General features: G+C 48.5%; 1 protein-coding gene, 1 long non-coding RNA gene and 1 other non-coding gene across 7 annotated transcripts; all 3 read left to right on the forward strand.

The window, feature by feature from the left end:
* Positions 1–1303: 1303 nt before the first annotated feature.
* Positions 1304–171116, forward strand: EIPR1 (EARP complex and GARP complex interacting protein 1). Of its 5 annotated transcripts, none has more exons than XM_030921127.1 (9): positions 1304–1588; positions 19248–19331; positions 34740–34872; positions 104169–104325; positions 143964–144063; positions 163156–163373; positions 166084–166251; positions 167746–167913; positions 170567–171116. In XM_030921127.1, the coding sequence occupies exons 1-9, from the start codon at positions 1547–1549 to the stop codon at positions 170739–170741; spliced, it is 1245 nt and encodes a 414-aa protein (XP_030776987.1). In that variant the 5' UTR covers positions 1304–1546; the 3' UTR covers positions 170742–171116. The 5 variants fall into 5 exon arrangements, with proteins under 5 accessions (XP_030776987.1, XP_010356205.1, XP_030776989.1 ...); XM_010357903.1 differs by having other exon boundaries at positions 163237–163373; XM_030921129.1 differs by lacking the exon at positions 170567–171116 and adding an exon at positions 170443–170559.
* A 1156-nt stretch (positions 171117–172272) lies between these two features.
* Positions 172273–182029, forward strand: LOC115894262. Its single transcript, XR_004054340.1, has 3 exons — positions 172273–172340; positions 173215–174098; positions 177443–182029. It is a non-coding gene; the product is annotated as an uncharacterized LOC115894262 (long non-coding RNA).
* Positions 182030–276175: 94146 nt separating this feature from the next.
* Positions 276176–276276, forward strand: LOC115894456. The gene has a single exon (XR_004054574.1). It is a non-coding gene; the product is annotated as a small nucleolar RNA U13 (small nucleolar RNA).
* The last annotated feature ends 10896 nt before the right edge of the window (positions 276277–287172 follow it).

Genomic DNA, 287172 nt, shown 5'->3' on the forward strand with positions numbered 1-287172 from the left:
TTGAATAGGATGATTCTCATGTCTGGGCCATTGCTTACTTGCTTTTTTACTTTTCTTACTTTTTCTTTCTTTCCTTTATTTTTTTAGACCGAGTCTGGCTCTGTCGCCCAGGCTGGAGTGCAGTGCCGTGATCTCGGTTCACTGCAACCTCCCCCTCCCGGGTTCAAGCGATTCTCCTGCCTCAGCCTCCCTAGTGGCTGGGATTATAGGCGCGTGCCACCACGCCCGGCTAATTTTTGTATTTTTTGTAGAGACGGGGGGTTTCACTGTGTTGGCCAGGCAGGTCTCGAACTCCTGACCTTCTGATCCACCCGCCTCGGCCTCCCAAAGTCCTGGGATTACAAGCGTGAGCCACCGCGCCCGGCCTGCTTGATTTCTAATGTAATCTCTAAAATCTCATCCACTCAACAGATACTCATCCAGCCTTAACTCCATACCACGTGCAGTGCTCAACTGAGCAAAACCAGACCCAACCATTTCCATCACGGAGATCAATAAAGGGTAGAGGGGAAAGCTAATCACAGAAATTGAGGAAAGGTGCGGGGTCCTGGAAGCCCTGGTGGAAAGAGGCTAGCGGCGTGGTTCAGCTATGATGTATTTTGGAGTCCTTGCAATGCCATTTCTGCTGGCCCAAGGCCAGTGCAGGGACTTTGGGCGGGATGCGTAATAGGGGCGGTCTCTCCACCGCAAGTCTTCATTCTTTGGAGACCTCTAGGAACCCCAGGGCCTTCCCTTCCGACTCCTATTCGGAGGCATATGCTGGTCCAGGACCACCAGTGGTGCGGTGCCGGCTTTCATGATAACCCTATCCTTGGTAGGGCTTCCTTTGCCACACAGTGCTGGGCACCTGCAGAAATACATTTGGCATGGCCCTGACTTAGGGCACCTGGGGCCGAACCTAAGGGAGTCAGACAGCTCAGGTGCCCATCCTGGCTACCCAATGGACTAATGCGCGCTGCGACTGTGTTACTCAACTTTGCAGCGTCTCATCTGTAAAATGGAAGTGTAACAGCTTATTCATAGGGTTGGATGAAGCTCCTTACGGCACTGCATGTGAAGCGCTGACCCAGCGCTTAGGAACGCCAAGTACAGTACAAATGACAATACATGGTGGCGCCCAACTACGGCGCGAGCGATTCTTAGATGCGATGGCTACCTAAGGCTCATCGCCGCTTGCTGCCGAGGGTCTGCGCCCAGAGTCAGCCTCCGCAGTCCGCTCCGCCCACCACCTTATTTCCTCTTGGCCGGGTTCTCACCTCCAGTGGCCAGCGAGCTGAGAGCCCGGATGTGAGCCCAAGTGGGCATGCGCAAAAGCCAGCTCCGCTGCCATTGGTCGCTGGTGAGGAACAGATTGATGACACATCCGAAAAATAGGAAGTGGCCACTACGGAAGCTGTTCTGGTCCAGAAAGGCTGCCAGTTTGGAGTCGTTTGCTGCGCGGAGGGAATGAATGGGCGCTGGGAACACGCCAGCGAGGTGGGGACGCGCTGGCCGTAGCGAGGGCCTTAGCGTGTGAGTGGCCTGGGTCTGGTCGCTTCCCCGCAGCATGGAGGACGATGCACCAGTGATCTACGGGCTGGAGTTCCAGGTGGGTCACTCGGAGGGCGGCAGGTGCTGCTCGGCCTGGCTGCTGACAGTATGAGCGGTCCCATGGTGACTTCGGTTTGCAGATCTCCCACCAGCCCTGCAAGGACCAGTGTCTAGTTCCCATTTTGCAGAGGAGTAAACTGAGGCTTCAGGAGGTTAAACGGTTTTATTGGATAACAGGGTTGGCACAGCCGTCCTGCCTCCTTCCCCTTCACATCCTGTCCCGAACATGACTTCTGACCTGGAAGTTCTCACTTTGGTGGACTCATTTGCTTACACGCCTACCTTTTCCTCTAGAATTTGAGTTCCTGAAGGTAGGGACTGTATGTTGTTTTAAAAAAAATCGTTTGATTTTGAAACAATTTAAAGTATTTAGAAGAGTTGCAAAGATACATAGAAAGTTCTTTACCCTCCACCCAGCTTTCCTTAATGTTACCACTTTACATAACCATGATATATTTATCAAAGCTTAGAAATTAACATTGGTACACTAATATTAAGTGTACCACTAATATTAAGTATTACTTAATAATTAATAATTAAGTATTAAGTAACTATCTTCGTATTTAACTGTTTTCACACTAGTGGGGGCCTATTTTTTATCTTGTAGTTTCCAGTGCCTATTCATGACTGTCACATAGTAGGTGTTCAACAAATGACTATCAACTGAATGAGCCCCCAGAGCATAAGCAATGCACATGGCAGTTCAGGACAGCAAGAGAGCTGATGTGGATAGAGCAAATGCGTCAGGGGGAGTGAGGTAGGGGATGAGATGAGCAGGGGGGGAAGATGACCATTGTTAGAGCCCTGTACTGGTTTTCATCTATTCCAGTAGCTTTTGAGAATGTATTATGCCTAAAGCACTGAGGGACAGATAAAGAGATAGAAACACAGTTCACTGCCACATGGAATACTTAATACATAATTTTGTGCAGCAATATGTGTTAAAGATATAAATGATGTCTGTTTTTTTTTTTTTTTGAGATGGAGTCTTGCTCTGTTGCCCAAGCTAGAGTGCAGTGGTGTGATCTCGGCTCACTGCAAGCTCCACCTCCTGGGTTCAAGCGATTCTCCTGTCTCAGCCTCCCGAGTAGCTGGGACTACAGGCATCCGCCACCACACCCAACTAATTTTTGTATTTTTAGTAGATAACGGGGTTTCACCTCTTGGCGTGGCTGGACTTGAACTCCTGACCTTGTGATCTGCCCACCTCCGCCTCCCAAAGTGTTGGGATCACAGGCATGAGCCACCGCACCCAGCCCATGTCTGCTTTTAAGTAGGTTACAGTCAGAGAGGCAGCAGCATTAGTAAAATAATATATGCTACCCAGACACCTAAGTTTTAAATCTTGACTCTATCACTTATTAACTATGTGACCTTGGGCCTCAGTTTCCTTTGCCAATAAAATAAGCATCTCCCCCCCACCACCCGGTGGCTGTTATGAAATTAAATGTGTTAATACACTTAATTGAAGCACTTAAAACAGTGCCTGGCACATAGTGTGTTCAGTAAGTGTTGTTCTGATTGTTATAATGAGAGAAAATTCCTTTTTTTTTTCTTTGTAGAAACAGGGTTTCGCCATGTTGCCCAGGCTGGTCTCACACTCCTGAGCTCGAGCGATCTGCCCGCCTTGGCCTCCCAAAGTGCTGGGATTACAGTCATGAGCCAGCGCACCCTGCCTAAGACAAAATTCTTACAAATAAATTTTGTATAGGGCAGCAGCTAAGTGTCCTGTGTGATAAACTAGGCTATAGGATTTGACCAGTGGCTGTATCACATTCACAAGGCTGATGGCTTAACTACCAGTGATTTAGCTCTGGACTGTGTGTCACTCTGCTTAGCACTGTACAAATATTTCATTTAATTCTCACAGCAATCATTATTGGTAGGTGTTATTGTTCCTGTTTTACAGATGAAGAAACAGGCTCAGAGAGAACAGTTACCTGTCCAAGGCCACTTAACTAGTAAATGATAGACCTTGGATTCTGACCTAGTTAGGCTTTTAACCCAAACTGACCTCAAAGCCCCTTACTTGCTAAGTTCTGTTGCTTTCTCCTTAACTAGATATACATAGGGATACATGGGGAGAGACCACATGGGTAGACAGAAGGTTCCATAATCTTGTACTGCCTGAAGGTGCATACTCTGCCAGTGCTACTTAATATAACTTCTTGATCTCCTTAAGAAATCTCTCAAAAAACCCAGAGGATTTTATCTTCAGTATCTTTGTATCTTTGAGGTTAACTGAAATGTCATTTTCTGAGATTTGAAAAATGAATTGAAATCGATTCTCCTAAGGGAGTCAAATATATTATTGGATTTTCTTCTTTATCTTAAAAGAAGTAGCTGACTTTTGCTGCTTGGATTTTACTGGATAGTACCATGGACTAAGACTTTCTTGAGTTTGAAGAACCATCATTGCAGTAAACAAGAAAAGAACTGAAAATGATAGTTTTTTTTTTTTGGCTTGTCAGTGACATTCAAATCCCATGGAAAACACTTTACATGAAAAGCTAGAGATCTGATCATTGACCACTGAGTGAAGGTAATGAGACTTGAAAGGTAAAGGCAGTACTACAACTGCAAATAAAAGAAGACCAACATAGAGGGTCGTTAAGATCGCAAAATGCCGAGCAAATTCATGGTAATGATTCTGGATTTCTTCATAATTATATTTGAAATGCATGAAATTTCAAATGATATTTGAAATGCTTTTGCACACTTTTAGTTTACTGGTCAGTAGAAATCCATTTTCTCAAAATGAGTTTAATGAATACTTGTCAGTTAACAAAACAGTAGTTCTTTGTGACTATCTCAAAGTATATACAAACAGTATGACTTCTCTCCTGCAATCATGTTTCTTTGAACTTTTGACATTAATCGACCTTCTTTAGTCGTGTGGGTCAAATCTCCATGTGGCAAACATGCCTAGTGATGGGAAGAGCGAACCTCTAGGCAGCGGTGGCTTTGCCCGTGTGTAGGTCTGGGGGCAGGCGTGTGACTAAGATGGACCAGCGGCCAGCAGGGCCTGCAGGTGTGGGCAGAGTGAGGGCTGCGTCTGTCAATTCCCATTTGACCCCACTGCTGCCAAGTGAGCTGGGCCAGACCAGAAAGGATGGCCAGGGTGGGAAGGTGGGTGACAATGATGACTTGGGCTTGTTTCAAGTCGCTTTCCCTTAGGTTTACCACCAAAACCAGTAAGCAAACAGGGCAGGTTGTAAGCCACACAAGGGTATGAGTGCCTCCTTTCTGTTCTGGGAGATTCTCCTGGAGTCCTGAGATCAGTGCACTCAGGTCACAGGGGCAAAGAGACCAAGGGCTTTTGGCTTTTTGTGCCATCAGGCTGAGGGACAGATGGACCAGGCCAGCGCTCAAGGGTCTGCCTCTTGCCAAGTGAGGAAAGAGTTTTGAAATGGAAGATAGAGGTTACATTTTCTTTTCTTTTTTCTTTTTTTGAGACGGAGTCTCGCTCTGTCACCCAGGCTGGAGTGCAGTGGCGCGATCTTGGTTCACTGCAAGCTCCGCCTCCCGGGTTCACGCCATTCTCCTGCCTCAGCCTCCTGAGTAGCTGGGACTACAGGCGCCCGCCACCATGCCTGGCTAATTTTTTGTATTTTTAGTAGAGATGGGGTTTCAGTGTGTTAGCCAGGATGGTCTCGATCTCCTGAGCTTGTGATCCGCCTGCCTCGGCCTCCCAAAGTGCTGGGATTACAGGCGTGAGCCACCGCGCCCGGCCTAGAGATTAAATTTTCAAATGCTTTTTTATATCCATGGAACTGATAATTTGGTCTTAGGATTTTTCTCTTTTGATCTCTTTGGTCAGTTACGTTAATGGCTTTTTAAATATTGGCCCAGCCTTTGCATCCTTAGAAATAATTCCACTTGATTGTGGAATAGTCCTCTGCTGGATTCGGTTTACAAGTCGTTTACTTAAAATTTTCACATTAATATCTGTGTATTTTCTTGGTTGAATTTTGTTTCATTGCTATGCTGGCTGCGTAAAAAGCACTTGGGAATTTTCCTTCTGTTTCTGTGTTGGAAATAACTGAAGGTAGTGATGGTGTTGCCTGCTCCTAAGGCGTGGTTCTCTTACGACGTTGACTTTTTAATCTGTGGTGACTAGTTGTTCAGATTTCTTGTCTGATCAGTTTTGGTAACTTACATTTTCCTGGAAAATTCATAATTTATTCAGTGGACAAATATTTATTTATTCCCTGCAATAAGGCACTATTGTATGTGCCTGGAACACAGCATAGGAGGAAACAGACAAAATCCCAACCCTCGTGGATTTACGCACCCAAGAGGCACCCTTGCAGTGGTATTTCTGTAGAGGAGCGAAGTCTCTGAGAATTGAGGATTTGTCTTTTAGGTTGTTCCCATTTTTTTTTTTTTTTAATTTCATCAGTTGAATTTTTTTTTGTTTATTTATTTATTTATTTTTATTTTTACTTATATTTTGGGACAGTCTCGCTGTGTCACCCAAACTGGAGCTGGGGCGCAGTCTTGGCTCACTGAAACCTCCACTTCCCAGGTTCAAGCAGTTCTCCTGCCTCAGCCTCCTGAGTAGCTGGGATTGTCGGCATGCACCACCACACCCAGCTAATTTTTGTATTTTTAGTAGAGATGGGGTTTCACCATGTTGGTCAGGCTGGTCTCGAACTCCTGACCTCGTGATCTGTCTGCCTCGGGCTCCCAAAGTTCTGGGATTACAGGCGTGAGCCACCGCGCCCAGCTAGTTGAAATTTTTAATACAAAAAATTCAAAAACAATTTCCATTCATTTGCTCAGCATTTTTTTTTTTTTTTTTTGAGACGGAGTCTGGCTCTGTGGCCCAGCCTGGTGTGCAGTGGCGCCATCTCGGCTCACTGCAATCTCCACCTCCCGGGTTCACGCCATTCTCCTGCCTCAGCCTCCCAAGTAGCTGGGACTATAGGCACCCGCGGCCACACCCGGGCTAATTTTTTGCATTTTTAGTAGAGATGGGGTTTCACCGTGTTAGCCAGGATGGTCTCGATCTCCTGACCTTGTGATCCACCCGCCTCGGCCTCCCAAAGTGCTGGGATTACAGGCCTGAGCCACCGTGCCGGGCCTGCTCAGCATTTTTCTTTCTTTCTTTTTTTTTTTTGAGACTGAGTTTCGCTCTTCTTGCCCAGGCTGGAGTGCAATGGTACAATATGGGCTCATCACAACCTCCGCCTCCCGGGTTCAAGCAATTCTTCTGCCTCAGCCACCCAAGTAGTAGCTGAGATTACAGGCATGCGCCACCATGCCTGGCTCATTTTTTTGTATTTTTAGTAGAGACGGGGTTTCTCCATGTTGGTCAGGCTGGTATTGAACTCCTGACCTCAGGTGATCTGCCTGCCTTGACCTCCCAAAGTGCTGGGATTACAGACTTGAGCCACTGTGCCTGGCCCATTGCTAAGCATTTTGCTATCTTAATTACCCTCTGTGTTGGTCTTCTGTCTTTTATTTGCAGTTGCTTAAATTATTTGTTTCCATTCTTTTTATTAATACAAGCATTTTAAGCACATGGATTTTCTTTCGAACACTCCTTGATTTTATTGTTTTGTGGATGTTTTGCAGCTTTGAATTTAATTTTGAATTTCAGGTCAAATTTCTTTTTTGATCTGAAATTCGTTGAAGAGACCCTTCTCAATTCGGTCCCTGTTGCCTGCTGTGTTTGGGGGTTGTCTGTCTTTGTGTCCTTTCCACTGCAGACTTCCTTCTTGTGCTGGAAGTTTTCATTTCCATCTATTTGTCTTGCGTTGTCTTGCCATATCTTCTTTGAGCTCTGCTTTGCATTTTTCTCTTTTACTTTTCTTTTCTTTTTTCTTTTGAAACTAGGTTTTGCTGTCACCTAGGCTGGAGTGCAGTGGCACAATCTCAGCTCACTGCAACCTCTGCCTCCTGGGTTCAAGAGATTCTCCTGTCTCAGCCTCCCAAGTAGTTGTGATTACAGGTGCATGCCACCATACCCAGCCAATTTTTGTATTTTTCGTAGAGACAGGGTTTTGCCATGTTGGGCATGGCAAAGGTTGGCCAGGCTGATCTTGAACTCCTGACCTCAAGTGATCCTCCCACCTTGGCTTCCCAAAGTGCTGGAATTACAAGTGTGAGCCACCATGCCAGGCCTCTTCTTAAAAAAGTTTTCTTGAGACAAGATCTTGCTCTGTTGCCCAGGCTGTAGTGCAGTAGTGCGATCATGGCTCATGGCAGCCTGGAACTCTTGGGCCCAAGCCATCACCTGGCTTCAGCCTCCCAAGTAGCTGAGACTACAGGCCCAGCTCATTTATTATTTATTTATTTATTTATCTCTATCTATCTACTCTATCTAGTCAATCACTTAATTAATCAATGAGATGGGGATCTCATCATATTGTCCAGGCTGGTCTTGTACTCCTGGGCTCAAGCGATCTTTCCACTTTGGCCTCTTACAGTTGTGGAATTACAGTCTTGAGCCACCACACCCAGCTTCTTTTTTTTAATTAAAATGATTTTTAAATTGATGCATATTAAATGTATATTGTTTCAGGGTATATGTGATAAGTTAATACATTCATATGATTGTAAAAATCAAATCAGTGTATCTGAGATACCCATCACCTTAAATGTTTGTTTTTTCTTTGTGTCAGAACCATCCAGATTATTCTTTTTTAGCTATTCTGAAATGTACGATAGACTAGTGTAAACTGTAGTGAACCTGCTGATATACCAAACACTGTGCCTTATTTCGTCTATCCAACTGTATATTTGTACCTATTAACCAACTTTTCTTCATCTAAGCCACCTGCTACTTTTCTCAGTCTCTGGTAACCATCAGTCTACTCCATCTTCAGAAGGTCCACTTTTTTTTTTTTAGCTCCCACAGATGACTGAGAACATGTGTTGTCTTTCTGTGCTTGGCTTAGTTCACTTCACAGAATGACCTCCAGTTCCATCCATGTTGCTGCTAATGACAGGATTTCATTCTTTTTTCTTTCTTTTTTTGTGAGACAGGATCTCACTCTGTCATCCAGGCTGGAGTGCAGTGGTGTGATCTCGGCTCAATTGATCCTCCCGCGTCAGGCCCCAGAGTAGCTGAGACTACAGGTGCACCAGGTTAATTTTTTTTTTTGTATTTTTGTAAAGACGGGATTTCGTCATGTTGCTCAGGCTGGTCTCGAACTCCTGAGCTCCAGCAATCCTCCTGCCTTGGATTCCCAAAGTGCGGGGATTACAGGCATGAGCCACTGTCCGTGGCAATTTTATTCTTTTTTGTGACTGAGTAGTATTCCACTGTGTACGTATACCACATTTTCTTTATTCATCTATTGATGGGCACTTAGACTGATTCCATGTCTTGGCTATTGTGAACAATGCTGCAGTGTACCCGAGGGTGCAGGTATCTCTTCAACATACTGATTTTCTTTTCTTTTATTATCTACCCAGTAGTGGGATTGCTGGATGATATGATAGCTCTAGTTTTAGTTTTTTGAGGCAATGCCATACTCTTTTCCATAATGACTGTACTAATTTATATTCCCATCAGTAGCATATGAGGGCTCCCTTTCTCTACATCCTTGCCAGCATCTGCTATTGTCTGTCTTTTTAATAAAAATTATTCTAACTGGGTGAAATGATATCTCACTGTGGTTTTGATTTACATTTCTCTGACAATTAGTGATGTTGAACATTTTTTCATGTGCCTATTGGCCATTTGTGTATCTTCTTTTGAGAAATATCTGTTCAGATCTTTTGCCCATTTTTTAATTGAGTTATTTTATTTTATTTTATTTTTTGCTGTTGAGTTGTCTGAGCTTCTTATATGTTGTGGTTATTAATCCCTTGACAGATGGATATTTGCAAATCTTTACCCCATTCCGTGTCCTTTTCTTTTCTTATCTATTTTTTTGAGACATGGTCTCACTCTGTCAAGCAGGCTGGAGTGCGGGCGTACAGTCCCTGCTCAAGGCAGCCTTGGCACTCAAGCCTCCCATCTCAGCCTCTTGAGTAGCTGGGACTACAGGTGCACACCTCCACACTTGGCTGACTTTTATCTTTTATGTAGAGACGGGATTTCAGCATGTTGCCCAGGCTGGTCCCAAACTCTTGAGCTCAAGCCCACCTTGAGGCCCACCTTGGCCTCCCAAAGTATTGGGATTATAGGCATGAGCCACCATGCCTGGCTGCTCGTCTTTTCTTCTCTTCCCTGTTTTTAGAAAGATGATTCCTCCATTAAGTTTTACGAGTTTTGTTGATGCGTTTGATTACAATTTTCAGCTACCCTGTGTCAATACTGTGTCAACACAAAAACTTTGTGTTTTCCATTCTTTGATGTCTTGTTCTGTTTTTCTTCCCTGCCCGAGCCTTTGCTTGGCACCTGTGCTCGTTTCTTTTGTTTTTTGTTTTTTTTTGTTTTTTTTTTTGAGACGGAGTCTCGCTCTGTCGCCCAGGCTGGAGTACAGTGGCCGGATCTCAGCTCACTGCAAGCTCCGCCTGCCGGGTTTACGCCATTCTCCTGCCTCAGCCTCCCGAGTAGCTGGGACTACAGGCGCCCGCCACCTCGCCCGCCTATTTTTTTGTATTTTTTAGTAGAGACGGGGTTTCACCGTGTTAGCCAGGATGGTCTCGATCTCCTGACCTCGTGATCCGCCCATCTCGGCCTCCCAAAGTGCTGGGATTACAGGCTTGAGCCACCGCGCCTGGCCTTCTTTTGATCGCTGGTCTTTTCATGGTGAATCTTTCCTGGTCCAGCAGGATCTATATGTGGAGCTGGGCCCGGCCCCCATCGCGGGCTGGCAGGAATGCTGACAACATGCCGTTGTGTTTGTGAGGAAATTCTTTGAGCTGTCATTTACCCCAAGCCAAAGGAGAAGGGCAGATGCAGGCTGCCCAGGATGCAATGCCTCTCTCCTCAGCTTGAAGAGCCAGAAACAGCTTCCTGAGAAGACACCAGGCAGCCCTGCCTGCCCTACTCTCCTTCCTACCATGTGGTGTGTGGGAAGCACCTGGCCCCAGCCCGGGCACCTGTTGTCGTTGTCCCCTCCAGGGAGACATTGCCCATTTCAGCATTCCTTCCAGGGCATGCACGTGGTCTAGGGACTGCTGCCTGGGTGTGCGGGGCTGTGGCTCCCCCAGCCCGCCTCTAGCACCTCAGCAGCCAATGCCATCTGTCTTCAGATACTATGCCTTTGGATTACAGATGTTTCTGAGTTTCACTGTAGATGGAGTTTATATTTCCATTTTTTCTTCTCCTTTTTTTTTTTTTTTTTTTTTGAGACAGAATCTTGCTCTGTCGCCCAGGCTGGAGTGCAATGGCGTGATCTCCTTCTCCTTCCTGCTTTTGTGTGATTTCCCAGAGTCTGAGAGGAAAGAAATGAAGTCTTCAGCCCACCGCTTAAAACCTGAAGTCCAGATTTGACTTGATAAAGTAGCTTTTGTGGTGAGGTTTAGGGTAAACTGGAACATGGACTCAGTCAGGAAAATTGGTTAAGAGGTTGTTAAAATGTAATTTAAGTACAGAATGGGGAGAGGAGGGTAGGGATGGAGAGTGCTGGAAGAGCCAGAGCCCAGGTATTGGATGTGGGGCTGGGAGGGAGGGGCTCATCCCCATGTGTATGAATGGGGCAGGCTGGAGGGAGGGGCTCATCCCCCTGTGTATGAATGGGGCAAGCTGTGGGGGGGAGGCTCACCCCTCTGTGTATGAATGGGGCAGGCTGGAGGGAGGGGCTCATCCCCTTGTGTATGAATGGGGCAAGCTGTGGAGGAGGGGCAAGCTGGAGGGAGGGGCTCATCCCCTTGTGTATGAATGGGGCAAGCTGGAGGGAGGGGCTCATCCCCTTGTGTATGAATGGGGCAAGCTGTGGGGGAGGGGCTCACCCCCGTGTGTCTGAATGGGGCAAGCTGGAGGGAGGGGCTCATCCCCTTGTGATGAAAGGGGCTGGCGGGACTGGGGAAGGACAGGGACCAGAAGGGTAGTAGAAGTCCAAGCTTAGTTAAGTGGACGTGCCCAGGGGCACTTAGTGCAGGTCTGGCTTGGGCAGTGTAGGAGGTGCCTGGGCACTGGATTCGCATTTGGAAAGCATGGGCCTAACTTACAGAAGAGAGAGCATGCCTAAGACGAAGGTGTGGATGAGAAAAGTCAGAATCGAACTCCAGAAGCAAAAATGTAGGTGAAGGAAGAAAGAAGAGCGTGAGGCCATTGGGAAGGCCTTGCAGGGTGTGCAGAGTGTGGAGGTGCCCGTGTGAGGGAGTCCAAGGGCTTGGGCAGGGTCAGAGGGTGGAGGCACCCGTGCTAGGGAGTCCGAGGGCTTGGGCAGGGTCAGAGGGTGGAGGCGCCCGTGCGAGGGAGTCCGAGGGCTTGGGCAGGGTTGGCGCTGGAGGCGGCTGTTGGGTCTGACAGTTGGGTGACTCTGATGACTGAGTGGGGGTCAGATCAGCACAGGGTGAGGAACTGGGCGCAGCTGACTGGAAGGGCTGGAAGGGCACTCCTCGCCTGCTTACCCATCCTTACATCTGCTGTGAGTGGAAGGACGGAGATAGGGGAGTAGCTTGGGAGGGACATGGAGTCAAAGACAGTTTTTTGTTTTTTTTTTCCCGAGGAGAAGGAGACATGTGAGCTATTAACGAAGAAGCCAGAGAAGAGGGAGAGGTGGAGAGCACAATGGCTGTTATGGGGGTTTCCTGGAAGCCAGAGATGGCTCTGTTTCCTTGGGGACCTGTGAAGTGAGTTCTTTCGTTGCAGCTTAGGGGGCTAGGCTTGCACCAGGGGCTTGCGAAGAGATTACAGGTAATATCTGCCCCAGGCAATACGAAATGGAGGTGGTGAGGGTGGAATGAAGGCACCTTAGCTATGTGGAAAGGCTTGGACTTCAACGGGTAAGTGCAGGAGCGAATGAATGAATGTGTGTTAGGGCTTCTGGGCTCTCAGAAATACAGCTTCACCACCTCAGTTTTCCTGGAGGGTTTATTTTCCTTTTAATGCACTTCAATTCTTTGACTGCATTTTTTCTTTTGGGTGTAGGAGATGAGAAATGGGTATTTAGGTAACACAGAATGGGGAAGTTAGGACTTTGCCCCCTTTCCTTCTTTTCCTTTGTTTCTTCTCTTCTTCCCTCCTCCCTTCTCATCTCCTTCCTTCCGCCTCCCCTTTTCCCGCACTTTCCCCTTCCTGACGGTGTCCTGGTGTTTGGTGAGCAGCGGTCTGTAGTGGTCCTTTCTGGAGGGAGACTCAGTGTAGGAGAGCAGTTTCATCTGCCCCTGGCCTGTGTCTCCCCTGCTTCAAGCAGAGGCCCCTTTCCACCTGCCGTCCTTGAACCTTCTAAGCGGGAGAATTCTGATAGCAAGCTTTAGTGGACATGGTTTGCTAGCTGTTTCTGGTAACCACTTACTTGCTTAACCTAGTAAGCAAATGAATACAGTTGTGAGTTTCCCAAGGGAATGGTGTGCGCTCAGTTAATATGTCTAGGTACTGATATTTCTACCTTCTCCAAGTAGTCATAAGGTTCCTGATGATTCTTTCCTGCTCTGATCCTGAACTCTCAGCATTTCCAATTCCTTTGTCTGGTTTGATTCCCTACAGGGTGCTGGTAGACTAGAAATTTGGCTTTGTGAGAAAAACACCTCGGCCTTTCTTTTTCCTTTTCTTTTTTTGGTTTTGAGACGGAGTCTTACTCTTGTCGCCCAGGCTGGAGTGCAATGGCACGATCTTGGCTCACTGTAACCTCTGCCTCCCGGGTTCAAGTGATTGTCCTGCCTTAGCCTCTTGAATAGCTGAGATTACAGGTGCCCACCACCACATCCAGCTAAGTTTTGTATTTTTAGTAGAGACGGGTTTCACCATGTTGGCCAGGCTAGTCTCGAACTCCTGACCTCAGGTGATCTGCTTGCCTCGGCCTCCCAGAGTCCTGGGATTACAGGCATGAGCCACTGCGCCTGGCCTCACCTTGGCCTTTCTTTATGAGAACTGGGGAAACCGCATGGAATTTCTATTATAAAGTGACCTGTATTCCAACTTCTACCAAAGTGCCATTTGTGTTGCCATCTACCCTACTTTACCATGAGAGAGCCATAGCCGGGCTGAACTGTGGGAGAGTGCGTTCTTTTTCCCCTTTAGTAGCTTCGAGGCAGAGGCAAAATCACATGACCTTGCTGGTCCTCAGTTTCTTTATGTACTAAATGGGAATAATCCTCATCCTGTCTTCCTGTGTACTTCATTGAATTATGAGGATGAACCAAGACAGAATATGTGGAAATGTTTTTTGACATATTATACCATAAAAATTTGATCTTTTATCATAAGGTCATTGGAACACCTATAAAACGATCATTCTGACTAGACTTAGTGGTCATTTTATCATTACTTTAATCGAAGAGGTAGAGTTATACACATAGAGATCTGTCACCAGAATGGCCCAAATTAAATAATTTTTGGAAAGCTCTTAAACTTTTTAGTTCACTGTGATTTTAAAAGATACATTTTAGATATGTCTATACAAATGATTTTCCGTTTCCATTTCTTTTTAAGAAGTGTCTTTTCTTGTATGAGCTTGAATAAGATAGTTCCAAATTTGCAATGCTTTTCTAAAACTACATCCTCTTCACTCCGTCTGAAACAGATGATCTATTTAGACTTGTTTTTCTGCCTGCTTACCATGATTCCTCTCCAGGTATGCAGCTCTCAGCTCTGCAGATTGCTTTAGAGTGGAGTAAATTGAATGCTGGTTCATTATTGTCACTCAAGTAGCTTCTGCATTTTCTGAATTGCCCTTCGTTTTTCAGTATGATAGCCACTGATACAATTTGCTTATTTTTGGTTTTCTTCTATTTTCAAGTGATGCCATTTAATCCTGCCTTCTGTCTAACTTGGAGCTCCTGGGTTCATTTTGATAAATGTTAATATGTTGTTATTATGGTCTGTGCCAGAGTTTTTGATACTTAATCGTCTATCATCATGTCTTTTAGTCTTTTTGAGTCTTTGTCTCCTCTCTCCTAATGAGAGTCCAAGTTTCCTGAGGGCAGAGGTGGCGCCTCGTACCTCTTTAATGCCGCCACTGTACCTGCTACTAGGCAACCCTTCATCACTGACTTGAAGCATAGACAAGCTTTTCTGTAGAAAGTAATCATTCCCTTTCAGGTGGGTCCTCTCCTGGGGGCTGTTTTTGGGGCCTTTTGGGCTTTTTAACATCTAGGGTGACAACACAGTCCTGCATTTGAAAATCTTGGTGTTCTTGTCTGAAGGTGGACCTGTCCCAGTGTTCTCTCTCCTGACCTGGGGTTCAGCCTTGGAGCCATCAGGGCTTTGTCTTTCAGGAATGGCTGGCACTCCTCATCAGTCATCTTTCTCCAAGCCAGAGTCAGAGGCTTTGTGAACTTGCTAATAATTATATGCAAAATTTTCTGTGCATGGATGCACATTTTTGGCAGAAGGCCTATAACTGGCTCCAAAAATTGTCCAGGGAAGTTGCAGCAGAGGGTAGAGGGATACCGACAGTGGGACTCTTTTGTGTGTGTGTGTGTGTGTGTGTTTTAGTAGAGACGGGGTTTCACCAGATTAGCCAGGATGGTCTCGATCTCCTGACGTCGTGATCTGTCCGTCTCGGCCTCCCAAAGTGCTGGGATTACAGGCTTGAGCCACCGCGCCCGGCCGACAGTGGGACACTTAAATGCTCCTTGAAGAGCTGAATTGACCCGCACAGATATTTTTTCCAAGTGTCTAATCACGGACATGTTGCTCTAGACATGCGTATTCTTGGTTTTATTAAAATGTATTTTAGCTGCCGAAGTTTTGTGCTGCTATTTTGGGAAGGTTGGAAACATAGATAATATTGGTTATGTTTTCTAAGAATAGTTCATGAAATTATTCTGTCTCAACTTTTTTTGCAATGGACACCCAAGAGATGTCATTGTTTTGCTCTAGTTGTGGAAACCAAGTCAAAACCAGGCAGAGTAAATGGTCAGGGCAACCGTTCACTTGTTTCTCTTACCTGGTTTTGAAAGAAATGAATCAAAACACCAGAAAGAACATGTACGAGTTGGATGTGACCGCAGTCGAGGTGGGAATTGGGTGTCAAGTGTGTTCAGAGCTCCGTATGGGAAGGGGGCGTGACCTAATGGGGGCGTTTAGTGAACTGTATGGAGCAGGGTTAGTTTCCTGTTGCTGCCATAACAAAGTCCCACAAACATAGTGGCTCAAAATAACATTATTTGATTATTTTACAGTTCTTGTAGGTCACAAACCCAAAATGAATCTCCCTGGGCTAAAGTCAAGACATAAGTGGGTCTCTGTTACTTCTTGGAGGCACTAGGGGAGAATCTGTGTCTTCACCTTTTTTAACTTTCAGGGCACCCACGTTCCTTGGCTCATGGACTCTGTTAAAAGAAAAACTTAGCTGAATTAAATGTAAAGGAGTTTAACTGAACAATGATCAATTCGTGAACTGGGCAGCCCCTAGAATCACAGCTGATTCAGAGAGACTCCAGGGATGCCTTGTGGTCAGAACAAATTTATAAACAAAAAAGGGAAGTGACATACAGAAATGGGAAGTGCGGTACAGAAACAGCTGGATGGTTTACAGGCTGGAGTTTGCCTTATTTGAACACAGGTTGAACACTCAGCAGTTTATGAGTGGTTGAAGTACAGCTGCTGGGATTGGCCAAGACTCAGGTGTTACAGGTGCAGACTCCTAATTTAGGTTCTCAGTCTTGTCTACATATTAAGTTAGGTTATGATTCCTCCACAAGGACTCAAATATAGAAGCATGGAATCCTTCTCAGGCCATATTTCATTTGCTTTAACAATTCCCTCATTCATCTTCAAATCCAGCAACAGCCACTGGGTCCTCCTCACAGCTGCCATTGTTACTGGTGGAAGGTGTCCAGGTTCTTGGCATCTTGAGCAAAGAATTGGACAAAACACACAAAGTGAGGAAAGAATGAAGCAACAAAAGCAGAGAGTTACCGAAAATGAAAGTACACTCCATGGGGTGGGATTGGGCCGAACAGCCGCTCAAGGGCCCCGAATACAGAATCTTCTGGGTCCAAATACCCGCTAGAGGTTTCCCATTGGCCCCTTGGTGTTTACCCCATGTAAATGAAGTGATGGCCCACAATCAGTGTGATTGGTTGTGGAAAGCAGCCAATCAGAGCAACCAATCAGAGGCTACAGTGAAGTTACAAAGTTACAGCCTTGTCCAAACGTCTGATTGGTTTGCAAAAAGCAACCAATCAGAGGTACTTCCAGCTTCTCTACTGCCATGCAGAAAGGGTGAGGGTCTGCAAAGGGTGTAGCCTCTGGTCCTGTTGTTACTTGGGTGTAGAAAATTAGGGTTTTCCTTTCAGTCTAGTTCTAGGAAGTCAGCGTGAATTGGCCTTAGGTTCCCTGCCTCCAGATTCTGTTCTCCTGCCTCACCACCTCTCTGGTTCTCTTTTCTGTGGTCGCATTCCTCTGGGACTACAGCCAGGGAAGGTTTTCTGATTTCAGTGACCCACATGATTAAATAATCCAGGATCGCCTCCTCATCTCAAGGTCCTTAATTTAAGCACATCAGCAGAGTCCCTTTACCGTGTAAGTTAACATTCACAGGTTCTGGGGATTAGAATGTGGATATGGGTGGAGGGCCATTATTATGCTGGCCACAGGGACGTGATCCAGGTGCAGTTAATGCTTGTCCTAAAGCAGAGATGGATTTGAATTTGTAAGCCTGCAGTGCTAGTCACAGCTCTAGTAACCAGTTGTATAACTGTTTCCTCTAAGCCTCAGATTCATCACCTGAGATCTTAGTTTTATCTTCTGATTATTAAACATATTAACGATAGCTATTGCAACTGAGGCTGTTGTATACAGCCTGCATTTCTCTTTCAGGAAATCCAGCCACTTCTGAGACTGTTGGAGGCTGATAGCTCTCAGCTGGGCCCTGCTCCAGGAATTGCCCTCAGCTGAACAAAGGCACTTTGCCCAAAGTCACACCCCTCCTCAGGGACAGCCTGCATCCAGTGACTGACCCACGGGGGTAGGGATTGGGTGGTATAAAACCCTGGCCATTTGGCCTTAACTCTGAAGGGCCGTCCAGCTCTAGAGCTCCCCACTGGATTGGCTGAGGTCTCCATTGCAGATGTGATGCATTTCATCTTCTCCCTCAGCCCAGCCCTTCCTCCTTCACCCCAATATGGAATAGTTCCCAAGAGCAAGTCTCCTTTACATACCTTTCGAGCTTTAGAGCTTGCTTCCCAGGGAATCTGTTTGACTCCTCTGTAGCCCTTTTTCTGTTGGTTGTTGTTTCTTTTGGTTTTTGATCATGTGGTTTTGTCTTATTGTATGACTGGCTATTTTAATTAATTAATTATTTTATTTTATTTTATTTAGACAGGGTCTTGTTCGGTCACCCAGGCTAGAGTGCAGTGGTGTGATCATGGCTTATGGTAACCTCAATCTCCTGGGCTCAAGTGATCCTCCTGCCCCAGCCTCTTGAGTAGCTAAGTCAACAGGCATGAGACACCGTGCCCAGCTAATTTTTACAAATTTTTTTTTTTTTTGCAGAGATGTAGTCTTGCTATATTGCCCAGATTGGTTGGCCAGAACTCCTGGCCTCAAGTGATCTTACTGCCTCAGTCTCCCAAACTGCTGAGATAAGAGGTGTGAGCCACCATGCTTGGCCCTATGACTGGCTATTTTTGATTAAATGTTGAACATTTTTCTGTGTCAGATTTTAGAAACTTTGGATGTTATCTTCCTCCAGAGGATTGACTTCTGGCAGGAGTCTGGCTAGCCTAAGAGCACTGACCTGCTCCAATCAGGATTGAGATGACTTTTGGAGCTTTAGCCTGTGCAGGTTGGTCTAATTCTAGTTTGCCTTTACTCCTGGGCTGTATACCTGTGGGGTTAGTGCTTTACAGGCTCTTCTCCCAGGCGGACCCTGTGCTTGGTTTTTTGTGCCCTGAGCTCCATGAGTCTGTCAAAGCGCTCTTCAGCATCAGCCTATCAGCCACGCTTTCCAGATTGACAGATGCCTTTAGGTGAAGAGTGACCAGGTGCTGGGCTTCCCCGCTGGGCTTCCTCCTGCCCTGGATCTTGGTTTTTTGTGCCCTGAGCTCCATGAGTCTGTCAAAGCGCTCTTCAGCATCAGCCTATCAGCCACGCTTTCCAGATTGACAGATGCCTTTAGGTGAAGAGTGACCAGGCGCTGGGCCTCCCCGCTGGGCTTCCTCCTGCCCTGGATCTTGCCACTTCTTCGTTGCCTTGGTAGTTCTCTGAGGCTGTGAAACAGATTCAGGTTATTCCTTTAGTTTTTTTTAGTTGTTATCTGCAGAAGAGTTGGTTTAAACCCCCTACTCTGCTATTGCTGGAAGCTATTTTCTGTTGTATTGTTGAAGTATAATTTGTTTAACCAGTCTTTTACTGTTGAAATAATAGTTTTACTAAAAAATAAACATTGATGTGTACATAATTTACATCTTTGTTGCTTAATTTTTTACCCACGTACAATTATTTCCATATGCAAATTTGAAGTGGAATTGTGTTGAAAGTGTGCAAAAGTCAAAGGCTTTTAATACATATTTCTAACTTGCTTTCCAGACACTGTACTAATTTATACTTTATCAACAGTAGATGAGATCAACTGCCTTTTTCATCTCTATTAAATCTAACTTCATAAATGTGCATGTGTTTTTCTTCCGTCCTGCAGGCACGTGCTTTAACACCTCAAACTGCAGAAACAGATGCCATTCGGTTTTTGGTTGGGACACAGTCTCTTAAATATGATAATCAGGTAACTATTTTCGACAAGTGTATACATGATAATTACTAAGCCTATTCTTAGTTTCATAACCATTTTGCTCTGATTTTCCAGCAACATTTGAGAAATTAATGCCACATAAACAAAATAAAACTTTCACTGGATTTAAGTCTATCTTCAAATCAAAGAATATTATCCATCTCTATGCATTGACTGTGTTTAGTAGTTTAAACTTCCTCTGTTTGGCATGACCTTTGTAGTCTTGTTTGGCTCTTGTGGTTATATAGATTTGGTTCTATAAGCAATTGAGAAGCGAGGATATGTGGTCACCACTACCCCTTCGTCTTGGGCCTGTGGATTACTTCTTTAATTGCTCATAGAACTCTTCCTAGGTGAGTGTGGGCTGGGTCACAACCTCATCCCCACTTGATCCAGGCTGTGGGGAAAAGAGAGATCAGACTGTTACTGTGTCTATATAGAAAGAAGTAGACATAAAAGACTCCATTTTGTTCTGTATTTGAGATGCTATTAATCTGTGACCCTACCCCCAACCCTGTCCTTGCAAGAGACATGTGCTGTGATGACTCAAGGTTTAACGGATTTTGGGCTGTGCAGGATGTGCTTTGTTAAACAAGTGCCTGAAGGCAGCTTGCTGGTTAAAAGTCATCACCATTCTCTTAATCTCAAGTACCCAGGGACACATACACTGCGGAAGGTCGCAGGGACCTCTGCCTAGGAAAGCTAGGTATTGTCCAAGGTTTCTCCCCATGTGATAGTCTGAAATATGGCCTCCTGGGAAGGGAAAGAGCTAAAAGTCCCCCAGCCTGACACCCGTGGAGGGTCTGTGCTGAGGAGAACTAGTATAAGAGGAAAGAAGGCCTCTTGGCAGTTGAGATAGAGAAAAGCATCTGTCTCCTGCCCGTCCCTGGGCAATGGAACATCTCGGTGTAAACCCCGATGGTATGTTCTATTTACTGAGAAAGGAGAAAACCGCCTTAGGGCTGAAGGTGGGCCGTACTAGCGGCAATGCTGCTCTTTATGCACTAAAATGTTTATGGAGATGTTTGCATATGCATATCAAGGCACAGCGCTTTTCCTTAAACTTACTCATGTCACAGAGATCTTTATTCATAGACCTTCTCCCTATGATGATCCTATTTACCTGCCACTTCCCTTTTTCTAAGATGGTAAAGATAATGATCAATAAATACTGAGGGAACTCAGAGACCGGTGCCAGTGCGGGTCCTCTGTATGCTGAGCGCCAGTCCCCTGGGCCCGCTTTTTCCTTCTCTATACTTTGTCTCTGTGTCTCATTTCTTTTCTCAAGTCTCTCGTTCCAACCAATGAGAAACGCCCACAGGTGTGGAGGGGCAGGCCACCCCTTCACCAGGCCACTTGATCTGTCACTGCCACTTGATCCAGGCGTGGATACAGATGGAACCCTTTTGCTGTTCTGGCCACTGTAGCGGACACTCAGGAGATCTAGATTCGGTTCATGGCCTGGCAGTAACCATGTGACTTTGAGCACATGGATTCCCCTTCTGGACTCCATTTTCCTCATTGCTAAAGTGGAGATTAAAATGAGATGCTATGGTGATTGCGAAGATGTGCATTGTCTGACACCGGGAAAATGTGGGTGAGGCCATGTCAGACATGGTCTAGGGCCTCTGTCCAGCTTACCAGATCACACAGGGGAAATGGCATTCAAATAGCTGTTGAAGAATATGCAGGCCTGGATAGGATATAGTGAAACTGTCACTCTCGTATGTCGATAAAGGTTTAAAATCAGCATAGTTATAGCTACTAATTCAGTGATATACCCTTAGAGCTTCATAAATAAATGTTTATGTACTTAATCTGTAATTCCTGTATCCCAAACCTAGACAAAAATCATTATACATGAAGAATATTAATTATAATGATACTTATAGTCATAAAAACTTACAAGCAATCTATGTCAAAATGCGTGAATGTTAGATTGAACGATATGAAGCCACCTGTAATGACAGATTCCTAGACTTCCTCCAGGTTGAATCTGGTTACTCAGAGTGAATAGTATTCCCTTATTACACTCGTTAAAAGTTACAGACTCCTAAGAAACATGATAAGAATTAAGAATTGTTAGGTGATTCGGTGGGGTGTTAACATTGTGTTTATAGTATGATCACCGCGCTGTGAAAAAGCAAAGTACACGATTGAATCCCTTCTTGGAATAAAGACTGGAAGGAAACAGGCCAGAAAGGACGAAAAATTGAGCCACGGGTTATCTTCAGATGCTATTCACAGGGGATGTGTTCCAAGACCACCCAGTGGATGCCGGAAACCTTGGCGAGTACTGAACCCTAAGCATAATATGCTTTTTCCTATACTTACATAGAGGTAAAGTTTAAGTTATAAATTAGGCACAACAAAAGGTTAACAACATAACTAATAAAAAAAAGAACAATGATTATTAGTTATGAAAGTTATATGAATGTGGTCTCTGTCTCTCAGAACCCCGTACTGTGCTATACTCACCCTTCTTCTAGTTCTTTATTTTTGAGACAGAGTTTCACTCTGTTGCCCAGGCTAGAGTGCAATGGCATGATCTCAGCTCACTGCAACCTCTGCCTCCCAGGTTCAAGTGATTCTCCTGCCTCAGTCTCCTGAGTGGCTGGGATTACAGGCATGCACCACCACACTCAGCTAAGTTTTGTATTTTCTTTTTTGTAGAGATGGGGTTTCACCATGTTGGCCAGGCTGGTCTCAAACTCCTGACATCAGGTTATCCGCCGGCCTCAGCCTCCCAAACTGTTGGGATGACAGGCGTGAGCCACTGCGCCCGGCCACTCACCCATTTTCTTGAGAAGATGTGCAATAATACAAGGCCTATGTGATGAGATGAAGTGAGGGGAATGACTTAGGCATCGTGATGTAGGGTTAGGCTATTATTGACCTTCTGAGGATGTGTCAGAAGCAGGAGCATCTGTTTTGGGTGATCCGGATCATCAAGCCATACAGTGTTGATGGTTAGATGTCAGGAACAGACAGTGTGGATGGCTCAGGGGCAGGTCTCTTTTGTAGCATGGATATGCTGATCAAAGGTGTCAGGAACAGATAGTGTCGATAGCTCAGGTTATGGATATCCTGATCAAAGGGATGGTTCATGTTTCTGGTGGGATGGAGTGGGACGGCTCCAGACTTCACTGCACTACTCAGGATGGTGTGTGATTTAAATTTACGAATTGCTTATTTCTGGAATTTTTTCATTTAATGTTCTTGTGCTACACTTGACCACAGGTAACTGAAACCTCAGAAAGCAGAACCTCAGATTGGGGCGAGGTGGGGGCAACATCTAATCAGGATGTAAAATTATTTTCTTTCTAACATTTTGTTTTCAGAATGTGTATATATGTATGTGTGTTACTTTTCTACTGGAAAAAATATAAGGGAATTATTTATATATAAAAATAGTTACCAATGGCCACCTGAGAGGGAAGGAGGACCCGCCATGAAGATGGCCTGTGGTTTCAGGGATGGCGTCTCCAGGGGCATTGGGGAGTAAAACCCACATGGGCAAAAGTGGCACAGAGATAGGATGGGAGTCATGCCACTCTGCCTTCCAAATGCAGCTCCACAAAGCAGAAGCCAGCAGAAACCCAGGAATTCATCACAAAATGGGGCCATGGAAAGCATGAGAGTTATGAGCGAATTACTGTGTACCTGCTCTTAGCCAGAATGTGGTAATGGCATTTCCATTTGGTAATGACATTAATGAAGAATCATTGGTACCAAAGTTATCAAAATAGAGAAATAAAAGAGGCCAGGTGTGGTGGCTTATGCCTGTAGTCCTAGCACTTTGGGAGGCCAAGGCGGGCGGATCACTTGAGATCAGGAGTTCGAGACCAGCTTGGCCAACATGGTGAAACCCTGTCTCTACTAAAAATACAAAAATTAGCTCAGTGTGATGGCAAGCACGTATAATCCCAGCTACTTGGGAGGCTGAGGCCTGAGAATCGCTTGACAACTGGGAAGGCGGAGGTTGCAGTGAGCTGAGATCACACCACTGCACTCCAGCCTGGGTGACAGAGCAAGACTCTGTCTCAAAAACAAAAACATAAAAAAAAAAAGAAAGAAAGAAAGAGTCAGCCCAAAACGACAGAAAGGGTTTTAATCTGCCTTAATTTGTTTTTTGTTTGTTTGTTTGTTTTTTGGAACGAAGTAACATCCAATTAATATTTTAAAGAAGCTTTCCAGTTTTTCTGTTTCCTTCCTTCTAATTTGAAGAGTTCTGATAATTTCTCAAGTTAGTTCCCAGTATCTTATTTTTTGAGTCAACAGTAGGTTTTATTACACACCTCATGTATTTCCACACTTGCCTGCAGTTGTCTGTGTGTGAATCCGTATGATAGGTACGAAGCTGTGTTTTTGACTTGCTGGTTTTGTCTTTCTGTTTCTGGTAAAGGCATGTGACATTGTTGAGCTGTTCGTCCATTCATCCACTCAACAAATGCTTACTTCGTAGATTGACAGAACTCTTTAATTCCTCTTTTTTATGTACTGGGTACACAAAAACTGAACAGATACTTGTGTCCTGAGTTCAGTGTTTAGTGAAATGGCGAAATGGATAAGCAGATACTCACAGTACTGTTAGTATTACCATCTGGTATAGTTTGGGCCTGTCTGCACCTAAATCTCATGTTAAATTGTAATCCCCAGTTTTGAGGGAGGGACCTGGTTGGAGGTGATTGGATTATGGGTGTGGATTCCCCCCTTGCTATTCTCGTGACAGTGAGTGAGTTATCACAGGTCTGATTGTTTGAAAGTGTGTGGCCAGGAAGGCTCCACTGGCTGCGGGCTGCAGCCCGGCCCACGTGCCTTCTGTGACAATAGAGTCTGGCCTCCTCCTGCACAATCGGAAGCCCCCACCCCTTGCTCTGGAGCTCCAGCTCTCCAGGGAGTGGTAACTGGGAAGGGTTAATGGCTCCTGGCGTTGCCTCAGGCCCTCACTCCTTTCAGGCAGTCATTAATTCCCTAGAAAATGCCCGGTAGCTGCATCATTACTCCATGATGCAGCTGCGCTATCTTTCTGAAAATGTGGGGACTGTCACAGTTGCCGACTTTCCTCTGAGGGACGAACTGATTTGTGTCTGTTTCCTCCTATGGGACAGGACTCTGTTGTAGCTCCCTGTGCTTGGGGGCGGGGGGACAGGGATTTCTGGGGTCTTTGCTCGCTTTCTGGGGTTCTCCTTTGAGGAGGAGCTGGAGTTCTTCCTGGGGAGTGTGCTTATGGCTTAGCATGGGCAGGGATGAGGAACAAGAGGATTTCCGACCTGAGGCACTTTAAGTGCTTCTGCGGTCTGCGTTTCCCACAGACTTTCCCCATATATTGGTACCCACCGCCTTCTCATGTAGATAAGGGATGAGTCTGAATCTTCCTCTGGAGACCTCTGGGAGTGCCATGGTGACAAAGAGGACCAGCTTTGCCTCTTCTAACGTGGAAGCATTGACCCAGTGGCTGGGATCCTCGTCAGTGAAAAGACTGATGTCACAGAAGGGCATGACAGAGCAGCTCGTTTCTTCCCCTGGGTAACTTCTTAGTTTCTCAGCTCAGCTGCATGGTTCTGCATCTGTTTTGATTTGTGACAGCTTTGTGCCTGCAGCCCCGCTGCCTGCAAGTCCTGTTCTCACCTGTGCTCAGAATCACCAGGGCGCTTGGTCAGCATTCAGATTCCCAGCCCCACTCTAGACTAACTGAGCCTTGATTTCTTCCCTGCTGCTGCCGCTCTCTCCTCCCTCACCCTTCTCTCTTCCTTTAATGGTAAAAGGACCTGGCTACTCAGGGTCACTGAAGCATCATAGGGTAGCCTGGCTTCCTTTTGATGAGGCCTGATCCAGAGGCTCCAGCCTGTCACTAAGCGTCCCTGACTCGCATTTCTGTTTCTTACTGTCTTCGGTGTGAGCTTCATCTTCAGGGGTCCTGTGTTTTTAGGGTATATCCCTAGATGGTCTGCCATACTTGGAAATTCTTTAATTGGTTCTTTCCAGCTTTTAGGTTCAGTGAGTCTTAAGATCTAACATATAAAGTGCTCTCTGATATTCCCCTTTTCCCTCACTCTTGAAGAATCGGTTTGACCCTGTATCAGTCTGTTTTCATGCTGCTGATAAAGACAGACCCGAGACTGGAAAGAAAAAGAGGTTTAATGGACTTATGGTTCCACATGACTGGGGAGGCCTCACAATCATGGTGGAAGGCAAGGAGGAGCAAGTCAGATCTTACCTGGATGGCGGCAGGCAAAGAGCGAGCTTGTGCAGGGCCACTCCCCCTTACAAAACCATCAGCTCTCGTGAGACTTAGTCACTATTAGGAGAACAGCACGGGAAAGAACTGCCCCATGATTCGATTATCTCCCACCAGGTTCGTCCCACAACGCTTGGGAATTCAAGAGGAGATTTGGGTGGGGACATAGGCAAACCATATCACACCCTCAGATCTGTTGGTGTATTAGGCCATTCTTGCATTGCTATGTAGAAATACCCGAGACTGGGTAATTCATGAAGAAAAGAGGTTTAATGGTTCTGCAGGCTGTACAGGAAACATGGCTCTGGCATCTGCTTCTGGGACAGCCTGGGGAAGCTTCCAGTCATGGCGGAAAGCGAAGTGGGAGCAGGCACATCACATCACGAGGGCGGGAGCAAAGAGTGAGGGGGAGTGCCACGCTTCGGTGGCCAGAATCAGGAGAACTCACTATCCAAAACAGCACCCAGCCACGAGGGAGCCACCCCCAGGATCTGAACACCTCCCACCAGGCCCTGCCTCTAGCACTGGGGATTACAGTTCAACATGAGATTTCGACAGGGACAAATATCCAAACTATATCAGGTGGCATTCCTGCAAGTGTTCAGCTGGACGGGTTCTTTGGGTTTAAGGAGAAATTTATGATTTTTGTCCAAGGTTTTTGAGTCCTGATCTCTCCTACAGACAGCTTCTAACGTCTTTTCCGTGAAATCTTCCCTTTTCCACCCCCTTTTCAATTCCTGAGCTGGAACTAATTGATGCCTTTTCTCTACTCTTGTCTGTCTTTGCGTATGCATGCCTCTAATATAAGGCTTCACGTTACAGGATTCCTGTTACTTCTATTCTGTATTTTTCTCCAAATCTTGACACCTTGCCATCCCTGACAAGTATTGTGAGGCCAAGGACCGTTCACTGCTGTGTCCTTTTGGTGCCTGGTGCTGAGCAGATTGTTGGATGGGTGTATTTTAAGGAAAGTCACAAACTTCTGTAATAATTAGTTCTACTGTAGCAAACGCACTCACTTTCCACAAGTAAATCTTGTGATGTCCTGTTGGGCATCTATTACATTTTCAGACAAACATCAGATTTGTTTCTGTCTAAAGAAGTCATGATATCCAGAAACCCCATGCCTGGACAATTCCGGGGTGTTGCTGCAAATTCCATCTGCTCGGTTTGTGAGGTGTGGGGGTGGGCAGGGTGTCTGTCACTGCTTCGGATGAACAAAACATGCTGTGAGAAGTGTTGTGGACTCTAGATTGTAGGGTGTCCCCAGTCATCTGTTTCATAAGGGTTTCCTTAAAGCATTTCTGTGGCACGTTGTTATTGGTGGTTTTCACTGGATTTCTGTACCAGGAACCAGTCATATGTGTGCACCAGTGCAAATCAAGGGAAAGATTAATGTGGTGCCCTGTTTCCCTCTTCTGCCTGCACCAAGCTAGATCTAGGGAAAGATAAGCATGGTGCCCCGGGGCCGCGTTCCCCTCCCACGTGTGCATCCATGTAAAGAGAGACAGAAGTGTAGTGCCACGGTGCTGCCTCCCACTGTGCACTTGCTTTTCTATTTTCCTCTGTGAATTGTACCCTACTTTGCTTTCTGAGAATTTTGGTCTCACTATATATATATATGCATATTTTTCTTTTTTTCTTTTCTTTTCTTTTTTTTTTTTTTTTGAGACAAGAGTCTTGCTCTATTGCCCAGGCTGGAGTGAAGTGGTATGACCTCAGCTCACTGCAACCTTCACCTCCCAGGTTCAAGTGGTTCTCCTGCCTCAGCCTCCCGAATAGTGGGGATCACAGGCATGCATCACCACGCCTGGCTAATTTTTATATTTTTAGTAGAGGTGGGGTTCCATCATGTTGGCCAGGCTAGTCTTGAACTCCTGACCTCAGATGATCCACCCACCTCACCATCTCAGGGGATCAGCAGTTCCGAAGTGCGGGGATTACAGGTGTGAGCCACTGCACCCAGCCTCGTCTCACTATATTGATTATGCCCCCCCCCCTTTCTTTTTTACAGAGTTCTACTCATGTCTTTCTGATTTTTAGAGTGAGAGGCAGCTCCCCACTGAAAGGAAGAGCTGGTACTTCAGCCCGGTTCTCTGCTACCAGAGGCAGCTGGTGGCATTCCAGTGACTCAGTTAGTTTCCAGCCTCTGCTGCAGCCCTTGCCCACCCACTGCACAGACTGTGTCACCTTCTGCACAGTTCTGAGCAACGTGCTCCTGGGGCACAGGGAGCTTCTGGAACGTGGAGTCTTTTTTCTCCCCCACTGCCAAGTGTACTGTTTGGGCTTCATGGGCAAGAGCTGTTAATACCCTATGCTTTAATTGCCTCAGAGAGAAGTATTACTATGTTTAGGGAAATGGCGGTTATTGTATGGGACTCATAAGCACTGGAAAATCAGTAACATACTTAATAACTGTATTACTTATCATTTAAGTTCTTAGCTAAAGGACCAATATGTGTTTTGGCCGAGTGTGGTGGCTCACACCTGTAATCCCAGCACTTTGGAGGGCAAAGGCAGGAAGATCACAAGGTCAGAAGTTCGAGACCAGCCTGGCCTGGCCAATATGCTGAAAACCCGTCTCTACCAAAAATACAAAAATTAGCCGGGCTTAGTGGTACCTGCCTGTAGTTACAGCTACTCAGGAGGCCGAGGCAGGAGAGTTATTTGAACCAGGGAAGCGGAGGTTGCAGTGAGCCAAGATCACGCCGCTGGACTCCAGCCTGGGCGGCAGAGTGAGACTCTGTCTCAAAAAAACAAAAAAAGGAGTGTGTGTTTCTCTTAGAACAAAGAGATCTTAGAGATGTAGTTACCTAAATGTACAAATACTGAGAAGGGCCCAGATATACAAAGAGCCCAGAAAGGGTTAGTGGCTTGCCCAAGGTCACACAGCCAGGAATGACGGAATCCAAATGAGAGACCAGGTCTCCTGACTGGCAGGTCACGTTCATGTCAGCACCGAGCTGAAGCGTGAAGCCGTCTACAGTAGAAACTGTGTTTTCAGCGTCACTTGCTGTAACCAGCAGTAAAGGAAACCAGCGATATGGACCATGGCTTGTCCTGTCCAAGATCTGGTCCTAGGCAGTATTCAGTATTCCGCATAACTCTTAAGGAATTGCCACTGAGCAAGTGGGTTTTATTAATGGATGACGTGGCAGGAAAGGCGTCTCCTGTCGTCTGTCCAGTGGCTGTCCCGGGTGAGAACGGGGGAGGTTTGCCATCGGTGGCCGAGGGCATCTCCTGCCTCTGGGGAAGCCACTGGATCATTCACTTTCCCTAGGAGGGTGGCTCTTGATTTTTTAATATCCACTCTTATTTATGTGTGGTATTTTTTATTTTTATTTTTTTCTGTGGAGATGAGATCTTGCTGTGTTGCCCAGGCTGGTCTTGACCTCCTGGGCTCAAGCCATCCTCCCGCCTCCACCCTGCGAAGTGCTGAGATCACAAGTGTGAGCCACCATGCCTGACCTTTTTCTTTCTTTTTTTTTTTTTTTTCAATTCTCAAGAGTTTTTAAACTTTCACTTGAGAAGCGCAGATGAAATGGACAGCGCGGCGGCCTCAGCTCTGTACTCAGCAGCCTGGCCCTGGGCTGTGGCCACACCGTGGCATTTCTCTCCAAGCCCCAATTCTTCCAGAAAAGGAGGGAGAGGTGATTAAGTTCATCTTTACTGACTTTCTAATAAATTTTTATAACTCTTTATTCTAAATCTTTACAATGTCGTCTATGGCCTTAGCCCAGCACTGGTAAAATCAACTTTAAAAATTTTAATGATGATTCAAAATAGATGAGTTTGATCTTCATTATAAACGATTAACACATTAAAAAAATCCAATGTGGCGTGAAAAGTTTAAAGTAACATTTAAGTACTGCTCACAGGGCGACCGTCTTTCCGGACCTGCCTAGCTGGTGTTAATGGCTTTCTTTTGAGCCCTGGTAATCTTTTGCGCTCACCTTAGTTACAGTGTTTCTTTGTCACGTTACTCGTTTTCAGAGCCGGCCTGTACCTGCATATGTGTATTCAGCAAAACAGTTGTTTATGCTTTCAGGTGAGCGGGGTGTAGGGTGGTGCTCTGAGAACAGAGAGTTGAGGTACTGGTTCTTCCTTCCAGCTGGGCGCTGCCTCGCACTCTGGCTTGCTGCCGCCCTGCAGAGTGCTTCTACGGGGCAGGCGATGGGGCCGCAGAGCTTGCATGCCAGGACCAGGGGCTCCCGTAGGCCTGGCTGTGCCATGCCTAACTGTAGTAGCCCAGGTCCTCCACTCTTCAAGCCTCGGTCTTTTCACCTGTAGATTGTGATTAATAGTAATATATTCTAGGGCTGTTTTAAGGATTAAGGCACTAAAGTGTATAAAATACTTCGCATAGTGCCTGGTGCAATATAAATTTCAGCCATTACTTCGTTATTTTTGCTCGTGTTGGTTGCTGGCATCCTGTTTGAACAGCCCAGTGTTAAAACAGTTCGTGAAGATGTGTACTTTGTGCTACTCTATGAATCAACCATAAAATAAGGGATGTGGGAAAATCTCAAGACTCATCAGGCTTAGCAATGAAGGTTAAAGACCATTTCTATTGCAGTGTACCAGATTAGGAGACATGGGCTTGGGAGAAACATGGATGCCCCTTCTGCCCTGTGCGTGCTTGCTGGCTGGAAGAGGTGAACCTGGAGGAGATGTGTGCATCCAGGAGCTGAGTCCCGTTGGAAAGCTGTGCCTTGTGTCTTCACGAGAAGGAAAACAGCTTCATGGGAAGAAAGTGGGCCCAGCCAGAGGCAGAGCCTGTGGGGAGGCAGGAGACTAGGAGAGAGGGTCTGCTGAGACTTGCAGCCAGGCCGAGGGGCCAGCGTGGGGGCTTCGCCGCACTGTCCTGAAGACACACCCAGAAAACCCTCGGCTGCGCCTGCTGCCCTGGTGCATTTCAGAGGAGCAGATTTACAAAGTAGTACATTTAAGTGCATCCCTTTTTTCAGTGCTAATGGATTTCCTGATAAGTAGGAAATGTGAAAAATGCTGAGGAAAAAAATTCCCTAGCAACACAAAAATTACTTCTAATTTTCTGTATCCCCTTGTGGTCTGTGTTCCTGTGTGATGGTATTATATAATCACATGCCATTTTATAGCCTGCTTTTAAAATTTAATACTCTTGTAACATTTTTGGTATTAATAATTGCTCTTAATCGTAACTTTTAAAGCTATATAACATTTCATAATACACCTTTTTTGTTCATTTATTCTTTGGGGCAGATTTCACAAAATCAAATTATTATTTCAGTTTCAACATTTATGTAGTTCTTATTTACATATTATAACGAACCTTATAAAAGAATTGGACAAGTTATAATGTGGACCAATACTATCATAGAATTCCCTGTATTGGTTGCCATCACTTAGAAGAAGTTGGCTAATATAGTAAATATTAATTGGTATCATGAAATTCTCATTTAAAAATTTTTAAGTTGTTGGTTATAATAAAGAATGAATTTTCTTCATGTATTTGTTACTAGTTTTTATTCTAATGCATTTCTGCCTGTAAGGTATAACTATAACTTAACACGCATCCAAGTGCACGCATCCAGAATATGCTACTGGGGGCATCTTTACACATGCATGCACCAGTTCCCCACACCCACGTACCCCCGCCACACCCACACCCGTGATGCACCCACACCCTCCCACACACCTCCCACACGCCTGCACCTGCCTCCCACACACACGTGCATTCACACCCGTGTACACCCACCATACCCATGTACCCACAGACCCTCACACACGTGCTTACATACACACCTGCACCTGCCTCACACCCACACCCCCTCCACACACACCTGCACCTCCCCCACACCCACATACATACAGAGGTGGGCCACGTACCTGTGCTCCCACACACACACACCCACGCATATACACGTGTAGACCATGTACCCATGCTCCCACACAGGTGCACTCCTGCATGCACATGTGCCCACACCCATATGCACCCGTGTCACTGCCATGGAGGGCACCCCAGCAGTCCCCTAAGATCCCTGGAGTCTGGGCCAACTCCAGGCCCGCGGTGAATGGTCTCTGTAATTTGCCTGAGGTAATCGCACAAGGTGCTCCTTCTCGTGTCTGATTTTTCTCACTCAGCGTTGTCTGTGCTTGTGTTGTTGTTACTTGTCATTACTGTGAGAACTGCATTTGTGAATATACCACAACTGATTTACCCATTCTATTGTGGGTTTTTTTTTTGGAGACAGAGTCTCACTCTGTCACCCAGGCTGGAGTGCAGTGGCGTGATCTCAGCTCACTGCAACCTCTCCTTCCTGGGTTCAAGTGATTCTCCTGCCTCAGTCCCCCAAGTAGCTGGGATTATAGACGCCTGCCACTACGCCCGGCTAATTTTTAAATTTTTAGTAGAGACGGGGTTTCACCATATTGGCCAGGCTGGTCTTAAACTCCTGACCTCCGGTGACCTACCGGCCTTGGCTTCCCAAAGTGCTGGGATGGCAGATGTGAGCCACCGCACCTGGCCTACCCATTCTATTGTTGATGGACATCTGAGATGTTTACTGCTTTGGCTATCAAAAATATATCTGCTGTGAAAATTCTTGCACTTGCCTTTTCTTTGGTGTTTGTAGGGTCTATCCCCAATTGTAGAGATGTGACATCATAGGACATATGTATTTCTGCCAAATGTTTTTCTCAATATCACTTAGTATTATTTAATAATTAATAGTATATTATAAATGTGTAACAGGTCCACAGAGGAAGAAAACTGTTCATAGGTAAACTTTCCTTGGGTGTGGAAAGGAAAAAGAGTACAATAAAGTTTCACTTATAAAAACAAGTGCTATGTTCATTTCCCTGGTTCTTAGATGTGTGATATTGTAATTGGAAACTGTTCACTGGGAATATTTCTGAACCTGCTGTGGGAACTGCAGTGGCCCCGAATGGAAAGGGCGGGTGCACATGCTCACTGGGCTCCTGCTCTGCAGTGGGCAAGCCGGCCATGTCTGGCTTCTCCCTGGCCCCAGCACCCGGTACTGGCGGCCCTGCTCTACTCTTGGGAGATTCTGGTTCAGTTCACATGGCTCTGGCACTGGCTGGGTATGAATTACATTCTGAGCAAGTCCAGAATGACTCCTCGGGGTGACCTTATACTGCTATGAAGAAATAACTGAGACTGGGTAATTGATAAAGAACAGAGGATTTTTTGGCTCACATTTTGGAGCTGTGCAGGAAACATAGCAGCATCTGCTTCTGGGGAGCCCTCAGGAAACTTACCAATCATGGCAGAAGGCGAAGAGGGAGCAGCCGCCTCACATGGTGGAAGCAGGAGCAAGGAGGGGGAAGATGCCACTCACTTTTTGGTGGTGGTTGTTGAGACGGAGTCTCTCTCTGCCACCCAGGCTGGAGTGCAGTGGCGCAATTTCGGCTCATTGCAACCTCCACCTCCTGGGTTCATGCCATTCTCCTGCCTCAGTCTCCTGAGTAGCTGAGACTACGGGCGCCCGCCACCACGCCTGGCTAATTTTTTGTATCTTTAGTAGAAATGGGGTTTCACCATGTTGGCCAGGCTGGTCTCAAACTCCTGACCTCAGGTGATCCGCCCGCCTCATCCTCCCAAAGTGCTACAATTACAGGTGTGAGCCACCGCGCCCAGCCCACGCCACTCACTTTTAAATGACCAGGTCTCAGGAGAATTCACTCTCGTGAGGACTGTACCAAGTGGGGATGGTGCTAACCCATTCGTGAAGGCCCATCCCCCATGATCCAGTCACCTTCCACCAGGCCCCACGTCTGACATTGGGATTGCAATTTGACGTGAGATTTGGAGGGGACACAGATCCACACCATATCAGACCCTGAGAGGAGCAGCTGGAAATGATGAAAGGGCCGTCTGAGGTTTGGGTGACGTGTAGGTGCTACTGGGTATTGTGGAGACAGTTTAAACATAGCATTTAATGTTTGTTTTGATTGCAAACGTATTGCAGAGTGGGCCAGGCACGGTCAGGCTCAGACCTAATTAGGCAAAAATGGTAAAAGTACAAATAAAGCACAAAGAAGTAAAGGAAAGCCACCTACAATTCCACCGTCCGACACCATTCAGGTACCTGCTGGTTGTCTTGTTTGGACACGCATACTTTTTGAAAACAAACAAACAAGAAAAGGATGTAGCATTCGTACAGTTTCTTTTTTGTATTATCTTCTAAAATATTTATTACATCGTTCCATGCCACTGAGTAGTCTACAGTATACCGAATGGCGTCATAATATTATATTACCCTCAAATACTGCAATTTATTTGAACAGTTTCCTATTACTAAACACTTAGGTAACTTCTAATTTTTTTATTACAATAATCAATGCCATAGTAAACGTACTTGGATATAAATCTTTTGTGCAGATCCATGAATATTTTTCTTAGTACAGATTTACTTTTAAAAGAGGAATTACGTTTTCTCATTGACTTGGGTATTGGTAAGAAATTAAATGTGAAATCATTTCAATTCCTCTAAAAGTTATCCTGGAAAGCATGGAGATAGTATATTTAACTTTCTTATGTAGTGGCTAAAATGTTATACCATTTAATGTCATAAGATAATAGGCACCAGTGACTGTTGGACTTGTTTTTGAAAAGAGAATAAAAACGTGTGAATATACAGCCCTTTCTTACTCTCTCCCACCTTAATCATGTCTGACGTATGAGGCGAGCTCTGCCCACTGTAGACAGAGTGGGCCAGGCACGGTCAGTCCCAGACCTAATTAGGCAGTCGTGGCCTGCCGCCCCTGCCCTCCCCAGCAGCCATGCAGCAGGCTGGGAGGACCTTGCTGATAGGGACAGCCCTGAGCAGCTCTGGCCTTGACACCAACAGTGGCTCAGTCTTAGAACCACTTGAAGACACAGCATTTGGTGCCTTATTTCTTTAAGACTGGGTATGACCAGAGGGCAATCTTACGTAGCTTGCAATCTTAAAAATGTTCCACAGGGATTTTCTAACTTGTCTTTGGAGAGGAGTCCAGTAAGAAATTATAGAAGTACATACTGTTGGCATAATAACAATTAATTAAAGATATATCTGTCATGAAATGTGCATGTGATTATTCTTTGTAATCATGACGTCTGATGAAGGTACTGAGGAAAGTGTTTGAGATCCTGATGTGCTCTTTTCTTGTATTTCTAGATCCACATCATAGATTTCGACGATGAAAACAACATTATAAATAAAAATGTCCTCCTCCATCAAGCGGGTGAAATCTGGCACATTAGTGCTAGTCCTGCAGACAGAGGTGTGCTGGCGACCTGCTACAACAGAAGTAAGTGCGGCTTTTCTAAGGTACCTGGTCACTGGAGGTAACTGGAGGTATTTCCTAAGACTGGTTTTGTATTGCTAATGGGTTGACACATGACTTAAAAGATTTAACCATTAATGAAGGTGTTGCATACACAGAGAAGCCGTGATATTGTGTGTTTGCAGAAATTCTTAGAATCTTAAGATTCTAAGAATTGAAGCTGGAATCAGCTGTTCCAGGAACGTTGACCCCTTGGTCAGGGAAGTACAGTGCTGGAGGTTCTGGTGAGGCAGACACAGGCATCCTGATGCAGAAACTGTACGTTGCAGGCAGCAGCAGGGATTCACCTCTTTCCTATAGTGTCTTGGTGACCGTCTTCCAGTCCTCTTTGGTAAGGGCAGTTCCATGTACACACGCGCGTTGACTGGTGATACGCCTGATAGGCTTCTTCCTGCCTGCTGTTGGACTCTCTAGGCTCTTGGGGCTCTGGGGCTCTGGGACCTTAGTTTGTGTCAATGCAGACGCCTGAGTCACTGAACTGAGCCTCCCTCTTCCCCAGTTCTCCTTGTTCGGTCGTCGTCAATGACTCCTTTCTAAATTCTGGCAATATGGAGAAATATCTCCTAGGATCTCTTTCTTTACCGTGTAAACCAGAACAAATTCTTTGTAGTTTTTGATACGTAGTTTCTAAAATGTTGCCTTCATTTGTCCCACAGGCTGAATGACTTTTTAGATACTTTTAATGCATTCTGTCTCATCTTCCCTCTCATACCCTGGCTTCAGAACATTGATGTGTAGGGATTGCATGGCTTGTGTATCAGGCTGGTCACCAGGACGTCCTGATCTAAAATTCTGCTTTCACCGAGTTCTGTGTATGTTTCCCTTCCCTTTCCCTTTGCTTTTCCCTTTCTTTTCTTTTCTTGACAGAGTCTCGCTCTGTCACCCAGGCTGGAGTGCAGTGATACAATCTGGGCTCACTGCAACCTCTGCCTCCTGGGTTCAAGCAGTTCTCCTGCCTCAGCCTCTCGAGTAGCTGTGATTACAGGTGCACGTCATCATGCCCGGCTAATTTTTATATTTTTAATAGAGACAGGGTTTCACCATGTTGTCCAGGCTGGTCTTGAACTTTTGACCTCAGGTAATCCACCCGCCTTGGCCTCCCAAAGTGCTAGGATTACAGACGTGAGCCACCGTGCCCGGCCCTCCTTCCACTTTAACTTCACAGCCGCCCCATGTCCACTCTCTGAGGGCCCTGCCTTCCACTTGGAGGGCAGTGTGGCTTGTGGCTGAGTGTGGCTGTGTGCCTCCCTCCTGCCAGCGGGAGGTTGGGGATCCGAAAGCCTCCTTGTGTTTTGTCTGCTGTCTGTGCTGATTGGTCCAAGCTGACAGTGTCTCAGCAGAAACACATTTCTTAAGAATCTATGGGTCTTCAGTAGATTTCCTGAGGCTTCACTTCCTCAGATAAGAGCCTACCTGCAGATCTTTTAGAAACCATCTCTTCTCTGCCTTAGTCTCCTGCTAAGACAGCCAAGGGACTGCCCCCTTCACCCTTGACCCTTCACCTTCACCCTTCACCCTTCACTCTCTCTTCTGCCTGAGGATCTGTGAGATGCTTCCTCCGCTTCTTGAGAGGCCCTTCCTAGGCCTGCACTCTGACCTCCTGATCTTCCCGAGGCTTTAACCACATGCAGTGTGGCCCATCCTCAGCCTTTTCTTAGGGGCACACCCTCCTGACAGTCGGGTTATTAGTCCATTCTCGCACTGCTATGAAGAACTACCTGGGACTGAGTAATTTATGAAGAAGTTTAATGGACTCACAGTTCTGCAGGCTTAACAGGAAGCATGACTGGGTGGCCTCAGGAAATGCACAGTCACCGTGGGGGTGATGGGGAAGCCAGGGCCTTCTTCACAAGGCAGCAGGAGAGAGAGAGCAAAGTGGGAAGAGCCACACACCTTCAAACAACCCGATCTTCTGAGAACTTACTGTCACGAGTACAGCAAGGGGGAAATCCACCCCGTGATCCAGTCGCCTCCCACCAGGTTCCTCTCCTGACATGTGGGGATTACAATTCAAGATGAGATTTGGGTGGGGACACAGACCCAGACCATATCAGTTAGGCTTTTCATTTCAGCGCCTTTTCTGGATGGAGACGCTGGGCTTTTAGTTACTCCACCATCGTATAGCTATTCCCGCATTTGCCCCCTCCTCCACCCTTGCCCTGTCCCCCCACCAGGAAACCCCCCGAGTGCAGGCCCAGCCTCAGCACAACAGGAGCTGCTTCCACGACCCTGCAGGGCACGGCCTTTCTGCCCCCTGGATATTCCAGGCATGCTCTGCTTTTTCTGTGGCTCCTCAAAAACCTCCCAGCCTCTACCCACTGCTGGAATCCAGAGCTCCTCCTGCATTTCAGGCATTTATTACCGCGGCCCCTGCTTCCATAGTCATTATACACTGCAGAGGAATTCCCACAAACACAGCGGCTTCCAACAGCACATGCCTCTTCAACGGTATGTACTGGCTGTGGCTTCGTAGGGCCGTGGCCTGGGGTCTCCAGGCTGCCATCCAGGCCCCTGCCAGGCTGTGTCAGGGCTCTCACCTCACGTGGCTCCTGGGGTTGTAGGATGCAGGCTTGTTTCCTGGCTGTCTGCTGGGACCACCCTCAGCTGCTCCCAGCTGTAAGTGGGCTTTGAATTAAACTGCCAAGTTTGTGGCAGTTTGTAGGAGCAACAGAGAACTAACACAGTTGCCGAGCAATCTTGGTCTTGTTGGTCGTCCACAGGCATAAGTTGGTCGCGTCCTTCAAGTTACCCTGGATCTCATGATTTTCAGTCGTGGCTTCCAGAGACTGACTCTTTCTGCCAGACTTCGAAGGCAGCATGGATCTGCTGTTAAGTATTTCCCTCATCTGTCAGCCTCTCGAGGAAGAAAGACAAAACTGTTCCACAACATTCATGTCTAAGTTCCAAGAATGCTGTTTTATTCCTGCCATAGGCAGAACTGAGATTTACATCCCGCAGGGAAGGCTGTTTTCCAGTGTGAAATGCTGCGAGTTCCTGCTCTGATCAGGAAAGAGCAGCACAGCGACTTGACTCATGCTTAACCTGGCTCTTCGCCCTTCAAAGCACGTGTGGCGCCGGGTCTCACCTGAATCGGGTCATCTGCATCAGCGGTCGCGCCCATGGGGCAAGGTGCCAGGCCCTCCGGCTTCAGGTGCCTCCGGACAAGCCTGGAGTCACAGACCTAAGCTTGCTCTGCATAACCCAGTGCAGGGAAAACGTTCTAGAGACTTCCTGTGTTTTGCAAACATACTTGTGCTCTGTAGTTTTTGCACTTAGCTCGCCTCTGAATCACTAAGCTTCCACATTTCAATGAATCAAATATGAATTAAATCCAAAAGCACCACAAACTTAGATGAGACGACATTGCTTAAATCGTCACTTCATTGAAACAAATCTCTTTGCAAAGATCAGAGTTGCACTGTATCCTCCGTGTCTTCCAATAGTGTTTTCTCCCATTGTGCTCTTCCCCTGCCGTTGCCTGGGTTGTTGGGAGGCCTCTTGCGGCGTTTACTGTGTGTCTGTTCCTGGTGTGCTGTTTATCGGGATGTGCTTATAGAAAAGCTCCTGTCCCTGCTGTCCTTGGAGCCCCACACATGTTTTCTTTGTTTCTCCTCCTTTGTAGCCCTTCCTTCTTTTTGTCTCCATTAGTTTGTGTGGTATTTTGGTGAACAGTTGGCTTCTTTTAATGAAGAGACTGAGGGCTTCTGAGACACGCCTTTCGGCGCACACCCTGTGTGGGGCAGGGGCGGGCAGTGTGGGAAGTAGAACCGTAGGTGGAGAGGGCGGGCGGATCACAGGCCAGCTGGCGTGAGTTGTTAGGAGCCCTCCTTCCGGCAGGCGGTTCCCTCTTCTAAAGTTCTTTCTGTGTCTTTCTTCACAGATGTCCTGAAATCCTTTTTCAGGCTTTTTTTTTTTTTTTTTTTTTTTTTGAGATAGAGCCTCGCTCTTGGCTCTTGTCACCCAGTCTGGAGTGCAGTGGCACAATCTTGGCTCACTGCGACCTCCACCTCCCAGGCTTAAGCAATCCTCCCACCTCAGCCTCTCGAAATAGCTGGGACCACAGGTATGCACTGCCATATCTGGCTGATTTTTAAAAACATTTGTAGTAGAGATGAGGTCTCACTGTGTTGCCCAGGCTGGTCTTGAACTCCTGAGCTCAAGTGATCTGCCCGCTTCAGCCTCCCAAAGCACTGGGATTACAGGTGTGAGCCACTGCACCTGGCCTTCCGTGGATCTTATGGGGAGGAAAGGAGACGGGGCCTCTGGGGAGAGTTGTCTAGAAACAATTCATTTGGAGGGCCTCACTCTTCTTTAGGATGTTGCTATTGGTTATTTGTCAGAAGCAACAGTGTTTACATTCTATCTTTATTGCTTCACACTGAATGTCTTCTAATCAGTGAAGTCTGCAGTGTGGTAGAACTCTTGTGCACACAAGCACACGTGCTAGAATGAACATCACAAATATGCAGAAGTGGATGAGCTCGTGACTTATTTTTTTAAATGCAAGCAAGAAACCCTTTCTCTGTACCCTTACTATTCATAAGAAGGGTGGTCAGGAATGGCAGTGTTGAGTTCCCCGTGCACAGCTGAAGGATCTGGCGCTCACAGGCAAAGTCTCCTTGAAGAGTGACGTTCTCTTCACATTGTCTTAGAAAATGATAGAAAATTTGCATGAGGTTAAAGTATCCTAAAAAGTCAAACATTTTCAGATTAAACCATACATCCATATCTCCTAGCTTAAATCTCTATTCATGCAAGGAACAAGTGACAGATTGCCATCTATTACTGATAGAGATTTATACCTGCTGTTGATCTATTTTCAGTTATTACCTGTGATGATTGTGAAAAGGACATTCTTGGAGTTGGTGAAAGGGGGAGTTGTAGCACAATAAACTCATGGAATGTTTTCTACATAGATGATGAAGATTTAAAAAACAACTTAACTCTCCTTTCTGATAATTTTATAAGAAGAATGCATGTCTATGAAAGCAAAAGGAGTGACTGTGGCCAGGGTAGAAGCTGTCTCGACGGGACTGTACGTACTTGGAACAGGAGAGATCTCCACAGTGACTAATCTGTGGGAGTAGATTGCGGGTCGGATACGGAGGTGGGGACGTGGCAGGTGGCAGGCTGGCCTCCGAGGAGCACGCAGGCCTCCACACACAGCAAATAACAGCACAACCTGCAGGTCTCAATTGGACCTGGAGCCACAAGAGGCTGTGGTGTTGCCACCTGAAAGAAGCCTGGTCACGCAGGGAATTACCATGAGTGATATATTTCTCTTGGGATTTCTCCCTTTGGAGCTGCCAGGTACTTCCAGTCACTTCCCTCCCCAATTTATGTGCACTTCAGAATATGCTACCAGCAGGCCTTGACCTGCATCTCATTCCTATATTTAGAACTTGTTTCACCCAAGGTTTTCTTAAGGTTCATTGAGAAAAAAGCATATGTTTCAGATAAACATAAAGAAACCCCAACTTTGCTGCTTTAATTTCTAATGTATGTTTCTGAATTAGGGTACATCATATACGCCTGCCTCTGCTCACACAGTCTTGTAATTGTGTGCCTGCCTCTGCTCACACAGTCTTGTGATTGTGTGCCTGCCTCTGCTCACACCGTGTCATGAGTGTACACGTGCCTGCCTCTGCTCACACTGTATCATGTGTGTGGGCCTGCCTCTGCTGACACTATCTCATGAGTTTGCACACGCCTGCTTCTGCTCACACCACCTCATGAGTGTGTGCCTGCCTCTGCTCACACCTTCTCATGAGTGTGCACACGCCTGCTGCTCACACCACCTCATGAGTGTGCCCCTGCCTCTGCTCACACCATCTCGTGAGTCTGTGCCCCTGCCTCTGCTCACACCATCTCATGAGTGTACATGTGTCTCCCTCTGCTCACATCATCTCACGAGTGTGTGCCCCTGCCTCTGCTCACACTGTCTCATGAGTATACGTGCACCTTCCTCTGCTCACACCATCTCATGAGTGTGTGTCCCTGCCTCTGCTCACACTGTCTTATGAGTATGGGCCCCTGCCTCTGCTCACACTGTCTCATGAGTGTATCTGTGTCTGCCTTTGCTCACACTGTCTCATGAGTGTGTGCTCCTGCCTCCGCCCACACCATCTCATGAATGCATACCTGGCTCTGCTCACACTGTCTTGTGAGTGTGCGCATACCTACCTCTGCTCTCCGTGTCTCCTGGGTGGGTGTGTCTGCCTTTTCTCACACTGTTTCATGAGTGTGTGCCTGCCTCTGCTCACACCATCCTTGGTGACGCTCTGTGTGGTGGCCTCACAATCAGCAGAGGGCACTAGTGGTCTGGCTCTGTGTCCCCTTTGCTCTGGACGTTCCATTGTCTCCCCTTTCGTGTCTTCGTGACCATGTCCTAACTTGATCACTTATACTGGTGCGAGCCATTTTTAAAACCTTCATCCACTTCTCTTGCTGCTCTCTAAATCTTTTCACAGATTTTTACACCTTGTTTGAAAAACATGTTTGCAGAGTGGAACTAACTCCTGCATTTAGCTGAGGTTATACGCATTGAGTGGTGGTCACTCCAGAGCACTTTGTGGGTTTCTATAGAAAAACAAGAATGGAATTTAATTCCTCACTCCTAAACTTCAGGAATTCACCGAGGGGAACCTTGTCAATATCTAAGGACCTCTGACGCAGGGGAGCCCAGGCTGGTGCCTCGAGATCATTAGAGAGTAGTCATGGAACTGTGACCCAGCGGAGCCCAGGCTGGTACTCCAAGTTCATTAGAGAATGGTCATGGAACCCTCATCTGGGGGAGCCCAGGCTGGTGCCCCGAGATCTTTAGCATGCTGTGGGTGGGCTCTGTTCGAGGGTAACCCAGTCTGGTGCCCCGAGATCATTAGAGTGTGGTGGCTGGACTCTGATCCAAAGAAACCTGGGCTGGTGCCCTGAGATCATTAGAGCATACTGGGTGGACCTGTGATCCAGGGGAGTGCAGCCTGGTGCCCTGAGATTATTAGAGCACAGTGGGTGGTCTCTGATCCAAGGGAACCCAGGCTGGCGCCCCAAGATCACTGGAGCTTGGTGGGTGGGCTCTGATGCAAGGGATCCCAGGCTGGCACCTGAGATCGTTAGATCGTGGTGGATGGGCTTTGATCCAGGGGAACCCAGGCTGGTGCCCCCAGATCATAAGAGTGTGGTCAGACTCTGATGCAGGGGAGATCATAAGAGTGTGGTCAGACTCTGATCCAGGGGAGCCTAGGCTGGTGCCCCGAGATCATTAGAGCATGGTGGGTGGTCTCTGATCCAGGGAACCCAGGCTGACCCCCTAGAGCATTAAATGTGGTGGACCCCACGTGATGAGCAGGTGGTAGGGGTGGCACCCCAGGTGGAAATGGTCCTTAGAGAGGGATGTCTCAGTGTGAGGCAGACTCGTGCTTCTCGCCGAGGTAGTCTCAGTGTGACGCAGACTCATGTGCTTCCCGCCGAGGTAGTCTGCTATGACAGGTGTGAACACAGATGTTTGGACCTGGAGGTCTGAGTTCCTGGAACTGGTGCCAACACACCAGGTTCCCACGGCTTCCCAGGTGACATCCCTCTGCCTTTGTGCCTTTCTGTAGCTCTGGCCAGTGCCCCACCCTCTCTCTTGTCTACACATTGGGAGCTCTTTTTTACCCTTAGAAATGGAGGCCAAGGTGGGTGGATTGCTTGAGCCCAGGAGTTCAAGACCAGTCTGGGCAACATGACAAGACTGTGTCTCTACCAAAAAAAAGAAAAATTTAAAAATTAACTGGGTGTGGTGGCATGTGCCTGTGGGTCCAGCTACTCAGGAGGCTGAGGCGGGAGGAGCACTTGAGTCCAGGAGTCTGAGGCTGCAGTGACCCGTGATAGTGCCACTGCACTCCAGCCTGGTGACAGAGTTAGACCCTATCTCAAAAAGAAAAAAAAAAAAAAATACAGGATAGCTCATCCATGGAGTTTAACGACAAAACAAGTTGAGTATACAGAGATTGAGAATAAAACCACGGTTACATGGTTAAGGAAGGGGCACTGGGAACTGTAGGTCTGAGGATGCAAAGTAGCAGGTAGGTAGGATGGAGAAGGCCAGAGACCTCATTTACAGCGGGGCTATTGTTGACTGTCTTGTATCCTATTTGGGATTTTCGCTAAGTGAGCGGATTGTAGCTGCTCTTACCACAGAAAAAGAGAACGAGTAGCTGTGTGAGCTGATGGATATGTTAATTCATTTCACTATAGTGACCTTTTCTCTCTGTATCCCAGCATCATGTTGCAGACCTTGAGTATAGACAATCAAATTTTTTAAAAATGAAAAAGGGCCAGCACATGACTCATACCTGTTATCCCAGCACTTTGGGAGGCCGAGGCGGGTGGATCACTTGAGCTCAGGAGCTCGAGACCAGCCTGGCCAACATGGTGAAACCCCATCTCTACTAAAAATACAAGAATTAGCCGGGTGTGATGGTGTGTGCCTGTAGCCGGGTGTGATGGTGTGTGCCTGTAGTCACAGCCGGGTGTGATGGTGTGTGCCTGTAGCCGGGTGTGATGGTGTGTGCCTGTAGTCACAGCCGGGTGTGATGGTGTGTGCCTGTAGCCGGGTGTGATGGTGTGTGCCTGTAGCCGGGTGTGATGGTGTGTGCCTCAGTCCCAGGCTGAGGCAGGAGAATCGCTTGACCCCAGGAGGCAGCGGTTGCAGTGAGCTGAGATTGCGCCACTGCACTCCAGCCTGGGTGACAGAATGAGACTCTGTCTCAAAAAATAAAAATAAAATAAAATAAAATAAGATAAAGCAAAATAAAGTAAAGTAGATAAAGTAAATTAAAGTAAAATAAAATAAAATAATAGAACTATGGCCTCCTAAAAGCCCTGCTCTACCCTAGCTCCCCGGGGTCCCAGTCCGTCTCCGTGCCCCTGTGTGGCTGTTTCTGCCAGAACACTTGTCTCCCTGTTTCCTGCTGACTGGAAGCCCCTGGCAGGGCTGGACACAGCTGCTTGCCTCTGTGCCGAGTGCCCTGGCCTGCAGAGGCCGCGCAGCTTCAGCTGCTCATCCTGGCACCGTCTTCCTCTGAAACATGACCCCATGTGAGTGATCAGCCATTTTGCTGCATCATAGCTACTCAGAACATAGTGACAGACTGAATCGACTAATTTGAACTATGTTGAAATTATCATCTCAGTGAGATTTAGGAAGATATAGTGGATTTTTCTTGGGAACAAGGCTGCTGAGGTGTACTGAATAAATGAGTAGGAGGAAACGTAAGAAAATGACAGCTGAGCAGCTAAATTCATCTGGGTCTAAGTCCTCAGGGACTGCACTGTCCTGGAAGTGAAGTGTGTGACCTAGAATGGGTTCCTTACCCTTTCTCTGTCTCGCGTCCTCTGTCACACTCTAGACATGAAAACTTAGCACACCCCAGGGAGGCGTTTGGGAATGAGTGAGACCCATCGTCAGACTACACTGAAAAATTAAAAAGGGAAGCTAAATGTCAAGTGGTCCAGTTATTTACCCAGCCTTTCTTTTACCTCCTTAGGTGGACATGGTGGGAGCAGGGCAGTGGAGGCTGGGGAGGCAGCAGTCTTACAGGGGTACCGGGCAGTAGAGAGGGCACCAGGTTTGGTGGCTAGAAAACCTAGACTTTCTGCTTTTCCCTCTGATGTTTACTGGCTTTCTAATCTTGGACCAGTCAAGTAAACCTCTGGAGCTTTCATCTGTAAAACGGACACAGTTAACTAACACTGCTGTTAAATAATGAGAAAACATGAGGCTGTTGTGAACAGGTTTGTCTCAGACTTGGGTCTATGTACCCTGCAAGGACGGGACTCCAGGGGTGTGTGCAAACAGTCCTGAGCAGTGGGCTCTGAGCATCTGGAGCACACCGTATGCCCACTCCAGTGCACCTTACCCTCAGGAGATGTGGGCAGTTCTGCAGCCATAGCCTCCTCTGCACTGGGGAGCAGCCACCGCAGGAACCCCCGGCACAGGCAGCAGAGCCCACTGGGAGCATTGGGCCAGCCCAGGAGCCCATCCGCTCTCACGGCTCGCTGACCGAGCCTTCCCTTCCATGACGGGAGCTTCTTAAGCAGGGCACAACACCTCCGGGGCTGGGTGGCAGGGTGCCGGGGTGCTTGAAGCCACAGGATAAGGGTGGTGTGTCTTTCTGTAGTGTCACTTCTGTTTGATTTTAAGTAATGAAAACGTGATTTGTAGCCTCAAATGAATGTGGATATGTTAGGAAGTAGAATGCAAACTGTGTGGTGATCTCTCGAATGAAACATGCGGCTTGCGGAGGGCCCCTTCAGAGAAGGTCCCCAGATCTTGCTGTGCAAACCCTTGGCACCGTGTAAAGGATGCTGTCGCAGTAGGATGTGCCTTCTCGTTCCTCTGCCGTTGGTGCGGCTCCTTGAAGACAAAGACAGAAGCTCTGTTTTGGGGGTTGAGAGTAGGGAGGGTGGCACAGGGAAGGTTTTGTGCTGAAATAGGCCCCTTTCACTGGGAGGCCCTCGAGTGGGAGGGGGCCCGCCCCAGCTCCCGTCACCACTTCCCTGCCTTGACTTTCCTTTGCCAAATCCAAAGGGCCACAGAGGACAGGATGCTGGTTCTCTCTGAAGACTTTTCACCTTGGCTTTTCGCCTCCTTTTCCCCTTGGCTCCTCCGCAGTGGGAGAATTCCTACTACCTGGAGATGCACCTCCCACTGTGACCCGTGAGAATCAGGCGTGCTCTGCACAGGAGGCCCCACTCTGGGACACCTCTTGGGGCTGCTCGGTGATGCAGGGTGATATTTGGGGTGGTCCTGACCCCCGGCCCTTGCAGGGAGCCCAGAGGTTGGCGTTCTCATCAGCTTTCGTTTTTGGGCTCAGTTGTAGCTTTGTTTCCCTGGGAACCGGATGGGGGCAGTGCTCTAGCAGGTCACTAGGTAGGGTTGCTTGTGATACAAGATAAAGAGAACTGATCAGGCAGTTGTGTCTGGACTTAGGAGTCTGACCCAAACCCCCTGGAGGCTGTACTTTGGCTTTGCTGAGGACAGCGGTCCTGCCAGATCATGGGAACCTGGAAGCGCTGCATTTCAAGTTGTTACAGCTCCTGTGAGGCCTGAGGCCCGAAAACCAAGGCACCGCTGACCCCAGCCTGATGCGGGTCGGGCCCTTCCACCGAGGTGCTGGAGGTGCGGCCGTGGCCGCTTCGAAAGTCTGAGCACGCGGGCTGCCTGCACTCCCCGTGGTGTGACCGGGGCCCACGAGGCTGAACCCCGGGGATCTTCCAGCGGGCCTCCCACCTACTGTGTCATTCCACTGACCAGAGTTGAGGATGTCCTGAGAGACTGATTATTAGAGCGAGGAGTGGTCACGAAATGCTTCACAGACAAGTGGTGCCCTGGGCAGGGTCGGCTTTCAGAAGGTGCTGCCCTGAGTGGGTGGGTGGCCAGGGGCTGCCCTGAGGCACCTGACCTGAGCCTGAGTTAGCACTGTGGGAGAATCCCCCTAGGACAGACAGCTTTCCGAAGCTGCAGGACCCGTATGTGGCCATGGCCGGGGACTCCAGCCTGGAGGGCAGCATCCTGAGGAGCAGCAGTGGGCACGTGGAGGGACGCCGCCTAAGCACTGGGCCACTGCCCGGGAGGAGCCGGGAAAGCCCGGTGGGTGCCGGGAACAGCGTAGCCATGTGTGCTGCTCACCGTGGGCTCTGTGGGTGTCCCTGCAGGGGCCGTTAATCATGTCCCTAGGGCAGCGAGCTGTCATGGGTGGGTCCTGCGCTCCAGGGGCTGGGGACCTGCTCTGGCTTTCACAGTGCCACATGTCTCTCATGCAGTGCCTGGGGAGGAGGTACTCCTGTCTCTGAGCCTCAGTTTTCTCATGTATGAGATGGGAGGAATTCCGTCTGCCTTGACTACTTTAGACTTTGTTGGGATTCAGAGAAGGCCGTGTGCGTGACATGCTTTTGTTATGTGATTTCTGACGTTGTTGTTCTGTCCCGTCGTTGTTTTCACACTGGCGCTGTGAATTCAGTTTTCTCCCATGTCTGGGCCTTGACCCTGAACCTTCCAAGACCGTTCAGCCTCACCCGTGCTGCCTGCTCCAACACAGCGGCAGTGGAGCGCCCCCGCCTCCACCAGCAGGGCCCAGCTTGCCCATGCCACGCACTGTGCTGCCTCCGTGCGCAGGTTGGGTCATTTAGCCCCGTGATACTCAGCAGCAGACACTGTTGGAAATCCCAGCTTTCCAGATGAGAAAACAGGGTTCATAGAGGTTGCCTGGAGGTCGGATTCAAACCTGGGCCCACCCAGACTCTGCTCTGGGAGTCTTCACGTCTTGCCACCTTAGCTCCCAGACCTTCCCTCACACGGTAATTCTCTGTAAGGGACTTTAAAACTCCTCCTCAGGAGAAGGCTGCTCACGTGGCAGGTTTCATGCAGGCGAATGCTGGCCGAGGGACCACGTCCATCATGGACACGTGTCCCGACGCTACAAGGAGAAAATGCAGAATGAAGACCTTGTCACATGCAGGGCTCGGAGGAAACTGAAGGAACTCATTACTCTCATCAATGAAGGGGACTAAAAATAGGAACAGATGAAGGGCAGGGATGTCCTCATGGTGTCAGATTTGTCGTGGGAAGCCAGGGATACTGGGGACAGTTCCCCAAACCTTCCAGGCAGATCCCACACCCACATCGCCTTTGGTGTCCCCGCCGGAAGCCTCGTTTCCTGGCTGGGGGGACCACTGGTCTAACCAGGGATTCCACGTCTTGAGCCTAAAACTTTTACTTTCTGGTCTTCTGACATGCCTATGTGGAATCATTGCCAATATGGAATGAAATTTTATACTTTTTATCATTCTGAGAGATTATCCTCTTCAGTGATTAGGTTATTTTTAAAAGAAAAAAATTGGAGAGAGGAACTGTAATATAAGATTAGCTTATCTGCCAATTTCTGAATCTCCAGAAAGAGCCAGAGGTTATGAAGACTTTACTGTTCTTGCGTTTTCATAACGTTTGTTGCTCTTAGTTAATATGTCAGCAGTGGCGACAGGGGCGCCTTGCATGTACGCTGAGGCATCCCAGCCAGATCACCCACTAGCTGCAGCAGCTGCGGCAGGGTCGGTGCTGATGGGGCCAGGGCCCTGCCTCAAGCTCCCTAATGAGCACCGGCCCGGGGACTCTCCATTTTGCTGATGAAGGAACTGGGGCATTGTCAGTGACTTTCTCAAGGCCACATGGGCAGTGTGAGGGCGGATTTGGGATTCTGGCTTTGGGCTCCGCCTCCAGGCTGTGCTGTCTTCACTGCTGTACCCTGTGGCCGCTCTGTTCAGCCAAAGGCAGATGCGTGTGCGAGGGACTCTTGTCAATGGAATTCATCCCAAGGCTGTTCACCGAGTTAGGGCGTCCACAGTCCGTTCTGGATGAGGAAGACCACGGGATTGCAACTTAGGAGACTGAAGTTTTGCCGTGATTTTGCCAAAAATCAGTACTATAATCTCTGACACTTGAACTTTCTAGGTTCCAATTTTGTCATCTGCAAGAAAGGAAACTTAACCGTGGTTATGGCTAAGACCCTTTTCTGTTTCCTGCTTATTTGCCTTTCTGAAAAAATTTTTGAGCTTCTGTTGTGATTGAGACAAAACAGTAAGTACTCAGGACAGAGAGATGAGAAGACTCGGTCCCAAACTCCAGGCACCCACTGTCTAACGGGACAGACGAGAGACACAGCCAGTGTGCCCTGGTCAGTTAGTGCAGTTTCAATGCTGCTTTAGGGTCCGCACCGTGACCGTCAGCCCTAAAGCCAATGCACCACAGAGGCCCTGCCAGGGGAGGACCCTGCTGACCTCACCGGGAAGAGCAGATTTCAGAATCCCACCCTGGCTCCTGATCCGACAGTGGAATATGCCACGGGTCATCTTCCCGTGAAGTGAGGGTGGAATTCACCACTGATCCCTCGGATAAGATGCTGTCGAGAACTGGCTTTCAGATTCCTTCATTGTGAAGAGCGGCCTGTATCATTTGAGCTCGTGTGTGGCCGTGGGCGGCATGGCCTTTGTGGAGATTTCCACCGCTGAGGAGTCCGTGGATGAGGCAGTGTCTGTGCCTTCTGTTCACTGGGAATGATGTCTGAGCACCAGCCTGGTCCAGGACGTGCTTCTTAAGCTGTCGAAGGAAGGTGCTGAACTAGAGGGTTCCTCAGATTTCTTATAGTTTCGAGGTCCGGAGGCTGTCTGCTTGTAGTGAGAACTGTATCTTCCTCCACAGATATAACAAGAAAGTCAAAATACAATTGTTCTTGTTTAAAGATGCATTTTCCCCTTGATCTCTGCACCCAATGAGAAGAAAGTTGCATTTCTGAATTGTTACTTTGCATGGTGAAAATAAGCTGAAAGAAGAAGTGGGTTTTTCCTGGAAAATAGTATTCTTAGGCTCCTCTTTGTGAAACCAGAATTCTGAGAAAATGACGGAGAGTCCTCTGAAAGAATCGAGTACGCGAGAGGCAGGGGAGAAAAGTTAGAACCCATCAGCCTCGTTGTCAAGTGCATGCTTCAAGACGGGGTGGCGGGAGCAGAGGACGCTCTGCTGCACACAACATGCGGACACTCCTCAAGCGTGCTGGCTTGTGTGTCTCCGGTTACAGTTTACTTCCCATTTTCTGTGTTAAAAGACTGACTACTTTCCTTTTTTCAGGGTATAGGTGCTCAGCTGGGAAAGGTGAGAGTTAAATTTTCTCATGATGCTGGTGCCAAGAAATAGCACCTTGAAAAGAGGAAGAAATCAAGACATGATCTCCAGGGAGCTGTCATTCAGCGCACATCCCTGAGAGCCCTCCCCGGGCCGGGAGGCTGCATGCTGTCGTTCCCCTCAGCAGCACGCTTTGGGTGGAGCCTCCTGCCCTGTTCAGACATGTCATATAGAAAGACCTTGACAATGCCAGCGCGTCTTTAATTTTCACACCGTCTCAAAAAATATGTTTTGAAATGAAAACATTTTGCATTTTATTTTAAGCTTGTTTTTGGGGCTCTCATTTTTTTAAGACTAACAAAAATAGAGTTGGTTGACCTATCTTCTCTGGAATAGCTGCGCACTAACCAAATTGTCAGCTGAAGAGGGTTTTGCTTTGCAGGTGTAAGCCAGACAGGTCTGAAGTTGAGTGTGTCTGCTGAATTAACATCAGAAAGGGTTTCTTTTGGTCCTTTTTCTTTTGGGATTCCTATGGAAATAGTTCAGTGGGGTCACTTTGGCGAGAGATGGGAAAACGGCATGAAGTATCAATTCACCTGAGTTCTGTTTGTTGTGATTTTAGGGAACAAGTTATTATTTCAGTTCAATAATAAATACTTCCTTTAGAGTGTGGATTGCTGAGTCTTATTTGCCGTAAACTGTGAGTTTCATTGCTGCCTAGTCTAATAAATAGTTCATTTGTTAGTGATAAATGTAGCATAGCCTAGCAAAGAGAGCGTCTGTGCCCTCCCACCTTAGTGCAAGAAGAGGAAGCAGAGTTGCTGGGGGCTGCCTCCGGGACTTTGTGTGCGGGACCTGGAGCACGCAGGGGCAGTGTCGTTCCCAGGTGTGGTGGTGCTCGCAGGTGCAGTGTTGTCCGCAGGTGCGGTGTTGTCCTGCCTGCAGGTGCGGTGTTGCCCTGCCCACAGATGCAGTGTTGCTCTGCCCGCAGGTGCGGTGTTGTCCTGCCTGCAGGTGTGGTGTTGCCCTGCCCACAGATGCAGTGTTGCTCTGCCCGCAGGTGCGGTGTTGTCCTGCCTGCAGGTGTGGTGTTGCCCTGCCCACAGATGCAGTGTTGCTCTGCCCGCAGGTGCGGTGTTGCCTGCAGGTGTGGTGTTGCCCTGCCCACAGATGCAGTGTTGCTCTGCCCGCAGGTGCGGTGTTGCCTGCAGGTGTGGTGTTGCCCTGCCCACAGATGCAGTGTTGCTCTGCCCGCAGGTGCGGTGTTGCCTGCAGGTGTGGTGTTGCCCTGCCCACAGATGCAGTGTTGCTCTGCCCGCAGGTGCGGTGTTGCCTGCAGGTGTGGTGTTGCCCTGCCCACAGATGCAGTGTTGCTCTGCCCGCACGTGCGGTGTTGCCTGCAGGTGTGGTGTTGCCCTGCCCACAGATGCAGTGTTGCTCTGCCCGCACGTGCGGTGTTGCCTGCAGGTGTGGTGTTGCCCTGCCCACAGATGCAGTGTTGCCCTGCCCGCAGGTGCGGTGTTGCCTGCAGGTGTGGTGTTGCCCTGCCCACAGATGCAGTGTTGCCCTGCCCGCAGGTGCGGTGTTGCCTGCAGGTGTGGTGTTGCCCTGCCCACAGATGCAGTGTTGCTCTGCCCGCAGGTGCGGTGTTGCCTGCAGGTGTGGTGTTGCCCTGCCCACAGATGCAGTGTTGCTCTGCCCGCAGGTGCGGTGTTGCCTGCAGGTGTGGTGTTGCCCTGCCCACAGATGCAGTGTTGCTCTGCCTGCAGGTGCGGTGTTGCCTGCAGGTGTGGTGTTGCCCTGCCCACAGATGCAGTGTTGCTCTGCCCGCACGTGCGGTGTTGCCTGCAGGTGTGGTGTTGCCCTGCCCACAGATGCAGTGTTGCTCTGCCCGCAGGTGCGGTGTTGCCTGCAGGTGTGGTGTTGCCCTGCCCACAGATGCAGTGTTGCTCTGCCCGCACGTGCGGTGTTGCCTGCAGGTGTGGTGTTGCCCTGCCCACAGATGCAGTGTTGCTCTGCCCGCAGGTGCGGTGTTGCCTGCAGGTGTGGTGTTGCCCTGCCCACAGATGCAGTGTTGCTCTGCCCGCACGTGCGGTGTTGCCTGCAGGTGTGGTGTTGCCCTGCCCACAGATGCAGTGTTGCTCTGCCCGCACGTGCGGTGTTGCCTGCAGGTGTGGTGTTGCCCTGCCCACAGATGCAGTGTTGCTCTGCCCGCAGGTGCGGTGTTGCCTGCAGGTGTGGTGTTGCCCTGCCCACAGATGCAGTGTTGCCCTGCCCGCAGGTGCGGTGTTGCCTGCAGGTGTGGTGTTACCCTGCCCACAGATGCAGTGTTGCTCTGCCCGCAGGTGCGGTGTTGCCGGCAGGTGTGGTGCCACAGGTGCAGTGTTGTTTGCTGGAGGGAGGAAGAGCACATCGGACGTGGAGGACAGAACGGCCTGGATTGCAGCCAGTACTTGGGCATGGAGAGTGATGAGGAAACCTCAGAAGACTGGAGCTTAGGCCCCAGCTCCACTGCTTGTGGTGGGTCCTTGGGCAGGTCATTTACGATTTTTGGCTTCCATCATTTTCATCATCCTTATTTTATACATGAGGGAGTGGGATAATGATAACGACAATGAAGGTGATGACAATGACAACTCCCATCGAGTGCTCGTGTGCCAGGCACGGGGATCAGCGCTTTCTGGGAATTATCAAGTTGAATCCTCTGTTCCACTGGCCTTTCCCCATGAGGGAGTTGTTGCAGTGACCCGCCGGGCCAGCAGTGCTCATTAGGAGCGCACAGCGCACTTCCAGGGCACCTGACCTGTAGCTACAAGGCTTCAAGGATGCTGCTTCTGGGGTACAAATTTTATAAATATGCCTTGTTATGTAAACACGCTTTCTTCTTGCTGGTTTTTGTCACGCAGGATGGAGATGTAACTGTCACCTCTAAGTGACACTGGTAATGAGGCTCAAGCACTGGAGTTTAGAGGCCAATGAGATTAAAGATCTTAAACACTTTTTTTCTGTCTTTAGAAGTAAAATTAGATTTTATGGACCCAACTATTTTGTTGCTGGGCTAAGTTCCAAGTATCCGAATTCCTTCTTGTCCTTTTAGGAGACATCATAGAATCCTTTGGCATTCTTCCTCTAGCTCAGAGTCCCATGATTGTCTTTGTAAACACATTGCACCAGGTCTTCTTCAGGGGACAGGTCGTAGGTGAGTGCAAAGGTGTTTATGTAAACAAGCACCCCTCCTGAGTTTGGGGTGCATGCATGGGGATCAAGCAATGGCACGTCAGCAGATGTATTTTGGCTGTGGAGTTTGGAATGGCGTGTGAGGAGAACTCTGATTGCCAGGACACAGTTGAGCATTGCAGAATGAGAGTCCTGGTTCTGGATATGAAGGACTTGAATAGCAAGGGGCTTCAGACAGTAGGGAGCACCTGAATTTTTTATTTAGCTGTGTTTTGGAAATGAGGCATGGCTCTGGAATAGTGGGCTATTTTTTGATCTTCCTTTTTTCGAGGCCGACTCCTGTGTTGTTTCTTGCGTTCCTTACTGACTCCTGAGATCCCGTTTGCATCATCTCTCCGTCCTCCTTGACTTTCTGTGGCACCTCCAAATTCAGTGTCATCTGGAAATGGAATTAATGTGCTGTTTACGGCTCCTTCCAGATCGCTAATGAAGATGTGAACTAAGACTTGGTCCCTGGAGCAGCCCACGACGGCTCCTCACGGCGTCGCGCTCTGTCATTTGCCAGTGTACTTTGTTTATGGCCCTTTCTCCAGGTTTCAGCCCATGAGGGGGTGCTTAGACAAAGCCCGATTTGAATTAATTTTTCCAGTAAGACTGTAAAGAACACGGGGCCAGCTCCTCCCTCAACCCCAGAGGTGTGGTGTGCTGTGCTCTTCTGCGGCCTGCTGGTCTGCGCCCTGCCCTTGGCCCACAGCTGCTTTGACGCGGCAGCAATTCCACTTGGAGGTGCAGAGAGGAGCCATTAGGAGCCACGGATGTGCGCCTGGGACCCAGCAGGAAGCAGATGTGACCTTGAGATGATGCCCCGTCCGAAGTGCTGCGCATCCTGTTGGGCAGGTGCTGAACCCGTGTCTCAGGCGTCCTGGGCGACTGAAGCAGAACTCTGTGAACTGGGTGGCCCAGGCAACTGAAGTTAATTTCCTCCCAGGTCTGGAGGCTGGAGGTTCAGGGTCAGGCGTGGCAGGGCTGGTCCTCCTGAGGCTACACTCTGGGCCTGCAGTCGATCCTTCTCACTGTGGGGTCACGTGGCCTCTCTGTGCACGAGCAACCCCCATGTCTCTTCCTCTTCTTATAGGGACGCAGGACCCACCTGATGACCTCCTCTAACCTTAGTTACCTCCTTAAAGGCTCTGTCTCCAGCACAGTCACACTGGGACTAGGGCTTCAGTGTGTGAATTTGGCGGGGGAATGGGGGGCGGATTCAGTCCACACAGCATGGAATCTTCAGTGTGTTTATTTAAGTAAGGTGGGAGGGGTCTCTGTCTAGATTCGACCCTCACAGCTGCTGCAAGGTCACCTTCCTGTCAGCGCCTCATGTGCTCCCAACACTCTGTGCTCCACCCCGCGTGTGAGGCACACAGTAGGCCCTCGGCTCGGTCAGCACCTCGTGTGCTCCTGGGGCTCCATGCTCCACCCCGCATTTGAGGCACACAGTAGGCCCTCAGCTCGGTCAGCACCTTGTGCACTCCTGGGGCTCTGTGCTCCACCCCACATTTGAGGCACACAGTAGGCCCTCAGCTCGGTCAGCACCTTGTGCGCTCCTGGGGCTCCGTGCTCCACCCCACATGTGAGGCACACAGTAGGCCCTCGGCTCAGTCAGCGCCTCGTGCGCTCCTGGGGCTCCGTGCTCCACCCCGCATGTGAGGCACACAGTAGGCCCTCAGCTCGGTCAGTGCCTCATGTGCTCCGTGCTCCACCCCACGTGCAAGGCACAGAGTCCTCAGCTCACATGTGTACTATCTCTGTGCGTCTGACTCTTGGTGGTACCTGACAGCACGTGGTCTGTTTTCCTGAGGCGTTTTGAGTCTCTCACTGTTGGGACTGCGTCTAGACTATTGCAGGAGATTGGCATGGCTGGGGAAGGTGTGGACCAGGTCAGGGGGCTGGGAGGCCGAGGAGCCTGGTGGTCTGCCTGGCATCTGTTCTGCAGCCGGCTTTGTGGTTTGTTACTTGAAGTTATCTGTATGGCAACCCTTTGGGGGAAAAAGTAGTAATTAAACAGCTTCCTTGTGAAAAGTCAACGTGAAGACAGAAAAACTGGGTGGAAGTTGAAAAGCAGTGAACTTGAGGAATGGGCCTCATAGAAAGTGTGAGTGTGGCCTGTGTGGTGGGAGAGAGGCAGGATTCTGTCCAAATAGTAATGAATTTGCAACATCAGGTATAATGGCTGTCTGTGGATTGCCTCATAGGAAGTTTGTGTGAAGTATGGGACTTAAATGTACCTAATCAAGGTCTATTTCAGGCATTAAATAAATAAATAAATAAATAAGTACTTTAGCACTGGTGTGCCACAGTGGCTTTGCAAAAACATGGTAAACAGATGGTGAGGAGATTGTTCCTCTGGGCAGGTGCTGGGGACTCCAAGATAAAAGCACCAGGGCAGAGGGGTCCTGGGTGTGGTGGAGGGGGTGGGACTGGGGATGGTGGTGATGACGATAATGGTGGTGGTGATAACAATGGTGGAATGGGGGTAGGGATGGGGATGGTGATGGTGGGAGTGGGTGTGGTGGTGGTGATGATGGTGGTGTGGATGCTGGTAGGGAATAGGGATGGTGGTGGTGAGGATGTGGGTGGTAGTTGTGATGATGGTGTTGTAGATGGCAGTGGTGATGGTGGTGGCAGTGGGGGATGTGGATGTTTGTGGCAATGATGGTGGGGTGGAGATGGGTGGTAGTGGTGGTGGTGAGGATGCTGGGGGGTGTGGGTGGTGGTGATGGTGTAGATGGTGGTGGTGATGGTGTGGATGGTGGTGGGCATGGATGGTAGTGTGGATGGTGGTGGTGATGTTAGGGGGTGCGGATGGGGATGGTGGTGAGGATGGTGGTGTGGATGGTGGTGGTGTGGATGGTAGTGGTGAGGATGGTGGTGGTGTCGATGGTGGTGGTGGTGGTGGTGGTGATGGTGGTAGGGGTGTGGATGGTGGTGGTGAGGATGGTGGTGTGGATGATGGTGGTGATGGTGGGAGTGATGATGGTGGTAGGGGTGTGGATGGTGGTGGTGAGGATGGTGGTGAGGATGGTGGTGGGGGTGTGAATGGGGATGGTGGTGATGATGGTGGTGTGGATGGTGGTGGTGATGATGGTGGGCATGGGGGGATGCTAGTGGTGATGATGGTGGTGTGGACGGAGGTGGTGAAGACAGTGGTATGGATGGCAATGGTGATGACTGTGGTGGGGTACAGGTGTTGGGGGCGGGTGGCGGGTGACGGTGGAGGCATGTGGTAAGTGCAGCACGAGGGGATGCAATTTGCTGGAGAGCAGCAGCAGAAGATGCTGTGTGGACATGGCCAGGGCAGGGCCTTCCAGGGAGGGCTCAGGGTGCCCAGCCCACTTGCTGCTGGTCCTGAGAGTGAGTAGCAGGTCACCAGGCAGAGCCTGTGGGGCACACCTCAGGCCTAGGTGAGAGCATCTGCAGGTGTGTGTGGCTTGTTGGTCCAGGGCGGCTGAGGCGGGTCCTGGGGAGAGGTCAGCTGGAGGCCGCGGGAGAGCTTTCTTCAGGCAGTCAGAGGGGCATTGGAGCCCGGAACCAGAGGAGTCCCAGCATCAGGCAGGTCCTTCAGAAGGCTCCCGGGGGGTTGGGAGGGGACAGGAGAGAGGGACGGCAACAGGCTGGCCGGTCAGCGAGACCACTGAGGACCCCGAGCCCGGCTCCTGCTCCTCTTCTGCCTGTCACAGAAATGCTTGTTACCCTGTGGTCTTGGGACAGCAAAGTAGTCTTTAGAAATAAAAGCCAAGTACTATGAAAATACAAAAATCCTCAACATACGGGTAAAATTTCAGGAAGACCAAGAAAGAGAGGATAGCCTTAAAAATAATAAATGTCCACCCATGATGGAGAATAAACGTAAAACGATGTGACAAAGATTGATAAATTAGGACTGTAAAGTCTGCTGTATAATCGGGGACGGGCTTAGCTCAAGCAAGCCCTGGCCCCAGGAAAGGGGGCTGAGTGGCAGCTGGCATTAGCAGCAGCCAGAATCAATCTCCTGCCTCGGTACTGGGAACGAGCGTCCCGCGTTAGAACTGGGATAAATTTTTCAGCAGAGGAAGGTGAAATGTCAGGAAGACTGTAGATCACGCTGGCGCAGAGTCCTCGGGAAATTAGAGCCATGAAAAGCTGCCAGCGCGGCGCCCTGATGACATACGGCCGGCGTGTGTGCTCTGCATCCCCCGATGCTGCTCCCTGGGCGGTGGGCGGTGCTCTCGGGGGAGCCAGTGTGAGGAGGGCTGGGTCAGCCGGTGCCGCCCTCCCCGGGTCCCAGCGGCTCAGGGCCATTGACCCAGGCCTGCAGCTCGGGGACAGCCCCAGCTGCTGCTGTGACCCCCTGCTAATGAAGACCCTGGGGTGAGGGTCAGATACACATAATGAGCCCTCCCACCTCTGCCTTCCTCTCCCTCCCTGATCCGAATCCTGTTTTTTTCTTCGTTGCTGCCCAGGCCCCAGCTTGGGCCTTGAGTTTCTCGTGGGAACAAAGACAGTTTGACTCCTACGATGACTTTTCTGAAACACAGATCCAAACACTGTGCTTCTCAGAAGCTAGGGCGATAAAGCCCAGGCCCTTACTATGCTACTGACAGTGAGGAGAGCTGTAAATGGCTATAAATTTAGGCAGATGGGGATTTTCACCCTGGCCCCAACGTTTATTACCCCTGAGACCTTCAGCAATTTGTGGACCTTCTCTAAGCCGGTTTATATCCACATAAATGGGAATAATACTAGTGGGAGTCCGGCAAGTGTTCAGGGCCCGTTCACCCAGAGGACCGGGCTCTGCGTCCTACTGTGAGCTGGCTCCAAGCCACCTTTCGACCCTCGTCTCCTGCCAGGCCTGTCCACGGTGCTCAGGGCTGTGTGTGCCTTGAATCCCCCACCCACTTTTCTAACTCTCAGGCGGCGTTTTGTGCTGCTCCCTCAGCCTTTGATCTTCTGCCTCCAGGTCTCTGCCTCTCAGAGTCCATGTCCTCTCAGGGATCGGGTGATGTCCAATTGGGTCCTCACTGCCTTGAACACGCTCAGCACCCCTTCACCTCGCAGGAGACTGTGTGTGAAAGGGGTGGGCGGCTGTCTGGCCCCCAGTGGAAAGAAGTGGAGCCCTCATCACAGCCCTGTCACTGTGGACTCTGAGTCGGAGGCGGTCACCCAGCCTCACTGGGTCACTGGGTCTCCTCAGGGCCGATAGGTAATACATGTCCTGTACCTTTCTTGTAGATTTGTGTGGAAGCTGAAGTGCGAAGTATGCATCAGAAGTAGGGTTGCCTGATAAAACACAGCATACCCTGTTAAACTCTAATTTTAGGCAAACAAGGAATAGTTTCCAGGGTAAGTCAGTCCTGTGCTAAGTTTTTATTTCTCAATCTGGTGACCCTCATCTGTGGCTGCACCTCCATATGAGGCTTCGCTAGGTAGCATCCATTCTGGAATGAGGCCCACAGCGGGGTCAGGCCATCACGTGCTCATGTCACAGACCAGCAGAGGCAGACAAAGCAACTTAACCATCAAGAACTTTCTCAGGCCTGGGGCACCAAAGATCTCATTGAAGGGTCCAGTGGTGGCTCCTCCCCCTCCCCGCTGTTATCCCCTGAGCGCAGGGGCAGTGGCGTCGTGGCTCCTCCTCCCTGTCCCAGCCTCTATCCCCTGAGCGCGGAAGTGGTGGGCATCATGGGTCCTTCTCCCTGCAAAGCTTTACCTGCAAAGCTAGGAATAAAACTTCACGTTTAAGAGACCAGAAACACGCTGACAATGATGAGCAGGCCTGAGTGGTGGGAGGGAGCCTTGGGAAGACCTTGGAAACCCGGAGATGGAATATTGGACAGGGTGTATTTTGGAGGCAGTGACAGAAAGTCCCATCATGGGGCCTGAAAAATGAACTGCGCACCTCAGACGTGAGCCTCGTCTCCACAGCAAGCACACAGAACCTTGCAGGGACTCTCTCTGCCAGAAAACTCAATTTTATGCCATAGCCACCTAAAAAGTAGTGCAACCTTAGCCTCCACTGACCAAGCTGTGGTCAGTGGGATGGCGGGTAAAAGGTTAGAGCGCACCTGGAATGCGGTCTCAGTGGCCATAGGCAGAGCAGACAGATGGGGACTGACATGGCTGCAGGTCACTCCATGTGCAGAGTGATGGACAGACTCGGGGGGCAACTTGAGGAAATTTGGGAGAGTCCCGAGACTCATCTTCAGGCATTTGACAGAGGGATAACTGTGTTTGGCGGCTCCAAGCTGGGCAATCTTGGGTCAATGAAAGCTTCAGGGTGGAGGGTGTCATTTGTATGTCAGCACGAGAGTGACCGCCAGGTCCTCATGTGGTTCTGTGTGCTGCTCCAAAGAAGGCCAGGTCCAGGTTCCCACAGGGTTCAGCAGAGGCTGCTGACAACCCTGACACTGCACAGGGACCCCAGTGTCCCAAGACTGGAGCCCCCTCCCACCCCTGGTGCCCTAGAGTGGAGCCCCCCACCTAGTACCCTGCAAATGGAGCCCCCACCACGGCATCCTGCGAGTGGAGCCCCCTGCGCCCTGGGACTGGAGCTGCCCCCACACCTTGCGACTGGAGGCCCCTGCGTCCTGTGACTGGACCCCTAGCCCTGTACTCTGCAGACACCACCTCATGCCCTCCTGTTTCTCAATGAGGGTTGGTGGGTGAGTCAGGAGTTGGTGGGAGAATGTCTGGCCTGTCTTAAGCCTCAACACTTTTGGAACTAAATGAATAGAAGAAAAAGAAACTGTTGTAAGAGAATGCCGCACGTTCTCAGATTTAAAATATGGCACTGCCTTCTATGTGTTCCAAGTGTGAAAAAAGCAAAGTCCTTGACCTTACGGGACTTGCTTGTAGTAGCCCCTTACCCCCATAAGAATCATGCATCATTACTTTCTAAAAATCTTTTTTTGTTTTCATGTGAAAAGAAATCATTTCCAGAATCTCAAAAGATACAAAAGTACGAATTATCGTATTTTTGAAAATCACGTATTTCTAGGAGGAGATCAGATTGAGAGTGTGTAACAGGACCAAGGAGAAGAAAATTCTGAGGGATTTTTCTGGTCTGTCAAACAGGAAAGCGTAGAAGGTGGAGGCACTTGTGTTGCCAGAGACCCTTCCACCTGCGCATACTAGGCCTGAGGAAATAGGAACCTTATCTTTGCATAGTGCCTGTCAGTTTTCACAGCCCTCTTCAGGCTATTGCAGTGTGGTATTTCTGGTAGTCGTCTGAGAGTGGGCGTCTTCAGATGCTCCATTTTTGTAAACAAAAAAGTAGGAGGTTCGGAGACATTGATTTGCTCAGGGTCTTGTACGTAACATTTCAGAATCAAGTTTCAAGAAAAATTTATTTTTTACCCAGCAATTATTTCCCCTAATATATGGAAAACTGGGCTGATTTGTTTATTTGAAAAAAAAAATGGATTGATCTGGGGGAAAGAAGCATAAAATATCAGTGCAACAAAGTTGGGTATATACAATAATTTTAAATATTTGTATATCATTGAGACATAGCATACACAAGTATAACTGTACCCTGAAGATTCTTGTGTTAAATGTAAATATAAAGCAGTCTTACTATAAAGTTTAGATAAATTTTTAGTTTTAAATTATCAAGACTTCTAAAAGCACTTGAGAACTGATTGGTATTTCTTCTCTCCCTAAGAAAAATATTAGAAAGGGAAGATTTTCATAGTACCGTTAGTATCTATTTCCTGTTGTTTGGAAACCGTTTGTAGTCTTCAGGTTATAGAGAAGAAAACGGAACAGATAGCTGTTTGCTGTAGTCAATCTTGGGTGACTGTGGAAACATTGTTTTCTGACCTTGGCGCTGAACCACGTGTGCACTCGTGATATATAAACAACTTTCCAGCTCCTTTTTCTCTAACAGAGTGTGGTGATCTTGCGGTGGGCACACACCCTCAGGGGCTGTTCTTGCTTGTGTGGGGTAGTGGCTGTGTTCTGGAGTCTGCAGTGGGGAGACACGAATATTCCAGTTTGGAGCAGCGCAGGGAGTGTCTCTGCCCCACGCGTACACAGGGGCACTGCCAGAGCCTGCAGGGAGAATCCTGCCCACACCCATCTCTTTCCTAACCCCTGTCTCTGCTGTCTCTCTCCCACATGGTTACCTCCTTCATATAGGTGGTAAGGGGGGTGTTAAAACAGAAGGGAGGTGTGGACCGGTCTCTTCAGCCTTCACTCCCATTGGGAAGCGTCTGTCGTTTTGGGGTCTCAAGTCAGTGACCCTGGTCCTGGTCGAGCGCCAGCTATTTTAATGCACTCTCCTCTCACCACCCTCCGCCGCCTTTTTTCCTTTCCCGGGATGCTCTGGGTTTTGGGAGGTGGGATTTTCTGTAGACTGCATAGGCCATATGGAGCTGGGTTGTGTGTCTGTTCCCTCTGCCAATCTCTGTCTTGTAATTGGTATACTTAGAGTATTGACCTCTGAAGTATTGATCTCTTAGGGCTTAACTCTGCCATGTTGTTACTTGTTTTCTGTTCTGCTTCTCGTTGTTCTGTTTCTCTTTCGCCTTCCTGAGTTACGCAAACATTTTTTAATACTCCATTTTGATTTAGGTATAGTGTCTTTGAATACACAACTCTGTATAGGTGTTTTAGTGCTTGCTCTAGATATTACAATATACATATGCTACTTACCAAACCCACAGTTATTGGCATTTTACTACCTCCAGAGGAATAGAGCAGCCCCGCTTCCACGGAGGCCATCTCCGCCCTCCCACTTTAAGAATATAATTGTCTGAAGTGTTTAATCTCTGTACATTGACCATCAGATGTGGTGGTGTAATTTTTTCACCAACCATCAAATGTGGTTTAAGAAGCTCATGAGGAGAAAGGTGTCTATTGTATTTATTGGTTTTTGGCCATTCCGTTGTTCTTTTCTTTCAGAAGTTCTAAGCCTTTTCTCATTATCATTTCTTTCTGTTTGGAAAATTTTTTTTATCCATCCTTTGAGGTTAGGTCTGCTTGTGGCTTAGTTTTCCTCCTTTTGAGAATATCTTTATTTTCCTTTCATTCCTATGGATACTTGCACTGAATATAAAATTCAAGGTTGACAATTCTCTGAAAAATTGAAATATTTGAACAAGATTGTTCTACTTTGTTCTGGTCTCTGGTTTCAGGTGAGAACTTGGTGATCCAGTTTGAATGAAGAGCACAGGCTGCTTTCAATTTTTGTTCTTTGTCTTTAGTTTTCAGAAGTCTAATCCTGCCATGTCTTGGAATAGCTTTCTTGGGGTTTATCCTACTTGGGATTTTCTCAGGCTCTTGAATCTAGGTGATGTCTTCCCCAAATTCGAGGAGTCTCCATCCATTATTTCTACAAATGCTTTTCAACCTCACTTTCTCCTCTCTGGAGACTGATGCCATCTGCCACTGTCTGGAGTTCCTGAGGCTGTTCATTTTTTTCCCATCTGTTTTCTCTCTGGTCTGGTGTTCAAATTGGGCATTTCCCATTGTTATGTCGTATTTATTGTGCTGCTATTGAACCCATCCACTTGGTTCTTTTTTATATCTTTCATCTCTTTGTAGAACTTTTCTGAGTTTTTCCCTTTATTTGTTTCAAGAGTAGAGTCCCTCATGGAAGCATCTGTATGGTGGCTGCTTTAAGATCACCCTGTTCATTGACTGTCTTTTCTCATTCAAATTGTGATTTCCTGGTTCATGGGAAACTCTGGGTCATATTTCAGCCAGCAGTTACCCTGTTTAGGTTTGGTTTGGGTCCTGGCCTCCTTCCATGGGCTGTGGTTCCAGTGGCAGCTGTCAGAGGCCCACAGTCTGTGCGGGTGGGCCTCATTCTCTGAGGCCTCCGTGGCCACATGTGGCCGACAGCGTTGGCCAGCACTGGAATGTTCTTCCTGGGGCTGGTGCAACTCTGTTGCGTGTAGGAGACACCAAGAGCATTCCTAGGCCTGCTCTTTTTAAAATTGATACAGCATAGTGTACATATTTTGGAGGTACATGTGATATTTTGATACATGTATACAACGGGTCATAATCAAATAGGATAATTGGGATAACTAAATGGCTAATGTATCTTTCCTTTGTGTTGCCAACATTATAATTCTTCTCTTCTACTATTCTGAAATATACAGTATATTTTTGTTAACTCTAATTTCCTACTATGCTATCGACTGTTAGAACTTATTCCTTCCATATAACTATGTTTGTACCATTCACCAGCTTCTCTTCATCCCTGCCTCGCTTCTTTTCCCAGCCTCTGGTAACGGGCAGTCTACTCTCTCTCTTGAGGAGAGGCACGTTTTAGCTGGCACATGAGCAAGAGTGGGGATGCTGTCTTTCCATGCCCGGCCTGCTCCTGAGGCTGTTCGCGGGCAGTGGGCAGGGTGGGGCTCTTGTTTCCTGGCTGCCTGGTGCTGCTCCTGCAGAAGTGGGACTGCTGGTTCTATTGCACAGAGACAGTCTCCACAGGCCTGCTTTCTGGGACCCCAGCATGGTAGGGCTCCTGCATGAACACTGTCTGTACTACTGAGGAAGGGAGGCACCCACCCCCGTGCCCTCTACCTCTGGCTTGGGGCCGGGAGATATTAGGGCAGGAGCCGCTGGGTCCAGGGAGACACTGGCAGGAGCTGCTGGGTGAGGGCTGGGAGGGGCTGTCTGGAGCTTTTGACAGATATTGGAATTTGGGCTGCGCACAGTGGCTTGCTGTAGTCCCAGCACTTTGGGAGGCTAAGGCAGGCGGATCATTTGAAGTCAGGAGTTTGAGACCAGCCTGACCAACATGGTAAAACCTCATCTCTACTAAAATACAAAAATTAGCTGGGCGTGGTGGCGGGCGCCTGTAATCCCAGCTACTCGGGAGGCTGAGGCAAAAGAATCACTTGAACCCAGGAGGTGGAGGTTGCAGTGAACCAGGATTGTGCCACTCTACTCCAGCCTGGGCAATAGAGCAAGACTCCCCCCCAAAAAATATAAATAAATAAAAAATAAAAAGATTGGAGTTTGAAACCACATATTTATGTAAATCCTAAATAGCAAATATAGGAAAAAGAGTTATCTTTTTTGACTCTATAACTAAACAGTACAGTTGATTTTGAACAACATGGATTTGGACAGGGGCGGGGGTTCCACTTACGCATGGATTTTCTCCCGCCTCTGTGAACCCTGAGGCAGCAAGACCAACCCCTCCTCTTCCTCCTCCTCAGTCTTTTTGCAGTGTGAAGACAACAGGATGAAGACCTTTATGATGATCCCTCTTCCACTTAATGAATAGACAATATATTTTCTCTTGCTTACGATTTTCCTAAAAATGTTTTCTTTTCTCTAGCTTACTTCATTATAAGAATATAGTCTGTAATACATATATCATACAAAATATGTTAATTGACTATGTTATCAGTGAGGCTTCTGGTCAACAGTGGGCTATTAGTAGTTAAGTTTTTGGGGAGCCAAAAGTTATATACAGATTTTTCAGTTGTGTTGTTCATGGCCCAACCGTAATTTCATAAAGAAAGCCAAACTTCTTATGACAAAAGGGAATATATAACACCAAAAAGAGTGACCAGAGAATAAGTTAAAGAATCTTAGATAACAAATTCTGTGTAAAACACTCACCTGGGAAACAGAAGCGGCAGGGGGAAGAGAACAAATCCAACCAAAGACCCATAGAAACCCGGAATGTAGGAAAGGTGTGTACAGCGCTGTCCAGAGGAGCCCAGGGAAGGGACGGGGCGGGACCCAGGCCACCGCCAACATGATGAAATGATGACTTCGGGCCTCTGTCCCTCAAGCTGAATGCGTCTGCGCTGGGTGCCCGTGCAGGCCACCGCAGTTCTGTTTTTGTGTGTCAGTGAGTTTGGCACAGTGTTGCTGGTAAAAGGTGTGGCTTTGCATCATAGTGGGCTCACACCCAAGTGACTGCCTCGGAACTCAGCAGGAAGGGGGAGGCAGTGATTGGAAATTTTCAGATCATAGAATTGGCGTGATGATGGTAATATGTAAGAAGGATTCATCTTGTAGGAAAATACAGAATAAATACGAAATAAAGGAGAACAAAGCCTGTGAACCACCTGGGAGGAGGTGAGAATTGATCAGAAATGGATATGACAGACATTTAGAAGACTGTCTGGATATACACATAAATGAGAGGGGGTGAGTCGAAACTGTCAGATCGCTTTCAGCCCAGCTGTGGGAGAGATTGTGGCGGTGCCGTCAATGATGAGGGCCTTTCTGGAGGGTGGGCAGGTCCCCCTTTGTCTGTCTTTCTCCGTCCCCTGCACCTACTCCTCCCGAGGGTTGTCAGGCCTCTGAAGGTGGCCCCAGTCCCTTACTCGATGGAGGCACAGGACAGGAGTGGAGGGTGGAGCTGGACGGAGGGTGGAGGGTGGAGCTGGGCAGGAGTGGAGGGTGGAGCTGGGCAGGAGTAGAGGGATGGAGCTGGACGGGAGTGGAAGGTGGAACTGGATGGAGGGTGGAGCTGGGCGGGAGTGGAGGGATGGAGCTGGACGGGAGTGGCGGGGGGAGCTGCACGTGTCAGGATCACATAGTCTTGGTTGCTGGATGTGGAGCAGAACGATGTCTTCTGATGAGGTTGCCTGGGTGATTCTGAGAAACTCTGGGAACCCTGGACACTTTGTTCCTCAGCCCTGGCCATCTCAACTCTGATCTCTCCAGACCACCTCGCGCGCACAGCACGCTGTTCCCTGGACCTCTCCAGCCTTGCGTGGCGCGCCGTGGGGTTTTGGGAAGATCATCTCTGTGGCTTCACCGCTGCCTGTCCTCGTGCCTGGGCGTCTCCAGCCTTTACATGGATCCTTTCTGTGTGGACTTGGTGACGGTGTCTGTCTTCCTACATCAGAGTCAGCAAATCACAAAATGGGGATTTTGTCACAGGAAATCTTCATTTCAAACCATGAAACAGTGACTGTAAATCGGAGTTTTGAGTGATAGGGTTTTATGAGACTCTTCATTGTTCAACCCAAATTATATAATCAGATAAGCTTTTTAACAGTCTTCCTTTGAACGCGATTGGCTCTTCGGGGTTACACTCCTCTGTTGCCTGTTCTGGCTGAAGTCAGCCTGCTGTGAGTTCTCCCCGCACCCGAGGGATCCCGCCGTCCGCCAGCAGAGGGCGCGGCTTCCCGGGCCGGAGGCCGCGCCGTGTCCCGTGTCCTCTATTGTGTTACTGCGCCGGAAGCCCTCGGAAGTCAGGTCGGGGGCATCTGGCGGGTTTGTGGCCGCCCCTTGTCTTTGGAGCAGTCTTCCTGTGCTTCGGGAAAATTCCTAGGTTATTAGTCCCATTTCCCAATGTGAAAACAAGAAATCGACTTTCCAGTTTCACTGTGACCCGGCTCTGCTGGCCTGAGCGTTTGGGTGAGACTTTGATTCAGAGGTGGCAGCGTGAGGGGACAGTGGGGGCTGCCACTGCTGTCGTGAGAGGCGGTTGAGGTGGCAGCAGTGCCGGTGACTTCCAGGTGGTGGCCGGTCCCTGGCACACAGCAGCCTAAGGCAGCAGCAGAGCTGTGGGGTGGCTTCCTTTGTGCTGAGTGGGGGCCACAGAGACTCCACTGCTGGGCCATTGCCTGGTGAGGCTCCGAGCTTGGCTCCTTCTGCTGCTGGGCTTCAGCGAGCTGATCCTGAGTACAGTTGATGGACGGTGACACGCTGGATGAGGGACAGCTCCACGTAGCCTGGCCCTCAGCATGGCTGGTGAGAGCGAGCTTCCTGGTACCCCTCTTCTTCCACTGAGGCCCTCATGTTGATCTCCTTTTCTGCGTATCAGCCAGAGCCAGCTTTTGTGAGTTGCAACTAAAAGTGCAGCAAATACGTGTGACATTGGGCTATGTAAGGCCCCAGGCTGGGGATGGTTGCATAGGTGGGCACGAGGGCACTGGCTGTCACCACGACTGAGTGCAGCGGTGAGCTGTCACTTTCAGCGGTCTTACTATTTAATCTCCACAACTCTTGAGTCACAATTTCAGTTTTACAGATGAAAAATACGGAGTCAGAATTCGCGTCCCTGCCGTGGCTGCCAGGCCCTCCCTCCCGTTGACCTTGGCCTTGGAGCTTCTGTCCTTTTCCTCTCTTCTGTTCTCAGTATTGATCCCTCTCTCCTGTGTGCCAGACGCCCTGCTGGAGCGCCTCGAGCTCAGCTGTGCAGACACGGCTGGTCCGGCCTTTGAGAGCCTGTCCTCTGATGGGAAGACAGACACAAAGCAAGCAATTCACCCAGAGTGACAGCGACAGGGCGGCGGGGGCTCCAGGATGCAGGGAGGTCTGTGGATCCGCACTGGGCCTGGACTCCTGGCCACGGCCACCGCAATGGGGCACAGCCTCCATTTTCGTGACGTCACATCACTGCCATCGCTGTCCCTCATCCAGCGTGTCACCGTCCATCAACTGTACTCAGGATCAGCTCGCTGAAGCCCAGCAGCAGAAGGAGAAGCAGCCAACAGAAAAGAATTGGGGGACAAAGAAAGGAGACTGCGGTGCTGGGAGGATGAGGCAGCATGAGAAAATGAAGGACCTGGACTTCAGAAGGGGGATCATCTTTTAATTGCTTGAAACCACAGTTTGCCACTCACTATACAAATTTTATTTCCATTTAAATTTTAATTAATTGTTAATATTTTAATTTTTTATAGAGACAGGATCTTGCTATGCTGCCCAGGCTTCACCAGAACCACAGAGTATCAGGCAGAGAGACTCTGATCCTGTGATTCATTAGAGAGGTGGCCCAGAGGCACTCTCATTGCACTCAAAGCTGACTGAGTTTAGGAAATTGGGTTTTTCTTTTTGCTGCATGTAAGAAAGTTTTCAGATGGCTGGATCTGGAGACCCCAAGGCGCTGAGGGAGTATTCTATACACAGGTTTCGTGAGTGCAGTTCCACTCTGGAGGTTTTGCCACTGCTGGCATGGCCTCAGGAGCCCTGTAAAAAATGTCCTGTGAGCTTCTGCTTTATCACCTCTGGCAGTCTGTCTGCCTTCGGAGACCTCATGGTGGTCCTGTCAAATCCTAACTGGTGGGCTGCTCCACCTTCTGGCCTCCTGACCCTTGTTTTAGAAGTGAGAAGCCCAGATGTGAGTTCTGAATTTGTTGTTATTCCCTTGTGTTCCTGATAGAAACACCTGCCACATCTAACGCCTAAGACATTTTAAATGGTGGGTTTGAGTATCCACAAGTATCAAAGATGACTAACCATCCCTTGCCACTTTTCACTTTGTTTTTATCCTACTGTGTTATTTTATCACCTTGAGACTGTATTTAATCAGTCTTTGAAATAAAAGTAAGAGGTCTGAGTTGTCAAACAAATATTATAAGACCAGAAACACTTTTCTCATTTGGTTTTGTTTTTAACACAGTTCAGGTGTGTTTGGCCTCCATTGTGGGTCCTGAGTAAGAACTAATTACTCAATAATGAGCCTGGTCTGCTTGGAAGAAGAAAGGGCATTCTCTGACTTAGTGACCTGGCCTGGGAGAGTCCTCAGTGTTCAGATGGCTGTCCCCTGGCAGGCACATGGAGTGAAGGCCAGTTCTCTGTGGAGTCCCCGGGATCTGCCTCCGTGCTTGTTGTTGTGAAGGGGTCAGAAAGAAGATGTGTGTCTGTTGCCGTCTACTGCATCTCACTGGGAACTGAGTCACTCATCCCGGAAGCGGCATCTGAAAAGCAAGACTCATTGCGGAATCTCATGCAAATGCAGAGGAACTTGCATGCCCATGAGTGCTGACCTCTGCTTGTGCAAAGAAACTGTCATTTCCCAAAACGTTTTTGGAACTCTTCTTTCAAGAAGTGCTCTAAAAGTCAGCTTCAGTGCCATCTGAGAAAATCTCTCTGCTGTGTTTTTGTAGGATACTTTTTGGCTCCTGATAATTTAGCCCTATGAATCACCTTTTTCATTCATCGGGCTGGCCTCTGAGATTTTTGACTATTTGGAGAACTCAACTGTGCCCGGAAAAACAAGATTTCTCCTAATGAAGAACACACAGGAGCCTGTGCTGTCAGAATTGGCGCTGTTAGGAGTTCCCAGGCTCCCTCGCTCCCTCACTGATTAGAACCCATGACATACATGCCCTCTTGTAGAAAACATGCCTGGGTGACAGCGGGTTTGCAAACGCTTTTGGATCATTAGGTATTTGTATGATTGGGACTTTCCAGCATCATCCAGAAAGAAATGCATGGTGTGCAGCTTCTTGTTTTTGTTTTTGGTTGATTCTTTTTTTTTTCATGGAAATCGTTTTGGCAAGAAGGCTGTTTGATAGGGTATTAGCGCGAAAGCCCATTTGACCCTGAAGTACAGCCTTAAGAAATGGACACACTGGAGAGGCTGTGAGGCAAGGATGTGGCCGTGGACATGCAGGTGGCGTTGAGGTGAGACTGCTGGGAGCCCGGTGTAGGCTCTTTAGGGGACAATGACAAAAGCACTGAAGAGCAGAGGAGGAGGTGCTTGCATCCTGAAGCCAAGGCACTGATGAGAAGGCAAGGGGGCGGGCCTGTGTGAAGGCACTAGATAGACCTGTGCTGGAAAGACTGGGAGCCAGCCATTCGTATGTCATCACTGTCTAGGTACAAAGGAGAGTGCATGCGCTACAGGGGAAACTGTTGTCTTAATGTGCCAAATAGAATTTTGGAGCCTTTTGACATCTTAAAACTACTTTTCCATAGTACAGGACGTTCATTTTGCAGTCATGAAAACTGAGAGGTTAAAAGTCTTGTTTGGGATTTCACAAGGTTGAATTATATGAAATTCCTGAAATGTGACCCTTTTTGACCTATAAGAATGGCAATTTCATATAGTTCAAACTATTGATTTAGTGATCCGGCCACAGCTGTCTGCACTGGAGTTTGCACTTTGCCAGGCTGCATACTTCATTGGGGAATCTTAGGGTCCCCGTCGAGAGGCACCTTGGAGACCAAATAGTCTGACTTTTGCATCATAAATGTGCTGACTCTGGGCTCTGAGCACTTGAGTGACTGGCCCAGGATCGCTCGACCGTGAGTGGTAGAGCCGAGACTGGGAATGAGATCCTTTTCACTCAATGCCTGGAGAACCAAGCTTTCTACAGACTCTGTCAAAAGAGGGAATGCGGCTTGGTGAATGACATCTTAGGGACATATAAGATTGCATGTAAACTGCCCAGGATGTCTGTCTTCCATGATTTGGCAAAACCTAAGAAGAGCATAACACAGCTTACACATATGGCCATAACACAAAGAGTGTGTGTGTGTGTGTGTGTGTGTGTGAGAGAGAGAGAGAGAGAGAGAGAGAGAGAATATTTTCCTTTCTGAAGTTTAAAACATACACAGAAATGGAAATTTCAGCAGGCTATAGTGTCAAAGTCAACAGTATGATTTGCCTATTGAAACAAAAAAACCCAATATAATCCAAGGACTCTCTTTTCCTAAGAGAAGGAGATATTCATAACAAAACCATGCCTGGTCAGATCACATTCATGTGGCATCCAGCTCTCAGAACACCATCAGCAGAGCCTCAAGCAGAGCCACCAGGACAGTGAGCTGACCCAGGGCCGAGCACTGCAGGACAAGGGGGCAGTCCATGGAGGCTCACGCGGGAGGCCCTGTGGGGAGACAGACACAGCGACATTCTCAGCAACAGCTAGGACTTGTGATGAATCTTGGCTTCCTGAAGTCCAGAACCCACCCTGGCCATCTCATTACTTTTGAAAAATGAGAACCCCCGTTTTAAATGTTTGAGGCTTTGGGCCTCGTTAATAGTGCTATGGTGGGGCTTTACTGTATCTGTGGGGTTGTTAAGCAGAAGAGGACTGGACTTTCTCTTCCTGATCCCAGGCAAAGATGTGGGCACAGTGAGCAGCAGCGGGGTAGGTAAGGGAGCAGTTAACGCCAGGTCAGACGATGTCCCCTGGAAGGCTGGGCTTGACGCCTGCAGCTGTCCCAGAGCTGTACGTGTCTTATCCCAGGAAGCATTTGTGCCAACACTGGAATGCCTTCTTGTGGGGGGTGAGTCTTCTGACGGTGGTTGGAGTATGGTTGGCGGTTCCTTCCCTCTCATGGAGAGCCTGAACACCTTAGAGAACGCAGCCCCTCTTTGGCTGCTGTCAGTCCTGGTGTGGAGCGTTGCTGAATACCTGAGTGAGCTCTCGGTGTAGCAGATCAAGAACCCCACGACGTCTTCTTGGGGGAGTACAGTGGAATTTGCTTGTTGTGATGGCAGGACACTCAGCCAGGGGGAGGATCATTATTACGGAATCAATTTACCAACACCATCAAAATAGTAAGATCCTAGATACTATTAGGATGACTTTGGAGGCCATAACTCCCTTCTGGTTAATTTTATCTCTTTCGAGGGCACGACGACGGATGAGATGGGCCCAGGGGAAGCAATAGATGTAATCTGACACTAGCAAGACTTGGATTCTCTCCCACACAACCCAGCCATCAATAAAACGGCAATATCTAGGCTAGACCAGTGGCTTTCAAATCTTGTTTTAAAGCTACAGAACCCCTTTTCACAAGTGACAAGGAACCCCAATATATAAGCCTGTAATAGACATATAAATAAAACCCCAGTATGTGAAACGGGTAAGAGCAGGGCTGCAGTGGTTGAAGGGGTGGGCTGCATGAATCTCAAGCCTTTCTCTGCTAACAAGCATCTCTTAAGGGAATGAAGGGAAAAGACGATAAATAGAACAGGAAATGTAAAGCATTATCCATGAGTCCCAATTGTCTGAGATGACAGATCTTTCGGTGATGATCCCTGCTCTGCCCCACAGGCTCAAAAGTGCCTGGCACATAGTAGACACTGAAAAAGTATTTGTTGAATGTAGTGAATGAGCAAATGAATGAAGGGTTTCTCCTAAATCTACTTAAAAAGCAAGACAAAACTGAACCCAGGAGGTGGAGCTTGCAGTGAGCCGAGATCGAGCCACTGCACTGTAGCCTGGGTGGCAGAGCAAGACTCCGTCTCAAAAAATAAACCAAAATAACACACACAAAAAAACAAAAGACAAAGCTTTTCATGGTCTAGCAGAGGGGTCAGGAAACCACAGCCACAGCTAATTCTGGCCCACTACCTGGTTTTATGAATAAAGTTTTATTGGCACGCAGACACACTCGCTTATTTCCATAAGGTCTGTGGCTGATTTTGCTCTACAGAGTAGCTATGTGGCCTGCAAGGCCAAAAATATTTATGACCTGACCCTTTACAGAAAAAGTTTGCCGTCCCTTGGACTAGAATGCAAGGGAGAACCTGGCTGTTTCCCCTGGGCATGAGGCTAAACTGGGAGGTGGAACCTCATAGCTCAACTCATCTGAAACTGGTTGAACTCCACTGTAGAAGAGACTTTGAAAATCAGCTCACCTACAGCCCTTATTTCACTGTTAGGGCAAATGCCAACCATCTGCTGAGCCTTGTGCTTACTGCTTGCCTCACCAGCGATGTAAGATGTGAATGACTGTCTCTGCACGCTGCAGGTGAGGCAGGTGTGGCTGAAACACTCACTTCATGCCACTCAGCAGTTGGCTTTCTTTTATTCCCCACTGAAACATCAGCCTTTCCTCGCCTCCACCCTCTTTGTTCAGGAGTCAGATTCCATCGATGCTGTTTTCAGAATGTCCCACACACCTTTTTCTTTTGTGGTCACCAGATATATGCTGAGCTCCTAGCATGTACCACACTGTCCCAAATGCTGGAACCGCAAACACAATGAAGCCCCACCTAATCGCTACCACCCAGGAGCTCATGGACAAAAGGAAGTGATTCTGGTACAGAGAGAAGCATTTTAATTGCCACCACTTGCCTGCCAGATGGGTGCCGGGAGAAGTAGATGGCTTCCAGGATAGGCAGGAGAACAAGATTAACCCTCAAATTGGAAACCCTTAAAGAAACAAGTCAGAGATTTGGAGAGGCTTGATCCTGGACAGCTGAGGTGGAAGACAGGTCAGAGCCCCGGGTTCACATGTGAGGACAAAGATGCCCAGAGCTGGATGGGCAGTGTGTGGGTGCAGAGTGGACAGGCTGGATGGACAGTGTGTGTGCAGAGAGGGAACAATGTGTGTGTGTAGAGAGGATGGGCTGGCTGGAGGGTGTGTGTGTGTAGAGAGGATGGGCTGGCTTGAGGGTGTGTGTGTAGAGAGAGCATGGGGTGGATGGAAGGTGTGTGTGTGTAGAGAGGATGGGCTGGCTGGAGGGTGTGTGTGTGTAGAGAGGATGGGCTGGCTGGAGGGTGTGTGTGTGTAGAGAGGATGGGCTGGCTTGAGGGTGTGTGTGTAGAGCATGGGCTGGATGGAAGGTGTGTGTGTGTAGAGAGGATGGGCTGGCTGGAGGGTGTGTGTGTGTAGAGAGGATGGGCTGGCTGGAGGGTGTGTGTGTGTAGAGAGGATGGGCTGGCTGGAGGGTGTGTGTGTGGAGAGAGCATGGGCTGGATGGAGGGTGTGTGTGTGTGTAGAGAGGATGGGCTGGATGGAAGGTGTGTGTTTGAATATGGGTTCAAGGGCACAGGTCAAAGCCAGGTCACGAGTCAGCTAAGCTGGTTGAAAGCCATCACATGGTTATAATTATTCGTCCTGTGGGATTCTCCTGATGAACAGTATTACTTCTGCACAATAAGATGATCATTTATGACTTTAAATGTATTTGTTAAATGGTTATATATAATGTTTTGTTTATTGATTTTAAAAAGTTCAAGATTGAAAACAGTATTTGCACTTTGGATATCATCAGAGAATTGTTAAGGCTGATGTTTGTTGAAGTGTTTGGTCTGTTGTGTTCAAATAGCCACTAGTCCATTTAATTAAATTGAAGAAAGACAAATCTTTCTTTTTGAATAGCGTGTGGTTTCTGTAGCTTCACAGAACGTTAAAGGACGTGTTTAGACATTAACATGTTTGGTGACGGACAAATTCAAAGTTGTCTGTAATCAAGTTGAAGATGATCATTCCCTTAAAATCATAACATCCTGCCTCTGCTTCCTGGGGGTGGGTCTCACCTGCAGCATATGAAGAGCATTTACCTGCTGCTGCGGCCACCTGCATCCAGCAGCTGTGGGGACCACTCCTTTCCTGCAAACCCGGGAGGACGTCAGCACATGCGTCCAGGGTGATGGAGAGGAGTGGAGCAGAGCTTATGGGCTTGAGGTGCCGGTGGGGACTGGTCCAGTCATTGCTGATGGGCCTGTCTTCTGTGTGTTGTTCTCGCAGCCTGAATGGCTGTCTGGGTGCCAGGACCCCCCTGAGCAGTGCGGGTTCTTCCTGGGGCATGCGGCTTTGCCATGAGAGGAAAAGCAGGCCACATCTGATTGGTCCAGGCCCTCCCCACACATGGACTCACAGGCATTTCCCTCTGTCTTCCGCCACGCCCGTCCTGAAGCCTTCCAGGAGCCTCCTGGAGGAGCCACAGACCCAGTGAAGACGCCCTTTCCCCAGCCTGCTAGCAGGTCCTGGGAACCTGGTTAGTGTGCTGCAGGCTGGCTCGAGGGGAGGCTCTGATCTGTGCTAGAATGTTGCTGAGTTAAGCTCAAGTCACCGATTGTGGGGTGATAGTCGAGATTGTTCTGTGATGGAATGAAAGGAAACAGAGGAAGACTTGTAGGCTGGCAGAAGACTTGGGAGGACCCACGTGGGTGCAGAAGAGCTCAGGCCTGGGCCAGGGTCTGCATGGAAAGGCTTTGTGGGGCCGGGGTAGCAGGGCTTATTTTGTTTAATGTGGAAAAGGAACATTCTCTCTCTCCCTTCCTCGTTTTCTGCAAATGACAGTTTTTTTTAGACCTAGCCACTAAAGTTTATATTTAGTTTTAGTTTTTTTTTTTTGCAAAACATTTTTGCTCTCTGCCTCACATCTCATTATTTTCAGTAACAGTTGAATTCATTATAAAGAAATCGACATTATTTTAATCTTCCACATACTACTGGCATCATTTTGGCAGAAGTTGCCGTAATGTAGATGAGAGCTTTTTGGTGGTGGTTACCTGTTCATCACACCAGGCTGCGTGCCTCAGGCAGCACAGACGTCAGCGTCAGACATACCTGGATTTGAGTCCCAGCTCTGGCATGGAGGCTGTATGGCTTTGGGGAGGTGTCTTAGACTTCGACTCATTCCTTGTAAAAGAGGGACAGCAGCACCTATCTGGAGATCGCTCTGGGGATTAAGGAGAGGTACTCGTGAGGTGCACAGAGCCGGCCGTCTGTTAGCTACGGGGGGCTGTGCCCCCCACAGCGTGGTGAGCATGAGGGAAGTATCTGGACCTGTCGTGAGGTGCACAGAGCCGGCCGTCTATGAGCTACGGGGGGCTGTGCCCCCCACAGCGTGGTGAGCATGGGGGAAGTATCTGGACCTGTCGTGAGGTGCACAGAGCCGGCCGTCTGTGAGCTACGGGGGGCTGTGCCCCCCACAGCGTGGTGAGCGTGGGGGAAGTATCTGGGGCCTGTGAGGCTCATGGTCTTTATTGGACGAGTATTCTATGAAAGGCACTTGAAGATGACAGACCGTTAACATAAATGACCGGTCAGCCACTTAACGGACTGGGTCCCAGTCTGGCCGCGCATCAGAGTCACCTGAGGACTTAGGGAAAGTGCCAGTGCTGCAGGCCTCACCTTGACCCAGAATATTTCCCGACAGGGCCCCAGATGTTAGCAGGTTCATTCCCGAGTGATGTTAGCATGCAGCCAGAATGGGAAACTCTTCAGCCTTCCTCACAGAGCACAGCGTGTGTGGCAGGAGGGTCAGCAGACATAGGCTGCATGTGGCCCTGTGGCGAGCACGTGTGCATGGTGCCCCTGGAGTGGATGGCCCAGCGGGGCCCCTGATGGCCACAGGACCAGGACACAGACAGGCTTTTGGCCGACAGCATCCAGCTGTGCCACTTGCTGTGACATTGCCGTGGTCATGCGAAGGTGACCAACTTACCTTTATGTAGCATTGTGTTTCTCCAAGAAAATCAGGAAAACGGCAGTAAGGTTGATATTTGAGAACTTTGGTTTGCTCTTTATAAAGTGGTAACGATACAATGATATAAAAAGGTATTAACTTCCACGTCCATTATACAGATTAAATGAGAGAAAGTATGGAATGTGCCTGGGTGAGTTTCTTAGCCACACTTCCTCAGGGCATCACCCCATAGACGACTTGAATGTGTTCCCTACTCAAGACAAATGGATGCAGATTGAATTTAAAACCACTTTTTTTTAGGAGGTATGCTTTGTGTTTAGATGAAACTACCTTTTAAATTGTGACTTTTTTGATATAATTTTGATCTATATCATAATACATTGAACAACTAGCCATCTCTCTTAGACTCCTTTTGAAAGCAGATAGTTTTGAGTTCCAAGTGTTCAGCACCCAGCATAGTCTAAAACATGGATTCGGGTACATGGCAGGACCGTGTGTGCAGCCCGCTACGTGGATTCAGGTACACAGCAGAACCTTGTGTGCAGCCCGCTACCGTGGATTCGGGTACATGGCAGAACTGTGTGTGTGGCCCGTTACGTGGTTTCGGGTACACAGCAGAACTGTGTGTGCAGCCCACTATGTGGATTCGGGTACATGGCAGAACTGTGTGTGCAGCCTGATACATGGATTCGGATACACGGTAGAACCGTGTACTCTTCATATAGGATGATAGCCCACTTTGCACTGATGTATGTCCTAATTACAACAGAATTAAATTCTTGACCTCCAGTTGTGTATGTTGTGATACTGGGTGTATCTGTAGCTTCATTCTGGCTGTTCTTGCCCTGACCCCCGGGCATCCCTGCTGCCATGGGGCTGACATCCAGCCTCGCGTCTGAGGTATGTTCCTCGGGGTATCCTCATCGATGCCAGCGGTAGGGGAATCTCTTAGGGACTTGGGCAGAAGCCAGATTAGACCCATATTACTTCCTCATCAGAAAACTGAGGGCTGGCCTGTGGAATGTGACGAGTCCGTCCCACTCTGGCCTCTTTCTCTCAGTCCTGGCCTGGAGCACCAGGAGATAAAGCAGATTTTCTGTGTTCCTCTCGCGTTGCTCGGGCTGCGACAGAAGCACTGTCTGTGTGTGCTGACACGTGCAATCTGATGGCAGTTAGTGCTGGTTGATTCGCGAAAGACCCAGATGACCGACGGTCCATGTCGTGGGACCTCTCCTGTCACAGCGAGTGTGCCCAGCCCCACTGAAGTGGTCAGGCTCAGCTGCCTGTGCAGTGAGGAGAACGTAGTCCCTCGCTGCCACACCCCCGCCACCTGCACCCAGCACCCTCCTCCTTGGAGAACCATGGCGTCCCCTAAATTCATGGCTGAATGAATTCTACGGATGGCCAAGTGGCAAGACTCATTACAAAGACTGAGCCTGTGTTTTTTAAGGAAAAATCCCTAAATAGGTATAAGCTACAGCTGGTTGCTGCCGCCACTTCTTCAGGGAGATTTTTCTCTTGATTGTGGCTTAGGTTCCTGGGAACTTTTGACTCTCCCAATTCCAAGCCTTCCTCACCCAACCACTGTCACATTTTAGTGGTAAAATGCCATCTTGAAAAAGGACTCTTCTTTTTGTGTTCTTTTGCATTTCAAAGGTGTTATGTGTACTTCATATAACACGGGGTAATTACGCACCCACCACCCTTCATTGTGCTTCTTCTTCTGCTCCAAGCAGCATTCTAGGCCTGGGGGCTGCATCCGGGTGAGCGAGACGAGCCACTGTCTTGTGCCAGGCACTGCCCTGTATGCTGGGCCTGTGGCATCCACCAGCTACACACCTTGCCCTTGTAACCTGCAGGCTTGACGGGGGACAGACAATGCTAAGTACAAAAGAAAATGTGTAACTTGTGCAATGGGATAAAGGAGAAACAAGTGGCTGGGAAGGAGATGCCAGCCGGGTCTTAGCCAGGAGCCATGGCAGGACCCATCAGAAGGCATTGTGTGGTCCTGTGAGCGACCGTGGCAGCTGGAACTGGGGCATTCACCCTGGAGGCCATGACAAAGGACACAGTGGTCATGATGAGAGGCATGGATCAAGGTGGGGCCAGTATCTTGTGTCCTGAGCAAGTGTGTAGTGCTGATGCTGCCTGTTGAGATGGGAAGCCCCGGGAAGGATGAGGCTGGGGGCCGCTGGCATTCAAGTTTGGACACTACGTGTTAATTGCATATCATGCATCTACTCATCTGCTGAAGCTGGTGGCTCTGGGAGCCTGTGTCGGGGAGGTGAGCGTGGGACATGTGAATTGGGTGCTGTTGGCACACTCCATGGGATTCAAAGCCCTGGAGCTCATTTTAGACTTATGCACATAGGGAGACAGGGTCACGGATGGGTCTGGGCATGCCTCGTTTACAAGCCGGGAGGGAGACTGAGGGAGCCAGCACAGAAGCGGAAGCCCGGGAGGCTGGGGTAGAGTGGGGAGCAGGGCCCGGGAGGCTGGTGTAGAGTGGGGAGCAGGGCAGGGCTCCCAGGGTCCCAGGGTCCCTCAGTTCGGTTTTGGGTCTGCCATTGCCCTTCTCCCACAGAGGACGAGACTGTTCCTTCTGTCATTTTTGGAGGCATTCGAGATCCGACAACGTACTCTGGGTCCCTGGGTCACACGCAGCATCCTCTGGACAGAGAGAAAGAAAACCCTGAGCTCGGCATTCTTTGTTTTAAAACCACAATTGAGAGGATCACCCAGAGAGAAGAGAGTGACAGTGAAATGATTGAGAAGAAAGAGACAGGAAGAGCGAGCCCTGAGAGGTCCAGGAAGCAGGCTGCAAAGAGGTTTGCCAATTAATATGGAAACGAATCCTCCCTTGTCTCCCCTCTCCCCTGAAACCGGTGGGGAGATATTAATAGAGCAGTTCTGTTGCCAGGAAGAAAGCAAATGGGCAATTAAAACTCCAGAAAGCTGAGCAGTGCGTGAGCGCCGTGGATTTGAAAGCCTGCATTTTAATTGCGGGAGATGCGGCCGTGCAGGCACTTGGAGGCTGTATGCAGGGTGGGGCTCCACTGGGGGCCTGTGGGGCCAGGGCTGCTGGGGCCTGTGGGCGTTGCCAAGGCCACCACCCAGCCCTCCTGCCCATCCCATGCAGGAATGGCTGGTGCACCAGAATCTGGTTTCATCCCCATTCCCCTGTGTCATGGCCACTGCGTGCGCGCGTCTGTCCTCTGTCCTAGGCTGTGCGCCATCTGATGCTGCCACGTCTGACGGGGCCTGCTGAGCAGTGTTTCCTGGGCTTGGTGGAAGGTCAGGCTTGTCTCGGGATCCTCACGTTTGGCGAAGTCCAGCAGTGGATACCCGAGGAACGGGGAGGGCTGTTGCTTAGCAACAGATTCCAGCCGCATCTACCCTGTAAGGGCCACGGTGACTCCCTGGTTTTGTCCCTGGAAGTGCTTTTCTTCCTGGCTTGGGTTCTTACATCATTAACAACTGTCGTTCACTCTGCCACCAGTCAGAGAAGCAAAAGAACTTTCTGGATGCCCCAGCAGCCCCAGCCACATGACACTCACGTTCAGCTGTAATGTGGTATTTCACGTCACCTCCTTGTTTGCCCTGTGGTCACTTTCGAAGAACTTGGATAGTTTCAATGACAATGTCCTAAAGTGCTAGAGTCCCAAAACTTGCTTTGGGTTCAGTGTTTGGATTTCTTTCTCGTCTTGAGGTACGAGGGTGGCCTGCGTTTTGGAAGACCTCCACGCTAGCAGAGGGGCAGGGGTTGGAAAAAGCACACCTGCTTCCAGAACAGCATCTGAAGGGTGGCAGGACAGGCACGTGCCGAGGTCCCAGGTGGCGGTAGGAGACTGTGACCCTGCCTCACCCGCTGCTCCCATCCGCCGCAATGCCACCCCGTCAGGACGTACCCCGTGACAACCTTACCTACAGCAGACTTGGGCTGCAGGGAGGAGAGGGAACCGTGTGAGGGGCCACGAAGAGCTCTCATGGCACTTACCCCTTGGTGCAAGCAGCCTGCTCCTTACTCAGTACGCTCTGCACACGACCTCAGCCCCTCCACTGCCTAGGTCCGTAGGGGCTAGAGCATGCTGAAGGAGTTTTCTGGAGCATGGTGAGTGAACTTTCTGGAGCATTTTGAACAACCTTTCTGGAGCATGGTGAGCAAACTTTCTAGAGCATGGTGAATGAGCTTTCTGGAGCATGGTGAATGAGATTTCTGGAGCATGGTGAATGAGCTTTCTGGAGCATGGTGAATGAGATTTCTGGAGCGTGGTGAATGAGTTTTCTAGAGCGTGGTGAATGACCTTTCTAGAGTGTAGTGAACGAGCTTTCTGGAGCGTGGTGAATGACTTTTCCAGAGCGTGGTGAACGAGCTTGGTGCTGCAGCTGGGTCTAGGTATGATCTGCTCCCCACCGCCCCCTCTGCCAGCCAGCACTCTGGTGTGTTCTTGGATGGTGGCTTCAACTCTCCGAGCCTTGGTTTCCTTGTCTGTATGTGAAATTGATAGCTCCGCCTCTTGGAGCTGCTGGAGGATGGACTCGGCACGTGGGGATGCAGGGGCTGGCTTGTTCCTCCAGGGCATTGGTGCCTGTGCTCTGCCAGCCACTGTCTCAGGTGCTCTGTGGGGCACTCCGGACTGTGAGATCCGCTGCTCCCTGGAGCACACTGCCTATGACATACGACATGTGCTTCTGAAAACGCTTCCAGAGTCACCAAGGTAGACACAGCCGAGCCTGATGCCTCAGCCTTTCCCTGTCACGGACACCAAGTGTCCCTCACCCCTCGGTCTTCCCATGTCCCCAGGACATGCCTGGTAGAATGGTCCCCACCCCGGGGGTCCTCGGCCCTGCTCCTTCTGGGCCCACTCCTGGGGCTTCCCGGAATCTGGCGCTTGACACCTGGAGATGAATGGAGGCCATGTCATGGCAACACATTTTACACAGGAACGGCGTGTGCACGCGTCATACACAGGCAGACACAGTGACAGCAGTTGTCGAATCACCCTGCGTTTGTAAATGAGGCCAACCTATTTGTTTTTATTAGCATAAAAACAACCTTTTGTGCTGCTCGTGAGTTCTGAGGGTCGGGAATCAGGCAGGGATAGCAGGTGTGGCTTGTGTCTGCTCCATGTGCCTGGGGGCTTAGCTGGAAAAAGCTGGAGTCCTGGAAAGGTTTGTTCGCTCCCAGTTGCTGCAACTGGCGTTGGCTCTCGGCTAGGAAGATGGAGCCACAGCTGGAACACCTACAGGCGGCTGCCCCGTGTCCTCAGGGCAGGGCACTGCTTCCAAGGTGAGGGTCCCAGAGACAGTCGGTGACTTCTGCTCTATGCAAGGGTCCTGGAGACAGTCAGTGACTTCTGCTCCGTGCGAGGGTCCCGGAGACAGTCGGTGACTTCTCCGCGTGAGGGTCCCGGAAACAGTCGGTGACTTCTGCTCCATGCGAGGGTCCCGGAGACAGTCGGTGACTTCTCCGTGTGAGGGTCCCGGAGACAGTCGGTGACTTCTGCTCCGTGCGAGGGTCCTGGAGACAGTCGGTGACTTCTGCTCCGTGCGAGGGTCCCGGAGATAGTCGGTGACTTCTGCTCCGTGCGAGGGTCCCGGAGATAGTCGGTGACTTCTGCTCCGTGCGAGGGTCCCGGAGATAGTCGGTGACTTCTGCTCCGTGTGTTAGTAACTCTTGTGCAACGTCAGAAGCTGAGGCTTCACCAACGCCTCTCAAGCTTTGCCTCCGTGTGGTTGGCAGAGCTTTCTTTGGACTCCAACCCTTTAATTCTTATGGAGCAAGCAAGAAAGAAAACAAGCAAACTCTTGTTTTGAAGCTAGAAGTGCTCAGTCCCCAACACTTGGTATTTAATTGACCCTGAGCCTTAATAGAAGCAGAGGCTGTGGGGCCGTGGCCGGTGCTCGCTCGCTGCAGCTGGGCAGGCAGTGGGTGTTGCTGCTCCTGTTCACCACAGCCGGGGCCTGGGGGGTGGGGGTGGTGGGGTGGGAGGGCGTTGACTCTGTTTCCTGGCCCCCATTCTGACCCCAGCCCTGACTTGGAGGTTTGCTCCAGGGTGTGCTTGGAGCCTGCTTCTCCCCTGCCCTGTCCCACGCTCTTCCTCCTGGGCTGGGGGTCTCTGGCTTATGTGGAGACAGGGGCAGTGAGGGCCGCAGGTTCGCTGACCTCGGGGGACTGTCTGGCCTGCCCCGAGACGGAGCGTGAAGCCGTTTTTCACGAGGACATTTTCCGTGGTGATTTGACGTGTCCCTTTGTATTTAACCGATTCTCTGTTGGGGACCATTGGCTTTCAATATCTTGCCCTTGTACAACACTTGAAAATCCATACCTATGCGTCTGTTCTTTCTGGGGGAGAATTGCTGGGTCATGTGGTTCTGACGCCCGCTTTACCTTCTCAGGGCGACCTCAGCGGGATCTACCCCAGGCCGTCTGCACTCTCTCCTCCCAGAGCCACCTTCTCTTCCTCTGACTGCTGCTGGCGGGCCCCCTTTCCCAACTATGCGCTCCTTCCTGCCACAAGCGGAAAGGCAGGATAATGACACGGGGAAATGGATTTGGAGTTGGGCAGACCTGAATTGGAATCCTGGCTCCATTTGAGTTGCTGTGTCCTGAGAAGTGAACTGCTCTCTGCCCCCGACATTTCTCATCAACAGAATGGAAATAACAGCTGCTTCGTGGAGTGAGGTTAGATTGGCTGAAGAATGCAAAGTACTGGCACGTAATAGAAATGGAGTACATTTTGGTTCTGTTTCCCTTTCCGCACACAGGACCCGGACTCCGGCCCTGTCTCCATGATGCCTGGCTTACGTGCAGCCATGGCTCACTCAGCCTTCTGTGCCTGTGGGCTCTCCCATTTGTGCACTGTCTGCTTCCTGGCCTGTGTCTTGGGGAGACAACCCGGGCCTCTGTAGTGCTCCCTTGTATTTTCTCAGGTGGTTTTCCCTTTTCCTTTGTCTTTCTTTCTTTCTTTTTTTTTTTGAGATGTAGTCTCGCTGTGTCGCCCAGGCTGGAGTGCAGTGGCGCAGTCTTGGCTCACTGCAACCTCTGCCTCCTGAGTTTGAGTGATTCTCCTGCCTCAGCCTCCTCTGAGTAGCTGGGATTTACAGACAGCCGCCACCACACCTGGCTAATTTTTGTATTTTAGTAGAGACGGGATTTCACCACGTTGGCCAGGCTGGTCTCGAACTCCTGACCTCAAATGATCCTCCTTCCTTTGGCCTCCCAAAGTGCTGGGATTACAGATGTGAGCCTCTGTGCCCAGCAGGTTTCCCTTGTCTTTTCTCTCCTTCTTTAATTAGTGGCGCTCGGTGGTATCTGGCTCTCCTGTCCTTCTGGGCGTCCTTTGCAGCTGGGGGAGGGCATGGCGAGTTTTGGCCAGTGTGCCGGGAATGTGGCACGTCACTTCTGGTGTGAGCTCCCGAGTCCTCTTGTGCCATTGCAGGCAATGCTGAGGCAGCAGCTTCTCTCTCTGCATGGGTTGCAGAGTGAAGAGATAGGAGTGGCCTGGCCACCTGCCAGGAGGGGTGGCCGGGAAGGGAGCTGGGCCTGGTTGTTCAGAGCCCCTTGGGTGCCTCCATGTTTGTTGGCGCGGTGTCACTTGGCTGCTCGGACTGGTGCGCTGTGCTGCTGGTGTAGGGAAGGAGGCCAGCCTGGCGTGGTGGTGCTGAGAGGCGCATCTGCTGCATGGACCCTCTTAGGATGCCCCTGCCCCAGAGAGCCTCATCACTGTGATGGCAGTGGGAGCCGAGGGGTGGGGCATCTGGCCTTCCCCTGATTCCTCAAAGTGGCAAGGACTGGGACATTTCTTCTCCAAATGAGGACTGCAAAAATGGGGAAGACTAAATTGGGTTGGGGGGCATTGGAAGTGGAATAAATAAGTGAAACAAAGGCGAGTTTGCGTTCCGTGAAAGGACAGATCACCGCTAGGTATGCAGGGCTACTCCACTGCTCTGCAGCTGACAGGCATTGTCTAAAAATAGTAAGAGCACCTCCTCGAAGCTAATTCTTTCCTCCTACTCTGTGCATTTTGTTTGGGTGGTGAGAGTGGCATAGTCATTAATAAGGCAGCAAGGCAAGCCCGTTTGTCAGTGGGAAGAGCGGGGCCTCTGGACCTGCTCCTTGTTCCTGGAGCACGGAGAGCACTAATGGGCACCCGCCGGGCACAGCCCCTGCAGCGCAGAGGTTCAGCCAGCATGGCGACAGGCGCCGGCCTGGTGCAGACTCGGGAGCGCACACTTCAGTGGCTGTTCCCTGGGCAACGGAGTCGCCACCGCCAGCTGGCTCTGCCCCCAGAGCCCATCAAAGCACACACCCTGCCAGGAGCCGGCGCAGCAGCCCGTACGGCCGTCTGTAGGCACCAATGTCGGCACGTTGGCAGTCGGGTTTCAAGGTTAAACACGAGGGAATGAACGGGATGACTAACTAGACAGAGACCGCAATCTGGGTATGTTTAGTATGCACCAGGTGGGAGGGAGTGAAGAGGGAGCACAAGAAAGGAAGCGCCGGGCTCACTGAAGCCTGTGGGGCTGTGTTTTTTGTTTGCTCCACACAGAAGGCTGGAAAGACAGATTTCCTCACGTGGTCTGAGGGTAAAAGCATGTTCAGTCCAGAGCAGCTGCTAGCCATGTCCACAGAGCTGTCCGTCTTCAGGCCTCTGTGCAAGCTGCACGGAGGGGCAGTGCCCCCACCAGATGGAGGCCCGGGGCTGCTGATGGCTGCCGACACCAACCCAGCGGGGAGCTGACTTGGCTCCTGTTGGCTGGTTCGTCCTAGAATTTTCATAAACTTATTTATTTGATCTTTGCAGGGATTCCCCCTTCACCTGATGGCTGCACCAACTGGCTCTCATCAGTGAACGTTTTTGTAGCATTGAATATAAAATTCTCATTTCCACATACGCGGTGTCCCTTTTAAAGCATCCTGGCGTTTGAACTTGGTATTTCTACCTAACACTCAGTTCCATTCATGTGAGCCCCTCCAGTGCCAAAAAGGGTCACTACCAGCCGGGCGCGGTGGCTCCCGCCTGTAATCCCAGCACTTCGGGAGGCCGAGGCAGGCAGATCACGAGGTCAGGAGATCGAGACCATCCTGGCTAACACAGTGAAACCCCGTCTCTACTAAAAAAATACAAAAAAACTAGCCGGGCGTGGTGGCGGCGCCTGTGGTCCCAGCTACTCAGGAGGCTGAGGCAGAATGGCGTGAACCCGAGAGGCGGAGCTTGCAGTGAGCTGAGATCGCGCCACTGCACTCCAGCCCAGGCAACAGAGAGAGACTCTGTCTCAAAAAAAGAAAAAAAGAAAAAAAAAAGGGTCTCTACCATCCTGCAGAAACTTTGGTTTTAATCTCTCATTTTTTGAAAACTATTTTTTGTTTCTGTTTTTCCTATCTGATCTATCTATAGGAATTTGAAATAAACACAGTTACATTTGAAAAGATATGGAAAATTCAAATAATGTATTTCAGAATCAAGTTTCAACATAAAATTTTAATTTGGGATGGTTGGACAGGTAAAAATAAGAATATTCAGCATTGCTTGTTGTAATGTAATGAATGTCAAGGTGTTTTCGCCTTGACCGTCTGAAGGGAGCTGGTTAGGACCTACTGAGCCCTTCCAGGCCCGTGTTCCTGTATACATGGGTGTTGCTCATGAGTGTCGTGTGATAATAGTGACTTTCTGGAGCTGCTGACTACATTTCCAGATTTTCTCTCAATTTTTTCCTCTCACCACTCCAATCGCTCTCTTCTCTGTGCCTTTTTCCATCGTTTTGCTTTGCTTTACCTTTTCATGAAACAGATGTCAGTATTCCCAGGCACCTAATCCCTGGATCTGTTTACCTTTCATAATGAAGACTTCCGTCTTTTGAGAAGTGCTCACTAACTCGCCCTACGTTCTTGGGAAATGTGCACTCTCGCTGGATTTCTATAAACAAATCTCCAGCCTTCCTGGAGGGACACCGAGAAGCAGGGCAGGTCCCGGCCACCACAACCAGAGGGCACTGTTGGGCCCAGAAGAGAAATCTGACTTCCCTGATTTTCAAGTTGTTGAGTGGATGTTTGTATTCACTCAACAGTGGGAGCCAGACCTTGAGTACAGAAAGACAGGCAGTGTGGCGTACATTCCAGCCACGAAGGCAAGGACAGGGTGCTGTGCCCAGGGAACATGGCTTTATGTGGGATGGGGGTGGGTATGGTGCTTGGGTTCTCCCGGAGGCCCACGTAGAGACAGCACCCCAAGCTGGAGGCCGGGACAGAGGATGAGACACCAGAAGGAGGGAGATCAAGGGGAGGAAGAGCGTCCAGCAGCGGCAGCCGCACAGGCGGCACCTGGAAGTGACCACAGGAGGAGGCGTGGGTGGCACTGGCTCCTCGTGCTCAGACCTCCAGCCTGGGCGTGCAGCTTCTCATGTCCGGGAGCTGAGAGGAGCTGCCTCTCCTTGAGTGCCCTGCAAGGCACAGCTTTCAGTGTGGCACTGGCCATGTCCCCCTGGGTGCCACCACCTCTAGGAGCCACATCGTGGAAGCCATGCCAGTGACCTCTCATGGAAGTGAAGGAAAGAGTTTCCCCTGAACAAAACAGTCTGCTGATGTTAAAATCAGAGCGGATACTTGCAGCTGACTTAGACAAGGCAACCTCATTTGCTCGCAGCCTTGAGCCCTTCCCGTCTGCAGGCGTGGTCAGGGTTGTCAGCAAGTTGGCCAGAGCCCCTCTTCCCCTGGAGCAGGTTAGATTCAAGTTGGGGGAGACAAGCAGGGAGGCAGGGCCAGTCTGCCCAGGGCCATTCACCTGCGGCCCACCCTGTTCCTCATGCCAGGGTGTGGCTCATGTGTGAAGTCTGAGATGCCACCTCGAGGCACCTGGAGGATGAGAACGAGGCTGGGCGAGGAGTTGGGAGACCGGGTCCGAGTTCCTAGGCCGGGCGAGGAATTGAGAGACCGGGTCCGAGTTCCTCTGTGTTTGTGAGGGAGCGTGGAGCCTCCTTGAGGTTTTGTCGACTTGTTTGCAACTGTGGGTAACCACCAAGGTGCTTTGCAACCTGTGAGGCTCTGGACTCAGGTTTAAAGGGGTTACGCAGAGCGGTCAGTGTGGAAGGAAGAAAGTTTTGGAATTACTGCTGCATCTCCCCTTTTCCCTCAGTTAAAGAATCAGAAAGGCATAAACCACAACGCATCCCTTTCCTCTTCTAAGGTGATTACAAGAAAATGGTGAACCAGAATGGGCTCCATAGAAATCATACAAATACATAAAAGTAGAAAGATAAATAGTAACATTTATTTTTCTTTTATCTGTCCTTACAAAAAGCTACTTGCAAAACTGCAGCTGGTAGACTCCAGGCTGCGCTATGGTGACTAGTAAGAGGATGAGGTCCTGTGGCTTCTTTTTAGTCCAAGACATGGATATAAGTGAGAGGTGTTTGATTGCAGTGAGTCGTATGGTGTGTGACGGAACGCACCTAAACTCCCAGAGTGTGTATAACATCGCATCCTAGTGCTGGTTCACCTCACAGCTCTGCGCATCGGGTCAGCAGAGCAGCCTCCTGCAGTCGCACAGATGAGCAGGCCGCTGTCCCGACCCTCGTGCCTGGGTGTTCACCATCCCGCACCTTCTTTAAACTCGCTTCTGTTGAGTGTCTACCTTATCTCCTGGGCTGTGTGATATGTGCATTCATTTCCACCTCATTTAATATTTTAAAAATCCCCAGAAGAGAAGCATTGATATCTGTCTACATTTTGCAGTTAGGGAGACTGAGGCTTAGGGACTGTAAGCAACACCTTGCTCAGGATCCCAGCCGGCAGACCACAAGCGGGGACTCCGACCTTGCCTGCTGGGATGTCCATTTGGCCCTGCATCCCTGTATCCCACGCTCCCTTGTTGGGCTCAAGGTGACAGACTATTCCCACCTCTTGCCAGTATTTACTGACAAATACGTTTTTACAGATAAATTGATTGAATATTTTTATAAGAGCGCATTTTTGATATTTCAGTCTGGGAAAAAATATTGGAAACCTAAATACATCAGTCAGAAGATCTTCAGATGTCCAAAGAATGAAGGAATGAAGATTTTTTGGAGTAAGGGGTGTTAATTAATTTCTGACATGATCGTTGCCAGGTGTATAATGCTGATTTATAAAAACTACCTCCTAAGGTGCTTATTTAATTTTTTTAGGAAGATTCTTGGTAAATTGTGATAGTCTTTTGTTGCCTGCTCATAATCCGGCTTTTATTTCTTTGAACATTGCGATTCTAGTATCTGAAGTCATTGGAATGTTAATTTGCTCTGTCCTCTGGGCCTGCCCTCATTCAGGCCACTGTCTTCATGGGTTTGTCCTGGGTCACAGGCTCCTATCAGGCTGCTGTAAGTCCATGGGGCCTCCAAGGTGCTGGCCTGTGGGTGCATTCCTCCAGAGACGATTCTCATTTGTTTCGGAAAATGTCCAGGGTGGCCCAAAACCCAGGACTTCTTTAAGTTAGATTCTTGGCTTAAGATTTCGTGGACCACACCAGTAAATTCAAACTCAAACTTTTGTAAGGATCAATGCAGTTTTCAGGTTCTCAACGTAGACTCTATTTTTTATAAGAGCCATAGCTGAGATAAACAAGTGTTTTTTGTTTTTGGTTTTGTTTTTGACATTTTTCTATGCATGCCAGCTGGAGAATAATGTTTTCTAGCTCATTCCTGTAATGAGGATGTGGGTTTTAAGGAGCCTGGGTTTTTGCAGAGGTCCTAGTATCCCCTCTTTACCTTTTGTGGACCAAAAGCTTACTTTCCTGTGCTGTATGTGGCCTTTAGGTTTCTAACAGAGGCCAAGGTTGAAGGGTAACCATGGTTTATCATTTTGTTTTCAACAACAGCTTTACTGTTTGCTCTGAGTCATATTCTTCACTTCCCTGAAAGCATAGCTATGCCTTTAAAAATATATCTAAGTATTTTAGAGAGCCATTTTTTTTTTCAGAATTAGCTGTATTGCTAGAATCCAAAGTCCTAGAATCTATTGATACATGAAAGAGAATGTGAATAAAGATACTGTAAGGTAAAATAATCCTAAACCGGCCGGGCGCGGTGGCTCAAGCCTGTAATCCCAACACTTTGGGAGGCCGAGATGGGCGGATCACGAGGTCAGGAGATCGAGACCATCCTGGCTAACACGGTGAAACCCCGTCTTTACTAAAAAAAATACAAAAAACTAGCCGGGCGAGGTGGCGGGCGCCTGTAGTCCCAGCTACTCGGGAGGCTGAGGCAGGAGAATGGCGTGAACCCGGGAGGCGGAGCTTGCAGTGAGCTGAGATCCGGCCACTGCACTCCAGCCTGGGAGACAGAGCGAGACTCCGTCTCAAAAAAAAAAAAAAAAAAAAATCCTAAACCTTTACTTCCATCCCTGGGCTTCCCATAACAATATCACACTGCCTGGTAGCTGTTTTCGCCTAGATAGCTCTGACATCTCAAAAGCAGCACAGTCTAAACTGTGTTCTCTGAATTGCTCATGTCAGTGGATGATGTCGCCAGTGGTGTAGATTCTAGGAGACTTAGTCAGGGTCAAGAAACCACTCTAGATACAGGCGCACCTCATCTTATTGGACTGGGCTTTATTGTGCTGCGCAGACGTTGTATCTTTTGCAAATGGACGGCTTGTGGCAATCCTGTGTCCATCAAGTCTATTGGCCCCATTTTTTCAATTACATGTGCCAACTTTCAACAGCACGTGCCACTCTGTGGCACATTTTGGTAATCTCACAATATTTCACATTTTTCATCATTATTGTATCTGTTGTGATGCTCTGTGGTCAGTGGTCTTTGATGTTCCTGTCGTAATTGTTTGGGGGCTCCACGAGCCACGCCCATGTAAGATGGCAAAGTGAATCTGTGTGTGTTTTGAGTGCTCCATCAACTGGCAGTTTCCCCATGTCTCTCCTTTTCCTCAGGCCTCTCTATTCCCTGAGAACAATGATATTGAAGTCAGGCCAGTTAATAACCCTGTAATGGCCTCTAAGTGTACAATGAAAGGAACATCTCTCACTTTAAATCAAAAGCTAGAAATGATTAAGCTTAGTGAGGAAGCCAAGCCTCAGCCAAAAGCTGAAGTAGACCAAAATCTGGGCCTTGCACACCAGTTGGCCAAGTTGTGAATGCAAAGGGAAAGTTCTTGAAGGAAATTAAAAGTGCTGCTCCAATGAACACACAAATGATAAGAAAGCCAAACAGCCTTATTGCTGATAATGGAGAAAGTTTCAGTGGTCTGGATAGACGATCCAAACATGCACAACATTCTTTTAAGCCAAAGCCTAATCCAGAGCAAGACCCCAACTCTCTTTATTCCATGAAGGCTGAGAGGAGTGAGAAAGCTGCAGAAGAAAAGTTGGGAGCTAGCAGAGGTTGATTCCTGAGGTTGGAGGAAAGAAGCCATCTCCATAGCATAAGAGCGCAAAGTGGAGCAGCAAGTTCTCCAGAAGATCTGCCTAAGATCATTGATGAAGGGGGAACACTTCAGAACACTAAATGACAGATATTCAATGTCAATGAAATGCCTTATATTCGAAGAGTATAAGCCATCCAGGACTTTCATAGCAAAAGAGAAGTCAAAGCTTGGCTTCAAAGCTTTAATGGACAGGCTGACTCTCATTAGGGGCTAATGGAGTTGTTGACTTTTAAGTTGAAGCCAATGCTCATTTACCATTCTGAAAAAACCTAGGCCTCTCAAGAATGATGCTACATCTACTCTGCCTATTCTCTATAAATGGAACAACAAAGCCTGGATGACAGCACATCTGTTCCTAGCATGGTTTAGTGAATATTTTAAGCCCCCTGTTGACACCTACTGTTCAGAGACAGATTCTTTTGAAAACTACTGTCCATTGGCAATGCACCTCGTCACCCAAGAGCTCTGAAGGGGTGGTACCAAGGAGCCGAATGTTGTTTTCATGCCTGCTAGCACAGGATTCATTTTGCAACCCATGGGTCAAGGAGTAATTTCCACTTTCAAGTCTTATTATTTAAGAAATACATGTCTTTTTTTTTTTTTTTTTTTTTTTTTTTTTAGCACACCAACATGGCATAAGTATACATATGTAACAAACCTGCACGTTATGCACATGTACCCTAGAACTTAAAGTATAATAAAAAAAAGAAATACATGTCTTAAGGCTGTTGTTGCCACTGACAGTGATTCCTCTGATGGGTCTTGGCATAGTAAATTGAAAACCTAGAAGGGATTCACCATTCTAGATGCCATTAAGAACATTTGTGATTCCCAGGAGGTGGTCAAAATACTGAGATTAATAGGAAGTTAATGGGGGAAGTTGACTCTGGCCCTTGTGGATGACTTTGAGGGGTTCAAGACTTCCATGGAGAAAGTCACTGCAGTTGTGGTAGAAATAGCAAGAGAACTAGAATTAGAAGTGGAGCCTGAAGATGGGACTGAATTGCTACAATCTCACCATCAATCTTGAATGGATGAGGAGTTGCTTCTCAAGGATGAGCAAAGCAAGGATGAGCAAAGCAAGTGGTTTCTTGAGATGGAATCTACTCCTGGTGAAGATGCCGTGATGAACACTGTTGAAATGATAACATAGGATTTAGAATATTATGTAAGCCTGGTTGATAAAGCAGTGTTAGGGTTTGAAAGGACTGACTCCAATTTTGAAAGAAGTTCTGCTGTGCATGAAGTGCTGTCCAATAGCATCACGTGCTGGAGAAATCTTTCCTGAAAGGAAGAGTCAGTAGATGCAGAAAACTTCATTTTTGTCTGAGAAACTGCCATTGCCACTCCATCCTTCAGTAGCTGCCACCTGATCAGTCAGCTGCCATCAACATTGAGGCAAAACCCTCCGCCAGCAAAAAGATGACAACTCTCTGAAGGGTCAGGTGATTGTTAGTCTTCTTCAGTAATAAAGTATTTTAAAATCAAGATATTCCCAATAGTTTTTTAGACATAATGTTTTTGGACACTTACTCGACTGCATTATAGTGTCAGTGTAACTTTTACATGCACTGGGAAACCAAAAAATTCATGTGACTCTCTTTTTGCAATATTAATGTTATCGTGGTGGTCTAGAACCAAACCTGTACTAAGTGTGCCTGTGTTCCAGAAAGCGGGGATTTCATCCAGGGAGGAAACACAGATCTTAGTTACCATGGGAAGCAGCTACCACCCCCGCGTGGAGACGCAAAAGGAAAAGGTAATAAACCTAGAGCGTGGAGGAGGTACCCCGCAGAGCACACACTGGCACACGCCGACACACACCAGGCCCTCTGCGGGAGCCCTGGCATCTGCAGGGCAGGTCTTCTGAGAGCCTCTTTGGAACTGAGACCCTGTGGCGAGCATCCATGTGGGCACAGATGGGCTTGCACTCTGCTCAGCCTGAGCCCCGACATCCCCTCTTGTTTCGCCCCTGCTCTGTGCTTTCCAAGTCCTTGTTATAAGGGCAAAATGGAGGCTACTGCCTCTAAATCAATACAGACCCATATCTCTGCCCATCTGGACAATGTGGACGGCCAAGTGTCCTGCTCAGAATTTTGCCTCCTGGTATGATTTCTCTTTACCAGTTGTTGTCAGAGACACTTCTTCATGGAGCACTTCCCATTGCTGCAGCTCATGAGGCAGCGCTGTGTGCAAGCCAAGGGTCGGTGCTCCCGAGCTGAGGGCTGATGCTCCTCTTCATTCGCGGTGCTTGGGAGCTTCCCAGGAGAACAGAGGCAATGCAGTGGCGCCAAGGCAGGGGGAGCTGCTGCCCCTAGTTATGCCACCTGCCTGTGCCTCAGGACCTGCTTGAACACAATTTTGTTTGGAAGAAGTGAGATTTCCACGCAGTGACTGAGTGCGATGATTGAGTGTGATGATTGAGTATGACTGCTGCTTCTGCCTGCGCTTAGAGCTTGATGATCAGACCACATGCGTTTTGTGGTGTGCAGTGCTCAGTGCATGCCCACATGATGGAGTGGGTAGGGAAGCCAGGAGCTGTGTCCGGACAGGAGAGAAGTTACATGCGGAAGGGACACTGTTTGCCTCCCACACCTCACTAGCTGGCCTGTGATTCTCCCATGGGCCCCCCAGAGGCCCCACACAGCATGCTTGTTCACCCCGACACTGGGAGCCAGTGGCCATGCAGGTCTTCACAGCCCGCCGTATGACATAGGTAGGCTTTATGTCGTATGTTACCTCCCAGGTTCAAAAAGCCCCACCAAAGTCGGCCTCATGGTGGTGAAGATGCCCCCACCTGCTCCACATCACCAGACCTTGAGACCTCCCTAAGCCAAGGGGAGCCGGCTTACTTCCCACCTCTGTGCACCTGTGTTGTTCAGGCATCTGAGGTGCCCGATGCTTCCTGGTTGACAGGCCCCAAGCGCGTGCTGTCCTCAGTGTGCTTTCTGTCCCTGTGATTGAGGTCTTTGTGGATGAGGTCAGGCTGTATTGGTCTGGGCAGGAAGTGGAAATAGCAGGTTAAGCAGGGAAGTTTAGTGTAAAGAAGCGCTAAGTGTGGTAGAAGAGTCACAGGCGTCAGATATTAAGAAACTCCCTCAGGTCACCCTGGACTGAGCAAGAACAGCTCAGGAAGGAAGATCTTGGCGGGGCGCAGACCTCAGCCCACTGTGCAGCAGAGGTGGCTGCTTTGGCCAGGCTGGAGCTGGTCCACAGTCGCTGGATTGGCAGGAGGCTGCCCTCTGGGTTGCAGGTGGGGAGTAGGCAGTCACAGCTGACAGCATGCTGTGCCCCGCGAGTACAGAGGGTGCAGGAACCCTCTGGGCTATAGGCAGGGTACACATAGGCCCCACAGGTGCCTTCAGAGGGAACCAGGACGCTGGCATGGGCTCCAGGCCTTCCGGAGCTGGTGTGGGCAGGAAGTCTTGGGGTGCCAGTCTCTGGATTGAGAGGCTCATGGAAAGGTTATCACCAGGCTGAGGTGACAGGGTCACAGAAGGACCAAGGGCCCAGTGTTGGGGCCACGCTTCCCTGCACACACTCACAACCACTCCAGGACTATGGCGTGGAAGGCCCTGCCTCCTGCAGTCTCCCTCCAGGGCCTTTGGCTGAGAACAGGGGCTCATCTCCAAGGAGAGCAGCCGAACAGTCTGTGTGCTACACAGGGCACGGTCTGCAGGGCGCCTTCAGCACCTGAGGCAGCAAGTGGGTCATTGGCACGGGTGGATGGAGCCAGCCGATTTCTTCCTTAAAGGGCCAGAGAGTAAATATTTTAGGCTTTGTAGGCCATGCGGTCTGTGTCTTATAGTCTTCTCTGTGTCCTTTGATGTCTCTTTAAAAATGCGGAACCACTCTTAGCTCATGGGGTGCAGGCCAGATGTGCCTGATGGGTACAGCATGTTGGCCCCAGGCCTGAGTCTTGATGTAGGTCTGCAGCAGGACGTGATCAGGTACTGCTGGCCTTGCCAGGTGACAGCGAATGGCTTCTGGTGGCCCTTCAGATTGGTGGTGTAGACCGAATTGCTAGATCAATCTTTACATCAGAAGCCAGGGCCTGCATTCTTGTGTAGACATGCTCTGTGACAGCAGCATATCTGAAATGGCTGCGCTGGGGTTGCCCACCTGATTAAGTTTATGATCGTGCACTGTCATTCTCCAAGAACCCTCTGCCGCTATGCAGGCCAAACAGCTGGGTTTAGTGGGGTTTGGTCAACGGCAGCACCCAGCATCTTTCCCAACCTCCATGGTGGTTCTAACTCTCCATCCCACCAATGCTGCAGTGTTGCTTTCGGTTGTCTATTTTCATAGGTGAGGGAATGTCCCGGGGCGTCCCTCTGGTCCTTCCTGTCATCACTGGCTCTGTAGCCATGGAGTGGGTGCTGTGTCGTCGTCCTGCCAATGCCAGGTCTGTCTATTCCAATGCACATGCAGGGATTGGAGAAATAACCACAGGTTGGATACACTGACCCCACTGGGTTCTCTGAGGTGGACTTGGGCCACAGCCTCCGGGTCTCTGCTTGGCCGTAGACCCTGTGATGTGTTGGGTCCAGCAGAACTGGCATTGATTCAGGGTCTGGGGGTAGTTCCCTCTCTCCATGGTCACTCTCCTATAAAATAGCCATGGGTCCTTCCCCAAGGGGACCTGGGTTCCCCTAAACCGAGGGGCCATAGGCCTGTGAGCTGGCTTAGGTGAAGAGCTGAGAGAGGCCGCGCCTCTGCACTGTGGTCATCAGGCCAGCTTTCTGTCTCTGCCCTGAGCCTTTCTGGCATGTGGAGTTGGGGCTGAGCAGCCTGCCTGTCTTTTTCTCTCTTGGCCTCTGCCGCAGCTCCATCTGGTCTAGACTGCTCTGATTGGCATCTCATGCCTGCGCCCACTGGATCTCTGGAGCTCACGGCCGGCGAGCCCCTGACACCCCCACTTCTCAGCACCCTCTTCCTGTTGGGGCAGCAGCCTGTTGTGATGCTGGCACCACCTCCTGCTGCCTCCTGGCCAGCAGAGCTTGTCAGAGGCGCGGGTGCCCCTCATGAATGCCTGGAGGATAAGAGACCTGGTGTCATCCTTGTCTTGCTCATCAGCCTTGCCACCTTCTGCAGTCAGTCTCTGCCCCTGCACACTCAGGCGCTGCAATCTGTACATGGTGCCATCCCTAAGGCATTTAAAAGGCCATCGAGAAAGGTATTTTTTAGACCCAGATCTTCAGGCATCCTGTCATGCATCCCGAGGCATACCTGCATCAGGTGAGCACCCAGTGAGGCTGTTGTTTGTCCTCATCCATCCTGCTCAGCTCCTGCCAGACTCAGAGATGGCTGCAGGCTCTAAAAATAGCCCCATCTTAATGTACTGCTTATGCAGCCGTGGAAGCCTCCTCCTCCTCCAGCTGGGGATCAGATTATGTCCCCCAGGCAGGGCATTGTTCACCCTTTAGCCAGGCTGACTGGAGCTACTATTCATGCTCACAAAGGCTCTAATCTCCTTTGAATTCCTGTAAGCCTTTTGCCTGGTAATCCCTTCCAGCAGGCAGCACAGGCGGTCACGAATATGCCTGCCTCCCTTCATTTTGCCCTGATTATCTCTTTATCTCTTTAAGGGTCTTTAGCTTTTGTGTTAACATGTAAAAAGTAGGTAGTGGCATCAAATTGCCTTTAAAGACACAACTTGGAATTTTCTCTTTCAAAGCAGGGGGCTGTTATGGGAGTCAGGAGGCTCCATTCATTCTGGACATCAGTGCTAATGAGCTGTTTGAACTTGGAAAAGTCAATGGCTTCACTGGGCCTCAGTTTCCTCATTTGTGAAATGAGGGGGCTGTGTTCATTCAGCATGATACCGGAGTTCCCTTCCAGCCCAGGTATCCTGTGGTTCTCTGACTTCTGTCGGCACAGACGTGGTGTCTGTGGGCAGTGCTGCTGTGGTTTGTGCCATAGGCCTGGTTTTATGTGGCAGCCTTAAGCCCTGCCCTCTGCTGGCTCCTAGTCATTGTGATATTAATTCAGCACAGGAAGTTACATTTTCAGGACCCCAGTTCGGGAGTGTGTGAAAAACATAGATAAAAGATTAAATGCCTCCCTGCTTATTAACAGCATTTTCCTTCTAAGGATCAGGTTTTCCTTCTTAAAAGCTCCTTAGTTTCTTTGATAGCTGCTGGGTGTGTGTTGAACACTCTTTTGGGATCCAAACAGCTACAGAAATCCTCAGAGTTTCAGAGCCGATGAGTGTGTCTCCGTGGGTGCTTCTTCCTTAGTGCTGTTTACCTTCCATTTCATCTGCCTCTGAGGATATGGAGAGTTTCTGGAGGTACGAATGCCTACCATATTTCCTGAACCCCAGGCACACTCCTTATTCAGCAACGTGTGCAGCTCTGTTCATTTCTTTGGGTGGCAATACCAGAGGCACCTCCTGCCTGCACACACCTCTAATGTTCTCTAATCTTCCTCGGGGTGATTTCTGGTCTTCACATACACTAAGGGACTTTGAACTCATCTTGTATCCACCAGATTTTCAGACTAAATTCTAGAAGGGCAATTTTATAATCTTTTGGAAATCTAAGTAAATTTTTCATACACTGGAAATTTCATTAATTTTATTTTCCTTTTATTTACCAATTTTTAGAAAAATGCATTGAGGCCAGGTACGGTGGCTCAAGCCTGTAATCCCAGCACTTTGGGAGGCCGAGGCGGTGGATTACGAGGTCAGGAGTTCGAGACCAGCCTGACCAACATGGTGAAACCCCGTCTCTACTAAAAATACAAAAATTAGCCAGGCATGGTGGTGACACCTGTAATCCCAGCTACTCAGGAGGCTGAGGCAGGAGGATCGCTTGAACCCAGGAGACGGAGGTTGCAGTGAGCCGAGATGGCGGCACTGCGCTCCAGCCTGGGTGACAGAGTGAGACTCCATCTCAAAAAAAAAAAAAAAAGAGAAGAAAAGTGCATTGGTTCCGTAGTGTTTTGCAAAGGAACGGGGTGAGGTTGTCTTCGTGTGTCACATGAACTGGCACGTGGCTAACACAGTTGATGCTTCCACCCACTGCAATTCCCTTTTTTGATCTGTCCTGCCCCAAGGAAGCCTCCTCTGGCCCCTGCCTTTGACACTTCCCTAGCAGTTCTGGGAGCTTCCTTATTTGCCGGACACAGGAAAGCCTTTGTTTATCCAGTTCTTCTGGAGCATGGCAAGCTGAAGATGATTAGGACATTCGTTACAATATGGAAGCAGCCTGGGTATGCATCAAGGCTAATGAGCCGGATGAACGGATAAAAACACGTGGTACAAATGGAGCACTGCTCAGCCCTAAGAAGGAAGGAAATCCTGCCATTTGCAGCAATACGGATGAACCTAGAGGTCTTCAGTGAAATAAGCCCAGCACAGAGTCAGACACCATGCAATCTCACTGATAAGCAGAATCTAAAAATACTGAAGTCACAGAAGCAGTGTAGAAAGTGAGACCAGAGGCTGGCAGGAGGGCAGATGGGGAAAAGGGAGATGTTGGTGAAAGGATACAAAGTTTCAGTTAGGTGGAGAAATTAGTTCTAGATATTGGATGTCTTGGTGACTACAGTTAGTAACAATGTATCATGGTAACTGAAGTTATTAGCAATGTATCATATACTTGAAAATTGTTAAGGGAGTAGATTTCAAGTGTCTTCACAACAAAAAATAAGTATATAAGGTAATGCAAATATGAATTGGCTTGACTTAGCCATTCTACAGTGTATACACATATCAGAACATTATGTTGTATACTATAAATATATGCATTTTTAAATTTGTCAAATAATAAAAAAGTTCATGGTGCTGCAGCATCATTTGTTGGGACACAGAGCCATCTGGAAATACTGGGTTCCATGCCTCTGTGTGCTATTATCGGAGCAAGGAAACTGACAGAGGAACTGGGTCCAGCACTGTGCTGCTTCCTGGGGAAGGCACTGGCGGCACCGTGCTGCTTCCTGGGGAAGGCGCTGGCCACGCTGTGCTACATGCTCTTGCTGCATGAACCCGGCACACCTGGGTGGTGTGATGTGACGTGGATAGGAGATCCTGGGCCCACTCCTGCTTGTTGCATAGTGCGGTTCTGTGGCTTCTCTGATTATGTGCTGTTTGTGGTGGTGGGGCCGTTGCGGGGTGGTGTCTGGTCAGGGCATCAGGGTGCTAGCTTTGTTTTTGCAGCCAAGAAAGGCAAACTCATACTTGGGATAAGTATTGGATGAACCCCTTCCCGTTCTCAGGATGGAAGGGGCTCTAGGCATCACCTTGCCGCATGCAACACCATGAGTCTGCAGTTTCTCAGTCTTTTTCCTTCCAGGCTTCTAACCAGTCACCAGGCAGTTGGCCATGCCCTTGAGCACGGGCCACTTTTTGCCCGCTGCGGGGATGGCCAGAGCAGTGCTGGGATCCCTACCTCATGATCGCCTTTCTTCACAATCACCTTTCCCTCTATGCTCTTCCAGCCCTCTCCTGAGTGTAGCCATCTGACAGCACCTGCCCATGTTTGGCTTATGCCCTCTCCTGAACTCATTGATCTGTAAAGCAGCTCAGGTCTCTTCTTCTTCTTCAGCTAAAAGTACAGGACTCCCACATGGCCACAGGCATGAGTGCAGGGAGGGTCCAGGGCTGGGAGGTCATGTATGGTTTGGGCACCTACCATGCAGTTTTCTGGTGCCCTCTGGTCCTGCCTGACTCTGTCCTGTGTGGGCCGTCTCTACTTTGTAGTAAATCACTGCTGGCCCTGCCCAACCCTGTGACCTCGTGGGTATGACTGAGCTCTTCTCATGAGTGACACGTGGCACTTGGTGCCCCATGGTCAGGAGCTCCGTTATCAGGACCCAGAAGCATGGTCAGAGCTGTTTATCAAAGATGTGGTTCTGTGCTACAGATGGCATGGCTTGCTCCAGAACCCCAGGATCACATGGTGACTCCACCCAGGCTCTCCACACTGCATGCTTTCTATCACTGACAACATGCTTTCTACCACCGACAGCTTCCACACCAGCAGGTCTACTAGGCGTCCCCAGAGGCGGGGCTGCCTCTCGCCAGCCTTATCTTGCTGCAGTGCCCTCTTGACCTAAGCTGGCAGCTTTACATGCTACCCCAGCATCTGGGCTGGCCCAGCCTTCCTAGGTGTGTAATGTGTCACCTCTAGAATGAAGAGGCCTGCCAGGCATTGCAGCGTCATTTCTGCTTTTGCTCTGGAGGGGAAGTCCTGGTGTCCTCAGCAGAAGTAACAGGTCCTGGAATCACCATAGCTTGTGTCTCCTGCCGTCTTGCCAAGGTCTACTGCATGCTCCTCCTACCTCGTCACCTTGATGTCATGAATTCAGTGGGTCCGTGTGATGTTCTGTGGGCTGCCCAGACCTCTTTGAACTATATTATGGTAGAAAATGGGAGACCAGCACAGCTCTGTGGCAAGAGTGTATACTGTTTTCCTTTGCTTGTGATTGTAGATGGTTTTCTCATCTTCTTTCTTCATTGGGATAGGACAGGATGTATTTGGTGGTCCGTGTGCACACATCGTGTGTCTGAGGGCCTGGGAATCTGCTCTAACAAGACTCCATGGCTGGCACTGTGGATCTGAGCAGGCTCCTGCTTTGCTGAGCTTAGAGTCATCCACAGTCATTCTCGAGGGCCCATTGGCTTTCTGCAAAAGCCAATGGTGAATTCTGCAAAGCCACACCCACTTCGTATCCTCGATCCTTAAAGTAGGCACAGATCTCTACCACTCTTTGATGGGATGGGGAGCGCAGTTTCAGAGGCTTGTATGTGACCTTCCCATTAACTCCACAGGCCACAGACCCAATATGGACATTTCACAAACTGCCCAGTATGTCAATCCTATTTGACCTTAACAGACCCTGGAATTGCCCACTGGGTGTATCCACAGACCCAAAGGATCTGCGGTAAGCCAGGCTTTGCCTAGGACTTTACTTATTACCCGGGGTCCCCATGCCCCACTCGGGCCGGAGGACAGTGGGACACTTAGGGTTTCTGGGCCTCTGTGCGTGTCTTTGTGTTCAGCAGACCTGGAAATGTGTGGGGATTACCCTTTGCCCAGGGAATGGCATTCAGGAAATGGCAGTGGGTCCCTTTGGGTACAGACTGGGGTAATCATTGCAGTGTACACCTGCCCTAGGGTTGCAGGTTCCTAACTCGTGGGGAATCAGACCATCTTTATAGTCAGTGAGTTCCAGCTCTGAAGCTGGCTCAAATCTGGAGCTGGGTAAGGGATCTTGACTGTGAGTGGGGTGACTTCCGTCAGCCTTCCGCTCATTCTTGTTTTCTTTTTAATATGTATGTGTGCTATGTATGTTTGCATGCATGTGTGCATGTGTCAGGCAAACAGTACTCTCCTTGCATGCCTGTCTGTTTCGCCCCTAGGAATACCATCTCTATTAACTGTCTCCACAGCCCTCTGCCAGTTGAGCTTCCTTGGCCGGCACTCTGGTCTCGTTGGTCATTATGATAATCGCTACCCCCTGACTTCTGGCAGTTACATCCTGTCACCCGACCACAATTACTTGGGGCTGGGTTTCACTGCCCAAGTCAGAAAGCAGCCACAAGGCTTATTATTAACAAGCCAAGCTTTGTGACAGCTTCTTCTAGGAGTGGAATTATTGGGTCATCTGGTAAGTGAATGTTCAACTACAGAAGTGTTTTCCAAAATGTGTGTACTGTTTTACACTCTTTTTCACAATCTGTGAGAGATCCAGTTACTGTACATCTTTGCCAATACTTGCTACTGTTGGTCTTTTTTAAATGAAAATTCACCATTCTAGTAAGATGTGTGGTGAATCTCATTTGGTTTTACTTTGCCTTCTTCCAATTATTAATCTTGCTGAGCATCTTTTCTAGTGCTTGTTGAACACTCATATGTTTTCTTTTGTGAAGTGTCTGATTTGGTGTTAGGTACATTAAAAAAAACTAAGGATTGTTTCATTATTAAGCTGTAGGAGCTCTTTATATATATTCTGGATACAGGCCCTTTGTCAGATGTATATATTATGAATATCTTCCCCCCCGGTCTGTCTTCCTTCCTTCCTTCTTTTTTTTTTTTTTTTTTTTTTTGGTTTTGGTTTTTGTTTTTGATGGAGTCTCGCTCTGTTGTCCAGGCTGTAGTGCAGTGGCACGATCTCGGCTCACTGCAACCTCCACCTCCCAGATTCAAGCAATTCTCTTGCCTCAGCCTCCCGAGTAGCTGGGATTATAGGTGCCCACCACCATGTCCAGCTAATTTTTGTGTTTTTGGTAGAGACGGGGTTTCACTATGTTGGCCAGGCTGCTCTCAATCTCCTGACCTCATGATCTGCCTACCTTGGCCTCCCAAAGTGCTGGGATTACAGGCGTGAGCCACCACGCCTGGCCAGTGCTTCATTTCTTTAATAGTGTCTTTCTAACAGCAGAGTTTTAAATTTTGATTTTAAAGAATTTATAAATGTTGACGAAGTCCAATTAATAGGGTCTTTTGGTGAATAGAAGTCCTTAATTTTAATAGATTCTATGTTATTGTCTTTTTCTGTATGATCCAGCTTTTTTCCCCTGCCATTTAAGAAATCTTTGCTTGTTCCAAGGTTGAGAAGATATTCTATGTATTCTAGAAAAGATTTGTATTATTTTATCTTTACATCTTTATCATCAGTCTATCTGGAATTGGTTTTTGAGTATGTGATGAGGTAGGATACAAGTTTGTTTTCTTTCCTATGGATATACAATTGATCCAGCATCATTTATTGAAAAGACCATCCTTTCTCCACTCTGAGTGTTATTTTTGTAGTAAATCAAGTGACCATCTTTCTAAGGGTCTGTTTCTTTCCAGCTTCCAAAACTTCATTGCTCTTCTTATCCTTGTGGGTTTATGTTTTTAAAAGAAAATAGAAACAAAAACCCCTCTTTGTTACAACATTAGAAAGGTTTCAGAATGAAAGTTCTCAGAATGAAAGATTTCAGAGTGAAAGTTGAAGTGAGTGTAGATTCTCTTAACGATATTTTCTGGGAGGTTCCTCCATTGCCTTCTCTACTCTATGAAGCTGATGGACTCTGGGGAGAGAGGTGACTAGCGCTAGATGAACTGGTTACGTGGAAACTTCGCTGTCCAGCTAGTCACTTAAACGTCATCTCTGGTGTAGACTTTGAAGGGAGGTAGCTTACCTGAGAGTGGAAAATCTTATTTCACATGCACCACTTTTGCTTTATTGAGGGCAACATGGAGTTTGGCGAGCTGGCAGTTACAGGAAAGTCACTTTGTTTACACCTGAAAAGAATTTGCCAAAGAAGGAATTTGTTGGGGATGTGGTGAGGAGTGTCCGCCATTAGTCATTTCTTCCACAGAATGGCTGTTTTTACTATACCCTCCCTTTGTCATCTTATGTATTTCATTCATTTTGAAGTGCAGCCACAATTTAGTGCTCCTGTTATTAGTTCTATCATTTGTAAGATTAGACATGTATTTTTCTGCCATTTAGAAAGATTAAGATAATCTCCACCTTGTTGGGTTAGTGTATGCTGGTGGGTTAGGCATTCCATTTTTTCTTTCCTACTCCAAATTGCTAACTTTCTCTTCGGTTATTTGCGTGTTTCCAGGAGTGCCATTGCCAATCTCATGAGCTCTACAGAAGACCGTGTAACTGAAAATTTCAGCAAAATAAATAAATAAATAAATACATAAATAAATAAATACATAAAATTCTCATGTAGACAGAACTGCCTGTACACTCCATTTTTGTAAAGTTGGAAATGTTAACATTGTATGAATATATGATGGATTTTTTTTTTCTTTAAGCCACAATTGCATGTTCTTTTAGACCCAACATGGTATATAAAATGGGCACTGAATTTGGAATCAGAAAATCCTGGTTGAAATCTTAATCTTTTAACTTCTTATCATTCGATCATGGTTAACAATGGTAATAATAATATTCACAAAGCTAGATATTTTGTCATTAAGTTCGTTGCTGCATTTCTTGGTTGATTAGTTGATATTCACATTGCAGGAGCATCATCATCAGTGAGTGATACATTTTCGATTGTAACATAAGGTCATTGTTATTTTGTAATGCCATACTGTTTTTCTTCTTGTACTACTCATGGGATTTTTTTTGTTCTAACACAATATGTAATATTTTTATATTCTTCACTTGATATGAGTTGATGATTTAATGTTGAATCCTGTTTGCTATTTTACTATTATTCATTAAAGGCCATCTTTAAAAGGGAGAGGTGTTTAGCACATATTCAATTTAAAACTAAATGGCAAGCAAATTCTGAAAGGATTTATCTTCAAGAATTCAATGTTCAATCTAATTTTTAAAAAACTTGTATTGAGAAATTTTCTAGAGAGTCAGAGACCTAGAGCCTGGCACCTTCCCTGAAAACAAGTGACCCCAGTCTTTCTAATGCAAGTTGAGTCTCTTTATCCACAAAGTAGCTTTGCTAAGTACTCTAGATTCCTGGAGCATCTTACAAATAAAGAGTGTCAAGATTCAGGGAGACCGAACAGCCACCAGCAGGCCCACCTAAGGATGGGACTCCCATTTCTAGGAGAAGGGGCTGTATTGATGACATGGTGAGGCTGGGCTGCTGCCTGTTGCACGCTGGGACTCCAGGCCTCAGCCTGCAATGCCTCTGAATGGCGTTACCTTCTGGTCCCAGACACTCATCACTTTAGGTAAACTGAGGCAGAATAACATGAGTGACAGGATTTCCAAATGGAATATTGCTCAATGTGCTTAATAGTCATTTAAGGTGATCTCATACAGCTATGAGGAGAAAGCCCATTTAATGCCAACCTTAGACACCAGCTGCATGTGTGGTGATTATATCTTTAGTCCCCCATTTCACTCCCTTTTTTGAAGAACTATTGAAGAGGAACGGAAGGAAATCGATTTTGCGGAAATTAAATTTTCTTTTGAAACAGCATGATGGTGTTTAAAACAAAGAGAAAGTGAGCGAACAGGATGCCGATGATGAACCGTGCCGGGTTCTGCCTGCCGACTCAGGCCGTGCTTCTCCCTGCTCTGTCTTTGCTGCCTGCAGTCGTAAATATTTTAAAGAGCAGATGCGCCCTGCTTATGGATTTGTGTAAATGTGGGTGTGCTGTCTGCAGAATGCGGGGCACACCGTGCTCTGTTGACATTATCCATTATGCTCTGTTGCTCAGCTTCAGACAGCAAAGTCCTGACATGTGCAGCCGTGTGGAGGATGCCGAAGGAATTGGAATCAGGCAGCCACGAGTCCCCTGATGATTCATCCAGCACCGCGCAGACCCTGGAGCTGCTCTGTCACCTTGACAACACAGCCCATGGCAACATGGCCTGGTAGGATTTTGCATATTTCATGTGCCCAGAACGAGCCTGCAGGTTGGCCAGGTGCAGGAGCTTGTGCAGATTCCTTTGCAGGAGCCACCATCCACACGTCAAAAAAACTCCTTTCTTTTAAAAAACTGCTAGAATTTGATTTTTAATTTTAGTCCCCGTGTTTTCTAGATTAGCCACATTGACAGAAATGTAGCAAGCGCGCCTGCATCCCCTCTTTCTCCTCTTCATCTCAGAGGAGTGTTGTCCACGGGGACCTGCCAGAGGGTAAAGGGTCAGGCGCCGCACTGCCCTCGAGTGCTGTGTGGCTTTTCAGCTTGGTCAGTGTGCGTTGAATCACACTCGCACGTAAATTATTTACCACTTCAGGTTGCAGCCTATAATCCCTTCCTCCTGTGGACAAAGCATGAATGCGCAGTGTGCATATGGGGCTGCGTGCCCGAGCCCGCCCCTGTACGGCCTGTGGCCTGTCATTCACGTGGCTCCCTGGCCAGTCGCTGCTTCATGGTTGGAGGCCTGGCTGTGTCCACCCACCGGTGGTTCCCAGGGACCTCTCCACGGCAGTCAGAGCTGCTCTCTTGAGGCCTTGGTAACAATTAGGAAGCCGCATTTTCTAAAGGAGATTGCGGGGGCATAATGTTGTTATGAGTGTTGACAATAACGATAGTGATCATCTCACTTAATGCAGTAACACGTGCACATGTGCATGTGTCTGCAAGAGACCCATCGTTTGTACAGTGACTTCTGTCTAGTCAGTTCTACCAATTAAATCAATTTAATACAACAAATACTTATTAAACACCTGCTACACAAACCCTGCCAGGCTCCAGGGACACCAGGGTGACAAGTTAGAGGACCCAGCCTCCAAGAGTCATGATCTCCATGGGGAGACCCAGCGTGTACACAGCTAACTGTGGGTGGGACTGGCCATGATGTACCCGAAATCATTACGCACTGTACGCTGTGGCCCCAGAGGGAGCAGGCATTAATCGTTATTAGAGGAACTGAAGAGGGATTCACTTATGAGAGGGTGTTTGGAACGGGGACCGAGGACCGGCTCAGGTTTCCTTCGTCAGGTGTGGAGGAGAGCAGTGCTGCGGTCAGGCCGTCTGTGGCTCCGGATGCTCTCTGTGTATCAGTTTGTGGTGGAATTATTATTATTATTATTATTATTTTTTTTTTTGAGACAGAGTCTCGCTCTGTCTCCCAGGCTGGAGTGCAGTGGTGCGATCTCAGCTCACTGCAAGCTCCGCCTCCCGGGTTCATGCCATTCTCCTGCCTCAGCCTCCCGAGTAGCTGGGACTACAGGCGCCCACCACCACGCCCGGATAATTTTTTGTATTTTTAGTAGAGACGGGGTTTTACCATGTTAGCCAGGATGGTCTTGATCTTCTGACCTCGTGATCCGCCCGCCTCCGCCTCCCGAAGTGCTGGGATGACAGGCGTGAGCCACCGCGCCCGGCTGGTGGAGTTATTTTTATACTTGCTGGGGCTTCTACCAGTGGATATTTCTTCTTGCGGAGATGCTCTGAGTATGAAAATCACAGCCAGTCTTGCACAGTAAGGGGAGGCAGAGGAAGAGTCCCAAAGTCCCCAGGACTGATTGCCTCTGTGCTGTCGCTGCCCAAATGCAGGATCTCTGTGCAAACAACACAGCACTGTTACGAGTTCCACATTTCAAATCATGGCCATATCCCCAGCAAATAGACATTTGTGCACATCTGTGTGGTGCACACATGAGCACATGTGTGTATGTGTTAATGTGTGTACACGTTGCAGGGGACACTGGCACCAGGGAGCAGATGAGTGAGACTCTGTGCAGGTCAGTGGTCATGTTAGGGAGGTTCGCATGTGTAGAGGATGACAGTCCTGCTGGGATGTGCAGAGACAGGTGAACTCAGAAAAGGGACGTTGGCCTTGGCCCTCCCTGGGGACAAGGAGCTGTCAGACTACTTCTCAACTTCCCACCTTGTGCAGACACTATCACATACACTGTATGCAAAGACAGGCCACATGGGTGGGTGTCGTGGGGAACCAATTATTAGATTGTAATGTTAAATTGCATTGTATGTACATACACTTGTGAACATAGTTGTTGAAGGCCGGGTGCAGTGGCTCACACCTGTAATCCCAGCACTTTGGGAGGCCGAGGTGGGTGGATCACCTGAGGTCAGGAGTTCGAGACCAGCCTGGCCAACATGGCGAAACCTCATCTCTGCTAAATATACAAAAATTAGCCGGATGTGGTGGCATGTGCCTGTAGTCCCAGCTACTTGGGCGGCTGAGGCAGGAGAATCACTTGAATCTGGGAGGCGGAGGTTGCAGTGAGCTGAGATCACGCTACTGCACTCCAGCCTGGGTGAGAGAGTGAGACTCCGTCTCAAAAAAAAAAAAAAAAAAAAAAAAGAAATTGTTGATATTAAACAGGCAAATCCAACTGTCTTCGGATCTACCTTGGAATGCCATTTACTCTGATTTTGCCTCTATTGTTCAAAGTATTTCTTGAATTCTGTTTTGTTATCCAATATATTATTGCATATTCTTTTTTCTCTTAAGCTTTTTATTTTGAGGTTGTAAATTCACATGCAGTTGTAGGAATAACAGAGAGATCCCATGTATCCTTCAGCCAGTTTTCCCCAAGAGTAACATTGCATACCTATGGTACAGTATCACAGACAGGAAACTGGCATTGATACAGCCCACTGCACTTACACAGATTCCACCTGTTTATATGCGTTTGTGTGTGAACATTGGCTTCTATGCCATTTATTGTGTGTGTGAGTTTGTGTAGCCACCACCAGAGTCAAGGCACAGAACAACTCCAACCCTAGGTCCTTTGTGCTACCTTATATTTATAGTCACAGCCACCTCCCTTTCCCCTCCGAGGTCTTAGCCCCTGGCCACCCCGAATCTGTACTCTATCTCTGTATTGTTATTTGGAGAAGGTTCTATAAATGGAATCACGCAGTGTAACCTTTGATAACTGATGTTCTTCACTTAGCTTGATTCCCTGGAGGTTGAGTTGCTGCTTCATTTTCAAGTTTGGGTTCCAGCCGCCACGTGTGCCGGTCAGTGGCCGGTTCCTCTTTGCTGCTGTGGGATATTCCATGGCATGATGCGCCATGGTTTGTTAAGCACTGACCTATTGAAGCTCATCTGGATTTTTCCTTGTTTTTGGCGATTATGACTACAGTTGTAGTAAATATTAAAGAACAGGTTTTTGCATGAACAGGAGGTTTTATTTCTCTTGGCTCAGTTAGTTTTGTATGGAGCTGCTGCACGTGTGAGCCATGACAGAGCATGAGGGCCCTCCTTTCTGCATCCTCCCCAGCATTTGGTGTCATCATGCGTGTTCTTTTAAGTGTCTTCCATGGTGCGAAAGTGTTGTGATTAGACAGGGAATTTGATTTTGGGGAACGTCGGCCTGGTGAATACAGCACAGGTGAAGGCCGCCCTTTGGGGTCAGACTCCAGGTGCTTGGTGGTAGATTTGTTTGCCTCTTTTGGCACATAATTGGCAGCAAGAACAGCTCCAGGAAATGTTTACTGCACAAAGCTTCTGGCCACCAGGGAGTGCCCGAGAATACCACACGGTTCCCCACACTCATTTGCTACCGCTCCAGCCACTGTCACGGCCACCATGGGTGTGCCCTACAAACTAGAGGCGTGCCCCACACCCCAGGGAATGGTGCTAGGGGCTCCTGTCCTCCTGGCCATTTCAGCTTTTGCCTGTCTGGAGCAACCCGACGTCCTAATTTCGGTCACCTCTTCTGTGTCTGTTTTCAGCCCTCCAACAAGCAGAGGCTGAACAGAGCACCCCTCCAGTTGCCCTTAGCTCCTGCTAGTGGGAACAGTGAAGGCTAAATAAGGAACTTATAGAGTCTGGTGACCTGGCATGCCGCCCTGAACTCTAATCAGACGTGCTTCAGAGCCAGGCAGCCCATGGAAGCAGACAGAGACTGGCCGGGAAGTACTGAGCCCGGTTTCTCATCCTCACCTGCTCCTTGAGGGCAGTAGGGTCATGAGGAAGTCGCTCATTTCTCTAGCTCAAACCTTCATCCCTGAAGCGGAGATGGCGTTGCTCAGCTGATGGTTATGTGGCAGGGCCTCTACATGGGGTCTACCAAGAGTCCAACTCTGTAAAATATTTGAAGAGATTAATTCTGAGCCGACTATGAGTGTGGCCCGTGACCCAGCCCTCAGGGGGTCCTGAGAACATGTGCCCAAGGTGGTTGGGGTGAAGTTTGGCTTTCTACATTTTAGGGAGGCATGAGACATGAATCAAATAGATTTAAGAAATACATTGGTTTGGTCCAGAAAGGGGGGACAACGCAAAGCGGGAGGCTTCCAGACTGTAGGTAAATGTAAACATTTTCTGGTTAACAATTGGTTGAATTTGTCTAAAGACCTGAGATCAACTGAAAGGAATGTCTGGGTTAAGATAAAGGACCGGAGACCCAAGTTCTTATTTGCAGAGGAAACTCTCGGGTAGCAGCTTCAGAGAGAACAGGCTGTAAAATGTTTCCTGTCAGACTTAAAGCCTGTGTCGATGTTGATGCCAGAGAGGCAGAATGAGGCACGTCTGATACCGACTTCCCATCCTGTCCTGAAACAGTCTTTCAGGTTAAATTTTAAAAGAGCCCTGACTCGGGAGGAAGTCCATTCAGATGGATGGGGTTCTTAGAACTTTTTATTTTGGGTTGTGTCCCTTACCATATTTGCTAAGGAAGATCCTAAAAACAAGGCAGTGTCAGGATTCCTTTAAGGGCCCCCCCGAGGTCCCCGCCAGCCCTGGTGCTCTGCAGCTCTGCCTGGCAGGAATGGAGGCCCTGAGCTGGGCTGAGAGGAGCTGCCCCGCCACCAGCACCACTTAGACGCTCCTGTCTCAGCCTCGCCTGTTTACCTCCCTCTCAAGTCACCACGCTCCACCCCTACCCCGTGATTTCTTGCTATTTTGCCCTTTTTTTTTCTTTTTTTTTGTGACAGAGTCTCCCTCTGTTGCCCAGGCTGGAGGGCAGTGGCGTGATTTCAGCTCACTGCAACCTCTGTCTCCCGGGTTCAGGCAATTCTCCTGCCTCAGCCTCCTCAGTAGCTGGGATTACAGGTGCCAGCCACCACGCCTGGCTAATTTTTGTATTTGTAGTAGAGACGGGGTTTTGCATATTGGCCAGGCTGGTCTCGAACTCCTGACCTCAAGTGATCTGCCCACCTCTACCTCCCAAAGTGCTGGGATTACAGGGGTGAGCCACCGCACCCGGCCCATTTTGCCCAATTTTATCTTTCTTCATAGGCGTTGTCACTGCTCAGTATTCCCGTCTCTGTTCTCACTCACGTGTGGTTTTCTCTGTGGATGCTGAGCCTCTGCAGAAGCTGCTGAGTTTGTCAGGTCCAAGGCTGTGTCCTTAGCACCAAGGACAGCACAGGGCAGACACTCCGCGTATTTGAGTGAGAAAGTGAATGCTTTGCAACAGCCATATCGTATCGAACCATTCTATGAACGAGGCCCCTTTGCCAGGACTTTGCGTGCGTTACCTCATGCATTTCCCATAGTGATCCTGTAAAGTGGGGACTGCCTCCTACAGAGGGAGTATTCAGGATTCATAGCCAGGTCTCGCCCCAGAACTCTAGAAACACTGGGGCCACCTCCCTGCCCAATGAACAGAAGGAGCCATTTGTGCTCATCACAGTGTGATTAAGACATTGTTTCTGTTCCTAGGAATGTAAATGTATCTTCATGAGAGTAAGCTTTGAGGATGTTTCAGTTTTTTCTAGCTGGTCCTTTTGGTTGATAAACGTCAATAAAGTATGCTGTTTATGGGAATTACACATTTTGAAAATAACAAAATGCCTTTCTTTTCTAACCTGCTTTCCCCTCTCTACCTCTGGTTTGCTGCTTCTTCAGCTGTAGTGACTGTGGGAGAGATGGTGGACGTCAAGGTAGTAGACCTAGGGTGGAGGTTCTCATTTCAGATTTGCAGGTAGTTATTTGTAGTGTTCTAACTTTGGGCAAGTCATTTCTGTTGAGGCCTTGTTCCCTTGTGTGTGGAGTGGGGGTGGTTGTGGGGCCTCTGATTCTTTCCAGTTCTACATTTATTAGATATGGAGGACACTTATTTATTTGTTTATTAGACATAGAGTCTACATTTATTGACTCTTGCTCAGTGCCACATAACTTTGTTTTTAATGAATCAAAATAAGTTACAGACCCTCTTCCCACCCTCCCTTTAGTCTCACAGTGGCTGATGCCCCTGCTATTCCAGCCAAGGCAGCCTGCCTCAGGAGTAGGAACTTACAGAGGGCACGGCTGCAGTCTTCTGGCTGAAACGGACTTTGGAAATCATCAGATGAGTTCCCTCTGTGAATGAAGTCAGTTCAGCAGACCGCTGGCCGCCTGGGGGGGATGAAGTCAGTTCAGCAGACCGCTGGCCGCCTGGGGGGGATGAAGTCAGTTCAGCAGACCGCTGGCCGCCTGGGTGGAACTGGAGCTAGATGCAGGGAGCAGTGTCCTGAGGCTGCACAAGGAAGCGGGGGCCCTGGGCCCTGGGCCTGGCCTTGGAAACTACTCTTTCCTCCTGGACCTTTGGACCTTGGTTGGGAAGGGCTCTCCCCCTCCCAAGATGCCTGAGATGCCTTCAAGGCCTTTTTCCCATTGTCTTGACTATTAGCACTTGGTTCCCTTTTAGTCATGCAAATCTCTCTTGTAAGAGGTTGCTCCACAGCCCTCTTGGATTCTTCCCCTGAAAATGCTCTTTGCTTCTTTTCTACATGGCCAGGTTGTGACTTTTCCAAACATTTATGCTTTGATTCCCTTCTAACCATAAGTACCAACTTTAAGTCATTTATTTGGTCCTGTATCTGATTGTAGGTTGTTAGAAACAGCCAGGCTACCTCTTGAACACTTTGCTCCTGAGAAATGTCTTCTGCCAGATACTCTAGGTCATTTCTTCTAAGTTCAAACTTCCACAAATTCCCAGGGAGTGGATACAACACAGCCAAGCTCTTTGCTAAGGCGTAACAAGGGTGACCTTGGCTCCAGTTTCAAACAGCTTCCTCATTTCCATCTGAGGCCCCGTCAGGCCTTTGCTGTCCATATTTCTGTAAGCATTTTGGCTACAATCACTTAATAAGTCTCTAAGAAATTCCAAACTTTTCCTCATCTTCCTTTCTTTTTCTGAGCCCTCCAAATTCCTTCAACCTCTGCTCATTACCCAGTCTCAAAAGCTGCTTCCACATTTGCAAGCATTTTCGTAGCAATGTTCCCCTCCTCAGTACCTATTTAATGTGTTAGTCCATTTTTGTATTGCTATAACGAAATACATGAGACTGGGTAATTTATTTAAAAAAAGAGGTTTATTTGGCTCACAGTTCCACAGGCTGTACAGGAAGCATGGCAGCAGCATCTGCTCCTGGTGATTCTTTAGGAAACTTACAATCATGATGGAAGGTAAAGGGGGTCCAACATATCACATGGTGAGAACAGGAGCAAGATAGAGAATGGGGAAGTCCCAGACTCTTTATTTTTAATTTAATTTGTTTAAAAAAATTTTTTAAGACAGTCTCACTTTGTCGCCCAGGCTGGAGTGCAATGGTGCCATCTTGGCTCACTGCAACCTCTGCCTCTGCCTCCCAGTAGAAGCGATTCTCCTGCCTCAGCCCCCTGAGTAGCTGGGATTACAGGTGCCTGCCACTATGCCCGGCTAGTTTTTGTATTTTTAGTAGAGACAAGGTTTCACCATGTTGGTCAGGCTGGTCCAGAACTCCTGACCTCAGGTGATCCATCCACCTTGGCCTTCCAAAGTTCTAGGATTACAGGTGTGAGACACCATGCCCAGCCCCCAGACTCTTTTAAACATCCAGATCATGTATGAACTAACTGAGCGAGAACTCACTCACCACCAAGGGGATGCTGTAGGCTATTCAGGAGGGATCCATCCCCATGACCCAATACCTCCCACCAGGCCCCACCTCCAACATTAGGGATCACATTGCAATATGACATGTGGAGGGGACAAACATCTCAACTATGTCACTGCCTTAAGTTCTTTCTGGACAAGATGGGCTATAGATTAATAAGAAGAATTAATAAAATTCTATACTTTGTTACAGAAATTGAGGCTAAATGAGATGAATACAAGTATCACCCTTATAATTGATAATACATTTTTACTTTCCAAGGGTAGGTAAGAAAGGTTTCTTTAGGATGCCTTTTAAAAATATTGTATATGGTTATTCTTCTATAAAGGATTAGGTTTCTCCCTGAGTCAATGATTAAACTGATAGCTAAATGCATCCTATCAATATATAGAGCGTACATATTGATAGTGAATAATGAGCAATTGACTGGACCCACCACGTCCTCTAATGCTTCCCGGCGCTTTACACCTACCCAGCTCATGTTTATACCAGTGCCTTTCGGAGCCCTGATAAAGGGGAGGTTTCCTGGAACTCTGCAGGTAAGAGCAGGAAGGAGGTAATTATATCTTCTGCAAGTACTGTTCTCTTGTGTCGGCTTGCTGTGAAGTTGGGATGTGGTGTCTCCACAATGCATCATCATCACCATTGGTTCGATGGCTGATTAGCCACAACAGGGTAATTTTATGGTTTTCCCTTTCCCTTTGATGATAAAGAGTCTCTCCAGCTGTTCAAGAGTTATGCACCTTCACTGTAGATTAATGCTCCCTGCCGGCTAGTGGAAGCAATGTCAAAATAATGGAAACCTCAGTGTATTCTTGTTGTGCTCCGTTTCCCAAGTGGTATATCAAGAGTCGTTCTAGAAATCGCCTTGTTTCTTGGATGATGAAAATCTCCTTTAAAGGCGAAGTTACTAGAATCCATAGTAAGAAGCTTTTGAGGGATGAGAGTGAAGTGAACGACAGCTGTAGCTCCCTCCCTCTCTCCCTCCGTCCCTCCCTCTCTCCTTCCCTCCCTCCCTCCCTCTCTTCCTCTCTCCATCCCATATGGCCACCACCCCGGCAGGGAGGAGGCCACAGGGAGGAGTCCTGTGGGCTGGAGCTGAGCAAGGCTACACTCCACACACTGTGTGTTTCTCTGACATGCCCAAGTGCCCATCACCTGCATGGTGGCCAGCTGATCTCTGTCTGCCACCTGAGCCAGTTTCTGGGGGAAGGCAACCCCTTCAGTGTAGATGGAGGTAAATATCACAGTGAAATGCCAGACAGGCTGAGAGCGTTAAGCATTACCTGGGAAAGCGGGGTGTACGTGTTAAGATTATTATCAGAAGAAAAGAAAAGGGCACAGAAGGTGGTATTGAGGCGGGAGGAAGGAAAGCAGCGTGTGGCTCCCCCAGGCATTGGAGGCGTTTTGTTCAAAAAGCAGGATTTGGCTTCAGCTCTCTTCGTTGTCCCTCATTTTAGTTTAGTAAGACAGAGCAGTGGGAATTGGCTCAGGTTAAATGTTACGAAGAGGAGTGAACTGGTAGCTCTCCTTCTCATTTTGTAAATGTTGTGTTTGAGGATAGGTAATAAGAAAATGTGCTCGAAAGTCTCAGAGACCCTGTGATATGATTCTGCTGTTAATGAGAGTAGGGAGTTGTCCATGGTTATGGCCACTGAAGGGTTATTAGGTTCTTTTTTTGAGACAGGGTCTCGCTCTGTCACGCAGGCTGGAGTGCAGTGGTCTGATCACGGCTCACTACAGCCTTAGCCTTCCAGGCTCATGTGATCCACCCACCTCAACCTCCCACAAAGCTGGGACCACAGGCGTGCAACACCATGCCTGGCTAATTTTTAAATTGTAGGTAGAGATGAGGTCTCCCTACATTGCTCAGGCTAGTCTCAAACTGCTGGGCTCAAGCAATCCTCCCACCTTGGCCTCGCAAACATTGGGATTACAGGTGCGAGCGACTGAGCCTGGCCCAGATTCTTGTGAGAAAGATTTACATTAGTGCTGGTTGGTTTTAGCCAGCCTGGATGCACTTAGGTGTAAAGTGCCTCACGCTGGCATGCTTTCGGGGTTACTGGCTCGTGAGCAGAGTTGTCCATTAGCTTTCCAAAGGAGCTCAGGATGATGTCTAACATCCCTTAGTTTGTGTAGGAAAAGAACAACTTATGATATTGTAGGAGAATAGAAAAATATTTTCTTTCAAGTTTGTTTAAAGTCTCCATTTAAAATGGGGAATGCGGCTGGGTGCAGTGGCTCACGCTGTAATCCCAACACTTTGGGAGGCCAAGGCAGGCAGATCACCTGAGGTCAGGAGTTTGAAACCACCCTGGCCAACATGGTGAAACCTTGTCTCTACTAAAAATACAAAAATTAGCTGGGCACGGTGGTGGGCACCTGTAATCCCAGCTACTCAGTAGGCTGAGGCAGGAGAATCGCTTGAACTTGGGAGGTGGAGGCGAACCCAGATCACTCCGCTGCACTCCAGACTAGGTGACAGAGCAAGACCCCATCTCAAAAATAAATAAAATAAAATAAAATAGGCAATGGTTATCAGAGTCTCCCTTGCCCCATATAAATGTTATTAAATTATTAGGAAGGAGATGATGAGAAAATACTTTAGTAAAATGCAATGTGCAGGTGCAGCTTATTCTAGGAAGAATCAAAATACAAAAATCTAAATAGACAGTGCAGAAAATATAGATAATTACTTATATTATAAGAGAAATTCCTATCTCCCCTAGGATTTTAGTTCAATTTCCATTAAATAATGTGGTTCAAAAGTATGTTTTTGTTGATCCTTTTATGAAGCAAATGGGTGTTTTAGGTAAAGAGAGGCAGATCGGTGTGTCCAGGGGAATGGCTTAGGAGGTGCCTTAGTCCATTTGGGCTGCTTTAGCACAATCCCATCAAACCGGCTAGCTTCCAAACAGCAGAAATGGATTTTTATGAGTTCTGGAGATTGGGAAGTCCAAGATCAAGGCACTGGCTGAGTTGGGGTCTGGTGAGGCCCCTCTTCGTGGTTCACAGATGGCGCCTTTTTGCTGTGTCCTCACTTGGTGGAAGGGAAGAAGGAGCTCCCTCAGGCCTGTTTGATAAGGGACACTGATTTTGTTTGCCAAGGCTTTGCCCTCATGACCTGATGACCTTCTGAGGCTCTGACTCCTAATACTTTCACGTTGGGGATCAGAATGTACACGTGTGAATTCTTGAAGGGGGCGGCTTCCAACAAGAACACAGCAGAATATGTTTTTTGAAGTTCTATTTGTGATATTTAAACTTGAAGTTTAAATAATTTTATTTTATTTTATTTTATTTTTTTTGAGACGGAGTCTTGCTCTGTGGCCCAGGCTGGAGTGCAGTGGCCGGATCTCAGCTCACTGCAAGCTCCGCCTCCCGGGTTCACGCCATTCTCCTGCCTCAGCCTCCCGAGTAGCTGGGACTACAGGCACCCGCCACCACGCCCAGCTAGTTTTTTTGTATTTTTTAGTAGAGACGGGGTTTCACCGTGTTCGCCAGGATGGTCTCGATCTCCTGACCTCGTGATCCGCCCGTCTCGGCCTCCCAAAGTGCTGGGATTACAGGCGGGAGCCTCCGCGCCCGGCCTCAATAATTTTCACATGTTATGCCTGAAGGTATACGAACTCCGCATGTAGGGGACTTTAACTAGAGTTGACTTTTCCTCTACTGTTGAATAAACAGGAATCAAGGGGAGGAGAAGGAGAAGAAGTAGAAGAAAAAGGAGACCAAACTGCTGTTCGGGTTTTAGACAGCACGTTTTACCTAGAAATATGTTATGGTTCAAAAGCTGTGTTTGGACTTGCTGAGAAGACCCAGGGCGAAGACTGATTTGTTAACATTTGCCTCGAAGCCCTTTGCTGATGCAGCCGTCCCACCCGCATCCTGGGGGGAGCTCTGCAGTGAGGGAGCCCCTGTGGGCCTGGGTTGTCACAGCCTTAGGGAGGAGACACCGTGTGAACCTGAGAGAGGACACAGGTGAGCCTTGGTATACTGCAAACAGTTTTCCTTGGGGCTGGTGGGAGTTCTGTCCATCAAAAGGACATTCTGAGCCCTGGCTGTGCTCCTCCAGCCCTCTCTGGGATAGAGGATCAGGACCGTGAGGCCTCCAGCATGGAGCCATGTCCTGGATGTCACAGCAGAGCCATGCCCTGTACGTCACAGCCCATGGCTGCCCCAAGGACAGGCTTGCCCGGGTTGTGGCCCATTTTCCACCAGAGGGTAGAGTTTTGAGGAGTGGAGGGCTAGGTGATGAGGGCCATTGTTTTTCTACCTACACACTTGATAAATGGTCCTGTTTCTGCTTGTGAATTCTTTTTAAAATTTTTTGATTTTTACTTTAATTTCTTTCTTTCTTTCTTTTTTTTTTTTTTTTTTTTGAGATGGAATCTCATTCTTGTCACCCAGGTGGGAGTGCAGTGGCACGATCTCGGCTCACTGCAACCTCCACCTCCTGGGTTCAAGCAATTCTCCTGCCTTAGCCTCCCATGTAGCTGGGATTACAGGCATGGGCCACCACACTCAGCTCATTTTTGTATTTTTAGTAGAGACGGGGTTTCACCATGTTGGCTGGGCTAGTCTCGAACTCCTGACCTCAGGTGATCCACCCGCCTTGGCCTCCCAAAGTGCTGGGATTACAGGCGTGAGCCGCCGCGCCCAGCCTTGGTCGTGAATTCTTAGTGTTAGAGTGCTTGTTTCTGTTGAGCCATGCCTAAGTTCTAGGAAGCATTTACTTAGGCTATTAATTATTGATGTCAATCTCCACAAAAAAGAAAAAAAATTGGAGAAAAAAGCCATCCCCCTCACGCGCAACCTGAATCTCCCATTTGTTTTCTGTCAGACTTTAACTGGGGTTATTTGGTTGATGAAGCTATACTTTTGTCCCAGTGAGAGATGTCTGAGTAAACACAGACTTTCAATAACTGAGTCACCCCGTGTCAAACTTCCATGCCTACCTGTCAGGAAAGTTTACCAGGAAGCATAGAAACATGATTCTGTTCCTGGAAGTATTCCATAGGTCCCAACATAAAGAACTTGTACATCTGCAGATTTGATCAAAGCGAGCTTGGGGACTGAACGGTGTGATTCTCGGAGTTTCCTCTTTAATACTTCTTACACCTGTGGAAAGCTGTCACATGCTTTATTGTGGCTTTTCAAACAGGAAGAAATTAACCACATTGCCAATCCGTATGTTGTAGGTGATTTGTAAGCTTGGGAAATAATTCATTACATTATTTTTTAAAAGAGTTTTTCAAAGTTTGACTGGTAAACAATGATATAATCATCATCATTGGATAGATACATATCTTTCTTAAAGTTTTTCCTTTTTCAGTACAATAATAAACTTGAGTTTTAGAAAGCATTTGGAATCTTCGTCTGAGCACAAGCTTCCACGCCGTCTGAAATCTGTCTTGCAGCCATTGGTGGCTGCTGCCTGGTGCCTGGTGTGGAGTCAGGGGCTTCTGTTCTGTTAGGAGCTGTGCCTCTTGCCATTTGTCCCGGCACCTCCCCTCCGCATCCTACGTGGTGGCAGGGCTAGGAGGGATCTGCACACCATCGGATGTAGTTGGTTTTATGTTGAGGTTGTTCTGAGAATTTCTTGGTGTCCCTTGAGTTATCTCCACCCCACGTGCCAGACTCCAGAATGGGGAATCACTCATTTTGGAATAACTTACTTGAAGAAGAAAAGTATACATTTTGTTTGATCAGCATGAAACCTGCCGAATTAGGACCATATCCCACGATGATGACCCTTGTTAACGCCTCAAAGAAGTTCAGCTTGTTGTTTGCTTGTTTCAGTTGATCTGGGCTTATTGACAGGGACGGCCCTTTCCAGCACCTTCCTCTCAGTGGCGGTGAAGGGACGCCGCTTACTGACATCAGGCGCGCATCACTTCGTTCCCGACTTGCTCATACCGTTTTATGTCCTCTCCAGTTCAGTGGGAGAGAGTGATAAAGCAGAAAAGTGGGTGATTTTTACGAACAAAGAAATAAACGTCTTAGTTTGGAGTAGCAAGTATGGCAGAAATTCTAGGCTATTTTCTCATGTTTATGGCACTAGTTTCATGGTGATGGTCCATGATAAAATAGAAATTCTCTTTTTATTGCACTTTGCATACTCCAGTTATTCCAAGGTATACTGCAAACAGTAATGACTATAGGGATTGCTACGTATAAAATAACAGCAGTTATTTCCAGATGTATCACCCATGGATAAATAGTGAAAGATACGATAAAGGAGCTCTCCCTACCATCATTCTGCCTGGCAGTTGGGCCCCCATGGATTACCTCGTGGCATCTGCATCTCAGCTCTGCTGAGGCTCCTTCAGAACACTTTTCTTTAGGAGGGAACTGCTGGCTTTGCTTTAGGAGGGACCTGCTGGCTATTCCTGAGGAAGGATCTGCTGGCTGTTCTTGAGGAAGAGTCTCCTGGCTTTGCTTTAGGAAGGATCTGCTGGCTTTGCTTTAGGAGGGATCTGTTGGCTTTGCTTTAGGAGGGATCTGCTGGCTTTGCTTTAGGAGGGATCTGCTGGCTTTGCTTTAGGAGGGATCTGTTGGCTTTGCTTTAGGAGGGATCTACTGGCTTTTCCTTAGGAAGGATCTGCTGACTTTTCTTTCTTTACGAAGAGTCTGCTAGCTTTTCTTGAGGAGGGATCTGCTGGCTTTTCTTGAGGAAGGATCTGCTGACTTTGCTTTAGGAGGGATATGCTGGCTTTGCTTTAGGAGGGGTCTGCTGGCTTTGCCCAGTGTTCTAGTTTCATGTCACCCTGGAAAAGAACAAAGAGACCTGTTTATGTGTTTGAAGCTTCGTATGTGAATACATGTTATAGGACCAAAGACCCACATATGTAAGGAAGGAGGTGGAAAGAAAATAAGAGTTAGGATGTCCCATGCAGAGCGGACGCACAATGCCCCACCTCATGGCCAAATCAGAAGACAAAACTGCCGGCACAGTGAGCCTCCTTCCTGTGTCTAAGCAGCTGTGCATCAACCACAGACATGGTCATTTTTCTAAGAAAGTGAGCCCAGGTTGTCTGTACTTGAAGATACCCCAGCCATATTTCCTGTATGAAGGAAGCTTTTATCTGCCCTCCCTTCTGTGTGTACCTGTGGGGTTTTGTTTGCTTTTCTTAACATATTTTAATTTGTGAACTGGCCCATACCCACCTGTAATACTGAGAAAGGGAGGACACAGCCCGATGGGGCCTGTCCCCAGAGGTCCCAGACCCTCGGTGCCTCCTCCTTCCTGTCGATCCGCTCTCAGACTCTCCCAGTGGCTGGGTGGGGTTGGCTGTGCTGGTGGCCGAGCGGAGCCAGGTTGCGTCCCGTCCTCGGACGTGGTGCTTCACCTGTTGACTGCGGGTTTTTGTGTCTTTTCTTTTTCCTTCAACACACCCTCCCCTTCGAGGCTCTGCTGGAGACTTCCGAGCTTAGACAGTCCTGGAAGGAAACCTCTGGGAGTTTCTCCATCCTGGGCTGGCTGGCTCCCTTCTCCTTAACACAATCTTTTCCAAGGCTAGGTAGCTGACGGTGAGTGGCATTGTGAGTGCAAGGAGCTGGAGGGCCCGTGTTGTCTGGGAATCTCAGGGCATGCGAATGGTGTGGCCAGATGGCCTCTTGCAGCATGGGAAGCAAGCTCCTTTCTCTTCACACTCATATAATTCAGACTGCAAGATGAACCCTTTCAGAAATGAATGGCGAACGTTCAAAGGCATCCCTTGATTCGTACCCTGAAGTTATTCAGAGTTAATTTTCCACATTGGATGCTTTCTCTGCAGAAAAGAAAAGTCTTCAAATTCTCCTGACAGTGGGGAAACCTGGAGGAAGGCTGCACTCTGGGCCACAGTGGCAGTGTGGGGTGTGCATGGTATATGGTGTCTAAGAGAGAGGGAATGTGAGGAAGGTCCCCCACTTTGTGCATTAGCCTTAAAAGCAGAAGAGAACAAGCAGCACCCCTGCAGGGACCCAGAGCCCAGGGCTCTGGGACGGGAACCGCCTGTGCAGGACACAGGACCTCCCGCGGCTCTGGAGTGTCAGCAGCCCGTGGAGGGAGACAAGTGAGGCCCAGCCGGCTGATGTGGATGGAAGAGCACTGGGGGAAACGGGCGCTCCTGAAAGCCGTGTTGGTGACTCCGGTCCTGAGTTGCTGGGTAAGACGCGGGTAGGATGGCTGCACATGATTGAGTTTGAATGCCTTTCAGAACAGATGAAACATTTAGTTTTAGACATCTCTTGGAGGTTTTTTCTCTTAAAATGTATCTCCATGACTTTTTTTGGTGCATGCGAAGGTGATCATTTCAGTGTTCCAGCCAAATTTTAAAGAAGCTTTTACTGTTTTCGTGAGGGAGGCTGTTGGTATTTGGGTGAGTAAGCTTTTGTCATTGAAGTTGTTTGCACGTTAGGCAGGTTTGTGAAACCAAAAATGTCCTTCACCCCTTGGATTTCTCAAATACCCGTGGAGGGCAGCACCATGTCCAACTTGAAGAGCACAGATCTAATTGTGTCTGATAATGGTGAAGGCTTATTGAAGAGCAACCGTGTGCAGGCCTGTTCTCAGTATTGACTATTGATCATCCCAAACCTGTAACGTCAGTTTACTGCTATTCTCCCTGCTGGATGGATGCGGAAACCAAGGCTCAGAGAGATGCAGGTACCCAGGGCTGAATCCAACCAGGCTGCTGCAGACTCATGTGCCGCACCGTTCCATGCCCCCCTCTCAGCACATTCCATGTGATTGCCATGCCATTCCGTGCTCTCCTCTCAGTTCGTTCCATGTGATCTGTGCTCTTAGTCATACGGCCGTCCCTGTTCCAAGACCTTAGCAGACCCCTGAAATGGCTGATAGTGGGGAACCCTAGGTGTACAGTGCTTTTTCCTGTGTGGAATACATATGATAAAGTATAACTTATACATTAGATGCAGTACGAGCTTAACGCAGTAATGACTAATAAAATAGAACACCTGTAACAAAAGACTGGCATAAAGGTTCTGTGAATGTGGTCTCTCTCTCCCTGTCTCCCAATATCTTGTTGTACTCACCTATTTTTAGATTGTGGCTGACCTCAGGTAACTGAAACTGTGGAAAGCGAAACTGGATAAGGCAGGACTGCCATATGTATGTTGCGTGTGTGTGTGTGTGTGTGTGTGTGTGTGTGTGTGTAGTTTTCGAAATACACCTTAATCCTGAAAAGTCAGACCTTGTTTCCTCAGGTTATTGATTTGCCGTTTTTCTGGACAGTTCCTCCTCACCCTTCCCGTCTCCCAGGTGGACCTGTGTGGGGATCACTCAGTCGAATCCCTCCCCAGGTGCATCTGTATCCACCTTTTGAGGAGCTGTGGCAGCTGCTGCAGCCACTGTAAGAAATCACAGCCACCCGTCTTTGTTTTTCTCGTGTGTTAACATGGTACAAATCAGTATAGTCAGAAGCTTTGAAGGCACCAGATAGTGTTCCCTTAGTCCTTTTGCCTAATGGTGATATTGAAGCCGACAAGCTTCCTGAAAGTTATGAGCTTTCAGGCCACGTGCAGACCTCAAGAGCCCTTGGTTGACCCTCAGCTCTGCCATTTATACCTTTTTAATTTGGAGCTGGTCACCCAACTTTCTGTGTTTGTTACCTCATCTGTACAATAAGGAAGAGTGTAGGAGTCACCTCCTAGGCTCACAGTCAGTGTGAGAAGGAGAATGCCATCCAGGTAGCCCAGGGCCTGCACCGAGCAGACACCTTGGGTGCCACCTACAATGAACCTGGTCCTCCGGGATCCTGTCCTGAAATGGTACCTGGCCTGTCTGGTCTTGCCTACGATTGCATCCCTTCTATTCCCTGGCCCGAGTGTGTCCTGCCCTGGCCCTGTAGTCACCTTTCTTAGGTGTGGTTCTCAGCCAGGTCCTCAGGCATTGCTCACAGATCCCCGTGTCCTCCTGTGTGAGATCATCACCTGGGCTGAGCTCTTAAGGCTCTCATCAGCCCCAGCCTCTGCTCATGTCCCTGGCCCAGGCCACGAAGGACAGGGATGAGGACTGGGATTTGTTCCTGACTTACCAGAGGTGCCACTTTGGCCAGGTTCCTAACAGACCTCTCTGAGCCCAGTTTCCCATCTTTAATCGTTGTTTTCCTGCCCAATTCATGCTTTCCCCCACATATTCTTGCTGGATATAGTAGTATTCTGTAGACGTTAACACACAACACACATATGGCAATGTCATGACAGCCTCCCTGCCTCCCAAGGTTGTTCAGCGCCGTGCTGTGGGCTGTGACTGTTCATTTCTAGGTGGCAGGAGGATGGTTTGGTGCCAGCACCATCATGCATGTGGAGATGCTCTTAGCATGTCAACAGGAGTGCCCGGGTGTCCATGTTGCTCTTGCCGTAATTACTAGTGCTCATTTGGCAAAACCCACTTTTCTCCACTTAAGTCCTGACCCGAGGGTCTCACTGGAAGGGAGGGCCGTCTTAAAGCTCCAGCTTTCCTGCAGAGCTTAGGATGCAGTGGTCAGGTGACAGGTGGTAATTTGGGGCCTTCTTTACCTCTGGACCAAGTGCTGATGTGGGTCAATATCTACCAGGAACTCTGATTAATAACAAGCTGATTAATAACAAGGAATTTATTGCTCAAAGAAAAGGATTTTGATGAACTTTCTGGTAATTTTGTTCCTTTGTATTATGTGATAAGCCTTTAAAATCCTGCATTCTATAATAAATGTGTGGAATCTTAAAATAAGTTTTGCAAAAACTTAGAGTTGAATTAAATTCATTTTGAGACTTCTTCAAAGAGCTGTAATTGCAGGAGCACCAAAAGGTTTCCATGCTTTTCGGGTGCTTTAAAACATTAGGCAGTGCCTTGGCGTGGACCTGAAGGCCCTGGCCCACTTGAGCACTTGCCAGTCACCTTGGGAAGTCTCTGAGAGCTTTGGCTAGTGGGATGTGTGTGTGAGTGTGTGCACGTGTGCGTGCGTGTGTGGTGCATGTTTGTGTTTCTAAAGGAAACCTTTGGTGAAACAGAAGCCACCCACTGCTGTGCAAATGGTCATAGCTCTTACTCTTCAGATGAAGGCCGGTTGAGGCCAAGAAGAGGGAGGAGCTGAGGGGATGTGACTTGTTCCTGTGGCTCCACGTCGGCATCACCTTTTTAAGTCATTTGTACTGCTCCGTTGACTCATACATCTTTGAAGAGGGTAGTGAGTGAATAACAGGTAAGCAGCCATCAGAGGTGGTCATTTTCTTTTTGATTTGCATCTTCCAGAATTTTTTTTTTTCTTTTTTGAGACGGAGTCTTGCTCTGTTGCCCAGGCTGGAGTGCAGTGGCACGATCTCCGCTCACTGCAAGCTCCGCCTCCCGGGTTCACGTCATTCTCCTGCCTCAGCCTCAGCTGGGACTACAGGCGCCGCCACTACGCCTGTCTAATTTTTTTTTGTATTTTTAGTAGAGACGGGGTTTCACCGTGTTCGCCAGGATAGTCTCGATCTCCTGACCTTGTGATCCGTCCGCCTCAGCCTCCCAAAGTGCTGGGATTACAGGCGTGAGCCACCGTGCCCGGCATCTTCCAGAGTTTTTGATGTGCAAGTTTGCATGTTAGTCTGAAACTGTTCTAACTTGCTGGTAGAAAACATATACGGACTTAAAAGGCAGGATAATTACCTTGCTGAAATTCTTTTCTCACCTTTTATGAAAGAGAAAGCTATTTTCTTGAGGAGTCAAGTTCCTATCCCAGCAAGGAAAAACTGATGACACATTAGGGATGTGGCCACAGGCCTGGGACCAGTTGGCTAGCTAAACTCTCTGGAGTGTCTTTTGGAGGCCATGGCCTTGTGACCGCAGAGATGAACACTTATTTCAAAGCACAGGATCTTGACACTCAAGAGAGCAGGTCTCTTGTGCAAAGTAGGAGCGTTTTCCAGCCCAAGGGCAGGGCTTGGAAAGAGACTGCAGAGGCGTCCAGGGAGCAGTGCTCAGTTTTGTGAATACTGCCGCTTATAATTCAGCAGCTTCCCACACTTTTACAGCATGTGCCGCAGCGACACAGGGGCTGCAGGGGACCCCAGCATGAGTGAGGGATGGGACTTTCTTCTTCCCCTTCTATCAGGGCGTTGACCGCCACGGCCCTAGGCTCTGGCAGCCTGGGTCTGGTCTTATTTATTGTGCATTCACTGTGTTGGGCCTCCCCAGTGTGGAGCGTCGTGACACAGGGCCCTGGCTGCCGGAGCCTCGATGTGACGTCCTCCCACGTGGATGTCCCCAGCCGACACGGAGCACTCCTGCCCACTCTCGGGGACTCTTCCCTGTTGTTAAAGGTGGAAAAGGTAGAGAAACAAGAAGGAATTCTGAGGTTCAGTCAGACACGTTTAAAGCAAAAAGTTGGCTTTTCAGTTTCAGAATTTAAGCATGCGACGTATTCGATATTTTCAGCCAGTGACACTGAGCAGCACAAACCACAATTTATTTTACACAAAACAGCAAAATACAAGACATGCCAAACACATGTGTCCTCATTCCTGCTTGTTTTTTGTTTTGTTTCATTTTTAATTCTAGCAGTAACATGGATCCACACTACCCCTCACTCTGCGGCCCTGGGCCTAATCCAGCCTGCCGCCTGCTTGTGTAAATAAAGTTCTGTAGGATCCTGGCCGCTACCCTTTGCTTATATGTTGCCTGTAGCCACTTTAGGGCTACAGTGACAGAGCTGAGTAGCTCAGAAGCCTGACCTGGCCCACAAAACTGAAAATGCTTGTTGTTGAACCCCTTATAGAGAAAGCCTGACGCCTGCTCAGGGTGGTGAGAACTTTGACTTCTATCTTTGAGATTTTTAAAGTTCTGAGGGAGAAGTTAGTGACTTCTCTATTGCTGTAATTCTTCACCCACTTAGGCCTCAACTCACTGGACATTTTACCCAGGTGGAACTTTGATGAAGAACAAGTCAACAAACTTTCCATTGAAGGCTCCTTAGCTTGACTTCCAAAATAGATGCGATGAATGAAGAAGCAATTGTCACACAAGCGTGAGAAGCAGCCGGTACACATTTGATGGGTGGACAAACTTCCTAGTTGTTAGGAAACGCAGATTAAAAGCGAAGTCATACCCTGTGAGGTCGGCTTGGGGAAGGGATCAGCACGGTCACTATCACAGTTACGGCTGGGATCCAGTGTCCCTGAGAATGCGGGGGGAATGTACCTTCTAGGAAGACAGTTTGGGCAACGTGTCTGTCTTTTGGCAGCAATTATAGCTCAAAGCACTTATCCTAAAGTGTGCCAAGAAGTCTGTCTCCAGGGTACTTATTGCTTCATTGTATGAATCAATTGTGTGAAAAATTAGAAACAACTGAAGTGTCATACACAGGAATTGGATTAAAAAATTATGGAAATTCACACGATAGAATTCTGTGTAGCCTTTGGAAAGAATTATATCTATTTGATATGGAAAGTTACCCAGGATATATTTTAAGTTAAAAAAAAGAAAAAAGCAAGTTGCAGAATAATGTTAATAGCCTGATCACAGTTTTGTAAGTCATAATTATGATTGTATTATACATACCAGTGTATGCATAGAAAAGACCTGGAAAGCTGCATATCAAGTACTTATTAACAATAGTTACCATCTGTGGGTGGGAGTATGAGCGACTTCTACTTTTCTAAAGTTTTAAACTTTTTAATGGGCATATATGACTGCGTTTACCGTGTAAAGTAATACAGCTTAACGTGAGCCTTCACAAAGGCAAGAGGCTTCTTGTGTTTTACTCAGAGGAGAACTCCTTTAATGCCCACTTAGGGCTGTTTATTATTTTGTTAACAAAACGTGTTAGATCTAAGTGTGTGTGCTTTTCAGGGTGGCTGAGAGAGGAGAGAAGCCAGTGCAGACAGGGACACACACAGAAACAGAGAAGGAGTGGACAGCCACCCACAGGGCTGCTGACTGAATGTTCATAAAAGCAAACCCTCTTCAGGCCTATTCAACATGCAGGAACCGGCTCTCTCCCCGAGAGGAGTGTGAGTGTGATGCTGTCCTAACGGTGTTGAAATGGGTCATAACTGGCCTGTGCTCAGTGAAGCAGGCAAAAGGGGGATGATGCACCTCAAAGTAAATTCTAGCCAAAAGGCCTAAAATAACTACAAAGAGACCAACGTTGAAACAGGAAATCAGAAAATATCTTAAGGCAAATGAAAATGGAGCCACAACATACCAGATCTATGGGGTGCAGCAAAAGCGGTTCTCAGAGGGAATTTAATAGAAATAAATGCCTATATGAAGAAAAAAAAGAAAGATCTAAACTAATCAACTCAACTTTATACGTCAGGGACTGGAGGCAAGAAGAAACTAAGCCCGAAGTTAGCAGAAGGAAGGAAACAACAAAGCCCAGAGTAGAAATATATGAAATTGAGATGAGAAAAGCAATTGAACTTTCAAAACTAAGAGCTGCTTTTCGAAAAGATACACAAGTTGACAAGCCTTTAGTGAGGCTAAGAAAAGTGAGAAAACACAAACAATATCAGAAATAAGAGACATTACAAATTGTTCCACAGAAATACAGAGGATCATAAGAGACCACTGTGAACAATTATGCATAAACAAATTAGATAACCTAGAAGAAATAGAGAAAACATGCAACCTACCAAGACTGAATAAAGAATAGAAAATCTGAATAAATCAATAATGAGTAAAGAGATTAAATCAGTAATCAAAAATTTCCCAAGAAAGAGAAGCCCAGGACCTGATGGCTTCACTGCTGAATTCTGTGAAACATTTTAAGAAGAATTAATGTTTAGTGGAGTATTTAGGGTTTTCTATATTAGGATCATGTTGTCTGCAAACACTTTTTCCTTTCTGATCTGGATGCCTTTTGCCTTTTCTTTCTTTTTCTTGCCTAATTCCTCTAGTTAGAACTTCCAGTTATTATGGTAGATGAAAGTGGCAAGAATGGGCATCCTTGTCTTGTTCCTGATATTATTTATTATAAGAAAAGCTTTTTATATTTTTTATATTTATTATCAGAAAAGCTTACAACTTTTCAGATGTTAGTTGTTGGCTAACACACATGCCATATATATCTTTTTATTTTGTTGAGGTAAATTACTTCTATATCTAATTTATTTAGAGTTTTTATCATGAAAAGATGTTGAATTTTGAATTTCTTTTGAAAAGAATGTTTGAATTTCTTTTGAAAAGATGTTGAAAAGAATTTCTTTTCAAATTCTTTCAACAAAATTAAGAAGAGGGAACACTTCCAAACTTATTTTATGAGACCAGCATTAGTCTGATGTTAAAGCCTGACAAAGACACTACTAGAAGAGAAAATTACAGGCTAGAATATCTGATGGAAGTAGGTACAAGTCCTCGATAAAATATTAGCAAACCAAATACAGCAGCACAGTAAAAGGATTATATACCATTATTAAGAGAGTTTTGTCCCTCAGATGCAAGGATGGTTCAATATACCCAAGTCAGTAAATGTGATACACCACACTAACAAAATGGACAAAAACCATACAAGCATCTCAGTAGAGGCAGAAAATGCATTTGACAAAATTCAACATCTTTTCATGATAAAAACTCTAAATAAATTAGATATAGAAGTAATTTACCTCAACAAAAGACACATGGCATGTGTGTTAGCCAAAAACTAACATCTGAAAAGTTGTAAACTTTTCTTATAATATCAGGAATAAGACAAGGATGCCCACTCTTGCCACTTTTATCTACCTTAATAACTGGAAGTTCTAACTAGAGGAATTAGGCAAGAAAAAGAAAGAAAAGGCAAAAGGCATCCAGATCAGAAAGGAGGAGGTGTTGTAGACAACATGATCCTAATATAGAAAACCCTAAATACTCCACTAACACATTGTTAGAATCAGTAAACAAATTCAGTAGAGTTGCAGAATAAAAAATCTGCATACCAGAATCAGTTGCATTTCTGTATACTGACAATGAAATATCCAAGAAGAAAATTAAGAAAACAGTTCCATTTACAGCAGCATCAAAAAGGTAAATTTCTTAGGAGCAACTTTTACCAAGGTAGTGAAAGATCTGCACACTGAAAACTATAAAACATTGATGAAAGAAAATTGAAGAAGATGCAAACCAATGGAAAGATGTTCAGTGTTCAGGGATGGGAAGAATTAATATTGTTAAAATGTCCATACCACCCAAAATGATCTACAGATTCAATGCAATCCCCATCAAAATTCTAATGGCATTTATCCATAGAAACAGAAAAAAAGTCCTGAAATTTTTATGGAACCCTAAAATACCTTGAATAAGTAAAGCAACTTTGAGAAAGAAGAACAAAGCCCAAGACATTACACTTCCTAATTTCTTATCATAAGACTGTTGTAATAGAAACAGGATAGTATGACATTACAAATTGACATATAGACCAAAGGAACAGAATAGAAAGCTCAGAAATAAACCCACACGTGTATGGTCAACTAACCTTTGAGAACGATACCAAGAATATACAATGGGAAAAAGATAGTCTCTTCAATAAATGGTATAGGTTGTGTATCCATGATCTCAAAATTTGAAATCCTGAATGTTCCAAAATCCGAAACATTTTGAGCATGAATATGATGCCACAAGTGGAAAATTTTACACCTAATCTCATGTGGTGGGTTATAGTCAAAATGCAGGCCCATGACACACAGTTTATTAAGCATCCCCAATGGGAAAATAATCCTCCCACCCCCTTCAGCTGTAGGGTATCTTTTCTGCACACACCCAGATTTCCCCGCACACCCCCATGAAGAGTAAGAAAATGTCATGTGTGCAGGCTGGATGTTCCAGTGGCAGGTTCCCCACAGTGTTCCACGTGGCCAAGACCTATGTGTGTTACTCACCATGTTTTTTGCTTATTCTTTGCATTTCTATATACTGACAGTGAACTATCCAAGAAAGAAATCAGGAGAACAGTTCCATTTACAAATCAAAAAGAATAAAATTTTTGGAATAACTTTTTACCAAGCCAGTGAAACATCTGTACACTGAGAACTATAAACCATTGATAAAAGAAATTAAAGAAGATGCAAACAAATGGAAAAATGTTCGGTGTTCATGGATGGGGAAGAATTGTGTTCTTATGTGGTGTAAAGATAGTGTTGAAAATGTCAAAAAGGTCAGCAGATACCCCTGTAAGTAATAGTGATACGAAAAAAAGGAAGCATTTGTATGTATCTATAGCACAGAAAGTCATGCTGTCGGAGAAACTGGACAGTGATGTAAGTGTGAAACAGAAGAGTACCATGTTGGAATGATCACCATATGTGAGTTGAAGAAACAGAAGGATAAAACGTGGGTGAAGTTCTATGCTGAAAGTAATGAACAGACATTAATGAAAAATAGGAAAACACTAGGCCGGGCGCGGTGGCTCAAGCCTGTAATCCCAGCACTTTGGGAGGCCGAGACGGGCGGATCACGAGGTCAGGAGATCGAGACCATCTTGGCTAACCCGGTGAAATCCCGTCTCTACTAAAAAATACAAAAAACTAGCCGGGCGAGGTGGCGGGCACCTGTAGTCCCAGCTACTCGGGAGGCTGAGGCAGGAGAATGGCGTAAACCCGGGCGGCGGAGCTTGCAGTGAGCTGGGATCCGGCCACTGCACTCCAGCCTGGGCGACAGAGCAAGACTCCGTCTCAAAAAAAAAAAAAAAAAGGAAAACACTGTATAAAGCAAAAAATGAAGATCTTAATTGTGTATTGAAAGAGTGGATTCATCAGCATTGCAGTGAACACCTGCCACTTAATGGACTACTGCTCATGAAACAAGCAAAGATCTATCACGATGAACTGAAAATTGAAGGGAACTATGAACATTCAACAGCCTGGTTGCAGAAATGTAAGAAAAGACACAGCATTAAATTTTAAAAGATGTGTGGTGATAAAACATCTGCTAATCATGAAGCAGTGAAGAAATTTATTGGCATGCTTGCCAAGCTCAAAACTGTTGAACATCTCATGCCAGAACGAGTCTCTATTGCTGATGAAACATCGTTGAACATCTCATGCCAGAACGAGTCTCTATTGCTGATGAAACATCACTGTTTTGGTGTTATTGCCCTGGAAAGACACCGACTTCAGCTGATAATAGAGCCCTACAGGAATTAAGGATGTAAAGGAGAGAACAGCTGTGTTGGGATGTGCTAAAGCAGCAGGCACATGAAGTGCAAACCTGGCTGTGATAGGCAAAATCTTGTGCTCTTATTGTTTTCAAGGAGTGACTTTCTTACTATTCCATTATTCTAACAAAATGCATGGATCACCAGGAAAATCTTTTCTAGTTGATTTTACAAATATTTTATACCAATAGCTCATACTCACTTCTAGGAAGCTGGACTGGACAACAACTGTGAGATTTTGTGACTCCTTGACAACTGCTCTGTTCATCCTCCAGCTGAAATTCTCATCAAAAAGGATTTCTGTGTCATGTACTTTCTCCTAAATGTGACTTTATTAATTCAGCATTTGACCAGGGTATATTAGTCCATTCTCATGCTGCTAATAAAGACATACCTGAGACTGGGTCATTTACAAAGGAAAAGGGTTTAACTCACAATTCCACATTGCTGGGGAGGCCTCAGGAAACTTACAATCATGGTAGAACACAAAGAAGAAGCAGGCGCCTTCTTCACAGAGTGGCAGGACAGAGTGAGTGCAAGCAGGGGAAATGTGCGATGCTGATAAAACCATTAGCTCTCATGAGACTCACTCATTCTCACAAGAGCAGCATGGGAGAAATTGTCCCCATGATTCAATTATCTCCACCTGGTCCTGCCCTTCACATGTGGGGGCTGTGGGGATTATAATCCAGGGTGAGATTTGGGTGGGGGCACAGCCAAACCATATCATTCTGCCCCTTCCCCATCCCAGATCTCACGTCCTCACATTTCAAAACACGATCATGACCTTCCAACAGTCCCCCAAAGTCTTATTCCAGCATTAACCCGAAAGTCCAAGTCCAGAGTCTCATCTGAGACAAGGCAAGTCCCTGCTGCCTATGCATCTGTAAAATCAAAAGAAATTTTGTTACTTCCTAGATATAATGGTGGTACAGGCATTGGGTAAATACACCCATTGCAAATGGGAGACATTGGCCAAAACAAAGGGGCTACAGGCCCCAGGCAAGTTGAAAGTCCAACAGGACAATCATTAAACCTTAAAGTTCCAAAATGATCTCATTTGACTCCATGTCTCACATCCAGGTCATGCTGATGCAAGAGGTGGGCTCCCAGATTCCTTGGCCAGCTCTGCCACTGTGGCTTTACAGGGTACACCCCTCTGGCTGCTTTCATGGGCTGGCATTGAGTGTCTGCAGCTTTTCCAGGCGCACAGTGCAAGCTGTTGGTAGATCTACCATTCTTGGGTCTGGAGGACGGTGGCCCTCTTCTCACAGTTTCACTAGGCTGTCCTCCAGTGGGGCACTGTGTGTGGGGGCTCTGACCCCACACTTCCTTTATGCACTGCCCTAACAGAGGTTCTTCATAAGGGCTCTGCCCCTGCAGCAAACTTCTGCCTGGACATCCAGACATTTTCATACATCCTCTGAAATCTAGGCAGAGGTTTCCAAACCTCAATTCTTGACTTCTTTTCACCCACAGGCTCAGTACCATGTGGAAGCACCAAAGCTTGCGGCTTACACCCTCTGAAGCAATGGCCTGAGCTATACCTTGGCCACTTTTAGTCACAAGTAGAGCAGAAGCAGCTGGGATGCAGGGCAGCATGTTCCAAGGCTGCGCAGAGCAGGGGGACCCTAGACCTGGCCTGTGAAACCATTTTTTTCTCCTAGACCTCTGGGCCTGTGATGGGAGCAGCTTCCATGAAGGTCTCTGACATGCCTCAGAGAAATTTTCTCCATTGTGTTGGTGATTAACATTTGACTTCTTGTTACTTATACAAATTTCTGCAGCAGGCTTGAATTTCTCCCCAGAAAATGTTTTTTTCTTTTCTGTCACACAGTTAGACTGCAAATTTTCCAAACTTTTATGCTCTGCTTCCTCTTGAATGCACTTCCACTTAGAAATTTCTTCTGCCAGATACCCTAAATCATCTCTCTCAAGTTCAAAGTTCCAGAGATCTCTCAGGTGGGGGCAAAATGCCACCAGTTTATTTGCTAAAGCATAGCAAGTGACCATTACTCCAGTTCCCAACAAGTTCCTCATCTCCATCTCAGACCACCTCAGTCTGGACTTTATTGTCCGTGTCACTGTAAGCATTTTGGTCAAAGCCATTCAACGAGTCTGTAGGAAGTTTCAAACTTTGCTACATCTTTTTGTCTTGTGAGCCCTCCAAGTCTCTAGGAAGTTCCACACTTTTCCACATTTTCCGATATTCTTCTGAGCCCTCCAAACCGTTCCAATCTCTGTCTGTTACCTAGTTCTAATGTCACTTTCACATTTTCGGGTATGTTTATGACAGTGCCCCACTCTCTGCAATACCAATTTATTGTATTAGTCTGTTCTCGTGTTGCTAGTAAAGACATAGCTGAGACTGAGTAATTTATAAAGAAAAAGGTGTTTAGTGGACTTACAGTTCCACATGGCAGGGGAGGCCTTACAATCATGGTGGAAGGTGAAGGAGGAGCAAAGGCACATCTTACACAGCATCAGGCAAGAGAGTGTGTGCAGGGGAACTGCCCTCTATGAAACCATCAGATCTCATGAGACTTATTCACTGTCATGAGAACAGCATGGGAAAAACCTGTCCCCATGATTCCATCACCTCCCACCACGCCCGTCCTCCAACCAAATAACAATTTAACATGAGATTTGGGTGAGAACACCAAGCCAGACCTTATCAGTATTGGCCTTGGCAATGATCTTTTGGATAAGACACAAAAGCACAGGCAGCAAAAGCAAAAATAAACAAATGAGAGTGCATCAGATTTAAAAGTTTCTGCACAGCAAAAGAAACATTGGCAAAATGAAAAGGCAGTGTACGGAGTGGAAGAAACCATACATCCAATAAGGGGTTAATATCCAAAATATATAAAGAACTCATACAACTCAATAGCAAGCAAACAGAATAACCCAGTTTAAAAATGAGCAAAGGACCTGAATAGACATTTTTCTAAAGAAGACATATAGATATCCAATAGACATATGAAAAGGTGCTCAACGTCACTAACCATCGGAAAAATGGAAATCAAAACCACAAGGAGACATCACCTCACACCTTTTAGGGTGACCAGTATGAAAAAGACGAAAGATAAGTCTTGGGGAGAATGTGGAAAAAAGGAAACACTTTTATATATTCAAGGTGGGAATGAACAAAATGGAAAACAGTCTGGAGGTTCCTCAAAAATTAAAAATAGAACTACAGCCCAGCAGTCCCACTTCTGGCTGTATATCCAAAGGAAATGAAATCAGTAGCTCAAAGAGATCCCTGCACCTCCATGTCAGTGGCAGCTTTATTCACAGTAGCCAAGATGTAGAAAATACATAATTGTCCATTTGACAGATGAAGGGTTAAAGAAATTGTGGTAGATACATATAGAGTGGAATGTTATTCAGTCTTTACAAAGAAGGCAGTTCTGCCATTTGAAACAATATGGATGAACCTGGAGGACATTGTGCTAAGTAAAATGAGACAGAAAAAGACAAATACTGCACGATCTCACCTACCTGTGGAATCTGAAAAAGTCAAACCCCTAGAAAGGAAGAGTACAATGATGGTTACCAGAGGCTGGTGGGAGAGGTTGGAAAGTGGGAGGTGTTGGTCAAAGACTGGGAACATTCACCTTATAAGATGAATACGTTCTGGACACATCATGTACAGCATGAGAACTATAGTTAATAATAATGTATTGTGTACTTGAAATTGGCTAGGAGAATGCATCTTAAGTGTTCGCATGACAAAAAAGGCGGTTAACTATATGAGGTGATGGATATGTTACTTAGTATAATTGTGGCAGTCATTTCACAACGTATGTGCCTATCATCACATCGCATTGTGGCCAGGCGTGGTGGCTGATTTCTGTAATTCCAGCACTTTGGGAGACTGAGACAGTAGGATTGCCTGAGCCCGGGAGTTCGAGACTAGCCTAGGTAATGCAGGGAGATCTTGTCTTTACAAAAAATTTAAAAATTAACCAAGCATGGTGGCATGTGCCTGTGGTCCCAGCTACTTGAGAGGCTGAGGTGGGAGGACTGCTTGGACCCAGGAGGTCAAGGCTGCAGTGAGCTGTGATTGCACCACCGCACTCCAGCCTGGGTGACAAAGCAATACCCTGACACCCACACACCACAGTGTACTACCTAAATACACACAAATTCCATTTGTCAAGGACACTTCAGTAAATCTAGGGGGGAAAAAAACCCCAACGATATGATCTGAAGCACTATTTTCCAAATGTGTTTTGACCGGACCTACAGATAGTTTTACATAATGACTGCCCCCACACATCTATATGCACGTAACTGAAATATACTGTTCACAAGGGAGTACTCACATTGAAAACCTGTGGCACACTGTGCTCCACTCCATTCCACGCCAGCCTCGTGCTGGCCCTGGCGCCCTGATGTGGCTTCATGGCCCGTCACAGGCTGCAGCCCCCAGCGGAGGAGCTCCGGTGCTGGGTTTCACGATATCTCAGGAACCCTTAGGCAGCCCTTGGAGTAGGCAAGTTCCTCTTCAGATGTAGCAGGGCTTCCGGCAGGTTGTGGCATTGCCGGTGGCATTGCCAGCAGGGACTCAGGTGAGCCCGACGTTCAGACTCAGTAGGTCCAGTGCCGTTACTGAGGGAGCTTGCATTTGAATTAGGGAGATGTCCATGCTGGGATGTTGAAGGACTGCGTGTGGTGGGGAGAAGTCTTGTTGGAGCAGTGATCCCTGGGCAGCTCGGCCTCTGCCAGAGTGGCAGAAAACTTTCACACAGGGCTGCCTCTTCCTGGCCACGTATGGGGCAGGCAGTGTGCCTTGATCATGGGGCCCTGCAGCAGAGCCTGGAGCCTCGTGATAGAGCGTCCAGCCAGCCGCCTCTGGTCCTTTGAGGTGAAGCCTGTTTGGCAGTCAGGGCTGGTTGGACAGACAGGCGTGCAGCACCCAATTCTGAATCTTTCTGGTTGAGCAACCCAATATGTAAAGTAAGGCGGATGTGACGGTATTCCAGGTAAAGCCAGGCGCGCGGTGGGAGCTCCGTAAGTTCTAGTTGCCCTTACGGCGTGGTTGAAGCTGACTTCCTGTTGGAAGTAGCACTTGAGCTTAAGACTCTGTCTGGATGGTGAGTCCTTAAAGTAAGACACTGTGTGTTTTCTTGTTTTAATAATGGCAGACAGCAAATACAGGCCAAGATGGGACCAGGCAGAGACTACAGGAGACAAATTTAGCCAATAAGATGGGAATCAGGCAAGTGGTGTCTCCAGACAACCTGGAATGAAATAACAAACCCATGGCCAGATCTTAGGTTAGATTGAAGAAAAGGCAACGCAACAGACATTAAAAAGTACAATTCAGTGAACTTTGTTTTGCATTTAGAGTTTGAGAATGATAGAGAGGTGTAACTACTCCACAGGTTTGTTCCCAGGATGGTTCTCATGGATGGAAGAGACGGGTGCCACGGAGGAGCACTTTCTGCTTGATACATGGGGAGTTTAGGGGTCACATGGGACATGTGGTCGGAGCTGGGGAGTCCACTGGACAAACCGGTTCTGGCTTTGTCCACAGGCGTGCCGCCATGCCGTTCCAGCCCTCGGAACAGGTGTGGGCAGGTTTGGGAGGAGGAGCATAGAGAGAACAGAGGGCAGGTGCCCACCCTGGGGGCCACCTGCGGGGCTGCACCTTGACCTGGCCCCAGCAGCCCCTTGCGAATTGATTCACAAGCAAAACCTCTTTTTTTGTGAGGCACTTTGGATACTGAGTAGCAAACCCTTTCCGTGGGGTTCTAAGGCGAACCAGTCTTCACTGAGTTGTGCTTGATACACAGACTTTTTCTAAGTTTATTTTTTATGCATTTAAGAATGCACAGAACATCCTCACATACTCAGAGGGGGTGGGATGAATTCTTCCCTCCTCCTTCGTCAGTACGCAGTTTACTAAGGGCCTCTTAGGTGCCCGTCACAGCCTGCGCTGGCTGTTTGCATGTTCCCGTGAGTGGGAGGTGTGAGCTCGTTGCTCGCACAGTCGAGAGTCTGGCCAGGAACGTAGGTGCCGGTGGTGACCCAGGTTCTGCATGTGTGGGGCTGTGCAGGCTGCCACCTGGGAAGGACCAGGGAAAGTCCCAGCGACCTTTGCGGATCCGTCAACTCCGTGGGAGGAAGTGGTGTTTCGCGAAGGCCTGAGAATGTGCAGGCCGAGTGATAGGAAATAGGCCACATCTCTCTTCGTCGTCATCTGCAAACTATGCATTTTATTGTAAGCGATGTGCCCTTCCAGCTTCAGTCCTGGTCCTGTGAAGAATAATCCATCTCACCAGTCTCAGGCTTCTACAGTTTATAGGCGCCTGAGGCTCCTGGGCTCAGATTCTTCTGATTTGTCTTTCTTGACCCTTTCCCTCTTTGCCTTTATCTCTTAACAAGAAACAGACACACAGAACTGTGATTGGTTAGGGAACCACCCGTCACTACTCTGCAAACATGTAGCCACCACCCATAGCTGTGTTTCCAGAAACCCACAAAGCTTCTGTTTGTGTAGTTGGTTTCCTAGACTTCTAGCAAGATGATGTCTCAATCTGGTCTCTTTGAAAGCGAAGTCACGATGTCATCGCGCACCCATCTCCCCAGGTGACAGGTTTTCAGTCTGTCTGGCAGTCACTCTTCAGGGCCCTCCATGCCCAGGCCTCCCTCCCACAGACTCAGTCAGTACCGAGGCTCGAGTGCCATGTGACCTTCCTCCATTTCCCTGTGCTCTTCGCAGACTTCATCACAACCTTACAATGTTCTCTGTGATCTTCAGAACCCAAGAAGCATTTCTTGAAAACGTCACCGGTGAGAACTCGAAGCCAGGTTATTTTATAAAGCAAATCAATATTACCTCCTGTACTCTTTAAGCCTTTTTTTTTTTGCTTCTTTTTGAGTTATAGTTTTTCTTCATAGATCTAAAAAGTTACTTATAGAGCCATTTGAAACTCATTTTATTGTTTCCTCTGATAATATGACTGAGAAAGATGAGCTTTTTCATGGAGAAGTATATCCCTTGGCCCACACCAAGGCAGATATAAAATCAGTAGCATGCAGAGAAAATGAGTGGAGTAGCACACCATGATTTCCTGCAGGAGATACCCTCCTCTCCCCCACTTCTTTTATTCCACGCCTGGAGCAAAACTAGACTAAGGTGACCCATTTTCTTCTAGCTAGGGGAAGAAGGCGTTGCGGTGATATGTCTGCAGGGAGAGCGTCTTTTAGAGCACATGCTCCTCTTAAGTGCAGGATGCTGTGCTGCTGGATGTGCATGTAGAGGCCAATGTTTGCTTCGGCTTTGAATCTCTACCACTTTGGAATTGGTATCCATTCAAATGCGCGTGTCTTGCTAAGCAAAACAAACAAACAAACAAACAAAAAAAACCGCGAGGGGATTTGGGAAACAAGTTTTCAGGAGCACTGATTATGACCATCAGCTCCCTAGGACATGAAATGGATGCTTCAGAATGTCCCAGAGCTGTCCGTGGCCATTGTGTGCATGTGCATCTGACTCTGTAAATGCTCTAGAGTGTATCATGGCCATTGTGTGCATATGTCCTCAACTGATTGAATGCTCTAGAGTGTACCTCAGCCATTGTGTGCGTGTGTTCTTGACTGACTCTGAATGTTCTAGAGTGTGCCTCGGCCATTGTGTGCATGTGTTCCATACTTACTGTGAATGTTCTAGAGTGTACCTTAGCCATTGTGTGCGTGTGTTCTTGACTCACTGTGAATGTTCTAGAGTGTACCTCAGCCATTGTGTGTGTTCTTGACTCACTGTGAATATTCTAGAATGTACCTCGGCCATTGCGTGCATGTGTTCCGGACTCACTCTGAATGTTCTAGAGTGTACCTCAGCCATTGCGTGCTTGTGTTCCTGACTCACTGTGAATGTTCTAGAGTGTACCTCGGTCATTGTGTGCTTGTGTCCTCAACTGACTGTGAATGCCCTAGAGCATACCTTGGCCATTGTATACGTGTGTTCCAGACTCATTGTGAATGTTCTAGAGTGTACCACGGTCATCGTGTGCATGTGCACCTGACAATAAATGCTCTAAAATGTACCACGGCCATTGTGTTCATGTGTCCTCAACTCACTGTGAATGCTCTAGAGTGTACCATGGTCATGGTGCGTGTGTGCACCTGACTCTGTAAATGCTCTAGAATGTACCACGGCCATCATATACATGTGCACCTGACTCACTGTGAATGCTCTAGAGTGTACTTCGGCCACTGCCACTGTAGGTACCTGACTCTATAAATGCTCTAGAATGTACTACAGCCATTGTGTGCGTGTACCTGACTCTCAATGCTCTAAAATGTACCATGGCCATTGTGTGCGTGTGTCCCCACTCACTGTGCATACTCTAGCGTGTACCTCAGCCATTGTGTGCGTGTGTTCCTGACTCTATAAATGCTGTAGAATGTCCTATGGCCATTGTGTGTGTGCACACCTGACTCATTTTAAATGCTTTATGGCAGTAGTCCCCAACATTTTCAGCACCAGGGACCAGTTTCGTGGAAGACAATTTTTCCATGGACCAGGGTGGATGGTTTCGGGATGAAACTTCCACCTCAAATATCAGGCATTAGATTCTCATAAGGAGTGCACAGCCTAGATCCCTCACGTGCACAGTTCACAACAGGGTTCCTGCTCCTGTGAGAATCTAATGCCTCCTGATTTGACAGGAGACAGAACTCCTGATTTGACAGGAGACAGAACTGTAATGTCACTTGCCCACTCCTCACCTCCTGCTGTGTGGCCACTTCCTTACAGGACATGGATTGATGCCAGTCCATAATCCTAGGGTTGGGGACTCTTGCCCTGAGAATGTACTTGGGCCATCATGTGCCCGAGTGAATGCTGTGAATGCTGCATTGAATGCTCTAGAGTGTACCAGAGCCATGCAGGTTGTGCACCTGACTCACTGTGAACGCTCTAGAGTGTACCAGAGCCATGCAGGGTGTGCACCTGACTCACTCTGAAGTGCTCTGGAGTGTACCAGGATCGTGTTGGGTGTGCACCTGACTCCCTGTGAATGCTCTAGAGTGTACCAGAGCCATGCAGGTTGTGCACCTGACTCACTGTGAACGCTCTAGAGTGTTCCAGGGTCATGTTGGGTGTGCACCTGACTCACTGTGAATGTTTAGAGTGTACCAGAGCCATGCTGGTTGTGCACCTGACTCACTGTGAGTGCTCTAGAGTGTACCAGGATTGTGTTGGGTGTGCATCTGACTCACTGAATGCTCTAGAGTATACCAGGATCGTGTTGGGTGTGCACCTGACTCACTGTGAGTGCTCTAGAGTGTACCAGGGCCGTGTTGGGTGTGCCCCTGACTCATGTGTATTTAGCATTGCTTTTGAGGGGTTGGGGAATGAAACCTCCCTTACTGCCTGGGAGTGGCCATGGGGGTTTCTCAGCTAAGGTGACAGTCACACTCTGTGGGGTGTATCAGGGTAGCCAGTGGGGCCTCTGAAGATTCTCATGTGGGGCCTGGAAGTGGTATCTCAGACTGGTACCATGCAGGGTCTTGCTGGTTGTAGCCTTTTTGTGACACGTGGTTTCTGAATATCTGCCATCAGATTTGACCCGTGATGCTGGTGTCTGCCTTCCTCTATGGAGCATGTTGCTTCACAGAGGGCGGCTTCAGATTCTCCACTAATCTCCAGTGGTATATAACATACACCTCTTTGTACAGTGCTTTTACATGAGTTTAACTCAATTTTTTAAAAAATTTGGATTAAAATCTTAGCTATCTGAAATATTTAGGGTTATTCTTTTTAATTTTTTTATTTGTTAATTGACAAATTGCAATTGTATGAGGTTACTTTTCTTGAGTTTTATTAAGCACCTATGTTTAACCTTAATAACATTAAAACATTTAGATGAAAACTTTTAAAAACATATTTTGATGTTTACTACTTTTTAGCTAGAACTTCCTGCAGGTAAACCCCAGTGATTCTTGGCCATGACTAAGAACAGTTCCTTCCACAAACTAAGACAGTGCTGCTCTTACTGCTTTGTGAGTACACGCTAGTGTTTCAAATTCCATCTGAAACCAACTGCCCTGGGTTATGGAGTCTTATCAATTCCTGTATTTTGGTTCCTTTCCCCCAATCTATTTTGCTCTGAATTAATCATCTTTTATAGCTTGCTGAATCACCTACATTTCTGTTTAGAGCCACCCCTTTTCCCTCCTCGTCCACAATTTTGTTCTCTTGTGGATTTAGAAACCAGATGATGACACAGGTTGGGACTGTGGGCAGTTGGAAGGGGCACCCTTATCTTCTGAGGAAGGGCTTGAGGATGCTGCTCTTTAAAACACAGTGTTCGAAGCTTCAGAGTTGTCCAGAGGCCTTTAAAACATTGCCTCATTCTAGAGTTGTTGGCTCTTTTCCAAATCCAAATGTACTAACAGTTATAACTAAATTTATTTTAAAATAGTCTCATTTGTTAATATGACATCTTCACTCTTACCTGGAATTCTTCACTCTTACTTAGAATTCATCAACAGGCATTAAGTGTTGTGTGCCCCAGAGGTCATTGTGGGGAACACAGAAGAGTTTTAATACGTGGGTTGTATGATTCAGAAACCTTTGCTCTATTTAGAGACACTGTTGTCAAATATTCATGGCACTGAAGGAGGGAGCCAAGATTGGTGTTTGTGCATTATTAAAATTGGTCTATGGGAACCATGTGGATAACTTATGAGCTCTTAACTTTGATTCATAATTAGGTAGTCTTTGACATCAGACTGGCTAGTTCTCATCCTGCGATGTGTGAGTTAGTTGGGAAGGGAATCTCTGCCTTTCTGGAGCTTCTACTAAAGACCCCAACTGTCTGATGCTGACGTAGACTGCATCTTGCTGGTCCCACTCTGAGAAGTCACTGTCACTGCACTCTCTGGCATAGCCCACACAGGTACTCCTTGCTCCAGCCTTTTGCTTGCTTGTGTTTGGTGGGAAGCCCATGTGAGTTCTAAGTGAGATCTGCTGGGAAGCTTATGAATCCATCTAAATTTACTGCACGTCATATAGAAAATGTTCCACACGGGGTCAGTGTATTACCCCACCAGCAGGAGATCTGTGGGCTGCCCGTGACATCCTTCTCTCCCTGCATTCCTTTTGTTCCTTGGAATTCATTGTCAAGCTGTTCGAACTCTACCTGTGTTTACCTGCAATAACTGGGCTATGGAGAGAAGTGTCATCATTTTGCTCCAAACAAGTATCTTCACCATTAGGATCAGCCATTGTCTTAACTGGATGTGAGCAGTGGGTTTTGGAGCAGGTTTTCCAGCATCCTAGCGATAGAGTTTTGGTCTTATTTACTACATATTATGTGTTTATTATGATTCTGATTAGATAAGAGACAATAAACTCTTGGTCTAATGTAGGCGTGATGTGCCTTTGATCACAATACTGTGAGCTTTCTGTGTGTTCCTTAAGCTACAAATGAGAAAGAGATTGTGGTTTTGAATGATGTTAATGTGATTACAAGTAATAATAGCTCCATGGACAGTCTCGAGATGATGGTGTAAGGGAGGTATGCTTGAGGGTGCCCCCAATCAATCCGTATTGTGTTCTGTTTAAAAAGAAATAGTGTGGCCGGGTGCGGTGGCTCACGCCTGTAATCCCAGCACTTTGGGAGGCCGAGGCGGGCGGATCACGAGGTCAGGAGATTGAGACCATCCTGGCTAACACGGTGAAACCCCGTCTCTACTAAAAATACAAAAAACTAGCCGGGCGAGGTGGCGGGCGCCTGTAGTCCCAGCTACTCGGAGGCTGAGGCAGGAGAATGGCGTAAACCCAGGAGGCGGGGCTTGCAGTGAGCTGAGATCCAGCCACTGCACTCCAGCCTGGGCGGCAGAGCGAGACTCCGTCTCAAAAAAAAAAAAAAGAAATAGTGTAGTACCTTAATGATGTCTTTAATTACTCACACGTTAAAGCACATGGAATGAAATTCCCTTCTTTGTAAATAAGCGTTTAAGAATTTCACCAGAGAAAACAGAGATCCATATTTGCGACCACACTGAAAAATTCTTGGTCTCTTTATGACTTTATTGCAGAGGTGAGAGGATTTTGGTCTTTGTCCAGTAACTGAATACACATTGTATCATTTAGGATGGCTTTGGCTGCAGATGATGGGAAACTGTGGCTCCAACTGGCTCGAACATTAGGAAATGGCCTCACATCACAGGCAGGGCAGACCCTGAGCCTGGTGTGGCCGGTGGCAGCTTCTCTGCCCTGCTCTAAACTCTGTCCTCCTGTCTCCTCCAGTATTTTGTCATTATCCTTGCATGCCTAAGGAGATCGCTGCAAAGGATGTGGGCATCCTGTGCAGATCACCTTCTCCCCTCTGCCTCCCTAAGACTCTCCACCCTCCAGCCCCCACAGGCCTCCCTCATGTCTCGTTGGCCACTGCTGGTCACTGTCCATTCCTTAGTTCCTGATGAAGCCCACGTTGGTGAGTGTCTTAGCTTGGGCTGCCAGAAAAAGTGCCACATACTGGGTGGCGTCAACATGAAAATGTATTCCTGGGACGGGAAGTCCAGGATCAAAGTGCTGGCTGATTCATTTCCTGGTGAGGACTCCCTTCCTGATGTGCAGACAGCTGCCTTCTCGCTGTGTCCTCACGTGATGGAGAGAGACAGAGGAAGCCTGCCCTCCAGGCCTCTTCATCTCTTCTTATGAGGGCATGAGTCCCATTGCGAGGGCCCCACCCTCATGACCTCCTCTAACCCTAATCACCTCCCAAAGGTTCCATTTCAAGTACAGGCAGTCCCTGACTTATGGCTTCTTGACTTTACAATGGCATGGAAGCACTATGCATTTGTAGAAATTGCATTTCGGGTCCCATACAACCATTCTACCTTTCACTTTCAGTGTGATATCCAATCCATTACATGAGATATTCAGGACTTTCTTATAAAGGAGGTCTTGTGTTAGATGATTTTCCCAGCTGTAGGCTGATGTGAGTGTTGTGAGCGTGTTTAAGGTAGGCTAGGCTGGTTCTGACGATGAGTGGGCTCTGACATTCACTGCATTTTCAGCTCATGGGGTTTTATTCTTTTTATTTTTTATTTTTATTTTTTTGAGACGGAGTCTTGCTCTGTCGCCCAGGCTGGAGTGCAGTGGCCAGATCTCAGCTCACTGCAAGCTCCGCCTCACGGGTTCACGCCATTCTCCTGCCTCAGCCTCCCGAGCAGCTGGGACTACAGGCGCCCGCCACCTCGCCCGGCTAGTTTTTTGTATTTTTTTTTTTAGTAGAGACAGGGTTTCACCATGTTAGCCAGGATGGTCTCGATCTCCTGACCTCCAGCTCACGGGGTTTTAAACTTACGATGGATGTGGGGACATAGCCCCTGTGTACATCGAGGATCATCTGCAGCGTCACACCGGGTGGGGGGCTAGGACTTCCACACATGAATCTGGGGAGGGGGGCACAATTCAGTCCATAACAGTGAGACAATAAAAGTGTTGTCAGGCATTGCCAGATGACAATGTAATAAATACTCTAGCGACTACAGGCCAGGAACAGAGTCCCTGCATCACGAAGAATGCGTATCACAGCTCTTAGCTACCAGCCTGGGTATCTCAAATGTTTATGTTAACATTGGGTACTTCTCTTTCTCTTAGTGTCGTGTGGGAGCCAATGGGAGATGGGAAGAAAATCATTTCATTGGCCGATAACCATATCCTGCTGTGGGATTTACAGGAAAGCTCAAGCCAGGCTGTGGTAAGTAAAAGGAAAACACAGCGTTTGTTTTTGTATTTTTAAACGAAAACGCACGTTCTCACTCATAGGTGGGAACTGAACAATGAGAACACTTGACACAGGGTGGGGAATACCACACACCAGGGCCTGGGGTGGCGGGAGCAGGGAGGGATAACATTAGGAGATACACCTAATGTAAATGATGAGTTAATGGGTGCAGCACACCAACATGGCACATGTATACATATGTAACAAACCTGCACGTTGTGCACAGGTACCCTAGAACTTAAAGTATAATAAAAAATAATAAATAAATAAATAGGGCCTTTGGGCTAAATTCAGAATATAATTCTTGATTCACAACAGTTTAGAATTTTGAGCTTAGTTAATGAACAGACTGAATCATCAATCAAAGAACTGAGTGATGGGGTCTTTCAGGTGAAAGCCATTTAGGTGTCACTCAGGGCTTGTGAGATATGACCCACACAACCCGGTTGTTTGCAAAACATCTGCCTTTTGCTGCACCTTGAGCACAGGAGGGAGTGGGATGCCCAGGAGTATTTTCTACTGTTTCAAGCGTGCTGTCCTTTTGATGAATGGATTCTTAAAGTATATTTGGGTAAAATCATACTTTAAGTAGGAGCAATTATAACATTTTAATTTCATAGTGGTGCCTCGCTCTTTTCATGTATTTGCATGAGTTATGAAAATAACATTTAGCACTTTCTTTGGGTTGAGTTTTGCTTTTAAATATGCATCGTTTGAATACTTTGTCTCTCACAGAGTAAATATTAATATATATTTTTCATATTTGATTTCTTAAAATTTTCTGCTTTAAAATGTGGTTTTTACATGCATTCATAATTTCATTGCATTTGTTTATGTCAAAGTAACCACTTTAGAAAAGAGAAAAGGGAAGAACTTTGAACTGACAGCGCTCACCATGTCATTTATGCCTCAGGGGCCGCGTTGCCTACACACAGTCAAAGGGATCGCACAAGCATCCATTGGATAGATTTCTCCAGTGATGGCCTCATCTTATATTTATTTGTTCCTAACATGTTTTTTTAGCTTTCTCCCTCATAGTGCCTTAGAATATTAATAAGTCCTTTCCTCACCCCTCTAGGCTGATGAGGTGGCATGAATAATGATCCATCATTATTAATAAGTGACACGGAAGTAAGACTTAAAAATATTAAACGTCCTGTTAAAGCTTTAAACCTCTGAATGGACAAAAGGAAGTCTCACAGCCTTCACTGTGGGGTTAAGTGGCGGGCGCTCACCCGGAGCCTCGATGGCCTTCACTGTGGGGTTCAGTGGCGGGCGCTCACCCGGAGCCTCGATGGCCTTCACTGTGGGGTTCAGTGGCGGGCGCTCACCCGGAGCCTCGATGGCCTTCACTGTGGGGTTAAGTGGCGGGCGCTCACCCGGAGCCTCGATGGCCTTCACTGTGGGGTTAAGTGGCGGGCGCTCACCCGGAGCCTCGATGGCCTTCACTGTGGGGTTAAGTGGCGGGCGCTCACCCGGAGCCTCGATGGCCTTCACTGTGGGGTTAAGTGGCGGGCGCTCACCCGGAGCCTCGATGGCCTTCACTGTGGGGTTAAGTGGCGGGCGCTCACCCGGAGCCTCGATGGCCTTCACTGTGGGGTTAAGTGGCGGGCGCTCACCCGGAGCCTCGATGGCCTTCACTGTGGGGTTAAGTGGCGGGCGCTCACCCGGAGCCTCGATGGCCTTCACTGTGGGGTTAAGTGGCGGGCGCTCACCTGGAGCCTCGATGGTATTTAAGGAAGAGATTTATTATTATTATTATTTTTTTTTTTTTTTTTTTTTTTTTTTTTTTGAGACGGAGTCTCACTCTGTCCCCGGGACTGGAGTGCAGTGGCCGGATCTCAGCTCACTGCAAGCTCCGCCTCCCGGGTTCCCGCCATTCTCCTGTCTCAGCCTCCCGAGTAGCTGGGACTACAGGCGCCCGCCACCTCGCCCGGCTAGTTTTTTGTATTTTTTAGTAGAGACGGGGTTTCACCGTGTTAGCCAGGATGGTCTCGATCTCCTGACCTCGTGATCCGCCCGTCTCGGCCTCCCAAAGTGCTGGGATTATAGGCTTGAGCCACGACGCCCGGCCTGATTTTTGTATTTTTAGTAGAGACGGGGTTTCACCGTGTTAGCCAGCATGGTCTCGATCTCCTGACCTCGTGATCCGCCCGTCTCGGCCTCCCAAAGTGCTGGGATTACAGGCGTGAGCCACCGCGCCCGGCCGAGATTTATTATTTTTATGAGAAACTTTAAATATAAGGCATAGCTTCATATCTTGGAGTAGAATGCAAATTTCACACAAACTTTTAAGATAAAACAGGAAACTTGAATCGTATTTCATGCCTGAGATGGACCCCTGTGGACCACACCTGCAGGCCGGGGAGATGTGTCCACAGTCTCCCACCTTCCGGGAGATGTGGCCGAGTCCTGGTCATGGTCGAAGGCGATGCCTTTCTTGTCCCTTCCCTCTCTGCGTTTTCGCAGGGCATTCCTACTTAACTGTCAACTGCCAGGAAGAAGGGGGAAGATACTTTCCTATTAAAACGCCAGCCTCATGGTAGGCTTTAGGCAAGACACTTGGGCAGAGGGCCCAGCTCCTTGTGTAGACACCTGGGGAGAGGGCTCTGCTCCTGGTGCAGACACTTAGGCAGAGGGCTCCACTCCTGGTGTAGACACTTGGGGAGAGGGCTCAGCTCCTGGTGCAGACACTTGGGGAGACGGCTCTGCTCCTGGTGCAGACACTTGGGCAGAGGACTCAGCTCCTGGTGCAGACACTTGGGGAGAGGGCTCAGCTCCTGGTGCAGACACTTGGGGAGAGGGCTCAGCTCCTGGTGCAGAAACTTGGGGAGAGGGCTCACTCCTGGTGCAGACACTTGGGGAGATGGCTCTGCTCCTGGTGCAGACACTTGGGCAGAGGGCTCAGCTCCTGGTGCAGACACTTGGGCAGAGGGCTCAGCTCCTGGTGCAGAAACTTGGGGAGAGGTCTCTGCTCCTGGTGTAGAAACTTAGGGAGATGACTCTGCTCCTGATGTAGACACTTGGGGAGAGGGCTCACTCCTGGTGCAGACACTTGGGCAGAGGGCTCAGCTCCTGGTGTAGACACTTGGGGAGAGGGCTCAGCTCCTGGTGCAGACACTTGGGGAGACGGCTCTGCTCCTGGTGCAGACACTTGGGGAGACGGCTCTGCTCCTGGTGCAGACACTTGGGCAGAGGACTCAGCTCCTGGTGCAGACACTTGGGCAGAGGGCTCAGCTCCTGGTGCAGACACTTGGGGAGAGGGCTCAGCTCCTGGTGCAGAAACTTGGGGAGAGGGCTCACTCCTGGTGCAGACACTTGGGGAGATGGCTCTGCTCCTGGTGCAGACACTTGGGCAGAGGGCTCAGCTCCTGGTGCAGACACTTGGGCAGAGGGCTCAGCTCCTGGTGCAGAAACTTGGGGAGAGGTCTCTGCTCCTGGTGCAGAAACTTAGGGAGATGACTCTGCTCCTGGTGTAGACACTTGGGGAGAGGGCTCACTCCTGGTGCAGACACTTGGGCAGAGGGCTCAGCTCCTGGTGCAGAAACTTGGGGAGAGGTCTCTGCTCCTGGTGCAGAAACTTAGGGAGATGACTCTGCTCCTGGTGTAGACACTTGGGGAGAGGGCTCACTCCTGGTGCAGACACTTGGGCAGAGGGCTCAGCTCCTGGTGTAGACACTTGGGGAGAGGGCTCAGCTCCTGGTGCAGACACTTGGGGAGACGGCTCTGCTCCTGGTGCAGACACTTGGGGAGACGGCTCTGCTCCTGGTGCAGACACTTGGGCAGAGGACTCAGCTCCTGGTGCAGACACTTGGGGAGAGGGCTCAGCTCCTGGTGCAGACACTTGGGGAGAGGTCTCTGCTCCTGGTGCAGACACTTAGGCAGAGGGCTCCACTCCTGGTGTAGACACTTGGGGAGAGGGCTCAGCTCCTGGTGCAGACACTTGGGGAGACGGCTCTGCTCCTGGTGTAGACACTTGGGCAGAGGACTCAGCTCCTGGTGCAGACACTTGGGGAGAGGGCTCAGCTCCTGGTGCAGACACTTGGGGAGAGGGCTCAGCTCCTGGTGCAGACACTTGGGGAGAGGGCTCACTCCTGGTGCAGACACTTGGGGAGATGGCTCTGCTCCTGGTGCAGACACTTGGGCAGAGGGCTCAGCTCCTGGTGCAGACACTTGGGCAGAGGGCTCAGCTCCTGGTGCAGAAACTTGGGGAGAGGTCTCTGCTCCTGGTGCAGAAACTTAGGGAGATGACTCTGCTCCTGGTGTAGACACTTGGGGAGAGGGCTCACTCCTGGTGCAGACACTTGGGCAGAGGGCTCAGCTCCTGGTGCAGAAACTTGGGGAGAGGTCTCTGCTCCTGGTGCAGACACTTAGGGAGATGACTCTGCTCCTGGTGTAGACACTTGGGCAGAGGGCTCAGCTCCTGGTGCAGACACTTGGGAAGAGGGCTCCGCTCCTGGTGTAGACACTTGGGCAGAGGGTCCCGCTCCTGGTGTAGACATTTGGGGAGAGGGCTCAGCTTCTGGTGTGGGAAGAGCTGGCTGGAGCCTTCTGCACACCTACTGTGCTCGCCATCTCAGGGAGGTTGCCAGGGAGAAAGGAAACCCCAAGTCCCACACGTTAGGATGCGGCAGGTTCTCATCCGCCCCAACTTTGGAGACCTATTCTGTAATCAAACTGTGAACACATCTTCAGAGCCTCGGTCATCTCAAATGGATTTCATGGTAGGGTGATTAATCTGTAACTTATTTTCTGCAGAGATCAATTTAGTTTTCTCTCCCCCTTTTTTATCCACTGTCAGCAGTTCTGTCAATATCACTTTGTGACCCTCCACTACAGTATTTAATACAGAAACCTTCCTATCGATTTCAGCCATCTTCACACCCAGCTTCTCAATGTTTTTTTATTGTTTGAGGATATTGCCTTCTGTGGTGAATCTAATCTCATGCTCACTGCATCATTACCTTTTGCAATTAAATCAGAGATTCCTTGCCATTTATAATCATTAGCAGAACTCAGGGGAGGCCTGGAGTGGAAGGTTCCGTGGGGGCCACAGACCCCAGTGAGGGCAGAGGGATGGCCGCCCTGTGTCTGTGCTTGCTCATTCATCTTCGCCTCTCCCAGCTTTCACTCGCCATGAAATAAATAGCTTCTGTCAAGGAGCCGACAGTAAGCCAGAAGAAGAAGCTTGCGTGAGGATTCGCTGCCACCTCTGCCTTCTGTTCACGCAGGAGAGCAGGAGCTCCTTGAAGGTGGCCATCTAGAGAGTGCCATCTGCTTGGCATGACACACAGCACCTCTTTGAAGGAAGGGAGTGTGCTTCAGGAACAGTGTTTCTGTTGGAAAGTTTCTAATCAGAGGTTTAAAATGTACCGCAGGAGGATCAGATAAACCAACATAAGCTGGGGGGTGCTCCTAGCGACAGCAGCAACGCCACGTTCAGGGTGTCTGTAAATGCAAACAGCGTTTGTGTTTTGGGGACCAAGAGAGCAGTGGGCAGAAGCCGAGTTTAATGTCAGGGCTCGTGGGGAGGGGCTCAGAACTTGGTGGGCGGTTGGTGGGTTCTGTGGCCCCTTGCCAGTGCACCTTGGAAAGCCTGTTCTGTTTTCCTCTTTCTTGTTCTCCAAACTGGAAGAGACGCGGTGCAGAGGAAAGAAAGAAGCTTGTTTTGTTAAAGTGGAGAACTTTGTGTGTAGAACCTGACCACTGGTTCCAGTGGCCACCCTCCTGTTCACAGCAACGTGCCCATAGGTGGATTCAATTGTCTTTTTATTTCTGATATTTTATTAAAATTTTATTTATTTATCTTTAAACTTTCGTTTTAGGTTTAGGGGTACATGTGCAGGTTGTGACGTAGGTAAATTGCATGTCACAGGGGTGTGGTGTACAGATGACTTCATGACCCAGGTAATAAGCACAGCACCGATGGGGAGTTTACAGTCCTCGCTCCTCCCATCCTCCACCCAAACTATGCTCTCACTTAGAAGTGGGAGCTAGGCCAGGCGTGGTGGCTCACGCCTGTAATCCCAGCACTTTGGGAGGCTGAGGCAGGTGGATTACCTTACATCAGGAGTTCAAGGCCAGCCTGGCCAATGTCGTGAAACCCCGTCTCTACTAAAAATAAAAATAAAAATAAAAATAAATGAGCCAGGCATGACACGCGCCTGCAGTCTCAGCTAGTCAGGAGTCTGGGACAGGGAGAATTGCTTGCACCTGGGAGACAGAGGTTGCAGTGAGCCAAAATCACACCACTGCACTCCAGCCTGGCGACAGAGCGAGACTCCATCTCAAAAAAAAAAAAAAAAAAAAAAAGAAGGGGGAGGTAAACCGTGAGAAGACCTGAACACGGAGAATGGGACAGCAGCACCGGGACCTCCTCAGCTCGCCTGCAGACATGGTTTTCTTGTCTAGAAATCAAGCATGCTCACCCCTGCGTGTGGCTGTCATTGTCGCGGGGGTGTTCATTGGCAGCTCCTTGTCCTAGTGTCTGTCTCCTGTCCTCTGTGGCAACACAAACCAGGACAAGCCTCACTCCCCAGCCTCTCTGCAGCCTGGTGTGGCCGTGGGACTGTGTTCTGGACAAACATGTGGGTGGGACGGGTGGTTCATCCTGAAGGAGGAGACGTTCCCTTCGCGTTTTAAGTGTCTGCTCCTGAGAGGTGGAGGCGGCTGGCAATGTTCTTTCCTATTCTGTCACTTTTCTTTTCCTCTTTTTAGTAGGGTCTTTTTCAGAGCAAAAGTTTTTTTTTTTTTTTTTTTTTCCAGAACAGTTTTAAGTTCACAGCAACATTGAGTGGATGATACGGAGATTTCCCACAGCCTCCCCCACTCTCAGCATAGCCCCTGCTGGTGTGGGACCTTTGTTATCACTGATGAACCCACACGGGCACATCACCATCACCCAGAGCCCCTCGTTGACATTAGGGCTCCCTCTTGGTGCTGGACGTTCTGTGGGTTTGGAAAAATGTGTCCTGACGCCTGTCCTCCACTGTGGTGTCACACAGAGTTCTTTCACGGCCCTGAAAATCCTCTGTGCCCCAACGATGATTCTTTCCTCATGCTCTCCCTCCAAGCCTTTTGCACACCCGATGTTTTCACCAACTCCATCGTTTTGCCTTTTCCAAGATGTCACAGAGTTGGGACCATACAGTGTGGATGGTTTTTAGATTGGTTTCTGTCCCTTAGAAATAAGCAGCGAAGGTTTCTCCAGGTCTTTTCATGGCTTGAAAGCGCATTTATTTTTATCATTGAGTAATGCTCCATTGTCCGGAAGGTTCTCCATGTCGATGAAGGTCAGTTTGTCAGTTTTTCCTTTTATGCATTTTCCCTTGTCCCAGGGCTGAGAGCTGAGATGACTTGGATGCTGAAGATCGTCGCCTGCTTTCTCCGGAGGGGCCGATTGCTGTGCATTTGACAGTGATGTCATGGTCCACTTTGGTTAAGAGGCACAGGGTGTCTGGGCCTCCTTCCACCACCCTCGCCATGCGGGGGGCATGGAGTCCAGGCTTCCCTGTTGTGGGGGTAGTGCAGACGTGGTTTTTCTGGGCCGCTTGTCTGGAGTACGTGGTTACTGTCTAGAGGTTTTGTGTCCTCCTCAGCTGCCCCTTTTTGAATACGTGGCCTCCAGTGGGCTCTTCTGGGGCCTTACTTGGTGTTGTTTCCTGGCTGCCCACTTCTTCAGCTCCAGGTCTGGGGTGAATGAGGCAGAAGGAGACCCCAGGGAGCCCCACCGCGTGTCTCCTCCCATGAGTCCCCTCGTGGGCCTGCCCTCTCTCTCCAACTTTCCAATCACCCTCTGTTGTATGTGCAGTGTCCAGGCTTTCATTGTACTTAGTCAGAGAAACACGGAATGGTGTACGCTCTGCCTTCCTGGCAGCAGGTGTCCCGGAAAAGGTGGCGCCGGTCACCCACTTCCACTAGTTGTTCCCGCTTCTGGAGACCTTGATAATATGAGAGCTCTTCCCTTGTGCAATTAGAGGGAAGAATCTAAACATTCCAAATGAGCGTGCATGGACCCTGTGTGTGCCGTCATTCCCAGGCTGGAGCCCGTGTGGGGAGGAGGAACACCGGAGTGGGGGAGCAGGGATGGCCCCAGACGCCTGCACCTGCCACGAGCCTCACTCATGCAAGAACCCACCACAGGCCTCACGCACGGAAGAAGGACCCACCACAGGCCTCACGCACGGAAGAAGGACCCACCACGGGCCTCACACACGGAAGAAGGACCCGCCACGGGCCTCGCACACAGAAGAAGGACCTGCTGAGTGTTTCCTGGGGGATTTGGTGTTGAGTTATGACTGCAAGAAGTCAGCCACGCCCCAAGCATACCAGAATGCCATGGCCAAATTCATTCAACAGATACTCAGTGAGCTGACTTTGGAGAGGGTAGTAAGGACTTCTCCCAACACATGGTCATTTCTCACTATTTTTAAGTAGTCCTTTTAAACAGAGACACAGACCTCGTCGTCATATCGTTGGGCCCCTCCCAACTGACAGATGAGGAAAGCTAATGGACGCAGAGGAAGTTTCTGAAGGTGACATGGTCTGAGTGCCAGATTTGGGGCTGCGGGTCAGATCTGATGCCCTGGGAGTGAGTCCCACCCAGGCAGGAGCCAGGAGTCCCACCAGGCTCCTGCCTGCCCAGACCTCTCCTGTCCTCCTTCAGGTCTGTGAGGTTCTCAGATAACTTGCTCTTATTTGAGTATCTTGAATGATCAGTGACATTTTGTCCCATGAGCATGAATTTGATTTTTGGAAAAAGTTGATTGGAACAAAATCTGGTAAATAAAATAGGTAGGCAAGCTTTGCAAAAGCCGATTAGTGGAAAACGGGTTAAAACCACATGAAAACCGATTTCCTTGTGAGACTCATAAAAAGACATTCCAAAATATTTTGAGCAGAGACTTTGTCATTAAAATAAATGTCACCTTTATAGCCAGGGGTTTCAGACAATGGCCAGTGAAATTTATGTTTTGGATATTTGTTTTTTGTATACATTATATATTATATATATATATATTTGGATATTATCTTTAAGAAAATATGTAGTCAGTGATTTACTAAGTTGCATATTTTGATATCATAGTATAATTTAACCAAGTTGCATAGTTTTAATATCATAAAACTACATATATAGTTTGATTTTGTAAATATTGGAGCTCACTAGCATTTTCTTTTTAGTCTTCCACTCAGATCTTGAATAAAATTCATTAAAACACAAAAGTGGCTATAGGTGCTGGTAGCTCTAGTTGCTAGAGAGCAACTGAGTGTCTGCTTCCCAAGCTCTTCAAAGACTTTTTTCTGGTAATACAAAACAAATTATGTATTTTTAGAACCAGGCCGCTCACCTGGTTCTAGAAAGAAAGAGGAGCCGCTCACCCTGGGAAGCTTCGGCACAAGCTCTCTATCAGCACCCTGTTCTGAGTGCCTGCCATGTCCGAGGGCCACCTGAGCTGTGACATGCTGCTGGAGCTTTGCTGGCCGACACAGAGCCTCTGCCTTTTCTAATGTGCCATGCGGTTAGAGGGCCTGCAGTATCTAGATGATGCATTGAATGTAAGATTTCAGGTTTTGCTGGAATAGCTGGGACAGGCACGGGTCAGTGGAAGGTGCACAGAATCCAGTACGACCTGAGCTGGGGGCGGCAAGGGAGGCCCGGAGGCAGTAAGTCCTCCTGTAGCTGGGGCAGCAGTGCAGCCTGCAAAACCAGGTCCCCTTCCTGCCACTCCTTAACAGTGTGACCTGGGACATGTTCCTTGGCCTGACCAAGCGTCAATTTAACAGTGGAATTACAGGTTACAGGAGAACAGCGTTTCTCACAGCAAGCACTTAGTGCGTGCCTGTCAGGTAGATGGATGGGCAGATGGGTGGACGCATGGATGGGTGCATGGGTACATGGATGCGGATGGAGCAGCTGTAATACATGATCTCCAACACTGAGCCATGGGCGAAGGTCACCCAATAGGAGGGTCACCAAGAAGACCCTCGTGCAGAGGCAAGACAGAACTTGAGGTCCCAGAAAGCAGTCTGTGTCTCCTTCATAATTGAATGACTTTCCCCAAAGTCAGCAAGTGATCATTCCATTTCAGACACGAGGGACCCGGCGTGCTTTCATGACGCGCTGCTCCCAGTGTCTTCTGCCCTCACTACTCTTTTGAAAAGATATTTTTCCCTCTCCCAAGAATTGCCTCTAATTAGACCCACCTCTCCAACAGATCACTAATGTCTAATTGGGGTTGCAGAGATATTTTTTATAGTTTAGTCTATCTTGGTAAAAAAAAATTCAGATCTGTGCTCATGGCCTTTCCAATTTTGAGTGTGTAAAACTGAGGTCAAATCTGCATTTTGGGGTTGAAGACACACAGTTTTTCTCCAGAAACAGAGCTTAGATTTTGGTGTAGCAAAGGAGGAGTGAAAAAACCCTTTGAGTTCTATTCTTCCTACAAATAGAATCCTTTTAGAAATAAACTAAAAATAAGTTTGAAACATCACGTCCTGTCACCTCATGGGGACAGCTGATGGCCTGTGTACATTTTCTAATACAGGAAGGCTCTACTCTTCCAGGAGGCCACATTGCAGACTCTCATGGGGGTCAGCTCTGTGCACCTCAGACATCGTCTCCCTGGGAGATGGTGCCCTTGATGGTGTGTGGGAGCCTGCAGCCTGCTGGGGCTCTGTGTCCCATTCAAGCTGGTTGTGCAGCATCCCTCAGGGCCAAGGGCCTACCTGCTGTGTGACCCTGGCAGGACCCACCTCCACCCTTTCTCTGGCCCCTGGTGCTACCAGCTCCTGCCATCTGGAAACAGGAGCCCCGGCAGCCAGGTATCCCACCACAAGAGCCTGGGTGTCCTGCCAGGAGAGTCCAGCCCTCCCCAGGTCCTCTTCCTTTTCTTTTTCTTCTGCATCCTGAAGGTGGCGCTGGGCCTCAGGGACTCCAGCAGATTTCATTTCTGTTGCCTCCATCAGACCCTAGCACTCCAGAAGGCAGTGTCCGTGTTCGCCCTGCAGAAAGACCGCTCAGAACTCTTCTGAATGTGCCAAGGTGCTGTTTTCTGAGTCATAGTAAAGACGAAGAAAAACATGTTGAAGATGCCTGCCACGTGCTAGGCACTGTCTGGACATTTGACATGTATTATCTCCTTTAATCCTTATAACCCTGCAGGGTGGATTCTTTAATATCATGCTGTACGTGAGTTATGGGAGCTGGAGCCAAGCCCCAAAGAGACTAAGTAACCTGCCGATGGTGGCTTACTGGGAAGCAGAGCTGGGATTCAAGCTCGGGGTATTCACGTTCAAAGCTGGGACTGGAATTCCCAACCAGAGATAGGGAAGAGAAGTTTCCAGAGGTGTCATTGGCATTCTCAAATGGGCATTCCAGGTGCAGCAGTTAGGATGTATTTGGCTGCAGGAGACAGGGAATGACTTAAACAATGAGGAATCTTTATTATCTGCTGTAACAAGAAGTATGGAAATAAAGTGATTCAGTGTCTCCGCAGCATCAAGGCCTCAGTTGCTGTGCATCTTTCCACTCTGCCATATCCACGTGTGACTGCTTTCTGCCTTCGTGACTGCAAGGCAGCTGCAGCAGTTCCAGCCATCACATGCAGACTCCCACAATTCCTGTGCTGAGAAAGCAGATTTCTCTGCATTTCTGTTTGTAAGGAAAGCCTTTCTTGGAGGTGCCTCTGTCCAATTGTCAGACACAATGGCAAGTCATGTGTAAACTAGTCATTGGTGAGAACAGTTTCCTCCTGCTTGGCTCAGAGCAGTGTCAGTCCCTGAGGATGGGATGGGAGGGGCTCAGGGTGGGGTGGGCATGGCCATTTTGTGAGCCAGCCCCTCCCGCCTGCCATGCAGCCCAGGGTGCACAACCTGGGACACGCCTGCACCAGGTGCCTCATGTGTCCTGTACCCTAGAAACGCCTTGCTGTTTCTTAACCCTGCTGTTCTCTGTCCGCGGTGAGAGGGTGGTGCATGCTTCCCTCTGCTGGCCCTCCAGTTTCCTTGGTATTGGTCAGCGTGCAGGTGTTAGGGTCTGCTGTGAGCGCGGCCTGCAAGTAGTAGGGTCTGCTGTGAGCACAGTTCTACACGTAGTAGGGTCTGCTATGAGCATGGCCTGCATGTAATAGGGTCTGCTCTAAGTGCAGCCTACACGTAGTAGGGTCTGCTGTGAAAGCAGTGCTGTGTTCTCTGTGGTTTTCCTGTCCTCCAAATCAAGCCACCCTTGTCAGCTCTGTGGCTGTTGATGGCAGGAAGTACAGCTTTTTGTCTTTCAAAATCTTGTGCTGAGGCTCTTCTTAGATATGCTCCACATGAACTGCTAAAGACGATGCCAGGCACATCATTCTGCTCGTTAGGAGGTGTATTCTTTTGTTCGTGTCCCAGCATTAGTAACATCTCCCTTGAAAGTTTTGTGGGCACCTTTAATCATTCCTTTTGGACCGGGAAGCACTGAGTATTCTTCTTTAATGCTGAAAAAGATTACCGCATGCATCGCGCCCTGTGGAGTTCTTGCTGAGCTCTGTCTCCGTGTCCCCAGGAAACCAAAAAATGTGATTGATTAACCTTACAACTTACACTGTACCGTCTGCCCTGAGTAGACCCTCAGAAATTGATGGTGAAATATCTTTCAGGCTTTTATTAAAATTTACCTTCCAGACTTCTCTGCACCTGTGAGCGTGAAGTTTTCAGGGCCTGGGAGTACAGGCATTAGCATGATCAATGGAGTGGAGTCAGGAGACATTTCCTGTTTCTGCCTCCGGCTGGCTGTGGCCACAGGCAGCTCACCCGTTCTCCCTGGGTTCTAGTTTTCCCAGCTGTGGAGTAACGGGGCCAGAGCCCGCCTCTGAGCTGCTGAGATCCATCAGGGTCTCCCCTTATCTGGGGGCGTCTCCCCCTCACCTCTGGTCAGTGCCTCATGTTAGTTGTCTGTTGCTGGAACAGATGACCTCGAAGTGCTCAGCACGGCCCACGTGTGTGACCTCAGCTTTTGTGTGGATAACCTGGAATCCAAGCACACCTCAGCTGGGTCCTCTGCCTGAAGCATTCCTCGCACGAGGCTGTGTCTCAGGGTCAGTGGGCTGGGCTTGCTGCTGGTCAAATGTGGCTCCTTCTGGGCCGCTGGACTGAGGGCCTGGATTCCTCTAGCTGTTGGCCAGAGACTGCCCTCAGCTCCTAGCCATGTGGCTCCGCAGTGTGGAACTTGCCTCATCCCAGCCAGCAAGATGAAGCCCAGAGCTCTTCTCATCTAATCCACCGAGGGACCCCACCCTGCTGTGCTGGTTAGAGGCCAGCCGCTTTGGGGCAGCGACTCCACAGGCCACCAAGTCCGGGGGCCATCCCAGACGCTGCTGACCATGGGCCTCTTCTGCCTCCAGCTTCCGTGGTTTTCAGCCACCTCATGTCACAGCTTCACCTCTGCCAGCTCTGCTTTTTTTTTTTTTTTTTTTTTTTGAGACGAAGTCTTGCTCTGTCGCCCAGGCTGGAGTGCACTGGCCGGATCTCAGCTCACTGCAAGCTCCGCCTCCCGGGTTTACGCCATTCTCCTGCCTCAGCCTCCGGAGTAGCTGGGACTACAGGCGCCCGCCACCTCGCCCGGCTAGTTTTTTTGTATTTTTAGTAGAGACGGGGTTTCACCGTGTTAGCCAGCATGGTCTCCATCTCCTGACCTCGTGATCCGCCCGTCTCGGCCTCCCAAAGTGCTGGGATTACAGGCTTGAGCCACCGCGCCCGGCCCAGCTCTGCTTTTTTTATCTACCCTCCAGCTGGAGGAGGCGCCCCGACCATGGGCTCTCCCGCCCGACTCAGTGCTGTGCTGTTCCAGCCTCCTGGCCTGGTCTGTTTTGTCTCTGACTACTAGCACGTGGTTCCCCTTCAATCAGGTTTATTTACGTTACCTACCTCTCTGCTTGGTGAGGCTTTTGCTTTTGCCAGGAATGGCTCACTCCTGTGTTTCACTGATTTAGGTTCTGTCTGGTCGGTAAAGCCCATCTCAGTCCCTAAGCCTCATGAAAACTTTCCCTAGTTACTCTAACCTGGATGAGTTCTACTTTCTTTGAAATTCGTCTCAACGTACGTTATTGTCATTTACCCTGGCTTTGTCACTTGTTAGCAAGCTTTTAAAACATTGTACAATTATTTAATTGTTCCAAACCTCAGTTTTCTTATCTGTCAAATGGGGATATTAACATCTACATCATGTGACTTGTGATAATTTCACTAGGAAATGAACATAAAAGCTCAGCACAGGGCCTGACATTGAATAACTGATAACGAGTTGTATTTGTTGAGTAATTTCTTTTTGTTGCACACATTTACCTCTGCAGCTAGACAGTGAGTGTGAGAACAAAACCCACGTCTGCCATCATGGCACTTGGCACGGCCGAGGAGCTTGCTCAATAAATACTTGTTGATCACTTGCAAGGCTAATTGGTGGTTGGTTGATGGCTTAATCAACTTACTCTTTCAAAAATCTAGACAAGTCCATAAGCTGAAGGTTAGGACGTGTTTTATCCTGTGGGTTTTGGACGCAAGCAGTGCTCCGTTTTGCTGACTGAACTTCTGCAAGGAGCACTTATGGGGTTAGAAGCTGATGAAATGCAAGAGCTTGGGATGGCAGAATAGCTCTGCTGGGGACTCAGCTTGCATTGCTTGGCTCCAGGTTTTGGGCCTTCCCCTTCTGGAATGGCTCTGTGGCGTTTCCCACACATGAGTCATCAAGAACTTGTCCAGGTCACTCTGCCTAATTTGCATTACCTTCTAATAATGTGACCTTGCATTCTGTCTTCCTAAAGAGTTTCATAATGAACCAATACAGTTAGTAGAAGGATAGCTGGAACACAGTATTGATTGGTTAGAAACAGTATCCAACCTTCTCATCATATCTGCTTATTGGTCTTTTTTACTATATTCATTGTCTTCAATGAATAATCATTAACCTGATAAGCAGGTCTTCAGAAAACTGAAATAGTACCTGTAAAAAATTTCACTTGACTTGGTTTTTGTTTACCTAAAGGGAATACTACAAAAGTATTTCTTCATTCATATTGTCCACGTGGAGGTTAAGACATTGAACCTAGGTTGGGCACGGTGGCTCACGCCTGTAAACTCAGCACTTTGGGAGGCCAAGGTGGGCAGATCACAAGGTCAGGAGATTGAGACCATCCTGGCTAACACGGTGAAACCCCATCTCTACTAAAAATACAAAAAATTAGCCAGGCGTGGTGGCGGGCGCCTGTAGTCCCAGCTACTCGGGAGGTTGAGGCAGGAGAATGGCGTGAACCCGGGAGGCGGAGCTTGCAGTGAGCTGAGATTGCGCCACTGCACTCCAGCCTCGGCGGCAGAGTGAGATTCCGTCTCAAAATAAAACAAAACAATAAAATAACATAAAATAAAATAAATAAAAAACATTGAACCTAACTAACTAAGTTGCCAAAGTTAAAGCCAAAAGTTAGCTCACCCTGTGTTTCTGAAATAATGTGTACACTCAAATCATTGCTAGTCTTTGAGGTAATATTGCTACCGATTCTTCCCTTTAGGAAACTGTATTCCATCATTGCTGTTAGCAACATTTATTTTGACTTACTCCCAAATTGGCTTTTACTAAAGGTTTTCTTGTGGCTTAGCGTTTAGGGTTGTGAATTTCCCAGCTCCATTTTCTTTCTCCCTCGGTAGCTTTGCGAGGGGGACCCTCTCCTTGGCTCCTGTGTGCCACCCTGCACATTACATGGTCCCTTGGAGCTTGCTGTGGGAGCCACGCCCTCCTTCCCTGCGGTGCCTGTGCCCCCGCTCTGTGCCTGGGTCCATGCTGAGCATTCCTGGGAGCCCGCCTCCTGTGCCAGCTGGAAAAGCTGCGCCCTTGTAGCAAAAGGTAATGAGAAGGAAGAGATGCTGTAAAATCTGATGGAGTGAAATAGAAAGGTGGGAGATGCCTCTGATTTTATGAGCAGAGCACTCCCCTGTTTTGTTAACATCCCCCACTCCGCCATGGTTGATTGTTCCTGGCGAGTGCCTGGCCCGGCTGTGCCCGTCTACCTCCTTCTCCAGGAATTTGGGGTGAGGTCTAAGGGTTGGCTCATCTTTGGGTGCCTGGTCAGGGGGATGTCAGGCCCTGATGTTCCCAGTGCCTTTGCCTCCTGCCCTGTGGACATACGGGAGCCAGGCCGGAGTGAGAAAGAGAGAAACGGAGCAGGTGTGGAGAGAGGGGCCCAGCTCAGGGTGGGAGCACGTGCCTGGGGCTCGGCAGCCCCAGAGCCCAACGTAATTCCCACCTCTTGGTCCTGAGACACCCCGGGCTCCTCAGGTTCAATTTTCCTTTGCTGGCGCTAGTTCGAGTCCGGCGTCCGAGCTGCTGCACATGCTGCCGTCACCGTGCCGAGTGCACAGGCCCTGGTCCGCCTCCCTGCCCATAACCCGAGACCTGCTCAGCCTTTCTGGTTCGGTCACTCTGTCCTGCTGACAGCTGGCCTGGACCCTGGCTGTCCTCACCAAGTTCAATGCTTGGTTCCAGCCCTGTCCCCGCCGTTCTGCCTGGCGCTGCGCTGGCTGCCTTGGTGAGCCGACCAGACTCTCATCGCGCACGCCTTGGCCTGGTGTTCATGACTCAAGCTTAACCCCGCCGTGATCACACGTGCTTGCGCGTTCTGGTGTCTGCCCCTGCCACCCTCCCTGCCCTGCCCCCGTGTCCACCTTTCAGTTCTGCACAGGCTTCCCGAGGCCCCACACATGGCGGCTGCTCCAGCCTCCTCCTCTGTGCTCCTGGCATCTTCCTGCTTGGTCCTTGTGTGGGACACACGCCTGCCAAGTGTCCCCACACAGCAGGAATGCAATTAACATTTCCTGCATGGAACAGAAATAGCCCTTCAGCTTACTGTGGAGAGAGGATCAGTAAGTCACCGTTGGTACATACGACAGTAGAGCAGATAGTTTACCAGGGATGTTGTAAAACAAAGGCCCTGAGCTTTTCCTAAGGAGACGTCCTTTGACTTCCTGAAAGTCACTTGGTTGTGGGGATGAAAGTGGTGGGCCAGGGTGGGCAGGGACCTGGGCACAGGGGAGCTGGGCCGGGGGCATGCAGGAGACTCTCCATAAACAAGAGAAGGAGCCCGTCGGCAGCCATCCGCTTGGGGCTGGGAGGGAGTGGACAGGTCCACTCCTCGGCCTGCCGGTGGCCCTGTCCAAGCGATTCCTAGAGAGTTCCTCTGACCATCACTGTGGCTGTTCTTCTCCTGGCTCTTAGTGAGGCCCCAGGTGCCACCCCAGCCCTAACCCCCTTGCCTGTTCCCAGATGTGGACACACCCCCCCATGCAAGCCCAGATGCAGACACGCCCCTGTCACCTCTGCCCAGATGCAGGCATACCCACCCCGTGCCTGTCCAGATGCACACACACCCATGTCATCTCTGCCCAGATGCAGACACTCCCCTGTCACCTCTGCTCAGATGCAGACTCAACCCCCGAAGCCTGCCCAGATGCAGACACAGCCCTGTCACCTCTGCCCAGATGTGGACACACCCCCTGTGGCTGCCCAGATGCAGACACAACCTCCTCACTTCTGCCCAGATATGGAATCATGGGTACCCTGTCCCCCCAATGGGTCTCTTGTGTCCCCACCTTCTCTTGACCTCTTTTCACCACAAGGCTCTGCAAGGATGGTGGCTTTCAGTTGCCAGAAACTTTTCCTAAGCATCAGAGCAGGCTTTAGGAGTGGGAGATGAAGGTGTGGCTCTTCCTGGGCCTGAGGCCTCTTCTCCCTGACTGAGCTCAGCGTCTCATCTCTTACTGATGACGGTCCTTCTCGGCTTCTGACGAGGACTGTTTTGAGTTCTCAGTCTCTCCCACAGCCTGTTTGCATAGGACTGGGGGGGACCAGGTCTTGGAGCTCACGCCTCCAGTGGCCACCTCTGAAGTTGGGAGGCCTCTTGCTGGGAGACACAAGGAGCGTCTGCAGCCAGCCGGTGCGCTCTTTCCGGAAAGCCCTTTACCCGTGGCTTAGACGTGCCCTGTTTCTCACTGGGAACCGCCTGTCTTTCCGTTCTGAGTGGTGGTTTCCAGACAGAGCCCCTTCCTGTCTACGCAGCGGGCACTCACTGTGTAGGGACCTCCAGGCCTTGTTCACCCCAAGCCTGGGTGCCCACCCTGCCCCTGCCCAGCAAAGCCCCTTGGTAAATCTCGTGAGATGGTGAATAAACTCCAGCACCAGCTCGGTCATTGGGCCTCTCACGGCCTGTCTAGCAACTCCATTTGGACCTGCCCTCGGCCCGGCCAGGCCCACCTCACCAGCCACCTGCCCCAGGCTCCTCTCAGAGGGCTCTGAAGAGCACAGCTGGTTTCAAAGTTAACAGAATTAGTGGTGGGAACTGCGTCCCTCGGGAGGACTTGGGGGCAGGTGTGACAGAGGATCCTGGGGCAGACCTGGACCCTTCTTGCCTTTAGCAGTTGTCCTTTGCATTGAAATTCAAACCCCAAATTGAAATAACAATGTAGCCAACATGCGCAGCCTTTGTGCATGAAATCCCTGGCAGGCAGGGAAAAGAGCTGGGGATCTTCTCCAGCCTCATAGCTGGGCCCACCCTCTTTTAGGCAGGAGGAGGTTTTAGCCCTAACACCAGCCCCAGAAGGCCTTGCTGAGGTCTTCGTGGTCAGCTCACTGGCTTGGGGCGCTCTGATTAAACGCCAGGTGAAGGCCATGTGGGCCTTGAGACGAAGGGAGGGAAGAGGGTGTGTCCTGAAGACAGCATTGGAGGGACCGAAATGTGTTTGTCCCCTTGTTATTCCAGGACCGGTCGGGTGGACCTGACTTGTTTTGTCTCTTTCTTTGGGGAGAGCCAGATGTTTGAGTTGTTTTATATTGTTTTCCTTGAAGTTGGAGTTGATTATCTCTAATCACATACTTGCAAGCAAGTGCTCTTTAATGGAGGCCTATTAATATGCTTTCTATTTTTTGCTGTGCTCAGTTTTATAGATTTTCCCAAGTAAGGTTCATTTTTGCCATTTAAGGAAAGCAAACAAAGACAGAGCTTCCTAATTATTCTCAGTAATTATTTTCCGTCATGTCCTTGAATATAGGATATCCTCTCGCATTTTCTGAACAGACTTCACATTCTTCTGCTTTTCTTCTTCCTTTGGAAAACATCATGGCGCTCGCAGCTGGCCAGCTCAGCCTCCCTGGAAGGGAAGGGGCAACTGAAGTTCACCTCGGGACGGTGGAGTCCGCATCACAACTGCACCCAGGTGGCCACGGCGAACGACACCACCCTCCGCGGCTGGGACACCCGGAGCATGAGGTCAGTGGGCGCACCACGCGCGGGCCCCGCTTCCTCTCCTCCCGTAGCCAGCAGAACCGGGATGACGGCGGAGCTGATCGTGAGCCAGATGCATTTGGGGGCGCATGGTTGGTTTGTCTGCGTCGCGTTCTTGTAGGAAATCATAAATCTTCATCTTGTTTCTTCACCCCAGATGAAGCGAGCACCTCCACTGCTGTGGAACCGGCGCACCTCAGTGGCTGTTGAGTGTTCCATGTTGATATTCCCTCATTAACAGCGGTTGACGATGAAAACTAGGCGTTGGGGCTTTGGTAACACTGAGCCCTTCTCTGATGAGCCGCTGCAGGCTGACAGCTGCAGTCCCCAGGTTAAGTCTCTCCTGGGGTCGTCCTTGACCGTAGCTGTGCCTTCTGGAGACACACCTACATAGGGCAATCATAGTTTGTCATTTAAGTAATTATACCCAACAGCCAGCAGCTCTAATGGAACAAATACGAGCGAGTTTTCCGTTCCAGTTGTGATTTTGATAGGCAAAGGAGTGATGGTAGCACGTCTGTTGCCGTGGCAACGGAAGCCCACACAAGCTTTTTTAAGATACGGTTTATCCCCTCAGCACACCATGGTTTATCACTGAGCTGAAAAGACGGATGTCATGCAGTAACTCGTGTTGATTCCAGGGTGGGGGCACAACTTTAGATTTAGTTCCAAGGCCCCTCTGAAAACTCAGGGGCTAATGAAGACTCAGTCGCCATTTCCTCCCTTGTGCACGTCTGTGCAGAGGGCTTGTTTGGTTTCCTGATCAGAAGCTGGAAACCACAGACTCAGCTCGTGATGAACGTCCTGCTGAAATCCGTTTCTCCATGTCCTGTGGTCATCATGTCCTTCTTCTGCATGGTTCTTTGAAGGATATGAAGAATTTCAGTAGCTGAAGACAAGAAACTCAAAGACTGACGTTACAGACCAAACAAGCAAACAAAAAGATGCCCGTGGCTTTGATGGGCAACATCTGGCAGTGGCCTCATTTTGCCCGTGTTGTGTCTGTGGTGAGGACGTGCCAGCGCAGCCCAGAGGGTCCTGGCGCCTTCTCACTGACTGTCATTTCTCCTTTTGCAAACAGCTTTGGTTTGCACGGAGCCAGGATGCCTTTGGTGCTTTTCCAGGTGCTTTGATGCTTTTGTGTGGCAGTTACCGGCAATGGAGCATGCAGCAACCTTTAGTGAATACATCGTGCCCGTGCGACTGTCCATCCAGTTCCCTGGGAATCTGCCAAGTTTTTAATTTTCTACCTTTGCCTGTTTCCCTTGAAAGATTTAAAGGTTTAGGTATTATATTTTAGGGAAGAAATACTAAGATATTGAAAAGGTGCAGGATATAAAAACCAGAAGATTTAAAAGTGGTTTAGGGCTGGGAGTTCTAACGTGAGAGAAAAAAGAGGAAAGGAATTGAGTTCATCTACCTTGGAGAGTGGAGAACAATGACGGTCTTCAGATAAGTGAAGCAAATGACAAGGCACAGAAGTTCCCCATTGCTCATCAGCCCCACTGAAGCCTGCGGGTGAGGAAGATAAGCAATGCAGGAGTGATTTCAGTCCCGCCCACGGCAGTGCTGGTGAGGCCGTGCAGGCAGGAGCCGCTGGGCAGTGCCAGGCCATGGGGTCTTTGCTTTCCCGGTTGCAACCTTTTGTTTCAAGCCACTGTCCAGCTCCCCCTCCCCCGGATGACCTGCCCTCTGGGATTCATGACATCAGAGGCCATAGGCAGGATATTATGACTTCAGACCCTGCGAGGAGCAGCCAAGGACCATAGGATCCAGGGCAAAGTGAGGTGTGTGAGTGCGTGTGTGCACGTCTGCCCTCTCATGTGTGGATGTGTGCGTGTGTGTGTACATACATATGTGGGTGTGCACACAGATGCACACGTGAGTGTGAAAACGCATGCGCTGTGAACAGCCGTGTGACTCATTTCAAAGAGTCCCCTTCTCCTGCCCTGGAGCGAGTGGGTTGCACTGGCCACCAGCAGTGTTGGACCCGGAGCTGGTGTGGACAGTGGAAGGGTAAGCCCAGCTGACACGGCCTTTCCGGCTTCCATGGCCTTCCCCACTGCTCCTCCCTTTCTCTCTCTCTCTCTCTCTGTATATATCTATAGATAGATAGATAGCTGGCCCCTTCCTGCTTCCATGGCCTTCCCCAATGCTCCCCACTTTCTCTCTCTCTCTCTCTCTCTCTCTAGATCTATATATAGATATTTTTGTGTGTGTATACATACATATATATATGTATATATATATATAAAATTTCCCAACACTATATTCTACCTTCATTCCCTGTCTTTTTCTTTTCCTTCTTTACTACATCCTTCCAGAAATGTGTCAGGCATCCTGTCCAGACGTCTGCCTCACGTCCCCGTGGCGGCTGCAGCCCCTCTGGCATGCTCTCATTCTCAAGATACTAAGTCACATTTTTAATGGCTGCAAAGCAAAATGCCTTCCATGGCTCGCCCGGAGGGTTACAGATAAGCTCCTGGAGAGATGAACGTGGCCTGACCGCACAGGGTTGCTGGGATGCAGGCGCTGGTGCCAGCCTCCTCCTGCAGGGCAGGAATGCCGAGGAGACGAGAGCACCCTGGGCCGGGGGATTCGACAGGGTCCCGGGAAACCAGTCGTGCCTGCAGCACTCAGTGGCTTTGCATAATCCGTTTGCTATTTTCCTATACTGTTCTTCCTTCTCCCTCAGCCAGATCTATTGCATAGAGAATGCCCACGGACAGCTGGTGCGCGATCTTGACTTCAATCCCAACAAGCAGTACTACTTGGCCAGCTGCGGAGACGACTGTAAGGTGAAGTTCTGGGACACCCGAAACGTCACTGAACCCGTGAAGACCCTGGAGGAGCACTCCCACTGGTAGGGCCGCTCCTGGCTGCTTCAGGGAAGAGGGGATCATGCAATTGATTTTGCTAATTACTTTACCATTGGGAAAGACACAAACGAGCTTCGTTTGCGCTGCTGTGCATCATTCAGTCAACCCAGTTTTAGTTTTCCCAAAGAAACACTAATTCCAAATCTGAATGTTTGTGATTTATAAACATAGGAAAAGAAGAAAAACATTAAATTCTGTTTTCTCTTGAAACAGTGCTGGTTCAAGTATGCAAAAATAAATGGGCACAGATGTTCACGCGGCATTGTTTGTAATGCCGGAAACCTGGAAACCACCCAAATGTCCATCACTAGGGGACTGGTTAAGTAAATTAGGTGACATCCGTGCAGCGGAGATGAGGCAGCTGTCAGGAGAATGTGGAGCGTCTCTGTGTGGCTGTGGGAAGATGTCCGAGGTCACTCATTCTCCCTAACATATTATTTGAATGTTTTTAATGTGCTGGGTACTTTTTGCTAAGTAAAAAGATCAGGTTGTACCATGGCATGTACAGCATGAATCCATTTTTATGCAAATAGAACGTGTGTGCACACACAGGGGTGCACACAAGTGTGAGTGACAGAGGTATGCGGAGGAAATGTCTGAAAGAGTAAGAGCCAAAAGCTCATCAGGAATCCTCCCCCCAGTCAAAGAGGGGCATTCCCTGCATCTCTGAATCGTTTGAATTACTTATCTGAAGCTATATTGTTTTTGCAATCAGAAAGTAAAAAGCCTGGATTACTAGTGCACAGTTTTGATAAATTCAGTGACTTGCTGGAATTTCCTGTGGTCTGAGTGGCTGGGCCTCCCTGTGCCCCTGGCCATGCTGGGTGCACCTCCTAGTGTCAAGGGCCCAGCACTGTCTGCCACCCGGGCCCTGGAGGTTGTTTTGGCCTGGGCATGACTGGGAGGCAGAAACTCCCAGGCTGTAGGACCCGTGCCAGAAAGAAAGCTGATCCCAGTAGGCAAGACCAAGGACAGCCCTTGTGCCCCAGGAGGCTGCCATGCCCTGGTCTCAGGACCCACAGTCACTGCCAACTGGGAACATGCCATGAGGCTTGTTTGATATTACAGGATATCACCGTGAGGCTTGTTTGGTATTACAGGATATCACCGTGAGGTTTGTTTGGTATTATAGGATATCGCTAATCCACATGTTGCTTCTGGGGCAGTTTTTTTTTTTGTTTTTTGGGGTTTTTTTTTGGATTTTAGAAAGCTTGTCTGAAATATTGAGTGATAAGCCTTCTCCTCCTGCAGGTTTCAGCCAGCATTTAGTCTTCCCTGTCTGTCAGGACTCAAGTGAAAGCTACAGTAAACCCAACCTCAGTGGAAAACTGCCTTATGTCAGGCCCTGTGATTGAGGCTGATTGCCTGGCAGTGTCTAACGTGAGCCCCAGTCTAGTGGGGCCCTCAGAGCCGGTGTGGCGTGTTGTTGGTTGCTTGTGGGTGGCGGGTCATTTCAGTAGCTGCCTTGCCCTCTGCAGGGTGTGGAACGTCCGCTACAACCACTCTCACGACCAGCTGGTCCTCACTGGCAGCAGTGACAGCAGAGTCATCCTTTCCAACATGGTGTCCATCTCGTCAGAGCCCTTCGGCCACTTGGTAGACGACGATGACATCAGTGACCAGGAGGACCACCGTTCCGAGGAGAAGTAAGGGCATGCACTGCAAAGCGGCTCACACCATACCAGAGCCTCCTTTCCCCACAGCCATCTCCCGAGCCAGGCTGTGTAGATAGAAAGCTTCCAGGTGCGCGTCTGGGGGACACTCTCTTTCCCCACTGCAGCTGTGGAGACCCACAGTTCCAGGGCTGCCGTCATTAGCAGCCCAGGTGGGAGGCACTGCAGGTGGGTTGGGGTTAGGTGCGGTTTTAAAATAGATCTCTGTGTGTTTGTGTTTGTATTGCCTGAATGCAATAAGAATAATAATATTTTAAATCTGTAAGATTTAAAAGACTGTCACTGGTGTTCAAACTTGAGCATGAACAATAATGAGAACAAATATATCCCAATCCTCACAGCACTCCCTGTAAGAGACGCATCACAATCAGTGTCTTCACTGGCATGGATTTGAGTGTGTTGGGGTCAGGTTGTTGGCCATCAGCTCACGGGCCTTCCACTGACTGGTCGCAGGGCTGAGACTCTAGGCCAACCTTCCCAGTTCAAACGCAGGTCCTACTTCACTTCTAGATACTCTACAAAATGTGGTCAACCATGATGTGTGTTTTCTAGTCATACCATCATTGTTCTGGATTTTCCCAAAGCTTTTTCTGGTGCACTTTGATTTCCGATCCTAGGTGAGATGGGAGATTGCTAAGGGTGCCCTCTTCATGCCCACATCTGGTCAGCGGTGCAGTGCCAGGGCCCCTGTGTCCTTCAGTGGCCCACCTTCACAAGTGGCAGCTGCTTCCTGGGGGGTGACTGGGCACGACTCAGATGCAACCTCAGACATTCATGCCCCAGGTTCCAGAGGAAGGAGGTTCTGGAATAAAACCCTGTGAAGTTGGACAGTGGGGTCCAACCTCCTGAAATATGGTGGGGTCTGTCACTCTGTTTTGGGATCCTTTGCACTGTTTTTTGTCTGAATTCTTCCCCTACCCACCTGAACTTGGTCTAAAATTCCTCAGTGAGAAGACCTCTGTCTTCAGACTCTCTTCTGCAGTGGCGATGGGCCCATCTGTTTGTCTCTTGATTCTACTGGCTTTGTTTTGTTTTTGAGACAGGGTCTCACTCCGTCACCCAAGCTGGTGTGCAGTGACACGATCATGGCTCACTGCAGCCTTGAACTCCTGGGCTCAGGTGATCCTCTTACCTCAGCCTCCCAATTAACTGGGACAACAGGTGCACGGCACCATGTCTGGCTAATTTTTTATAGAGACAGAGTTTTGCCATGTTGCCTAAGCTGGTCTCAAACTCCTGAGCTCAAGCGATCTGCCCACTTCAACCTCCCAAAGTGCTAGGATTACAGGCGTGAGCCAGACTCTGTTGTTTTTCTGGTCAATCCTTAGAAACTCAAGTCTGCCGTAGAAGAGTATTTAAGCACACGCACGGTGGAGTGTGCCCAGTAGTCTCCTGGTGCCTTTGGGCCTGGCTTCCTTTACCATCCTCTCTGCCAGTGGCCCAGGGAGTCTGCACTTGCTCACCATGTCTGTCCCTGTTAGGGAGGGAGCCCGATGGGCCCGCTGGTCGGAAGACTGCTGGAGTTGTCCTCTGGGCGGCGGTGTCATGGGAGCAAGGCAAGATGGAAGGAGATGATCAGGGCTGCACAGACGTCTTAGGACACCCCTCAGTCCTGATGTCCTGCTGCATTCAGGACACCATTATTCCCCCTGAGGATTTGCACCTGGCATTTGTCACACAACAGCAGTTGACCACTGGCAGGTCCACTTTGTGGGAAGCCAACTTCCCAGTGATCGTGCGAGCTCTGGAGGGTCCGTCTTGGTGGAGGGGCGAAGCATTTTCCTACAAAGAAATGCAAAAGCAGTTCGAATGCAGTACACAAATTAAGTGGGAATTATTTTGTGAAATGGGAAGAAAGTGCCAGAGAAGCCTGTGTCCGCTGGAAAGTGGCCACTGTGAGCCAGGCAGGGCCCCTCCCCACGCGCACGCCGTATGCTGAGGAAGTGGTGGCTCTTGTGTGAGGATCCCCTGGTCAGGGCTCCCGGTGAGGGTAATTCAGTCAAGGGAGGCGAGGTGGGAAAACATCCCGGGTGAGGCCAGGCAGGTCACGCCCCTGCTGTTCCCACTGGGCTAAGGTTGTCTTCCTCTTGGTGTCATGGGGGGAAATCCTCAGCCCAGCCCCACTCCCATCCTAGCAAGGCCCCTTGCGCCCCAGCCTCTGACTCCTACACAGCCAGGAGCTGGACCAGCTGCTTCCCAGGGTCCTTTCTGCTCAAGCAACAGGGGTTTTTACATCCTGTGTTGTCCAGACACGGTGACCGCTTTCCCCAATCTTTCCGCTGAGCAAAGGAGGCCCTTGGAAGACTTCGGACAGAGTATCACCCCAGGCACCCGTGGGCCAAGGACCGAAGCAACCAAGATACCACGTGCCAATGTCGCCGATTTCCATAAACCCTTTGAGAAATGCCTGCTCCTCACGGCGACAGTGAGGGTTTCTGGGCTTCCGCAGGGACCACCCCACTGTCCTTAGTGTGGGCTCCTCTAATTCTTCCCATCCCACAGCGGAGAAAGCTGAGGCCCCGGAACCTCTCGTGTCTCCTGATGGCAGCGCTCGCGTCCTCCCTGCGCCTCTCCTGGCCGGCCCACTGGAGCTGCCGAGCTCACGTCCGTCTCTGTTGCATTGCAGGAGCAAGGAGCCCCTGCAGGACAATGTCATCGCCACCTATGAGGAGCACGAGGACAGCGTCTACGCTGTGGACTGGTCCTCGGCCGACCCGTGGCTGTTTGCCTCCCTGAGCTATGATGGGAGGCTCGTGATCAACAGGGTGCCCAGGGCCCTGAAGTACCACATCCTGCTGTGACCCCCGGGCCTGAGTTATCTGGGTTCCACTGGGTGCTTATGCTCCTGGCGGGTTCTCAAACAGTCACAGCTCTTTGGAGGTGACTCATTTTCCAGGGGATCCCTCTCTGGGAGGGTGATCCGTCTCTGGGAGAGCCGCTGTTCCCTTCCTCTAGCAGCAGCGTTTATGAATGGGGTGAATGGGGCTGTTGTCGACGGCACAGCTAACGCCTGAACCCAGCCCCTGTCGGCAGAGACGGAGCCCCACATTGTTATGGGAATAACGTTTTCTGTTTTAAGGGTGTTAGGAGTTTCACTTTTTAAAAAAATGTTCCTGCAATAGTAACTCTTCCTTCTCTTCAGAGTAAACAATGAAATAAAATAAGTCCACACTGCACAGATGCTCGGCTCATTCTTTCAGGAGCTCTGCCCTGCGACTGCATCTCCTGGGTCTTTGTCCATTTTCTCTTTCCTGACCCAGGAAAAATGCAGATGGACAGACGTGTGCTCTCCACGCCGCCCTAGCATGGAACTCCCGGGGGCCATGGAACTCCCGCTGGCTGCGGCAGTGGTGGGCACCTGGCTCGCGCCCTGGGCTGAACTGGCGTGATGCATTTTCACTGCTGGAGACACAGGCTCTGCCCGTCCTGGGCCTCTCCTGGTCTCTGCAGCCTGTCCTATGCTCTGTCCTGCCCACCTTGGCTGGTGGCCTTGGAGGTGCCGTCCTCCCTCACCGGGGAGCTTGGGGTTGGGCTGCCATGTCTCAGTTGTCGGGGACCCCATCCTCCCTCACCGGGGAGCTTGGCGTTGGGCTGCCACGTCTCGGTTGTTGGGGACCCCGCGCTCACAGGCTCCTACACTCATCAGTGCCTCTCCTTAGGAATCTTCAAACAGTGACCGCGCAGCCTCGGTTCGTGGTTCCCTTGGCTGTGCGGGGCCTGTTCTGTGCATCTGGTGCGTGTTCCCACTGGAGAAGCCACCCGGGCCCTGGACTCGGGGCTCCGACTCCCTTAAGCCTCCACCTGGCCAGGTGTCCCTGCAGGGGCCACTTCTGTGCTCTGCTGCCCCAGTCACCTCATCCGTAATGATGGGGAAGGACGGGCTGAGCTCCCAGGCCCGTCAGCTCCGGCGTTTGACAATTCTAGGACAAGCCTCGCCCAGCCTGCAATGAGGACACGTTCCTGCTGCAGTGCCCCCCCGCCAGCATGTGTGCTGTGCTGCTGATGCAGTGCCCCCGCCTCCGGCAAGTGTGCTGTGCTGCTGATGCAGTGACCCCCGCTGTCACCTGTGCTGTGCTGCTGATGCAGTGCCCCCGCCGGCACGTGTGCTGTGCTGCTGATGCAGTGCCCCCGCCGCTGGCAAGTGTGCTGTGCTGCTGATGCAGTGCCCCCGCCGGCACATGTGCTGTGCTGCTGATGCAGTGCCCCCGCCGGCACGTGTGCTGTGCTGCTGATGCAGTGCCCCCGCCGGCACGTGTGCTGTGCTGCTGATGCAGTGACCCCCGCCGGCACGTGTGCTGTGCTGCTGAGGACACTGTGCACCCAGACAGCCACATCCTGGATTTTCTTTTCATAGATGGGAGTTCACAGCGAAGTGGAGGCCATAGGGGAAGGATGAAAAGGTGGGGTCCTGGGGGAGAGGACAAGTGCTGAGGGGGGGTCCACAGATGGGGGCCATAGGGAGGGGTGCGTAGGTGGATGGGGCTGTGGGGAGGGGCGCTGCTGGTGGGGAGTCAGGAGAGGTACACAGCTGGGTGGGGCTATTGGAAGGGGCACACAGGTGAGGAGGGGCATGCAGGTGGGGGGGTCGTAGGGAGAGACACATGGGTGGGAGGGGAGTGGGGAGGGGTGTGCTGGTGGGGGGGCCGTAGGGAGGGGCATGCTGTTGAAGGGGCTGTGGGGAGGGGTATTCTGGTGGGGGTCCATGGGGAGGGGCACACTGTTGAGGGGGCTGTGGGGAGGGGCACGCAGGTGGGGGGGTCATAGGGAGGGGCACGCAGGTGGGTGGTGAGTGGGGAGGGGTGTGCTGGTGGGGAGGCCGTGGGGAGGGGCACGCTGTTGAAGGGGCTGTGGGGAGGGGTGTTCTGGTGGGGGGCCATGGGGAGGGGCATGCTAGTGGGGGGGCTGTGGGGAGGGGCACGCAGGTGGGGGGGTAGTGGGGAGGGGAGCACAGGTGGGTGGGGCCGTGTGGAGGGGTGCGCTGGTGGGCAGGACCGTGGGGAGGAGCACGCTGGTCGGGGGCCTTTGGGAGGGGTGCGCTGGTGGGGGTGTCGGGAGGGGCGCACTGGTTGTGGGGGCGGTTGGGGAGTGGGTGTGGGCAGAGACAGGTGTGTTGCAGACCCTCCAACATTTCTGCTTCCAGGTAAAACCTGCATGTGTGCGGAATGCGTGGCATCTAATGTCAGTCCTCCCTTCAGTTGCTGTCATTTGAAAGAAATTGTATGTGTTTGTTTAACAAACATAAATTGAGTGCCTACTGTGTACCCACACTTCTAGATCCTGCAGTTGCTGCCGCCACAGCTGTGGTTAGGGCAAGTCTCAGCTCCCTGGAGTGAGTGCTCCTGTGGGCCATCAGGTGACATGGGGACAGATGCCACAGAGGAGTGCAGAGGAGGGACCAGGGAGTGCTGTGGGATCCAGGCTCTCTGAGAAGGTGATGCGTGAGCCGAGGCCCAGGGTTGGGGTGGGGTGGTGCCTGGGTGAGTGGATCAGGTAGGGAGGCAGCGGGCTGGCGTGGGAATGAGGCAGGAGGCCCAGCCGTGGGGAACTGGAGATCCTGCCTGTTTGAGATGGAAGCCACTGAACAGATGAGGACTGAAGTTTGGAGTCAGAGGAGGATGGTTTACTGCCTCTGATTGGCACACAGCTGCCGGTGTGTGTGCGTTGTGTGTGTGCAATGGTGAGGCCACTGTGCACCCGGGTAGCTGGCTTCTCATGGGTTAAACACACGCTCACCACACCAGTCAGCACTCACGTCTTTACCCTGGATCCTTTTCTAGAAAGTTAAACACACGCTTACCACACTAGTCAGCACTCACGTCTTTACCCTGGATCCTTTTCTAGAAAGGATCTGAAAAGTAAACATTTTAGACTTTGAGGGCCACAGTCTCTGTTCCTGTCCCTGTTCCTCTCTGTGTTTGTCCTGCCAGACACACACCATGAGGTTACAAAGGCAGGCGGTAGATGAATGTGGCCTGGGGACTATTTGCCAACACCAGCCCCAGAAAATAAAACTTAACGTTTGTGTAAATATCTATACACAGGTATTTCTACCCAGGCGTAATCACCAAGTGCTGGAAGCGACACAAGCGTCCTTCGATGGTGAGTGGATGGCAGGGCCCCCAGGAGACCACAGGAAAGTCACGTAGAGAAGGCATTAGGTGAGCCCTGGGGCGAGGAATCTTCAGAGAAGGCGAAGATTCCTCTGAATCCTCCTTCAGAGGAGTCTGGGGGTGGGAGGGCACAGGACATGGGGTATCCAGGAGCCAAGCAAAGTGGGGGTTTCATGGAGGACTGAGGCACCCTCAATGCTGCAGATGGGGCGTCAGATGTGGGGGAGAACGAGCTGGAGATGGACACGGGCATGGAAGTGTGGATGGCCCTGGGGAGGCCCGTGGGCAGCTGGTGGACAGCAGGAGAAGCGTGGACGGCAGGAGCAGCACGGGATGAGAGAGGCAGGAAGATGGGAGCAGGAGGGGTTGTGTAAAGGAAACAGAACAGGAGGAGTAGCCCCCAGGGCCTGGGACCACAAGGAGATTTCTTTTTTTTTTTTTTTGTGGAGACGGAGTCTTGCTCTGTTGCCCACACTGCAGTGCAGTGGCACAATCTTGGCTCACTGCAACCTCTGCCTTACAGGTTCAAGCCATTCTCCTGCCTCAGCCTCCCTAGTAGCTGGGATTACAAGCATGCGCCACCACGCCTGGCTTATTTTTGTGTTTTTAGTAGAGATGGGGTTTCACCTTGTTGGCCAGGCTGGTCTCGAACTCCTGACCTCAGGTGATCTGCCCGCCTCAGCCTCCCAAAAGTGCTGGGATTGTAGGCGTGAGCCACCATGCCCGGCTGAGGATCTCTCTCTTTAAGAAAGAGAAATATCTGTATTTCTGAATGCGGATAGACTAGTCCAATGGAGAAGCACAGAAGGGGGAGAAGGGATATCCTGGAACAGGAAGACGAGGGTGCGATCTGGCGAGCAACTCCAGATGAACAGGCTGAGATGTTCTGTTAGAGAAAGCGAGTGTGTCCCCAGGACAGCACCCAGCGCCATCGTCAGCGCGGCCACGGTGGGAGTCATCAACAGTACTTCTATTTGTAAAACGCACACACTTTCAAACACAGGACATGGTTTTATCTTGAGGACCCCTTGTAAACAGAGCAAGCATCCCCCTTCTGAGGATTTTGAAACAGCCTGGCGGCACCTTGCCCAGCTCTGTCCGCGGTCCGGGGCACAGGCCGTGTCCCCTTCATGCAAGTCTCTCAGGCTCTGTCTCGAGCAATTCCTACCCAGAGGCAGCCCAGTGACCAGTTAGAACAGTTAGGATGCAGCCACGCAGAGGCTTTGGGGTTCATCACAAGCATCCTCGTTGCCCATGCCGTTTTCAGAGCTAAGCCTGCCTCCCTGTGGGTGGGGTGGTGGAGGGGCTGCACTGGACAGCCTCCTGTATAGATGGGGTTCTTCCCTCCATTACACGGAAGCCGTGTTGCCAGTGATGGGATTACATGTGGACCTTCTTTAGCAGGACCTGGGGGGCGGGAATATGGGGAAACAAGTCAGCCTCGACGCATCCTTCCAGCCCCTCTGTGCACTGTCAGGTGCTGTGTGGCATTGCCTGCAGCTGTGGATGGCAGGGTCAGTGCCAGAAAAGATGAATGTCACCCATGGTGTACCCTGGCCGGGGCCTGACTTACCTCGGCACGTGTCCAGCTGTACAAAGCAGGGTCGTTAGTAACCCACTTTCCCCGCAGGCGCCTCTGCAGCACGGGCCTGGCAGCGCTAAATTTAGAATCCAGGAGCAATGGGCGATTTTGGATTTAACATTTTTCATGAGCCTCTTCCGGCGTGTGCGGCCCAGCGAGTTAGCATTGCTCTTAAATGGCTGGGCTGTGGCTCTCCATTCCTGCTCTCTGCCTGGCCAGGTAATAGGAGGATTGGCGTTAATTGAGAATCATCTTCTGACAGCAGCAGGGGAAGCGCTGCCAACCCACAGCAAGCATCGTGCAGCGTCCTCAGGGTGTCCTGGAGCTGGAGCCGGAAGTCCCCCTCCCCACACCCAGGGCACACGCTGCAGACTGCAGGGCCTCACTGTGTGGGCTGCGGCTGCCCCATTATCTGTGTGGCTCATTCAGAAGAGCTGTGGCTGCTCCTCTAGGATGTGAAAAGCTGCGGTGTTGGGGGCAGGGTGTGAGAGCACTGGATGGGCTCTTAGGGGTGTCACCAGTGACATTAGGACAGCCCTTGGTAGTGGGAACTCCAGCAGAGCCAGCTTTAGTTCAACAACAGGACCCCAGACAAAGTTCTGGGGGGACGGAGTTGGGAGAAGCAGACCTTCAGCAGGGCGGGTGAGCCTGCTGCTGTTCTCCCTGAGATACCGTGCTAGGCCCTGCAAAGGCTTCAGAGGGAGTAGCCAGAGAGGCAGAGACTGAAGACACCAGAAATGGGGGACAGGGGATCAGAGGAGGAAGGAAGGGGTGGGGGACAGAAGGCAGAGACCAGGTCAAAGACTTGTAGGTCCCTGAGGACCTCAGGGCTAGAGAAAGTGGGTGCCAGGCAGGAGACGGTCAGGCTGGGGTGGATAGGTGGGTGGGTGGAAGGGTGGATGGACAGATGGGTGGATGAGTGGATAGTGGATGGGTGGGTACAGGTGGGTGGATGGGTTGATGGATGAATGGATGTGTGGATGAATTGGTGGATAGGTGGGTGGGTGGGGGTAGGTGATGAATAGTAGATGGGTGAGTGGATGGGTGGATAGACAGTTGTGTGGATGGTGGATGGGTGGGTGGATGAATAGTGGGTCAGTGGGTTGGTGGGTGGATAGATAGGTAGGTGAGTGGGTGGATGGATGCATGGGTGGGTACATGGATACCTGGGTGGGTGGATGGTGAGTGGATGAGGGTGAGGGGTGGGTGGGTGGTGGTTGGATGGGGGTGGATAGGTGAGTGGGTGGCTGGATGAGTGGATGGATGACGGGTGGCTGAGTAGGTGGATGGATGGTGGGTAGGGAGAGTAGAGGGGACAGTGGGTCATATCTTAAAACACTAGTAGGCATCATTGGCTGTGCTAATCTTACCCCTAAATGCTGAATGAGGAGATGCTGAGTTTGGAACAGTTCTAGAGTTGGGTCCTCACTTTCAGTAAATAACCCAAAGCTCTTAGTCTGTCTCAAGATAAAGTGTTGATGGGTAGAGGAGAGGGTAACTGAAATACTGCCTTGTATATTTGTATGAAATATGTGAAGATGAAAGTTCTTAATTCCTTTGAGACATTGAAAGCCATAAGCTGGGTCATTTAAAAACAAGATCCCCTAAATAGAGATGGATTAAAATGGAACTTCCCAAGGTATTCTGTGCTGCAAGTGAATTCAATGTGATGATTTTGCAAATAGAAAGCAGCACATAGAAGGCCATTTCCTAAGAATCAAGAAAGATGGCTCCGTAACTGACCGCACCCCTCTGTTGATGGATTTTGTCCTTTTGACTTCTCCTGATACCCTCTTTTCTCATCTAACAGAACCTTAAGAACATGCCCCATGCACCAGTAGAGTGGCCAAGCTTCCAGAACAATGCAGGGACTCGGAGCCCATCACAGATGCCCCAGCAGTTACGCCGTCGTGCGCTTTATGGTCTCAGGAAGTGACGATGAGGATTGTGATTGATTAGTGTTTACTGAGCCTTGCTGATTGGATTTCTGCATGGCTTATTGAAGAGGCACTAAAAATCACGTAGGGAACAGCCTGAGAGTTTCTGGTTTGAAATGCTGCCTTATGTGTAATAGCACTTAATGTGGGTTTATTAAGTCAATCAATCAACTAATCATCAATCACAGTCCTCTGACCCAGCCTGCCTTTTCATTGACATCCCCACATCTCTGTCGTAGCTGACATTCTGATCAAACAGATGGGCGGCCCTTTCCAACGAGCGCCAGATCACCTTTGTCTATATTCGCTCTTCTTTGCAAATCCTTTGGAAGTCCTCCTCCACCTGGTGAAATTCTGCTGATTCTTGAAAGCCAGCTCCAGTGTCATAGCCTTGGGGCCTTTCCCTGTGTCCTGGAATCCAGTCCCTGAGCTGCCTGATGGAGGAAGAAGCCCCATTTCCTGGTTTACATGGGCTGCCATGTTAGTGCTGGAATAGTGGTGAGCGTCCCCGTGTCGGGAATGCTGGAGTAGCGGTGAGCATTACCGACAAAGGAACGCTGGAATAGTAGTGAGCGTTCCCATGTCGGTGCTGCAGTAGTGATGAGCGTTCCATGTCGGGAACACTGGAATAGTGAGCGTCCCCGCGTCGGTGCTGGAATAGTGAGCGTCCCCGTATCAGTGCTGGAATAGTGAGCATCCCCGCGTCGGTGCTGGAACAGTGAGCTCAGTGCCCCCTATGTCAGGAAGGGCAGGAGCCCAATCCCTCAGTGTAAGTCAGACTCCGGAGGTTGCTCTGAGAAGTGTGGAGGTGGAAAGGGAGAGCAGGAAGGGGCAGAGCAGGCATGGCCCCAGGACCCAGTTAGGCAGCCCCCGGGATATCAGGCATCAGCCCCAGAGCTTCACTCTTGGTGTAAGTTGGTCGTCTTCACCTATTTCTATAAATTCATTAAGAGAAAAGCATAACGATGTCTTTCTGAACAATGGAACTTTGCAGATTACAAAGGGTTTTTGAGAATGCTTTGCTTTTGACAGCAGCGTCAAATACAATTCCTGCAAATACAGGAAGCGCAGGTTCGGCAGGTAGCACCCTCCTGAGGCCTCGCGGCTCCCTGTGGGTTCGGGTTCGCCTCTTCCCTCTCTCGTTCCTGAGTCAGGTTCTGGGCTCTTCCACTGCATAGACATCCTTGGAGTGGCCACCTGGCTGCCAGGGCCCCTGTTCCACCTTCAGCAGGGAGCGTGTTCCAGCTCCAGCTGTTATCAACAGGGGCCGTGAGATCATGGCCCAGCGTCTGCCCACCCAGCCAGCTGCATCGGGCAGTGGCTGACTGTGCAGTGAGCAGCTCTCACCTTCTCTCTGTGGGCACAGCACCCACCCACCCACTCAGTCCCTCCATGCCAGATGGGAGGTCTGGGGAGCCCCTCCAGCAAACACGCACCGCGCCTTGAGGCCTGGAACAGGGAGGAAATGCATTGCCAATAACCTCTAAGCTCACAGAGGCCAGCCCGGGGCAGAACCATGCAGCCAGCATGGGGCGTCTGCCAGCACGGGTGGGCAGTGAAGAGAGGACGGCTCCCCTGAATCCTGGAGGGGTGGGGGCGCCAGCCAGGCACGAAGCTAAGTGGGCACGGGAGGTCACGGGTGTCTGAGCGGTGGGCCTGCAGCAGCAAGACTCTGGTCTGGTTTTTATAGGCTGTGCGCTGGGCCTGCACGTGGAGGAAGAGCCAGCCCTGCTGGTTCTGAGGCCGCCTCTGCCCCCGGCGAGGGTAAAGGGGGCTCTCAGGGTGGCCTACCTGTGGCCCCAGGGCCACCCTTAGCTTCCTAGGAATGGGCGGCCACAGAACCCTGAGCTGCTCCCAGAGATCTTTCCTGGGGGAAGCCCTGCCCTCTCCTGCTCCCACCTGGCAGCAAAGAGAGGGCGGGGAATGAGGGCCTGTGGTGTGCAGAAGGACTGGTCAGGGAGCAGCCCTTGAGGGTGCTTCTGGTAGGGTCCACCTGCCTCCCAGGGGTCTTCGAGATGCACCTCTGCAGGCTTCTCCTCAGCACTCCTTATCTAGCATGTCAGCCCCACAAAGGGAGGCCTGGGGGCCTCTGTCCATTGCTGGGTCCTCAGGGTCTGGCACAGCGCCCCGCACAGAGTCGGAGTGTGGTCACACTTGCTGATGAACCAGCCTGGCCAACCCCCTGGAGCCGCATGGTTCAGGGCCCACAGCTGGGGCCCTCCAGTGGCGCCATCACATGACAGACCTCAGACTGCTATGTGCCCTCCCACCCTCCTGATGTGGCACCCACAGACCAGCAGGGTCTTCAGGCAGCCCATGCCCGAGGGGGCTCACCCGGCCCCACAGGCCTTTCCACGCTGGTTTATTTTAAACTGTCAGAGTTGATAGCCCAATCCACTTTTTGATGTAACTATGATGGTTTTAGGAGATTTAGACATGATTTCTTTTTATAGCATGAAAAAGAAAAATAGAACTGAATATGTGATAATGATGAATCCTTCGACTTTTGAGTCTGAAATGGCTTCTAGGCATGAGTTATTGCATAATAATTCATGCCCTGTTGTGTCTTACTGCTTAATAAGCCTATGGAAAATGGTGATGTCGGAACTGCCTTTCTGTTGTCATTTTGATGCTGTTGAAATTGTGCTTGTGTGGTAGTTGAGGGGAGAGCTGAGGGCCCTCACTGATGAAGCCATCAAGGGCACCCCCAGGAGAAGCCGTTCACGGGCTGCATACCAGAGGCCAGAAAAAAATGAAAAGATCTGTTGGCATCAACTTCTCCTCCAAGAAACCACAGGATTTCCTACTAATATGGCCACCAGCTTCTCGCTCTCCAGGTATCTCAGCCACAGAGACACTGACTCAGTCCTGGACAGACGTCTGAAGTTGACAGTGTCTTAGGTGGAAACAGCCATTTGCATTTGCGTAGGTGTGGGTTTGCTTGCACCCAAGGCCTCCATCACAGGGCATGGCTCCTGACATCCAGCTCGAAAAGGGCAGAGAATCCTTAGGGCCGCTGGTCCCACGTGGCGGACCCTGGTCCCTGCCTTTATCATGGCTTCGGGCCACAACTCACCTTCTCACTAGACCGTGAGCTCGTGGGGCTCAGACCCCTTCTGCTCTCACCTCAGAACCCACCAGCAAAGGCCTGTGGCCGAGCCAGTCACTGTGAGCCAGAGTGGGATCAAAGCAGGTGTGAAAGGAGCGTCTGCGTTAGTAGCGCAGTCTGCGCAGTTTCACTAGTTGGGAATCTTTATTCTGAGGAGTTAATCCAAGACGTGTTTTCTAAGCAGCTCAGGACAAGGACTGTGGCCCAGATGTTTCTCTCACCACAGAGACGACTCTGACACGCACTGGGGCATTGCGTGAACGCTTCGCGAACCCGTGCACCCGGCCACTGACCCGTCGCACAGCGAGCCCTGATCTGCGCTGCAGGAAAATGGCACTTGGGGAGGGAAGAAGCCCCGTGGCCAGGAGCAGCCTGGGCCATGTGTGTTACACACAGCAATAGACGGATGCTCCTGCCCCTCTCTCTGTCCACCACTTTCCAGCCAGGAGACACGGATCAAGTCCCTTCTCCCCTCTGGGCCTTCGTGTACAACACAGGGAAGCTGACCTGTGACGGCCAGGCTCTTTCAGGTCTGGGCGGTTCCTGTGCCCCAGGACCAGGTGTTCAGGCCCATCAGGCCCCATCCTCTTCCCAGGGCAGAGCCAGTTCTGTCTGGGGGCTCCCTGGGAAGAATGCTGGGAGTCAGGGTTAGTGAGGACAGGGCACGAGCTGCACCCTGAGGGCCACTGGAGGCCACAGAGTCCTGTCCACACCGTGACTGTGACCCAGGGGCCATCCACAGGTTTCCTTTGTTCTGGTGAGCAGGCCACAGAAACTGGCTCCAGCAGCCAGCGGAGCTGCAGAGTGATCAGGCGACTGCTATCGAGGGCGATTCCGCTGTCGCCGCTGCCCTGAGGGACTCTCTCAAGGCCTGGGGACCCCTCACCCCTCACGGAAGACTGGCTCACTGGCACGGCCAAAAGCAACTTTGTTTTATCTTTAGCCGGCTGCTTGTGCTCGTGTATTTATACACAGGAGAAAGTGCAGCTGGCCATGGGAGAAGTTCATTTTGTTTAATTTTTAATCAGAGACCACTGCAGAGTTGCACTCGACAAATTTGAGTGCAGAGGAGGGCTCGTTGCATGGGGCTCCTAAGCTCGTGGACAGAGCCCCAGGCCACTGCCTGACCCTCCCAGCTGGAGTCAGGCCAGACTCCAGCGACACTTCCGGAATGCTCCACACAGCCGGTGTCCTGCTTCCCCACCCTGGGAGCACCTCACGCGAGTGTCCTCGGTGATTCTGCATCTTTAATCCTCCCCATTTTTTGTTTGTCTGTTTTTGAGACGGAGTCTCCCTCTGTCGCCCAAGCTGGAGTGCAATGGTGCAATCTCGGCTCACCACAACCTCCACCTCCCAGGTTCAAGCAATTCTCATGCCTCAGCCTCGCGAGTAGCTGGGATTACCTGCATGCACCACCACGCCCAGCTAATTTTCGTATTTTTAGTAGAGATGGCTGGTCTCAAACTCCTGACCTCAAGTGATTCACCAGCCTCGGCCTCCTAAAGTGCTGGGATTACAGGCATGAGCCACTGTGCCTGGCACCCGCTTTAATTTTGTTTGACTTAAACAAAGTGGCATCATTTAGTGGAATGGGGTCACGTGAGTTTCGCTGCCAGAGGTCCTGAGTTGGAATCATGGTTGGGCCACTTCACTACTTGGGGCAATGACCCTTCTTCTGGGCAGCAGTGTCCTCATCTGTAAAGAAATGACAGTAATGCCCTCCTCCTGAAGGTGCAGGTTCCATGGCGAGATGCACATAAGGTGCCTGGCATGTGACTGGTGTTCAGGCACCGGTCCCTTCCCTCCATTTCCAGAAGCCTTTGTGTGTTCGTGCCTCCCCAGCTGACTGGAGCATCACACCTCAGGTCTTCCCTGGGCGGTGTTCTGCTCTGAACCCTTCTAAGCATGACAGAAAGTGGACTCAGCCTGCCGGGCAGGCAGATGAATTGCACGAAAGTGTCTACCTCAGTGTCCTCGTCAAAGGCATGTGGCAGATGCCCTTGGAATGAGGATGAGCCCTGCCACAGCCATCAGCTGTCTGGGCATCACTCTGAGCAGCACCCTGCAGCCTCCCTGGAAAGCTGGTGTTCTATGGCCTCTGCAGCTTGTCTCGGCCTCGCCAGGCAGGGTGACAGAGTAACCTCCTGGCTGGGTGCGATTGTGGTGCTAGTCAGCTGCCTGTGAGAGCAGGCAATCTAGCCATCCTCTGTGGACCTGCATGGTGCCCTCCAGACACCCACGAGGAGAATGTGGTGATGTGGGGAAGGAGGGAGCCCAGATACTGCAGAGGGAACAGACCAGCCTGGACTCCCCTGTGGATAGAGCCCCGGTGGGTGAGGCACCCTGCTTCCCAACTTCCCTCCAGCATGCAGCTGCAGGGCAGGGACCGTGCAGATCAGTGCCCTGCAATGAACAGCCGGGCAGTGTGCGGACAGTGCTGCAGACCCAAGCTGGCCACATGACGCGGGGGTGCCCGAGTGCCCGAGAACTGACAGCTCTTGGAGTCCGCAGCCACACGGCAGGGCCTGGTTCATTCCCGACGTCCTGGTGAACGCCCTGCGCACCTTCCCTGTGCGGAGCCCACCTGTGCTGCCCACTGCCCCCACAAAATTCCTCCTGGGAACGGCCCTCTGTAACCAGGACTCGTGTGGGCCATCGTGGTTACGGCTATGTGCTCGGCCCTGTCACATCCCACCAGAGATCAGAGGCCCCGGGAAGCACTGCAGTGCTGGGGTTGCAGAGCAAATGAGCTCAGAGCCAGGATTCAAGGCCGGGGCTGAAAGGCAGGGCTCGGCTGCCTCTTGTGTGTTGACGTTTAGCACGAGGTTTGCAGGACTGGGTGTGTCATTGTGCCTGGATTCATTCTGGATTTGGATTTCTACTTCATTTTTAATATATTTAATTTAAAGCAACTATCTGATTTCTGGGCTGATATTCAGAGGTCAGAGACCAAAAATGGAGAAAGGGCAATGCGATTCATGCTTATCTGTGAATTATCTGCATGAAGCACGGGGCCTGGGCCATAGCCTTCACTTAGATGTTGCTAATCAGTGAATAAAAAAGTCGAATTCCACAAATGGTCTGATCTTATGCAAAATAATTTTAAAATGTTAAGAGGAGACTCTGAAACAATGAAATGGCCACCATTAGACTTAAAGCTTGGCCTGTCCAGGTGTCAGAGCAGAGTGGTGTGTGATCTGTCCGATGGAGTCGTGGTAAAGTAGTATTTGAGGCCATTCATTCAGCAAACATGTCCTGGGCTTCGGATGCTCTGTGAAGTACTCAGGATAGAAAGCAAGTAAAACACACTCTCCTGCTCGGAAGGGCCTACAGTTTAGTCCGTTCACGTGAAACAGTGGGGGCGGGATGTCAGGAAAGGCCCGTCCGCATTGCGGGTGCAGAATCCTAGCCCAGGGACCCAAGTTCCCCCTTGAGAGGCAGCTGGACTTGGGGCGGGGGTTGTGCTCCTCTTTCCAGCTGTCTTGGGCCCCACCTGAGGCAGAGGCAATGGCCCAGCAGCGTCAGGAAGGTTCAGAGGGCTGGTGCTTGCGGGCCCCGTCTCCTGCACAATCAGGATCATAGCCCTAAGTGCCACGCACAAGCCTGAGAAGAGCGAAGGGTCTCCTGACCTTCATGCCTCTACAGTCAGCCCAGACCCTCGCAAGGGGGAGCTGCAGAGACCCTCTTGGGGCATCTGTAGCAAATAAAACACTTTGTCTTCACAACAGCCAAGCAAAGTTCTTCCTCCTGCTGAGGGAACAGATCCCGTGTGACCTTCACGCCTTCATGGATTGGAAACTGCTAATGTGTGTTCCTTTTGAAATATACAAGATGCTGGGCGTGATTAAACTGAGGGAAGGTTAAGGTGAGTTACTCCTTTGTTTAAACTTTGGCTTCTTGGGTAGTCTTATTAAGGGAAGGGATTTAAAGTGCTTAAATATTCAATAGGACAAAGGGCATGTTGTGGTTCAAGACTGATGTATTGCCATACAGGATGCGATCTGTTCCAAGGGCCGTAAAGCAGTCAAGTGAGCTCGCTGTGGTTGGAGCCAGCCAATTATAACACCTCCTGAAGTCACAGGGACACAATCTGCACGCTCCTGCAGGCTCCTGGGATGGCTTGGCTGGCAGCTTGGACAGCTGGGCTCCTCCAGGCACTTCCAAGCCCCCTTCTGTCCTGTCAAGGTCATCCTAGCCATTCCCCCGTGGCTGTCTCCCTAGCCAATAGCTAAAGTCACCTGCAGACCAGCCTTTAAAGATAGGATGCCCCTCGCTTCCCTTCAACATCCACTTGACTTTTTGCAAAATCCTTATCTTAGACATTCCTCCTTATGCTTAAGATACGTCCTTTGGTGGGGTCCTCTCTTGGGGCGAATCCATTCAGGGCTCACAGCAAGAGGGGAGCACACAAAGGAGAAGAAGGACTGGATTAGGGGACAGGAGCATTGGGAGAGTGTCAAATTGTCCATCTCTGCATTTTGTGGCTTCTCTGAGCATTTCCTCGTGGGCACTGGGAGGATGATGTTTGCTCTGGGAACCAACCAATGTCAACATGAGAACCGAGTGCTGCTTGTTGAGTGAGGCCTGAAGAACTGGAATCTGGAGTCAGACAGGCCTGGGCTTGTATTTCACATCTGCCACTCGTTGTGGGGCCAGAGTGGCAATGACTTACCTTCCTTGTGCTTCGGTGCCTGCATTTGTTAAGTGGGGATAATAGCATTTAATTCATTTCGATGAGGATGTTTTCAGGCTTAATGCTATAATTTATGGAACTAGTGCTTGGCTCCGTGCGGAACCTCAAGGAATGGCAGCCACTTTTAAAGTTATTACCACAACGATAGTGTTATTATCACTCTTACTCCTACTTCCATTACCATAACTACAATGCACGATGCAGAAGCCCTTCAGAAAGCGCGGAGCCCCTTGCACGTGCCAGGGCTGATTCTGGGTAATGTCCAGGCTCACCTGATGAGGGCTGTAATTACCCAGAACTTGCTACTGGTCTTTCCTGCCGGTAACCCTTGCAGAACAGCCACTGGGAGCCTTTTATATCCTGTGTCATAAAAACAACTCTGATTGAGTTCTTATGAAGTAGGGTGTGTAATGGCCCCACCTGTCACAGAAGCGGAATGCACATCCAGATTGAAAATGACCAGGACTCTGTTGCTTCTGTGCGGGCGAGCTGTGACTTGCACTTTGTAGCTGCACACACTGGTGCATCCTTGTGCACATAATGACTGCCTCAGGCCAGTGTGTGCATGTGCAGATGGCACTGCCCTTCCCTTCAAGCTGTGCTAGTGAAATACCTCTCACATCCACCCGGTGAGGCCCAGGCCTCTTCCTGTCTCAGCCTTCTTCACTCTCATCTCAGCCTTTTTCTTCCTAGTTGAGGTGTTGATGAGTTAGTGCAGTCAGTCATTCACATCAACAAGCATGTATAGCGGGCCTGCGGTTTAGCAGCACCGGTGACACCAGCTAGGAATCCAGCGTGTGGGCTGCCCACTCTGTGGGGCACATGCATCGGGGCCCGAGAGAGCAGGAGGAGCTTGTGTGCTTTCTGCTTGGCTGAGGAAACCAAATACAGGGACCAAGGGACAAGTCACCTAGGCACCACACTGTGCTCGCACACACGCAGACGTCCCGCAAGGGTGGACCCCATGTGGGGCCTGGCCTGTGCCCAGCACTGGGTTAGAATGTGGCATCGTGCCTGTCTTAGTGAGCTCACACCTAGATGAGGGATGCTCTGGTGAACACACAATTTAATCTTCAATAGAATCCAAACAGGTAAATATCAGGTTTTAGAAGGGGAGAAAGACCACGTTTGGCAAAGAGGCACATGATGGCTTTGAAGATCCGGAAAATGTGGAGCTTGAGGTGAGTGAGGCCTGTGCTGGGATGAGAAATAGGAGTTCAGCCGAGGGGACTCATGAGATGCAGCCAGAGGAATGGTGCCAGGGTGCACACACACGGGAACCCCCTGCCACGGAACATACACAGGAGAACCCTCTGCCACGGTACACTCACACAGGAATGGGATGTGAGTCAGACAGTGACGAGTGATGGTCCCCCACGCCAGGCAGACAAGCTGAGGTGGAGCTAGGTGGCAAGAGGGCGGAGAGAGGTCTCCGTGTGTGTGCTCTGTGGCAGGGGGTCCCCGTGTGTGTGCACTGCAGGGCAGGGGGTCCCCATGTGTGTTTACCATGGCAGAGGGTCCCCGTGTGTGTGCACTGCAGGGCAGGGGGTCCCCGTGTGTGTTTACCATGGCAGGGGGTTCCTGTGTGTGTGCACTGCAGGGCAAGAGGTCCCCGTGTGTGTGCACCCTGGCAGGGGGTCCCCGTGTGTGTGCACCGTGGCAGGGGTCCCCATGTATGTTTACTGTGGCAGGGGGTCCCCGTGTGCATTCATGGTGACGGGGTTCCTGTGTGTGTTCACCGTGGCAGGGGGTCCCTGTGTGTGTTCACCGTGGCAGGGGGTCCCCGTGTGTGTGCACTGCACGGCAGGGGGTCCCCGTGTGTGTGTACTGCAGGGCAGGGGGTCCCCGTGTGTGTGCACTGCAGGGCAGGGGGTCCCCGTGTGTGTTTACCATGGCAGGGGGTCCCCATGTGTGTTCACCGTGGCAGGGGGTCCCTGTGTGTGTTCACCGTGGCAGGGGGTCCCCGTGTGTGTGCACCGTGGCAGGGGGTCCCTGTGTGTGTGCACTGCAGGGCAGGGGGTCCCCGTGTGTGTGCACTGCAGGGCAGGGGTCCCCCTGCGTGCACACTGCACTTCATGCACACAAATAGGAGTTTACCTGGAAAGGACAGACTAGCTTGGAAGCTGTTATAATAATTTCAGGTAAAGCGGTTTAGGCTAGATGGACTGGCTGTGGAACCGGAGAGGAGATGCAGCTTTCATCCTGGGGAAGGGGTGAGAGATGACACGAAGGGTGGGTTTGTGAAAAGGAGAAATAGGTGTCAGGGAAGAACCCTAAAAGGCCCCTGGACCTGATCTCCCAAGAAACACGCCTCAGCTGCTCTTGTGATCATTTAAATGTGACAGAATTAAATCTTCACTAGTCAGAATTTCATCCTAGCACCCCCTCCCATCTGCAGAACACTGATACCTGGTATTGGGAGTGGTGGCCAAGACTCCAGAGAAGCAAGTCAATTAGATGCAGTTCTACCAGGGGAATTTAGCCAGGGAAAAGGCAACCCTGCCCGAACCAGAGCATCCACCAGGGCCTCAGGATGCCCCCTGGAGAGCCCCACCAGCCGCCAGTCTTCTGCAGCTAACAGGCTGTGGTCAGGCAGGGGTCAGTTGGATGTTGGGGTAACCTAGTGTGCACCTGCTTTCCAGCCTAGAGGACTTGGGAGCTCTTGCAGGCAGGCGAGGTGACCCTCTGCAACCCAATCAGCCAAGCCCTTCCCCAGACATCACCGACCCCAAAAGGCTGACTACACTCCCATTTAAAATTAGAATCACAAACCAATACCTCTCATAATAGAAGCTATTTTCATATATAAATCAATATATTTCCCTTTCTCTTTCTGTAAGGAAGACAGAGGATTGTAATTTATTTCTCTTTCCTTCTGTGTATAAACTGATTTTTTCTTGTTATAAAAGAAAGAGAATTCTAATTTGCTGCTTTGGAACAAGCCCAGGAATGGAGCCTAAGTATATGGATGGAACTCTGGAGATTACAGAGTGAAGTTCAGCTGACCTGGTGCCACAAATTAAGCTGCAGTCCACTTAAGCTGCCAACAACAATAAATTAAGCTATTGTGCTTGGAGGACGTTGGGATTGGCACTGCATGCGATCAAGGCTGTATTAAGTGGAGGCACTTACTCCCTCGCTTCTGCCGCCAGCCCTAGCTGAGGGGCTTGGCGTCTACTTTTCCTTGAAATGCGTGATGTCTGAACTTCCATTTCAGCACGCATATCATCAGCACGGTGCCCCGGGGTGCTGAGAGTTCACGTTGTTCTTGGTCATTTAACAGGGTAAGGGTGATAAAGTCAGGAGATTCGCCTTTTACGAAATAACATGAACATTCTCTAAAGGGAGACCTCTGAGTAGTAGAGGTGGGCTGAACCACAAGACGCACTGATGAGGCCCGTACTCTTTTCCTTTTCATCTGAGGTCATTCTGTCTGGCTCTTCCTACCCCCAGAGGCCAGTCATGGTTTTGTTTACAAAATGACACAACGCAGCCTCTAGAAACCTTGTTGTGGGATGACTCAGAGGTGATGAGCCTCAAATGAGTTGGAGGTTCTAATAAGGGGGTTACATATTCCACACTCCCACAACTGCCTTCAAATCTATGGAAATCTTACAGAAAAGAGTGTAGTCAGCCATTTGGGGTCGGTGATGTCTGGGGAAGGGCTTGGCTGATTGGGTTGTAGAGGGTCACCTCGCCTGCTTGCAGGAGCTCCCAAGTCCTCTAAGCTGGAAGGCAGGTGCACACTAGGTTACCCCAGTCATCCAATTGCACCCAATTTACTTGCTTCTCTGGTCTTGCTGGTCTTTCCTCCAAGTAAATCGTTAGTTATTCTGAGCTTGTAGAGAGGGCTAAGGTCACTCCTTTTCTCTCTTTCTTTGTCTCTTCCCCTTCTCTTTCTTGTATTTGTGTCCCACATACAGGCATTTGAGGTGGCTCATAAATCAGTCGTAGCAGACAATGCTGCTGTCGGGAATAAGGGCAGAAAAGAGAATCCACAAATGGGCGTGAGGAGTTCCGGGTTCCCAGCACGAGTGTCTTCTGGTGCTAAGTCGTAGACTGCAGATGCTGTGCACTGAGACACTTTCCCTCACACCTGTCACCATGCCCTCCCCTCCCCTGGGGTGACTCTAACACAGCTCTCCTTGCTCTCTGGAATGTTCTAATGTTCCCTAAATTAGTCGACGCCCATCCAACCTGAGGCAGGATGATGCAACTTGTGGCTTCACAGAAGCTTGAATTTGGTCACCAGGGCCCTGTCTGGGCCTCTAGCCATTGATTTACCAGGTTCAGTGGGCAGCTTGTGCTGTCCGGGCTGACCCCTGCCTGCCTGACCACAGCCTGTTAGCTGCAGAAGACTGGCTGGTGGGGCTCTCCAGGGGGCATCCTGAGGCCCTGGTGGATGCTCTGGTTCGGGCAGGGTTGCCTTTTCCCTGGCTAAATTCCCCTGGTAGAACTGGCAGGCCTCTCCTGAGCCGCCATGGTGGAGGGCTGAGAGCCCACCTCCTGCAGCTCAGCCCTGCATATCCACCTGGAAAGGCACAAGTCCCTGCGAGGGACCCCATCTGGGTCCAAGGATGGCTGGGAGTTGCATTAAAGCTTTCTCTTCTTTCACTCTTATCTGGTGAGTCTGTGTATTTTTGTGTAGGGACCCACTTCACTTGTTTAGAGGAATAATGATACATACTTTTTACCTTTCAGACAAGAAATTTAGTCTTTAATTAGATTAAAACATAGGGAAACATAAAAACACAAAAGCAAAACAGATTCATTTGCAAAAATGAACTTATTCTTGGAACTAAAATGTAGTTCTCGGAATGAGGTTCTGTAATGACTTAGAGCTCACGGTAGATCATACATTCAACCCCGGTTTTTCTAAAAGAGATGAACATGCTGTTTAAATGACTGTTTTTGTTGTTGTTGTTGTTGTTGTTGTTGGGGTTTTTTGATGGAATTTCCCTCTTGTTGCCCAGGCTGGAGTGCAATGGCGAGATCTTGGCTCACTGCAACCTCTGACTCCAGGGTTCAAGCTATTCTCCTGCCTCAGCCTCCTGAGTAGCTGGGATTACAGGTGCCCGCCACCACACCTGGCTAATTTTGTATTTTTAGTAGAGACGGAGTTTCACCATGTTGGTCAGGCTGTTCTTTATCTCCTGACCTCAGGTGATCCACCCACTTCGGCCTCCCAGAGTGCTGGGATTACAGGCGTGAGCCACTGTGCCTGGCCTAAATGGCTGGTTCATATAATGATCCTTCCCAGAGGGCTGAGGCTGGCACGCTAAGTCACAACATGGTGGTGGGATTACCGAAGGGGTGAGTACGGAAATCAGATCCAGGAACAGGCACTTGGTCCAGTTCCATCTTTGACAGCACAGATAGAAAACGCCAGTGATGTTAGCTACACGTACAGTGGATAATATATTTTAAAGACTTGTTGTTCCGTTGTTAGGTTGCAGCCACCACAAAAACTTTTCAAAAATCAGACCGTGGAGGTCCTGTGCAGCCCATCCCTAGCCACAAACCCAAGTCGGGGTGGAGAAAGAATGTGTCCATTTGAGCAGGTGCAGCGACCCTGTCAAAGAAGACATGCGACCCTGCACCCCGCAGCCCCACGCCGGCAGCTCTGTGTTCCAGCCTGGCTCAGCCCCACGCCGGCAGCTCTGTGTTCTAGCCTGGCTCAGCCCCACACTGGCAGCTCCATGTTCCAGCCTGGAGTCAGGCTCACCCACACATCTAGTTGGCCACTCCCCAAACCACCAAACTCATTTCCTCACAGTCCTTCTGGCCATGCTGACAACCTGGGCTTTCTGCCTCAGGGCCTTTCTCCAACTGCTCCACCCATTCATAGACCCTCCCTGTTCCCTGTCTTGCCTCATCTAGAACTTTGGGCCATCACTGAGCTGTGCTGCAGCCACTTGAGCGCACGGATTTCCACTCCCTAGACTTTTTTAGCCACCATACTGCTGCCTCCATGCAGACATCTTCACATTTATTTTTTTTTAAGATATCCAGGTTTTTGTTTGTTTTGAGATAGAGTCTCGCTCTGTTGCTCAGGCTAGAGTGCAGTGACTCGATCTTGGCTCACTACAACCTCTGCCTTCCAGGTTCCAGCAATTCTCCTGCCTCAAGCCCCCCTAGTAGCTGGGATTACAGGTGTGTGCCACTGCGTTTGGCTGTTTTTTGTATTTTTAATAGAGATGGTTTTGGTAATGTTGGCCAGGCAGGTTTTGAACTCTAGGCCTCAAGTGATCTGCCTGCCTCCCAAAGTGCTTGGGTTATAGACATGAACCGCTGTACCCAGGCAAAGATACTGAGTTTTAAAATGTGCATCCACTCTTTTTAGTATCCAATCTATGAGTTTTTGACAAATGCATGCTGGAGCAGCCACCACCGCAATTGAGACGTAGAATCCACACTGGCCGGCTCCCCTGAGCTGTTCCATGTGGCTGAGTCTCCCCTCCCTCCCCCTTAGCCACCGACAGCCTGTGAGCTGGTCTTCATCTCTGCATTTGCCTTTTCCAGAAGGCCATATAAATGGAATCATACATGTAAATATACGATCAAACATGTAAATGGGGTCAAAAGTAAACATGTTTTACTAAACACAGTGCATCTGAGATCCCTCCACGCTGATGCAGGCGCAGTTCCTTCTTTATCGCTGATGAGTGCTCCTTTGCACGGACGTACCACAGGTGATCTGTTCTCCGGGGCTGGGTATTTGGGTGAGTATGAGGACGAGGATGAATAAGGCTGCTATAAACATTTCATGCAGATTTATGTGTGGTCATAGTTTGCTTTACTCTCACCTGCTCAGGAGAGCCCTAGTCATGTGGGAAGTGTTTGCTGAACTTGATAAGAAACTGCCAGTTTCCTGAGGAGGTTATGGCATTCTGCATTCCTACCAACACTGGAGGTGCATTACAGATGCCCACACCCTTGCCAGAGGTGATATGATCTGTCATTTTAATGTTCGCCTTGCTGGTAGGTATGTAGAGGCATTTAATTGTGGTTTTCGTTTGCGTTTCTCTAATGACTCCATGTTGAGTCTCTTTTCATGTATATATTTTCTATCCATACATCTCTGGTGAATTATCCAAATTTTTGTCCTTAAAAAAAAATTGGGTGGCGGTTGATTGGATAAAGAAACTGTGGTCCATAATCACCATGGAATACTACACAGCCGTAAAGAAGAATGAAATCATGGCCTCTGAGCAACATGGATGCAGCTGGAGGCCATTATCCCGGCGAATTGACACAGAATTGGAAAGCCAGATACCGCGTGTTCTTACTTATAAGTGGGAGCTAAATCTTGGGTACACGTGGGCATAAGGAGGGGAACAGTAGATACTGGGGACTCTAAAAGGAGGGAGAGAGGGGGCCCGGACAACTTCCTAGTGGAAACCGTGTCTACTGTCTGGGGGGTGGGATCAATAGAAGCCCAAGCCTCAGTTGGAAAAACTTGCACACACACCCCCTGAATCTAAAATAAAAATGGAAATAAGAAAACTGGGTTGCATGTTTTCTAACTGTCGAGTTTGAGAGTGCTTCATATATTCTAGATATAAGTTCTCCATCAGATATGTAACTTGTAAATAATTGCTTTTAGTCTATAGTTTGTTTTAAAATTTTTCTTTACAAAGTTTTGAATTTTTCTGAGGTCTATACTTTATTAATTTTTTGAACCAATCATGCTCTTGGTGTCATATCTAACACCTAATTGCCTCACACAAAGTCTAAATAGTTTTCTCCTATTTTTCACTTAAGCTCTTTACAGTTTTGCATTTTCCATTTAGACCTGTGATCCATTTGCCTTAATTTTACAAGCTATGGAAGGCTCTAGGGAGGCTCATTTTGTTGCGTATGCATTTCAATTGTCCAGCACCTTTTGTTGGAAAGATGATTTCTTGAGCTGCCTTTGCAGCTTTGTCAGAAATCAATCGACTATATATTAGTGTGGGATTATTGGACTCTGTTTTCTTCCATTGATCTATGTATCTGTCCTTTCATGAATACCACTTGTGATAAACTCATTTATTTACTTTAGGAGCTTTCTTTTTTCCTAGGATACTTGGAATTTTTCAGGTGGACATTTATGTTTTATGCAAACCAGAAACAGTTTTTTTTCTTCCAGTCTATTCCATATGCCTTTCATTTCTGTATGCTGCTGTGTTGCAGTGGCCAGAACCTCGGTATCATGTTGAAAAGAAGTGGTGGGAGATGACATCCTTGTTTTGTTCCTGATCAGAGGGGATACATTTTTTAATCTTTGACCACTGAGTGTGATGGCAAATTTTAGTATTTTGTAGATGCTCAATATCAGGTTGAGGAATTCCCTTCTATCCCTATTTATATGAGCATGAACCAGTATTGAATTTTGTTGAATGCCATTTCTGTGTTTATTGATATAATCAGGCTTTCTCCTTTAGTCTGGTAACATGGTGGATTACATTGATTGATTTTCAAATGCTGACCAGCCTTACATGCAGTTGAAGTCCCATAGTGTTGATTTGCTATTTGTCTTCAATATTGAGGATTTTAGCTGCTATTATTTTGTGGAGGATTTTTGTGTCCTTGTTTATGAGGAACAGTGATCTCTTTTCTTTTATTGTGGTATGGTATCTTTGTCTGCTCTTGACATCAGAGCAATGCTGGCCTCATCAACTGAGTTGTACAGGCGTCCCTCTCCTATTTTCTAGTTTTATTCCTCCCTTAAATGTTTGTAGAATTTGCCAGTAAAACCTTCTACATTCTGAGTTTTCTTTTTGGGAGGCTGAAATTGTCCCAGAGGTTTATGAGACTATGTTCTCCGTCCCTACCCCCACCTCCCTGCCGCTCTTTTCCCCCTTCTCTGTTCTTCAGATAGGATAATTTATACTTTCTACTTTCACGTTTTTGGGCTCCCCCCACCCTGTTATCTTAATTCTACAATTGAAGCCTCTTCGTGATTTTTTTTCTTTTTTTTTTTTGCTTCTGTTTTATTTTTTCAGTTCTAAAATTTTCATTTTTCTTCTATGGTTTCTATTTCTTTGCTGCAATACCTGTCTTTCTCTTTGTTTCAAGAGTGTTTACCTTTACTCATGGAGCATGGTTATACTAGCTGCTCGAAAGTCTTTGGTAATTCACACACCTGAGCCATCTCAAAGTTGCAAGTGTCCTGGGTGTTTGAGTTATCAGACCTTGACAATTGGGCAGATTTTCCTAGTTCTTAATATGCTGAGTAATTTTGGATTATATCTTGGGCATAGTGGCTATGATGTTGTGAGATGCTGAGTTTGTTTAAATCAATGGTTTTCAACCATTTTGCCCTACAGAGAACATTTGGGAATGTCTGGAGACAATTTTGACTGTTCCAACTGTGGGGTACTACTTACTGGTTTTTAATGGATAGAGACCACGTGCTGCTAAACATCTGATAATGCACAGGACAGTCTCTTTCAACAAGGAATTATCTTGTCCAAAATGTCAGTAGTGCATAAGTTGAGAAACCTGTGTTTGAATCTTCTAGAGAATGTTAAGTTCAGGCAAAAATGCTTTCTCGCCTTCTGTGGGAAGTGATTTTAGCATCAGTTCAGTTTTAAAAGCCTTTGTTCTATGTGCTATGATTGAATTGTGTCCTTCAAATTTATACATTGAAGCCCCACCCCCAGTGTGATGGTATTGAGAGGTGGGGCTATTTAAGGAGGTAATCAGGTTGAGATGAGGTCACAAGGGCGGGGTCTTCATGATGGGATTAGTGCCCTTATAAGAAACACCAGGGAGTTCTCTCTGATTGAGGACACTGAGAATGTGGTCATCTGTAAGCCTGAAAGAGGGTCCTTCCTAGAACTAGACCCTGCTGGCACCTTGATCTCATTCTTCCAGCCTCCAGGACTGTGAGAAAATAAGCTCCTGTGGTTTAAATCACTCAGTCTATGGTATTTTGTCATGGTCGCCTGAGCTGACTAACCCACTCTGCCTCTGTGTTCTGTGCATGTACAGCCTAGAGGTAAGCCTAGGGTTCATGGCGGCTGAGCTGACTAACCCACTCTGGCTCTGTGTACTGTGCATGCACAGCCTAGGGTTCATGGCGACTCACACACATTATTAGGGGGACTTCTTCTCAAACTGTCTGCCCCCGGGAATTCCCCAGTACACTTGGGATCATAGGGGCACCTTCCACAGTCCTTGGCTAGAAAGCTCTGGTTTCTCAGCCATGTGAGAAACTGTATTGCAGTTTCACCTGACTAGGGTGGTTGTCAGGGCAAAGTGGCAAGAGAAAAAAAAAAATTAGTGGGTTCCCCCAATACTTTTGGAACACAGAGGCCCATTTTCTCAGTTCCCCCAGCCAGAGGGATGATGTTTTTCTGGTATTTTAGTGACAATACCCCGTCACTGACGTAGTTTCAGGATGGGGTGGCCTCGGAGCAGGGCCAGGCGAGGAGACAGGGAAAGGACCTTGACGTCCCAGCTAGCTCCCTCTGGTCCTCTTTTTCAGTCCTCTGGTCAAAAAGAAAGGGATTCTCTTGAAGGTATTTCCGCATTGCTGAGAAGTGCTGAGGCTTTGGCTGCCTTCAGGACAAAGCTGAGAGATAAGGAGAAAGAATTCAATAACTTCATGCCTACTGGTCACCTGTCAAGTTCCAACTTCCCGTTCCAATCTGCCTGCTGTTGCCCACTTTTTGGAGTCCTCAGGTGCTAGCTTTTGGTACGCTGTCAGAGTTTTTTGTTGTAGTTGGTGGGAGAGAGCCTGTAGTGGACTTACTGCGTCTTGACCAGGACCAGAGCGATTTATTTTCCTTTTTAGAAAAGAGACAGGGAAGGGAGAGAGCAACTGACTTGAGATGGTAAGTAGATTTTCTTTAGACATAGTGGATATTGGTTTCTTTTTTTGCACTACTTTGAGGTAGTGTGTTAGCTGGCATGAGGTATTGTATTTATACGTTTTTATTTTGTTTGTTTGTATTTTTCTTTTTGAGACAGGATCTCTCTCTGTCACTCAGGCTGGAGGGCAGTGGAGTGATTACAGCTCACTGCAGCCTCGAACTCCCAGGCTCAGTCCTCTCACCTCAGCCTCCAGATAGCTGGGATTACAGGTGTACATCACCACACCAGGCTACGTTTTGTATTTTTTGGTAGCGATGAGGTTTTGCCATGTTGCCCAGGCTGCTCTTGAACCCCTGGGCTTAATTGATCCTCCCTCCTCAGCCTCTCAAAGTGCAAACATTAGAGGTGTGAGCCACTATGACTGGCTGATTTTTGTGTTTGTTGTTGTTGTTGTTGTTGTTGAGATGGGGTTTCACCATGTTTCCTCGGCTGATCTCAAACTCCTGGGCTTAAGGGATCCTTGGCTGCCCAAAGTGCTGGGATTAGAGGCATGAGCCACTGCGCCCAGCCAGCATGATGTATTTTAAATGTATTCTTCTCCTTTGGCAATCCTCCTGAGGAAGGTTGATGGAGTTGGTACTCCAAATATGGAGGCACGAAAGTAGATGTGCTGTCTCGCTCAAGAGACTCCCAGTATGTATTCTTGCACATTCCACATCGTTTCCAAGCCTGTTTTGTAGTCAGTCATGGCCACGTGATTGAGTTCTGGCCAGAAGTGAGCATAGCAATGAGTTGCAACCCTTTCAGGCCCTGCCTGAGGACCCTGTGCAACCTTTCTGCTGTGGTCTGTGCTCCCTTCCTGCTGTGGTCTGTGCTCCCTTCCCGCTGTGGTCTGTGCTCCCTTCCCACTGTGGTCTGTGCTCCCTTCCCGCTGTGGTCTGTGCTCCCTTCCCACTGTGGTCTGTGCTCCCTTCTCGCTGTGGTCTGCGCATCTGCGGGACGCGACCAACGGAGCTCAGTGGATGCTTTAGAGACCCACAGGCCAGAGAAGCCCTGGACCCCTGAGTCACTGCATGAAGGAGATAGCCCCATGATGGCTGCCTGGCCCACATCAGACTGTAACACGAGCAGCTGGTGGGTTCTCAGTGGGTTGAGTCACTGACATGTTTGTCATGGTAGCTAGAGCTGGTTACCCTAACAAATACAATCTTCGATGGGCGATTTGAATCTCTCCCTGGTTGGACTGCTGAGTGAAATGTCAGTCTTCTGATGAGTCATTTTCCGGCTCTTATTTTGGTTAAACCGCCTGTCAAATGGGGGTGTATGAGTCTGACCCGCCAATATTACTTTTTGCTTTCCACAGCAACGTCAGAAGATAAATTGAAGCAATCTGGATGATTTCAAACCCTTCGGAGGAAAGAAAGGCTATAAAGCCAAGATATCATTATCATTATTTTGGCCACCACTCTCCCGAGTACACAGATACAAATTATTAATCATCTCAACGTTGACAGAACAGAAGGATCGCTTTTGCAGTTGAAATCTGTGGATAATTTAAAGTGCCCTGTGCCCGCCTTCAGGGTGCCGCCTTCCCGCTGACTGTTGCCATTCCCTTGGGTGACATGACTTGTAGGCACTATGTGCCTTGGCAGCTGAAGGATCCAGCCCCAGGAGCCTGAGGAGTGAGTCTGCTTCGCGCGAGCTTGCTCTGTGGACGGGATTTCGTGGCACACGTTCGGGGCAGCACACCACCACCTGTCCGGATCACTTGTTAGATGTGGTTTAATTAGGCAAGGAGGGTCACTGTGGAGGAGACTGCTCTGCCTGCGTTTTGATTTGTGTGATGGTTAAAATGTTTGGAAGCTCCTTTAAGAAGCCAGGTGGTGTAGATGAAGGGGGTTGTTCGCCAGAGTTAGTTAGAAACAGCTGAGAGGCACCATGCTTGCTTTATTCAAGGCATTCCCAGGAAGCTGTGGCCTCTCAGCCCCCAGCGTGGGAGGAGAAGTGGAGACAGACATGGCTGTGGGGCGCCGGGGGGTCGGTGCTGTGGATGATGGTTCTCAGTCCTGGCTGGCCACCAGTGTTCATTCTTCATTCCCGGCCCCAGGCCTGGCCAGTCCTACCGCGGCAAAGACATCTGTCCCCTTCTCCTCCCTTTTAAACGTTTTTACTTTGATGTAATTGCAGATTCACATGTGGTTGTAAGAAATAATATAGAGAGGGCCCGTGCACTCTCTACCCAGCTTCCCTCGACAATAGCATCTTGTAAAACTACACTCTAATCTCACACCTGGGATGTTGACGTTGGTATGGACCAGCAATCTTTCAGACTTCCCTGGTTCTGCTGAGTCATGTGTTTGGATGCATTTGGTTCTGTGCAATTTTGTCTCATGGTCGGCTCCCCTCTTGTCAGGACACAGAACAGTCCCATGGATGTAGGTTGCTGGTGCGTGGTGAGGCCTCCATAAATCTTCGCTGAATGACTCTTCAGCTCCTCTTTGACGTGGAATGTGGGAGTTCTGTGCCAAATCAAAGAAGTGCTGAGGAAGGAGTTATCAGGTAGAGGACACGCTGGGGACATCCAATCAGGCCAACAGTGCTGGAAGAGTCTGGAGCAGGCGAGGTGACAATGGTGGCTGCCACATTTCTGTGCCACTGGTGCATTTCTGTATTAGAATGTGAAACAGATGAAGGTGTGTCTGTGAGTACATTTTAAAAATATTCAAAGTATGTTGAGGTGCCTAGTTCTTATATCTGTAACTGGGCTACGTTTGTTGAGTTATACTGATGGTTGGCCGAAGAGCTGGCTGAAGTATTTTCATGTTACTAGGGAGACATTTTAGTCTCTCTAGGACTTAGCGTCTGGTTGCCTCACGCCGTGAGAGTTTCTGGGCCATGTATGAGAAGCTCGTTTGATCACACCAGCGGCTGTGCTGTTCTTCAGCCCACATTGATTTAGATCAATAAACCTCAGATCCGTTCACACCAGAATAGGCGCAGAGTGTCAGCATATCCACATCAGAAAGGCTTTCAGGGGACTTTTCATCTGCACTAGACTCCCTAACTTCTGCACCTGGCTGGGTGCCTGCAGTTGGTGCTAGCTGGTGTTGGCATAGTGTTAGCGTGGTATTAGCATGCTGCTAGTGTGGTGTCCACGTGGTGTCTCCATGATGTTAGCATGGCAATAGCGTGGTGATAGCATGGAGTTAGCATGGTGTAGTGTGGTATTAGTTCATGATGTTAGCATGGTGTAGCATGGTATTAGTGTGGTGTCTGGTGTCAGCATGGTGTTAGTGTGGCATTAGCTTGGTGTCAGCATGGTGTTAGTGTGATGTTAGCATGGTGTAGTGTGATTTAGTGTGGTGTCTGCATGGTGTCTCCATGGTGTTTGCATAGTGTTAGCATGGTGTGACATGGTATTAGTGTGGTGTCTGCATGGTGTCTCCATGGTGTTTGTGTGGTGTTAACATGGTGTTAGTGCGATGTTAGCATGGTGTAGTGTGATTTAGTGTGGTGTCTGCATGGTGTCTCCATGATGTTTGCATGGTGTTAGCATGGTGTAGTTTGGTGTTAGTATGGTGTTAGCATGGTGTTCACATGGTGTAATGTGTTGTTAGTGTGATGTCTTTATGGTATTTGGATTCAGCTGTGATGTACTTGGAAGAGCCCTCACCGAGTAAGACACAGGTTCAAATCTCAGTCACATCACCTTTCCCGATACCGAAATTTCTCTGTGCCTCAGTTTCTTTCCCTATTTAACAATAGCTCCCCTTTCTTTTTTTTTTTTTTCGAGACAGAGTCTTGCTCTGTCACCCAGGCTGGAGTGCAGTGGCACAATCTTGGCTCACTGTAAGCTCCACCTACTGGGTTCACACCACTCTCCTGCCTCAGCCTCCCAAGTAGCTGGGACTATAGGTGCCCGCCACCATGCCTGGCTATTTTTTTGTATTTTTGGTAGAGACAGGATTTCACCGTGTTAGCCAGGATGGTCTCGATCTCCTGACCTCATGATCCGCCCGCCTTGGCCTCCCAAAGTGCTGGGATTACAGGCGTGAGCCACTGCGCCCAGCCTAGCTCCCCTTTCTTTATTGAGTAGGAGTAAACAAGACTTTCTGGAGGTGCCTTCACCATGCTTTGTGTATTGTTAGCAGAGTTCAACAAGTTTTTTGCTCTGCAATTGACAGAAACCAAAAGACTTTTCTGTTTCTCACTGCTAAGGCCAGTGATCGAAAGTCTGCATGGTTTCTTGGCTAGGACATGAGGGCACGAGGGGTTTGCAGAAGTGCGGCCGTCCCAGGGAGGCAGCATGTTATAGGGTCAGACCGTGGGCCTTCACAGCTGTAGGCAGCACCAGGCTGGATTCATCTCAACATGACTGTGACCAGGTGAGCCACGGATCTTCCTGCAGACAGGCGACAGACAACACGTGAGTCCCACGTGGAGGTGCAGAGCATCGTGATGGGGAAGGGGTCTGAAGAGCTGAGACACTTTCACAGATGGGGATTACTGTGTGATACAATTTTCTAAATACAAATATACAACAAAAACCTAATGTCATGCAGAGAAAACAGTTCAGAAGCAAAGCACTGTGCTCAGTTCTGCTCTTTCCTTTCCCTAAACTAAAGGACCCCACTAACCAGACCCTCCCCTCCGGCATCAGCTCCATGTCTCTTGAGTCCCCAAAGCCCTAACAGCCACTGTAGCCTTGGAGGAGCTGCTGGGGGTGCACTGACCTCACCCACCTCTTCCTGAACAGCCCCTCAGTCCAAGGCCGAAGTGCCTGTCACCAATCCTCTGTTTGACAGACTTGGCTAGATTCTGATTCAAGATGATTGACAGAGCATGGTGTTTATTTCCTCTCCCTCCTCAGGTCCCTTTAACACATGGCAGTGAAATGATGAAACAGGCGAAAACTGGTTGGAGAGGAGTCATCAGAGAAGGAACTTTAAGTGAATCTCTTGATGATGGTCCGCGGATGGATGGAGGAAGCCTCCTTGCTTATACAGAGTTGTGATCTAGGGTGGATGGGGGTGCATGTGTTGGGGGAGGGCTGTGGGGATGGAGGGAACTGCTCCTGGCATGGGTGGCGGCCTTGGTTCTGTGGGTTAATGGAACGTACTGGGGATGGTCAGCTCTGGTCACACTCACCCTGCAATCTGACGGCACCATTGCCCACTGACTGGCCCAAGTCACTCTTCTTCAAAGATTCTGAAAGGGCTGTACATCTAGGGTAGATCTAGGGCTTTTGTAGTGTTGGTGACTTAGAATAAAGATCTTCAAATTATGACATTTTGGGTCTCTGCTCACTCCCCCAAAGCAAAATTTGTCCAATGACAATCTACAAAACTCAAGTAAGCCTCATTCTTAAATGTGACTGGAAATATTTAAGATAATCCAAAATAATCAAAGAGAATAAAAATAGCCTATGAAGAAGCAATTTAGAAAAAAAATCCTCTCAATAATTAGAATTCTCAGAGAGATTTAAGGATATAATGCACCCATAAAACATGAACATGTACTTTAAGAAAAGAGCAGTTGTGCCTCATAAAAGCTCTTAGAAACCTGGCATGTGGTAACTTCTGATTTTTTTTTTTTAATCAAAAGAAAAGGGGAAATTTTCTAAAAAGTAAAACAAAGGAAGTGAAGAGGTAATGAGGCATGAAGAATCCTTCTAGGATAGACCACATTCAGCCAATAGAAATTTTAGGAAAAGGAAACAGAGAAAATGGAATAGAGGCAATTTTCGAGTAAATAGCACCAGGAAAGGTCCCCAAATTGTCAGGGCGACTCAAATGTTCACATTGAAAAAGTTGTGAACTGCTAAGATGAATTTTAAAAGATATCTTCACGTTATTGTAAAAATTCAGAACACCTAGTTTAAAAAGAGACTAAACTATTACTTAAAGAAAAAAATAATAATTCAACTACAAAGAAATACAAATCAGACTGTGAGCCGAGATGCCATGATTATTAACTCTCTTCTGAGTCTAACCACCCAGCACATCTACCCGGCTTCAAGCTGGCAGTGGGGATTGTCTGCACAGAGTCCTGCGATGTGAACCGTCTGTGGGTCTCTCAGCCGTGGATACCAGCGCCTGTTCTGGTGGAGGTGGCAGGGGGGTGAAATGGACTCTGTGAAGGTTCTTAGTTTGGTGGTTTAATGTTCTATTTTTGTGCTGGTTGGCCTCCTGATGGGAGGTGGTGCTTTCCAGAGAGCATCAACTGGGGTAGTATGGGGAGGAACAGGTGGTGGGCGGAGCCCCAGAACTCCCAAGAGTATATGCTCTTTGTGTTCAGGTACCAGAGTGGATAGGGAAGACCCATCAGGTCGCCATGTCTGAGCTCAGACTCTCCTTGGGTGGGTCTTGCTGTGGCTGCTGTGGGGGATGGGGATGAGGTTCCCAGGTCAATGGAGCTGTAAATCTAGGAGGATTATGGCTGCCTCTGCTGAGTCATGGAGGTTGTCAGGGAAGTGGGGGAGAGCCAGCAGTTACAGACCTCATCCAACTCCCATGCAATCTGAAGGGCTGGTCTGACTCCCACTGTGGCCCCACTAACAGCACCGAGTCTGTTTCCAGGCAGTGGGCAAGCAGGGCTGAGAACTTGCCCTAGACTACCCACCACCCGCTAGCTGCAAAAGCAATTAGGGCTGTCATTCTTCCCCCGCCTGTGGAGTCTGCACACCCGTATTCTCACCCTCCCCTGAGTTCTGGCCAGGAGGCTTCTCTCCTGGTTCAAATTGTTATAAAGTTTGGGTGGAGAATTCCTTCTCCCTGTTGCATTTCCCCCACCCTGCACCTCCGGTCACCCTGCCAGAGGATTCCGGTGCTGCCAGGCAGGAATGGGCTGCTTGGGGACCCAGTGAGCTCCCAGGGCCTTTCCCGCTGCTTCCTCTACCCCTGTATTTTGCTCTGCTCTCTAAATGGACTCAGCTCCAGGTAAGGTTGGAAACTTCTCTCAAAAACTAGATCTTCAGTTTCCCCAGTGGGCTGTGTGCTTGGGGGTGGAGGATCTCCCTTTTCCACTTCCACAGTTGGGGAACTCACAATATTTGGGGTGTCTCCCAGGTCCTGCAGCTGTCTCTTCCTTCAGAGGGTCTGTGGGTCCTCTAGGGGTTCCTGGTTTGTTCTGGATCTAAAATTAATGATGCGAGCCTCCACATACTCCTCAGTCCATCTGAGTCAGAGCTACAATCTAGTCCTATCGCCCGTCTACCACGATGATCCACGATGCTCTTTTAAAAAAAAAAAAGAAAATTCTTTTTAGAGTAAGGGTCTTATTCTGCCACCCAGGCTAAAGTACAGTTGTGTGGTCATCATTCATGCAGCCTCAAATTCCTGGACTCAAGTGATCCTCTTGCCTCAGCCTCCTGAGTAGCTGGGACTACAGGTATGCACCACCACACCCAGCTAATTTTTAAAATTTTTATTTAATTTTTTCTTGTAGAGATGGAGTCTCGCTATGTTGCTCAGGCTGGTTTTGAACTCCTGGCTCAAGCCATTTTCCCACCTTGGCCTCCCAAATCACTGGGATTACAAGCATGAGCCACTGCACCCAGTCAGGACGTTCACACATTAGTCCTTATGGATCATAGTCTGCCCTTGAAAATACTAAAATTACAGTCCTTTGAGAAGAGTTTCCAATTGCGGCTCTTCACTTTCACACACGTTGTCCCTACTCCCCTCCAGGCCCCAACACTAATCTGATTTTGTGAGGTTTAAGTGGACCTGTTGTTAAGTGTTTCATGGCATATTGCTGGGATGGAGTGGGAGGGTTGGAGGTGGTAAGCAACGTTTTCCTGCCAGTCAGCCAAATCAGCCAAACTCATGTTTACAGATTGCTTAACAAAAGTCAAAGTGAAACCACCTCACTGGATCCCTCAGAGAAAAGAAATGCAGATTTGTTTTACTTGGACAATCTAATATTTGAATAAAAGCATCTCTGAAGTCCTCGCCCAGTCATTAAGATGGCAATGGCCAGGCCCATGTGAAACTGTCCGAGGCAACCTTCTGGGGCCTGTGCCATGGGTGGGCAGCTGGCCCTGAGCTCTTGGCCACTCGAGCCATCTCCAGGACCCCCTTGGCAGGAACGTCCAGGAGTCAGCGCTTTGACTACACTCAAGCCCCAAGTTCTGTTGCAGAAAAGGCTCTGTGTGCTCTCATCTCAGCTGCTGGGGCGTCTCCAGGCTGTCAGGGGTCAGGGTTCCCCCAAGCCCAGGTGTGCCCAGGTCAGGCATCTCTGGGAAGACCACATGCTGGCTATGGGTCGGCACCCTGAAGGACTGGTCTTGCCCCAGGGGACCTGACTCATTGCAGACTGGGTGCGTCTCCCTCTGGCCCCCACCCCAGGAGAAGGTTTCCATGGAGTCACAGCACTTTTCCTAGCAGGGACAGGAGCTGGGGAAGGTCCTGTCCTGCCTGGCTCAGGACAATGCCTCTTGGTGACTGCGTGGTCTTCATGCTTGGTCCCCCCACTTTTTCGTGACTGGTCCACATTGGCTTCAAGAACTGAAGCTTCCCTCTCGTGGGAGAGTCTTGGTGGACAACACTGGAAATATGGGCAGGGACAGGAGGGGCTTTTATCATCCATCAAGATATGAATCTCAGTGCCTCATTTCTAGTAGATAAAAAGTTACATTGTCTTTGCAATAAGGTATACATTCCTTTACAATTAATTTTTTAAATTCACCATGTGCTGCTACAGAGTCGATCTTATGTATCAACTCAGCAAACAGGTTCCAGGTGGGCAAAGGACATGCTGATTCTCCACGTGTGGGTGAGGCTGGTGCCCAGTTTCCCATGCTTGCCATGCTAGCCACGCGGCCTCCTCATCCCAGCCCCTCCCCACCCATCTCCGGCTGCTCCCTGAGCGCACGCCTCCTCCAGGGCTGGCTCCAGGGGTCTCTGCCCCGGCTACAGGGGTGGTGTTTTCCTGAAATGCGAAACACGTGACGCCCAGAGTTTCACACGTGGCTATGTCAGTCTCCTCAGCTGTGCTGCGAGCAGAGGCAGTTCTTTCGAGCCCTTCTCAGTGCCTGTGCACCCTGCGAGGGTCCAGCAGCACCTGTGCCCTGGATGCTCAAGGTAAGCGACAGTTCCTACTCGTTCTGAGCAGCCTCAGGCCTTTCCGTGGCTGTGCTCATCCTTATCTGTCTTCGTGGCATCGGCCTTGCTGTGCATGTCCTTTGCCAGCTGCACTGCTCTTGGCATGAGGCAGGGTGTAAACAATGGCAGTAAATACAGAGGTTGCCTGGAGTCCTTGCAGAGGGACAGTGAGGTAGCCTTGTTTCCAGGCCTGCCTTGAGTGAGCTGACCGGGGTCCCAGGAGGATGGAACGAGGAACAGTGGGCTTTCTAGAGTCGGGGTGTCTGAGGGTGGGTCTGACTGTGGGGAAGGATGAGGGTAGCGAGGGACAGGGGGCATGCTAAGTCAGCCTGGCAGGACCTCCAGGAAGCCATCATGGCTCTGAGATGGGTCAGTGTGGGGTGTGTTTGGCAAGTGAGAGTAGCAGCCTGGGTGGTCACATGGCCAGAGTCCTGTGTGCCAAGGCTGCAGTGGCAGAAGCAAGGAAGCAGCCATCTACATGGAAACGTGCATCCTGTGCCGGGCTCGGAGCTCCAGGCTTCTTATGCACTGCCCTTTACTCCCCACTGTGCCCGCGTGAGATCAGGGACACCCCTGTCTCTCTGCAGGGGTTGGGGACTCCGTTGCCTGCCCGAGGTGGGGCAGCCGGGGGAGCTGCTGGTTGGCCCTGTGGGCACCTGTGGCTCTGCGGTGTCCTCCGGCCTCTGAGGCACCGCCGCATCCAGGCCTGCTCTGTGCTGACTCAAAGACTACTGTGGAGGCGGCACCGCCCACAGGACAGCGGCAGTGACCACAAAGGAAGAGAGGAGGAGGGTTAGGTCGGCTCCATGGAGAATGAGGACGTCATGATTATTTAAGGAGAACAAAAAATATGTGTGCATCCCTTTTTGCCACCTGCGAACACCCGTCCTTCATCCACACAGCCACTGCCTGTCCGTCCTTCCATTCAGCAGGGGCTGGTGGGGCCTTGTGCTGGTTCTGGTGCTGGGGCTGGGGACGCCGGGCTGACAGCCTGGCCCTCAGGAAGGTCTTTGGTGGGAATGGAGAAAGCTGGAGTCTTCACCAGCGAGAATCAGGATGTACTGAGTGGCTTTTGATGAGATGGTGGTGCGGTCATTCTGCTGGCAGTGATAGCTTCCAGCCGTTGAGGGCCTGCTGAGTACAGAATTTTACAGAAGTGGATTCAATTAATTTCCTCAACAGCCCTGGGAGGTGTGTACAATTGCAATCCTTTGACCGCAAAGGAGACTGAGTCTCCGTGAGGTTAATGACGCGTTCCAGGTCATGGAATTGCATGTGGCAGAGCTGGGATCGTAGCTGGCAACTGTGTCTATTCTCCTGCTGCTTCCCTGGGCTGGGCCCGTGTCAAAGGGGTCTTTCCTCAGTGGGCTTCGGGCCTTGTGCCACCAGGAAGGAAGGATCTGGGGGAAGAGACCCAGCTCCATGTGAAGGGCAGGCGGGTGGTGGCTGCCTGCAGGTGGCAGCCCGAGGGCCTGGTCCCAGTGGCCGGTGACGCCTTCCCACCTGCATCCGCTCCTCTAGCCCAGGCTGGCGGTGACTGCTCTGATCACTACATGCTGTGAAGGGCATGGTGCCAGCCTCTGATCTGGGTCCTTGCTGCCGTATGAAGACGCCCACCTACCCTGCTGGAGAGGGGCCCTGGAGGGCCAGGAAGCATAGAGAGAGGGAGGACAGCTGGGCTCTAGCCGGTGCCCCATCCAGACCCCCCCAGACAGGACAAAGCCATCCCAGGCCCTCCAGTTCCTCATTGGCCATCACAGCACATGCCACTGGCGCAAAGGTAAGCGCTGTCCGGGCTCTTGGCCTCAGGGTCGTGAGCAGTAGACCAATTGTATTAAGTCTCTGACTTTGCAGGGCTTCCTAATGGAGACCGTTCACCGCCTGGTAAGTGACCTAGCGGAGAACATGCAGGCAGCTGCAGGACTGCTAGGGCTGGAGCCAGACAGGATTGGGACGGGATGGCTGAGTGGAGCAGTTCAGAACCTGTTAATTGTGTGGTTGGCCTGTTGTGGGCTCAGAGGTGAGTGCAGGTTGAAAGATCCTAAAGAAGTTGCAGAAACACCAGAGGAATCAGAAAAGCACCTCCTAGGGCTGTTCTCCTATAGGATCAAGGGAAAGGAGAGTTTGTCTTCACAGAACTGTTTGCTTAATATAGGAAAGCATAAAACCAGGCTCTGACAGGAGAAGAAACAGCAGCAAATGAGCTCGGCCAAATGCTTAAAATGGTCCCAACCACAGGCTCCAGCCACAGACCATGTGGGCTGAGAACCACGGAAAGGGGGTCCACTAGCTCCTGGGCACTGGATTACAGGTCTTCAGGGGCATGAGGGGAGCAAAGTGGAAGAAACCCACTGACATTCCAGCATCACCGTCCATGTTCCTTTCGGTCAGGGAGCTGGGTCCAGTCCTGATTCCATGTTCTTACAAGTTAGGGAGCTGGGCCCAGGCCTGATTCCATGTTCTTACAAGTTAGGGAGCTGGGTCCAGGTCTGGCTCCATGTTCTTATGAATCAGGGAGTTGGGTTCAGTCCTGATTCCATGTTCCCACAAGTCAGGGCACTGGGTTCAGTCCTGGTTCCATGTTTTTACAAGTCAAGGCAAGTCTTCCCCTGAGTGATGGCTCCTGGACTGTGCCCCTCTGGGGCCCTCTCAACTCTGTGTCTACCATCTGCCACCTGCCTGGCCATTTTGGATTTGATTGCAGTGGACGGGCTCCGTGGGACGTCAGGCCTCGGGGGAGACTCAGGACCCTGGGGTGGGCGTGGATGGGGATACTGGACCCCTGAAAGAAGGGAGGCTGAGAGACTATTTTTCCCTTAAAGACTTTTCCATGTCATCTCCACTCAGAGAATTCTTTTCTGCAAAGCCACAGGAGGGAGGTGACATTGAGCCCTCCAATGTGACAGAAGCTGTGCTGGGAACTTTAAATGTGTTACCTAATTTATTTAATTATCCCAGCAACTCCACAAAGTAGGCATTTTTATTGGCATTTCTCCAGTTGAGGAAACAGAAGCTTAGAGACTTTGTGAGACTTGCCCAAGACCCCAGATCACATACCACCAAGGATGAGGTTAGGCTTTTAATCCAGCTCTGCCTGGCTTCAAGTCCACACCCTTTCACGACAATGAACTTTCTTTATGATTGCAGATATTATTCGGGGAACTTTACATAAAACATCGACTTACATGAAACTTCGACCATAGACTATATTCTTTGTTTGGGAAACTGTGAAGACCCAATTTTTTTATAAAGTCAGAACAGCTTCCAGTTTTCATTAGATGTCAGAAGATGGGCTATGTTTTTTGTGTGTTGTTCAGTGAGGCTGATTTATAGTCACGACACGTGAATCAGTTTGATTGAAGTAGGCTATTGTGGTTCTGTCTCATCAAGAAAGAGGGAATGCCCTTGGCCCCTCCACTCCAAGGTGGTGGTGCAATGATTGTTCCATATTTTCCTTTGACGGGCTGTGAGGGAGTCTGGGCCAGGCACTAGGCCATGAGCAGGGCAGACCTGGGGTAAACCCTTAGTGAGCCTCTCTCCAGCCACAAGGAAACCTGGAGTGTATGCGTGCCTGTGTGCTGCTGGTGTGTGTGTGTAAATTGCACGCACGTGTGTGCATGCACTGTGAGCTGGTGTGTGCATGTGCACTGGTGTGTTCCTATGTGTGTGTGCATGTGTGTGCTGGGTACACACATGCATGTGTCTCTGTGTATACATGTGTATGTGTGCCAGTGGGTGCATGTGTTTGTACAGTGTGCGTGTGTGTGTGTGTTTGTGCACACAAGCTGCCACACACAGATGAGCCTTGTGAATTAGGGGAAGAAGACAGACTCCGGCTTACAGAAAGAAAAGGAAAACTCCTACAGAGATAATTATCATTAAAATGCCAAGGCTGTACACGTGAGCTGCACTGCCTTCCCCGAAAGGGCCAGTCTGCCGCCTTTTCTTTTGCTCTCTCTTACAGCGACAACCAAGTGAATGGAGCTGCGTGGCCTGCTGGGGTTGGTGCCCGACTTCTGGTGAGGAGCAAGTTTGGTGGAAGCCAGAGCTGAGCTTTTCTCCTTGTTGACCTTGGCAATACAGCCTCAGATACCCGTCTTTCCTGGAGGAGCCGCATGCAATGCCCTTGTTAGCTGGCTGCGGCCTTTCACCGTGGTCCCCAGACACTACTCAGGGCACTGAGCTGTTGGATGCTGCTCCCATGGGGACGCTGACTGGGACCCATTCTCAAGGCCATCTGCCAGGTAGAGATGTGGTTGTTGCTGTCCTTGTTTACCAAGAAGAAAGCAGAGGCATAAACCAGCAAGGCCGTGGAGTCTGGGAGAGGTGGGGCTGACCCCGACAGCCTCCACGCTTCTCCCGAGCAAGCACTGTCCTTGGGGCGTGTGCCCAGGGTGAGGCGTGTGCACACATGTGTGTGTGTGTGCGTGTGAGAGGCAGCGCTGTCTGTGGGATGGTGGGGTATCTGGACTCTGCTCTGCCATCATCGAGTCATCCGGCAGAGGCAGAGAGCCTGCCACCCTGCCTGGGAGCAGGGAGAATGTGGTGGTGTGTTTGGATGGAGGAGGGGGGTGTTTTTTAGGATGTCTCTTCAGGCAGTGCCACCATCCCCAGGTGGCCACAGAATTGCTCAGGGACCCACATGTCTCCTTGTCTTTGAAAATCTGCTTCTGTTTGATGGCTCCAGGAAAGGAAGAATGAACTTGCCTGAGGCGAGTGGCCCGACCACTCCCCTGGGATCCCCAAGACCCTGGCCCAGGAAAGCATCCCCGTGCAGGGCTGGGCACAGAGGTTCCCTGCAGAGGCCACATGCTGTCCTTCTGCAGCAGGGGCAGGAATGAGTCCTGTCTTAGTCATGTCTCTCCCTCCCTCCCGAGACCGGAGAGTAGGACCCACCTCCAGGCCCAGAGGCCCTCTGTGGCAGCTCTGCACACAGGCCTATTCGGGGCAGCCTTTGTGCCAGCTTCCTGCAACCTTCTTTGCTTCTTTTTTCACCTGTAACTTTCACCTTTTTAAGAGGCTGTTGCATGAGCAGTTCGGAGTGAGGCTGTCGTGGTTTTCGAGTTTCTAATCTAAACAAGATCCTCCGGATGAGTCCCTCTGAAGGAGGAGCCTCTTACAGGAGTTCACACAATGTTGAGAACCCCAGAAACCGCAGGAGTGTGGGGTAGTAGAGGAAGGCAGTGTCCTTGGATGTTTAAATAAATCTGTAACTTATGGTTGACCAGACCTAGTGTGTCGTGGTGTTTAAAATTACTTAGGTAATGATGATTTTGCCATGTCTTACAAGAATTAGAGACAATGATGACAGCGACAACAATCACAAACCACAAAATGGCTGTGGCCATGCACCAGGAACCAGGATGCAGAGATGACTGAGGTGCATCCCTGCCCACAGGGAGCTTGCAGTCTAGAGGGGAAGACAGTGTGCACACATGACTATAACAGAGTTCTTTAGACAATGTGCTGCAGGCATCATTGGGCTGCTCTCAGACACGTTACTTCAACAGCCAATGTGGGGACCCAGTGAAAGAGGAGGCCCTGCCACCGTGCAGGGCAGCTGAGGTCGCTCAGCAAGGCGGAGACAGTAGGGTGGGTGCAGGATGGCCTGGGTTAGCAGGGCATCTCTGAGAACTGATCTGGTGTTTGGAGTGGGAAGGGAGGGTGCGATATGGCTTCTGATGGAGGTTTCTAGCTTGGAAGACTAAACGACGTAGGAAACTCAAAAGGAGATGAATACTGGTGAGGATGATTCCGTGTCTATCAGCATTGACTGAGGGGCTGTGGGAGTGGACGTTGGTGATAATGATTCCATGTCTATCAGCATTGATTGAGGGACTGTGGGAGTGGACCACCGTGGGAGTGGACGCTGGTGTGGACGATTCCATATCTATCAGCCTTGATTGAGGGGCTGTGGGAGTGGACGCTGTGGGAGTGGACTGTGGGAGTGGACCACCGTGGGAGTGGACGCTGGTGTGGACGTTTCCATGTCTATCGGCATTGATTGAGGGGCTGTGGGAGTGGATGTTGGTGAGGATGATTCCATGTCTATCAGCACTGATTGAGGGACTGTGGGAGTGGAGTGTGTGGACTCTGGGAGTGGACTGTGGGAGTGGACGATGTGGGAGTGGACTGTGGGAGTGGACCACTGTGGGAGTGGACGCTGGTGTGGACGTTTCCATGTCTATCGGCCTTGATTGAGGGGCTGTGGGAGTGGATGTTGGTGTGGACGATTCCGTGTCTATCAGCATTGACTGAGGGGCTGTGGGAGTGGATGTTGGTGTGGACGATTCCGTGTCTATCAGCATTGACTGAGGGGCTGTGGGAATGGATGTTGGTGAGGATGATTCCGTGTCTATTGGTATTGACTGAGGGGCTGTGGGAGTGGACGTTGGTGTGGATGATTCCATGTCTATCAGCACTGATTGAGGGACTGTGGGAGTGGACTGTGTGGACTCTGTGGGAGTGGACTGTGGGAGTGGACGATGTGGGAGTGGACTGTGGGAGTGGACCACTGTGGGAGTGGACGCTGGTGTGGACGATTCCATATCTATCAGCCTTGATTGAGGGGCTGTGGGAGTGGACATTGGTGATAATGATTCCATGTCTATTGGCGTTGATTGAGGGGCTGCGGGAGTGGATGTTGGTGTGGACGATTCCGTGTCTATCAGCATTGACTGAAGGGTTGTGGGAGTGGACATTGGTGATAATGATTCCATGTCTGTGGGCATTGATTGAGGGGCTGTGGGAGTGGACATTGGTCATAATGATTCCATGTCTGTGGGCATTGACTGAGGGGCTGTGGGAGTGGACATTGGTCATAATGATTCCATGTCTGTGGGATTGATTGAGGGGCTGCGGGAGTGGCAGTCTATGGGTGGAAATGGCATCTGAGTGTCTAGAGGGAGGATGTGAGCCATGGCCCGGAGACTGCAGCTTCTCTCTGTCACCCACAGTCTGTATTTCAGGGCCTTTTCAGGATAGTGAGAGTAAGAATTCTTCTCAAGTTCAAAGCCCGTCCCTAAGACTTTGTTCCATGGGAAATGTGCCTGGTAGCCCCCATCATTTATGGAGAAAGAGACTTTCTTTGCATGAAGTTTGCATTGTAGACTAGAAAAAGAGAAAACACTCTTTATTTGATTTTTCTTTTTATTGTTGTTGTTCACTAACTACAGTGATGCTTGGGGAGGGGAAGGTTTGTCTGTGTAAATGATCCTCCACGAAGGAGGAGGGTTTCACAGCAGGAGGCCGATTCTTTGAGAGGGGACTTCAGAGATATTTGAATAACAGGAACTGTGTTGAGAGGAAGACTGAAAGCTCTGTCATCAAAGCGAATCTGGAAATTGATCAAGGCACTGCCAGCTGTGGGTTGGCGAAGAGAAGACAACTGCGAGGCTGGCAGGATTCAGGCCCCTTTGTTCTCACGATGGACACAATCTCACGGAGAAGGAGTGATTACGGAGTCATCACTTGAGGAGTGAGTTTGGAGTAATCATCGATGAGGTACAGTTTTGAAGGTAAAACTAGACAAAAAGCTCACAGTTCTTGAACTCATAACTTACATTTGTTAAGAAGTCCCAGATTAGGATTTCCCAGAGTTTCTTCGTATGTGAGGTTTTTTCCGTTGTGAAGTGTAGCTCACTGTCATCTTGAAAGCACTGTGGGCATCGCCTGACAGGGAGCTCCAGGTTTGTTTTTGGTGCTGTTACTGGTCCCTTCATTTTCTCACTTTCCTAGGAATTCAACTCGTCCAACTTCTGTGTTGAGGCAGAAATTCCTTCAACATTGTCTCAAGGAGCTTAGCCCAGGCGCTTCCTGGACACTCTTGATGAGGCACTGCTATCTCCCGGGTGTGGCAGTCAGGAGCGCAGGCTTGAAGACCTTTGCGTTTGACCTTGAATGTATGTAGCTTTGCCTCTTTGAGCCAGAAAGTGAAGTCTCAATTTCCTCATCTGTAACATGGGGGTAATAATGATGAAATGAAATTAATTTAATCGATGCATGTAAAGTTCTTTATACTATGCCTGGTATATAACAGACACTCTGAGAAACGCACTGTCTTTCTTGTTCCCCCACCTCCACCTCCGGTCTATCAGCCTGCTTGTGCACAGGGCGTGCTATCTGAAAGACAGTCCTACACCTGAATCTTGATGGCCTGACCTTGTCAAAGGAAGTTTATAAAAGAGAGACGAAGAGGGAAGTGAAGACATCTGCTCCTACCACATGAGATGTGAATGTGCCTGTGCGTGTGCAAATGTGTATGTGTGTGGCACCGTATGTGGTGTGTATGAGTGAATTCATGTGTGTGTAATTTTGACATTTTCATGGGCTTCTCAGTGAGCAGGGACCAGTTTCTCACCATCTTCCTCATTTCAGCTGATGGTGTGAACTTGGCTCTCCTGTGGGGCTCTTTCTGACCCTATGGGATGTTTGGGGTCCATGACCTCAGCCCCTGTGTGCTGAGCAGCTGCCTGTCCTCTGAGGGGATGTGAGGTTGCTCCGCTCACACTGGAGAGGTGGTGCCAAGCAGGCATCTTCAGGACGCCCAAGGAAGGTGTGGAGTCCATCTCACAAGTTGGGATCCTGCAGTTCTCCCAGATCTGGATGCGCGTAGGATGAATGCGTGGAGCCGACTCCAGGCGTGGCCACACTGGGGGAAGCGTGAGGGAGTGCAGGAGGCTGGTGTCTCTCGGCTGTTCACAGTTGATGGCGTACGTTTGCGAATGTGTGCCAATGTGTGTTTGCATGTGTGTGAATGTGCATGTGTGTGGCATGGTGTGTGCCATGTGTGAGCGAATTCGTGCATGTGATTATGTGCATGTGTGAATTCATGTGTGTGAACGAGCATGTGTATTGTGAATATATATGTATGAATGTGTGTGCCTGTGCGTGTGTGGCACAGTATGTGGTATGAGTGAATTCATGTGTAACTGTGAGAGTGTGTGTGTGAATGTGTGCACATGTGTAGATGTGTGTGTAACTGTGTGTGACTGTGAATGTACATGTGTGTTAATGTGGCTGTGTGCGGACGGGTATGACTGTGTCTACATGCATGTGTGTGAATGTGTGTGTGACTGTGAGAGTGTGCGTGTGAATGTGCCTGTGTGTGCATGTGTGTGACTGTGTGACTGTGAGGGGGCATGTATGAATGTGTGACTGTGTCCGTGTATGTATGAGTGTGAATATGCATGTGTGTGAATGTGCTTATGTGTTACTGTGTTACTGTGTATGACCCTGTGAATGTGTTAATGTGTGCCTGTGTGTAGATGTGTGTGTGGCTGTGTGTGACTGTGTGAATGTACGTGTGTGTTAATGTGGCTGTGTGCATGTGTGTGACTGTGTGTGGCTGTGTGTGAATGTGTGTGTGCGTATGTGACTGTGTGTGACTGTGTGTGTGAATGTGTGTCTGTGTGTGACTGTGAGTGTGTGAATGTGCATCTGTGTGAATGTGTGTGGCTGTGAGAGTGTGTGCATGTGTGTGAATGTGTGTGACTCTGTGCATGTGTGTGAATTGTGTGGCTGTGTGTGACTGTGAAAGTGCATGTGTGAATGTGTGTGGCTGTGTGTGTGACTGTGATTGTGAATGTGTGCATGTGTGTGACTGTGTGTGCATGTGTGTGAGTGTGACTGTGAGAGTGCATGTGTGAATGTGTGAATGTGCAGGTGTGTGAATGTGTGTGTGGCTGTGATTGTGTGTGAATGTGTGCATGTGTGTGGCTGTGAGAGTGTGTGCATGTGTGTGAATGTGTGTGACTCTATGTGCGTGTGTGTGAATTGTGTGGCTGTGTGTGACTGTGAAAGTGCATGTGTGAATGTGTGTGTGGCTGTGTGTGTGACTGTGATTGTGAATGTGTGCATGTGTGTGACTGTGAGTGTGTGCATGTGTGTGAGTGTGACTGTGAGAGTGCATGTGTGAATGTGTGAATGTGCAGGTGTGTGAATGTGTGTGTGGCTGTGATTGTGTGTGAATGTGTGCATGTGTGTGACTGTGAGAGTGTGTGCATGTGTGTGAATGTGTGTGACTGTGAGCGTGCATGTGTGAATGTGTATGTGTGTGCATGTGTAGGGGTTGTCATGGACAGGGGATTCTTTCTGCTCAGCCTCAGGGTATTAGATTTGGACTTTGGGTCTCATCTTCAAATGAAGGTCTCTCTCCTGCACTCTGGTCCTCTCTTCCCTCTGTCCTGCGGGCGTGGCTCCTGCCCTTGGCATTTGCACAACACCCACTCTTTCTATTGATTTCAGGTTCCCCATGAAAGTCATTCACCCTCTCCTAGGAAAGAACCAAGTTTTCAAAAGGTCACACACGTGTATGTCAGTCTGAGCCGCTCTGGGTCAGTCATCAAGGAGAATTGAATAATATGAGATCAAGCTGCAGGAGGGGTACCAAGGACCTGGAACCCGCATTTTATTTTAACATTATAATTTGGTGTCATATTTAAAATGCTAGTTCTCGGGGAATGATGCATTTTTATTTTTCAAGTCTTAATAAAGAAACAAAGACAGAAAAAAAAGAAGCATAACTTGTAGCTTGTGTTTGTTCGGTAAAATATCCTGATTTAGTTCACAAGAAATATTCATGGTAAAAGCAAAGGAAAAAGCCCCCAGTGAATATTAATGGATATTTGCATGCATAGCAACTAAACCTTTATCCTCAGATCTATCTATCTCAAAATGGGTGGGAGCCACGGGGAGAGGACAGGAAGACAAAAGATGAGGAATAAAGCTGATTGCATTATCTGGACAAAATTCAATCAATTTGCAGCTTCAATACTGGCTGCTACATTCAGATTACTGCTGTTAAAAAATAGCCGTGGCTGGGCACAGTGACTCATGCCTCTAATCTCAGCACTTTGGGAGGCCAAGGCGGGTGGATCACGAGGTCAGGAGATCGAGACCATCCCAGCCAACATGGTGAAACCCTGTCTCTACCAAGAATACAAAAATTAGCCTGGTGTGGTGGTGTGTGCCTGTAGTCCCACCTACTTGGGAGGCTGAGGCAGAAGAATTGCTTGAACCAGGGAGTCGGAGGTAGCAGTGAGCCAAGATTGCGCCACTGTACTCCAGCCTGGCAGCAGGGTGAGACTCTGTCTCAAAACAATAACAACAGCAACAACAACAGCAAACCCAGCCTTATGGGGATATAATTTACATGCCATAAAAGTCACCTGTTTTAAGTGTATAGTTCAATGAACTTTAGGCTATTTAAAGAGGATACAACCATCACCACCATCTAATTTTAGGACCTGCAGTCACCCTGTGATGACACCTCATTCTGACACCCAGTCCTAGCTAATTATTATTATTTTTGTGACAGAATCTCCCTCTGTCACCCAGGCTGGAGTGCAGTGGATTAATCATGGTTCACTGCAGCCTCAACCTCACTGGGCTCAGGTGATCCTCCTGCCTCAGCCCCCCAGTAACTGGGACCATAGGCAGGTGTACGCCACCATGCCCAGCTAATTTTTGTATATTTTTGTAGATGTGAGGTTGCCCAGGCTGGTTTCAAACTCCTGTACTCAAGTGATCCTTCTGCCTTGGCCTCCCCAAAGTGCTTGGATTACAGATGTGAACCACAGCACCTAGCTCTTAGGTAATTACTTTTAGTCTCTTGCTATTTGTTTTTTTTTTTTTTTTTTTTTTGACACTTGATATAAATTAAATGACCCACTATGTCTTCTTTTATGTCTGCTTCTTTCAGATAATGCAATGTTTTCAAGGTTTATCCATGTGGTAGTGGATACCAGCATTTCCTTCTTTCTTACTGTCAATTCATGTTCCGTTTGATGGATATACCACATCCTGTTTACCACATCACCATTTGATGGCCATTTGGATTGTTTTCACTTTTTGGCTGTTGTGAATAATGCTGCTGTGGACATTTGTGTGTGAGTGTCTGTCTTGACATACACTTTCATTTCTCTTGAGCACATACCTAGGAGCAGAACTTCTGAGTCACCTGGTAACTCTAGGCTGAAAATCATTTTGATCCAGCAATTCCACTACTGGGTATCTACCCAGAGGAAAAGAAGTCATTATACAAAAAAGGTAATTGAACACACATGTTTACAGCAGCACAATTTGCAATTGCAAAATAGTGGAACCAGCCCAAATGCCCATCAATCAATGAATGGATAAAGAAACTGTGTATGTATGTATATATACATATATATACATACATACATATATATACACATACATACATATATGTGTGTGTGTGTGTGATGGAATACTACTCAGCCATAAAAAGGAATGAATTAATGGCATTTGCAGCGACCTGAATGAGATTGGAGACTATTATTCTAAGTGAAGTAACTCAGGAATGGAAAACCAAACATTGTATGTTCTCACTCATAAGTGGGAGTTAAGCTATGAGGATGCAAAGGCATAACAAGGATACGATGGACTTAGGGTACTTGCAGGGGAGATGGTGGGACGGGGATGAGGGATAAAAGACTGCAGACTAGGTTCAATGTATACTGCTCCGGTGATGGATGCACCAAAATCTCACAAATCACCACCAAAGAACTTACTCAACTGGGTGTGGTGGCTCAAGCCTGTAATCCTAGCACTTTGGGAGGCAGAGGCGGGCAGATCACCTGATATCAGGAGTTCAAGACCAGCTTGGCAAACATGGTGAAACCCCATCTCTACTAAAACTACAAAAATAGCTGGGCATGGTGGCAGGTGCCTGTAATCCCAGGTACCCAGGAGGCTGAGACAGGAGAATCACATGAACCTGGGAGGTAGAGGTTGCTGTAAGCCGAGATCATGCTACTGAATTCCACAAGCACTCATGTGCTTGTTGGCCTTGGTGACGATGTCGAGTGTCTTCTCATGCGCTTGTTGACCATTGGTGACGATGTCGAGCATCTTCTTGTGCACTTGTTGGCCGTAGGTGACAATGTCGAGCCCCTTCTCGTGTGCTTGCTGGCCATCCGTGACGATGTGGAGCCCTTTCTCATGTGCTTGTTGACCATTGGTGATGATGTCAAGCGCCTTCTCTTGTGCTTGTTGGCCATCAGTGATGATGTCGAGTGTTTTCTCATGCGCTTGTTGGCCATCAGTGATGATGTCAAGCCCCTTCTCGTGTGCTTGTTGGCCATCGGTGATGATGTCGAGCACCTTCTCATGCACTTGTTCACCATCGGTGATGATGTCAAGTGCCTTCTCATGTGCTTGTTGGCCATCGGTGATGATGTCGAGCATCTTCTCGTGCGCTTGTTGGCCATCAGAGATGATGTCAAGCCCCTTCTTGTGTGCTTCTTGGCCATCGGAGATGATGTCAAGCCCCTTCTCGTGTGCTTGTTGGCTGTTGGTGATGATGTCGAGCGTCTTCTTGTGTGCTTGTTGGCCATCGGAGATGATGTCAAGCTCCTTCTCGTGTGCTTGTTGGCCATCGGAGATGATGTCAGGCCCCTTCCCGTGTGCTTGTTGGCCGTTGGTGATGATGTTGAGCATCTTCTCGTGTGCTTCTTGGCCATCGGTGACGATGTGGAGCCCTTTCTCGTGTGCTTGTAGGCCACTGGTGATGGTGTTGAGCGTTGGCCATCGGTGACGATGTCGAGCCCCTTCTCGTGTGCGTGTTGGCCATCAGTGATGACATCGAGCACCTTCTCACGTGCTTATCAGCCATCAGTGATGATGTTGAGTGTCAGCCGTTGCTGATGATGTTGAGCCCCTTCTTGTGTGCTTGTTGGCTGTCAGTGATGATGTCGAGCATCTTCTCATGTGCTTGTTGGCTCTTCTCATGTGCTTGTTGGCTGTCGGTGATGAGTCGAGCTTCTTCTCATGTGCTTGTTAGTCTTGGTGACGATGTTGAGCATCTTCTTGTGCGCTTGTTGGCCGTTGATGATGATGTCAAGCGACTTCTCGTGTGCTTGTTGGCCATCGGTGATGATGTCAAGCATCTTCTCATGTGCTTGTTGGTCTTGGTGATGATGTCGAGCATCTTCTTGTGCATTTGTTGGCCATTGATGACGATGTCGAGCGTCTTCTCGTGTGCTTGTTGGCCTCAGTGACAACGTCGAGCGTCTTCTCGTGTGCTTGTTGGCCATTGATGATGATGTCAAGCATCTTCTTGTGAGCTTGTTGGCCATTGGTGACAATGTCAAGCGTTTTCTTGTGCACTTGTTGGCTCTCGGTGATGATGTCAAGCGTCTTCTCGTGTGCTTGTTGGCCATCAGTGATGATGTCGAGCCCCTTCTCGTGCACTTGTTGGCCATCGGTGATGATGTCGAGCACCTTCTCATGTGCTTGTTCGCCATTGGTGACGATGTCAAGCACCTTCTCGTGTGCTTGTTGGCCTCAGTAACGATGTCGAGCGTCTTCTCGTGCGCTTGTTAGCCATCAGTGACGCTGTCGAGCCCCTTCTTGTGCACTTGTTGGCCATTGGTGAAGATGTCAAGCGTCTTCTCATGCACTTGTTGGCCATCGGTGACGATGTCAAACATCTTCTCGTGTGCTTGTTGGCTCTCGGTGGTGATGTCGAGTGTCTTCTTATGCGCTTGTTGGCCATCAGTGACGATGTTGAGCCCCTTCTCGTGTGCTTGTTGGCCATTGGTGATGATGTCGAGCACCTTCTCGTGCGCTTGTTCACCATCAGTGGCAATGTCAAGCATCTTCTCGTGTGCTTATTGGCTGTCAGTGACGATGTCGAGCCCCTTCTCGTGTGCTTGTTGGCCATTGGTGATGATGTTGAGCACCTTCTCGTGCGCTTGTTGGCCATTGGTGATGATGTTGAGCATCGGCCGTTGGTGACAATGTCGAACCCCTTCTCGTGTGCTTGTTGGCCATTGGTGATGATGTCGAGCCCCTTCTTGTGTGCTTGTTGGCCATCGGTGACAATGTCGAGCCCCTTCTCGTGTGCTTGTTGGTTATCGGTGATGATGTCGAGTGTTGGCCATTGGTGATGATGTCGAGCCCCTTCTCTTGTGCTTGTTGGCCATTGGTGACGATGTTGAGCCCCTTCTTGTGCACTTGTTGGCCATCAGTGATGGTGTCGAGCATCTTCTCATGTGCTTGTTGGCTGTCAGTGATGATGTTGAGTGTCTTCTCATGTGCTTGTTGGCCATCGGTGACGATGTCGAGCATCTTCTCGTGCGCTTGTTGGCCATCGGTGACGATGTCAAGCATCTTCTTGTGCGCTTGTTGGCCATTGGTGACGATGTCAAGCATCTTCTTGTGTGCTTGTTGGCCATCGGCGACAATGTCAAGCACCTTCTCGTGTGCTTGTTGGCCATCAGTGACAATGTCAAGCACCTCTTGTGTGCTTTTTGGCCGTTGGTGATGATGTTGAGTGCCTTCTTGTGTGCTTGTTGGCTGTCAGTGATGATGTCGAGCACTTTCTTGTGTGCTTCTTGGCCTCGGTGATGATGTTGAGTGTCTTCTCATGTGCTCATTGGCTGTCAGTGATGATGTTGAGCATCTTCTCGTGTGCTTGTTGGCTATCGCTATGCCCTCCCTGATCAGGTTTTCTTTTTTAAAGTTCCGTGAACATTGCGCCCTTCACGCCCTGCTGCAGTTGCATTTTTCCATCTGGCTGTGAAGTGCGGAAGCTGCCACTGTGCCTCAGCGGGCTCCTTTGTCACCAAATGCCCTGTGGCAGCTGCCAGCATGAAGGAAGCTGGCAGTGGAGTCATCCCAGCAGGGTCTCCAGCTGGCCACTGGAGCTGGCTGCAGATTGGGCACCACTGGCTTGGCTGTTACCTTCCCTCCCACCTGGGCCACTTAATGGTATTGGACAGCAACTAACAACCTACAGCTCCTGCTCAAAAAGTGACTATCCACATGGGATGCCACGTGCTTTACTTGGTAGGCTGTAAGCTAGTAGTGACTCTCACCCATTTTGTGCAGAAGGAACCTGAAGGTTGTCCAAAGTCGCTGAACAACCTGACCTCTGGTCCCACATTCTTCTCTTCATGGCAAGTCCAGAAGGCCTTCAAAGTGCATGAGGTTAAGACCACACAAACACATTTCTCCAAAGTTCTGCTTTTAAGACCTGGCTTTCTTTTTCCGGTATATATTTTTATTGTGACATAATATACACAACATACGATTTTCCATTTTGACATTTTTAAGCGTACAGTTCAGTGGCATTAAGCATGTTAATGGTGCTGTGCAACCATCAGAACTACCCATTTCCAGGGCTTTTGCATCTTGCAAAATTGAAACTCTATCCCCGCTCAACACTGAGTCCTCATGCTTCCCCCTCCCCTAACCCCTGGCACCCACTCTTCCACTTTCTGTCTCTATGAATCTGCGTATCTGAGTACTGCATGTAAGTGGAATCACACAGTGTTTGTCCTTTTGGTTCTGGTTTATTTCACTTAGCATAATGTCCTCAAGTTTCATCCCTGGTGTAGCACATGTCAGATGTCCCTTCCCTTTCTGAAACTGAATAATATTCCGCCGTGTGTCTATGCTGCGTGTTGCTTATCTGTTCACCCACTGATGACACTGGGCCATTAACACCTTTTGGCTATTGTTAATATGCTGCTGTGAACATGGAGTGCAGATGTCTGTTTGAGACCCTGATTTCAGTTCTCTTTCATATATTCCCAGAAGTGGAACTGGTGATCAGAACAACACTCATGTTTGTTTTCTGAGGAGCTGCTATACTGTTTTCCATGGTGACACAGTTTCACATTCCCACCAGCAATGCAGGAAGGATCCAGACACAGCTTCCTTCTTAGATGTGGAAAGAAAAGATAGAAACGGGCCACAGCTCAGGACCTCCGGATTTCAGGATTTGCCTTTTGAGCTCAGCTCTGTGAGCTCAGGGACTCCGCAGAGAACAGTGGGACTCTGAGGGCAAGGGGACACCAGTGTGGCTGGTGAGTGTCATGGGTGCCCTCAGATAACGAAGGTTGGGTGTGTGAGAGGCAGTGGCACTACCATGCCGTAACCAACGCCAGGTCGGGTCTGAGCCATCGCTTTGTGATGGGAAGTTCATTCCCTCATGGGCAATGGATGCCATTGATTGACTGCCCAACTGTTACCTCTCCACTTTCCCTTCCAAACAGACGGCAGTGCTGCTCAGGTGGACGGGATGGTAGGACCGGGTGTGCCCATTCATGGGATGATCGGCCAGGCCCTGAGGGTCCCCTGACCCTGCTTCCTCCCTGCACAGGGACAGGTGCTTCCACTCTTCCACTCCCTTCTGGGCTGGGGGACCATGTGAAGTATGAGGGTGGGGTGTGGGTTTGCAGGGTTGAAGTGGAATCCAGGATCTGCCTGGGGCATACTCTTCACAGCCTGGGCAGGGCAGGCAAACCCTAATTTCCTGGAAAGGAGGCCCGGGTAGGGCCGCCCGGGGCTGGCAGAGTGAAGTCCTTGAGTCCTCTGCCAAGGGTGCTGTGTCTGGGCTGTGGTAGTCATCTGCATATTTAGAAGGAAAGACGGGTGAAAATATCCCTTTGTCTGCTGAGAGGGTCTGTGGTCTCTCCATTCTTCCTTTGATTTAATAAGAAAGATAAACACTACACAGTGGGTGCTCCTGTGCCAGGCAGGTGCTAAGCCCCCCTAAGACGCTGCTGTATACCAGCTCACTCGTTTAATTTCAGGTTTAAACAGCTCTGCAGAACACAGGAAAGAGTAAAATATAAAAGAGTTTTATATTTTACTCTTCTCTCCAGATCAGGTAGGCACCGGAAGTCCGCTGGCGGGTACCTCTGAGCACACTGGACTCATTCCCAGGGCGGCCACACAGCTGTGGGGCCCTGTGACCTTGGCACTGACCGCCCGTGGAGAGGACGGTATTTAAAGAGGCTGAGTTCTTCATCTCTCTCTGCTGTTTCCTCTCTGGTTTCCCTTTTACCTTTTTGACAAGTCCCACCATACTCAGTTCCAGCATGGAACACACACTTGTGGATTGCTAATGGGTGGAAAGTTGTGTGTGCCGTGTTGGAAGGCAAAAGCCCAGGACCTGGCCCCAGGTTAGGCTCACACACGCCTGGGCTGTCCCATCTCGGGGGCTCCTTGGTTGGAACTGAAGGTCTTCGGGCTCTGGTCCCCGTGGGGCTCCCTCACTGGGGAGTGTGTCCAGCCCCTGTCCTCCAGCACTGGGCCCCTGCCTCCCCAGACACGGCCCTCAGGGCAGAGGGGACCACAGACATTCTGAGGTGAACTCTCCTCCGTGTTGGAAATATGAAAAATAAAAAGGGAAGGACTTAGGGAAGAGAATGGGCATTGTTTACTTCCTCAAAATTCCATGTTAACGAGTTCCCGCTGAATTCTCTGGTTAAGCAGAGAACAGCTGTGCAGAGCATGAGCTGTGAGCCCCAAGCCGGTTCTCCTGGTAAGACTGCGCCCCACAGTGCTGGAGCTGACCTCTCACCAAGGGTCCGTCCTTTGTCCCTTCCTATGACTGATTCTTTCATGGCGTCTAATGATGAGGCAAGGAAGCTGTCAGCTGGGAGTTTCGTCACCACTGATTGCCCCCATAAGGAGCCAGTGGGATGGACACCAGCTCCCGCCCCTTGCCCGAAACATTCCTGCAGACCCTCAGCCTGCAGCAGTGCCCCACCAAAGGCCCCCACCTACAGTTCTGCCCACACCCCCAGGCTCTCCCCAGCTCACCACCACCCAGGGTGCTTCCAGCTCTCCTTCCCCAGGGTCCTTCCTGCTCTCCTTCCCCAGGGTCCTTCCAGCTCTCCTTCCCCAGGGTCCTTCAAGCTCTCTCCCTCCAGGCTCCCTCCAGCTCTCCCTGTTTTAGGCTCCCTCCAGCTCTCCTCCCCCAGGGTCCCTCCAGCTCTGGCTCCTGCCCCCAGGGTCCCTCTAGCTGGGCTCTCTCTTGCACCCTGGGGCCTGGTGCTCTACCCCTCTCTGTCCGCTTCCTGCCTCCAGGCTGTGTCCCAGCTCTATGCACCTGACACACACGTCTCCCCTCTTCATCTGTCTAAAGCCTACCTGTGCTTTCAAAGCACATCTCAAATATCATTTCAAATGTCAAATAACAGAGTGATCTTTTAAAAATATAAATCCGATCATGTCATCTGTGCTTAACGCCTTTAATGGTTTCTGGTTGCACAGTAACGCAAGGCCCTTCTCTGCGGTCCAGGTCCCTGCTCACCTCAGTCCTCGTCCCCCTGTCCCCTTCACCCCCGAGCTCATCCCTGCCCTAGGGACACGTCACATGCCATAGTTTTGCAGGAATGGCTTTCCCTGGTTCTGCATATGGCGAACTCTGTCTTGACGTCCATGTCTGTTCAAATATCACAGCATCTGCAGGAGAGCTTCTGTGTCCCGGATCTGAGGCAGACCCTTCAGGAAAAGAGTCACAGCCCTAAAGACGTCCACGCCCCCATTGCCGGTACCTGCCAGTCACAGCCCTAAAGACGTCCGTGCCCCCATTGCTGGTACCTGCGAGTATGTTATGCTTCGTGACAACAGGGGCTTTGCAGAGGGAATGGAGGATACAAAGTTTAAGGTTTCCTGGCTTCTCTGTGGGGGCCCAGCATGATTATAAATGTTCTTAGATGTGGAAGGGAGCAGTGGGAGGAAGAAGCAGCGTGGGTCCACGTGAGATGCGTGGACGGCCGATGCTGGCTTTGATGGTGGAGGAAGGGGCTGAGTGCTGAGGAATGGGGTTTTCACAGGAGCAGGAAGCAGCCCTTAGCTAGGGAACCTCTGCCCTGCAGCCACCGGAGCTGAATTCTGCCAACAACCCGCACAAGCTGGAAACAGACCCCCAGGGACTCTAGAAGGAAGGCAGCCAGCAGACTAGGGACTCCTGGGAATGGTAGGATAACACACTCGTGTGGTTTCAGCCACTGAACATGTGGTTATGGCAGCCACAGAAAATGAATACAGCCCACATCGCTCTTTTTTTTTTTTTTTTTTTTTGGAGACATGATTTCAGTCTGTCACCCAGGCTGAGGTGCAGTGGCACGATCACGGCTCAGTGCAGCCTAAGCCTTCTGGGCTGAAGTGATCCCCCTGCTTCAGCCTCCCAAGAAGCTGGGACTACAGGTGCATGCTACCATGCCTAGCTAATTTTTTTTTTAATGTTACTCATTGTTTATTGAAAAACAAAACCTGAAAGGCACTGGATTCAGTCATAATATGTCCAGATATTCTTCTGTTTTAAAAAAAATTTTACTTTAAGTTCTGGGATACATGTGCAGGTTTGTTACTTGGTATACATGTGCCATGGTGGTTTGCTGCACCCATCAACCCGTCATCTAGGTTTTCAGCCCAGCATGCATTAGGTATTTGTCCTGATGCTCTCCCTCCCCTTGCCTCCCACCCCCTGACAGGCCCCAGTATGTGATGTTCCCCTCCCTGTGTCCATGTGTTCTCATTGTTCAACTCCCACTTATGAGTGAGAACATGAGGTGTTTGGTTTTCTGTTCCTGTGCAGGGACATGGATGAAGCTGGAAACCAGCTATTTTTTTTTTTAGATGGAGTCTCTCTCTGTTGCCCAGGCTGGAGTGCAGTGGCGCGATCTCGGCTCACTGCAACCTCCGCCTCCTGGGTTCAAGTGACTCTCCTGCCTCAGCCTCCCAAGTAGCTGGGACTACAGGCATGCACCACCACACCCGGCTAATTTTTTGTATTTTTAGTAGAGATGGGGTTTCACCATGTTAGCCAGGATTGTCTCGATCTCCTGACCTCATGATCCGCCTGCCTTGACCTCCCAAAGTGCTGGGATTACAGACATGAGCCACCTCGCCTGGCCTGAAACCAGTGAATTTTTAAATTGTTTGTAGAGATGGGGTTTCACCCTATTGCCCAGGCTGGCCATGAACTCCTGGACTCAAGCAATCTGCCTGCCTTGACCTCCCGAAGTGCTGGGATTACAGATGTGAGCCTCTGTGCCCGGCCCCCATGACTCCTTAATCAGATCAGCTGATTCTGTCATCTTCATAGCTTCTGTCATTTTCTGACCTGAGAGTGATGTTTCCCCGGACATGCTGTGGCCTGGATAAACCTTGCGGACATCATCACAGAAGCACAAATACTGTGGAATTCCACTTCCTGTGAGGTCCCTGGCATAAACTCTTAGAAACAGAAAGGAGAATGGTGGGTGCCAGGGCAGTGGGGGAAGGGTGTATCTGGGGGTGGTTTCATGGATCCCTAGTTTCAGATTTGCCAGGTGAAAAGCTCCAGCAGTGTGTGTAGCGCCAGCCCAGCTGCACTCCACACTTAAGATCCTAAGTTGATGTGATATAGATATATTTTTCAACCAGGGAAAAGGGAGTCTTCTCTTGCATTCTCGTGTGTCTCCCAGTGCCCTCCTGGCACCCCCAACTGAAACATCAACGGTCGAGCAGGGTCTCATCTGCCTTGGTCGTGTGATATGGTTTTGCTGTGTCCCCACTCAAATCTCAACCTGAATTGTATCTCCCAGAATTCCCACGTGTTGTGGGAGGGACCCGGAGGAGGTAAATGAATCATGGAGGCTGGCCTTTCCTGTGCCATTCTCGTGATAGTGTATAAGTCTCACGAAATCTGATGGGTTTATCCGGTTTCTGCCTTTGTTTCTTGCTCATTTTTCTCTAGCTGCTGCCATGTAAGAAGTGCCTTTCGCTTCCCACCATGATTCTGAGGCCTCCCCAGCCATGTGGAACTGTGAGTCCAATGAAACCTCTTTTTCTTCCCAGTCGCAGGTATGTCTTTATCAGCAGCATGAAATGGACTAATACATCAAGCTAGGCCCCAGTGTGTGGAACAGAGTCACAGTGTGTGGAACAGAGTAGGTGCACACATACATATTATTTATTGTTTATTAAAATATAAATTTGTTATTTAACAAAATATGTTAATTCACATATAAGTTAATATGATTTGTGAAACCTCTTTCTAACATCTCAAATACATTTACTAATGAGAAAAATCTTTTTTAATTGTCAAAACCTGTGTCTCAACTTTTGACTCAAAAACTGCAGTCCTGCTGTCTGCAGCAGCTTTGTGAGTGGCTTTAGGGAAGAACCGAGCAGGGAGGACAGACCCTGCAGACCAGACTGGGGTGAGGGTGTGACTTGTCTCCTGGCCCCCATACATTCAAGAAGAAGGTGTTGGGGCCTCATCTTGGCCCTTTGCCTCTTGCCTCTGATCTGTTTCCTTAGGATGGATTTTGGACAGAGCTAATGGAGGCTCCTCTGGCGTGTCCCAGGGGCTTTGGCTTAATCTTGGTGATTTTAGCTCCTCTGAATTCTTCTTACTGTTCTCCTTGGGGGCCAGTAGTTGTAGATGGCTAGGAGAGGGTGGGGCAGCTCCAGTGCTCTCTGCACTGAGGAAGGACTCCTGCCGCCCTGCGCGTGCTGCTGTGGATTCTGAGCGCAGTCTGGATGGGGTTGCCAGCCAGGGCTGCAGGCATTCCCTTCCTGTAAGTGTGATGAGCTCCTCCACCACACGAAGTGCTCCCAGCCACCCACCCCCCACCCTCCATCTTCCACCTTCCAGCCTCCACCTTCCCACCCTCCAGCCTCCACTTTCCCACCCTCCAGCCTCCACCTTCCTACCCTCCACCTTCTCACCACCCTCCTACCCTCCACCCGCCACCCTCCCACCCTCCACCCTCCACCTTCCCACCCTCCACCCTCCACCCTCCACCTCCCCACCCTCCACCTTCCCACCCTCCACCTTCCCAACCTCCACCCTCCACTCTCCCACCCTCCACCCTCCACCTTCCACCTTCCCACCCTCCACCCTCCACCTTCCCACTCTCCACCCTCCACCCTCCTACTCTCTACCCTACACCTTCCCACCCTCCACCCTCCACCTACCCACCCTCTATCCTCCACTCTCCTACCCTCCACCCTCCACCCTCCACCTTCCCACCCTCCACCTTCTCACCCTCCACCCTCCACCTACCCACCCTCTATCCTCCACCCTTCTACCCTCCACCCTCCACTCTCCACCTTCCCACCCTCCATCCTCCACCCTCCCACCCTCCACCCTCCACCCTCCTACCCTCCCACCCTCCACCCTCCTACCCTCCACCCTCCACCCTCCACCTTCCCACCCTCCATCTTGCACCCTCCACTCTCCACCTTCCCACCCTCCATCCTCCACCCTCCCACCCTCCACCTTCCCACCCTCCATCCTCCACCTTCCCACCCTCCATCCTCCACCCTCCACCTTCCCACCCTCCGTCCTCCACCCTCCCACCCTCCACCCTCCACCTTCCACCCTCCCACCCTCCACCCTCCACCTTCCCACCCTCCACCTTCCCACCCTCCACCCTCCACCTTCCCACTCTCCACCCTCCACCCTCCTACTCTCTACCCTACACCTTCCCACCCTCCACCCTCCACCTACCCACCCTCTATCCTCCACCCTCCTACCCTCCACCCTCCACCCTCCACCTTCCCACCCTCCACCTTCTCACCCTCCACCCTCCACCTACCCACCCTCTATCCTCCACCCTCCTACCCTCCACCCTCCACTCTCCACCTTCCCACCCTCCATCCTCCACCCTCCCACCCTCCACCCTCCACCCTCCTACCCTCCACCCTCCACCCTCCACCCTCCTACCCTCCACCCTCCACCGTCCACCTTCCCGCCCTCCACCTTCTCACCCTCCACCCTCCACCTCCCACCCTCCATCTTGCACCCTCCGCCCTCCACCTTCCCACCCTCCATCCTCCACCTTCCCACCCTCCATCCTCCACCCTCCACCCTCCACCCTCCACCTTCCCACCCTCCACCCTCCACCCTCCCACCCTCCACCCTCCCACCCTGCACCCTCCACCTTCCCACCCTCCACCCTCCTACCCTCCACCCTCCACCCTCCTACCCTCCACCCTCCACCTTCCACCTTCCACCCTCCACCCTCCACCCTCCACTGCAGCTCCACTCATGGCAGGTTCTTCCCGGCTCCATTTGCAGCTGCCCAGGGAATAATTCCAGGGATATAGTAATGTCTGGTGTCTGGACAGCCTCCATGGGATTAAAAAAGCAGCTGGTTTGGCATTTCGGAGACAAAACAACCCTGCACCGCAGAGCCAAGCACTGCTTCTTCCCGGGAGATGCCTCCTGTCAGGTGAACACCAGCAAATCAAAATCCAATTCTGCAGAGGGATGATTTTCGCCTTCCGGAAGATGAAATCACGAAAGCTCAGAAACAGTGTGCGCACTGTCCAAATCAAATTATTCTGTGGCCTGTATGGATTTCCTGCGCCTGGCAGCCAGGTGCGTGCATACAGGAAGTGCTCATTACTGGCACAGCAGCAGATGTCAGCCCTAAAGTGTCCGTTTTACTAGCTGGTGTTTCAGCATCTGTTACAGGGATCAACGAAGTGCGACAGCCGCCAACGTGCCTCCGTGTGGACTTCTGTGACGCTGTATTTCCTCTTGGGAGGAGCCCCTGATTCTGGACAGAACGCACTGGATAAGTCTTTACGACTTCATAGCCCCAGGCTCTTGGCCCAGGCAGGATGAGGAAAGGATGCTGCCCCAGCATCGCCCGAAATGTGTGGTTTGTTTTGTGTGGCTGGATGTGGCCGAGGTCCTGCAGCCCCAACAGCTCTCAGGTCTGGCTGCCCGGCTGCTGCCTCAGAGCTGCACTGAGCTGAGGCCAGAGCAGCTTCCAGGGTCTCATTTCAGTTGTTTTTATCATCTACGAGTTATCCAGGGTTCCAATAAATCACATTCCAGGGCAAGCAGCGCAGAGATGTGGGTCCTGATTTCCTCTCCCAGGCTAATAACAAACTAGTGCTTTCCTGTCCAAAGCTGGGTACGCCAGCAAAAGGAGAAGTCCTGCCTCCAGGAAAAGAACATTGTGTCTCTCTCAGCCCCATCTCCAGCACACACCAAGCACGGACTATCTCTGGCCCTTGCACAAGCTGGAGCAGCCTTTCCTTTCCTGTCTGCCTGTTCGTGCACGCCCCGCCCATCTCCCAATCCAGGCTGTGATCCTCACCACCCGGCAAGCAGGCGAGGCACGGCTAGGAACCCATTTTACCGGTGAGAAAAGTGAGTTTGCGAGACATGAAGTAACGTGGCCAGGGTCTCACCGGCAGTAAGTGGACAGGGCCAGGCCGGTTCAGCTCTGCGTTCCTAGGAGACCCCGCGATGACCACTCAGCCTCTTCTGCTGCTGCAGGTTGAGGTGAGAGGTGCTTATAACTCAGAGATCTTAGTCATTTGGGTTCTAAAAGCAAACGCCACCTTGTGATGTGCGTCCCAAGCCGCCAGCAGCTTCAGAAGCAGCATCTACCTGTAGCCTGCACATTCTCCCTCTCCCATCTCAACAACCTTCCTGTGTGCGGCTTCCCTCTCGGATCTGTACAACCCCCTCTTGAGAAGAGGCAGCAGGAGCACTGTGGGCGGTCATAGCTGTATTTTACAGAGGAAGGGTCAGGACATTTAAACAATTTGGCCTGCATCTATAGATAAGAGGGTGGAAGAAGCTGGAGGAGACCTAGACATTCTTTTTTTTTTTTTTTTTTTTGGTTGAGACGGAGTCTCGCTCTGTCGCCCAGGCTGGAGTGCAGTGGCCGGATCTCAGCTCACTGCAAGCTCCGCCTCCCGGGTTTATGCCATTCTCCTGCCTCAGCCTCCTGAGTAGCTGGGACTACAGGCGCCCGCCACCACGCCCGGCTAATTTTTTTGTATTTTTTAGTAGAGACGGGGTTTCACCAGGATGGTCTCGATCTCCTGACCTCGTGATCCGCCCACCTCAGCCTCCCAAAGTGCTGGGATTACAGGCGTGAGCCACCGCACCCGGCCGAGACCTAGACATTCTTATCTAAAACCCACTCACTGACACCAGGACACAGAACTGTCCTTCCTTACTGGCCCCCTCCCAGCTCACGCTGTGTTGGTGGAGACCTTGTCTCTCTTGGTGGTGTGGGAACAGTGCTGGGCCCACCCATCAAGGGCTCCCTGGAAGCGTGCTGAGCATGTGGTATGAGGAGACAGTCACCGGCCACCCACACTGCCTCCACACCGGCTGTCGCTGTGATTTTACCAGACAACAGGGTCCTCCCGAGGAGAGAACACAACAGGCACATTGGATAGGGGCAGAGGGTCCAAAAGCCCCAAGCAGGGGGCAGGTGGGGGCAGAGGAGAAGGCGCTGTGTCTGTGGGTGGCACCGGATGCCTCGGAAGGTGCGGGGCCTCCCTCCATGGCTGCCCAGGACCCAGGGCGCTGACCGTCTCTCCTGCAGTATGGCAGGGCCCAGGGGGCAGAGGCAGGGCCCCGTTTGGCAAATTCTTCACTCATAGAGGTTTCGTGCCTTTCTCTGTAAAATGAGGATGCGAACATGGTTTGTCTTTCAGGATAGCTATGATTAGAACATGTGTGTAAAGCGCCTGTCATGGCAGCATCCTTCTCCTGGCGACAAGTCTTCACTTGCAAAACAAGTCCCTTTAGGTACAGCAAAAGCTGCTGCATGCAAGCGGGTGGAGGGGAATGATGGAAGGAGGTGTTGAAGGGTGGGGGTGGGGAGTGTGCAGAGGCACCGGAAACAAACTTTTCCAATTTCTGTTTTGCCTGGGAACAGGCTTTGTGACAGCTGCTGCTATCCAGTCATCTCTAGAACCCTGGAGTCTTCGCCAAGGGCACGGGCTCCCTTTGTGGTCCTGGAATAATGGGGCCTGCCTGGCAGTCTCAGATTGTGTGGGGAGCCGCTGGACTTAGGGTTGGGCTTTTGTGGGATGAACTGCAGTGGCATTAGATCAGTTGTCAAGGTTTGGCCGACTCGTTTGAGAGACTGGGTTCATGCCGTACCATTTCTTCTTCCTGTTGCAAGTCTCTGCAAGGAGTGTGGTGTCAGAATTTTAGTGCCTCGTATTTCCTACAAATGATAGCAGTAAGCTAATGGTGCGACAGAGACAGCGCTTCATGTTGTGCAGTTTGATTTGCTGATATTCCCAGCTTTTGCGCCTTTGAAGTGGCGGCTCTGTGCAGAGATGAGATGGTGTTCCCAGCTCATCACAGCGTGCCCGGTAATCTTATGTTCAGGCACACACTCTTTTTGGAGAAAACATACATTCTTTAGTATTCATGTGGATTTCATAGCAGTAATGAGGAAACTTGATTCCTTAGAAAATGTTTTTAATGTTAAAAAAAGGATGACGTTCTTGGGAGGCATTTTAGTTTTCCTGTTTTTATTTTCTGAGGATTTTCATAGACTAAAGACTGAGAATGCAGGAATAACTTATCTTATTCCAGAAATTATTTTTACCCAGACCTGTTGATTTTCCCCTTAAATTTGTATAGATGTTACCCCCTATGATATTTGGCGTAAACATAAGCTGAGCTCTCTCGGCTGTTTTAGAAGGGCAACTCGGTATAGGAGTTGCTGCTTTTCTTGATTTTCCAGAGCTTTGTATTTCAGCATCCCCCAATCTCCCCACACCCCGTCATATTCAAAACACTTCACTACTGCAAGATCACGTATTGTATCTGCTCTCTACTTATTGTTCAATAATTCTGTTTTGTAACTGAACCTGGTATTCCTTCAGGGTGTGTAGTGTGAGCACGGATAGAGCCTATTTATTGTCCTCCCAATTAACTAATTTTTCTAACATAACATTTGTTTTCTTTAATAAATTCTTCTATAGAACTTCATATATGCAGGCCTCCTTTTTAGGGTTTTTCATCTATTAACTTATATAATCCTCACAACAACCCCGTAAGAGAGATATTATTATCTTTATTTGACTGGCGAAGAAATGTAAAGCAAAGCAAAGTTAAGGAACGTGCTCAGGGTCACACAGCTGGTAGATGATGGAAACAGGGCTCTCTCTGGACAGCCTGGCTGTGAGACCTGGGCTCTGGGTCTCTGCTCTGCCTCCCACAGATTTGAGTGCCAGTGTTAAGGTCGATCTTCCTATCTGCAGCTTCCACTTCTGCAATTTAATCACCACAGATGGAAAATATTCAGGAAAAAAAATAACAGCACAACAATAAAAACCAATATAAATAAAACCGGCACACTCTAATGACAGCTATTGACATGGGATTTGCATTGTTTTAGGTATTACAGGTAATCTGGAGATGACTTGAAGTATATGAGAGGATGTGTGTAGGCTTTATGCAAATACAACAGCATTTTATATCAGGACTTGAGCATTCTCAGATTGTGGTGCCTACAGGGAGTCCTGAACCCAGTCCCTTGTGGGTATCCAGGGGTGACTGTCTAGGCTGACTGCTTGTATATATTGGACGTATTTCTGGGTCTGTGTTCTATTCGAGTGATCACCGTGTGTATTTTTGCCCTCGGACTTCACCCACTTACTTATTGCCACTTTATTTCAGCCTGAAGTATCCTACGTGCATCCGTGTCATTGTTTTTTAAAAATTTCCTTGCCTTGTTGTTTTCGTTTTGCTTTTCATTCTTCTGGACAACATTTCTAACCAATGTTGCTAACAAAATCCTATTGGAAGTTTGAGTGGCATCCAATTCATAAATTAGTTTGGCAAAAAGGTACATCTTCTTAGCATTTCTTTTTAGATATGGAGTGTACTATATTTCTCCATTTGTTCAAATATTTTCTGTGGTGCTCTCTTGGGCTTATGGATTTAATTATTTGAGCCTGACAGACTTCTTGCAAGGTTAATTTCCAGGTACTCAGTTTGAAAATTGTGAATAGAAGTATTTTCCCATTGTTTCTCTGTTAATGCTGATATGTAGGAAAACGACTGCTTTTTACGTTCCTATTATTAAAAATTTTTTAAAATTAGTATAATTTTATATTTTTTCTTTTTCTCAGGTAGGCAATGATATCAAATTTGAATAATGTCAAAATTTCACCTTTCTTTTCAAAAATTATATGTGAGTGTGTGTAATATGTATATATATATAGTTTTCCCTCCTTTTATTTTGTTGTGGATCTGAGAGAATGCTGGCCACACACAGTAAGCTGCTTTGTCTTTCTGTTGTTTAAGTGAGAATACTACCAGATTTACTGTTAGGTATTTATTGTTAGGTAGGTATTAGCTATTGACTTTGAGTTTGAGTAGGTATTTTTAATCATGTTAAATAAGTATTTTTCTTTCCTAGTTTATTATAAAGTTTAGTAAATGTCTTTTCAGTATCTATATAGTCCTTTTTCTCTTTATTTCACATATCGTTTTTGCATCTGTATTCATAAAAGGCGTCTGTGTCTAGTTCCCTTTTTAGTCTGTCTTTGCTTGTGTCTCTAGGACATGCTGGCTTTGGGAAATGAATTATTGGGAAACATGCCATCTTTTTGTGTTCTCTGGGAACACTTATCTAGCATGGAAATTATCTGTTCCATGACAGTCTGAAAACCCAGCCTGTGAAAATGTCTGTGGCTGGAAACTCATGAGAAATACTTCTTCAAGAACATTTTCAATTTCATACACGACTTTTCGTTTATTGCTTATTGATTCAATTATGGTGACTCTTTTTTCTTAGACAAGAAAAGAACATACATTGTTTAAATATCAACATCAAGAATGAAACATTGATTTTTCTTATATAAATTGAGTTGATTGGCACACTTACTTCCTTTTCCTTTTCTTTCTAGCTCTTGTGTATCTTTTCTCTCTTACACTGTCACTGGGCTGTCTTTTATATGAAATGCTTTCATTTTTGAGTATTAAATGTGACAGATGAATATAAGTTATAACAATAATTTAGAGTTGTTTGAGTAAACAATTTTGATTCCCTTTGTCAAATTTTTATGCCATGACTTTTCCATCTTTGAGGGATTAAAAAAAATCTTTTTGTTGATGGCCTAGAGCACATTTCTGAGGAAAGATGTGGATATCAGCTCTGCAACCTTAGCTGGGTATGGAATTTTGGAGTCACAAACGTTCTTTTAACTTTGAAGTAGTTGCTTCACTATTTTCCAGTATTTAAAGTTGTGTAAGAAAAATTGAGGCCAGGCTTTACTTCTTTCTTAAAGCAAAACGACTTTTGCTATTTTATTGTTAACTCTATGTTTAACATGTTGAGAACCTGCTCAAATGTTTTCTAAAATGCATACACAATTTTACATTCCCACCAGGAATGCATGAGGGTTGAATTTCTCCACATCCGCATCAATGCTTGTTGTTGTCTGTAGTTTTTACTTTAGCCATCTTATTTGGATGTGAAGTGGTGTTGCACTGTGGTTTTGATTTGCGTTCCTTGGTGACTAATATGTTGATCATCTTTTCATATACTTATTGGCCCTGTGTATATCTTCTTTGGACGGATGTGCATTAAATTCCTTTGCCCAGTTTTTTGGTTGTCTTTTCACTCTTGAGTTAAGAATTTCTTATGTATTCTGGATACTAGATCTTTGTTAGATATATAATTTGCAAATCTTTTCAACTTTGCTTTTTAGAATCAGGGCATCACTCTGTCATCCAGGTTGGAGTGCAAGTGGTGTAATTATAGTTTACTGCAACTTTGAACTCCTGGGCTCAAGCAATCCTCCTGCCTCAGCCTCCTGAGTAACTAGGACCACAGGTACACACCACCACATCTGGCTAATTCTTCTTAATTTTTAGTAGAGACAAGTTCTCACTACATTGCCCAGGCTGGTCTCAAACTCCTAGGCTGAAGCAATCCTCCTGCTTCTGCCTCCTGAGTAGCTAGGACTACAGGTGTGCATCAACACACCTGGTTAATTTTTTTCTTCTTGAGAGACAGGGTTTTACTATGTTGCCCAGGATGGTCTCAAACTTTGCCCACAAACAAGCCTCCTGCCGTGGCCTCCCAAAGTACTGGGATTATAGGCATGAGCCACCACCAATTTCCTGATAGTGTCTTTGAAGAACAAGAGTTTTTAATAAAGTTCAGTTTATCTATCTTTTTTTCTTTTGTCACTTATACTTTTGGTATCATATCTAAGAAACAATTACCAAATATAAGGTTATGAAGATTTACTCCTGTGTTTTCTACTAGAAATTTTATAGTTTTAGGTCTTACTTTTATATCTATGATCCATGTGGAGTTAATTTTTATACCTGGTGTGAGGTAGGGATCTGCATTTATTGTTTGCATGTGGATATACAGGCTTGAAAATACTATTATTTCCTCATTGGATTGACTTGGTGCCATTGTTGAATATCCACTGACCATAGGTATAAAGATTAATTTCTGGATTCTTAATTCTATTCCATTGAACTGTATGTTTACACTTATGCTAGTACCTCACTGTATTGATTACTATAGCTTTGAATTAAGTTTTGAAATTGGGAAGAGTGAGTCCTCAAACTTTGTTCATTTTCAATATTTCAGATAAAAAATACAATATTTTGGATCACGAGGTCAGGAGATCGAGACCATCCTGGCTAACACAGTGAAACCCTGTCTCTGATAAAAATACAAAAAATTAGTGGGGCATGGTGGCAGACACCTGTGGTCCCAGCTGCTTGGGAGGTTGAGGCAGGAGAATGGCCAGGAGGTGAGCTTGCAATGAGCCAAGGTCGCGCCACTGTGCTCCAGCCTGGGTAACAGAGTGTCTCAAAAAAAAAAAAAAAAAAAAACCCACAATATTTACAGAATGCAAAACTGATGTGTATGGAGGGCTGACTTTTTGAATAAGCAGGTTCTGCCAGGTCAACTGCTGGACTTGAGTATGCACAGATTTTGGTACATATGGGGTCCTGGAACCAATTCCCTACATATACCAAGGGTCAACTGTATTTTTTTTTATCTTTTTACTTTCAACCTATTTGTGTCTTTAAATCTGAAGTGTCTCTTATAGACAGCATATAGTTTGATCATGTTTTTTAATTCATTCTGTCAATCTTTGCATTTGATTCATTTGTTTAATCCATTTACATTTAATGTAATTATTCATAAGCTAGGATTTACATCTGCCACTTTGCTATTTTCTGTATCTTATGTCTCTTTTATTTACATATTCATCCATTATTGCCTTCTTTTGTGTTAAGTAGATATTTTGTAGTTACCATTTAAATATCCTTGTTTCTTTTACTAAAGTTTTTCAAGTTGCCATCTTATTGGTTGATATGGTAATTAAAATTAACATCTTATCTTATAATTATCTAATTAATATTAATACCAGTTAATCTCAATACTAAATAAAACCTTTGTTCCTACATATCCCTATTCCATCTTCCATTCATTGTGCTATTATTTCATACAAATTACTTGCTTATAAAGGTAAGCCCATAAACATGGTTTTATAATTATTGCTTTATTCAGTAGTCCTTTATACTAAAGTTACAAACAGAAAAATACTCATTCTTTTACATTTTTACCAAAGTGGTTATCTTTACTATTGTTTTTTATTTCTTCATGCAGATTTCATTTACTGTCTAGTGTCCTTTTACATCAGCCTGAAGGACTTCCTCTACTTCATTCATGTAAGAAATGTTGGATAGCAATGAATTACCTCCATTTTTCTTTACCTGGGAATATCTTTATTTCTCCTTCATTTTTCCACATTAAAAAATGTTTTCTGGGTAAACATTTTATTTTGGAAATTTAAACATATCCAAAAAGAATTTTATTACTAAATCTTAAAGAAATAACATCCACATTTTCTTGAGTTTTGTTGAGTTTGAAACAGATGCTGCCTGAAAATTACTTGTATTTTCTACAGAAATCCTGTGTGCTAATTTCTTCTTTTTATCTTATATGGCCATAGTGTCTGCAGGTATTTGGGTTAGTTAACTCATTGCGGTAAGGTGTATTACTACACATCCATTTCCAGTGTCCTTTCTGGGAGAGAATTATATCTCCCTGCCCCTAAAGTCAGTCTTGTCCCTGTGAATTGGTCAAGAAAGTTTGAACAGAACTAATAGGTGTCATTTCTGGGTGGACACTGTAAAAGCCAACCTGAGCTTCACCATGCTGCATTTGTGCCCTGGCATTCATCTGCCCATGCTGTAGATAGTGACTTGGGTCCCAGAGTGAGGATGAAAGTGACACTGAGTGGAGCTCCCAGGTAACCTGCATGTGGAGGAGAAATGGACCTTCATTGTTGCAACTTTTTTTAAACATAATTTTTAATAGAAAATAATTTCCAAATGGTTCAAAAATCAAGACTAACAATATGCTAAAAAGTGTGCAGTCACCTTCAGTCTTTACCTTCATCTTCTCAGCACCATCTCATCCCATGCCTAGGAACTGCGATCATTAATTTTTTAATGTATATTTCCTGAGTGTGTTTACATGTCTATGGCAAACATGCCACACACATGCTGACACACAGATCTTCACCTATTGTTACTTGACAGATGCGCCATCCCACTGTGCTGCATATGGCTTCTTAAATTTAATATACCTTGAAGATCTATGTATATTAATTTTTAAATTTATTTTACAGTTACATAGCATTTCATTTATGGTTGTGTCATCATTTTTTCATGGAAGTGTTGGCCAGGCGCAGTGGCTCACGCCTGTAATCCCAGCATTTTGGGAGGCTGAGGCGGGCGGATCACCTGAGGCCTGGAGTTCAGGACCAACCTGGCCAACATGGTGAAACCTTGTCTCTACTAAAAACACAAAAATTAAAATTAGCTGGGCATGGTGGTGCGTGCCTGTAATCCCAGCTACTTTGGGGGCTGAGGTAGGAAAATTGCTTGAACCCATGAGGCAGGACAATTTCTTGAACCCATGAGGCAGAGGTTGCAGTGAGCAGAGATCATGCCACTCCACTCCAGCCTGGGGAACAGAGCAAGACACCGTCTCAAAAAAAAAAAAAAAAAAAAAAAAAAAAGCAAAGGAAGTGTTAATTCTTGAAATTTTGAAATTTCTCCACAAGAACATGTTAAGAGTAGATGCTCTTCTTTTCATCCTTTCAGGCACTCAGGCACTTTAGAGACTCTCTCAATCTCATATTTCATGCTTTTTTCTCCAACTCTTGAAAATTTTATCTTATTACTTAAAAAATATTTCATGAGCTCTTGTCTTTGTTTTCTCTTTTATGCAACTCTTATTGCAAAATACTCTGGATTGATTCATTGTCTTGAATTATTCCTCATATTTCATCGATCTTTTTCTTATGTTTTGAATTTGTCCTGAGCTCTGTCTTCTTGAAAATCAATTAAATCTTCAGCAACATCATATTTTGTTTTTAAGTTTTTCAGATCTTCTGTCTCTCTCTGGGAGCTAACCCCCTGGTGGGATATTCCTGTCTTCCTGTGTGCTTGGTTTTATTTCTGTAGCTCTTTGGCTTGATCCTGGAGGCGGCCCTGCTGCTGTGAGTGACTGCAGGTGGGAAGGAGTGGTTTTGGGACTGCAGAGACGTTCCTTCAATTAACCGTCCAGATTTCAGCCTCGTGGTCCCGCAGCTCAATCTGCCTGCTGGAGCCCTGTGCCCTGGCAGGAAGATGGGCTTCCACCCTCACTGCTTAGCTGTGGTCCTTGCAGCCAGTGCTCACCTGCCACAGCCTGCCTGTGCTGTGATCCCGCCCATGTTCCGTCTTCTGGAAAGCCACCTGACTATCTGGTCTGCTTAAGGCTCCTGTGCTCACTGCGTTATAAATCCACACATAAATCCTGTGTGGATTTATGTACTTTGGTGAATTCTCATTGTCATGCCATAAAATTTAGAAAGGAAACAAGGAAAATTCATCTGCTAATTCTACTATTTTGAAAGGAGAACTCGGTGGGGAAGGGTTATTGGCAGAGGCAGAGGGAAACAGGCATTTGGAAAACAGGGAATTGCCTGGACTTTGATGGCAACAGGGAGCTTGCTTGGACTTCGGGGCTGGTGGCTGCTCACTCATCAGAATGACACCTTCCTCTTGGGGGAGGGAAGTTGTTAGAGGGCCCTGCAGGCTGGGGTGGAGAGGACCCACATGCAGGTTCTACCCTGGCCTAGATCAGAGCCTGTCGCCTCTAAGGGCTCACGTAGTCTCTTTAATAGCCTTTACCCGACCCCACATGACGGCTAACGTTGTCTCTTTAATATCCTTTATCCAGCTCCACGCTATGAAGATTTTGCCTAGAGAAGAAGTGGTTGTTCTGCTTACCTGGTAACATGTGTAACCGGATCCACACTATCGTGGGCCCTCACAGCTTCCCCTGGATATATGGCAGGTAAATTAGTTAATTATTGCTTTCGAATTGACATGCAATTCAGGCTTTTGATTTGTAACTTAATTGTACTGCTTTAGGTACAATTTTTAACTAGATCCTTTTGAATAAGCTCAGTGTTCTATCTCAGTATGTCCTATCTCAGGAAGATTAAGAAGTAAGCTGGAGAGTTTAGTAGCTTTGTAACAATAGCATAAAATGTGGAATAATGAACTGTAAATGTGTCTAATTACATAAATAATGCATTTGTGTAATTGTCAAGGAAGGGGGTGTGCTAATGAATCAATTATTTTTAATTGTAGGATGCTTGATTGTTTCAGAAATATAATTGATTGTAATCAAGAATCAATTAAATGTTGATAGTAATTATGTTTATCAGGCTTAAATACATGACATCATTACACTATAACTGCTTCAGGAAGAAGAAACTAGAATAAAGTTATTATAGGTGAAGGAGAAATAGCTCATGTTTATGTCAACAGCTTTGCAGTCGTAGGACTGTGCAGTAATGAGGTAAAAATGAGGAACACATTCTTCAGGGCTTATCAACGAAGGCTGATGAGGGCCGGCTGCCCCAGCTGGAAGCCTTCACGGCCCCACCACAGAGCAGGTTCCGCCCGTGCTGTGTCGGATCAGGGACCTGCAAGGGCCAAACACATTCGCACTAGAGGTGTGGGCGTGGCTGGGCCTTGCCGATGTGGCTTTTGGGGAAAACTGTGTTGCTGGGATCCTGTGACTTCTTGGACTCTTTTGTAGTCCGCGTGGCACTAGTCTTGCTCTTCTGCCCAAGTTGATGTGAGACCCCTGACTGCCCAGTGCACCACGGGTTGTCTAAATGTTATAGAAATGAGTGCCACTGTGTGAGGTCCTGCTGAAGTCACTGCTCTGCAAGCTTCTCCAGGGCCCGGGGCTGTGTCTCGTTCGTATTTGTACTCTTGGCGCCTGCCACGTAGTTGCCCTTAGCAAACGTTAAGTGAATAAATAAAAGTGGCTGTGATTCAGCAGCTCCTTAGAATGCTGCTCCTGGGTGGCTACTGTTGTTCTCTGTTGAACAATTGTTGACTTACCCACACACTCACCCATTCACTCACTCATTCAATATTTATTGAACACTTACCGAAACATTCAATGATATTTTTATGTGCCAAGATCTGTTCCAGAGATTTAGGACTTGTTCTTTAACATGGTTAGAGGGTCCTTGTCCTGGTGGAGCTGATGGTAGGTAAGAGAGGCAGGTACCAGAACCATCAGTGCAATCGGAGGTGACAAGTGCTCCTGGGTGGGTGGCGCTGGATGCACACAGCAGAGGCACAAAGAAGGACTCGAGTCTGGTCCTGCAGGCAGGACGGAAGAGGGCACAGTTACAGGGAGATCTGGCCTGAAGGGCTAAGGCCTAGAGGCTCCTGTGTGCCAAGGAGTGAAGCAAACTGGTGTAGCGAAGGCCGCTGCGGGCTGCTCCGGGGAGAGGGTGTCAGGAAGGAGGAATGTACCCAGTGAGACTGTATATGCGGCCAGGTCTTCAAGCTGAACACAGCAGGAGGACTTCAGCCCTTATTTTCCTGGGTCCCTGTTTCCTTTCCCCTGAGGGGCCACTAATTCTTTCCTCCCTTCTTCCAGGTCCTCCCCTCTTGGCTCTGTGACACCATCTCCCATTGCTCTGTTTCACTTCTCTCGTCCCACACTCCCTGCTGATACGGTATGGCTGTGTCCCCATCTCAATCTCATCTTGAATTGTAGCTCCCATAATCCTCCTGCGTTGTGGGAGGAACCTGGTGGGAGGTAATTGAGTCATGGGGGCGGGTCTTTCCCGTGCTGTTCTTGTAATAGTGAATACGTCTCATAGGATCTGATGGTTTTATAAAGGGCAGTTCCCCTGCACACACTCTCTCGCTGCCACCATGTAAGAGGTGCCTTTGCTTCTCCTTCGCCTTCTGCCATGATTGTGAGGCCTCCCCAGCCATGTGGGACTGTGAGTCCATTAAACCTCTTTCCTTTATAAATTACCCAGTCTCAGGTGTATCCTTTTAGCAGCATGAGAACAGACTACACCTGCCCTGCCCAGTCTCCTTTGCTGGCTCTCCCATAGCTGGAGTCATCCCAGAAGCGGCAGCAGGAAACTTCCGCAAGGCTTATTGGAACTTGTGCTCAGAGGGTCCCAGCGTCCTTACGAGGCACAGTGAGACCTGATGCTCTGCCCAGGTATGTCTGCTTTGAGGGCGTCGGACTGTGGAGTTTATAGGGGGTCTGAGGACTCTGGTTCAGGGCTGGGGCTAGTTCCTGGATGTTTCACAACATGGTTGATTTCTTAGTGTTCGGAGCAGCCACCTACCCAGCTTTCGCAGTGCCTGGGAATCAAATAGGCCCAGCTTGGGTTCAAGCCTGTGGGTAAACTTGCAGCTGCCAGGGCCACAGAGGGGTCAAGGACCCTGTGCTTCTCTGGCTGAAGAAAACTAGGGGACCTGGGGGCCCTTCCCTCCTCTTCAGCAGTGTCCAGCCTGGCCTCTATGATTCCTCTGCATGCACAGCCCACAGCGGTCTTCCTGCTGGCCCGGAGTCTTCCTCTCAACGACCTGGCCCCTGAATTCCTGACCCCTGAGCTCCCCCGCTCTGCCTGGTGGTACCCGTCCCACATTCCAGTGGCTGCCTCAGTGACAGACATGCCTTTGTGCCATTTTCCGCATCCCGTCCCTGTGGTTGGAGAGCAGCTGCTGCATCTTTCCGTGACTCTTCGCTGTTGTTTGTGTTAGCCTGAGGTTCCTCTCGGAGAGCTACTATCTTTTAAAAAATCAAAGTAAAAATAGAAGCAGTGACCATTTACACAGCATCCTAAATCATCCTGTTGTAAACACTCTGCATGTATTAATTAATGGATCCTCTCGTCAAACCCACGAGGAAGGTACCCTTATTATCCTGGGTTACAGATGGAAGAAACTGACGCACAGGGAAGGTAACAGAAGCCTGGCTAGTGAGTGGTAGACGGACATGGACGGAGGGAGCCTGGCTTCAGAGTCTGTGCCCCTACTCACAGTGCGGCAGGATATTGGGGTCCAATGTGAGCATTGTAAGTCATTTTTTTCCATGGGTGAGCCCTGTAGTGTGCCATATTTACACTTCCTTTCTCAGACAGTACTTTCCTAGAATCACTCATTTTTATTTATTCATTAGTTGTGTGTAAATGCCCCAAAGTCTCCTGTGATACAAGCACTGCAGCTGGTCCTCCAGCTTCTCTTTCTTTACAGTGAGGATGTCCCGGGGCTGTGCCCTCCTCCTGTGGTCACCATGCAGCTGTCCTGGGCTGGTCTTGCCTCCCACTGGGGGTCCCGCCTGCCTCTTTCCTCTGCTGCCCTTGTCTTGCGTCCCACAATCACTGTTCTCTTGCTCAGTCCCTACTTCTGGCGGCCACATTTCCAGGGGCTTCGTGAGTTAGAGTGCGTGGGAGGTAAAGGTTTTGAGTTTTTGTTGCTTAAAACTTGAATAAAACTTAGTCTGTAGATACACAACTCTAGATAGGGCTTCCTTTTCCTTCTGGAATTTTGAGGGATTGTTTCATTATCTTCCAATTTCTAACGTCACTTTTGAGACATTCATCGTATCTGTTCTTTTGTGCAGAATCTTTATTTTTTCTCCGTATGCTCTTTATGGTAATAATACAAAATGTATTAAATGCATACTATGTGTCAGATACTGCTGTAAGTCTGTAAATGTATTAATTTAACATTCAGAGTAACTCTACAAAGTACTAATATTATCATTTCCATTTTTCTGATTAAGAAAACGCGCATGCACCTGGGACACAGAGCAGACGTGTAACTAGTCAAGCTTCCCGCGGGCTGAGTGGAGGAGCTGGGGGTTTACACCAGGCAAAGCCATGCCGAGGCACCCATCACCCCGTCCTGGCCCCTTTCCAGCTGAAGCTTCACACGACGGGCTTGGAGGGGCCGTCTTATTCTGTGGGCACTGGGTGGCTGCTGTCCATCTGGAATCCACATCCTTCCGGTGGCGAACGTGACGTCTGTCATTTCTTTGGTAATTTCCTTCTTTCTGTTTTCACTTTTCTCTCTTCCTGGGGCTTCTGCTTTGTGGGTGTTGAATCTCCTGGATGGAGACTCTGATTTTCTTATGCTTTCAGTCTCATGTCTTGCTTTTTGTTTTGTGCTGCTTTTGTAGCCTAAACTTATTATTTTATTTTTAGAGTTTATTATTCTACTTTGAATTCTCAAGTTTTTTTTTTTTTTTTTTTGGAATGTTCTTTTATTCATAGCATACTGCTCCATGTTCTGTTCTTTAATTTCTGAACAAATTAACTATAGTTTCTTTTAAAAATGTTCTTATGCTCCTGTTGTTTCTTTCTGAGTTGCTGTTTTGTTTGCATGTGCTGGGTTTGGTCTCTGTGTTGGAGATTCCCCCCATGTGCCTAGTGATCATGGGTAAGTTCGCCCACATTTGTGAGTGTTAGCACCTACTACAAGCTTTGTGTGCATGGGTGGGGCTTGCTGGATTGTGGGCTTTGTTCTAGGTTACCGGGAAGGGGAGCCAATGGTTGCGGTGTGGAATTCCCGACTGACAGAATCTGCAGATCTTTTCCCTTGCACTAGTCAGTTTCCTCAGAAAAAAATTCTCCAGACTTCTGCCTGGGTTGTAAACCTTGGCGTTAGCATTCTGCACGTGGGGTTGTCCAGTCAGCACCTGCCATCTTTTCCCTCTCCTGGACACTTCCTGCAAAATTTAGTCCTAAAGACGTTCCATAGGGTTGAGCAAGGTGGGTGTCTGTGCAGAGTGGGGCTGGGGGGAGTCCAGGAGCTCAGGAGGGCAAGGAGGGTGCCCATGGAGGGAGGCTTCAGGGGTGTTCCAGTCCAAGCAGAATTGCCTGCTGTAAATGGCTGACCTTTGCACAGCAAGAAGCAGACTGTGAATAGCAGCAGCCCCGTGGATTCCCTAAACATCCAAGGATTATTAACTGTCTTCTCTATTGATTGGCTGGGCACCCTGAAGGTTAGAATCCTCACTGAGAGTCAGTATCTTTATCTGCAAAATGAGTGGGCCACATGGCGTGCACTGAATGTCCCCACTGGCTCCTAGGATACATGGCGACATGAGGAGGGCGGCTGAGTGAGTGTCAGTTGGTCTCATGCCCTGTCTATGTTCTTTGTAAATAACTGCACATGTGTCTTCAGCCTCAGCATCTTGCTGCTGCCGACCACCTTAGAAGTTCAAGGAATTCAAGTTGGGTTTTTGTTTGTTTGTTTGTTTGTTTGAGGTGGAATCTCACTCTGTTGCCCAGGTTGGAGTGCGGTGGCACGATCTTGGCTCACTGCAACCTCTGCCTCCCAGGTTTAAGTGATTCTCCTGCCTCAACCTCCCGAGTGGCTGGGATTACAGGTGCCCGCCACCACACCCAGCTAATTTTTTGTATTATTAGTACAGATGGGGTTTCACCACATTGGCCAGGCTGATCTTGAACTCCTGACCTCAGGTGATCTACCTGCCTCGACCTTCCAAAGTGTTGGGATTACAGGTGTGAGTCACCACGATCAGCCAGTTGAAACTTCTGAGCCATGTCCTCTTCTACTCCACCCACCAGGCTGTGGAGGCTGTTTGGCAACCTCTAGACTCGCTTATCTTCGAGGCCGTCTTTGCACAGACATCTGTCCTGGGTGACCTGGAGCATCACCTTGCGTTATGGCAGCTGAGGCAGGGTCTCGTCTGCTCCCGGGTTTTGCTCCATCACAGAGCCTTGTTCCTTTTCTGCCTGGCTCTGCACTGGGCTCTGGGTCCTTGAATGCAGGGGCCAGATGTGGCTTTCCCTGCTGGCAAGAGTTGTGGAAAAGGACTTGTGACATGAACGAATCCCTGAGAACATGTGAGCTCAGCTTCTGCTGAGGTGGCCCAGGACCACCGAGGGGCAAGTGCTTGTTAACATTCCAGTTTTTTTGGCCTTGTGTCCAAATAAGTAAGTCAGAATCTCAGCTGTGTGGAACTTGCATTTATATATGATTAAAACCAACTAGTATTTGAGACCATGTGGGTTAGCTAGGAAGAGCTGCTTCCGGGATGGCTCACACCTGATTCTTTGAGTTTCTGTTAAGAAACGGTCCATGTGGCTTTAAGCACCAAGAAGTGTCAATGCAAAGTCCAGTGTTGAGTGAGTGAACAAGAGAACACTTAAACAAATGCAAGGACACATATGCACCTGCACACACATGCACACAATATGTACACACATGCACACCATGACATGCACACACACGCACACACATGCACACAATATGTACCTGCATGAACACAACACGACATGCACACACAATATGTACATACATGCACACATGACATGCATATACACAGGCACAAACACACACACAATATGTACACACATGCACACATGACATGCATACACAAATGCACACACAATATGTACACACATGCACACATGACATGTACACACATGACACAATATGTACAGACATGCACACATGACGTGCATACACACAAATGCGAAGACACACAGTATGTACACATGCACACATGACATGCATACACATGCACACACAATATGTACACACATGCACACATTCATACACACATGCACACAGGGAATATGTACACACATGCACACAACATGACATCCAATCACATACACCTGATTGGATATGGAGTAAGCTGTGGTCGGAGTGAGGTGAGGTTGGTCAGAAAAAGCTTCCAAATGGAAGAACTTCGTTGGTGTGATTTTTCTGACCTTGAACCCATGGCCCCAGGTAGGCGGAGAGGGCAGACCTCTGAGCTGAGCAGGGACCTGCAGGAGCTTTTGCTCTCTCACTCAGGTACTGCTGGTTCCCTTCCTAGTGGCTCTTCTTCCCATCTTCCCTCGAACACAAGGGCCTGGATGGTTCATGCTGGACATGTTAAAGCCCAGCCTGTATTTTGGATTCTCCCTCTCCCTACTGTGTGCGTTTCTGGCCTTGTTGCTCCTCCTGGTTTTGGTGCAGGGCGCCTGTTCTGAAAGTGTGGTGCCAGGACTGCTCCTGTGCTGTGCGGTGAGCCTGGGGTCCACGGCACCCTCCCGTCAGCTCTCGGATTTACTCAGGGTTCATGGAAGGTGTTGGGCACAGGAGGCAGAGCTCCATGAAGCAGGGTCTGGTCACAGTCTGATGAGAGATGTGCAGGTGAGCCCTGGGGCCCACTGGAGTCTTGCTATGGGGGTGAGTGCCTGGAGGAGCCTGGTGCTGCCTGGCCTGGGAGGGCAGGGCTCAGTACCTGGGGGCTCGGGCTGCCTTGAGAGGAAAGTGAGTTTGACTGCGGGTGTGTAAGGGTGAGTGTTCAGGCAGGGGAAAGGGCAGTGCATGGCCCCAGGCTCTGGAGGCTTTGATATGACATCTGGCTGTGGGATGGAGAGTGCGGGACCAGGGGGTTCCTGGGGGACAAGGTGACTATGTCTCTAAGCGTCTGTGTAGCAAAGCTGCACTCTTCTGTCCACCTGGGACCCAGGAATGCCACGAGATGGGAGGGGACAACCAGTGTGTCCAGGGCCTTGAGATAGCCTGGATCATGGGCAGGGCCTGGCTGGGCAGATGGGGACAGGCTCCACAGCTGTGCAGGCCTGAGGGGCCAAATTATCTGGCAAGTGGAGGGGATGCGTCCCGGCAGCGCCTCTCTGCACGAGGGTGATGCGCCGGGCCCTGTCAGGATGCCAGGCCGTCGTGGGCAGGTGAGGCTATCGAAGGCAGGTGAGGCCATTGCAGGCAGGTGAGGCCGTCGTGGGCAGGTGAGGCTATCGAAGGCGGGTGAGGCCATTGCAGGCAGGTGAGGCCATCGTGGGCAGGTGAGGCCATTGTTGGGTGGTGGACAGTCCTGCGCTGTTGTCTGCCTGGAGAAGGCGAGGGTGGTGGGACTGCGACAGGGTCTCTGAGAGGACGGAGGAGCAGCGTGGAGCCGGATGGCCACGGCCCTGAGCAGGGCTCGGGAGGAATGAGACTTCGGCACCAGGCAGCCACGTTCCTGTTGGAGCCATGCTAGCGACTGGGAGAAGAACCCATGCGTGTAACGAAACAGTTGAGTTGGGAGCAGATGATTGAGGGTCTTACCAGGAGCCTGGTGAAGCTGCCCTCGCCTTTCCTTCCCCACCGAGCAGACCAGATCTTTCTGGGAGTTGATACATCTTGAATAATACATGTAAACCCATTTTAAACCCACTTTTACAGGAGTAGGAAAAGGCATAAGTCATACACTGTGAGGTCACCTGAAGAAGACAAACATGTGTAAATAAATTGCAAATAACGAATCCTGAGAGCTCCACTGCAGAAATCCAGCGACCCCTGCTTCACAGCTGAGCCCCGAGGCTGCTGCAGGGCCGACCCCAGGGGCAGATGTGGGATGCTGGTGAGTGGGGCTGTGGGGCCCTCACGGGGTTCCTGCCCTCCAGGCCCCTCCACCGTCTGGCCAGGGTCTCTGCTGGGACAGGCCTTGTCTGGACAATCATCGAATTCCTGAGACCCTGTGAGGTGGACAGGGCTTGGCATACCCAGGTCTGGCGGCTGCTGCCCTGGGGCCTCCTGGGGCTTCTTTGCAGGTGGAAGTGGAGCAGAGAGGGGTGGCGGCCCTGCTCTCCCTGAGGCTGTGCTGCTCTCTCCTGCCCTCCCGGCCTCCCTGTCCAGCATTCACCCACCCCCAGGCTTCCCCTCGCCTCGCCTCTGTGGTCTCTGCCTTTCCCCTCCATCTCCCTCTGCTCCTTCCTTTCTCTATTTGAGGTCTGGTCTTTTCCTTCCCCGTCTTGTCTTTTTAAAAATGAGATGTAAATGACTGCCTCTGAGATTCCAGTGCCCTGTCTCTAGAGAGGAGACCCTCCTTCCACCTGTCCTTGCAGCATCCAGCCGCTTGGTGGGGGTTGTTTTTGCAAAGTGGATCTGTCAGCGCCTCAGTCCTGCCCCAGCGTAGCTCTCTAGGTGTGCAGGAGTCCAACACAGCCACGACAGGTAGGCGAATCCTCACGCGAGTTCACAGGAAAGCCCTTCCTTTTCCTTTTCTTGCATCGCGTAAGTGTTCAGCTGCCGAGAGTTGGATGTGCCGACGTTTTTTGATGGTACCTGCGCTAGACACAGGCATGACACATCAAGTGCAATTCACAGCCAGGATTTTCCAGAGGGGGCTTATTACTGGTGGGTGCCTCTAAGGAGAGGTGGGATAGCTTCTCCGCAGCAAGATGTTCCGGATGAGTTCTTTAGTTTTCACGAGGGGATATCGGCCGCCTCCCTCTGTGCCACTGCTAATAAAGGCATAGACTCCTGTTTTCATGAACAGCGCAGAAACCTGCACCCCACCTTCTTCTCAGTGAGCAGGGGGTGCTCAGGGCACCCTAAAGGCTGATGGAAACCATCTCGGGGGCGGCGGGGGGAGTGCCGAGCTACCCACGACCTGGCACCCCAGGTTCTTCTCAGTGAGCAGGGGGTATTCAGGGCACCCTAAAGGCGGATGGAAACCATCTCGAAGAGGGAGTGCCAAGCTGCCCGTGACCTGCACGTCTAGGTCAGCACTTCCTGATGCAGAAGGTGAAACATCCTTCCTGATCTCAAAAACTGTCAGTACCCCGACCCCAAAGGCCCGCTTATTGCTGGCCACCTTTTAACATTTGTTGATTGAGAATAAAAGCATAAATGAAATGAAAACCATCATGCATTTATTTATGGTTTTAAAATGGATTTTTGTTTTATAAAATGCAGCAGCCTCTATGCACATCTGGAAACAGCCCATTATTTAGTCTACAGCGAATTCTTGGAATCACATGGGACCCTTGCAGTGGCTCCATGCTTTCCCAGGGTGTGACTATCCGTGAATTCTATGGGGTGGAATCTGTTGCTCTGGATCTTTGAAATCTCTCCCTAAACTTGGCCTTGTAGGTGGACAAGCCATTACTTTCAGTGGCAAAAACTGCAATTACTTTTGCACCAACCTAATACATACATTTTTTTTATCTTTCCTTCCATATTGAAAACTTCCCCTGCTGAATTGCACTCTGAGATCCATGGGTCCCCAGGGGTCACAGGAGGTGCCCTGGAACCTGCCTCCGGGGAAGTTCTAGAGGATGTTATTTATCACATGGCTCAGGCGGGGCTCCTGGCAGCCAGCAATAGAAGCCTGTTCTGGCTGAGCTAAGGTGAAAAGGAGCTTCTGCAGGGATATTGGGTGGGCTTTGGCCTCCAGCTCTGACAGAGTCCTCAGTCCTGGACTCACCCTCCCACATTAAACAACCATAAAATTGGACATTTATGAGGCAACTGATTTCAGGTGTGGACAACAGATAGGGCAAGACTCCAAGGAAGAGGAGGAGGCGTGCGCCCCATAGTTCCCTGGCTCTCAGCCCGGTTACAGCTTCCCACCACGGCACCACGAACCGAAGTCCAAGGGAGCTGGCGGGGTCCCACCAACCCAAAGATGGTCCCACCAAGCCAAGGATACAAAGATCGGAATTTGGGGAACGTCAAAGTGCTAACTCCCAGAGCCTGGGAATGTGACCTTAAGTGGAATAAGGTCTTTGCAGATGTAATTAAATTGAGGTCACCTGAATTTAGGGTGGCCCTAATTCAATGACTGGTGTCCTTATAAGAGAAGGGAGAGGGGGGTTTGGCACAGAGACGTGGGGATGGAGGCAGAGACTGGAGTGGCACATGTACAAGCCAAGGAGAATCAAGGGTTGCCAAGTGAAGGGAGAGGCATGTGTGGATGGTCTCTCTCAGAGCCTCCGGGGAGAACCAGCCAGGCCAACACCTTGGCTTTGGACTTCCGGCCTCCAGGACAGTGAGAGAAAACTGTCCATAGTTTTAGCTGCCAAGTTTGTGTCAATTTGTTACAATAGCCCTGGGACACGAATGCATTTCATCGCCAGGTGTAGTTTTTGATATTATCCTCTTGGATTTGGTTCTGCTATCAAGTTACTGTTTTTATTGGCGATTTGAGGAGATTGTAAAAAACTATGTGACCACTGCCGCTACCTACCCAGAACTGATTTATTAGTTTCTGCTGCTTGTTCACATTGGATCCTTCTCCTTCAGGCCTTCTGCCCTCTGTCTACCCTGGACTGCCTTCTCTCAGCCCGCTCCATGGCCGTCACCCTGCGGATGAGTCTGCCATGGTCCTGGGAATCCTCTCCCTGCTCTAGGACCCTGAGTTTTCTGTGTTCTGTACTCTCTGTCATTTGTTAATTCATTTGTTTTTTGTTTATGCTGTTTTTAGAGTCCGCTCTAAAACACTGTGTTTTTAGTCCTTGCACGCCTGGAAATGGCTTTATTCTATGCAACGGGATCATTTTGCTGGCTGAAGAAATCAAAAGCTGAAGCGTGGCTGCACGGTTTTCGAGAAGCTGGTGCTGCTGACATCCAGATGCCGCTCTCTTTCTTTTCCTCGCATGTGACCTGCTTTTCCTTTCTGGAAGTCTTTAAGATCTTTTATTTATTTATTTCGGTCGTTTAAAATTTTATACACGGTGGTGTGCATCCTCCCTCATTTACTCTGACGGGTACTCAGTGGGCCTTTTCAGGTGAGAAAAAGTTTCTTGTATTGTTTCTTTGATCATCTCCTTCTATCCATCCTCTTTTTTGATGTTTCTGTTAGTTAGATGTTGGACAGCCTGTGCCAATCCTGTAAATCTTTAACATTTTCTCTGTTATTCTTCATCCTTAGCAGACTTCTTTTACTTTATTTTCCAATTGGTCCTTTGAATTTTGTCTATCATCATTTTAATTTTTAAAAACTCTTTCTTTTTCTTATTCTCTTGTATTCCTTTAAAAAAAAAAAAAAGCAAATTCACTAGTTTCCTAGTCTGAGAGCATTTCTTGTATATAAATTTTTCTTCAATTTTTCTCTGTTTCATCATCTCTTTCCTCCTGATTCTGTTTCCCCTTTGGTCCCTATTTCATGCTTGGCTGTCTGTTCATATTTAATAGCGAGGAACTAAACATTTATTGGAAGCTCCCTGTGCATGGCAGAGTTTGCCAACTGGTTGACCTCAGAGTCGGGTTATGGGGTCGTGTGACAGGCGAGTCTTAGTATCTAGAGGTCCTTTTTCTGAAGCTGTTCAGTGATTCCTAGCAAAACACTCTGATCTCCTGCTTGGGCTTTAAGCCTGGTGTTAGCAGCCTAGCAGCAGCACTGTGGCAGAGGGTGGAGGGGGGTGATGGATTTGGGAAGCAAGCTGAGGGGACAGGCTTCCAGTGTGTGGAGTTTAGTTAACCCCGTGTCGTCCACTTTCCCCTTCACCTGGTGCCCCTGGCCCAGGCCCCTGTTGTTAGAGTTTCTCCAGGAAGTATCTTTGCTTTCCTGCTCTTGGTGCAGGTAGTCTGGGGAGGGGTAGAGAATGATCTGTTGTGGGCATTTGGAGGCTGCCTGGGTTATCCACCCTCTCTGTGAATTTTTACCCAATCCCCCATTCCCAATCTTGCTCCTCATCCATGCCCTCCCAACCCCAGCTCCTTTCTCTGCACTGGTGTCCTCCAGGTCTGACTCTCCTCCCTGGGGGGAGCCCAGTGGCTCCTCCCCAGTCCCCTCATGTCACCTACCGCCTACAACCCTGTTCTCTCATTCTCTCTGGTCTCGTATGTTTACAGCATTCTAATTCCTTCATGGCTGTTTAGTGGAGCCTGAAGGGTGGGGACTCATGTGGCCCGTCGCCCTACTTCCATCTGTGCTGCAGTGATGCGTTTCATGTGTGCTTGGTGAGAGTCTTCGGGTCCTGCTTGGAGGAGGCAGAAGTGTGAACGGTGCCCCAGGGCCAACCAACGGTCTGTGGTGGTCATCAGCAGGTCTGGAGCTGCCTGTGAGGGGTGGAGGCGGCTGTTCTGGTCTTGGCCTCACCTCATCTGCCCCAGCTGCAGGTTTAAGTGCCTAACCCATCAGGGTCAAACCCAGGGGAGTGCTTCAGCTGGCAAGAAGGCCCACAAAGAGGGGCAAGCCCTGACTTCCACTGTGCACCCAGCACCGTGACCCAGAGGGCCCAACGTTGGTCCTCGCAGGACCCTTGTGTGGACCCCAGTGAGGAGGAAAGGTGAACATGCTGGTCGTGGTGCACCACACAGTGACCCATGGCTGATTCCGGCTTCAGCTTGTTCCCCGTGGGCCAGAGAAAGGCAGCTGTGAGCAGCACGCAGGGAGAATGGTCCCAGGGGCTTGGCCTCCCGCCTACCTGTCTCAGGACCCCAGGGTGCTCCGGACCCCAGGGTAGTGTGGGGTGGGAGGGGCACCTGTCTCTACTCCTGGCGCTGCTCTCCCCAACCTGGGGACTAGGGAGGGTCAAAGGGGGTGTGAGGACATGTGCCCAGATGTCCCCTCCAGTGGTCTGGGCAGGCACCTTGGTGCTTGTGCTGACCCCTTGGTCGCCTGTCTCTTTGCTTGTGTGTCTGTGTCCTCGTCTCCTCTTTGTGTAAGGATACCAGTCCTATTGGATCAGGGCCTACCACGAAGGCCTCATTTATCTTAGTTACTTCTCTAAAGATTCTTTTCCAAATACAGTCCCTTTCTGAGGTGCTGGGCATGAGAGCTTCACCCAGTGAATTTCAGGGAACCTGACATTGCCCACAGCACCAGCACTGTCTCCTCAGAGGCTGTGAGGGTGGGCTCTGCTTCCGCTCCTCTCCTAGTGGGCAGGTGGCCATCCTCATCTTCACGAGGACATGCTCTTTGCATGTGTGTCTGTCTCCAAATGTTTCCCTCTACACGGACCCCAGTCGTGTTGGATCAGGACCCACCCTGATGACCTCATCTTAGCTTGATTAGCTCTGGAAAGCCTCTGTCTCCAAAAAGGGTCACATTCGGATGTGCTGGGGGTTAGACTTCAATGTGTGCATTTTGGGGGACATAATTCAACCTGTAGTAATGTCCTTTGGGAATCTGATGGAAACCAGATGCCCTCTCTCCAGAAACACGCCACGCATGGCTCACAGTCTGAGGCAATCACAATCACAGAGAGCTCCAGGCTCCTCTGAACCCCACAGGATCCATAGGTCCCACTCATGAGCTGACCTCCAGGGAGTGCCCATCTTCATCCTGGACCCACGGCCTTCTCTCCTCCACCCTCTTTGGAACGTGCCGCAGATCCTCCCCTGACACTTACCTGCTGCAACTGTGTCCGGACAAAGCTGCCTGGGGCTTCTGAGATCTCACAGCACAGCAGCCACAGTTGTAGTCACATTTAACTGAAGGTAACCCCACCGCGTCCTTGGGGGTTTTGGAGGCCAGTTGCCCCTGGCTGGCAGTGGCTTTTTACCCTGCACTGAAGGTGCTGCCCCTGCTCTGCGCTGCCCCTGCTCTGCGCTGCCCCTGCTCTGCGCTGCCCCTGCTCTGCGCTGCCCCTGCTCTGCGCTGCCCCTGCTGGACACTCACGCGTCCATCACTCCCCCACGCTCCAGGCGGGGAGCAGGCTCCATCGGGCCGAGAACTGGCCGGTGAATGAAGGCCCCCCACAGCAACCTAAAAAGGAAAGGTAGATGTCTGGGTTGGAGTCTTCCGGGTCACCTCTCCTCCCGCCGTTTGCTGGGGCCGGCCCCACTGTCTCTTTCTCCATCCTCTGTCTGCAAAGAGCTCCTCCAGGGATCTCAGAAATGCTTCTTCCTTCTCCAGGTCCTTTCAGCCGAGTCTCTGCCTTCGCCTCTCTGGACCCTGCCAAAGGTGGATAAGCCAATTCCCCTTGCAAGCCCAGGAGGGCCATGAAGGGAAAGAATTCTCAGGGAGGAAGTTACTCTAAAACAAATACAGACAAAATTTCTTCCAGGTTGTGAGCCCCTGGGAGCAGGTCAGCGTTTCTCTTTACACATCAGCTTCTGCCTCAGTCTGGGAGGCTGGTGAATGTGTGTGGAATTGAGCCAAGTCAGGAGGGCTCTCTCCCCTGGGGGTTGGGGGAGGGCGGAGACCCTTGCCTGGGTCTGCACTTCCCTCCATGGGGCTGGGGGTCATCTGGGAAGTTGGCCCACAGGGAGAGGGCAGAGGTGAGGGTTGGGCCCTGTGGTCTCCTGGGGGAGGGTGGGGAAAATCCACAAAACAAGGCTGAGAAGCTGCGTTCTAAAGTGGAAAGGCCACGTCCCCCTTCTTAGGGACTTCTGGATTGCCCAGCCAAGTTATCTCTTGAGAAAGTTCACCATTTGTTATAGAATCTACCATAGGAATGAAATTACTTACGGTAAAAAGTGATGCTTATTAACCACAAAGGTTAAGAAAACAGTCCTCAAAAGGGAATGAGATTTTGCCAGATTTTCTTAATGAACAGGATTATGCTTATAAAATTGTGCATTTTGCATACACATTTTAAAAAAGGAATGAGGACTTTTCAGAGTGAAATGAAGTTCTTTAATTAGAAAGCATTTGCAAAAGCAAAATAGGAAATAACACCCCTACTTGTAGCTTTGCCCGCATTTCCTTGCAGGGCCTAGAACATGCGTCTAGACTGCGGTTTCTGTGGAAAAGACTTGTTTCACGGCAGCCTTGGGGCGTGCGGCTGCGAGAGAAGGAAGCAGGCAACATGGTCAAGGCCAGGAGAAAGCCCCAATGTCACTGTGCTCTGGGGCATGCGGGTGCTGGCGTGGGAACAGGTCCCTGGGGTGGGACCCTGTGATTGGAGGCAGGTGGCCCTCAGTCGCTCTCAGGGATGAAGATGATGAGACTTTGGCAGCTTGAGGGGAGAGGGATGATTGTCAAAGCATGATGGGACTGTAGCCTTGTGCAGTGGGGAGCAGGCGGATGTAAGACCACTTAGACTAACTAGACCCAACTGGAGAAAAGACCCCAACATATGCAATGGTTCCTTGCATCAGTGGTTCTCAACTGGGGGTGATTTTACCCCAAAGGGGACATTGGTGATGTCTGTAGGCGTCTGTGATGATCATGGCTTCAGAGGTGCTGCTGGTATCTGATGACTGGAGCTCAGGGATGCTGTGAAACGTCCCTCAGTGCACTTTTTTTTTTTGAGATGGAGTTTTACTCTGTCACCCAGGCTGGAGTGCAGTGTACAGGTCCTGTGCACCGAGGGACGTTTCACAGCACGACCCCCACGACAAAGAATTATTGTGTCTAAAATGTCACCATGCAGTTGTTGAGGGATTCTGGTCTAAAACGCAGAACTCCTGATTTCCAGCACAGTGTCCTTGCTAGAAGTTTCTGCTTGATTCTGAAGGCACATATACATTGTCTATGACTCACCTGGAAAACTGTGAGTGTGCCTTGTGTGCTTCCAGGTGTACTGCTGGTGCAGTAAACCATGGCAGAATCACGCGCAAAGAGAGAAGCAGATTCTCTCAAAGCCAAACAGTATCCCGGTCCTAAGAGGCAAACTGCCCCGCCCCAGCCCAGGGCAGACATCACCAATCAATCATGGCATGCTTTGTTGTCATGGGCACCAGATCCTCACTACATTACTACATACAGCCCACACAGACTTGGCAAGGGACAGGTACTTCCCACTCCTAGTGCACATGATGTGGATTTGTGTGTGATCACCACAATGATGACCTCGCCCCCCACATCTCTGCATCAGGCAGTCATCAGTTCATCAGTGCCTCTATCTTCCCTTCTGTAACTCCTTTTTTTTTTTTTTTTTTTTTTTTTTTTTGAGATGGAATTTTGCTCTGTCACCCAGGCTGGAATGCAGTGGTGCAATCTTGGCTCACTGGAGCCTCCGCCTCCAAGGTTCAAGCGATTCTTCTGCCTTAGTCTCCTAAGTATCTGGGACTATAGGTTCATGCCACCATGCCAGGCTAAGTTTTGTATTTTTAGTAGAGACAGGGTTTCACCATGTTGACTAGGCTGGTCTCCAACTCCTGATGACCTCAAGCGATTAGCCCTCCTCAGCCTCCCAAAGTGCTGGGATCACAGGTGTGAGCCACTGTGCCTGGCCCTCATTCTTGTTTTAAAGGCTATAAATACAAAAACACCCCTGGAAAGGGTGAAATTAACCTTTTATCCCACACTGTGAATAAAGCTATTGACTCCAGGCCCTACTGATCATTGGTTTAAGCCAGAGAAGGTTTCCATACCAATCAGCCTCTGGAAGGTTCTGTAGAAGAAGAGAAAACTCATGTTGAGTGTGGGCCTTGGCAGAGAGGTGAGCAGGGAGAGCCTGGAGGGCTGGGGAGGTGTGGCCCCCAGGACTCAGGGCGGGTGGGACTGACAGCAGCCCTCAGGACAAGCTCAACCACATCCCCTCAAGATCAGACTTGTCTGGGGGCCCAAGGGCAGAAGCAGGACTACAGTGTAAGGCTCCCGGTGTTGGAGCAGGATTTCCTGTTGCCAGGGGCTTGCTGAGGCTGGAGCTGCCATCACAGCCCACCCACCAATGATGCGGGGGGAGCAGCAAGCCTTAGCAGATCCAGACCAGAAGCTTCTCTGGGTCCATTTTTCCCTGGAAGGCAGTCATTCTAGAAAATAGAGAATTCTAGAAAGAAGTCAAGGATTCAGGGACTCTGCTGATAGGTTCTGTCCGAGCTGCCTTGCAAAGTTGCCCCAAATCCCACCACTCTGCACGAGACCCTCTACTGGCTCCCTAGTCCAAGCCGTCACTGTCCCTTATCTGGACAGAGCTGTGTCCCCAGATGGTCTGTGACGGCTGCCCTTGCACTGCCTCTCCCAGTGTGTCCTCTACAGAGCAGGGCAACCTTTCAGGTCCTGTTTCAGGGCACGTTATCATGTACAGAGCAGGGCAAGCTCTCAGGTCCTGTTTCAGAAGACGTCACCATGCTGCCTGGTTCTCCCACAGGAGTGGAAACTGGGCCCCAGCTTGCTGGCCGCGGCAGGGCACCTGCCTGCTCTCCGTCTGTCCGTCCTGGTCGTGGGGTGCTTCTTCATGCTCCTGGATGACACCCAGCTTGTCCGTGCCGTAGGGCCCTTCTCTTGCTGTGGCCTCTGTCTCAAAGGTCTTCTCTCTGCCTTCAGCTTGTTTCTTCTGCCGCTTGAACTGACTCAGTGCTGGCTGTTCCAGCTGGACCCCAGGTCGCTCCCCGTTTTTTTGTTCCCAGGACTTATCACTACCTGCAATTGCATTGTTTGTGTGATTGATTAATTTTTGTTACCTAAGTTCCCCACTAAATCAAAAGCCCTGGGTTGGCAGGAATTCTTTTTTTCCTCGTAGTCCTGGTGACTAGGGCTGTGCTTGGCAGTAAATAAGTAGCAGTAAATAAGCATTTCCTATGTGAATCACTGAATATCATAGAGGGACCAGGAACAGAGATGCCTAAATAAATCAACTTAAACAATACAATTTAATTAATAAGCTTAATAAACCAAAATGATAAGATTTTATCAGTACGTTTGGGAACATAAAATAATTGTTGAGATGCGTAGGTGGGCGGGGATCTGCAGGATTATTTGGTTTTAAGAGGTTAGAGCAATCCCAGAGAGGTGGAACAGAAGGAGAGGGCAGGAAGACCCACCTGTGTGGTCTGGATCCCCCATTTTATGTGAAGCAGGAAGCATAGAAATGAGGTGGCCTGGGAGCAATTAGTTGGTGCTCAGAGAGTAAGAGACAGCTGCGAGAGTGAGAATTTATGTTGGGAGCCTTCGGTCACTGCTGATAGGGTACAAATGAGAATAATCGCTTGAGAGTGAATACGGTAGCATCTGACAAAGGTAACCCCGTGACTCACCATCTAGGTTTATACCCCCAGGAAAACTCTTACGCATGTGTACAAGGCAACATGCATAAAATAGTGTCCTGCAGAATTGCTTATAATCACAAAAATCTGAAACAAGCTAAATGGCCATTGATAGGCAAATGAGTAGTTGTGACATATTGAGAGAATAGTTTTATAACTCTTAAATGAATTTTAAATGAGTGAATCCAAACACTCGATTTCTCTTTCTGTATCAATAAAATTAAAGTGGATACACCTCAATAATCTAATGGTAAATCCAAGAAATCTATTTGCACACAATGATTCCTAGAGCATGATATTATTAACATAAAGTTTGAAAATATGAAAAGCAGTGCTTCAAATTATTTATGGTCCAATATATGTGCAAGAACAAGATAAAATCATGTGTGGAATGATAGATGCCCTGTTCAGGATAGTGACTGACTCCGAGGCAGGGAGGGTTAAGGACGTTTAGAGGTAAATATGGGCCTTCAATTTCATCAGTGATGTTTAAAGATTTTTTAAAACATAAAAAGTGTATACCAAAATGCTGATATGTGGCAGAGCTGGGTGGGTGCTGGCTGTCCTTATTTCAATCTGTGTACCTTCCTGCTTGTTCTAATTTTTCCTAATCGTGTGACTGATTTTTCTTTTTCTTTTTCTTTTTGAGACAGAGTCTCATTCTGTCACCTAGGCTGGAGTGCAATGGTGCGATCTTGGCTCACTGCAAGCTTCACCTCCCAGGTTCAAGTGATTCTCCTGCCTCAGCCTCCTGGGCAGCTGGGACTATAGGTGCCTGCCACCACGCCCAGCTAATTTTTGTATTTTTAGTAGAGATGGGGTTTCACCATGTTGGCCAGGCTGGTCTCGAACTCCTGACCTTGTGATCCACCCACCTCGGCCTCCCAAAGTGTTGGGATTACAGGCGTGAGTCACTGCGCCCGGCCCTGATTTTTCAATAGACTGAAATATGTGGGGTACAAATGGGGAACAGGATCATTTTCTCCGCTGACTATTTTAGCAGTGACCTGGTCATTCTCTCTTCCCCTTAATGACTCCCAGGCTGATCTCACAGCCTCTGGATTGCTTTTGAGTTCACAAATAAGTCCTGTCTTGACAATTGCCACTCCCTTCCAAGTAGTTAAAAGTCATCTAATCTAAATAAAAACTTCAATCTCAGTTTCCTCTCCTCCCAGGCTGTTCTGTGGTTTGGCGTCCTCACATGTTTCCTCCCTCCTTCATCCCTATTCTGGGTGAGGGAGGATCAGAGAGCAAAAAGGCAGGAAGTTGTTCCTGTTTAGCCAGCGCTGCTGTTGTGCTCTGTTGGCTGATAGCAGCCATCTCTGCTGGGGTCAGGGATGCTGGGGGAAGGGCCAGCGGCTCCTCCCTGGATCTCCGGGTGGGGCTTCTGGACTGCTCAGCCTGCTGACTGAGTGATGAGCTTTTTCACTGATCTCCTGTGACTCCCCTACCCTTAGATCAGGCCCACAGACCCCTCATTGCCTTCCCTCACCTGGCAGACGGCCCTCTTGCTCCAGGTGTGCTGAAGGTGTCTCGGCGGCTGCCGTGCCCAACGGCGACTTTCTCCTGTCTTGCCTTGCCAGGCGATGGTTGCCATGCTTCCTTGCGCAGCATTCTTGGACACTCCAGCCAGACTCCCGCCTCAGAATTTTCAGGAGAGGAGCAAACACAAGTCTGCATGTCCCCATACTGCAGGGACACAAGCCCGTCTTGCCTAGGGTCTCTCCCACTATTCTTTTCTCTGGTAGCCAGGCTGTGGTGGCCCTAGAGGCTGCAATTGTTCAGCAGACGTTTAGCAGGAAGTATGAAGTTGGTGCTCCCCATGTTTCTGGGAGTCCTCCTCGCTTGACTTGGAGGAAATGGGGAGTGCTCCCCAATCTGTCCTCCCAGAAAGGATGGGACTTAATCCCCAGTGTTCCTCCCTAAGGACCCCCCATTCAGATGGACTTCCTCTGGTGGCCACTAACATGCCTGGTCCTAGGTGCTCCTTTTGAATTTCTGTTTTCTCTTTGTGTGGTCTGGTTGGGATAGTGGCAGTGAGAGTGGCTGAGACTGTTTTGCTCCTCTTCAGTAAGTCCAGAATTCAAGACACGTAAATTTCCATTGAAAATCCAGTGATAATGCATAAAAATAGAGTGGATTACTGCCTAACTATGCGAAGTGGCTGAGAACGCGAGGGCAGGCATCTCTGATGATGAAAATAACCTGGGGAGGGCCTTGGGTTTCAGCAAAGGCGAATTCAGTATTTGCTCATACAAATGCAGATGAGTGATTAGAAGGCCAAATCAGTCCTGAGAAGATCATTGTACTTTTAAGATTTGGACACAGGATATTTGATGTTTTGATATAGAATGTTTAATTTTTCTAGCTATATGTGATATTTTTAAAATAAACATATTTAGATTTTTAAAGTGCTCAGGTGAACAGACTGTGTGTTAACATTTCCCCATTTTTAGGTAAATATGGTGAAAATAACCCTAACTGGAGGACACAGTCTTAAAGCCTGAATGATCTACATGGTGGTAGTCATCCACATGGCCAACACAGAACTCTTTGGACAAATGCTTGTTTCTCTACATAGAGAGACACCCAGTTCTCTCGCTATCACTGGAGTTGGAAATTCCCTTTCCTTATTTTGATTTTGCATTTTTCCTACTTGCTGTTGGCCCTCTCCTCAGGTTCCCGTCCCACAGTATAATTACTTGCAAATGCTGGTGCCTTGCATCCTAGATCCAGTCTGCCTTGCTACATGATCATTTTCAATTCTTAACTTCTTTGCTGTTACAAGTTTTCCCTGGGCCAAATGTTCTTTCCCAGGATTGAAGATAATGCAAGAATGTCCACTTTCACCACTCTTGTCCATATTCGAGGTTCTAGCCACTGCAATAAGACAAGAAAAAGGTACAAAAGGCATACAGATTAGAAAGGCAAAACTAATTAAGTTGGCATGATTGTCTACACAGAAAATCTCAAGAAATCTATCAGCACAACTCCTAGAGACAGTAAGTGAGATTATCCAAATTTTGGGGTTCAAGATCACTGTATGAAAATTATATCACCTTTCTACATATCAATAACAAATATTTGAAAACCAAAACTAGAATCACATTATGAATAATCTCTTCAAATAAAATATTTAGCTGCATCAGACAAAACATATAAGGATCTATATGCTGAAATTTTCAAAATGTTAACAAAAGAAATAAAAGAAAATCAAAATGAGGAGACATGCTATGTGAATAGGTTGAAAGTCTCGATCTAATAAAGGTGTCAGTTCTACCCAAATTGATCTATAGGTTTAACACAATTCTCATTAAAATCCCAGGAAGGCTTTTTTTGTGGACTTGGGCAAGTTTAACACATCTAGACAAAGGATCTATAACAGCTGACACAGTGTGAAAAAGAAGAACAAGGAGGAGGAATGACTCTTGCTCGTGCTAAGGCTGGCCATACAGCTACAGGAATCAAGACAGTATGGTTCTGGCAGAGGAATAGATGCAGCAATCAATGGGACATAATAAAGAAATAGACACAAATATGCCCAAGTAATTTTTTGTTGTCAAGGTGAAATTCACATAGCAAAAACCTTATCCATTTGAAGAGAGAAATTCAGTAGCTTTTCATTCAAATTGTGCATTACCCACCTTTATCTACTTCTAAAATATTTTTATCACTCCAAAATAAAATCTGCACCTGTCCCCAGCCTCTGGCTGCCACCAATCTTCTTCCTGTCTCTATAAATTTACCTATTCTAAATATTTCATTTAAGTGGAATCACACGAAATGTGACCTTTTATGTCTGGCTTCTCACACTTAGCACATTTATGAGGTTCTTCCACATGGTAGCATGTATCAGTACTTCATTCCTTTTTATGGCTGATTAATGTTCTGTCATATGTATAGACCCACAATTCGTTTATCCACTTGTCTACTGATGGACATTTGGGTTGTTTTCACCCATTGACTGTCATAAATAGTGCTGCTATGAAATTCTTTTACAAGTGTTTGTTTGGATACCTTTAAAAATTCTTTTTGTAAATATATGTAAGAATGAAATCACTTGGTCACATGGTCATTCTATGTCTCACTTTTTGAGGAGCCACCAAATTGTTTTCTACAGTGGCTGAAACATTTACATCCACACCATCAATGTGTAAGGGTTTCAATTTATCCACATCCTTGCCAAGGATTATTATTTTCCATTATGAGTTAATTACTTTACACATGGTGTGAGGTAGGAGTCCAACTTCACTGTTTGCATGTGGATATCTAGTTCTGACACTATCTGTTGAAGAGACTATACTTCCTCATGGGTGGTCTTGACACCCTTGTCAAAAAATCATTTGGTCATAGACAGATGGACTTATTTCTGTATTCTTAGTTTGATTCCATTCCATTAGTCTATAGGTCTATGTTTATCACATACCAACTGCTTTGTTTCCTATAGTTTTGTAGTAAAATTGAAATAAAGAGTGTTTATGTTCCCACTTTGTACTTCTTTTTGAGTTTGCTATGGCTACTCAAGAACCCTTGCAATTCTACATCAATTTTAGAGGCAGATTTTCCATTTCTGCTAAAAAAGGTTACTGGAATTTTGATAGAGGTTGTATTGAATCTGCAGATCACTTTGGGAAGTATTGCCATCTTTACAACATTGAATCTTGCAATCCATGAATATGAGATGTCTTTCTCATATTCTTTAATATGAGGTCTTCTTTAATTTCTTTCAGAATTGTTTTATAGTTTCCAGTGTACAAGCCTTACACCTTCTTGGTTAAATTTATCCTTAAATATTTTTTTATACCATTATAAATGGAATTGTTTTCTTTTGTTCATTTTTGGACACTTACTGTTAGTGTATAGAAATACAACTAATTTTTGTATTTATCTTGTATCCTGCAAATTTGCTGTGTTTAAATTGACTTTAATAATTGTTTGTGGAAAATATTTTTATGGAAAATCTTTAAGATTGTTTACATTTATGATTATATTATCTGTGAATATAGTTTTACTTCTTCCTCTCCAGTTTGTACACCTTTTATTTTCCTTTTGCCTAATTGCTCGGGCTAGAACTTCTGCTAGATGTTGAATAGAAGTGGCTAAAGTGAGTATCCTTGTTTTGTTCCTGATACCAGGGGGAAGTTTCCAGTCTTTACCAGTATGAGATTGTCTGTGCATTTTTCACATGTGGTTTTTATCATGTTGAGGCAGTCTGCTTCTATTCTCAACTTTTTGAGTGTTTTTATCATGAAAGAGTGTTTGATTTTGTAAAATGCCTTTTTTTCTCTATAAATTGAGATGGTCTTATGTTTTTTCCTTTGTTCTGTTAACCCAGTGGATTAAACTGACTGCTTTTTATATGTTGAACAACCCCTGTAGTCATAGGATAAATCCCACTTGGTTATGGGGTATACTCCTTTTAGTATGCTGTTGGATTCAGCTTGTTAGTATTTTGTTGAGTATTTTTGTATCTACAGGTTTTCCTTGACTTATGAGGGTTTACATCCTGATAAACTCCTTAAAAGATGAAAATATTGTTGTAAAATGCATTTAATATACCTAACCTATAGAACATCATAGCTTAGCCTAGCCTGCCATACATATTCTCAAAACATATTAGCCTTCAGTTGGGCAAAATCATTGAACACAAAGCTTATTGTATAGTGAAGTGTTGAATATCTCATGGAATTTATTGAATATTATAAGTTGGGGACCATCTGTATATTCATAAGGGATACTGGCCTGTAGTATTATTTTCTCATCATGTTTTGGCTTTGCTATTAGGGTAATACTGACTTTTGGTTTTTGGAGGGCTTGGGGCTCAGAGTGAGGGTAGAGATTTTTGAATACTGATTAAATCACTTTACTTCTAGATTAGTTTAGATTTTCTATTTTTTCTTCAGTACGTTTTTGTAGTTTGGATTTTTCTAGTAATTTTCCAATTTTGTCTAAATTATATAATTTGTTGGTGTACAATTGTTCATAGTATTATCTTAGAATACTTTTTATTTCTGTAATGTTGGTAGTACAGTAGTCCTCCCTTATCCCTTATGGTTTTACTTCCTGCAATTTTAGTTACCTGTGGTACAGTATAATAAGATAGTTTGAGAGAGAGAGCAAGAGAGAGAGAGTACACATTTGCATAACTTTTGTTACAGTATATCATTATAATTGTTCTATTTTTTATTAGTCATTGTTGTTCATCTCTAGTTATTGTCATTAATCTCTTACTGGGTATGAGTTATAAATAAAACATCATCACAGATATGTATGTATAAGAAAAAAACACAGTATACATAGAGTTTGGTAGTGCATGTGTTTCAGGCATCCATGGGGGTTCTTGGAATGGGTCCTCCAAAGGTAAGGGGACACTACTTTCATTTCTGATTTTGGTGTTTCGAGTCTTCTTTCTTTTCTGTTGGTCATTCTAGGTAAAGAGTTGTTAATTTTGTTAACCTTTTCAAACAATCCACTCTTGGTTTCATGAATTCTTTCTGTTGTTTTTCCATTCTCTATTTCACTTATCTCTGTTCTGAGCCTAATTATTTTTCTCTTTCTGCTAGTCTTTCGTTTAGTTGGCTCTTCATTTTCTTGTTCTTTAAGATATAAAGTTAGGCGATTGATATGAGATCATTGTTTTCTTTCAAATGTAAGCATTTATAGCTAAAACTCTTCCTCTGAGCACTGCCTTCATGGCATCTCATAAGTTCTTGTATGCTGTGTTTTTGTTTTATCACAATGTATTTTCTAATTTCCAGTGTGATTTCTTCCATGACCTATTGATGTTTAAGAGCATGCTGTTTAATTTCCACATTTTATATATTTTCCAGTTTTCCTTCTGTTACTGTTATTGTTTCATCCTATTGTAGTCTTAGAAGATACTTTGAATAATTTAAATTTTCTTAAATTTATCGAGGTTTATTGTGTGGTCTAATATATGATCTACCTTGGAGAATGTTCCATGCACACTAGAGAAGAATGTGTTCTGCTCATGCTAAAATGTTCTAAAAATGTTTGTTAGATCTAATTCTTTTATCATGTTGATCAATCCCTAAATCTCCTTACTGATCATCTGTTTAGTTCCAGCCATTATTGAGAGTGAGGTGTTGAAGTCTCAGACTATGCTTGTTGAACTTTTTCTCACTTCAATTCTTTCAGATTTTGATTCATGTTTTGGAGTGCTATTGTTAGGTGTGTATATGTTTATAATCATTATTCTTTCTTGATGGATTAACGTGTTTATCAATATTTAATGTCCTTTTTGCTTCTTGAAACAATTTATCCTTAAAGTTAATTTTGTCTGATACTATTATAGATACTGTAGCTTTCTTTTGATTAATATCTGCATGAAATATCATGTTCCATCCTTTTACTTCCAATCTCTTTGGGTCTTTGGATCTAAAATGGGTCAGTCTCTTGTAGGAAGCATTCAGATTATGTCATTTTTTTGTTTTTTGAGACGGAGTCTCACTCTGTTGCCCAGGCAGGAGTGCAGTGGCATGATCTTGGCTCACTTTAACCTCCTGCTCCTGGGTTCAAGCAATGCTCCTGCCTCAGCCTCCCAAGTAGCTGGGACTACAGGCATGCGCCACCACAGCCAGCTAATTTTTGTTTCACCATGTTGGCCAGGATGGTCTTGATCTCCTGATCTTGTGATCTGCCCACCTTGGCCTCCCAAAGTGCTGGGATTACAGGCATGAGCCACCGCACTCAGCCTGGATCATGTATTTTTATGTAATCTTCCAATCTCTGCCTTTTAATTAGAGAGCTTAATCCATTTCAATTAACATAATTATTGATAAACAAGGGATTATGGCCATTTTGCTATGTTTCTATACTCTAATGTCTTTTCAGTTTCTCAGCTCCTCCTCTATTGGTGCTTTCTTTGGTATTTAACTGATTTTTTTCTAGTATACTCATTTGATTTCCTTTTTATGTCCTTTTCTAGGGATTATAATTCAAATATTAAATTTACAGTAATCTACTTTTAATTAATTCCAATCTAGCTTCCAATCTAGGTGGATCTTTTATAGCTCTGTCCCCACCCCTTATGTTGTCATTGTCACAAATTAGATCATTTTATCTTGTGTGCCCATTAACATAAATTTATTTTGTTTATTCATTTGTTTTGAAATGTATAGGGAAAATAAGAGAGTTACTAACCCAAAATATTATATTTTATATTAACTTATACAGTTACCTTTACTAGTGTTCTTTATTTCCTTGTATGGCTTGCAGTTACTACCTAGTGTTCATTTATTTCAGCCGTAGAGACTCTCTTTAGCATTTCCTGTATGACAGGTCTACTAATTATGAACTCTTTCAGCTTTGCTTTATCTAGAAATGTTTTAATTTCTTTTTCATTTTTAAGTAGTTTTGCTGGATAAAGAATTCTTGGTTGACAATTTTTTTCTTAAATTTTTTCACTTTAAATTTTCACTTTAAATCTGTCATCCCACTGCCTTCTAGATTTCATAATTTTCATTGAGAAATTGTCTTTTAATTTTATTGAGATACCTTGTATGGATTGTTTCTTCTCTCTTGCTGCTTTCAAGATATTCTTTGTCTTTTTTTGGGTACAGTTTGATTATAATTTGTCTCAGTGTAGACTTCTGATTTTACTTTAGTTGATGTAGATTCATATTTTATTAAATTTAGGAAGATTTTTGACCATTATTTATTCAAAAATACTTTCCTCCTCTTTCTCTGTATCTCTCCTTCTGAGATTGCCATTATATATATGTTGGTATGCTTGTTGGTGTCATAAATGTCTCCTGGACTCTGTTTTTCTTCATTTTTTTTTTTTTTTTTACTTTCTGTTCCAAAGACTGGATCATATTAAATAACCTATCTTCAAGTTTGCTAATTATTTCTTCTGCCTGTTCATATGTATGTTTCAGTTATTATATGTTTAACATTGATAATTTCTACTAGATTCCTTTTTACAGTTTCAATTTCTTTATTGATATTCTTTATTGACATTGATATTCCTCATTTCATGTAATTTTCCTGGTTTTCTTTAATTTTTTGTTCATGGTTTCCTTTTGCTCTTTCAACTAATTTGAGATGGTCTTTGATTTACAGTTTTTAATCTAGTAACTGTTTTGCAGAGGTTTTTCAATTAATTTCTTATTTTCTTATGAATGGGATAGACTTTCTTACTTTTTTGAATGCAAACATTTTTACTTTTGTTGAAAACTGGACCGGACATTTTGTACATTTTAATGTGGTAACTCTAGAAATCACATTTCTCCCCCCACTCAGGGTTTGTTGTGCTGCTTGCTATGGATTATTTGTTTGATTTAGTGACTTTTCTAAGGCTTTTTTTTTTGTAAAGACTGTATTCTTTGTTGTGTTTTACCACTGAAATCTCTGTTCCACTATTTTAGTGATCTGTGAGTGATTTGGCAGAGATCCCCTTAAATGCCTGGAGCCACAAACAAGCAAACAAATGAACACACAAACAAACAACAAACAACAAACACATAAGACCACTCCTGGTCTTTGCAGGTTGGCTCTGTGTTGGAGTACTGTGTTTACAACTCTGTTTTGCCTTCATCTCCTGTTTACACAGAACCTAAGCATCAGGCAGAGGTGTAAGCCTAGGATCTCCTCAAGTTCTTATGAGCATGTGTTCACCTTTGTGCATGTGGCTGTCTTGGTTCCCATTCCATCGTGTATCTCCTTTCCCAGCATCTTTTCTTTTTTACTTTTTGGTGTGTCTATTACTTTCTCTGACGCCTATCCATTTCCTCATGTGGGTGTGGCTAGTACATTTACCTTTAAATACTTTAGACAAATATCACCCAGGAAACCAGTTCAGCCCTGGAAAAGCTTTAAGGCAATTGAGGCAAACCCTTGAGTTGATCCTTTAGGGAGCCACCAGAAAGGTGACATATAACCACAATTCCTTGGGAGAAGTCCATGTTGGACCATCGGGTGCCAGAATGATGCACCTGGCATGTGGGCCACCACCTTCAGAGCTGCCACTGAGCCTAGGGCGAGGGGATAGTGAGCAGGTAACTAAAATCACAGGACTCTCTTACTGAAATCCAGGAGCCCCTGGCCTCATTAATAAAGAAGTTCCTTCAGGTTGTTTTTTATTAGATTCCAGAGTTACAAAAAAGTCAATTCTGACTGTTTTTGCCAGTTCAATCACTGCTGTGTTGGAGGGATGGAGTCTTAGATTTAACTAGTCTGCCGATTTTGGTGGGAGATGATTTTTGACAAAGGTGCAAAAGCATTTCGATGCAAGAAAGATAGGCTTTTCCATAAATGGTACTGGAGAAACTGGACATATGTTAAAAAAGAATCTGACCAAAGACTCATATGTTACATAAAAATTAACTCAAAATGGATCAAAGTCTTAAATGTAAAATGTAGAACTATAATTTTTTTAGACAAAATCGGAAAATTTCAGAACCTAAGGCTAAGTGAAGATATTTTAGACACCAAAAGCACAAACCATAAAGGAAAAAAAAGGATACGTTGGACTTCATGAAAATTTAAAACTTTTCTCTGTTAAGAGCATAGAAAACAAGCAAAAGACTAGAAGGAAATATTTGCAACCACATATCTGAGAAAGGATGTATCTAAAATATGTAAAGATCAGTAGAAAACAAAGCAACATTAAAAACAACCATTCCAATTAGAGAATAAGCAAAAGACATGAACAGACACCTCACTAAAGAGGTTAAACAGATGGCAAACAAGTTCATAAAAAGATGTTCAACATATTAGCCATGAGAGGAATGCAAATTAAACCACAATGAGATACCACTGCACTCCTATCAGAATGTGTAAAATAAAAAGCTGACTGTACCAATGGCTGGTAGGGATGCAGAGACACTGGATCACTCATACATTGCTGGTAAGAATGTAAAATGGTGCAGCCACCCTGGAAAAGAGTTTGATGGTTTCTTAATGCAACTAACTACTGTGTGACATAGCAATGGCATTCACGAGGATTTATCCCAGAGAGATGAAAATGTATGTTCATGCCAAAATCTGTACATGAATGTTCATAGCAGCTTTATTTGTAATAGACTGGGAAAAATCCTAATGTCCTTCATGGGTGCATGGTTAAACTAAGTGGTACATGCAGACCACGGAAAACTACTCAGCAATAAGGAATGAATTATTGATACATACAACAAGTTGGGTGGATCTCAAGGAGCTACGCTGAGTGGAAAAAGAGAACCTCAAAAGTTTACATACTCTATGGTTTGATTTATATAACATTCTTGACATGACAAATTGTAGACATGGAAAACAGGTAAGTTCTTGCCAGGGATTGGGGTATGGGGAGGAGGGAGCCTGTGACAGTGGAACTGTTCTGTATTGTGGTTGTGGATACACAGAGCTCCATGTGACACACACACACACATACACATGCACGAGTGTATGTAAAAAAAAAAAAATGCATCCTCTGGTCTGGGTCTTTTGCATGGGTAAGATTTTGGCCAGAGTCATATGTCACGTGGTTATTCCCTGAACCTGCCACATGTATTTCCCCCTCACTGCCCTTCCCTCAGGCAGAAGTGGAAATAGAGCAGCTTCCATGGGAACCTGAGAGAGCAGAAGAGGTGGAGGTAGAGGCTGTGTGGTTCTGTATCCACGCTGCTTCTGCAGCTCCTCTGCCTCTGAGCCACAGGAGGTGGTTGTGCAATGTCCAGAGAGGCACTGGGCATCCCAGGATATTAGAGGTAGAGGTCGGCCTCCTTCAGCATCCACCAGGATAAACTCAGGGTCTGTGTGAGGAGCCCAGCATTGACTCCAGTGGGGTGGTGAGGCAGAGAGCTGCCCTGAGGAGGGGGTGCCCAGACATGCCGTAAGACACAGGGTTGCTGGCTGTTTGGCAGGAGTGGAGGGTGTCCTGCGTCGATCTGACGTGTCCCACACGCCCCGGTGAGGCCAACTGGGGGCACTTGAGCAGGCCTATGGAATCGTCAAGGCCCGGGGTTAGAAAAGGGGACAGGTGGCCTGGACGGTGGTTCCACACCATGTGCCTGACTGATGCCGTTCCAGGCTGGGGCTGAACAACCGCCAACCCGGTGAGACCAAGAGGGTCCTGAGGGCCACATGGGCCCAAACCCATCTCCACCCTCAATACCGTGGAGCTCCCCAGAGACTGAGATGCCACACTGGGGAGAAACACGAAACAGTGAGGATTTTCCTCAAAGAGACTGAGTTAGTCTCCTGGAAGAGAAGGTGAGGCCTCAGAGTCACACGTCCTCCCTCTCTCCACCCCCAAACTCATCAGGACGGAACTGTAAGGAGCAGGCTAATTTTGGGGGGTGTTGCATCTGAGTCACATAATGTGCCATTTTTCTTCCCGATATATTGATATAAAGGTAGAATATTTGAGTCTTGGGGATGACCCAAAATAAAAAGTAAAAGCCCCCTTTCCCCAAGTCCTCTCGCCAAAGGTACTTACTGTCAGCAGTTTCTGCAATTCTTCCCCAAATATTTAACTTTTAAAAAATATTTAAACCAAAAAGATCTACAGCACTCTCAGTGCCTCTCTTGCCTCTTTTTCTACTTAAATTGCCCTGAGAATCTTTCCACAGTGACCCCGCCCCTTCTACTCCTAATGACTGTAGCGTTTCTCCATCATCGGTTTCCACACTGACCCTCCCCTTTTACTCCTAATGACTATAGCGTTTCTCCATCATTGGTTTCCACACTGACCCTCCCCTTTTACTCCTAATGACTGTAGCGTTTCTCCATCATCGGTTTCCACACTGACCCTCCCCTTTTACTCCTAATGACTATAGCGTTTCTCCATCATCGGTTTCCACACTGACCCTCCCCTTTTACTCCTAATGACTGTAGCGTTTCTCCATCATCGGTTTCCACACTGACCCTCCCCTTTTACTCCTAATGACTATAGCGTTTCACCATCATTGGTTTCCACACTGACCCCACCTTTTAATTCTAATGACTGTTGTGTTTCACTAACATTGGTTTCCACACTGACCCCCCCAGCCCATTTACTTCTAATGACTGTAGCACCATCATCGGTTTCCACACTGACTCTCCCCTTTTACTTCTGATGACTGTAGCATTTCACCATCATTGGTTTCCACACTGACCCTCCCCTTTTACTTCTAATGACTGTAGCATTTCACTATCATTGGTTTCCACACTGACCCCACCTTTTAATTCTAATGACTGTAGTGTTTCACTAACATTGGTTTCCACACTGACCCCCCCAGCCCATTTACTTCTAATGACTGTAGCACCATCATCGGTTTCCACACTGACTCTCCCCTTTTACTTCTGATGACTGTAGCATTTCATTATCATCGGTTTCCACACTGACCCCCCACCCCATCTACTTCTAATGACTGTAGCATTTCACCATCATCAGTTACCACACTGACCCTCCCCTTTTACTTCTAATGACTGTAGTGTTTCACCATCATCAGTTTCTACACTGACCCCCGACCCCTTTCACTTCTAATGACTGTAGCATTTCACCATCATTGGTTTCCACACTGAGCCCCCCACCCGTTTTACTCCTAGTGAAGTAGAATTTCGTCATCTTTGGGGACCTGATTTATTTCCCCTGTCCTCTTTGTATGAACACTTTGCTTGTTTCAGTTTTTTGCTATTTCAAAAAATGTTGCAATACACATCTTTCTTTTTTGTGTATATTTTGGGGGAACACATCTGAGTATCTACACAGGACAATAACTAGCAATGTATGTTTGGATTACGGGGCATAGGAATGTATTTATTTTTAATTAAAAAGTAAAATATGCTCAAAGTTAAAAAAATCAATCTGATATTTGAAGAGTAAAAAGTATAGCTCCTTTCTATTCAAGCCCCATCCCCTATTCTCAGGGGGGTCATCATTTTTATTTCTCTTTCTACATCTTACCTGTAATTCCCTATGCCAAGGGTTAAAACTTGGTTCGTTGTGGAACACACTGTATTTGATGAATAATTCTCATTGATTAGATATGTAGATTTTATGAATGGAAAGGATGAGAGCAAGATATATACCTACAAGGAGAGTGTTCGTCCCAAATCCGGACTAAGCAGAAATGTCCAGGGACATCCGATGGAGGTGAGATGAAATATTCAGACTTTGCTTTTTGCTTCCCTGAGCTGCCCTGCCTCCCAGGTATAATTGTAGTTCCAGTGAGTCCTTGGAGATCTACAAGCCAAATGAGATATAGATTGAGTCGTTCCTCTTGAATTCCACAGTCCGGAGTGCTGAGAGCCATCTGATGTTATGGCTCTGGTTAAAGAATTCTGGCCATCTAGCGGCCTGTAAAGGAGACTTGAGCACACACTAAGGCCTTGTTAGTGGGACTGCCGTGGTAGGAGGTCCAAGTGCAATACAGAAAGCTACAAAAAGAACGCACTGGTTCCAAAGCAGGGATGTTTATGGAAGGAAGAAGGAATTTCAGACACCCCGACATAGAGGCACCATTTGGAAGAACTACCAAAACCACATCAGTCTGATCACATTTAACCTGGAGGAGAAGAGCCCAGCCTTATTTGCAGCTTCTCCCTCCCCAGGTGTGGGAGGTGGTGTTTGGGGGGCAGAAAGGCCTGGGGGAGGAGATGGGGACCCAGAGTTTGTTTAGCACAGGCAGACACACGTGGTGACTTAACGTGCACCATCTTGCCGTTTAGTTTCTGATTGTAAAAGGTGGGATCACTTTCTCCATTCACAAGTGAGAAAAACCAGGCCCCCAAAGAGAAGGAATCGGGCCAGACTCCACTCATAGTGATCACTGGAGACAGCTGGAGAGGGCGAGGCTGCATTTCCGCTCCGTTTAAGAAGGCAGAGGACACGTATCTAATGCAAAAACGTTACCAGAAATATGGTTCCATAGAAAGGTTTTGGTCCTGAAAGGACTACGTTTCTATTATCTCAAAACTGCCTGCTGTGAAAAGTGAAAAGTCGCTATTTTCTTGGTGTTCAGTGCGATGAGTTGCAAACACTGAGCCCTGGGCGCCCTTCCACTGCCCTCGGAAAGGTCTGGTTCTCCCCAGACCATCAAACTCAGGGCTCCCTTACAATGACTTTGGAGGGAGGGGCTTATTCTAATTTGGGGGATCCAATGAAGGAGGTTTTGGGGTGTGACTACAGCCCACAGAAGGTGAGGATTTGTTCTGATGGTGACCAGGTAACAAGGGATTCGTGGGCAGGCCTGAGGCTGTGGCCATACTCTCCCTCTCCAGACATGGGATTCCCAGATACAGGAGGGGGCTCAGTCCTGCCTGGGTGAGTCTTCCTTCAGTCCCCATTGGAGACAGCGGCTTGTGCCCCAAGCTGAAGCAATCTCTTATTTGAAAATAAGTCCGTGGTGATTTTACAGAAAACAAAACATGAAGAAAACACTCCAGGCTGGGGATTGCTTGCCCCAGTGAGCAGTAAAAGCAGGTGGAGGGGACACTTTCTGGCTGGTTTTCCTCTTCCTCTTGCCTCATGGCTCTGGGCGAGTGCGTCTCTGCGAGGCGCTCGAGGAGCCTGGCCTACCATTGCCAGGGAGGGCAGGCGCCTGTGTGCAGGGACCTGGGGGGCCCATACCTGAGTAGACAGCAGGGGGGTTGCAGGGATGGTGGGGACAGCCAGCCCTGCTCCCTGGTGACCATGTGCACACAGCCTGCTTCCTCCCTCCGAGAGGCCTCTCTCATCGTGAAAAACAACGAATACTCCTTCTACAGGCTTTGGGAGCTAGCCTTTGTTCCTCCTGGCCCTGGAAAAGTGGCCTTAATCCAAAGTGATTACTTTGCAGCTCCCTCAGATTTATTCTTCAGTGATAGCCTCTCCTCTGCCGCCTGAATCTTGAGCTCCAATTGCCCGCGGCCTGTCACAGAAGGGCCATATGTCTTTCCGTTCCTGTGTAGAGAATGACATTGAAATCTCTTTGTCCTCTCTGAAGCTTTTGTGTGTGCGCGTGTGGCATTGACCTCCGTGGCTCATTCCACCCGCAGTGAAAAGGAGCCATAAAAAGCACCGGGGTTTGAAAAGTAGCCCAGGCAGAAGGAAGGAGCTCCTGCCTGGATGCTTGCGGGGTCCTTGCGTCTGTCTTCTTTGGCCGTTGGCAGCACTCGGATCCTGGTGCGGGCAGCTGGAGGCGCGCCTGGGTATTGTCTGGGCAAGGGTGTGCGGGTCAGCCTCCTTCCTTGCTGTCCCTGCCATCTATTGTCTTTCTGGGCAGGCTGAGAAGCACATCTAATAGGGCTTATGTTCTTTGTTGCTGGGTCATTGAAGCTGTAAGAAGGAGGATTCCTTCTTCCCTTGAGGGTCTCAGTTCCTGGCATAGCGGACTGGCCGATTGTCTTGATACCAGGATTTGGGGAAACCCCCTTTCTCCATTCTGGTGTTGCCTTTTTGCCTGCAGGGGACTGTGCTGTCTGACTTTAACCTGATGCTTTAAGTCTTGCAGAGCCCTCCAGAGGGGCGTGGGAGCACATTGCCTGCCTCTCCTCCACTGTCCCTCCACCATTTGGCATTTATATCTGACAGGAGACAGGACATGCAACAACTTCATTTCCTGGTTGCCAAGTATTGATTGAAAGGTGTGTGTAGCCACACCCACTTTTCTGCCTGTTCAGAGTAACGTGTATAATTTCTTTGGTCGTTGTGTCTTGTCTCTGCTCAATGTGTTTTGCATTATATAAAAAAATAAATTTTCAAATTAACTGCAGTTTAGCTGTGACTCAGTTTTTAATTGCTTGGAATTAGCACTTGATTTGCATAGTACTTGATTTGTCAATTATCTGTGACTTTGTGATTATCTGTGCTAAAATGGGGGACCCTCCTGATTATGCTCCATAATGGAAAGGGGCAGGACAGTGGGGGATCCCATGATGGGAAAATCCAAAACCCACCGTGGTTTAATGCTGCCAGGCATGTGTCTTTCTGGTTCAGGAGGAACGTGCTGCTTGTTCTTGAAATTCATTTTTCCGGAAGAAACGGCAACCATGAACACTGGGTCAGAGGTGGGGAAGCTGCCTGGCTTCCACTGGGTCCCTCCCATTCCACCCATCTTAGCCTCCCCATTCTCTCTGTCCAAGGGCGGTGACAAGCTTTGCCCTGACCTGAGCCCATGTATCTAGGTTTGCACCTTCTCTGGAGTGAAAGAGGAAATGAGTTATTTTAATCTTGAAGATCCCAGGTCAGAACATCAGGTTTCTAGTTCAAGTTCTGCCTCACTGTCCTCATTTATAAGATGAGAGAGGGGATGCACTGTTCCCCAAATCTGAGACCCAGGGTATACACAATTGGAGCCAAGTCTCGCAGCTGGGGAGGGGTGGCTCTGGCACTTGAGTTCAGTTTGGTTCCAAATCTGTAGTGAGTGGGGGTCTCCCTTAGGTAAGTAGGTTAAGATCCTTTTGTGGTTCATAAGCGTGATGATTGGGTTTTCATGCTCATGTGTGAGATGTGCCTCTCTCAAGCCTTGTTACGACATCACATTGCCTGTCTGATGTTTAAAAAAAAAAAAAAAGAGAAGAAAAGAATAACAAGAACAACCACAAAAAGCCCCTCGTCATCTCTCTGGGGCGTGCCATGGGGCCGTTACTGCTGGGGTGGGCCTCGGAGCCCTCTGGCTGATTCTGCTGCAGCACAGAGCACCATTGTGCTGATGTTCCGTGCGCTGGTCTGGGATAGTTCTGGCGCCCACGGCCTGGTGTGGTCAGCAGCAGGGTTTCATTCAGGTCGTTCCTTCCTGACCACACTGTGAGACCTGCAGGCAGAGGCTGACCTGAGTCACCTTTAGGGTTCCCCAGGTGAGCTCTTGAATGTGTCCCCAGACCACCCCATCTCTCTGCTCCCACTCCAGGTCTTAACAGGGTCCTCACTCCAGGTCCTAACAGGGTCCTCCAAATCCACAGTTCTTACAGGGGAAGTCTGCTCACTTAGGAGATGGCCCTGTCCCTGAGCGCCCCCCATGCCCTCCAGAACGGAGAAGACACACAATTCTTCATTTGGGTTGTGTGAAACGTTGGCCCCTCACTGTGATATGGACAGGAAACTGGGGGGTGCTGGGTAGAAGACCGAGGTTCCCTGGCAAAGGCCCCACCCTCAAGCCTGAAGACCTGAGGACCTAAATGAGGACAGGCATTTCTGTTTTTCACTGAAAAGTTGCCTTTTGGCCCACTATGCCCCCTATCCTGTCCCCATATAAATCCAAGGGCACACAAGCAAGTGGCTGAACGTCAGGACCAGCGGAACCAGCAGACCAGTGACGGCAGAACAACAAGGCAGAGAAAGAGAGAAGCGGAGGGACATCTGGAGGCCGAGGGGAGTTCAGCCAGGGGTGGCTAGAGAAAAGGCCAGCAATGGATGGCCCGATTCCAGGTGAAGACCACCTTCCCCTCCACCCCCTCCTTTGGGCTCCCCATCCATCTTGCTGAGAGCCACCTCCTCCACTCAATCCAACCTTGCACTTATTCTTTATGCCCACATGTGATCTGAATCTTCTGGTACACTGGGCAAGAACTCGGGATACAGAATGCTGTCATACTAGCCCCCTGCCCTTGCAATAAGGCAGAGGGTCCACTGCGCTCATTAACACACAAGCCATCTGCAGATGGCAAATCTAAAAGAGTCTGGTAACACACACCCATTTGGGCTTTGGGGGTTGCAGACATCCACCTCTAGATGCTGCTGTGGAGCCAGAGCCCAAAAGCGCTTGTCCCGGCCTCGGCACCTGCCCGTCTGCCTGCTCCCCTGAGGGTTTGAGCTGTGGGGTGACCAAGCAGGTGACGACCCTGTTGCACATCCTGTGAGGGGAACTCTGATTTCAGCTGCATGGGGATCGCCTCACCTTTGCAACCTGGCTCCTGTTACTTGAACACAGAGCACCTGCCCTCAATGTGGGATGTGTCTCGCCTCCAAGCTCCTGTGTCCTGGGCATCCCTTCCCACTGCTCATGTCATGAAGCCTACTTGACCTTCAAGGCCTAGATCCAACACCACCTCCTTCAAGGAGGACACCTGGATGTCACCAGGTAGGGCATTAGTAATACGACAGCAATGTGGCCTAGATCCAACGCCACCTCCTTCAGGAGGACACCTGGATGTCACCAGGTAGGACAGTAGTAACAGGACAGCAATGCGGCCTAGATCCAACACTGCTTCCTTCAGGAGGACAGCTGGATCTCAGCAGGTAGGACAGTAGTAACAGGACAGCAGTGGGCACTTATTAGCATTTGCTGTGCCCGGGGATGTGCTAACACACTTCATGGATGTGGCTGCCTTCCGCCTCAGGGCTCTCTGTATAGTTGAGACTCTATTTCTCTCCCTCTGGGTGAAGGACCTGAAGCTTGGGGATGTCGTGCTTTACAGGAGGCAGAACCGCGTTCCTGATCCGCCGCATCGTGTGCTGAACCGTGGGATGTGCCTTCCAGCGTAGAACGATCCCACAGCGTTTTATCTGCCCCTCCTTGTGTCCTTTTGAATTTCTAAATTTCTTGGCATTTCTGAATTTCTTGTCCTACTCAACTTCTCACATGGCTTATTTATACTCGCCTTATTGCTTGAATTTGTGGCCATAAACTCTCTGAAGTGGGGGAGTTCTTTTTCCCAGGACACTAGCACAGTGTCTTATACAGGACGGGTTATCTCAAATTTTGTTAAGCAAAAGGGTTGATAACATAGTTGAAGTATGGATTTGTTTTACTGGCTGGTGGCGTTGAGCACCCCCTGAGGCTGTGCAGGCTGTGTTCTGAGTATCTGCACAGACGGCCGTGTGGGTGGCTCCCTGACGTTTCTCTACCTGTGGTGGGTCGCTGCTGCCTGGGGACCGTCGAGGTTGACAGGTGCAGCAGGAGCTGCTGACACTGGGCCACTGCGTTCTGGAAGGCTAACCGTGTGTCACGTGAGGAGGGTTTCTTCTCCCTAGTAGCTGGCCTTCCTCAATACTTTGGATGAAAGATTGCTTTTTCCTCTGTTTGTGGTGTGGGTAAAATCCATGATGTTTAACGAGAAGACATTAAAGGGATGGAGTTCTTTGTTTTGCTGAGGTTTTGCTTTTCTGCCTTTGCAAAATCAATGATGTCTGTGTGGTCCAGAAAGGAATTAATCCTGTGTGGTGTAAATGGCTGCGGCTTGACAATATCCAAACCTGAAGTGTTCTGCCCGCCTCTGCCCAATGCTCTAATGCGGGTGTCGAGGGTCAGGCAGAGGGGCCTTGCCCAGGCTGCTCTCTATAGAATTGTCGGGTTATTTGCATTGATTAGATTTTGTCTTTTCTTTGAGAAAATGTTTATAGTAATCTGGTTCCCTCTCTGAGTTAAACAATAATTAAAAACACATAATAAAACAAGCTCCCTCCGGCGTCTCTTCGGCTCCCGGGGTTGGAGATCGATTTTGCGGCGATCTGGCTTTGCTGTGGATTGCAGAATGTCTGCGAGTTCATCAAAAGGTCTTCAGTCGATACCCTTCTTTTCAGCTTGCACCCCACGGAGCAATGCCTAAGCCAGCAAGGAAAAAGCAGGCAGGCCACGGGTTCCTCCAGCCCGGACCCTTCCCTGAAGGATTGAAATTGTATTACACGCGAACTGTGGTTACCTTTGTCAAAGAATAACACCTTCCATCAACTTGTGTGTTTAGTGTTTCAAAACCTTCAGTTTCAAGAGGTCATAGAATTTCTTAGTAGAGAAAGACCTCAGGACATATTGAAGTGTTTACCAATGATATTTTAAAAGCCGTAACTTTAGAGAAAGAACAAAAACCATGAGGAATCCGTACCCTGTTTTCCTGCCTCTCTCTCCCTCTTTCTTCCTGTCTTTCTCTCTCTCTCTCTACCCCTCTCCCACCCGCCTTCCTCTGACCTGAAGCTCACATGTGCTCAGTGTGTCTTCTGTGCCTGGCATTGTTCTAAGTGTTCTCTTGTGGATCAGCTAATTAGTTCTTCTCTCAGCTCTGAGAGGTGGGTTCTGATGCTCCCATTTTGCAGATGAACAAGCGGAATCACAGTTCTGGGGCTTTTTCAAGGTTACATGGCCGGTAAGTGGCGGCATCCAGACCCAGGCAGGCGGCTCCACAGCCCACACCGTGTTCTGCGGCCTCCCTCTTTTTATGCGTGTAATTAATCATCTGTGTGCTGCAGTCTCTGAGCCCCTTTCTGCCTTGTCATCCACTCATTCAGTTTGAATAAATATTTCTTCCATGGCAAACCACAACCTGGGAGACACAGCAACAAATAAGATGCTGCCTGCACCCTCCAAGGGGCCGCAAGCAGCCCAGGGAGGAGAGGAACTAGAAGGCAACTGCGGGTGACAGAGGATGGGGGACGTGGGGGCGGCTGGGCTTATGCTTTGAAGATCCCTCCCAAGCAGTGTGGATCAGGGTTTGGAAAGGGAGGAGGTGGCCGCAGTGGTTCAAACTGCCTCTTAGTCCTGGCAGCATGATGTCATGGTTCCAGGTACGGATTCCAGAGCCACATTCCCTGGGTTCTACCCGCCCAGGACTGGCTGGAATAGAAAAATGGCAGATTTTTCCAAAGTATGGCTGCAAAAGATCAAATCTGTGAGATCTAGAGAAAAACAGTGCTTCATTATCATTTGGAGGACAGGTGGGCCCAGTAGACAAAAGAGGAGGCCAGGTCAGAACATGGAGGTGGGTGCCTTGTGCTCCAGGTAACAGGAAGCTGGAGCTAAACTGGCTTGAGCTTGTTCAACACTGAAGACATGTGTTGGGTGTGGAAGGGGAAGTCCAGAGGCGGGGTGAGCTTCAGGCTCCTAGAGAGCCCTGATTCTTTCTCTGCCTCCACTGTGATGCCACCAGCATGGCACAGTCTTCAGTGAGACCTCCCTAGAGTGGCAGGACACAGCCCACAGCAAGCAACAGCACCTCTTATCTGTCTCCAGCAATGAGAGCCTGCTGCCCCAGGCTGTGCTGGACCACCTCCCGTGCTACTGGCCCCCTCCTGGACTAACGCCAGGCAAGGGGAGTGGGGCTACTTTCATCGGCTTTGACCTCTTGGGAGTCCAGAGTGGAGTCAGTGTCTGCTGAGCCCAAGGCATGGCGCAGGTGGACACACAGACATCATTAGAAGGGGAAATTGTGCTTCTGAAAAGGCGGCTGAAAGTACCCACTCCTTGAATCGAGACGTGGAATTCCTCTAATTTACTGAAGACCAAGACTGCCCTTTCTCCTGACAGCATTGCTGGAACAGAGCGCTCCAGGAATAGGTGCTTTGGTCTCAGTCTGGATTTCTATCCCCAGTGCCATGGCGACTTCGAATCCACGAAGAGGTCCCCGGAAGAGATGGACCCTGACCGGGATGATGTGGGCCCAGGAGCCATGGGACTCAAGGCCTTCCTGCCTGGAGGCCGTGGTTACTGTTTGTTGATGCGTGTTCCAGGCACGCACAACCTGTGGCGGCTGGGAAGCAGCAAGAGCTTGGAAGTGAAATGAATCTGGGCTCCTGTGAAGCGGCTTAGGCTGTGGCTACTTGAACTTGTGTTCTTCTAACATTCAGAGGAGGAATAAGTAAATGCAGTTTTCCTGCAGAGCAGGCAGGACATCTTATTTCATCCATCAGACAGTGTCACGTCCTGATTGTGTTAGGAATCTCGGGAAGTCCACCTTTGTGAGTTACAGGACGCCAGCCAATACCTGGAATAACAATTCATCATGGGATTTGTTATAACTGCCAGGCATTTCATGGTCTCCCCCTTTTTCTTAAAGCGTTTATGACTCTTTGTGTCAACTGAGAGCAAAATAAGGACCTGTTTGGTTGGAAGAATCTGAGACGATTTTGTAGCTCACGAAGCAGATGCAGTTTAGTGGTTCTCAAAATCTAGGGTGCTTCAGAATCTGTGGGAAATCTTGTTGAAATTGAGATTTCTGGGTTCCACTCCTAAAGATTCTGATTTAATAGGTCAACCATCATGCTTGAGACTTGACATTTCTTTTTCTTTTTAAATTCCTCTCTCTCTCTCTCTTTTTTTTTTTTATATTTATGGGGTAAAATGTGGTGTTTTGAGCTATGTAAACCATGTGAATGATTGAATCAAGCTATCTATCATCACCTCACTCATTTTTTTGTGGTGAGACATTTGACATTTACTTGCTTAGTTATTTTGAAGTACACAATACATTATTATTGATCATAGTCACCAGCCTCTGGTAACTATCATTCTACTCCCTATATCCACGAGTTTGACTTTTTAAGGCTTCCACCGAAGTGGGAATTTGCATTTCTGAGGGTCCCCACATGATGCCCATGTCTGGCCAGGGCTCACACTTTCAGAACCAGCAGCTCAGTTCATTTCATGGGAATTGGCTGAAGTTCTGGACCAAAATAAAACTAACTCGAGCAGAGACATTTTCAAAAAGATACAAACAAAAATATTAAAGTAGCATATGGATTCCTCTGCCGTTTCTTCTTCTTTCTATCGTCTTGAAAACCCAGAGATCGTAGGCTCCAGAGCAGAGGTTTTCTTTTCTCTTTCTTGCATTTTGTTTTAAATTTTGCTTATCCAAGGGTTTTGTCTTGCCCTTTGATACTCAAACTTTACAAAATTGCCCCTAAATTAACCCCCGAGCTTTGGAGATCCATAGTTACCTAAGCACCTCACTAGTGTTTCTACTCAAAGCTTTACAGGAAATAGTAAAGGAATTTTAAGGGAGGGATATGGGCATGCGGGAGACACAGGGAAGTTCCATGGGGAGAATGCCGCTTCAGATCCCGTGGGGCACCCAAGGACAGGGAAGGGCAGCAAAGCAGCTTTCTCCCCTTGAGATGTCACTTCCCATCCTGCTTTCTATTTAATTTTGGTAAGATACAACATAAACCGTATCATCGTAATCATTTTTACACATAGAGTTCGGTGGTGTAGAGAGTGTTCACTTTGTTATGCAACCATCATCATTGTCCATTTCCAGAACTCTTTTTCTCTTGCAAAACAAAATTGGACTATAACTCTCCACCCTCTGCTTCCCCCAGCCTCCTGGCAACCCCCATTCTACTCACTGGGTCTATGGATTTGACTACTCTAGGGACCTCAGATAGGTGAAATCATACAGCATTTGTCTTTTTGTGACTGGATTATTTCACTTAACATAATGTCCTCAAGGATGATCCATATTGCAGCATGTGTCAGAATTTCACTCTTTTTCTTTTAAGGCTGAATAATATTTCAGTGTGTGTATATAGCACATTTTGTTTGTTCATCTGTCATTAGACATTTGAGTTGCTTCCACCTTTGGGCTACTTGTGAATAATGCTCCTATGAACATGGGTGCACAAATATCTCTGTGAGCCCCTGCTTTCAATTCTTTTGAGCATATACCTCACAATGCAATTGCTGGATCATATGGTAATTCTATTTTTATTTTGTTAAGGTACTGCCATACTGTTTTCATGGCAGCTACACCATTGTACGTTCATTCGTGGCAATAGAGCAGAGGGTTCTCATTTCTCCACATTCCCTGCAACTCTTCCTCTCCCTCTCCCTCTCCCTCCCCCTCTCCCTCTCCCTCTCGCTCCCTCTCCCTCTCACTCCCTCTCCCTTCCTCTCCCTCTCCCTCTCACTCCCTTTCCCTCTCACTCCCTTTCCCTTCCTCTCCCTCTCCCTCTTGCTCCCTCTCCCTCTCCCTTCCTCTCTCTCTCTCTCTCCCTCTCCCTTCCTCTCTCTCTCCCTCCCTCCCCTTCTCCCTCTCCCTCCCTCTTTCTTTCCTTCTTTCTTTTCTTTTCTTTTTTTTTCTTTCTTTTCTTTTCTTTTTTTTCCTTCCTTCCCCTCTCTCTTTCTTTCCTTTTACTGTTTTTTGGAAATAGCCATCCTACTGGGTATGGGGTGGTATCTCATTGTGGTTTTGATTTGCACTTCCCTGATGATTAGGGAGGTTGAACATCTTTGCATGTTCTTATGGACATTTGTATATCTTCTTTGGAGAAATGTCTATTCAAGTCCTTTGCCCATTAAAAAAAATGGATTGTTGTTGTTGAGTTGCAGGAGTTCTTCATATATTCTGGACCAACCCTATTTTGATTAAGAACATTCCAGACTGGTGCCTGGAGAAGCTGCTTTCTGGTCTTAGCTCTATCCTTAAGTAGCTGTGTTATGTTAATCCAGTGGTTCTCAACGGAGGGGGAGGTTTTGCCATCACCTGTGCAGAGGTCAGGGATGCTGCTAAGCCTCCCACAATGTACAGGAAATTCCCCCCAAAACAAAGAGTGACCTGGGCCAGAAGCCAAACGTGCCAAGGCTGAGCAACCTGTGTACAGCAAACCACACCCCTCCTGGGGATGAGAGTCCTCACCTGCATGGTGGAGGTTGGACTATGTGGTCATGGAGGCACCATCCTGTTTTAATCTCCTGTGTGCTCACTCCCTTTCTCTCAATTAAAAAGCATCATTACTGGTCCTCTTGAGTCTACAATGAGTGTTTACAAAGTCTCAATTTTTGCTCAATCCACATCAGTTCTCAGTTTGTTGAGCTTCTGGTCCACTGTGGCAAAGCTGGCCAGGAACAAGAGGGAGCAGTGCCCTGACCACTCCTCCCCTGCACAGCTGAAGGGCTGCACATGTTGTGGTGGGAAGGCTGGCTTGCAGGTACAGACCTGGATTCAAACCCTTGCTAGCGACTTGAGGACAAGTGTGCTATTTACTCATCGTGCGTTTTTCAGCTCACATTCATTCAGATTTGTGGGAACAGGGATGTCCGTAAGTCTAGCACCGCTCCCTTGAGGGACTCAAACAATCTCGACCCCATCTGAGCCTCAGTGCCTCGGTGCCCCCAGCTATGAGATGGAGACAGTAATAGCTGGCTCAGAGGCTGACGGAGGGTAAACAAGGAAGCCTGAAGAGCATCACCCCAGCAGCGCTGCCTAGCACACGGTGTGTGCTCATGAGTGCTCACTGATGACTGAGTGGAAAGCCTCCTCCGAGAGTCTTCTTGGGCATAAAAAATCCAGTTATTCTACAGTTCCTGGGAATCTCAGTAATAGTGATCATGATCTGCAGAAATTCTGTCATCTTCCTCATTCTAATCTACACCTGTGTATGGAAAACAGCCCCTGAAAGTTGCAAATTCTTTCTCACAGCATTCAGCCTAGAAATCCTAAACCATGGATGTGCCATCATCACAGACACTGAAAAGATGAGGTTGTTTTCTCTCTGTTCAGCGGGGCAGTGATTGCTCTAAGGGAAGGAAGTGTCCCTTAGCGCGGGGAGCAAGTTTGGCCTAAATTGAATCATATCCTGGTGCCAACCCTCTGCACTTGCTTATTAGTGGCCCCATCAGGGGCCGTCAACACTCAGAGATATGTGGCCGGGAAAATGCGCCTTTTCATTTAGAGCAAATTCCTTGAAGACTTTTCTTAAATTATTTCTTTCCCAAGAGTGGCTGGAAAGTGGTTATTCATTTAAATATTTACCATGGGGAAAATTTCTCACCGACGGCAGGCTGTCCTTGACTGAGGGACCTGAGACCTGAGGCTGTGGGAGTTTTTCTGCAGTTTCCTTTACAATTTGGAATTGCCTTTCGAAGCACTCCCAAAATACAGAGCCGATGAAGCATTGGTCTTACACACAATGGGAGAACAAAGCCAGGTGTTTTGTAAGGCAGCCATGGCTGACGTGTAGTTGGTGAGGATTGAACGGTTTTTCATGCGGGCACTGAGCTATGAGCTCTCCTGTATTATCTCATTGCATCCGACAACCTTATGAGGGCTGAGTCATTTGACACAGGTGGAAACTGAGGTGTAGAGGGATTCAGTCAATTGTCTGCAGTCCAGTATATCTGGTCAGTGGGGAGCCCAGGTCTTCCTGATTCCAAAACGTATGCTTTTAACCACTCTGTTATATTGCAGCAAATGACCCTACACGAGGGGAATGTTCAACTTTTATTATTTATGTTCTTTTTTAGTGTAAGTAGCACTAAGCTTAGAGAGGTCTTTTTGGAGGAAATGGGAAGAAAATGTCTACTCATTTCAAGGATGAATGCCAGACTTTCAAATATTAAAAATTAGGCGTATTGACTGAAGCTTTCAAGTCCCACAGCGGCGGTGCTGTGGTTAAATCAGCAAGGCTGTGTCATGCATATTTTCCTTTGCAGCTAGAGGTGAGGACACCATAGAGAGGCAGCGGAAGGTCTGAGGACGCAGCTTCCCTGGTGATGTTGTCCCTGGATGGTGTTTACAGGGAGGGTTCTGAGTGAGAATGAATGGCTATTTTCTGATCAGCCAGCCTGCCATTCTGAAGCTCGGCCTGGCCAAATGCAGAGGAATCTTGAGAGCCTGGGGAAGATGCTTTGGTCATGCACTGTTCCTTTCCCTCACTCTTTCCACCTTCCTTAAAGCTAAAAACTTAGTAGAATGAGCTCTTTTAAAATTGATTCAGTTGCAAAAGTAATACACACCTTTATAGAATATATAGAAAATATAGGCAAGGAAACAGAAGAAAACAGAAATAAACCATAGTTCAACTGCCTAGCAATTAGCAGTCCCCACTGGGAAGATTTTGGGGTTGGCATTTCCAGCCTTTTTGTTATGCATTCATGTATGTGCACATCTCCCCAACTCCAGATGCACAGATAAAAACACTTGGAATAAGCACAATAGAAAAAAAAATGTATTGTGTTCTCACAGTATTTTTTCTTTCTTCAGCTTTTAAGTTCTGGGTGCATGTGCAGGATGTGCAGGTTTGTTCCATAGGTAAATGTGTGTGATCTTGAGCAACTGAACCAAACTCTCGGTCTCTTGCCATCCCATTCCATAAAATGGGAATAATTTATTCGGAACTACACGTATTCATCGGCCAGGATAATTGAATTTATAATAACACTTTACCATCATAACGTGCCTAATAAACAACTCCCCTCTGGTTTTCTGCATGGCGGGTTACACCACTGCACAGCTCCCGGGGATGCCCGGCATGGTGAGCGGTGCTGGGACAGAGCTCAGGGCAGGTCAGCGTCTTACCTGAAACCACCACCTGTGACTGTGGGAATGGAGTCCACACCTGCACACTCCTCATCTCGCTGTCACGCTGCGTCCGTTCAGCTTTATGACATCTGGGGAATCCTGTGGTCAGAAAAGCCCCCTCACCTACGAAGCCCAGTTTCTGCTCCTGATTGATGGGGCTGGTGCCTCATCAGGATTTTTTTTTATTTTCTTGAGACGGAGTCTCACTCTGTTGCCCAGGCTGGAGTGCAGTGGTGCAGTCTTGGCTCACTGCAAGCTCCGCCTCCCAGGTTAATGCTATTCTCCTGCCTCAGCCTCCTGAGTAGCTGGGACTACAGGTGCCCGCCACCACGCCTGGCTAATTTTTTGTATTTTTAGTAGAGACGGGGTTTCACCATGTTAGCCAGGATGGTCTCGATCTCCTGACCTCGTGATCCGCCCGCCTCAGCCTCCCAAAGTGCTGGGAT

Source organism: Rhinopithecus roxellana, chromosome 17 (assembly GCF_007565055.1).
Source record: "Rhinopithecus roxellana isolate Shanxi Qingling chromosome 17, ASM756505v1, whole genome shotgun sequence".
NCBI classification, from domain to species: domain Eukaryota; kingdom Metazoa; phylum Chordata; class Mammalia; order Primates; family Cercopithecidae; genus Rhinopithecus; species Rhinopithecus roxellana.

Coding starts and splice junctions, on each gene's coding strand:
- EIPR1 (XM_030921127.1), top strand. CDS start 1,547: ATGGAGGACGATGCACCAGTGATCTACGGGCTGGAGTTCCAG. Junction 1,589..19,247: donor TCTACGGGCTGGAGTTCCAG/GTGGGTCACTCG, acceptor TCCGTCCTGCAG/GCACGTGCTTTAACACCTCA. Junction 144,064..163,155: donor AAAGCTCAAGCCAGGCTGTG/GTAAGTAAAAGG, acceptor CCTTGAATATAG/GATATCCTCTCGCATTTTCT.